Source organism: Homo sapiens, chromosome 1 (assembly GCF_000001405.40).
Source record: "Homo sapiens chromosome 1, GRCh38.p14 Primary Assembly".
NCBI classification, from domain to species: domain Eukaryota; kingdom Metazoa; phylum Chordata; class Mammalia; order Primates; family Hominidae; genus Homo; species Homo sapiens.
In genome coordinates this window covers 20,549,795-20,793,587 of record NC_000001.11, presented here as the reverse complement: position 1 = coordinate 20,793,587, position 243,793 = coordinate 20,549,795, and the positions used below count along the sequence as shown (strand labels likewise).

Genomic DNA, 243,793 nt, shown 5'->3' with positions numbered 1-243,793 from the left:
GCTGAATTGTAACTCTACTCAGTATGTCAGATGCTACAAACTCAAGGATAACTATTATTTAAAACTTCTATCCTCAAAATGATAGGAAATTTTTGGCACACTTTTCAAACTCCCTCAGGTAAGAGCTGTAGGTGGAAAAGTTGACTCCCACTGAGCGCTGGGTGGAGGCTGCTGACACCTATAGGATAGAGTTTCTCTAACTGAATGGCAGAATTAACTTTTAAAAATGCAGTTGGCATTTTAAAAAAATAGAACATACAAATACACCTTAAGGTAAATGTTATTTAGTAAAACATTTTGGCTTTTATATATAGTAGTACCCCCTATATTCGCGGTTTCACTTTTCGAGGTTTCAGGGACCCCACAGTTAAAATTCTTTGGTAGAGACCTACAGTTTCACCATTTTGCCCAGACTGGTCTTGACTCCTAGGCTCAAGCAATCTGCCAGCCTCAGCTTCCCAAAGTGCTGGGATTACAGGCATGAGCCACCGTGCCCGACCACAGTTCAAAAATATTTTGAGAGAACCACTTCCACATAACTTTTTTAACAGTACATTGTTATAATTATTCTATTATTTATTGTTGTTAATCTTACTGCACCTAATTTATAAATGAAACTTTCTTACAGGTATGTAGGTATAGGAAAAAACATAGTATATATAAGGTTTTGTACTATCCGTGGTTTCAGGCATCTACTGGGGTTCTTGGAACGTATCCCGCATGGGCAAGAGGCAATTACTGTACTGATTCACAATCTTTTATCCAAAACTGTTGGGACAAGATGTGTTTCAGAATTCTTCAGTTTAAGAAAATGTTTCAAAGTTGGATGACTGCTAGGCTAAGTGGAGTTCAAGCTATTGTCACCAGTGAATAGAGAAAAGTGCAACACTGGCAAGGGAGGATCCAAGGGTGTTCCTGCCTTTAAACCAACATCTTGGCCCTCAGGTAACACTACAAAAAGTAAGAGAAAATCACTGGGAGTGGGAGAGTCATATTAAATGTTTTTATCAGCCTCCATTTCTTGTTAAGCAGTATAAATTGTTCCTTCTCCTACCATCCCTTTCCAAGCTGCAGCTAAGTTAGGGACTGTTTCCAGTCCTTCTGGCTGGAAACCACAAAAGTCAAGTAACCTTCACCCCTGCCAAGACCATACATTCTGATGAGATCCAAGCCCTGGCCTGGATTTTTTGTTACTTCTGTGTGAAATTGCAATCCACCAGACCTGACTCATGGAAAGAATACAGATCAGCTGGGCTAGGAACAGAAACCTCCTCTTCCCACCAGCCAATCAAGAATTATTCTTCAAGTGTTGGCCAGGCACAGTAGCTCACAGCTGTAATTGCAGCGCTTTGGGAGGCCAAGGTTGGAGGATCACTGGATCCCAGTTCGAGACTAGCCTAGGCAATATAGTGAGACTCCATACAAAATAAAAAAAAACTTAACTGGGCATGGTGGTGGGTGCCTGTAATCCCAACTACTCAGGAGGCTGAGGCAGGAGGATTACCTGAGCCCAGGAGTTCGATGCTGCGATTGTGCCACTGCACTCCAGTCTGGGCGACAGAATAAGAGCCTGTCTCAATAATAATTTTTTTAAAAATTTATTTGACTGTTAACAGCGCTTTTAGAATTCGTTTTCTGATTTTTACCAGAAAACCCCCATGGGGGGAAAAATTCTTCAAACCTGTCCTTGTTAACACAAGGTGGTATGTAAGTAAAATAGGTAGATATATCTTTCGATGCTCAGCCCAGTGACTGTGATGTCATAGCTCTGGTCTGGAATATTCTTAGAATCTGAATCTGCAGTTGCTTTGTGCGCAGTGGCTCATGCCTGCAATCCCAGCATTTTAGGAGGCCAGGCGGGTGGATCATCTGAGGTTAGGAGTTGGAGACCAGCCTGGCCAACATGGTGAAACCCCATCTCTACTAAAAATACAAAAATTAGGCAGGCATGGTGGTGGGCACCCAGCTACTCGGGAGGCTGAGGCAGGAGAATCGCTTGAACCCGGGAGGCGGAGGTTGCAGTGAGCCCAAATCATGCCACTGCATTCCAGTCTGGGCGACAGAGCGAGATTCTTGTCTCAAAAATAAATAAATAAATAAAATTTGAGGAACAGGAAAAAAACAAAAAGCAACCAATCTATTACCTTCACAACAGGCTGTAAAGTCTGCAAAGCTAGCTTTATGCTAAAGTTTCAACAGGGACTTGGCCTCTGAAAAAGTGGGTGTTGAAAATTAGAGATGATACAGTTAGATTGTGAGGACTTCTTAACGCTTGCACTCCTAGTTCACAAACCACTAGGTTTCCTCATCTTTCTGGGACTCCCTAGGCAAGGACTCCCTGAGAATGGATAGCCTTGGGCAGAACTGTGAAGTCATCACAGACAGCCCCTCATTTACTCCTTTCTCTCCCCAGAAGTTCCTACCCTAGTCAGACCTCCGGGGTTCTTATCTTCCGATCCATCCGGAAAGAGGTTTAAAGTAGGAAATCTCAATTATCACTTTAAAAGTGCTATAGAAGAATGGCTGGGAGAGGTGGTGTGCCTATAGTCACAGCTGCTTTGGAGACTGAAGCAGGAGAACTGCTTGAGCCCAGGAGTTTGAGTCCATCCTGGGCAGTACAGCAAGACCCCATCTCTAAAAAAAAAATTCTAGGTGCTGTAGAAGAGAGTGAAGATTAAACCAAAGGAATGAATCTCTGAGTGGCAGAACTTCAGGGACTTTGATGAGTGTGGGAGGTCTCTGAGTGAGAGGGTCTTCCCAGTGCCTGGAAGCTCAGTCTTTGATGGCAGCCTTCTCTAATACACCCCATAAGAGCTGAGCTGCTCTTCTAAACTTGTCAAGGTGGGTCTTTCCACCAATGCAGTTTGTTTACCTTTAGGTAAATGGTACAAAAATCATCATGTAATTGTTGGCTGGGTGTGATGGCTCACGCCTGTAATGCCAGCACTTTGGGAGGCTGAGGCGGGCAGATCACCTGAGGTCAGGAGTTCAAGACCAGCCTGGCCAACATGGTGAAACCCCGTCTCTACTAAAAATACAAAAATTAGCCAGGCATGGTGATGCACATCGGTAATCCCAGCTACTTGGAAGGCTGCGGCATAAGAATCACTTGAACCCAGGAGGTGGAGGTTGCAGTGAGCCGAGATCCCGCCAGTGCACTCCAGCCTGGGTGACAGAGAGAGACTCCATCTCAAAACAAAACAAAACCTATTACATAACACACTTCAATGATCTGTGACTAGTATAGCTTAAATAAAGCCAAGTGAAATAAACTATAAAACTATACCCCTATGGAATCTTTTGATTCAGAGGCAGGTACATACAAAAATCAAAACTGGCCAGATATTAAATATTACATTGAGCAAAGGTAAAGTGCTTTAACTAATAGACATGTACAATAAAAATTTCAGATTCCTGAGTAGAAAACTTTCAACTTCAGTCTTCAGTAAGTGGTAGCCTTAATGCCTGCCCGTGTGTGTGTGTGTGCACTCTCTTGTGGAAAAAAATGTGTTTCAGGATTTTTCCTCCTTTGGTGTTCATGTGGTGAACAACAAAGTAAGATTGATTTTTTGTTGTTGTTTTTTGTTTGTTTGTTTTTGAGACAGAGTCTTGCTCTGTCACCCAGGCTGGAGTGCAACGGCACGATCTCTGCTCACTGCAGTCTCCGCCTCCCAGGCTCAAGGGATTCTCCCCCCTCAGCCTCCTGAGTAGCTGGGATTACAGGCACCCACCACCATGCCCAGCTAAATTTTGTATTTTTGTAGAGACGGTGTTTCATCATGTTGGCCAGGATGGCCTTGAACTCCTGACCTCACGTGATTCCCCTGCCTGTGCCTCCCAAAATGCTGGGATTACAGGTGTGAGCCACTACGCCCAGCCTTGATTTTTTTTTTTTTTTTTTTTTTTTTTTAGACAGGGACTTGCTCTGTCGGACAGGCTAGAGTGCAGTGGTGCAATCTTGGCTCGCTGCAGCCTCCGCCTCCTGGGTTCAAGGGGTTCTCCTGCCCTCAGCCTCTCGAATAGCTGGGATTGCAGGCACGTGCCACACGCCCGGCTAATTTTTGTATTTTTAGTAGGGACAGGGTTTCACCATGTTGGCCAGGCTGGTCTCGAACTCCTGACCTAGGCCTCCCAAAGTGCTGGGATTACAGGCATGAGCCACGACACCCGGCCTGATTGATTTTTGAAACACCTTGTTGCCCACGCTGGAGTGCAGTGTCATCATCACGGCTCACTACAGCCTCGACCACCTGTGCTTAAGTGACCCTCCCATCTCAGCCTCCCATGTAGGTGACCACAGGCGTGTGTCACCACGCCCAGCTAATTTTTTTTTTTTTTTTTGATATGGAGCCTGTCACCCAGGCTGGAGTGCAGTGGCGCGATCTCAGCTCACTGCAACCTCCCTCTCCTGGGTTCAAGTGATTCTCCTTCCTCAGCCTCCCGCGAGTAGCTGGGACTACAGGCTCGTGCAACCATGCTCAGCTAATTTTTTGTATTTTTAGTAGAGACGGGGTTTCACCGTGTTAGTCAGGACGGTCTTGATCTCCTGACCTCGTGATCCGCCCACCTCGGCCTCCCAAAATGCTGGGATTACAAGCTTGAGCCACCGCGCCCGGCCTAATATTTTTATCATATATAGAAAGGGGGTTTCTCCATGTTGCTCCAGGGTGGTCTTAAACCTCCTGGGCTAAAGAGATCCTCCTTTTGGGAACCTAGGCTTCCCAGAGTGCTGGGATTACAGGCATGAGCTACCGTACCCCACCAAGATTGTTTTGAGACAGGGTCTTGCTCTCTCTGGGTGGAGCGCAGTGGTGATCATAGCTCACTGTTGCCTCAAATCCTCGGCTTCAGCGATCCTCCTGCCTCAGCCTCCCGAGTAGCTGGGACTAAAGGCCTTTGCCACCATTCCTGGCTTATTTATTTATTTAGAGATGGGGTCTAATTATGTTGCCCTGGCTGGCCTCGAACTCCTGGCCCCAAGCCTCATGCAATCCTCCCACCTCGGCCTCCCAAAGTGCAGGGACTACAGGCGTAAACCACCATGCTCGGCCTAAGTTTTGTTGTTGTTGTTTTAAGCAAAAATCTGTGGAGGAGGAAACATCTCCCAGTTTGCTCTCATCTGAGTCTGCTTCTTACATGAGATGGGTCTAAAGACATTTTAGGGTAAAAGAAGAACGGTAGGATGTTTTAAATGTACGAATACATAAAAATGGAAGTCTTTGAAAAGGAAGACAACAGAAACGTTAACAACGAAGGGAGTGAGCAGAATGAAGAATGGCATAAAAGAGCAAAACCCCTTCTGAACAGCTGGAATATGACACCAGAGTACTAAAGACTGGTAATGCCATCAGGATATGAATGATAACGCACACCTCGTAAAGAATTTTTTATGCTGGCTGTGAAATTTGAACTGATAGAGTGGGGTGGCTGTGGCAGGGAAAGCTGGTGAGACAATTATGCTAATGGCAGGGCCAGACGACTGGGTGAGTGCTTAAATGGTGTCGTAAGTCTTTATAAACCTTGGCACATACGTTTGAGTACTGGTCATCTACTGTAAGCTTGGGACAATTCTACTGGTATTTCCTTACATTTATTACCCAGTCCCTCCCCTGTCCCCCAACACCTGAAACTTTAAAAACAATCTTTCCAAACTAGCTTTGAAGAGCTGTACTTTTCCTTCGTATGTACGTTGTTTAAGTACGCTGATAGCAACGCAATATGACAATTCAAAGGGAATCCCGTCTTCTAATCTCAGGGTTTTCATTCTGGGGAACTCTCCCTGCATGTGAGGATTAGGGAGCCCGGAAAGCCCGTTTCAACTTTTCAGTTCTGAGTCCCGAGTCACTACTCTGCCCTGTACCGTCTGGAGACTTAATGGGAGCGAGTGCGAGGCAGTGAATTCTCCGCTCTCTAGTTTTCCAATTCTACGGTCTTCAAAAAAAGGTTTGCTCTTGAGCTGCGCCTAAACTGAGAAGCGGGAAAGGCTAGCCCCGCTAAAGGCGGACGAGTGGCAGAAGCGGAAACCCAGTTAAGAGAAGGGACTGCCCTGGAGAGCACAGAAAGCGAAGGTTAGCGGGGGAAAGCGGCGCCCCTCCGAGGAAACCGACACCGCCCCGCCACGCCAAGGCAATGGGCGCCACCACGCAGCGCCGGGAACGCGCGCCGACGCCCCGCGCTCCGCCGGCGTCCGCCCGTCCCCGCGCGCCCCCTCGCACCCCACGCGCGGGAGGCGGGGCCGGCGGGGGCGCGCGCGGGGCCGCGGGTAGGGGGGCGGGGCGGCAGAGCTCGGCGGCTGGGACTGGAGGACAGCGGTGGCGGAGGCGACTAGCGGCGGCGGGAGCGGCGCCGAGAGGCCGTGCGGGACGCGGGCGCCAGGACCGGCCGAACGCAGAGGTAACGCAGGACCGAACAGGCGGCCGGGGAGTGGGCGCGGGCTCGCTGGGCCCCGAAGGCGAGTGGCGGAGGCCGCTCGCCCGGGGCGCCGACGCCGCTCCCAGAGAGGAGGGGGCGGGGCGCCCGGGTCCCCGGAGGTGGCGCCTTTTGTCTGCCTTACCCGGCCGCTCCGCCCCGCTCCCTTCCTCTCTCCTGCGACCTAGCCCCCTGCCCTTTTGGTGGACTCCTCCTCAGGGGCCCTCCGGCGCGCGCGCTCCCGCCCTTGTTTTGTTTGGATTTGGGGGAGGAGGGGGAGCTCTTCTCTGGCCGTGCGACCCTGCGTCCCAGCGCGCCTGCGTCGGCGTCCTCTGCCCGCCCCGATTGGCTGAGGGCTGCGCATGCTCCGAGGCCCGCCGCGGTCCGGCGTCCGCCCGCGCCCTCCCCTCACCCCACTCCCTCAGCGGTTTTCGGAGCCGGTTCGAAAGATGCCGGCGGCGGTGACTGGCTGCGGCGGGCCCGCCCCCCGGGTTCTCCGCCCCCGCCGCCGCCATTACGGAGCTCCCAGTGGTGAGTGTGCGGAGCGCCGAGGCTCGCGTTCCGCCGCTGCTTCCGTCGCCGGGGCGGGCGCCGCGGTGTCCCTGCCGAGCGTGAGCCCCGAACTGTCACCGCGCCGAGCCCCAGCCTCATCCGTCGGTGTCCGCGGTCCGAGCTTTCCCCGCCTCGCTGGCGGCCCGCGCTCTCCCCCGCCGTGCGCGTTCGCCGCTGTGGCCTGTAGCTACCTCGCCTCGCTGCTTTGTCTCCGCTGCTCTTGCCGTCCTTCCCGCGGCCTTCTGCGGGCGGGGCTGTCGGCTGTCGCTTTGCTGCTCCGCGACGGCGGCCTTGAGTCTCGCTCCCCCGGTGGGAAACGTAGAACTGGTTACTCGCCACCTTAGGCGGTGGGGTTTGAATGAGAGCGGTGCCTCGGTAGGTCGTCAGAAAGTTACAGTCGCCCATCTGAGCGTTTGTAAGAGATGGAGGCAGGAGTGGTGAGGTGAGAGCCCCAGATCTGAGGGTTGGTACTGCATTAACAGCTGTGACCGGGGACAGCCACTTAACCTTTTTGAGAAAGAGTTGTCTCCCGTACGGAGACCGGACCGGGTGAACTGTGCTGCCGCATCCGCGTGCACGTTCTCTCTGTTGTTTATTGTGCTTCCTGACTTTGCATTGCATTAAAAAGTGAGAATCCAATTCGAAATAACGTCTAAAAATCGCCTGGGGCTTTTTGAGCACGCTGTCTTGTCTTAGAGTGAAATTAGAGGTGACTAGTGTCATTTTTGAAAGGTGCTCTAATTTTGTTTAACCTGACATAGGCAAAAAACTTGTTAGCTTTTTGATTTTTCATTGCTCTTCTCAAAAGTTTAGTGTAATTTGTTTCAAAATAGAAGTAACATTTTAAAGTTTGCTGGGTTGGTTGGTTTTGGCTTTGTTTTTAAGCTTGCTTGGAAGATTGTAGGGCTGGAAGTTAGTGGAGAACGTATACTGAACTCTTCATTTCCGGATGAAAGTTTTAACTCCTTACCCAGTTAGATTGTGATTTTATTGAGATGAGACACTGTAGTGTCCTTAGTATCTATGCCCAAAACAGACACTGAGTATATGTTTGCTTATATAACTTACATTTGAAAATGAAAAACAAGTGGTGTCAGCAGTCAAATTACAGGCATGCTTTTTGTGACATGACTCGTTAAATCTGAGTGTAGTGAATGACTTAAGATTGGGAACAATGTGAGGTGTTCAGCGCATCACTAATGACATGTATTACATATATTTTATGGTAAAATGTGAAATTATAGTGCTTTCCCTAAAATGCATATTATCAAGGATATCAGTAAACTGAAATACGTTGTTAAACTCCTCACTTTTCTACAGCCTTCTCTTAATGTAGAGGAAATAAATTAAAACTGAAATTTGGGGCTTTTTATTTCTACAATACTTTTTTTTATTGCTTGCATTCAAATAATTTAAAGCCGTGCATGGTGGCTCACACCTGTAATCCTAACACTTTGGGAGGCCAAAGAGGAGGATCGCTTGAATCCAGGAGTTAGAGACCAGCTTGGGCAACCCTGTCTCTACAGAAAATACAAAAACTATCCGGCTGTGGTGGCGCATACCTGAAGTCCCAGCTACTCAGGTGGCTGAGGTGGGAGGAGATCGCTTGAGCCCAGGAGGTCGAGGCTACAGTGATCCCTGGTCATGCCACTGTACTCCAGACTGAGACTCTGTCTCAAAATAAACAACCGATTTAATTTAAGCATTTCCCTTGACAAAAAGCAAATATTTGTTATTGTTGTAACATTAAGTTTAAGCAAGCTGATGTTCATAAGAGGACCATGTAAACCACAAGTAAACTCAGACTGTTTATTTTTGGCACATATAAAAACCAAGATGAAAAACATGAATAGGCCGGGCACGGTGGCTCACGCCTGTAATCCCAGCCCTTTGGGAGGCTGAGGTGGGCGGATCACGAGGTCAGGAGATCGAGACCATCCTGGCTAACACGGTGAAACCCCGTCTCTACTGAAAATACAAAAAATTAGCTGGGTGTCGTGGCGGACGCCTGTAGTCCCAGCTACTCAGGAGGCTGAGGCAGGAGAATGGCGTGAACCGGGAGGGGAGGTTGCAGTGAGCCGAGATCGCGCCACCGCACTCCAGCCTGGGCGACAGAGCAAGACTCGGTCTCAAAAAAAAAAAAAAAAAAAAGGGAAAACACAAATAAGTTTTATTTGTTCATCCTTTAGTTTAACAAATATTAATTGAGCATCTATTCTGTGCCTGGTATGTTCTTAGGCATCAGGTATGCAGCAAATGAACCAGGTAGATAAGATCCCTGCCAGGAACAAGTGTGGCAGCCTCAAAATTTGATCATTCAGAGTGCAATAGTAAAAAGTTTAGTTAATAGGTACACTGGGTCAGATGCAGTGGCTTACACCTGTAATCCCAACACGTTGAGAGGCCGAGGCAGATGGATCGCTTGAGCCCAGGAGTTTGTGACCAGCCTGGGCAACATGGCAAAACCCTGTTGATACAAAAAAGAGAAAAATTAGCCGGGCATGGCGGTGCGTGCCTGTAGTCCCAGCTACTAGGGAGACTAAGGTGGGAGAGTCGCTTGAGCCTGGGAGGTTGAGGCTGCAGTGAGCTGTGATACTACAACCTGAGCATCAGAGTGAGACCGTGTCTTAAAACAAACAAACAAAAAACATAGGTACAGTGATGTTAAGGCAGTGTGAATTAACGTTGCATATACTTAGCTCTGTAATGAACAGTGAGTTTATTAAATAGCCAATTAACCCAACTATTCTAAAGCAGGTACTACAGATTGAAGCTTTGAAGTTCTATGACTTTGACTTTTATTAAGGAAATGCAGAGCTGAGGCTAACATCTCTTTTTTTTTTTTTTTTTTTTTTTTTGAGACAGAGTCTCACACTGTTACCCAGGCTGGAGTGCAGTGGCATGATCTCGGCTCACTGCAACTTCGGATTCCCGGGTTCAAGTGATTCTCCTGCCTGAGCCTCCCGAGTAGCTGGGACTAACCCAACTATTCTAAAGAAAGTACTACAGATTGAACCTTTGAAGTTCTACAGCTTTTACTAAGGAAATGCAGAGCTCTAACATCTCTATTTTTTTTGTTTTTTTTTTAAATTGTTGTTGTTTGTTTTTTGAGATGGAGTCTCACTCTTCACCCAGGCTTGGAGTGCAGTGGCATGATCTCAGGTCACTGCAACCTCCGCCTCCCAGGTTCAAGTGATTCTTCTCCCTCAGCCTCCTGAGTAGCTGAGACTACAGGTGTACACCACAGCGCCTGGCTAACTTTTGTGTTTTTAGTAGAGATGGGGTTTCACCATGTTGGCCAGGCTGGTCTCGGACTCCTGACCTCAGGTGATCCCTGCCTCAGCCTACCAAAGTGCTGGGATTACAGGCATGAGCCACTGTACCCAGCCCTAACGTCTCTTAATATTTATCCCAAATAACTGGGTTTTAAGTGTTCTTCACACATAATGAATGTAGTCATAAGTACTACCAGATGTCTTTGTTCATTCAACTTTTATTATTATTATTATTATTATTGAGCCAAGGTCTTACTCTGTCACCCAGACTGGAGTGCCGTGGTGCAATTCTAGCTCACTGTAGCCTGGAACTCCTGGACACTGGCAGTCCTCCCATCTCAGTCTTCCAAGTAGCTGGGACTACGGGCATGTGCCACAGTGACCAGCTAATTTTTTATCTTTTGTGTGTGTGGGTTTTTTCTTTCTTTTTTTTTTTTTTTTTTTCTTTTTTTTGAGAAGGAGTCTTGCTCTGTCGCCCAGGCTGGAGTGCAGTGGCACAATCTCGGCTCACTGCAATCTCCGCCTCCCAGGTTCAAGTGATTCTTCTGCCTCAGCCTCCCAAGTATCTGGGATTACAGGCGCGCACCACCACACCCGGCTAATTTTTGTATTTTTAGTAGAGACGGGGTTTCACCATACTGGCCAGGCTGGTCTCGAACTCCTGACCTTGTGATCTATCCGCCTCGGCCTCCCAAAGTGCTGAGATACAGGCGTGAGCCACCATGCCTGGCCCTTTTGTGTTTTTTTTTAAATTATTATTTTTTTTTCTTGAGGCAGGCTCTGCTCTGTCACCTAGGCTGGAATGCAGTGGCTCGATTTCAGGTTACTGCATCCAAAACCTTCTGGGCTCAAGCAGTCCTCCCAGTCTCAGCTTCCCAAGTAGCTGGGACTACAGGCGCATGCCACCATTCCCAGCTGATTTTTAATTTTTTTTTTTTAGAGACAACGTCTGTATTGCCCAGGCTGGTCTTGAACTCCTGGGCTCGAGTGAACCTCCTACCTTAGCCTCCCAAAGTGCTGGGATTACAGGTGTGAGCCACCACACCTGGCCTGTTTTTAAATTTTAATTTATTTACTTTTGGTAAAGACCAAGTCTAATGTTGACTAGGCTAGTTTTGAATTTCTAGCTTCAAGGGATCCTCCCACCTCTGCCTCCCAAAGTGCTGGGGTTGCAGGCATGAGCTACTACACCAAATGGGAAAGTATTTTTTTAAAGATGCCTATGAACGGAGACTCCTGAAGGTTGTTGACTTCACGGTAGCATTTTCAGCCTAGCTAGTGTTATCGTGGGTTAAGAAAGATAAATTCATTAGCAATATAACTTTACTAAGGATAACCTGATTGTGATATTGTTTTATTTCCATATCATATTTGCATGTAAAAATACCAGCAGATTTGCATAAGGCTTTTTATCATTAAGAAAAATGGGCCGGGTGCGGTGGGTCACGCCTGCCATCCCAGCACTTTGGGAGGCTGAGGCGGGCAGATCATCTGAGATCAGGAGCTCGAGACCAGCCTGACCAACATGGTGAAACCCCATCTCTACTAAAAATACAAAATTAGCTGGGCATGGTGGCGCATGCCTGTAATCCCAGCTACTCAGGAAGGTGAGGCAGGAGAATCGCTTGAACCAAGGAGGCGGAGGTTGCAGCGAGCTGAGATCGTGCCACCGCACTCCAGCCTGGGCAACAGAGCAAGACTCCGTCTCAAAAAAAGAAAAAAAAAATTTAATATTAATGGATATTCTGGTTCCCTAAGTATGAGTGTGTTACACTGCACTGAATTCTTTCAGCTGACTGAAAGATTTCCTTGCAGCTGACTGACAATTGACAAGTCTGGTATTGTTCTTGGTGTTCCCATAAAAATATTTTCCCGATAAGTGTGAATGCATCCTCTTTGTTTCAATCTTCCGGATTTATCCTAGTTGTTGTAGGTTGGGACTGTTACTTGCCAAGTTGAAAGCTCTTCAATTCTTAGACAAGGTTAGACCTTAATGTAGAAGTTGCATGACTGTCATTCCCTACTCATTGTTAATAGTTCATTAGCACAGAGATCTAGATACTTAAGTGGTCTTTTTTTTTTATATTGAGGAATTTTTGTATAAAATGTCATTGAGTCTCAGATGAGATTTTTGGGGAAGAGGGGGTGTTAGTGATCAGGTAAACTTGGGTGACTGCATGGGTTTTTATCTTTGAATATTTAATTATATTCTTCTGTACTAGTTTTCCTTACATTAAAAATATGACAGTCTTAGAAGCATACTTTTATTCTCCTAGGTGATGGTCTAAATTTGCTTCTGTGGGTCTGGAAGCTATTAGAATGTCATGTTATTCAGCAGTATTTTTCCCCTTGTGTTTTCCCTTAATAGAAGGAAAAAAAAAGTACTTTAATAGAGATAGAGTTTAAGATTACAGTTAATTTTCCTGACTCTTTCGAGAACAGTAACAACAAAAGCCTTCTCTTGGTAAACTGATCTTTGACTAACTGTTCCTTAGTCTCTTTATTCTATCCTTCTAAGTTCCTGATGGTGGCAGGAGGGGATGGGGTTAGGTTCCTTAGGAGCTTCCTTGCCCTTGTTGTCTTTGTTCATGTGGAAGGTGCAACAGCTGCCGTGGCTTATGCATTCGTCTTAGTTGCTGCTTTATGTAGTCTATATTTTGGTAGTTTTATCTTTCTGAGTAACCAAATCATCTGTCACTTACCTATAAATTTTATAGTTATATTTTTTCCCTTTGGATGTGTATTAAATTTAGACGTTTTAGTTTAGTTTTGTTTCTGTTAATCTTCACACCAGGTCTTTTCTGTGCTTTAGGTTGATTCTTCACCACACTGAAACCATTAGGAAAAATCCTTGTGGTTAACAGCAGAGGCTTCAGAGTGTAACCTGTACTCGGGCCTAGAAATTATTTAAAATGGCGACTGATACGTCTCAAGGTGAACTCGTCCATCCTAAGGCACTCCCACTTATAGTAGGAGCTCAGCTGATCCACGCGGACAAGTTAGGTGAGGTAGGGGCTGACACATTCTTGAAGCTCACTCTTGGATCAATCCCTGACTTCAGGCCCTGCTGGGTCCTTCTTGGTACATGTTCCTTCCCTTACTTTGGGGAGTCTAGGTTGTGAATTTGAAACAAAATCAGATTCTTTTCATCTTCCCTTTCCCCTCAAATTCCTGAGAAAACCTCCAACCTTCTAAATTTATAGCAAATCAACTATAATTATGTGTTTCCATTTGAAATTCAAGCTAAAATAACATACTTTAAAAAGTGTATCTTAAAAATCATATTTCACTTCAAAAAAAACTTGTTAAAAGTAATTTGCATCAGATCCTGGAGTCGACTTGAAGAATTCTCCTACATCTGACACCCAGTTAGGCCCTTTGAGAAAGAGAGAAAAGAGAATTTTTTAATGCATGTTTGATTATGGCCATCTCTTTTCTTAGAAGGTAGAAGATAGCACCATGCCGATTCGTCGAACTGTGAATTCTACCCGGGAAACTCCTCCCAAAAGCAAGCTTGCTGAAGGGGAGGAAGAAAAGCCAGGTAAAGTAAAATGGTGACACAGCTTAAAACATCAAAAGTTATACTGCAATTTGGAGTGTCCCATAAATTCCTTTGAACTTAATTGTTTTTTTTTTTTTTTCATGGCTAAGTGTTTTGGGGAAACATTTAGAGAGAATCAGTAGCTATTGGTATGTCATTGCCAGACCATGAGGGCAAAGTAAGGTTTCATCTTCTCTATAAAGGTTTTTGGAAGGTGAAAATGTTATGTTGGAATTAAAAACAAAAATGTTTGGGGATGACAGGAATGGCCAGAGAGTAGCATTCTGGACATAAAGTGTCATGGGGATCAGTGCAGTGTGGGAGAATGGAAAACGTGGGCCTTTAGAATAGACAGTGGAAGGTTCATCCAGAAATCATCTGGAGGCCTTCAGAGAAGCAAATGGTGATCTGTTGATCTATAACAGGTATTGGTAGAGAGAAGATTGGCCAGTCAGTGGTGGGAGCATAACAAATGGAAAGAAACATAGACCCATCAACATGGAGTACTAATGCTCCTTTATGGCATGTATAACCACCTCTTCTCCTTTTCCCGTCTTTATTTTTCTTCTCATGATCTTTTTGGTTTTTTTCCTTATCTTTTCCCTTTTTTCCTTTCTCTCTTGCCTTTTATCTCAGGTTTTTCAGGGATAAGCACACTGTGCTGCCTCTGTTGTGGCTGTTAGAATCAATTATTTGCTGACCAGCATGTATTAGGAATAGAGGGCCGGGCACAGTGGCTCACACCTGTAATCCCAGCACTTTGGGAGGCCAAGGAGGGCAGATCACCTGAGGTCAGGAGTTCGAGACCAGCCTGGCCATCATGGTGAAACCCCATCTCTACTAAAATTATAAACATTATCTGGGCATGGTGGTGCATGCCTGTAATCCCTGCTACTCAGGAGGCTGAGGCACAAGAATTGCTTGAGCCCAGGAGGCAGAGGTTGCAGTGAGCTGAGATCACGCCATTGTATTCCAGCCTGGGCAACAGAGGGAAACTGTCTCCAAAAAAAAGAAAAAAAAAAAAAAGAGGAGTAGAAAATACATGCATCCTTGGTGCATCAGGGCAGACATCAATAACCAGTCAATATACTCTTTTCTGGCTGAGCCTGGATTTTTTCTCTAAATCCTTAGATGAATGCTATAAGCAATTTGGGCACCCTGGCCTAAGGCAGTTAAGAAACACGGGAATCCAAATATTTAAAAAAGTAAACGGGTGCTGGTAAGTTGAAGATAGGTTATCTTGTCCAGCACTGGGATAAGCCACTTGGTGGTCCATCTTAATCCATGTTTAACAGCCAGCTGAAGCCACTAAATCACTAATAACATCAGTTTTCAGAATATATGCCAGAGGGTTCAGATGTAAAGTATTAGAAAACTCAACCAGAAGTTTATGAAGAAACAGTGTCACTTCACAAGTTGTATGTTTGTTTAATCTTCTCTCTATCCCATTTTGTACACAGTATTTTGTACATAGAAATTAGACTTCACTTATTTTAAATTTTGTAAACTCTATGTTTTACACAGAAACACAGTAGTTTAATGAGTTGGAAACAGTCTTATACATAATACATATTCAATATCTGTTGAGTGACTGAACTTTATTAAGCCATAACTCTTGAGCAGTTATTCTTGAGAAGAGAAAATAATGTAAATTTATAAGTCTTACTACCGTAAAACCCCTGAATGATTCTTAGCTTTTCATCTTTTTTAGAATAAGACAAAGTGTAAATAAACATGACTAACTAATAGTAAATTCTTGCCCATGCAGCCATTTAGGTCAAATTGTTGGGTTGAGGGGCAGTAAAAGATATATCATGATGAAAAATACATTTTATTGTGGAAAACCTAAATGTAGTTATTATCTTTATCCCCAGATACCATTGTTATAGTGAAGTTCTATCCATAATACTTTGTCATCCTAAGCATATGGGAAACAATTCTAGAAGCAGAGAATTCCAAAGGAGGATGGAAATCACTCGCTTAGTATAAGTGTTAGAATTGTACTTATGTGATTTGGTTTTAAGAAAGAAGTGGCATTTTAAAATTCTCTTTATAGCTGGGCGCGGTGGCTCACGCCTGTAATCCCAGAATTTTGGGAGGCTGAGGCGGGTGGATCACGAGGTCAGGAGATCGAGACCATCCTGGCTAACACAATGAAACCCTGTCACTACTAAAAATACAAAAAATCAGCTGGGCATGGCGGCACGCACCTGTAGTCCCAGCTACTAGGGAGGCTGAGGCAGGAGAATCGCTTGAACCTGGGGAGGTGGAAGTTGCAGTGAGCCAAGATTGCGCCACAGCACTCTAGCCTGGGAGACAGAGCGAGACTCCGTCTCAAAAAAAAAATAAATAAATAAATAAAATTCTCTTTATGGGAAGGCCACAAAGAAGTCCTCGTCATTATTGCAATAATTAGTTCACATAATTTAAATGATCAAATTCTTCAAGCATATACTTTGGCTTGAAGTATATGCTTGCCACTGGAGTCCTTTTTCTTTCATGTTTTTTTTATTTTTTTTATTTTTATTTTTTTTTGGAGTTCTCTGAAGTCCCTGCATAACCAGTGCCTGGGGTTCTGTGTTTTATAGTAGCTACTCAGAGACATGCTGTGAAGGAAAGGCACAAATAGCAGCAGACCTCCATGTTCCCCTCATATTTCTACTCTTGCTTCAGTCATTCCTCTTGGAGAATACATGAGTTTTTAAATTACTTATTCTCTGAGATTTGCCTGTTGAATTATAAAATGGCTAGTTTCTTAATTATGAGTCTCATGAATATTGCAAAGTAGAATAATTAAACAATTGGGGATGAAATGAGTTTTCCTTTCTATGTAATTTCCTGGTCTATTTTTCTAATAATAGATAAATAACCACCTGACCAGGAAACTTGAGTGACATAAAGAATGTAAGAAAACTGCATTAGTGGTCATTCATTTTCATTTTAGAATTCATTTGTTAATTGGAGACTTTGGCTGGTCCGTTTAATAAGATAAGCTTTTACCTTTTATTGACTCAGATTGGAATACATCTGCTTATGCAATTCTGCTCACCTGATTTTTTAGAACCAGACATAAGTTCAGAGGAATCTGTCTCCACTGTAGAAGAACAAGAGAATGAAACTCCACCTGCTACTTCGAGTGAGGCAGAGCAGCCAAAGGGGGAACCTGAGAATGAAGAGAAGGAAGAAAATAAGTCTTCTGAGGAAACCAAAAAGGAGTAAGGAGTTATGTCTTCTTGCTATTTATATTTGAAGAATGTGTAAAAGGACTTTAGATTAGATTGTTTTAAAGTGTTATAACATTGGTTTATGCTAGGTATTTGCTATTTGGATTTAATTTTTAGAATTACCATTTGAAATAGGTTTATTATATAGTTGTTTGACCTGTTAGAATATGCTGTAGTTAGCAGAACACAATGGTTTGAATAATCCAAAAGTCTTTGTCATTGGCTTTGGAATGTGTTTTTGAGCTTGTAATTTATTGTGGGAGTATCTGATATTTTAAGCATTGGCAAGACTTCAATAAGAAATGAAACATAACTATAAAAATCTGACCTAGAAGACATTTCACTATTTTATTCCTACTTCTGTGCCAGGAGTGGGTTGTTTTTGTGTGCTTATGTTAGAAGGCATTGATTTGTATCAAGCCATTGGTAGTGTGACCTAAAAGTCTATATATGTTTGATGAAATATTCAGTTGAAGAATTGGCTTTGAGAATCTGAAAGTAAAATTTGCTATTGATGTGTATCTATATAAAGTGATGGCAGTTACTTTTTAATTTTTAATTTTTTTTTTTTTTTTTTTGCAGGAGAGCTGATAGTATTCATTCCACTCTTTTCATAATTGGTCAGAACAGTTAGAAATTGCTTTTAACTATAGTCATGCATTGCTTAACAATGGGTATACATTCTGAGAGATACATCTTTAGGCGATTTCATCATCGTGCCAACATCATAAAGTGTACTTACACAAACCTACGTGGTACAGCCTACTACATACCTAGGCTTTATGGGATAGTCTGTTGCTTCTAGGCTACAAACCTGTACAGCATGTTACTGTACTAAATACTGTAGGCAGTTATAACACAACGGTAAGTATTTGTGTATTTAAACATAGAAAAGGTACAGTAAAAATATAATATAAAAGATAAAAAATGGTATACCTGTGTAGGACACCTACCATGAATGGACCTTAAAGGATTGGAAGTTGTTTGGGTGAGTGAGTGAGTGGTAAGTGAATGCAAAGGCCTAGGACTACTGTGTGCAACTTTTAAAACTAAAAAGTTTTTATTTTTAGCAACTTTTAAAACTAAAAAGTTTTTATTTTTAAAAACTTTTAAAACTTTACCAAAAACAAAGACACAAGCCGGACGCAATGGTGCACAGCTGTAGCCCTAGCTACTTAGGAAGCTGAGGTGGGGGGATTGCTTGAGTCCTGAAATTTGAATCTAGATTGGGCAACGTTGTGAGACCTCATATTTATAAAAAAACAAAACTAAGACACATACACACACCTTAACCTAGGCCTGCACAAGGTCAGGGTCATCAATATCACTGTCTTCCACCTCCAGATCTTGTCCCACTCAAGGCCTTCAGGGGCAGCAACACACATGGACCTGTCATTTCCTATGATAACAGTGCTGTCTTTTGGAATACCTTCTGAAGGACCTGCTTGAGGCTGTTTTACAGTTAACTTTTTTTTTGTAGGTAGAAAACATATACTCTAATGATAAAAAGTATAGTATAGTAAACACATAAACTAGTAGCATAGCTGTTTATTATCAGGTATTATGTATAATTGTAATGTGCTTTTTTTTTTTTTTTGAGATGGAGTCTTACTCTGTCACCCAGGTTGGAGTGTGGAGTGCAGTGGCGCGATCTGGGCTCACTGCAACCTCCACCTCCCAGGTTCAAGCGATTCTCCTGCCTCAACCTGCCAAGTAGCTGGGACTACAGGCGTGCACCTCCACACCTAGCTAATTTTTGTATTTTCAGGAGAGACGGGGGTTTCACCATGTTGGCCAGGATGGTCTCAATCTTTTGACCTTGTGATCCGCCCACCTTGGCCTCCCAAAGTGCTGGGATTACAGGCATGAGTCACCGCGCCCAGCCAATATGCTATATTTTTGTATGACTGGCAGCACTGTAGGTTTGTTTACACCAATGTCACCACAAACAAGTGAGTAACGTGCTGCGCTGTGATATTACCACAGCTATCATGTTAACCAGGTAATAGGAGGTTTTCAGTTCCATTATAATCTTAAGGGACCACCATTGTATATGTGGTCTGTTGACCAAATATTGTTACACAGCACATGACCATAAAAGAATAACTTAGTAATAACTATACCTTCTAGCTATAATCTTCAGGGTATTCTTTATCTGAGTTTCATAAGTATAGCTAAGGTCTGTGGAATTTATAGCAACTATCGTGTGTGGGTGTGGGTGTGTTTGTGTGTGTGTGTGTGTGTTTAATGGAGATGGCGTCTCACTATGTTGGCTAGGTTGGGCTTGAACTCCTGGCCTCAAGCTGTCCTCCCTCCTCAGCCTCCTAAATTGCTGGGATTACAGGCATGAGCCACTGCACCCAGCCTATCGTCTGTTGTTAAATGTTCTAATGCACCTATTAGGTGCACAGAGTACTGTTATATACTCAGAATAAAATTTACATAATGCTTTAAATCTCACAAAATTGTTTTGATAAACATACTCTTATAATTCTTGCAACACCTTGGGAAATAGTTGGTTCTATATTACTGTTTTATAGCTGAGGAGAAAGACTCACATCATTTACTAAGATCATATAGCTAGCTAGTAAATGTTTGAGTGAAAATACAAACAAAGGTTTTCTGACTTTAAGAGCTTGAGTTTTTTCCACTATACCATATTGCATCTGTTGTAATTGTTAACTAATGTGCATTTTAAAATTCTCATTTGTCTTATGTACTGAGCCCTTATACCAGTGCTAATTTATGTGACTCCTTTCTCCTGCAGCTAAGAGAAAAATACCTTTTTAATTCATTTATAGTACCCAGTTTTTAAAGAAGATTTATTTTGTAAAATTTTGCTTATGGTACATGTCATCTTAGCCTGTAAATAAATTAAAGCATTAATTTTTATCCCTCCCTGGTCTTTTCCTCCTTCTGACTTTATACGTCTTTCTAGAGAGCTTATCTTCTATAATAACAATTCTTTGTTTTAAAGTGAGAAAGATCAGTCTAAAGAAAAGGAGAAGAAAGTGAAAAAAACAATTCCTTCCTGGGCTACCCTTTCTGCCAGCCAGCTAGCCAGGGCCCAGAAACAAACACCGATGGCTTCTTCCCCACGTCCCAAGATGGATGCAATCTTAACTGAGGCCATTAAGGCAAGTTTTTATTTCAAGCAATTCATCTTAGATTTATTATGTTCATTTTTTTCTTATTTGAAAATGGCATATATCTGTCTAGACATCATAAATCTTGTTCTGCTTCCTAAAGGAGTTTTAAAGAGAGGAAAGTCATTATAAGTTCATGTTTTTCTAATATAATCACATTTGGTGAACACTGTTAATTTTTTTAAAAAAATTATATTTAATATAGCAAATATTTTAACTTTAGAATTTTTAAATGCAGTTTATCGATTAAGTACAGTTTTTATTTGAAGGCTGAAAATGTTAATTCATTGAACAAACATTTAAGGACTACCTTCCTCTGTTGGGCGCCCCTGCTAGTGGTGAATTAACTAAGGCTAGCAAAGTCCTTGCCCTTATAAATCTAATTGTGACTCAGTAACTGAAAAATATTGAGAATTTTTGTTTAAAAAATATCTCTAGGTTCATTTCTAAAGCTAAGTGATCTTGGTAGTGGTTATCTTTCACACCTGAACCCTGTTAATAAACACTGCTTTATTACCTAGACATTCCAAAATGCTTACAAAAATTATCCTCCTTACATAGATTTATGATTTCATTGACTTTCATTAGATGTAGTTTTCCTATTTTAATTTTTAAAGGTTATCTTCTAATTTGACATTGCCTTTATTGTATAAGTCTTTTCATTTAATTTTGCCTTGTTTAGTTCATATGATCAGATGATAAGAGGAGTTAGAACAGACCCATCTTTCAGGGACCCTGTTGTTAGGATCTGAGGCAGGACTGGGGAGACAGGGATACAGATGATTTTAACCAGAAAAGGGGGGATGTGTACGAAAAGGAGCAGCCTGGTTGTCATTCTCAGAATATGAGAAGATAGCACTAACACATAAACTGGAAAAAGGGTTTGCCTTCAGACTTCTCCCTTTACTCCTTCAAGACTTCTTATGCTCTCACCTCATTAAGAAAACTTTATTGGTCTAGATTACCTCACTGTAGTGAAATCTCTGTTCTTTGTATAGCCTTTCTTCAAGGATTTCACTTGATGACCACTCAGCCTGGGTTTGAAGGAGCAGCATCATAGTGAGGATGGAAAAAGGGCTGAAACTTTAAAATAGTGAAATAAAAAATTAAAACAATATCAATTTGGCTTAAAGAATGGTTTGAATATAATTGTGCATATTTATGGAGATGATTGATTTTATATAGATAATGTGTATTCCATGCAATATGACAAATTATTGTTTCAGACCATGGATACCATTTTCTGTATTGAACAGGAATCATGATGTCTACTACCATCTCACTGTCGGATTGGTGGAGCAAAAGATTATTTGTTTCAGCATTAGTGTTCTTTTCTGCTTGATTTTCTTTGCTCTGTGTTTTCTTTTAAGATCAGGAGTAAACCTCAGTAGGTCATTAATAGTTCAGAGACATAGACTTGAATTACATGACCCATATTAATACAACTTGTTTCGTGTTGTGCAATCTTTTCTGGACCATCTACCTGTGAGTTATTTTTCTTTGTTGTCAAAATGTATAAAAACATTCAACGAAGTTCTTATCCAATGAGAATGAATAAGTGCTACATTGATTTAATAGACACTGTGGCAGTACAAAATTGATGGACTAGCTCATTAGATAAATGACAGATGCTACTTTTGTGTGTTTCAAAATTTAAAGTATTTGATTTCAAGTCAGTGACCAGTTGGAAAACAAAATTTTAAGCATTTGAAAAAAATTAAGTATTTGCTGCCTTTGTGACATAATGAGCTACTTAATTCTTCCAGGTGCATTAGTCAAATGGAGTATAAGTAAAATAGGATGGAAATGGAAGAGGGCACATTAAATTCAAATAGAACACCTTCACTATTACCCAAAACTCTCCTTCAGCACTTTGCCATCTGTAAACCCATTTTTATGCCACTTATTCAGATTATCTTTGATTCTTCTTTCTGCTGACATTCATACAGAGCCTTCAGGGAAATGTCCTGGCATGCTCATTCCTTAAGCTCGTGCCTTAAAATGGGACAGATCTGTGATCCTGTAAGTGATAGGTTTGTTCTGCTTTTCTCATTTTGATGCCAAAGATTCATCTTCTAAATACAGAATGGAATTAAAATGGAAAGAGGTTCTTCATTATACATAGAATGTTGTTCGTGTTCAGTATGGTCTCTTAGGCTGTTTTGAACAATTTAAAATTGTAGTAGAAATATTTAGTAATTCTGTTACTTCTCTGTAGTCATTATGAACTGAAGTCTTCTGAAGTTCATTCTTCCCTACCGTTTTTGTCATCTATCATCAAATTCACTTCCAAAATAATTTATTTTGAAAATATATGTCAGGCTCTATCTAATAAAAAAAAACAACTAGTTTAATAAATCTTTTCTAGGCATGCTTCCAGAAGAGTGGTGCATCAGTGGTTGCTATTCGAAAATACATCATCCATAAGTATCCTTCTCTGGAGCTGGAGAGAAGGGGTTATCTCCTTAAACAAGCACTGAAAAGAGAATTAAATAGAGGAGTCATCAAACAGGTATTACACAATTGTTAGTAGTAAGATCATTTCATTGTGTATTAGCTTTAAGTCTACAGTTAGTAACATTTAGGCTTTTTGTGCCTTTTTTGTTAAAAATAAGTTTCATGATGATGAAATTCCTTAAGTTTAACCTAGTTGAATTATCTGAGGCTAGGTTTCGAAAATGCTGGTGCCATTAAGATAGTGTAACTTTTTTCTAGCTTACTTTGCTCTTAATTGGATATTTTTTGGGGGGCTGCTTGTGCTTGAAATCATGTAGCACTGAACATGAAAAAGAGGTAAGGAATCCTACTACTGAAACAGCAAAAATGAGGCTAGGGATGGTGGCCTACACCTGTAGTCCCAGCACCTTGGGAGGCTTAGTTGGGAGGATCACTTGAGCCCAGGAGTTCGAGACCAGCCTGGGCAACATAGCAAGACCCCTTCTCTACAAAAAATACAAAATCAGCAGGGTTTGGTGACACATGCCTCTAGTCCCAGGTACTTGGAAGGCAGAGGCAGGAGGACCGCTTGAGCCTGGGAGGTTGAGGCTATTGTGAGTTACGATCTCACCACTCCAGCCTCGGTGAGAGTGAGACCCTGTCTGAAAACAAAAAGGAATAACAGAAATAATAATTGCCCTTGTCTTAGGTTTGTTTCCTTTAAAGCCTAACTTACATGATAGACTTGTTACTATTAATTTTTAGCTTCATAAATGTGCTCACCTTAACTGATTAGTATCTAAACTATTAAAGCCTGTTAAGAGTATCAGAGAAACCCGAGTGAAATGTGACTAGTACTAGAACAAATGTTGATTTCAGGCATAAATCTACTTTATCTTGCATAGTGCATGGAAACTTAGAACCATAGAAATCTAAAGCTAGAATAAACTTTATATTATGTTACCCTCTTCAGAGGTCCAGAGTGATGAAATAACTGCTAAGGTCTTACGGTAGTGGCAAAAATTTTAAAAACCTAGTTCACCCCATTCCTAGAGTCTTGTTAAGTTTTTTCTATACCCCCTGCCTGTTTGATCAGAACAGAATTCTGTGCCACTCAGGCATTTCAGCTCTGCTTAGGGACTTCCAACTAGTACTTAATTGCACAGATACGTCTTGTCTCCTATGTGCCAGTTGCCTGGAGGTCTGTTAGTGAATAAAACAGATTGCTGCTCTGTGGAGCTAGGAGTCCAGCTTTCTCAAAATGTAAAACTGATATTTAAATGGCCTTTAAAATTATCACTGACGGCCAGGCACAGTGGCTCATACCTGTACGCTGAGGTGGGAGGGTTGCTTCAGGCCAGGAGTTTGAGACCAGCCTGGGCAACATAGCAAGGTGAGGCCCTGTCTCTACAAAAAAATTATTTCTTTATTCTATTTTATTTTACTTTTTGAGACAGGATCTCACTCTGGCCCAGGCTGGGGTGCAGAGGTGCAATGTCAGCTCACCGCACTCTCTACCTGCTGGGCTCCAGCCGTCTTCCCACCTCAGCCTCCCGAGTACCTGGGACTATAGGTGTGCACCAGCACACCCAGCTAATTTTTGTATTCTTTGTAGAGACAAGGTTTTGCCATGTTGCCCAGGCTGGTCTCAAGCTCCTGGGCCCAAGTGATTCACCCACCTCAGCCTCCCAAAGTGCTGGGATTACAGACGTGAGCCACCATGCCCAGCCTTTACAAAAAACTTAAAAATTAGCCAAATGTAGGGGTGCATGCCTCTAGTCCCAACTCATGAGGCTGAGGCAGGAGGATCGCTTGAGTTGAGCTATGAGCTAACATAGCAATGAGCTATGATTGTGCCACTGCACTCCAGCATGGGTGACAGAGTGAGACCCTGTCTCTAAAATAAAACAAAATTATCGTTGACTAAAAAGTCTTACCTAGTTAATATAATTATTAGAGCCAAGGACCTGTTGTGTAACATGTCAGCAAAGCTTATGAGATGGCTTCATGTTTTAGTTTATGACCTGCTCTAGCCTACATAGCCTGACCACCCTTGGTTTGATGCCTAAACAACTCTTAGTAGGCTAAAAGCATTCCAGCTTGATTGCTGCATTGATAGCAGTGTAGGTAAAACTAAGCTGTGGAGGACTTTAGTTATTGTGAATCAACTTTTTTTTTGAGATGGAGTCTCGCTCTGTTACACAATGGCATGGTCTCAGCTCACTACACCCTCTGCCTCCCGTGTTCAAGCAATTCTCCTGCCTTAGTCTCCTGAGTAGCTGGGATTACAGGCGCCCGCTACCACACCCAGCTAATTTTTGTATTTTTAGTGGAGATGGGGTTTTACCACATTGGCCAGGCTGGTTTCAAACTCTTGACCTCAAGTGATCTGCCCACCTCGGCCTTCCAAAATGCTGGGATTATAGGAATGAACCACCGTGCCTGGCCTATTGTGAATCAACTTTAAAATTTTATGAAAGTGCTTTGTGAACTGGAAATATGTGGTAAAACTTAACATACCATTGTGTGCAGTGGCTAAAAAATTGTTTGTTTGTTTTTTGAGACGGAGTATCGCTCTGTCACCCAGGTTGGAGTGGAGTGGAGCGATCTCAGCTCACTGCAAGCTCTGCCTCCTGGGTTCACGCCATTCTCCTGCCTCAGCCTCCCGAATAGCTGGGACTACAGGCACCCGCCACCACGCCCGGCTAATTTTTTGTATTTTTAGTAGAGACGGGGTTTCACTGTGTTAGCCAGGATGGTGTCGATCTCCTGACCTCGTGATTCGCCCGCCTCGGCCTCCCAAAGTGCTGGGATTACAGGCATGAGCCACCGCGCCCAGCCAAAAAATTGTTGGATAACCCTTCCCATAAGGAATAATGTATCATTGGTAAACTGTGGGAAGTTACGTGGTCTGAGACTAATTAGGCTCTAAACTTTTTCCAAGGTGCTTTTAAGACAGTGAGGGCTTTTCTTATTTCCCTAAGAGATTGTGTCCCTTCCTTTTTTGGGACATTTTTGTTTTGATTTTTTATTTCATTTTGAAAGTTTTTAATAAACTGTTTAACGTGGTATCACAGTAGCATTCTTCCCAAAATTTTGTAGATGAGAAAACAAAAGCTCAGAGGGTTAACTGGGTTGTCCAGTATTACTCAGCATCAGCTAGATGGTATATAAAGGAGCTTTCATCTGAAGTCTTTTGACTCTGCATTGACTGTTTTTTTTTTTTTCTCTGAAGAAGTAAACACCACTTTACATTAGCTCTTGCATTACCATGGCCTGTAATTTCCTTAGCCTACTGTAAAGTTATGAATACTAGAATAACAAAAATTAATTTACTTTAGGTTAAAGGAAAAGGTGCTTCTGGAAGTTTTGTTGTGGTTCAGAAATCAAGAAAAACACCTCAGAAATCCAGAAACAGAAAGGTAAGACATCTATACCACAGTTTGAGTGCTGTGGAGCTGTTACTGCTACTAAAAATAGCAACATTCATTGAGTGTTTGCTGTGTGCCTGGCACTATGCAAGGTTCAGCCTTTCTGCTAAGGCCTAGGGAAGTTATAAATAATTTGTTCCTCTAGTGAGTAGAATAGCCAAGGTGCAGATCCAAGCAGTCCAACCTGGTTAAGCCTGTGCTCTTAAGTGCCTTATATTAAATTATGGGCAGCTATATAAATTACACTGTTTTTTGTTTTGAGATGGAGTCTTGCTCTGTTGCCCATGCTGTAGTGCAGTGACATGATCTCAGCTAGCTGCAACCTCCGCCTCCTGGATTCAAGCAATTCTCCTGCCTCAGCCTCCTGAGTAGCTGGGATTACAGGCACTCGCCACAGTGCCTGACTAATTTTTTTTGTTAGTAGAGACAGGGTTTTACCGTGTTGGCCAGGCTGGTCTTGAACTCTTGACCTCAGTGATCTGCCCGCCTCTGCCTCCCAAAGTGCTGGGATTTACAGGGTGAGCCATTGCTCCCAGCTGAATTATACTGCTTTTTGTGAAATATCTTTTAAACTAGAGGAGGTATAAGAGTCCTCTGTTTTTTTGTTTGTTTGTTTGTTTGTTTTCTTTTCTAAGATAGAATCTTGCTCTATTGCCCGGGCTGGAGTGCAGTGGCACGATCTTGGCTCACTGCAACCTCTGCTTCCCGGATTCAAGTGCTTGTCCTGCCTCAGCCTCCCCAGTAGCTGGGACTGCTACAGGCATGTGCCACCGTTCCCAGCTAATGTTTGTATTTTTAGTAGAGATGGAGTTTCACTATGTTGGCCAGGCTGGCCTCCACCTCCTGACCTCAGGTGATCTGCCTGCCTCCGCCTCCCAACGTGCTGGGATGATAGATGTGAACCACACCATGCCCAGCCTAAAAGTACATTTTTACCAAATACTAGACCCAAAAACAATACCCAGATCCAATTTTTCTTCCTGTTTTTGTAAATACTAACATTCTTCTTCCCAACACATATAATTTCATTTGTGTAAAGTATTTCTACAATAATAAAGTGAAATGTCTTGTACTCATTTATATCAGAAATTGAAATAATATTTTTCTACACCTTTTTTTTTTGTTTTACAACTCTGAAGCTTTTTATCCTTTTTTCATAGACTTTTCAAACACTTTCAAAATGAACTTTATGCATTTTTTTCTGGTGCTGTACTTCATAAATTAGGACCTTTAAAATCTACACTCCTTTTTACTTTTATGTGTGTTTTTTGTGTGTGTGTTTTGAGACGGAGTTTCGCTCTTGTTGCTCAGGCTGGAGTGCAATAATGCAATCTCGGATCTCTGCAACCTCCGCCTTCCGGGTTCAAGTGATTCTCCTGCCTCAGCCTCCTGAGTAAATGAGATTGCAGGTGCATGCCACCATGCCTGGCTAATTATGTATTTTTATTAGAGACAGAGTTTTACCATGTTGGTCAGGCTGGTCTCAAACTTGAGACCTCAGGTTATCAGCCCACCTCAGCCCCCCAAAGTGCTGGGATTACAGACGTGAGCCACCACACCTGGCTCCTTTTTCTTGTTTTGTTGTGTTTTTTTTGTTTTTTTTTTTTTTTGAGACGGAGTCTCGTTCTGTCACCCAGGCTGGAGTGCGGTGGCTCCATCTTGCATCACTGCAATCTCCACCTCCCGGGTTCAAGCAGTTCTTGTGCCTCAGCCTTCCAAGTATCTGGGATTACAGGCTACGACGTCTGGCTAATTTTTGTATTTTTAGTAGAGAGGAGGTTTTGCAATGTTGGCCAGGCTGGTCTTTAACTCCTGACCTCAGGTGATCTGCCCACCTCGGCCTCCCAAAGTGCTGGGATTACAGGTGTGAGCCACCACACCCAGCTTTTATATGTATTTTTAATGCTGTCCATTGAAAATTTTATATCAAAGAAATTGCCATAAAATTGACAAATTTGGTAATCAACTGAGGAAAGCCCTTGAGTTGTATGTAGAAACATTTACGTTCTATAATGATCATAATTTTTGATAATTACTTTTCAGAATAGGAGCTCTGCAGTGGATCCAGAACCACAAGTAAAATTGGAGGATGTCCTCCCACTGGCCTTTACTCGCCTTTGTGAACCTAAAGAAGCTTCCTACAGTCTCATCAGGAAATATGTGTCTCAGTATTATCCTAAGCTTAGAGTGGACATCAGGTATGAGCCATTGGCCTGGCCTTTAAAACATGATGTGTTACTTCCTTTAGCTCCCTTTTCATGGGAAAAGAGATAGATTAAATACTGAGGAAGGATTACTTTCAGCTAAAAATAAATCTTTTTTATTGGTTTTATTTTTTTGCCCCATTATGTTTTTATTTTCATATCTCCATGTATAATTTTTTTTTTTTTTTTTTTTTTAGTTTTTTGAGACAGATTTGTTCTTGTCACCCAGGCTGGAGTGCAGTGGCACCATCTCAACTCACTGCAGCCTCTGCCTCCCGGGTTCAAAGGATTCTCCTGCCTCCGCCTCCCGGGTAGCTGCGCCTACAGGCACCCGCCACGACACCCAGCTAATTTTTGTATTTTTAGTAGAGCCAAGGTTTCATCATGTTGGCCAGGCTGGTCTCGAACTCTTGAACTCAAGTGATCCACCTGCCTCGGCCTCCCAAAGTGCTAGGATTACAGGCGTGAGCCGCTGTGGCCAGCCTTTTTTTTTTTGAGATGAAGTCTTGCTCTTGTTACCCAGGCTGGAGTGCAATAGCGCAGTCTCAGCTCACTGCAGCCTCTAACTCCCGGGTTCAAGCGATTTTCCTGCCACAGCCTCCGAATAGCTGGGATTACAGGCCCCGGTTACCGTGCCTGGCCTAGTTTTGTTTTTTGTGTGGTTTTTTTTTTTTTTTTTCCAAACCCAAATCTTATCTTTCTTTGTAAGATCCTGGTAGAGTAACTCTTTTAAATGTTGTCAGCTGTTAAGATATGTAGTATTGAACTGTGTATCTTCTCAGATATGAAATATCTTAACAGTTGACAACATTAAAAGAGTTACTCTACCAGGTTTAAAAGAAAAAAAACAAAAAAAAAACTAGGCTGGCTGTGGTGGTGGGCATGTGCAGTCTCAGCTACTCAGGAGGCTGAGGCAGGAGAATCGCTTGAACCCAGGAGGTGGAGTTCGCAGTGAGCCGAGATTGCGCCATTGCACTCCAGCCTGGGCACCAAGAGCAAAACTCCGTCTCAAAAAAAAAACCATAAGAGTAAAAAGGAGTGTAGACTTTAAGGGTCCTAATTTATTCTTAGCCTTTAATAACTAAATAATGAAGTACAGCACCAGAAAGTAATACATAAAGTTCATTTTGAAAATGTTTGAAAAGTCTGTGAAAAAAAGGATAGAAAGCTTCAGGGTTGTAAGAAAAAAAAGTGTAGAAAATACTATTTCAATTTCTGATATAAATGAGTACAAGACATTTCATTTTATTATAGAAATACTTTACACAAATGAAATTATATGTGTTGGGAAGAAGAATGTTAGTATTTACAAAAACAGGAAGAAAAATTGCATCTGGGTATAGTTTTTGAGTCTAGTATTGGGTTAAAATGTACTTTTAGGCTGGGCACGGTGGCTCACGCCTGTAATCCTAGCACTCCAGCCTGGGTGACAGAGTGAGACTCAGTCTCAAAAAACATATATATGATAGATATATGCATACATATGTACATACATATACATCATATATATATTTCATGAGAATTCAGGCTTCAATAACACCTGTACATAGAAATAGCATAATGTTTCCATCATTTAAACATGCAGCATAAAATTCTGAGATAATTTTGTTAGTAATTGATACGTAAAATTTGCCATTTAACGTCTTGACAGATCATTTAGATTGTCACATTTGCTCAGTTGTAGATTCATGCAGATATATCAATTTGTTTAAATTTGTAATTCACAGACTCTGAGAGTGTTTGTGTGAGATGACTTCTAGAAAATTATGTTTAATCCAGATTTCTGTCTACAGAAGACTACCATATTGAATGCACATTGTCCCGATACAGTGTAGTACCAGTATTTACTTGCATTACTGAGGCATGCAATTAGAAGTGCTGAGGTTTCAGTCCAGAAGCCACATTTTCAGAAAATCAGTAGTGGTCATCAGAATGCCAAATTAAAGAGCTAGTGAAATAGTGCAAAAGAAAAGGGAATTATAGAAGCAGAAAGTTCTAAATTAATGTGCTGATATTTTCATGCTTCTTATATGCTGAGTATAGTGGTAGTAGGCAGACACAATTGTGGATCAAAAATGCGTTATATGATGCATTTAAAGATGGAAACATATTTCACTATTCTTTAACAAAGAATAAAGTTTATTTGGCTCATGGTACTGCAGGCTGTACAAGAAGCATAGTGCAGGCGTCTGCTTCTAGTGAGGGCTTCAGGAAACTTACAATCATGGTGGAAGGAGGAGCTATCGTATCACATGGCAAAAAAGGGAGCAAGAGAGGAGGGAAAGGTGCCACACTCTTAACCAGATCTCACACTCTTAAAACAACCAGTTGTTTTAAACAACCCGCTCATTACGGCCAGGAAGGCACGAAGCCATTCACGAAGCCATCCCTATAACTCAGACACCTCCCACTAGGCCCCACCTGCAACACTGGGGATCATATTTCACTTTTATCTCCTTTGTGTGACCCCAAAATATCTGAGACAGGTCTCAGTCAATTTAGAAAGTTTATTTTGCCAAGGTTAAGATTGTGCCCGTGACACAGCCTCAGGAGGTTCTGAAAACTTGTGCCCAGGGTGGTCTGGGCACAGCTTGGTTTTACACATTTTAGGGAAACATGAGACATTAATATATGTAAGGTGTATGTTGGTTTGGTCTGGAAAGGTGGGACAACTCAAATCAGGGAGGGGGCTTCTAGGTCATAGGTAAATAAAAGACAAAGAATTTCATTATTTTTGAGTTTCTGATTAGCTTTTTCAAAGGAGGCAATCAGATATGCATTTATCTCAGCAGATGAATGACTTGAAGTTCTGTCTGTCGTTTGTCTGCAAGGATTTTCCTTGTGATTAGGGGATTCGTGATTAGGGTTTGTGATTAGGGGATCCCAAGATTTATTTTCTTTTCACAGCCTTTATTCTCTGCTTTTTGGTGAGTGGAGACCATATCTTCCCCCATTTTTTTTTCTTGTAGTTCTACTCTACTTACATAAGGTAGTGTGTTGCTACCAGTGTGCCTTTGCTGCACTTCTTTTGAAACATATTGTCATGACCTTAGGCTGAAACAAAATTTACCTGATAATGGATGGGTTGTCAACCCAAAGGTGCTAATGAACCTGAAGACCTTTTCTCATGGCCTTTTTAATGGTAATTTTTTCCATTGAAACTTTTTTCTCTTATGTGAAACCATATTGATTTTCTCTAATTCTTGATTATAATGGAGTCCTTTCATATACACATTTAACTTGAAAATTCAGCCATTCTTGCTTGGCCAAACAAAAGAGGAAGAAAAATACAGTTTCACCAAAGTGTAAGTTGTCTATACTGGTATCTACAATGTCTCCCCTTCCACTTTCTCCACTTTAGTCAGACTTTATCCCCACCACTTTACCTGAATATTTTCTGTCAGTCTCCACGTTGGAAATTTCAGTGGTCAATTCATAGTCCTTACCAGCTGCCCTCTCAATGGCATTTGACACAGTTGATGACTCCTACCTGCTTGAAACATTTTCTTCACTTGCCTTCCAGGACACCACACTTTCCTGATTTTTCTGTAACCTTTTTACCCTTCGTTTCTCAATCTCCTAAGGATTTCTGCTTTACCTCTTAATAGAAAGGAGCCCTCAGGGTTATACCTTAGGCCTCTCATCTTTTATGTCCACATTCACTTGGTGATTCCTTTCACTTGCAAAACTGTAAATACCAGCTATAAACTATTAATTCACAAATGTATGAATCTAGCCCATACCTCCCTTCTAACTTCAGATTCGTGTATACGGATGCCTGTTCAGCATCAGCACTTGGATGTCTGATTTAAATGTTGAAAACATTTAATGATCCCCACTCTGCTCCCTCTCCCCCCAAAAATCCCTGCATTTCCCACATTATCTTCATTTCAGTTCATGACAATATTATCCTTCCATGTGCTGAAACCAAAAACCCTGACTTTGTGCTGGTCTCTTCTCTTTATCAGACACCTTTATCTAATCTATAAGCAATTATTTTTGCTCTGTCTTTAAAATATATCAGTAAACAGGCTGGGTACTGTGGCTCATGCCTGTAATCCCAGCACTTTGGGAGGCAGGTGGATCACATGAGGTCAGGAGTTCGAGACCAGCCTGGCCAACATGGTGAAACCCCATCTCTACTAAAAATACAAAAAAATTAGCCATGCATGGTGGCACGTGCCTGTAGTTCCAGCTACTCAAGAGGCCAAGGCAAGAGAATCACTTAAACCTGGGAGGCATAGTCTGCAGTGAGCCAAGATCACACCACTGCACTCCAGCCTGGGCGACAGAGTGAGGCTCCGTCTCCAAATAAATAAATAAAATAAAATATATCAGTAAACAGACTACTTGTCATCACCTGCACTACCATTCTCTTCCAGGCCACCATCATCTCTCACCTGTATTAGAGCAATAACTTCTTAACTGCTTTTTTCATGCTCCCTTTCAGTATGTTCTTACCATCATAGTGAGAGTGAGACTTTTTTAAAAATGTAAGTTCTATCACTTTTTAAAATTTATTTATTTATTTATTTGAGAAGGAATCTTGTTCTGTTGCCCAGGCTGGAGTGCAGTGGCATGATCTCGGCTCACTGCAACCTCCGCCTCCTCGGTTCAAGCGATTTTCCTGTCTCAGCCTCCCGAGTAGCTGGGATTACAGGCTGTGCCACCACACCCGGGTAATTTTTGTATTTTTAGTAGAGACAGAGTTTCACCATGTTGGCCAGGCTGGTCTCAAATTCCTGGCCTCCAGTGATCTGACCGCCTTGGCCTACCAAAGGATTACAGACGTGAGCCACTGTGCCCAGCCTGTCACTTTTTTTTTTTTCCAAGCTGGGGTCTTGCTCTGTTGCCCAGACTGGAGTATAGTGGCAAGATCGTGGCTCATGGCAACCTCGAACTCCTAGGCTCAAACGATCCTCCCACTGTGGCCTCAAAAGTAGCTGGGACTGCAGGAATGTGTCACCACACACAGCTAGTAGTTTTTAAATTGTTAATAGAGACAGAATCTCCCTACATTGCCCAGACTGGTCTTTAACTCCTGGCCTCAAGTGATCCTCCTGCTTCGGCCACCCAGGTGTTGGGATTACAGGTGTGAGCCACTGTGTCCAGTGTCATGTCGCCTTTCTACTCAAACATTCAGTGTCTTCCCAATCCCGTCACAGTTAAAAAATCAGTCTGTAGGGCTGGGTGTGGTGGCTCACGTCTGTAATCCCAGCACTTTGGGAGTCTGAGGCGGGTGGATCACAAGGTCAAGAGTTGGAGACCTTCCTGGCCAACATGGTGAAACCCCATCTCTACTAAGCATACAAAAATTAGCCGGGCATGGTGGCACATGCCTGTAATCCCAGCTACTCAGGAGGCTGAGGCAGGAGAATTGCTTGAACCCAGGAGGCAGAGGTTGCAGTGAGCCGAGATTGTGCCACTGCACTCCAGCCTGGGCGACAGAGCAAGACTCTGTCTCGGGGCAAAAAAAAAAAAAAAAAAAAATCGGTCTTTAAAATGGCCCACAAGGCACTACACTCACTTGTATCTCTGACCTAAGCTACTCCTCTTCACTCTCTCACTGGTCTCAGAGCCTTTGTGTTGCATTCCCTTTACCTGAATGTATTTTTCCCCATAAGCCACTTTGCCAGTTCCTTTACTTCCTTAAGTTTTTAGTCTGATGTCATCACCAAAGGCCTGCCTTGACTATTTTTATTATTCTTGTTACTTGGGCATATAAACAAGAGAAATGTATTTCTCACAGTTGTGCAGACTCGAAGTCTGAGATCAGGGTGCCAGCATGGTTGGGTTCTGTGAGGGCCTCTTCTGGGTGTCAGAGTGCCTTCTTCTCATTGTATCCTCACATGACAGAAGGAGCCCTTAATACTTTCTTAAATGTTTTATTTTGGAAATTTTCAAACATATACAAAGAAGGATAGAGAACATTAACCATCATACTTAAATCATTCTTTTTTTTGTTTGGAGACAGAGTTTTGCTCTTGTTGCCCAGGCTGGAGTGCAATGGCACGATCTTGGCTCACCGCAACCTCCGTCTCCTGGGTTCAAGCAATTCTTCTGCCTCATCAGCCTCCCAAGTAGCTGGGATTACAGGCATGCGCCACCACACCTGACTAATTTTGTATTTTTAGTACAAATGGGGTTTCTCCATGTTGGTCAAGCTGGTGTCAAACTCCCAACCTCAGGTGATCTGCCGGCCTCGGCCCCCCAGAGTTCTGGGATTACAGGTGTGAGCCACCTCGCCCGGCCACTTAAATCATTCTTAACAAAATTAATAATTTCTTAGTATTATCTAGTACCCAGTCCATGTTCAAATGTCCTTAATTGTCTCCAGAATGATATTTTACAGTTGTTTTTCCTAACATGGCCCACACGTTGTATTTGGTTGATAATGACCAACCAAAACCTCTCTCCCAGCCAGGTGCTGCGGTTCACATGTGTAATCCCAGCACTTTGGGAGGCCGAAGCGGGAGGATCGCTTGAACCTACAAGTTCGAGACCAGGCTGGGCAACATAGTGGAACCCCCTCTGTACAAAAAAAAAATAACAAAAATTAGCTGGTGTAGTGGCATGTGCCTATAGTCCCAACTACTCGGGAGGCTGAAGCAGCGGAAGGGTTGCTTGAGCCTGGGAGATCAAGGCTACAGTGAGCCATGGTCATACCACTGCACTCCATCCAGAGTGACACAGTGAGATCCTCTCTCAGAAAAAAAAAAAAAAAAGGCCAGGTGTGGTGGCTCACACCTGTAATCCCAGCACTTTGGGAGGCTGAGGCGGGCAGATCATGAGGTCGGAAGATCAAGACCATCCTTGCTAACACAGTGAAACCCCGTCTTTACTAAAAGTACAAAAAATTAGCCGGGCGTGGTGGCACGCGCCTGTAGTCCCAGCTACTTAGGAGGCTGAGGCAGGAGAATCACTTGAACCTGAGGGGGCGGAGGTTGCAGTGACCTGAGATCGCGCCACTGCACTCCAGCCTGGGTGACAGAGGGAGAATGCGTCTCAAAAAAAAAAAGGAGTGTTTAACCCATAGGGTTTAAGTCTCTTAGTATGTGCGAAGCACTTCTTAGAATAGTCCTTGGTACCTAGTAAATGTTCAACTAATGTTATTCTTACTAGTCTCAGTTCCAGCTTCTCATAGTATGACCATTACAGCATGCTAAATAGGATTCTAATATTTAAAGACATAATTTTTTTGTTTTGTTTTTTATTTTTTATTTTTGAGACAGAGTCTTGCTCCGTTGCCTAGGTTGGATTGCAATGGCATGGTCTCAGCTCACTGCAACCTCCGCCTCCCGGGTTCAAATGATTCTCCTGCTTCAGCCTCCTGAGTAGCTGGGACTACAGTTGCCTGACACCACGCCCCGTTAATTTTTTTGTATTTTTAGTAGAGCTGAGGTTTCACTATGTTGGCCAGGCTGGTCTCGAACTCCTGATCTCGTGATCCACCCGCCTCGGCCTCCCAAAGTATTGGGATTACAAGCGTGAGCCACCGCGCCTGGCCAAGACATTGGTTTTTAATATAACATGCAAGTCACCTTCTTAATTTGATAACAGTGATTTTTTTGCAACCCTAGAAGAAGAACTGGGCATATTGGGTATATAGAGACTCAGAGTTGGCCTTGAAGAAGGTGTCTTTGGAAATTTTCTAGGTCTGTCATACAGCGTTAGAAGTCAAATGTTAAAATCTAATCTTCAGCCAGGCGTGGTGCCTCATACCTGTAATCCCAGCACTTTGGGAGGCCGAGTCAGGCAGATCACCTGAGGTCGGGAGTTCGAGACCAGCCTGACCAATATGGAGAAACCCCGTCTCTACTAAAAATGCAAAATTAGCCGGGTGTGGTGGCGCATGCCTGTTATCCCAGCTACTCGGGAGGCTGAGGCAGGAGAATTGCTTGAACCTGGGAAGTGAAGGTTGCAGTGAGCCAATATCGTGCCATTGCACTCCAGCCTGGGCAACAAGGGCAAAACTCCACCTCAAAAAAAAAAAAAAAATAATAATAATAATAGTAATCAGAACTCTAGATCTGGGAATAACCCTGTATCTATTTCTTTACATTTTTCTTTCATTAATGTATTTATCACTATTTTTTTTTTGTTTTTCTTTGCAGGCCTCAGCTGTTGAAGAACGCTCTGCAGAGAGCAGTAGAGAGGGGCCAGTTAGAACAGATAACTGGCAAAGGTGCTTCGGGGACATTCCAGGTTAGAGATCAGAGGCCTGGTTGTGGAGAAGTGCTTCTTAAAGTTTTTGGTTTCAGGACCTCCTTATACTGTAAAAATTTATTGAGGACCTCAAAGAACTTTTGTTTATGTGGGTTATATCTGTCAACATTTACTATGTTAGAAATTAACATTGAGGTCTGGGTGCGGTGGCTCACACCTGTAATCCCAGCACTTTGGGAGGCTAAGGCAGGTGGATCACCTGCGGTTGGGAGTTCGAGACCAGCCTGGTGAAACCCTGTCGTCTCCACTAAAAATACAAAAATGAGCTGGGCGTGGGGGCACATGCCTGTGGTCCCAACTACTTGGGAGGCTGAGGCAGGAGAATCACTTGAACGCGGGAGGTGGAGGTTGCATTGAGCCAAGATTGCACCACTGTGCTCTAGGCTAGGTGACAGAGCGAGATGCCATCTCAAACAAACAAAAAAACACAAAGAAATTAACACTGAGGAAAAATTTAAATATTTATTGATTTACTTTAAAATACTAGTAGAAAACCCATTACATATTAACATAAATGACATATTTTTTAGTGAAAAATAGCTGTCCTCCCCCTGCCACCTCCCGGCCTTTTTTTTGAGACAGTGTTTCTCTCTGTTTCCCAGGCTGGAGTGCAGTGGCACAATCACAGCTCACTGTAGCCTCTATCTCCCAGGTTCAAGGGGTCCTCCAGCGTCAGCCTCCCAAAGTGCTGGGATTGTAGGTGTGAGCCTATAATCCGTCTTCCCCAATTTTTTTTTTTTAATGAGAAGTCGTCAGGCACTGTTTACATTTTTGCAAACATCTTTAACATCTAGCATAACAGAAGACAGCTAGTATCTGTTCCAGTTTATTTTGGGTTACTTATTTGAAGAAAATCTAACCTTACACAGAAATACAATTAGAAAAGGATGGAATATTTTAAGATAACTTTGAGATAGTTGTAGAAATTATTCTTTGATACTACACCAAAACTCAACAAATCGTTATTTTTTTAACAGCTTTATTGAGGTTGATTTGCATACCTTATACAATTTAATTTATATAATTACAGTTTATAACTCAGTGATTTTCAGTAACTTTATAGAATTGTACAACTATCACAGTCCAATTTTCGGACATTTCTGTCACCCAAAAAAGATCCCTTGTAGCCATTTGCAGTCACTCCCTATTCCACCAGCAGCCTCAGGCAACCTCTAGTCTGTTCTGTCTCTCTGCAGATTTGCATTTTGTTCACATTTCATATGGATAGAATCTAGAATCATGTACTATATGATCTTTTGTGTCTGGCTTCTTTTGGCATGATGTTTTTGAATTTTATCCACGTTGCAGCATGTACCAGTGCTTTCATTCTTTTTTATTGTCCAATAGTATTTCATTCTATGGATGTCACATTTTGTTTATCCATTCATGAGATGATGATGGACATTTGGATTATTTCTACTTTTCAGCTAATTATGAATAATACTGCCTATGAACATTTATGTTCAAGTCTGCGTGGATATGTTTTTAGGACTTGCTGGGCCATATGGTAAATTTATGTTCTAAGAAACTGGCAGTGTTTATAAGGGCTCAAGTCGTTTTGTTTTGTTTTGAGATAGGGTCTCACTCTGTCACCCAGGCTAGAGTGCAGTGGTGTGATCTTGGCTCACTGCAACCTCCACCTCCCTGGCTCAAGCAATCCTCCCATCTTAGCCTCCCTAATAGCTGGGATTATAGGCGTGCACCACCACCATGCCTGATTAATTTTTGTATTTTTTGTAGAAATGGGGTTTCGCCGTGTTGCCCAGGCTACTCTTGAACTCCTGGGTTCAGTGAAGTAGTCTGCCTGCCTCAGCTTCCCAAAGTGTTGGAATTACAGGTGTGATCCACCACACCTGACCAGGGCTCGAGTTTCTCCATATCCTCCTCAACGTTTGTTACTCTTTTTTATTATAGCCATACTAGTGGATATAGGGTATCTCGTTGTAGTTTTGATTGGCATTTCCCTAATAATTACTGATGTTGAGCATCTCTTGTGCTTAAGGCCATTTGTTTATTGTCTGTAGTGAAATGTTTATTCAAATCTTTTGCCCATTTTTAAAAGGGGGTTGGTTATTCGTTAACAAGAATTCATTACTCTAGACATAAAGTCTCATCAGATTTTTTCTCCTATTCTGTGACTTTCTCAGTAGTATCTTTTGAAGCGTTTACTTTTTGATGAAGTCCTATTTATCATTTTTAAAAATTGCTTTTGCAGTTTTATGGTTATCTAAGAAACATTGCCTAATTAAAGGTAATGAAAATTTACTCGTACGTTTTAAGAGTTTTATAATTTTGGCTCCTACATTTAGGTCTGTGATCTATATTGTTTTGTTTATAGTGAGAGGTAAGGGTATAATTTATCTTTTTGCATGTGGGTGTGTGATTATTCCAGCACCTTTTATTGAAAAGACTGTCCCTTCCCTATTGAATTGCCGTAGCATCTTATGAAAATCAATTGACCATAAATATAAGGGTTTATTTCCGGATTCTGAGTTCTCTTTTGTTCTGTAGGTGTATCCTTCATGCTAATACTGCACTGTCTTACTGACTGTAGCTTTATAGTGAATTTTGAAATTTGGAATTATAAGCCCTCTAACTTTTTCAGGAATGTTTTGACTATGCCGGGTCCTGTACAGTTCCATACAAATTGTCCATTTCTGCCAAAAAAAAAAAACCAAAAAAACAGCTGGAGTTTTGGTAGGAATTGCCTTGAACCTATAGATCAATTTGGGGAGACTCACTGTCAACAACGTTGAGTTTTCCAATCCATGACACAGAGGTCTCTTTATTTAATTTCTCTCAGCAGTGTTTTGTAGTTGTTCGGTGTACGAGTCTTGAATTTTTTTTGTTAAATTTATTGCCAAGTATTTTATTCTTTTTCCATGCTGTCTTGAATGGTGGAAGTGTTTTCTAATTTTCGTTTTCAGGTTGTTAACGCTAACCTGTAGAAATACAATCGATTTGTCCATTGCTCTTGTATCCTTCGCCCTTGCTGAACTCACCAGTTGTAGTAGTTTCTTTGTGAATTCCTTACAGTTTTCTACATACAGGATCTGTTATCTGCAAATAAAGAGCATTTTACTTCTTTGTTTCTAGTCTGGATGTCTTTTACTTCTTCTGATTGCCTGATTGCTCTAGATTAACCTCCATTACAGTGTTGAGTAGAAGTGGTAACAGCAGACATCTTCGCCTTGTTCCACATCCTGGAGAGAAAGCATTCAGTCCTTCACAAGTTAGCTATAGGTTTTTCATAGATGCCTATTGTCAGGTTGAGCAAGTTCCCTTCTATATATACTACTAGTTTCCTGGGAGTTTTTATCATGAATGGCTATTGGATTTGTCAAGTGGTTTTTCAGTGTCTGTTGAGATGATTGTGTGGTTTGTGTCCTTTGTTCGTGTGGTCTGTTAACATTATTTGTTTTGTGGTAAATTCTTTAAAGTTTAGTTGCCATGTGAAACCTGAAACCCTAATCAGTGAATTTCTTGGACTGTGTTACCTTAAAATTCATTGAACTTTGAATAGGTATTTTAATCCTTCATAATTTTGTAGCACGATACATTGGTCATTTGAAAAATAGTGGCACAGAGTTACATAGATTTTCCAAATGTTGGCATTTCATTATATACGACAACAAAAATTACAATCATTGGTGTTGGCCACTGATCTTATAAGAACAGTATTTAAGTATTGGGAAGATAACAGACTCACAGTGATGGACACAAGTTTTTCAGGATTTAAATTTTCTCTTGAAAGGTTGAATTTTATCATTGGCAACAAATACTATTATTTTTTTACATGACAGGCTCTTTTAGTTCATTTGCAAGATACTGTCTACCTCATAACCAAGTCTGAATAATGATAGGTTAGCTGTCAGTTATTTCTTTAAGTAAAAAAGTATTACAGGTCAGGCGCGGTGGCTCATGCCTGTAATCCCAGCACTTTGGGGAGGCCGAGGTGGGCGAATCACGAGGTCAGGAGATCCAGACCATCCTGGCTAACATGGTGAAACCCAATCTCTAGTAAAAATACAAGAAATTAGCCGGGCATGGTGGCACATGCCTGCAATCCCAGCTACTCGGGAGGCTGAGGCAGGAGAATCCCTTGAACCCAGGAGGCAGAGGTTGCAGTAAGCCAAGATCACGCCACTGCACTCCAGCCTGGGTGACAGAATGAGACTCCGTCTCAAAAAAAAAAAACGTGTTCCAAGAAAAATGCAGCTAATTCAGCTCATAACTTTAACAATTACACAAGTGCTTTTCCTGGATACCATCATGTCTACATATGTAGCAGATACGGATTATGTGGTTCTTCCTGTTTCATCCCATAAAATATTCTAAAGACATTCAAAAGTTGAGATTTAATAAAATAATTTTTAGTACTTTATCAAGGGCATTCTAAGTGAATTCGTGCTCTTTTTTTTAAACCATAAGTACATAGCAGTAAAGAAGACAATAACCACATTTTTGTGTCTCTGCCTTTATCTGTGGTAAGCTGACAGCAGTTTTACCCACCATTGCTTCTGCACCATCAGTGCAAATGTCAAAATAGTGAAAAGGCCAGGTGCAGTGGCTCACACCTGTAATCCTAGCAATTTGGGATGCTGAGGCGGGTGGTTTACCTGGTCAGGAGTTTGAGGCCAGCCTGGCCAACATGGTGAAACCCCATCTCTACTGAAAATACAAAAATTAGCCAGGTGTGGTGGGCGCCTGTAGTCCCAGCTACTCGGGAGGTAGACGCAGGAGAATCGCTGGAATCCGGGAGGCGGAGGTTGCAGTGAGCCGAGACCGCGCCATTACACTCCAGCCTGGGCAACACAGCGAAACTCTGTCTCCAAAAAAAAAAAGACAGTGAAAAAGCAAATCGCATCTTAGGTTTTTGTTTGTTTGTTTTTTGAGATGGAGTCTTGTTGCAGTGAGTACAGTGGCTTGATCTCGGCTTACTGCAACCTCCACCTCCCGGGTTCAAGCGATTCTCCTGCCCCAGCCTTGCCCAAGTAGCTGGGATTACAGGCATGCACCACCATGCCCGGCTAATTTTTGTATTTTTAGTAGAGATGGGGTTTCACCATGTTGGCCAGGCTGGTCTTGAGCTCCTGACCTCAGCTGATCCACCCGCCTCAGCCTCCCAAAGTGCTGGGATTACAGGCATGAGCCACTGCGTCTGGCATATCTTAGTTTTATTATGCAAATAGTTTTGACCTTGCAGATCCTCTGAAAGGGTCTCAGGAACCCAGACAATTGTAACCAGACCATTCTTTAAGAACCACTAAACAGTTTTGTAGAGCATTTCTGGTTTTCTCCTTTTCCCTTTTTGCATATTATTTGCTAACCTTTGTTACCACACCTTTCATTTTCAAAGTATGCTATGTAATTTTCTTTTGTATGATACTTTTTTTTTTTTTTAGTTTATTATTTATTTTTAGAGACAGAGTCTTGGTCTGTCACTCAGGCTGGAGTATAGTGATGTAATCATAGCTCACTAATAGCCTCAACTTCCTGGGCTTAAGCCATCCTCCCCCCTCACCCTTTCATGTAGGTAGGCTACAGGCATGCCGCCATTCATAGCTAGTTTTTTTATTTTTAGTAGAGAGAGAGTCTCACTATGTTGCCGAGGTTGGTCTTGAACTCTTGGCCTCAAGCAGTCCTCCCCCATTAGCCTCCCAAAGTACTGGGATTACAGATATGAACTACCGTGCTCCCTGATACCCTAAATATTTATCAAAATTTTTCACTGCTATTTTCCTCATAGGATTAAAAGGGCTATTTATTATTTTTTATAACTACAGCTGACCCTTGAACAACATAGGGGTTAAAGGTGCAGATCCCCCGTGCAGTAAAAAAAAAAAATCATAAAAAACTTTAGATTCCCAGAAAACTTGACTATTAATAGCCTACTGTTGACCGGAAGCCTTACAAACAGTTAATACACATTTTGTATGTTGTATGTATTATATAATGTACTCTTATAATAAAGCAAGCTAGAGAAAAGAAAATGTTATTGAGAAAATCTTAAGAAAGAGGAAATAATGGCCGGCCACAGTGGGTCACACCTATAATCCCAGCACGTCAGGAGGCCGAGGCAGGCAGATCTCCTGAGGTCTGGAGTTCGAGACTAGCCTGGCCAACATGGTGAAACCGTGTCTCTACTAAAAATAAAAAATTAGCGAGACCTGGTGGTGGGCGCCTGTAATCCCAGCTACTCGGGAAGTTGAGGCAGGAGAATTGCTTAAACCCAGGAGACCGAGGTTGCAGTGAGCTGAAACCACGTCATTGCAATCCAGCCTGGGCAACAGAGCGAGACTCTGTCTCAAAAAAAAAAAAAAAAAAAGAGAGAAAATATATTTATTGTTCATTAAGTGGAAGTGGATGATCGTACATGTCTTTATCCTTGTCATCTTTGAGTTGAGTAGGCTGAGGAGGACAAGGAGGTGTTGGTCTTGCTGTCTTGGGGTGGCGGGCAGAGGCAGAAGAAAATCCACATATAAGTGGACCAGCACAGATAAAATTGTGTTGTGTTCAAGGGTCAGCTATACTTCATTTTTCAGATTCAGAAAAGTGAAGTATTCTCAAATAAAATAATCTTTTTTTTTTTAAATTTATTTTATTTATTTATTTTTTTAGACAGAATCTTACTCTGTCGCCGAGGCTGGAGTTCAGTGGCATGATTTCGGCACACTGCAACCCCGCGTCTTGGGTTCAAGTGACTCTCCTGCCTCAGCCTCCCAAGTAGCTGAGACCACAGGCACCTGCCACACCTGGCTATTTTGTGTGTGTGTGTGTGTGTGTGTGTGTGTGTGTGTGTGTGTGTGTGTGTGTGTGTGTTTTTAGTAGAGACAGGTTTCGCCATGTTGGCCAGGCTGGTCTCGAACTCCTGGCCTTAAGTGATCTGCCTGCCTCTGCCTCCCAAAGTGCTGGGGCTATAGGTGTGAGCACCCAGCCAAAAGAATCTTAATTTTTAGGGACATAACTGGTTAACCTGCTTATTGGGTACAGTTGTCAGTATCTTTGGGTTAGGTTGGCTATTATTTTAGGGTGGATGGAGGGTAGATGGAAGGAGAAAATATCCATAGGAGGGTTGGGACTTCTCAGTTAGATTGAATACCTGTTGAATGGGAAGAGAAAGTCCCTAAGCTGACAATTTATTGTAAAACATATCTGTGCTAATGCAGGAACTCCGACCCACCTGGTGCAGAGGAGTCTTGTCTTGACCTGCTTTGGGAGAGTGTTGTCTTGATGCTTTTCTCTTCCTCCTTGGAAAACAGCTGAAGAAATCAGGGGAGAAACCCCTGCTTGGTGGAAGCCTGATGGAATATGCAATCTTGTCTGCCATTGCTGCCATGAATGAGCCGAAGACCTGCTCTACCACTGCTCTGAAGAAGTATGTCCTAGAGAATCACCCAGGAACCAATTCTAACTATCAAAGTAAGACTCGGTTGTGTATATTTAACTGGGATTAGGAGAATTTTCTTTTGAAAAAACCGTGGAGGGCCAGGCACTGTGGCTCACGCCTGTAATCCCAGCACTTTGGGAGGCTGAGGCGGGTGGATCACGAGGTCGGGAGTTTGAGACCAGTCTGGCCAACATAGTGAAACCCCATCTCTACTACAAATACAAAAAAATTAGCAGGGTGTAGTGGTGTGCATCTGTAGTCCCAGCTACTCGGGAGGCTGAGGCAGGAGAAACGCATGAACCCAGGAGGTGGAGGTTGCAGTGAGCCGAGATTGCACCATTGTACTCCAATCCGGACAATAGTTGCGAGACTATGTATCAAAAAAAAAGAAAAGAAAAGAAAAGAAAAAAAAATCATAGAGATCATGCTATTAATGTCAAAGTATTAACTACTGACTGAAAACCAAGAGGGAACAGCTTTACAAATTTCATATTTACAAAAAGAAAAACAAATAATCAAAACTGAATTCTTAATTTAAAGCATCTGCTTATAAGAAGTTGCTTTTACTGTAAAGATTTTTCTGATATTTATTGTAATTTAGATAAATCTCTAGGTTCAAAGCAACTCTAAATTATAGTGTATTTTTTCCTACTTTTGAATGTTCACCAAAAACATCTAATTTTACTTTGAAACAAAGCCAGGATTTTAGAGTACTTACTACTTATATTATTTCTTATTAACCTAAGCCCCACAACAGACAATACTTTATTTCAGTAAAGTATATTTACTCTAGGAGGTGGTGATTTGAGATGAGACACCCTGCCTTATCAGCATTATCGTGTGGATTGGTGAGACTGGGTGACTTCTCAATGAACTATTAGAAGAGGCACAATGTTGTAGGGTGAGGGATATGGAAATTAAGTAACAGAAGAAGACAATCCAGAATATATTATTGTAATTAAAAGGTAATTTTGAAGTCTTTTTTTTTTTTTAGACGGAGTCTCGCTGTGTTGCCCAGGCTGGGGGGCGCAGTGGTGCGATCTTGGCTCACTGCAAGCTCCGCCTCCCCTGGGTTCACGCCATTCTCCTACCTCCACCCCCTGAGTAGCTGGGACTACAGGCACCTGCCACCACCCCTGGCTAATTTTTTTGTTTTTGTATTATTTGTTTTTAGTAGAGACAGGGTTTCACCGTATTAGCCAAGATGATCTCAATCTCCTTACCTCGTGATCTGCCGGCCTCGGCCTCCCAAAGTGCTGGGATTACAGGCGTGAGCCGCCACGCCCGGCCTATTTCTATATGCCAGATGTTTTAAGAGAAGATGAATTTGGTTAACAAGCCTTTCAGTTTCACTGATATTTGCAGCTGTTTTTTGGATACTGAATCACCATAAAATATATTTTGGATATGTCTCTGTAAGAAAGATGAGAATGAAGGACTTCAGGAACCATGATATTGTTTTGTTACTGTTTACTGATTTATGAATAATTAGTTCTGTTCATCTTTATAAGAGATTCTCCTAGATGATTATCAATACCTATAGGTACACAATAGATGTTTAAGTGAATGGAAATAATTAAATACTTAGTTTTAGGTCTGCTGTTTATGTGCTACCTTAGAGCAAGTCACTTAACTACTTTGAGCTCAAGTCACTTAACCACTCTGGGCTTTTTTTTTTTCCCTGTGAAATAAGGTATTTGACTCAATGGTCTCTAATGTGTCTTTTCATTATAACTCTTGCCAGGTATGGTGGCTCATGCCTGGAGTCCCAGCAGTCTGGGAAGCCAAGGTGGGAGTATTGCTTGAGCCCAGGAGTTTGAGACCAGCCTGGGCAACATAGTGAGACTTTGTCTCTATATTTTGCAAAATTTTAAAATATAGATATATGTATGTATGTATGTATATAATTTAACTCTTGCCAAACTTATGGGCAATAAGTAAATGTTTAATTAAATACCTTTGAACACATAGGATTCACTTAGTGTATGTCAATTACCGTATGTGACAGGATATTAAATTGATGGGCATCTGTTTGTGGTTGAGGGAATTATCTAATCTGAATAACTAGATAACTTTCATTTCTGAATTTTTTTTTTCAGTGCATTTGCTGAAAAAAACCCTGCAGAAATGCGAAAAGAATGGGTGGATGGAACAGATCTCTGGGAAAGGGTTCAGTGGCACCTTCCAGCTCTGTTTTCCCTATTATCCCAGGTAAGTACTTAGCCTATAATAGATCACTGTAAATTTATAGTCTAAGTTACACACTCAGTTTAATTTATTTTACCCTTATTACTGTTTTAGTGAACTGGAAATACAGTCGTCCTTTGTTACATATAGGGGATTGGTTACAGAACTGCCCGCATACCCAAATGCGCATGTACTCAGCCCTGTGGAATCCATGTATCTGAAAAGTCTGTCCTCTTTGTATGCAGGCTTCGCATCCTGTGGATGTTGTATTTCTGATCTGTGTCTGGTTGAAAAAAAAAAGTCCACATATAAAGTGGGCTAATGCGTTGCCAACCTGTGTTGTTCAAGGGACAACTGTATTTGAAAATAAAGATGACTTTTAAGGCAGTATTATTTTGGAGTAAAAGGTTTTGTATAAAAATAGTGATTTTAGCCAGGCATAAGATTATTTGAGATCCTCGGATGGTCATTTTGATGTTCATTCCTTCTTTATCAAGTAAATGATAATGACAGATTCTTAGAGGATTATGTATAAGTTTTTGTTTTTGTTTTTTGAGACAGGGTCTCACTCTATCGCCCAGGCTGGAGCAGTGGTATAATCTCGGCTCACTGCAATCTCCGCCTCCTGGGCTCAAGTGATCCTCCCACCTCAATATCCCACGTAGCTGGGACTACAGGTGCGCGCCACCACACCCAGCTAATTTTTGTGTTTTTTGTAGAGATGGGGGTCTTACCATATTATCTAGGCTGGCCTTGAACTCCTGGCTCAAGCAGTCCTCTCGCCTCAGCCTCCCAAAGTGATGGGATTATATGCATAAGTTTTAATTGTCCAATACCAAGTGGGGAGAACATTGACTGTTTTCAAGAATCTTAACTCTACCTCCATACTGTAGAGACAGGAACACTTATCTGAAAATTTGTTTCTTGCAAATACCTTATTTATTCTTTGAAACAAAAAAATATATTGATCACCTCCTGTGGTCCAAGCATTGTTTCATGCACTGGGTTTAAAGCCTTTTGATTTCCAGTAAAGTACATAACATATACCACTAAGACCCTGTTTTAGCAAGACTATTGTGTAACTTTCTTATATTATTATTTCTGTACAAACATAAGTGTTACTTGGCTTAATACATATTATATAAATTTTTCGAACATTAAACATTAAATTTAATTCCCAAAGTCACACACACACAAAATGTTACATTCTGCCAGGTGTGGTGGGATGCACCTGTAGTCCTAACTACTTGGGAAGGTGAGGTGGGAGGATCCCTTGAGCCTAGGAGTTTGATTCCAGCCTGGGCAGCATAGCAAGACCCTGTGTCTGAAAAAGGCAAGAAACACACACACACACACACACACACACACACACACACACACATATATGTATGTATGTTATCATTTAAGGATATGTTAATCAAAGGAATCAAGGTTCATACCACCAAGGACAAAAAAGAGTTTAGGAGATCCTTGCCGAATACCTTTGAAGCTTTGAACAGATTTAGGCCTTTGAGGTCTTTTTTTTTAAGACTTGGAGGTCTTTTGCCAGTATTATGAGGCTGAAGTGTGTATTCCATGCAGACTGTTCATTGCTGTGTACTCATTGGCTAATACAGTGCCAGATACATATTAGGAGTTTAAGTAATTGTTTACTAAATAAATGACTATGGATTAATTTTATTAAATAGTGGGTATAGAATTAGGTATGGTGCAGGACTTTTATAGATTTGGCATAACTTTATATGTATGTTCAAAATACGGTAAATTGTAACCTGATACGTGTAACCTAGCTTGACATTTTTGGGAAGGGTGGGAAGAAGTGGGATATGTCCAGGTAAGAGCATCTAGGTTCACATTATTTTTCTTGTTTTATATGGGACTTGTGTTTTAATCTAATTTTTCCCCGTATAGCCCAGGAGTTCTGTTTCCGAAGAAAGAGCCAGATGATTCTAGAGATGAGGATGAAGATGAAGATGAGTCATCAGAAGAAGACTCTGAGGATGAAGAGCCGCCACCTAAGAGAAGGTGTGGACATGTGAAAACCCCTTGTGGGGAGGACACTAAATACCTCAGAGCTGAAAAATAGTGCTATAGGAGGGGCTAAAGCTAAAAAGCATTTCAGAAACTCAGGATCCTTCTCAAGTTCTTTATATAAATTTGGATTGATCTTCTCCTTTGAAAATCAAGGGCTCCAGACTTTTAGGGCAAGCCTGTGTGTATCCATAGTTTAGTTATTCAAAGAAAAATAATTACATATTTCCCTAGGAACAACGTCATGAAATTGTGTCTAGACTTCATGAATTGGTTGAATTTTTATACAATTTTAGTAAAATCTCTAGTAAAAAATTGTCACATTCCTATTCTTAACGTAAGTGACCACTTCATATGCCGTTTCTCTTTAGAAAGCATCTGGTTGTCCCAACAAAACGAATCTCTTAAGTACTAAATGACGGCCTTTGCTCTTTGGTTCTCACAGGTTGCAGAAGAAAACCCCAGCCAAGTCCCCAGGGAAGGCCGCATCTGTGAAGCAGAGAGGGTCCAAACCTGCACCTAAAGTCTCAGCTGCCCAGCGGGGGAAAGCTAGGCCCTTGCCTAAGAAAGCACCTCCTAAGGCCAAAACGCCTGCCAAGAAGACCAGACCCTCATCCACAGTCATCAAGAAACCTAGTGGTGGCTCCTCAAAGAAGCCTGCAACCAGTGCAAGAAAGGAAGTAAAATTGCCGGGCAAGGGCAAATCCACCATGAAGAAGTCTTTCAGAGTGAAAAAGTAAATTTTATAGGAAAAAAGGGTATCATGATGAAATTCAAAATCTTATTTTCTAAGGTCAGTGTGCATTTGTTTAGTTTTGATGCTTTTCAAATTACATTATTTTCCTCCCCTATGAACATTGTGGGGAGGGACTCTAAATAAACCAGTTTAGGCATTTGCTAGCTTTAGGTGCTTTTATTGGTGCCTGCCCTTTTCCTTGTTCATTTTAATTTCTGCAATAATCCTGGACTTTCCTAAACTATGTAATGTATACTTGTCCTTTTTCTCTGCCTCCCCCAACCCCCTGTTGTTTTTATGGTCAGCTTTGCCTTTTTTTTTTCTTCCAATTTTATCTAAACAGTTGCAGAGATTTTTATATTTGTAGAAAGCATCAAGAACGGTATGCCAGTCAGGTCCTGGAAGTAAAATGGAGGCACAATATAGCACTGACTGAGTTGTAAAGCCTCCTGCCTGGAGACTTCAGTTATAGCTGTAATAATTAATCTTATTTATAAAAGCCACTCCACTAACCTTTTCTCTCCAACTGTAAACACAGAGACAGCTTTGGGAATAAGCCAAAAACAGGGTGATCTCATTAGATTTTGAAGATATATGACTCCTTTGGGCTACATTTCATATTGATCAATTTCTAGGTATTTTTCACTGGCCCAAAGTATTGCATTCCCTTAACAGCAAGCACAAGTTCTCTATATCACTTGTTTTTTGTTGTTGTTGTTGTTGTCGTCGTTGTTTTGAGACGGAGTCTTGCTCAGGTGCCCCGGAGTGCAGTGGTGCAATCTCAGCTCACTGCAACCTCCACCTCCTGGGTTCAAGCAATTCTCCTGCTTCAGCCTCCCGAGTAGCTGGGATTACAGGTGTGTACCACCACGCCTGGCAATTTTTTTGTATTTTTAGTAGAGATGGGGTTTCGCCGTGTTGGTCAGGCTGGTCTCGAACTCCTGACCTCAGGTGATCCGCCTGCCTCGGCCTCCCAAAGTGCTGGGATTACAGGAGTGAGCCACTGTGCCTGGCCTATCCCACTTGGTTTTTGACTGAAGGGGAAGTGTAGAAATATATTGATTTGTGATTTCTGGTGTCACCTGTGTTACCAAAAATCAAAACAAATCTTTTTTATTTTTTATTATTATTATTATTTTTGAGACAGAGTCTCGCTCTGTCGCCCAGTGTGGAGTGCAGTGGTGTGATCTTGGCTCACTGCAAACTCCGCCTCCCAGGTTCAAGCGATTCTCCCACCTCAGCCTCCTGAGTTGGGTCCTACAGGCGCACACGACCACGCCCAGCTAATTTTTTGTATTTTTAGTAGAGTTGGGGTTTCACCATGTTAGCCAGGATGGTCTCGATCTCCTGACCTCGTGATCCACTCACCTCAGCCTCCCAAAATCCTGGGGTTACAGATGTGAGCTACCACTCACGGCCCAAATCTTCTTGATCATATGTTTAAATATATTTTTTAATATTTGGAGCATGAGTTGTCACTTCTTGTTTGCCTTTTTTATAAGGAAATGTTGGAGAGTTACATCATTGCTAATGTAGAAATGTTAAGTGGAAAAATATACAGTTTGGTAAAATAAACTAGATTCTACATTTATTTGTGGGTTTTTTTCCCCTCCTTTCTTTCCACAGCACTTTTGATATCAAGCAAGTGGCTTCCTTTTTGAGATATTAAAAAAAAAAAGAAAAGGAAAAAAGTAAATGAAGCCCAACTACCTAACCCTTTCTTATTTGTATTTGTTTTAGTATTGTGAAGTTGTGTTAAATAGTACTAGCTAGAAATACAAATTTCTGGTTATCATTTCTCTTCCCTGTGGCACTTGACATTTTAATTGTCTTAAAGTTTTTGAAGTACATCTTCTGGCCCCTTGAGTACTGCCAGAGGCAAAAGATGTTTGTTTCTTATTCATTCCACTTTTGTCTCCTGGGATCCCTTCTGTAGCCTAAAGTATGGCTGGGAAATGGACTTGAGAAGATTGGCTTGAATTAGATCATAATCATGTGTGATCCCATCATGAATTCATTGGAATTTGTGTTGCATGTAAGGCAATCTTTCCTGTTGTAAATCTTCCTTTTTTAATGTACATATATTTTGAAAAATATGAATAAACATGAAATTTTAAAAGCTGCTGAACCGTAGCTTATATTTAAAGGTTTTGAGTATAGTATATCCTCAGAAGTAGCTAAGTGTCGCCCTCACTTTAAGTCTTTTCTACTCCTTGAAATGAACACCATCATTTTCCTTTTTAAATACAAGCTCCAGTTCATGTGTTTTGGAATTCTTATAGAGGGTAAACGATGTTTCCAGATACATTGAATGCTAATTACTTAATGAATCAAAGGTTTAAAAAATCATTTTGTATTTTATTAAAGACTGCTTCCAAGATCATAGAGTACAATCATGTTCAATAAATGTTCAATATTCAGATAAGTCCTTGGACTAGAAAAAATTACAGTACTGCAAAAGATAACAGATAAATCCTAGACATCAAATTCTAGAAGTAATTGTAGTAATTACTCCTGTGCTCTCTAGCAAGTAATGATTCTTAATAGTATGGATGTTAGGTACCTGTGCTCAGAATTCTGTACTCTTCTGGAATCAAAAGTTGGGAGATTTTGGTTGGTTTCTTTGCTTTATGATACTGCTTTTAAAGAGACTTACTGAATAATCACCTGGTGGCTGTATTGCACACCAGGCACTTAAGCACAGGCTGAGAAGTTTAGATCATTTAAAGTTTCTTCCAACTCTAACGTTCTGTTAACTATAAGGACAGTTTGTTTCAGTGTGATGTAAAGGGAAAAGACAGGAAGGTCATCGCACTCTTCCACGAACATCCACAACTGTCAAAGACATACGCCTTACTTACATTGAGATAAAAGAATGTTTGATTTTTCCCTTCCAGGCATTCCAAAGGAGCAGAACACATTTATAATTTTTACTTCCATGTTCAGAAAGGGGAACAACAAACCCCAGAGGTAATCCCAGAAATCTCTAGCATGGATCAATAGCTTCAGTACTCTGTTGGTGGCTTAGTGACCTCATTTACAGTGTTTCATACACTCTGAAACTACCTACAAGCTACCTTTGATAAATGAGTCTCAGAAAGTGCTGGGAGAGAGATTGTTGGCTTCTTAACCTACAAAATGAGGAAGGAAAGATACTATTGTTGAGAAATGTGGAGACCTTTCCTTAGCACTATGACAGAAGCATTCATTGCACATGGATTCTGACTATGCATCCACATGGACTTAATTAAAGGAAACCTGGTCCTGTATAAATCTTAGGAAACAGGTGTATGTTTTAATCATGTCTTTTGGGTATAATTAACAGGAAAATGACATGAAAACAAAACTAAACAATCTGCTAACACCTTTTGACATTTGTTTTTTCATCATTGCTGTTTTTCCAAATTTTGTTAGCCCTTGTCAAGGTTTGCTAACCAATTCTTAATTAATACTTACTTTAAAGAGCCTGTGAAATTATTCTCTCTCAGGCTGTGACCCTCTTGCCATCTTGATACGTCATGAGAACGAAACTCACCAGCCATGTTCATTAAATACTGCATTTAACTAAGAGAAACTTTAAAAATTTGGGATTATAGTTAAGGTCTCCTATCTTTGGAACCTGATTAATTTATCTTTCTTTGGATTAAGCAAAAATTCTAATTTTAGCTATGAAAGAAAAGAAATTCTATTCTTAATTGGAAAAGACCATTAAACTGTTTCCCCAGAGGTTCTGGTTGACATTACTTTCTAGCATGTAGATTTTGCTTTTGCATTTTCATGGTGGAACAGATGGTCACTCACTTCTGCAGAGCCAAAGCCAAGGAAGCAGAACTGTTGAAGTTTTGGCTTAGGAACCACTTGACAAAGATTTGTTTAGAAGCCATTACAGATGGTTAAACAGTACCCCTAATCAGCTGCATTATTTTCTTAAGAAATTAATCTCTACCGTCTTTATAACTATATTCTTTTACTTATTATTTTTTTGAGATGGAGTTTGCTGTGTCACTAAGGCTGCAGCGCAGTGGTGTGATCTTGGCTCACTGCAGCTTTGAACTCGTGTGCTCAAGCAGTTCTCCCCACCTCAGCCTCCCAAGTAGCCAGGACTACAGGCAAGCTAATAAATGCCTGGCTAATTTATCTTTTCTAGAGATGGGGCCTCACTGTGTTGCCCAGGCTGGTCTTGAACTCGTGGCCTCACGTGATCTTCCCACCTGGGCTTTCCAAAGTGCCAGGATTACAGGCGTGAGTCGCCATACCTGGCCCTATTCTTTCTTCTGTTCTTTTCCACAAGACTGTTAACTTCAGTGGCTTTTTTCCTGTTGGAAAACTTTCTACCTTTGATGATTTAATTTTATCAGCTTTTTAACTGTTTTAACTGTTCTTAATTCTGTCTTGTCAACCACTGGTATGTCAAAGGAGGCCTCAAAAGGCTGAAGCGATTTTCCTCAAAAATTACAACTCTTTTTTTTCCTGATATTGTATATAATGTATAATTAACACTGTTCACTATTAAATCTTTGCTTAGCAAAAGAGAACTCTGTGGTGCCTAGAGTATGTCTCATAAAGTATAGTTGTAAGTTTGGCTTATTAATGTAAGTAGTAATAGTCATAACGATTAACACTAGCTGAGCTTCTTCCACATCGGGCTCTGTACAGATACTATTTTTATTTTATTTTTGAGATGGAGTCTCACTCTTTCACCCAGGCTGGAGTGAAGTGGTGTAATCTTGGCTCACTGCAGCCCCCGCCTCCCGGGTTCAAGCAACCCTCCTGCCTCAGCCTCCCGAGTAGCTGGGACTACAGGCATGTGCCACCACGCCCAGCTAATTTTTGTATTTTTAGTAGAGACAGGGTTTCACCAGGTTGGCCAGGCATATTACGAATTCCTGACCTCAGTTGATCTCCTGCCTTGGCCTCACAAAGTGTTGGAATTACAGGTGTGAGCCACTGTGCCCAGCCAAGCACATGTTTAAGAGAGCAGAGGGCTTGGAAATGAAATTATTGCCAACTTTGCCAATAGTCAAGTCAGTGTGGCTTTTGTTTTAATTTTGGTAACTGTCAAAATTAGACCTTGGATTACTGGAAAATACTATCTTGGCTACACTTTGGGTTTTTTGTTTGTTTGTTTGTTTTTATGTCACAAGTTACTAAGCAATCCCTTAAGTCTTTTTTTAGGACACTCCAGGTATTTGGTCATTCTCATATCCTAGTTGTGGGACACTCAGAATTCATCCTGTGAATTCATCCAGTTTGCAGGATGCTGATACTCGTGAGAGCTTTTCCCCTCACAGGAGCCACAGCTTCTATCAGAACTTTATGTTGCTAAATGAGCAGCTTCATTTTAGGAAGCAAGAGAAATTCCAGAATGGGGATTTTCTCAGACAGCTGAATTTTTTGGAGATGGGATCTGCTTAGTAATCATGAGCTGGAATGTTAGAAATCCTTGCTCTTTTATTTATGATTCGGAAAGAAACCTTAGTCATTCAGTCTCTCCTATCTTTGTGTGCTTTGTTTGCCTAATACCAACAAATAAATACTCTTTTTCCTAATTCCCAGAGTTTCACATCCTGCTCATCCATTCTACTGTTTTGAGAACTTTTGCTCTGATGAATTTATTCTGTCAGACCTAAATTCCTTGTTACCTGTTTGTGTAACTCAAACTTGCTGATACAGTCTATAGAATAATAAATGTTCTTCAGTTTCAAATAGAGATTGACTCCCTGTCAGAGTATACCGTTGAGTCCAGTGTCCTAACATCTGTGGCTGTGGTCCTGCACGGTGGTCTTTGAGGACTGCGTCACTTACCAGCTGTGTGACCCTGGTCACCCACTTAATCTCCCTGAGCCTTGATTTCCTCATCTTTAAAATGATGGGCTTCATGTTGACAATCCTTGTTTTTTCAGAATAACACCTAGAAGCAATGTGAGAGTCTTCAATTCCAAAGAAATATTGAACTATGTTTACTACACTACAGTTAGGAATGCATTTAGTATTTTAGGAAAGACTTTTTAAAAAATAAGAGAGCCAAAACGTCCAGTTTCACAAAAGTTCTGTTTTGTTTAAACTACATTGTAGTTTCTTATTGCTAGATGCTTTAAATCACATTATCTCAAATTCTCACAGATACATTTTCAAAGATATATGAAATTATCCTCAATTTTCAGAAGCAAATAAATTTAGTTGATTTCCCCCAAATTAAAGATGTAATAAGTTGATGGGGTTAGATTGAAGCCAGGCTAGACCACTCATCCTTCTTCCAGGCCTCCTCTAGTGGTTTTGTACACTGATAGCTCAAGCAGCAAACTCTGACAGCAAGGATGAGAGGGTCATGCCATGAAATTAATGGGCATTGGTTAGCATATTTTTTTTTTTTGATCCACAGATTTTAAAATCAGGTTATTAAACTGTTAGAAGCTTACTTGGCACAAGATGAACAAGAACAAAGGAAGCATATACAGCCTTGAGTTTCAAAAGCCAGGGAGCAGGGAAGAGAAGCCAGGTGAGCAAGAGACATGAGTTCCTTCTGAGCTGTGGCCACCAGATGCCTAGGCAGCCATCTGCTGCCACCCGGGTCAAAGCTGGTGCCTCAATTGGCTCACCTGTCCGTGTAGATGAAGAGCAGAGCTGCAGAGAAAACTGAAACTACTTGTGCAATCTTTATTTCTTAAAATCTCCATTAAAGAATACCAGCTTCAGTTTTTCAGCATAGGCATTATTTTAATACTGGGTAATACCTGCCTTACTGTACTTTCTGGAATGCATTTCAAGACCTCCTATTTTATTTGTCTGTGGTAACAAACTTTGTAAAAAGTGTTTCTGGGAAGGAGCCATCTTTTTCCAGACCTGTGCTTTTCAGTTGGGAAGGTACTATAAACCATTCCTCTTTTCTCTGCATCTCAAATGGGATACGCGTAGGAGCAAAATAAATATGGTGCCTCTTTCTGGGGCATCAGTTTTATTCAAAGATACTGCAGGGAGTGGCTTCATGGTAATATTGACACAAATAGAAGGTAGTATGGAGCCCACAAGAGTTGGTAAGAGGAAACGAGATTTCCCGGAAATAAAGCAGCAGGAGTGCTTCAGGTAGGCTCTGCTGTCTGATCCCCAAGACGTGTACATTCACTCACTCTCCTTGGAAAACACGAGAAGCAGTGGCTGGGACCCTCCAAGAGTGTACAGCTACATATAGTCTGTCCACATGTCCACTTTGGAACCAGGACTAGCAGTGCGACCTTGGGCAAGTCACTTAACCTTCTGATTCTCTGGAAAAGTGAGTTGAACTCAGATCATCTGTTGTAGCCCCTCCAGCTCTGACATTTTTCTGTATAACCTCCACACTTTCTGCCAACCAGAAGAATACACAGGGAAGAAGAGCCAAGCAATACCATGTTGTGGCCCATTTCCTGATGGATAAGGAGCCTTATGTTTCTTAGAGATGGGGGTCTCACTGTGTTACCTAGGCTAGACTCACTCCTGGCTCAAGCAATTCTCCTGCACCAGCCTCCCAAGTAGCTGGGACTACAGGCACGTGCCACCATGCCTGGCTGGGAATCTTATTTTAATCACTGTATCAGTTTCCTAGGGGGGCCATAACAAAGTACCACAGACAGGTTTAAACAAAAATGTATTAATATTTTCTCCAGTTCTGAAGGCTAGAGGTCCAACATCAAGGAGTCAGCAGGGTTGGTTTCTCCTGAGGCCCCTGAGGGAAGGATCTGTTCTAGGCCTTTCTCCTTGGCTTGCAAATGGCTGTCTTTTCCCTGTGTGTTTATGTCACCTTACCTCTGTACTTGTCTGTGTCCAAATTTCCTCTTCCTATAAGGACACCAGTGTTACTGGATTAGGACCCACACTAATGAACTCTTAATTTACCTCCTTAAAGACCCGGTCTCCCAATATGATTCCAAGGTACTGGAGATTAGGACTTCAACATAAGAATTTGGGGAGGACAGTTCATGACATTGTCTCTGAATTTTTTTTATATTTTATTTTTGGAGACGGGATCTTGCTCTGTCACCCAGGCTGGTGTGCAGTGGCACAATCATAGCTCACTGCAGCCTCAAACTCCTGGGCTCAAGCAATCCTTCCACCTCTGCCTTCCAAATCTTCCAAATGCTAATTGCTAAATTTTCTTTTCTTTTTTTGGAGATTCTTGCTGTGTTGCCCGGGCTGGTTTGGAACTCCTGGCCTCAGGTGATCCTCCCACCTCAGCCTCCCAAAACGTTGAGATTACAAGTATGAGCCACTGTGCCTGGTTTGGAATTTTTTTTTTCTTTTTTTTTTTGAGACGGAGTTTCGCTCTTGTTGCCCAGGCTGGAGTGCAATGGCATGATCTCGGCTCACCGCAACCTCCGCTTCCTGGGTTCAAGTGATTCTCCTGCCTTAGCCTCCTGAGTAGCTGGGATTACAGGTGTGCGCCACCACACCCGGCGAATTTTGTATTTTTAGTAGAGACGGGGTTTCTCCATGTTGGTCAGGCTGGTCTCGAACTCCCGACCTCAGGCGATCTGCCCGCCTCAGCCTCCCAAAGTGCTGGGATTACAGGTGTGAGCCACGGCACCTGGCCGGAATGTTTTTTAAAATCGCTGTTCTAGGTCACCTATTTTTGGGGGACAATGTTGATAAATTGCAGGGATGGCCGCCAGGACACATCTGAGAGAACAGAATGATAGTGTTCAAAGGTGAAATAACTCAACATGTGAAGGTGTTGGAGACTGGGATGGAGTGTGCGCTGTCAAAAGTGGATGTGGATGAGCTGTTGCTGTGCGAGGCCTGTTGGGAGCTTACCATCTTGGCTCTGGTTTTCAGTCCTGTTGTTAGAGAACAGCTTCTCAGTGATGTGTTACTTCCCACACACATTCGTCAGCTGCCAACTCCAGCCCATGATTCTGGGATTTTAGAGAAAAGGGAAGATTGATAGCAAGCTCACACCTGTATGGTTTAGTCATTGTCATTAACTCATCAGGAAATACCATGACATGGCATGTGCACCAACATGTTCAGCAGTCATGACTCCCACCCCCACCCCAGCTTGCCTTTTTGTCATCCTTCCCTGCTCAATATGGGTCCTTGGGTTTCCTGTACACATAAGTCATTAATCCAGTGGTTGAAGTTTTGCACCTGGTGGCTCCCAAGAGCGCTTGTGTTGTCATGAATGTGAGATCACAGACATTTGGCAGATGAAGCAGTGATGGCCGTTTTACGCTGCAATCCTGAGCGGAACCCAGGAAATGGCTGATACCGACTGAAGTTTGTTACATTTGATGTAAACTTTTCAGTTTGTACATGGAATATACCTTTATGTACCTTTAGTGAGGCTACATCTGTGGTACAAGTTTGGTGTTTCTGCGCTTTTAGGATAAGACCAACTGAATTTGGTAACCTGGGGGAGTAGCCCAGATAAGCAGTTACATTACTTTGATGCATAAATAAAAATGAAAGCCGGGCACAGTGGCTCATGCCTATAATCCCAGCACTTTGGGAGGCTGAGGCAGGTGGTTCACTTGCCGTCAGGAGTTCAAGACCAGCCTGGGCCATCTCTACCAAAAAGATGAAAATTAGCCAAGCGTGGTGGCGTGCACATGTAATAGGCTACTTGGGAGGCAGAGGCAGGAGAATTGCTTCAACCTGGGAGGCGGAGGTTGCAGTGAGCCGAGATTGCACCCCTGTACTCCAGCCTGGGCGACACAGCAAGACTCTGTCTCAAAAGTCTCGCTTGTCGACCAGGCTGGAGTGCAGTGGCACGATCTTGGCTCACTGCAAGCTCCGCCTCCCGGGTTCACGCCATTCTCCTGCCTCAGCCTCCCAAGTAGCTGGGACTACAGGCGCCCGCCACCATGCCTGGCTAATTTTTTTGTATTTTTTAGTAGAGATGGGGTTTCACTGTGTTAGCCAGGATGGTCTCGATCTCCTGACCTCGTGATCTGCCTGCCTCCGCTTCCCAAAGTGCTGGGATTACAGGCGTGAGCCACCGCGCCCGGCCAAAAAACATTTTTTTTAAGTAAAACTAAAAACCTTCAAATATATAAATGCACTTGGTTTTGAAACCTTGTATTTCTGAGTCGGACTGAAGACCAACAAAAAGAAGACCCTTCTTGGTAGTAGAAGTCAGTAGTCAATGTCACACACTTTGAACATACTTATCTTTCTAGATTTTTTTTTTTTTTTTTGAGACGGAGTCTTGCTCTTGTTGCCCAGGCTGGAGTGCAGTGATGGGATCTCAGCTCACTGCAATCTCCACCTCCTGGGTTTAAGCGATTCTCCTGCCTCAGCCTCTCAAGTAGCTGGGATTACAGGCGCCCACCACCATGCCCAGCTAATTTTTGTATTTTTAGTAGAGACAGGGTTTCACCATGTTGGCCAAGCTAGTCTCGAACTCCTGACCTCAGGTGATCTACCTGCCTTGGCCTCCCAAGTGATGGGAATACAGGTGTGAGCCACCGCACCCGGCCTCTAGATCTGGTTTTTGCAGCGCTTTGTATGTTTTATTGTAAATCTCTGTGTCCCTGGGATCTAGCACAGTGCCTGCCACTCAAATCTTGACCCTCTGTTTCCTTCTGAGAAAGGTTTAGAAAGCAGGATTCTCCCTCTGGTTTTGACTATTTCATTATCTGAATTTAAGCTTTTGTCATTTTGACCTCAAACAAATTCCTGCCACTATTTTAAAAATTGCATGTATCAGAATGAATTGTATGCATCAGAAAACTTGTTAGAGTTAGTATTTAATGGAGCTTGCCTCGTGTTGCTGTCTCTGAATATTCTCAAAACGGGGACTGTGGAGCTAGAAATTGTCGAGTCCTCTATTTAAAACTTACGCGCTTTTCTCCCCCTGCCCCCACCCAAGAAAGCTAGGAATTAACCGTTTATTCTTTGTGAACTCCAAGTTTAATAAACTGGATTTGCAGAGAATAGGGGTGACTTGTAAACCATCTTGTTCCCTCTTGTCACTGGACTCAAGGCTGGCAGATGGCTGTGGTGAAGTGTTGCCCAGAGCACTTACATCTAGAAGTCAAAGAGCCCTTGCTTCAGCCTAGGCAATATAGTGAGACCTCGTTTCTACTAAAAAACAAACAAAAAAATTAGCTGGGTGTGGTGGCATGCACCTGTAGTCCCAGCTGCTTGGTGGCTGAGACAGGAGGATCACTTGAGCCTGAGAGATGGAGGAGTGAGCATTGATTGTGATTGTGCCACTGTCACTCCAGCCTGGGCGACAGAGTCAGACCCTATCTTAAACCCTTGCTGTACTGTCGCTCCAGCCTGGGCGACAGAGTCAGACGCTGTCTTAAACCCTTGCTGTACTGCACTCCAGCCTGGGCGACAGAGTTAGACCCTATCTTAAACCCTTGCTGTACTGTCACTGCAGCCTGAGTGACAGAGTCATACCCTATCTTAAACAAACCCTTGCTGTACTGTCACATACAAAAGAAAATCAAGACTAAAAGTAAGGTCTAATGTCAGCTAATATTTATTGGGTGCCTCACTTCCTGTGGGTCAGGTACTGCGCTACGCACTTTGCTCGTTGGAATCCTCACGTGGCTGTGAGTCAGGCGTTAGTAACTCTCCTTTCCACACGAGGCGCTCAAAGAATGAAAGTGATGAAGGCGTTTGCCCAAAGCCCCACGTTTGTAAGAAGAAGAGCCCAGATTTGGGGCCACGCCTCACTGCTGCCTCTGGGTTTCCAGATCCCCTGAGGAGGAGTGGCCAGCATGGCCTCTTGGCGCAAACCCGCCTCCCCTGGAACTCCAGGGGCCCTCAGGCCCTCTGCGCTGTGCCCACCTGTCAGGGTGCCCCGCTCCCGGTCTGCAGCCTTTGCGCCCCCACTGGCCCTGAGCCCCTGTGTCCTGGTTTCTCTGTGGTGTGGTGCATGGGCAGGTTCCGGGGGGGTTTCCTGCAGATGTCAGGTTGGATACACAGCAGCCTTGGCTCATCGCCCGGTCTCCTGGGACGATAGCGCTCCCCGTCCCAGTGCCGTGGCTGGAGCTGCTAGCCCGATTCCCCACCTAAAGGGCCCGAAGGATGGGGCCACGGCCCATGTGCGGTGAGCAACGTTCCTTCCCAGATTTCTCAGTGCTGGGCCCCGGGCTAAGCAGGATCTGTCAGTTCCCGGCTGAGAACGTCCCGGCAGGAAGAAAGTGAGGAGGAGGATGCGCAACGACCCTCCACTCACAAGGGCCGGGCCCGAACCACCCTGAGCGCCTCCTCCGAGCCAGGCTCGATCCTTCACACTGGGAACGGAGACACTCCGGTCCAGTGTCACTTGTCCTCGAGTAAGAGGAGAGGGATGACAGGCGAGCAACGGAGTCACAAGGGCTCTGCAGAGAATGAAGCGTGAGTGGTGGTCGTGGAAGGCTTCCCGGAGGAGGCGGTGCGGTAGCCGCGGCTCGGATGACGCGGAGGAGCCAGCCAGAGAGGGGAGGGGCAGAGGCCCTCCAGGAGGAGGGACCCGTGAGTGAGGCGCGGGGGATTCAGCGCCCCCAGCCCGGGAGGAGGTGCCTTCTGAGCTCCGGGCGAGCCCCTCCCGCCCTTCCAGGCGGAGCGCCGGGCGTGGGCAGTGCCAGGGCCCCTCGCGGCCGCTGATTGGGTGGTGCGGCCGAGCGGAGCGGCTCCGCGGGCGCCGATTGGTGAGTGAGGCGGGTCGCCGCCGCCAGGTGATCCGGGGGTCGGTTCCCGCGGCCACGTGTGGGGGCGCGGGGACCGGGGTCGGGGGCGGCGGGAAGCGGGCACCCAGGCGCGGGGCTGCGGCGGCGGGAGACGCGGGGGTCGCGGGCCGGAGCGGCCGGGACCGGACTCGAGAGGCGGTGAGCGAGCGCCGGGAGCCGGGCAGGGGCGGGGGGCTTGGTACGCTGACACGGGCGCGGGAGGGTCTCGGGAGTGAGGGGCGCCCGTCACCCGCTCCGTCGTCATCTGCCCTCCCTGCCACTGTAGCCTCCTCCGTCCCCTGCAGCGGAGCCCAGCACGCTCCTGGGTCCGGGGACTCTGCCGGGGCCCCTGGCCGTTCCCCGCAGCGCCCCGAGCGAGGTAGCGCAGCGGGACCGGCAGCCCACTCTGGAGCGCTTCGCACCCCCGCGCCCGCCCCTCAGGGGCCTCGGCCCACCCGCCCCTGGAACAGCGCTTCCCGCTCCCGTGTCGCCTGTTTCGAGAGGCCGTGAAGCAGCACCCCCAGCACACGCACGCACCTCGCCTTCTCCTCACCCCGCTGTTCTCTTCTCATCACTTTACCCCCCATGCCGCCTCCACCACCCCAGCTGGGTGCCCCCAGAGGGCGGGCACCTTCGTCCACCGGCGGCGGGGCCTGACACACAGTCAGCCTCGGAAACATTCCAAGAAGGACCAGAGCTACGAGCACCCCAGGAGGTAGTGCTGGGGGATCCCCACCCTACAGCTGAGGACCTGGAGGCTGAGAGCTTAAGTGACTTGCCCAAGGTCACGCCAGCCAACCATGTTAGACCCCACAATCTAAGTTCTTGACCCCTGGCTGGGTGGCCTTGGGTTTTCCCGACCCTGTGGCCCAGGGCAGGTGGACGCGTGTTGGGGCAGTGGGAGTAGACTGGGCGCTCTGGCAGCCCCAGACCCTCCGGCCAGGAGGCAGCACCTGAGTTCGCCAGCCAGCGGCTTCCTTGCCTCACCTCCTCGTGGACTGGCAGGGACCCCCACCAAACTCCAAGAGTGGACACCCTACTTATCTGTGGGAGGGGAGTCCGAGCAGAAAGGCACCGCCATGGCCTGAGGAAACAGCTCCAGAGACATGGATTTGCTTCCCTGCTCTCCCACTGAAGCTGTGTGACTATGGGCAAGTGACTTCACTCCTCTGAGCCACCCTTTGCTGACCCAGGGTCTGCGGGCTGGTGGTCTCCCCCTGACACAACTCAGCTATGGTGCAGTGCCCCAGAGGGCTTCTGCGCCTGACCCACGAGGCAGGTCAGCCCATCCAGTCTCCTGTCTCTGAGCAGGGCCACCTGGAAAACCTCAGAGGACAGCTCCAGCCTCATTCCAAGTGTGTCCCCTTCGGAAGGTGCTGGCCCAGCCAGACTCCAGTGTAAAGCCTCAGAAAAGCAGGTCTGCCCCAAAGAGACAAGTGGGTGTTTTGTGCCTGGAATTGGGTAATGTCTGTTTCCAGGATTAGAGTGAGCTCCATGCCCTCCCTGGTCCCCCGGGAGCCCCCCACCCCAACTCCAGGCCTGGGCTGAATGCACTGTGCTCCTCAGGCTTAGGAAGGAGGGAGGAACTTCCAGTTTCCAAGGAGGCTAAGGACCAGGGAGATGGGGAAAGGATCAGGTGATGGTAGGTGGGCTGGGGCCCCTAAGAGGGCCAGTGGTTGGCCTCTGCACCCCCACCGCTGGGACACTGGGGACGCTGAAAGCTGCAGCTTTGGGTGTGGAGGGAGGGACTGCAGCAGCCCTGGACACAGCTGTGTGCGCGTGTGAGTGTGAGATGCCCGCACGGCTCCTCCCCATCTCACACTTGGTGCCTGAGGGGCTGCGTCCCCCCCCCCCCCGAGCAGGATGGGAAACGTGCCCTTCCCCTCTCCTCCCCACAGCTCTCCTTTCTCTCTTTTGCTTTGTCTTTCTCGCCCTTCTCTGTTCCTGCCTCTGTCCCCGGCCACCCCTCCATCGTCCGTACCTTCCCTCTCCTTTTCTCCGTGTTTTGTGGTCTTTGCCTCCTCCCTCCCCACTGCCCGCCATCCTGGCCGATCCTGGCCCCAGGATGTGACTGTGAAGTTGAAAGGCGGCTTCACTGGAAGCCCCCCTCCCCACCTCCTTACCTGGAAGCAATGTCATGTGGCTTTAGTGCCGGTTGCACATGTAACTTTGCTTTATTTAAACATAAAAGATACAGTAGGTAAAGGATATGACATGAAAATGATCCGGGTGCAATAGCCCAGAAAAGCAGGAGGGCAGCCAGGATAGGAGGGAGCGCCAGGAATTCTCAAGGGGATGGTGCAGGTGCAGCATTTTTTTTCTGGCTCCTGGCTGCTCACTGAAAGTGGATCGGTGCAGGCACCTCCACCCTGGCCTGAGCCTGAGGTTAAAGGTCATGGGCAGGCAGAGACAGGGTCCCTTCCCGGGCTCTTGGTGCTAACAGAGTCAGTTCCAAAGCACCCCAGCCCTCCTCCTTGAGTGGGAGCACACCCGGGACCCGTCGTTGCTGCCCAGGGCTCTGTTGGATACCTGCTCTCTGTGGGCGCCTGTCGGTGTGGCCAAGGACAAGGAGGGGAGCAGAAGTGGTCAGACCCCGCTGTCCTCCCAAGCTCCCTCCTGAGCAGCAGGCTTTGTTGAGCTTTGGATCCAAGCCTGGCTGGCGTCGGGCTGGGCGCTGCCTCCTCCATTCTGTCCCCATCTACTCCTCACATGATCCCAGGTTTGCAGATGAGGAAGGGGAGGCTCAGAGGGTTGAGGCAGCTGGTCCAAAGTCACACAGGATTTGGACCCAGGACTCTCTGATCCCAAGTCAGTGATGACAAGCAGGCTGGTGAGTGAAGCCAGCCAGGGTAGGACACAGAGGTGGCTTTCTCACTGGTCCCAGGAGAGACCGAGGGAGCTGAGTCCTGGGGGACCTCGCCAGAGGCATTTAGCCATTCTTTCTTGGAATCATGGGGCCATGATATGTTAATTCCACATTAATTGAACACCAGCTGTGTCCTGGGCTCTCATGGGAAATAGTGTGTTCCCTGCCCTTGAGGACAGTCACCTAAGGGGGGTCCACTCCTCTCTTCCACGACTGGATGTGGGAGAGGGGTCCCAGGAAAGACCAGAACCTGGCTGGGCTGGACGGTGGGGGGTGGTCCTCAGCCCCCAGGGCAGTTGTCCTCCTTCCCCACATCCTGTCTGCATCAGCGCACTGTCTGACTGAGTTCTGGTTTTCATGATCTGCAAGGGGTTGGGGGGTTCAGGAAGGGGCTGGGGTCTGTTTGGGCTGAGTGAGGCAGGGTCCCATGCAGCAGGTCCCTGGCCTCATCAGCTCTGGCCATCCAGCTTGCAGCCACCTTCATGAACTACAGAGCTCCTGCCCTAGAACCTGCTATAGCTCCCCACTACCCACAGGGTGGGGTCTGAATTCCTGAGCCTGGCGTCTAAGGCTGATCCCAAACTGGATCCAGCCTGCCCTTCTGATAAGGGCTGAGGTCGGCCTGCGGGCCCCCACTGCCTGCCTTCCTTTGTGTCTTTGCAGTCTCTGTTTCTGCCGCTGTCACTGCCCTTCTCTTTGATGGCGCCCTCTCAGGTGGCCCTCCCTTCCCTCTGGCACTTTGTGCAATCTGGTTACAGGTCTTCCTGTAACCAGCCCCTGGGGCAGGCCCCAGCCCAGAACACCAGGATCCTCAGTGCTTGCTGAGTTTTTGAGTGACCCTGGGCATGTACCGCCACACCCTTCAGATCTTGACCCAGACCTCCCCTCCTCAGTGAGGGCTTCCCAGCAACAGTCAGCCCTTAAGCTGACGTTTCCCATTCTCCTCCCTGCTCCATCCCCATCTCACGTATGATCTATCTTACTATTTAGTTCAATGTCTTTCTCCCCAGCAACAATGTAAGTAAGCTCCCTGAGGGCAGTCAGAGACGTCATCATTTTCTTCTGGGCTGGCTCCCCAGGGCCCGGGACATTGCGCAGCCGTGCTGCACACATAGCAGCTGCTCAGGAAGCCAGTGAATGAATGGCCTGTGGGGGGCACTCTGTGGCTTGCCTGCCTCGAAAGCAGCCCTTCCCCCCCTGCCCTTTGCAGCCTCCCCTCCCGTGGAGCTGGAAGCCAGGCACCCTGGGGGCCATGCAGAAGGCGGGGGCTGGGGGCCGCAGGGCCTCTGACTGCGGGCTGGCCCCTCACCGGCCCAGGTGCATCACCAAGTTTGCCCAGGTGGGTGGGGCCACCCTGTCCAGGTGTGCTCTGGTGGGTGGCCCTCAGGTAGCAGGCGCTGGTGATTGGGAAGTGCTGCGGGCCTAGGACCTATTTCCACCTCTTTCTTGCCTGACTTGGGCTGGGGAGTGTGTGTGTGCCCCGATGAGGGACTGGGACTTCAGAGAGCTTCAGTGACCTGACCAAGGTCTCCTGCTGGGGAAGCAGCAGAGCCTGGGCTCCGAGAATCGAGCTCTGTCTGTCCACAGACACGCCTGGCAGAGCAGATGTGTGTTTGGGGGGAATTTGGAGGATGGGGTTAGGAGCCACGGGCCTGACTCCCCGCCTTACTCCCTTCACCCCACTGCCGAGCAGTACGTGGGCTCCTTCCCTGTGGATGACCTGGACACCCAGGAGAGCGTGTGGCTGGTGCAGCAGCAGCTGTGGGCGCTGAAGGTGGGTGGCCTGGGAGGGCACTTCCCTAGTGGAAGTCACAGCCTTGAAGACCAGGTAACCCCCTAGACCAGATCCACTCTCCCCACAGTTAGAGAGGGGCAGGACACAGGCCCTGTTTGTGGTGGGCTGGTCAGGACACACACCCAGGCTCCAGGGGCCCCATCCCTTATGCCCTGGGCTACTGTGACCTGGGCCCCACAGCTGGAAGCCACAGATGGAGATGTGGGTGATAGTCACAGCCTGGCCAGCGGTGGCCCTAGCTAGGGGTCATCTGCCAGGAGCCATCCCCACTTCCCCAGCGCCAGGGGGGTCCACCAGCCAGGGCCCCACCCCCTGCCAGGGGTGGTGGAGTGGGCTGACCAGCCTTTGGTGGATGGTCCTGAGGCTGGGCAGGCCAAGGCAGGGTCTGGGAGGTGGTGCCTGTCCCCACTACTCTTTTCCACCCAGGACTGTCCCCGACGCCGGGCCGTCATCCTGAAATTCAGCCTTCAGGGTCTCAAGATCTACAGCGGGGAGGGTGAGGTAGGAACCCCTGTGGGTGCAGGTGAGGACTGGAGGGGTACAGGTGTCTCCACCCTCAGGATGCGCTCTCCTCTGCCTAGGTCCTGGCCTTAGCTCGGCCCCCGTGCTTCCCCTGGGGTCCCCCTGGCGCGCCAGCCTACCTGCTCTGGGCCTTTGGATTTGCACCAGGGGCCGCCTCCTCCCAGGGCTGGCTCAGGCCACAGCTTCCCACCCCTGGGCCTCCAGAATCCCTCTGGGGCCACCTCCCCACCTGAGCATCAGGAACATCCAGCCCACTGAGGCTCTCGCAGCTGCCCTGCCCCGCCCTGGCTGGTGGGCCGTGGGCAGCTTCACCCAGGTGCGGTAGGCTGCTCCTGGCCACTGCTCCTCCTCCCTGCCCTGCTGCAGGCTCGTCCTGCTGCTGAACCAGCGTGGGGCGGACACTGATTGCGCGCCAGACTGTACCCCACAGCTGCAGGCATCAGTCGCCTACCACTGAGGCACACCTGGTGTCCCCAGAGCTGGGCATTGCGGGGCCCTGGGGTCAGGTCCTGTGCCACTCACATGAGGTCCCACTGATCCCCACCTACAGCCCTATCGAGAGGCCCTCATATCTCCCTACCTGACACGTCACAACAGGCGCTCAGAGGACTGCCCTCACCTGCCCAAGTCACACAAATGAGTGGCAGAGCCAGGATTCGCACCCCAGTCACCTGCCTCCAGGGACCAGGCGTGTCACCCCAGTGCCTGCTGCCACTCCCATTCTCTGTGCTCCCGGCAGGCCGAGCATCACATGGGGGTGGCGATCTTAAGCCCCAGGGCCCATGTGAAGGATGAGGGCTTGAGACTGGGCGGGCCTGGAAGGAGGGAGGGTTTCTTCACCCCTGCAGGCTGGCAAGCAGGGGTGGGGCTGCCCGGTGGGTCTGATGGGGGCCTCACACTGCTGCCTCGCCAGGTGCTGCTGATGGCTCATGCCCTGAGGCGCATACTCTACTCCACCTGGTGCCCTGCCGACTGCCAGTTTGCCTTCATGGCTCGAAACCCACGGAGCCCAGCCAGCAAGCTCTTCTGCCACCTCTTTGTGGGCAGCCAGCCAGGAGAGGTATCTGGGGCTTGAGGCAGGGGACCGCCACGGAGGCCGGAGGGGCTGTGCGCCAGGCATCAGGGTGGGTTCCTTGAGGGCTTTGCCAGGGCGGCCTGATCCCCCTCCAGGCATGCACCCCTCACCACATTGGCTCTTTCTGTGGCTCTTCCCACTGAGGACACCACAAAGCAAGTCAGTGGCCTCAGCATTCCCTAGGGCCCAGGGGCGGGAATCTGGCCACGCGCTTAGAGAGTGGAGAGTCACACCTCCAGGCCTTCGCTCATGCCGTTCTGTCTGGCATCCCCTCCCCTTCTCATCCTAGCACATTCCACTCACTCTTCAAGGCTCAGCCCATGTGTCTGAACCCCGCCTTGACTCCTCTGGATGGCCACTCTCTCTGGGGTCCTGTGACATGAACTGCACGCTACCATCGTCTGCCCTAATTACAGGCACCTGAGTTCTTTGAGAGCCGAGTCTGGGTCCAGGTCTTGAGAGAGTGCTTGGCCCAGAGCGGTCGGGGTGGGCGGGTAGATCAGAAAGTCAAAGCCAGCCTGGCTGTTGTGAAGGACAGAGCCTTGGCAGCTAGGCGCTTGGCAGGCAGACGCTGGGTTTGGTTCTGACCAGCAACCATTTGCTGTCATCCTGTATATCCAGGCCATGTGCTGGATACTGGGGTGACACGTGGCTGAGTCATGTTCCTTGAGCTGACGCTCACGGTTCTAACTCGTTGGGTCTGGATGGTGTGTGTGGCGGTTGGGATGCGCTGCTCCCGACAAGCACTGGGCCTGTGCTGGGAACTTCCTGTGCTCTATTTCACTGACTCCTCAAAGGGGCACAGGGAGGTGGGGATGAGGAAACCGAGGCACAGAGAGGTGCCATGCTCTGCCCAGGGTCACACAGCAGCTCCTACATGACAGAGCCAGGATTGGAACCCAAGTTCTGACTTCAGGACCTGGGCTCTTGGCCATTCCTGGAAGAGGGCGCTGATGTGGCATGCAGGGTGGGGCTGGTAAGCCTGGGGGCAGGAGTGCATGAGCTCACGCTTCCATTCTCTGCTCCAAGCGTGATGCCTGGACCACAGTAGGTCCTCAGTGTTTGTTAAATATATAAAGGAAGCTGGTAAGGGAGCCTGCATGGTGGTGAGGTTTTGAAGGGTAAGTAGGAGCTTTCCCAGGAAGAATGGGAAGAGCCTCCGAAGCCAAGGGGCTGCATGCACCCATGGTGAGTGGGCTGAGGCCCAGGGAGTTCACTGGGAGATGGAGACCTCCTCCAGCTGAGCCCACCTCTCTCCCTCCCTCCCAGGTCCAGATCCTGCACCTGCTGCTGTGCCGCTCTTTCCAGCTGGCTTACCTCTTGCAGCACCCTGAGGAGCGGGCACAGCCAGAGCCCTGCCCAGGGCCCACAGGGGAGGTGCCCCTGAAGCCACTGTCCAGCTCTGGGGGCCTGGTGCGGGAGCCCTTCGGCCGTGATCAGCTCTCTCAGAACGTCCATGCCCTGGTCTCCTTTCGGCGGCTGCCAGCAGAGGGGCTGGTGGGCAGTGGGGTACGCAGCACCCCAGCCAAGGAGTGGGCAGTGGACAAGGGAACTGGGTATGGGTTTGGGGGGCATGTCAGGGCAGGGGCTTCACTTGGCCTGACATGGCTAGACCTGAGTCTGCCTGCCTGTGGGCCCCTCTTGGTGCCCTAGAAGGAGCTGCCAGAGTCGGAAGGCCGTGCCCGCCATGCCCGCCTGGGGAATCCCTACTGCTCGCCCACGCTGGTGCGCAAGAAGGCCATTCGCAGCAAGGTGATCCGCTCGGGGGCCTACCGCGGCTGCACCTATGAGACCCAGCTGCAGCTGTCGGCTCGGGAGGCCTGTGAGTTGTGGGAACATGCCTGCCCTGTGTGTACCTGGGACACGTGCCCGTGCGCTCCTGGACCAGCCAGAGGTGGGCGTGAGTGCCCGTTCCTGCAAGGCTGTGGCCGCACCTCCAAGTGATGCCTGTGCACTGTGTGTGTTTGCCTGCATCCGTGTCTGTGCAAAGGGGACTGTGTACAGCCGTGTATGGACCAGAACTGTCGGGCGGAAGGCCCGTGTGCAGATATGTCTGCTGAGCAGGGTAGAGAGGCTTGGGGAGGACACCACCCTGGGTGATGAGGCCTGCGGCCGCAGGGAATGGGAGGGCTCGGCCACTCTCCTTCTGACTCCTGGATGGTCTCCACAGTTCCTGCCGCATGGGAGGCATGGCCCCGGGGTCCTGGTGGCCACTCGTGCCTGGTGGAGAGCGAGGGCAGCCTGACGGAGAACATCTGGGCCTTCGCTGGCATCTCCAGGTAGGAAGGGCCTGGCCTGGCCTGACGCCCAGTCCCTTGGGGTGGGCAGAGAAATATGGGCTTCCCAGGCCCCTGAGGCACACACTCCCGTGCACGGGCAGAGCGCTCCCAACCTCAGTGACCTCAGGCCTGGGACTTCACCACCCTGGGCCTCCATTTTCTCTAAGGTAAAATGGGGTTAATGAAAGGAGCTTCATCTTAAGGCTGTGGAGAGGGTCAAATGAGGTGATTTGAGTAGAGCCCTCAGCACCTGGCCTGAACAGGGCGAGGCCCCTAAGCGTCAGCTCTTTAAGCCTCTCTCCTGAGAGAGTCTTGACATTGCTAACAATTACAGACTCTGGAGAAACCTTCTAAGCTTCTAAAAGCTTCTTTCTGTTGAGCCAGACTCTGAGTCAGACCCCATGTTGGGTTTTTGCTGTTGCTTTTGTTTTGAAATTTCATTTTAGAGACAGGGTCTCATTCTGTCACCCGTGCTGAAGTGCAGTAGCATGGTCATGGCTCACTGCAGCCTCAAACTCCTGTGCTCAAGGGATCCTCCTGCCTGGGCCTCCCAAAGTGCTGGGATTACAGGCATGAGCCACTGAGCCCGGCCAACGCACCGTGTGTTTAAGGGCATTTAATCCGCAGGCTGCCTCGATGCTGCTGGGGTCCTCATGACCATTGCCCAGGAGAGCAGTCCAGCCTTTACTCTCTCCCCTCTGTGCTCCTAGGCCCTGTGCCCTGGCCCTGTTGCGGAGAGACGTGCTGGGGGCCTTCCTGCTGTGGCCTGAGCTGGGTGCTAGCGGCCAGTGGTGTCTGTCCGTGCGCACGCAGTGCGGCGTGGTGCCCCACCAGGTCTTCCGGAACCACCTGGGCCGCTACTGCTTGGAGGTAAGAGCGCAGCAGCCAGAGGGGCCTGGGCCCTGCCGCATCATTGGCTCCATCCCTGGCCCTTCCTGCCTGCCCTTTTCTAACTGCTGAGGTCCTGAATGTGCCTCACCCCCATCCCTGTCTCCCATTGGCTCTCCCTGGCCTCGCCCCTCATCCAATTCCATCCTGCCTCTACTGTCCTGCTCCTTCCTCATTGGCCCTGCTGGCCTCACCCCCAGCTGGCCCACTTGGCCCCACCTCTGTTGACTCCGCTCTGCTCTGACCTGAAGGCTCTTGGAGGGGAAGGGAGGTGCCTGGTCACCGAGGACCCTTCTCTCCAGAGGTGGCTTCAAAGGGTACCTCTAATAGAGTCTTGAGCTGGGGTCATGTCTAACATTTCTACAGGAATCCTGGCTTTCCCACACCCTAGCCCATCTTAGCAGAGGAGGAAACTGACTCAGAGAGGGCAGGGGGTGCCTAAGCTCAACAGCCTGAGTCTCCAGTGTGATGTCTTGTCCTGCCCCCCAGTTTCTAGGGATGGGAGGGGGTGGCGAGGCTTTTCACATGTGTACCCTTACTTCCAAGCTAAACATCTCATTCCTATCCAGGCTGGGAAGAGAGAGAGGGAATGGTGTTTGGCTCTGCCACGATAGCACATGTGAAGCCTCTGGGCTCCGTTCCCTGCTCTCCAAAATGTGCAGGCTCCTGTGGGAGCGGGTGGCTGGTGCCTGGCGTGAGCCCTGGGGAAGGGGACTGGAGCTGAAGTCCCTTCCTCCCCTAGCACCTGCCGGCAGAGTTCCCCAGCCTGGAGGCTCTGGTGGAGAACCACGCGGTTACTGAACGTAGCCTCTTCTGTCCCCTCGACATGGGCCGCCTGAACCCCACCTACGAGGAGCAGGACTGTGGGCCCCCAGGCAGGCCGCCCCGGACTCTCCGGCCCCTCAGCCATGCCAAGTCCGAGGCAGAGCTGCAGGGCCTGGGCTAAGAGGTAGGGCCCCGGTCCCACAGGCCCCGCCTCACCCCGGCTCCTGGGCCCCAGCAGCATCTCTGCCCGTCCTGCACCCCTCTGGTTGCCAGTTCCATCCAGTCACCCTGCCCTTGGAGCAGTCTTCCATCGCGTCACTGTCCGTGGGAGGGGAGCCCTGAGGGTGGGTATCGCCAATGGCTTCTTGGAGAACATGTGGCCTGCTGAGATTCCAGGAGGGCAGGTGGAGTTGCAGGCTTCGGATAACCCTTTGGGTGGCTTCGGATGACCTGCTGTGTGGCTTCGGATGCTTTGGGACTTCTGGGCTTCTGCTTTACTCCTGGGGCAGGAGCTTGTTCACGGCAAAGCTGCAGCCCTCTCCTAAGGAGGCTAGGCCTTGGGGCGCTGACTGGGAGTCTCCAGAAAGAGGGTTTTGGGGAGGCAGGAGTGAGCTTTTACTCTGGGCAAAGACCTGGAGTGAGCCACCCTGTCTATGAGAGCAGAGATGACTCCATGGAGCTTGTGGGCAGGAGGCTGGGGATGAGCCCCATCTAGGCTGACAGAGCAGGGCTGTTTCTCATATGTATCTGAGAGTGAAGGAGGGGTGGGAAGGTGCAGAGAGGGCAGGAGGGACAGAGGGCTGTACCTAACGCTCACGCACGGTGGACTCCTGTGTGCAGAAAGGGATGCGCACCAGCAGACAGGGCCAAGAATCTCCATGCTGTCTCCACTCAAAACCTCAGGGCTGTGACTCCCGCTTTCTCAGAAGGGATGCGCAGGCTCACCCCTTCCCCCTAGGAATCACCAGGGCACCCCCACCCCCAGCTCATCTCCTTTAGCCATTTGACAGGGAGGGGCCAGCAGTGAGCTGCAGGCTTAGAGGGGTGACCAGGGCCCTTCCTAACTCGACCGCATGTGGTTTGGTGGCTGCCTTGGGAGGGAGGCTGTCCGATGCTGACATTCCCCTTAGCATGGCCCTGACCGTGGCTGTCAGGGGCCACCTTGCCTCACCAGGCCAGCCCCACTGGGAATGGGGTCAGTCACAGCAGAACCGTCGAAAGGTGGACCTGATGTGGGCCCTGCCGGGGGCGCTTGGCCTCAGCGGGCCATGGGAGACCCAGGGAAACGACTCTAGTGTGAGGCAGTGGTCCTGCCAGTGACTGACAAACCCTCTTTGTAAGCAAACTTGACAAATAATGAATCTACTGAACTCTGTTATAGAACAAGTTCATTTTGCATGAACTTCTCTTATTGAAGCAGAAGCCACGTCATGAGCCTGGGGGCTGCCCTCTCCCCGTCTGGGAGTGGGACAGAACTGTTCAGTGCCTTGAAAGTCACAGATTTCTGACTCCTGGAAGGAACTGGGCAGTCCCACCAGAGCAGAAAGAAAGGAGGCAAACTTGGGGAGTGAGAAGCCAGCCTCCCAGAGGCCCAGGCCTCGTGTTCCCCACCTCCAACCCTCCCGTGAGGAGAGGGGCTTGGCCTGGGACCTTGTAACTTCCTTGCAAGTTAAGTGAGCTATCCTGTCACAAAAGATAGAAGGAACTGCCCTTTGGGACTTCTTTTCACTGGAAACCCAGCACTGGTTTTATGTTGAGTGAGTGGGAAGCTGGGACTCTGTTTTACAGCCATCTGTACTGGAGCCTGGACAAACCACTGGTCTCTATGGGAGGCCCCAGCCTCACATTTCCCTGGCAAGGAGAGAGAGGTTTAGCCATGTCCTGGGTCTAGGATTACAGCCCAGAGATGGGCACTTAAGAAGACCTGGTCATTGGTCCAGACTTGGGCCAAGGCTCTCCTCTGTGAGGGATGGGTTTTACTGGTGAATTACCTGTGTGGAGAAGCTATCAGGGCCATGTTTAGCACACTGAAGGGACCAGTCTCCACCAAGCACTTTAACATCCCTCCAGCCAGCATAGATTGATCTCGTGTTACAGAGAGGGCAAGGTTTTTGGCCCCTGTTTGCAGACTCCATGTCTTAATCAGAGACCACAGTTTTCTCTTTGTTCCAATCTGCGCCACCTCGGTAGCCCCACTTTCCTTGCTGTGTGGACTTGAAACAAAATAAAATGTGTTGCTTCAGATTGTCTGCTACAGACTTTTCTTTCCTTCGAAAGGTGAGGTTTTTGTCGTTTCCCTATTTCGTTTTTGCCAAACGTATCTTCAGCTGGTGCTGAATGGTGAACCAGAGGTCCTGTCCTCAAGGGCTCAGAAGGAATTGCGCAGGGAGACTCAATCAATTTACGTTCCTCTTCTGCTGCAACTTTCAGTGGATATATCTATAGGAAAAAGACTCAAGTCCTTCTGCACTGGCAACCTGGGCTTGCTTTCTGCTTCTGCAATGTGCCACAGGACCTCCGCACAGCCCAGACCGGCGTCCTCCTCCTCCTCCCTTCCCTTCACCTTGTTAACCACTCAGCCATCATATTTCAGCTCCAGTCAATCTCAGGATGCCTGCCCTACACCCTGGGCTGAGTGAGGTTCCTTTTTTAGATGTTCCATAGGCTGGGTGCAGTGATTCGTGCTAGTAATCCCAGCACTTTTGGAGGCCGAGGTGAGAGGATCGTTTGAGTCCAGAAATTGGAGACCAGCCTGGGCAACAAAATGAGATCCCATCTCTACAAAAAATTAGCCACTCGGGAGGCTGAGTTAGGAGGATCGCTTGAGACCTCCTGAGGTTGAGGCAGCAGTGAGCTATGATTGCACTCCAGCCTCAGTGACAGGGCAAGACCCTGTCTCAAAAAAAGATATGTTGCATGGAACTGATTATTCAGCTTGTAATTACATTTTCGTTTTCGGGATTTTGTTTGTGGGATTTTGTTTCCTGTGTCTGTCTCTCCAGCTAGATCATGCAGGAGGGCTGTCTCCCTAACATCTGTCACGGTGCCTGACATGTAGCCGACACTCAGTGTTTCAGTGCAAGGAAGAGCCCAGCGCCCAGAGGTGTGACGGAGGTGCTCTTTTGGCTGGGGAACTTGCACTGAGCCAGGAGGGATAGGCCAGGCAGCCTTCCATCCAAAAGACTTGTTTTTGTTTGTTTGTTTGTTTTAGATGGAATTTTGCTCTTGTTGCCCAGGCTGGAGTGCAATGATGCAATCTCAGCTCACTGCAACCTCTGCCTCCCGGGTTCAAGTGATTCTCCCGCCTTAGCCTCCTGAGTAGCTGGGATTACAGGTGCCCACCACCAGAGACGCGGGTTTCACCATGTTAGCCAGGCTGGTCTCGAACTCCTGATGTCAGGTGATCCACCCGCCTTGGCCTCCCAAAGTGCTGGGATTACAGACGTGAGCCACCGCGCCCGGCCCAAAAGACTTGCTCCCAAAGTGTTTGTTTTACAATCTCGGGTCTTAGAAATAACACGGGTGGCATGAGAGGAAGCTGTCCAGGGGCTGTGGGTGGTGGGCAGCCTTTCCCTGAGCCAGTACGGGGACGTGGATAAGGGGCAACAGGTCCTTGCCGCTTTTCCTAGGTCCCTGGCCCGTGCCTGAGGCCTGGGATCTCTGTAGCCCCGAGGTGGAGTCAAGCCTGGGGCCCCGGGCCCCAGTCTTAGCCGCAGCCTCGGGCAAGCTGCGTAACATCTCTGAACTGGGACTGTGCGGATTCGAGAAGGCAGCGGACGCGAAAGGAGCCCAGCCAGGGCTGGCGCTTCCCGCAAGCGGCCGCGCGTGGCTGCGGGGATCACTCGGGCGAAGCTCGCGGGCCAGGCGGGGCGTTCCCGGGGCCGCTCTTGTGACGCCACGGGCGTTGCCCAGCAACCGCGAACGCCGCGGCGGTGAGCTTGCGGGCAGGCGGCTGGGGCGGCTCCGGGCTCGGGTTCTGCGGCGGCGCCTGCAGCGCGGATCCCCCACGTCCCCGCTCGGGCCGGGCCTCAGAAACGGGCGAGCCCGGGCGCGGGAGGAAGCGGCGGCCCCGGCTCGGGTCCTGCGACGCCCAGCTCCCCTCCGGGGCGCCCCCCGAGGGGTCCCCGCCCCCCGCCGCGGCCCCGCCCCTGCCTCAAGGCCCCGCCCCCCGTGGCCGGCGCTGGCCCCGCCCCTTGGCCCGGGCTGCTGGGAGTCCCCGGCGGGGCGGGGGTCAGCTCTGGTCCCGTTGGTCCTGGGCGCGGCGCCATGGCCTCCGAGGCGGTGAAGGTTGTCGTGCGCTGCCGTCCCATGAACCAGCGGGAGCGAGAGCTGCGCTGCCAGCCCGTGGTGACTGTGGACTGCGCGCGCGCCCAGTGCTGCATCCAGAACCCGGGCGCCGCCGACGAGCCGCCCAAGCAGTTCACCTTCGACGGCGCCTACCACGTGGACCACGTCACCGAGCAGATCTACAACGAGATCGCCTATCCGCTGGTGGAGGTGAGGGCGCCCGGCAGGCCGCCCTGCAGGCGGCAGGGCATGAGGCCGCCCCGAGAGTCCCCAGGGGGCTGCGCTGCCCCCCAGCCAGGAGGAAAGGCCCTCGAGGGGCGCAGGCGGACGGGAACAGGTAGGTCCGGAGGCTTTTGTCCAGGCGGGACACAACCAGAGCCTGCCTCTAATGTCGCCTCCGGGTCTGCACTATCCCCAGCGTCTCCGCCTCCCGGGTTCAAGCGATTCTCCTGCCTCAGCCTCCCAAGTAGCTGGGATTACAGGTGCCTGCCACCACGCCCGTCTAATTTTTGTGTTTTTAGTACAGATGGGGTTTCACCATGTTGGCCAGGCTGGTCTCGAACTCCTGACCTCAAGTGATCCGCCCGCCAAGTGCTGGGATCACAGGCATGAGGCACCGCGTCCGGCCGAATGGTGACTTTTTATCTTCCCTCACTGGCAAGATGGGGCACACCTAGCCCTGTTTTGGTTACAGCATGGGTCTTTGCAGTGGAACCGGGCATAGATGCCATGTGGGCCCTTGGGGTCTCAGAACAATTCTCTGGGCCAATCTACCCATACAGGATCCACCCCAAGCCCACACTAAGGTCTAGAATTTGCAAGCTCATGAGCTCTGCAAGGGCAGGAACTGTGTCTGCCTCGTTCACCACTTTGTCCGTAGGCTGAGCATAGTCCCTGTCGAATGAATAGAAACAGCGATGAATGAAGAATGACTTTGGGAATGACTTTGGGAACAGCACCGGGTTTGCCTCCTCTCTTCCTTCCAGGCCTCATCTTCCACCCCTCCCCTAGTCCCTCCTGCTCTCCACACCTCATCTGTGTGGCTTTACTCAAGCTGACCCCTCAGCCTGGAATGCCTTCCTCTTCCTGTCACCTGGCAAAGTACGAGCCCCACTCCCAGCTCCCCCAGTTCTCCCTGTCTTTGCCGCCTGGAAAGCTGTGCTTCGTTCTTCCTGTGCCATCCTGTTTTCGCTTCTTTGTACTCCCTGTCCCTGCCGGCTGGCTGCCTGGACTCTTGTCGCTGTGTGCCCCGCCCCATAGCCCGCCACGAGAATCACCTGTACGTGTCCAGCTCCCTGCATTGCAGGCAGACATTGGGCCATCACCTGTGTATGGCAGTGCTTCCTGTGCCCATGCACGAAAGAAGCCCTGTATGCACCCTGTGAGAGCCCCGCAGGTGCTGCTCTTACCCTTTAAGATATTGATTTTTTTTTTTTTTTTTTTTGAGACGGAGTCTCGCGCTGTCGCCCAGGCTGGGGTGCAGTGGCACGACCTCGGCTCACTGCAATCTCCTGGGTTCAATAAATTCTCCTGCCTCAGCCTCCCGAGTAGCTGGGACTGCAGGAGCTCACCACCACACCCGGCTAATTTTTCGTATTTTTAGTAGAGACAGGGTTTCACCGTGTTGCCAAGGCTGGTTTTGAACTCCTGACCTCAGGTAATCTGCCCACCTCAGCCTTCCAAAGTGCTGGGATTACAGGCATGAGCCACCCCGCCTGGCCCAAGGTGTTTTTCTTATCATCTTATCAATTTGCCTCAGTAAGGCCAGCCCAAGGGCACACGGTCAGTAAAGTGGAGATGGATGTGAGCCCAGGGGGCCAAGCCCACAGCTCAGGCTCTTCCCCATCCACACACAGGGACAGCTCCTACCCCACCAGAGAGTCAACTCCTTGAGGACAGAGCTGCGCCTTGTTTATCTCCACAGTCCAGTGCCATTGTTGGTGGGGGGACCAGGAAGGGCCCTGAGTCTGTGGGTTAGGGAGCCCTGTCCCGAGCCCTGCTGTGCCTGCTCCACTGAGCACGGGGTCCTGCCTTCCTCCCATGCAGGGCGTCACTGAGGGCTACAATGGCACCATCTTTGCCTACGGCCAGACAGGCAGCGGGAAGTCCTTCACCATGCAGGGCCTGCCGGATCCGCCCTCCCAGAGAGGCATCATCCCCAGGGCCTTCGAGCACGTGTTCGAGAGCGTCCAGGTACGGGCCTCGCAGAGGGAAGGGGCAGGGCCAGAGCTGCAGCTGGGCCCAGAGCACTTCTGACAGGTGGCAGAGACACGGGAAGTCTTTGGAGCCCGGCCTGACCCGTGCAGATCAGCAGAGAAGGCTCTGGGTTCTGAAAAGGTGGTGGGAAAAAAACTTAGAACAGAGAAAATTCTGTCCATGCTTTTCTCTCACCATTTTTGCCTTCTAACCCTTAGTTGAGCATTTCCCATGGATCTGCTGACCCTGTGCACTGGGCCAGGAAGTGGTTGTAACAATCACAGCTTCCCTCTTTATTGAGCAATTGTTATGGACCAAGTCATATGTGAAGCCCTTGGCATCCTTATCTCACTGAATCTCCAGCCTGACCCAGGAGGTAGCTGATAACCCCATTTTTGAGATAGGGAGGTTGAGACTGAGCCTTTATTGGCCAAGTTGAGACTGGACTCTGAATTCATCCCGGCATCCAGGCTGCAGGTGAGAATTACCTGGCGACCATTTGTGGCAGTGCACGGGGAATGGCGGATGGGGACAACCCTGATCAGCTGCAGAACCCACTGTGCCACTCTCAGGACTCATCATGGTGGCCACAGCAACATGTAGGGCCTTGGAGAGCTGCCAGGGACCAGCCCAGAGCCAGTGCTTGGCCCAGGCCTTCCCTGTGGCCTCAGGTGTTTTTTTTTTTTTTTTTTTGAGACGGAGTCTTGCTCTGTCACCCAGGCTGGAGTACAATGGCATGACCTTGGCTCACTGCAACCTCTGCCTCCCAGATTCAAGCAATTCTCCTGCCTCAGCTTCCCGAGTAGCTGGGATTACAGGCGCCCATCACCACACCTGGCTAATTTTTGTACTTTTAGTAGAGATGGAGTTTCGCCATGTTGGCCAGGTTGGTCTTGAACTCCTGGTCTCAGGTGATTCATTGGCCTCGGCCTCCCAAAGTGTTGGGATTACAGGTGTCAGCCACCGCACTTTTTCTTTGTTTGTTTTTGTTTTTGTTTTTGAGACGGAGTCTTGCTCTTTCGCCCAGGCTGGAGTGCAATGGCGCGATCTTGGCTCACTGCAACCTCTGCCTCCCGGGTTCGAGCAATTCTCATGCCTCAGCCTCCTGAGTAGCTGGGATTACAGGTGTCCACCACCATGCGCAGCTAATTTTTTTTTTTTTTGAGACGGAGTCTCGCTCTGTTGTCCAGGCTGGAGTGCAGTGGCGTGATCTCAGCTCACTGCAAGCTCCGCCTCCTGGGTTCACGCCATTCTCCTGCCTCAGCCTCCTGAGTAGCTGGGACTACAGGCACCCACCACCATGCCTGGCTAATTTTTTGTATTTTTAGTAGCGACAGGGTTTCACCGTGTTAGCCAGGATGATCTCGATCTCCTGACCTTGTGATGTGCCTGCCTTGGCCTCCCAAAGTGCTGGGATTGCAGGCGTGAGCCACCGCGCTTGGCCTAGCTAATTTTTGTATTTTTAGTAGAGACGGGGGTTTCACCTTGTTGGTCAGGCTGGTCTCGAACTCCTGACCTCAGGTGATCCAACCACCTAGGCCTCCGAAAGTGCTGGGATTACAGGCATGAGCAGCGCCCCGCCCTGTTTTTTTTGTTTTGTTTTGTTTGTTTTTTGTTTGTTTTTGTTTTTGTTTTTAACCTGAATAACGAGGAGGCCTCTGTTTCCTTTCCCATGAGGCTTGTAGACAGAGCATTAGACAGCAATATGAAGATTATGCAACTCAAAGAGGCCTGAGCGCCCACCAAGCTGGAGACAGGAGAGAGCTTGCCAGGAAGGCCAGCAGGGCGGGTTGGGTTGGAGACTCCTCTTGCCCCGATGTCCCTTCTCCTCCCATGATGTCCTGGTGGCAGAGGGCCCAGGCCCCAGGGTCAGACCTGGCAGCAGGTGGACTTCGAGCTCTGAGGTCTAGGTTCTTTCTGTGTACTCCCTGCAGTGTGCAGAGAACACTAAGTTCCTGGTCCGGGCCTCCTACCTGGAGATCTACAATGAAGATGTCCGGGACCTCCTTGGGGCTGACACCAAGCAGAAGCTGGAGGTGGGTGCAGACCCATTGTGGGCAGGTGGGGCTGGTAGGGGGGAGGTTGGCATTGGTGCTGCTCCCTCAGAAATATGGGAAAGTGTCCTGAGGGTGCCGGCACTGGGAGGCTAGAGTCGGGACTTTTTTTTTTTTTTTTAATTAAAAAAAACTTTTTTAGGCAGGTGCAGTGGCTCTTGCCCGTAATCCTAACACTTTGGGAGGCCAAGGTGGGCAGATCACTTGAGGTCAGGAGTTCGAAACCAGCCTGGCCAACATGGTGAAAACCCATCTCTACTAAAAATACAAAAACTAGCTGGGCGTGGTGGTGCATGCCTACAGTCCCAGCTACTGGGGAGGCTAAGGCAGGAGAATCACTTGAACCCAGGAGGTAGAGGTTGCAGTGAGCTGAGATTGTGCCACTGCACTCCAGCCTGGGCAACACAGTGAGACTCCGTCTCAAAATATATATATCTATATTATATATAGTATCTATATATAGATAATATATATATAATATAGATAATATAGATAATATTATAGATAATATAGATATATTATATATATAATATAGATAATATTATCTATATTATATATAGATAATATCTATAATATAGATAATATTATCTATATCTATAATATAGATAATATCTATATTATATATATAGATATTATCTATTTATATATAGATATTATCTATATTATATATAGATATAATATAATTTTATATATATAATATATATAGATATAATATAATTTTATATATAGATAATATTATCTATATTATATATAGATAATATTATCTATATTATATATAGATAATATTATCTATATTATATATATAGATATTATCTATATTATATATATATAGATATATATAGATATATATATAGATAATATTATCTATATATATAATATAGATAATATCTATAATATAGATATATATATGACAAGGTCTCGCTGCGTTGCCCAAGCTGGCTTCGAACTCCTGGCCTTGAGCCTTCCACCTCAGCGCCCCCGGTAGCTGGGACTACAGGCATGCACCACCACATGCACCCAGCCACTTGGTGTTTTTTATGCAGGAGCCTCCAGCCTCCCACCTAGAGTTTTTCTACTGCGTTCCCTCTCCTAGTGCAGCTGAATCATAGCTCAGCCCCCAGACAGGGAAGCAGAGACAGGAGGCAACAGAGGGTGTTGCTCCCACATGTCAGCCCCAGAAGGCCAGCCTGTGGAGTTAGGGCACTCTGGCCCCCTGCAAACCTTCTGCTAACCCGCACTGGAGCAGCAGGGAGCCCTCCTCCCCTTCGTCACTACCCTGGACCCTAGAAAGGCCTCAGTTACCCGGGCCTAGAGGGGCCGAAGGCTGGCAGCTGCTCACACTTGCTGCAGCTGAGCCATGGGTCTCAGGCCTATTGAACCAGCTGCCTTGGGGGCTGCAGTGACAGATGCGCTTGCTGAAACACACTCCAGAGGTCACCGGGCTTTAGACACGCTCCCTCGTGGAGGATGTGCAGATGGCTCTCATGTAAACCTCCTGGCAGTCCAGGAGGAGGCACCGTTCCTATTCCTTGTAACAACAGATGAGGAAACTGAGGCTCCATGTGCCTAAGTAAGACCAACCCAAGGACACACAGTCAGTAAAGAGTGGCGATGGGATTTGAACCCGGGGGCTCCACAGCACACACTCTTAACCCGTGCTTAACACAGGCCCGATCGTGGTTGTAATCAGAGGTTATTACATCACCTAAGGCCAGCAAGAGGTTTGGGGAAGCAGAGTTCTATCCCCTCCCCCTAGCCACTGTAAACTACCATCACAGAACCCAGCCCTGAACTGCCTGATCTGGTGAGGCCTGAGGGGGCCTCTCCAGCGGGTTCTTCCCACCCATGTCCAGGCAAAGTGTCAAGGGCTCCCCTCCCCGTGGCAGCGATGGACACATTCCTGCCATGCTCCCCTCTCTCATCCTTGCCGCATCCCAGCTGGTTGCCATGGTGACCCGGCTCTGGCCTCTCCGCAGCAGAGATGAGCAGTTACCAAGGAACCTGGTGCGCGGCTGAGGGCTGTCACTCAGCGCCTCCCCAGGCGTCGGGGGTGGAGTGGGGTTGGGAGCGCGGTGGAGGGGGACCCCTGAGGCCATCACAAGTGTGGGAGCAGAGAGCCTTCCTAGGCTGGAAAATATCGTGGCGGGAGACCCCTCGGGTGAGGTGTTGTCTCCTGGGGTTGCTCAGGCCCGAGATGGCGACCTCATCCTCTTTGTAACTGAGCCCCCACTGAGTACCCGCAGAACCGTTTTTTAGATCTGTTCTCTTCCTAATCCTCATAATAATCTTGTAGAAATAGGAGTTATCATCCCCATTTTATGGAAGAGAAAATTGAGGCTTAGAGAGGCATATTAACCTCCCCAACCAGCAAGTCACAGAACAAGGTGCCCTCAGGCCACACGCGGCTCCGTCCTCTGGGCTCCCTCCTCACAGCTGCCGCCTGGGCCGAGACCTGCCCTCTGTCATCTCAAGCTTCAGCTCCTGCAGGATGCTCTGGCCTCTCTCTGTGCCCTGAACCCTGGAGCCTTCCATCGGCTGTGACCCCACTAACAGCTATGACCCCACTAACAAACAGCTGTGACCTTCACCTTCTCCTTTCTGGGTGTCAGTTACTCCTCTATTCCATGAAGCCCAGTCCCTTGGTGGGGCTTGGCTGTTTCTCCACGCTTCAGCAGATAGGACCAGCTGTGCCTCGCCCCGACCCCCACCCACGCCTCTCCCACAGCAGGGGCCTGAGCCCACCTGGGACCCCCCTAGAGCTGCTGGGAGCAAAGCAGCTGAGCCTCCTGTGGCTCTGACCCACAGGACCACTTGGCAGACAAATGCCTTTTGTCCTCATTCATTCTGCTCTGGTGCCAGAGTGGTTTTATTTCCTCTCACACTTGAAAAATACCGTGTTTCACAGCTCCGTGTCCGCAGCAAAATGACTTTGCTGCCTGGAAAGCCAGCAGGGAGCCATCAGATAAATTAATTTACTGCTGCCATCGCCCTGAGGGCTGGGGGCCTCTGGGCTGTGAGCCTGCGGGGTTCTGGGGAGCAAGTGGGCTCACCTGTGATCTGAGGGTTTGGGGATATTCCTGTTGTTCTAGAGCCACGGCAGAGGGGATCTGGAGCCTTAGCAACGGGCAAAGGGAGACAGCACTCAGGGCTCATGGGTGACGACAGGCTCAGCCCCTGGGATCTGAAGCTCCCTAAAGGAAACCCACCTTTGTAATCATAGCACTAACAACAACAGCACAGACAGTGGCTGGCATCTATGGGGCACTTAGGTGCTGGCACCATGCTAAGCATTGTGTGTGCCTTATTTTACGGATTCCTCCCCATATCCTATGAGATAGCTGTCTCATGCCCATTTTACAGATGTGGAAACTGAGTCTTAGGTTGTCATTGGCTGAAGGTCCCATAGCAAGTAGGAGGCAGGGGTAGGTCTGAGGCTGGCTGGGCCTGGAACACACCCCTCCCTGTGACAGGCATGTGAGGTGCCAGCCTGCATTACAGGAGGGCGAGGGCGGTCTGGATGGGGCCCTTCTCTCTGGTTCCTTGACCATCCCTGGTCCTAACCCTTGGCGGCTGGAGGTTCCGCCCCTGACTGTTCCTCCTCCCTCAGCTGAAGGAGCACCCAGAGAAGGGCGTGTACGTGAAGGGGCTGTCCATGCACACGGTGCACAGCGTGGCCCAGTGTGAGCACATCATGGAGACTGGCTGGAAGAACCGTTCGGTCGGCTACACGCTGATGAACAAGGATTCCTCACGCTCGCACTCCATCTTCACCATCAGCATCGAGATGTCTGCCGTGGGTATGCGAGGCCATTGTTGGGGGCAGGGGGACAGATGACCCAGCCACTCCCACTAGCCAAGGCACGCCACCTCTCGGGGCCGCAGGAGCCCCTGGAAAGTGGGAAGAGATGCTCTAACAGCCTGGAGGAAACCCAAGAGGACCCTTGGGATGCTGGGACCCGTGTTCCCAGGATAAACAGCAGCAAACACAGTAACACTGGGAGCCAACATTGAGCGCTCACTGTGTGCCAGACAATTTTTATTTATTTATTTGTTTTTTGAGACAAAGTGTCACCCTGTCACCCAGGCTGGAGTGCAGTGGTGATCTCGGCTCACTGCAACCTCTGCCTCCCAGGCTCGGGCGAGCCTCCCACCTCAGCCTCCTGAGCAGCTGGGACTACATGCACACCACCATGCCTGGCTAATTTTTTGTAGAGACGGGGTCTTGCTGTGTTGCCCAGGTTGGTCTTGAACTCCTGAGCTCAAGCAATACTCCCGCCTTGGCCTCCCAAAGTGTTAGGATTACAGGCTTGAGCCACTGCGCCCGGCCAGTGTGCCAGGCAATGTGTGTGCATTATCTCACTTACTCCTACAGCACTCCCATGAGGTGGATACTGAATCATCCCCATTTTACAGAGGAAGAAATTGAGGCCACACAACTAGGAACTAGTGTCAGAGCCTGGCTTCTATCCCAGGGTCTTCCTCTGGAGTGTGTGTCACTCCAACCTTGTGGATTCTCCTCTCCCTCTGTAACGTTCTCTACTCCTCAGTCATCTCATTATTATTTTTTTCTGGAAATGCTGCCGAGAAAGCAAAGAGGAAGGAAAGAAATCCATGTTTATTTGGGGGCCCCATTGGCCATCTGCAGTGCCAAACCCTTTATACCCTTCATTCCATTTAAATCTCACGACAGTCTTAGAGACAGGCACTAGAATCCTCATTTTATAGACGAGGAAACAGAGGCTCTGAGAGGTAAAGTGATTTGCTTGTTCAAGGTCTCACCGCCGCTAATTGGTGGAGCTGGGATTTGAACCCGGGTCTCCGTGATGTCTGGGTTTTCCCATGAATGCTGCAGCTGCCTCCAAGCTGTGGTCCATCATGACTAGAACTCCAAAGAGCAGTGGAGCAGGAGGTGGCCTCAGCCCAACTGGGAACATAATTCTGGAGAGATCCCTGACCCAGGGATCAGGGTCAGGAATTAGCTGGGTGTGATGGTACATGCCTGTAGTCCCAGCTACTTGGGAGGCTGAGGTGAGAGGATTGGTTGAGCCCGGGAGACCGAGGGTGCAGTGATCTGAGATCGCACCACTGCACTACCCAGGGTCAAGGCCTGAGTAGATGGAACCTCCTGGACGCATTGCCCAGCTGGTGTGGTGACCTGGCCTTGGGCCAAGCCCCAGTGCTTGCTTAGGTATGAGGCCATGAGTCTGAGTGTCCCGGGGATGCTGATATAGGGAGGGTTGAGACCAGAGTGGTCACAGCCTCAATACTGCAGCTCAGGGAGGGGCAGAGACCAGGGCAACTGAGGACAGATCAGGAGGGAGGAGGAGGGAGCGGGTTTAGGGGGCACCTCTTGGTCTTTGCAGGAGGATTTGAAGGATGAGGCAGGCTGGTTGCACATTCACCTTATAAAATAATGTGAGCTCAGTGATGATGGTAAAGTAGGGAATGGTAGGGAACAGTTACTCATAGTTCTGACACCTAAATACCACTAACATTTAAGCATTATATTAATATCTAATAATTATTTATATTTATAATTCTTTATATGTTTATTTATATATAAATGTATATATTATATATATACATATATATTTTTTATACACACACACACACACACACACACACACACACACACACACACACACACATACACATTGGTTTGTTTTTTTTTTTGAGACAGCTCTGTTGCCCAGGCTGGAGTGCAGTGGTGCAATCTCAGATCACTGCAACCTTGGTCTCCCAGGCTCAACCAATCCTCCCACCTCAGCCTCCCAAGTAGCTTGGAACTACAGGCATGCACCACCACACCCAGCTAATTTTTATGTTTTGTAGCGACAGGATCTCGCCATGTTGCCCAGGCTGGTCTCGAACTCCTGGATTCAAGCAATCCACCTCAGCCTCCCAAACTGCTGGGATTACAGACATGAGCCACTGCGCCCAGCCCATATTTTCTTTTGATCCTTTTTTCCTGTGAATGTTTTAAACATAACTGAAATCTTACGCCATGTAGGTTTCCCCTGGTTCCATCTCCCTTGCTGTCACTAAGCATTTCTGCACTTTACTGTCACCGTGTCTTCATGACCATGTGTGGTGGCCTGGCTCATGCCATTTTCCAACCGGTCCTTGACAATTGGTTTCCAGTTTCCCAGTGCTGCAAGTCATGCCACGATGGACATCTGTGTGCACAAAGCTTTTTCTCATCTGAGAGTCATTTCCTCAGACTCGGTTCCCTGCAATGGAGTCCTGGAGCAAAGATAACAAACGTGGTTAAGGCTTCTGGTCCGTTCTGCAAAGAGCTTCCCAAAGAGGCAGCACCAAGTTCCTTCCTGTCCTTTTTTGAGAGGCAGAGTCTCACTCTGCCACCTAGGCTGGAGTGCAGTGGTGCAATCATAGCTCATTGTAGCCTTGAACTTCTGGGCTCAAGCATCCCTCCCACCTCAGCCTCCTGAGTAGCTGGGACAACAGGCACACGACACTACACACCCAGCTGTTTTTGGTGGTGTTTTTGTTTGTTTGTTTTCTTTTACTTTTCTTTCTTTTTTTTTTTGAGACAGGATTTTATTTTGCTGCCCAGGCTAGAATGCGGTGGCATGATCACAGCTCACTGCAACCTTAACCTCCTAGGCTCAGGTGATCATCCCACCTCAGCCTCTGAAGTAGCTGAGACCACAGGCATGCACCACCACACCCTGCTAATTTTTATACTTTTTTTTGTAGAGACGGGGTTTTGCCATGTTTTCCAGGCTGGTCTCGAACTCCTGGGGTCAAGCAATCCTCCCATCTCCCAAAGTGCTGGGATTACAGGTGTGAGCTACTGCCCCTGGCCTGTTGTTGTTGTTGTTGTTGAGACAGAATCTTGCTCTGTCGCCCAGGCTGAAGTGCAGTGTTGCAATCTCGGCTCACTGCAACCTTTGTCTCCCAGGTTCAAGCAATTCTTGTGCCTCAGCCTCCTGAGTAGCTGGGATTACAGGCATGTGCCACCACGCCCGGCTAATTTTTGTATTTTTAGTAGATACAAGGTTTCACCATGTTGGCCAGGCTGGTCTTGAACTCCTGACCTCAGGTGATCCGCCTGCCTTGGCCTCCCAAAGTGCTGGGATTACAGGCATGAGCCACCGCACCCAGCCTGTTGTTTTTTAATAGCCTAAAGAACCAGCTGGCTACGAATGCGCTGTCTGTTTACCTTACTTCTCCAGACCACCAACCTGTCAACTAAAGAAAAATCAACAAGTCTGGGCACAGTGGCTCATGCCTGTAATCCCAGCACGTTGGGAGGCCAAGGCAGGATGATCACTTGAGGCCAGCAGTTCGAGACCAGCCTGGGCAACATAGGGACACCGTATCTCTAAAAAGAAAGAAATTAGCCAGGCGTGGTGATGTACGCCTTCAGTCCCAGCTACTCGGGAGACTGAAGCAGGAGGATTGCTTGAGCCTGGGAGTTCGAGGCTGTATTGAGCTAGGATTGCACCACTGCACTCCAGCCTGGGCGACAGAGTGAGACCCTGTCCCAAAGGCAAAAAAAAAAAAAAAAAAAAAAAAAAAGAGACATCCTACTGAGGATTATAGACTGAGGCCTACAGCCCAGAGCGGCTCTGTCAGTATTTCAGTTCACAGTTTATATACAGGTGGTGAAGACTCAGCACCTGCAGAATCACATCTGACTTGCTCAGAATCACATCAAGGTTTGGGTGCAAGAGCACATCTGGTGATAGATTCCAGAGGCTTCCGCACGAACCCCGGCAGACATTATCTCATGTGTAGGAAAAGGCATGGCCTAGGCTCTGTCTTTAAGTGATGTGGTGACTCAGCGACAGACATGGGGGACCGTAGACTCCATCCTGTTTTGTCTTCAAAGCGTGTCTGTGGAGCTCTGCACAGTTCTGCGCGCCGGCACAGAGGCAGCGGCTTTGTGAGCTGATTATGCTGGCAAGCGGAAAAGAGCAAATGTGGCTTCTAACATCTGCCGCTTTGTCTCACAAACCCTAATGGGGAACCATGGGTAGTCTCATTTTGTTGATGTGGGGAATTGAGAATCTGGGAGGTAGGTGGCTCTGCTAATGCCACACTGCAAGGAGAAGACACGACTGGGTTGGGAACCGGGTCTGGGAGTCTCCAAAGCAGATGTTTTCTGTTTTGAATGACATCACTCCCTGGTGATCCAGCCCACACCCCTGCCCTTCTCTACCTTGACCTTGCAGGAAGCCTTCGGGAGCTGCTGTGGCAGCCAGAGGCCCTATTGCACTCAGAATGGTCTGCAACTCCAGGCCCTGCTCCTGGAGACAGCCTGCCCTGGGTTCTGATGGTGGCTATAGCTCTTAGCAGCTGTGTGACCTTGGACAAGTTCCATGCCCTCTCTGAACCTCAGTCTACCCATCTGTAAGATGAACCCAATAATAGCACCTGCTTCCTGGGGCTCCTGTGCAGCTGAGGGGAACCCTCGGTGGGTGGGCATTGAGCACCCAGTGCCTGGCACTGATTGCCCTCGATACATAGGGCTCACCCGAGGCCCTCGCCACTTTGCCTGGTCTGTGTGCAGATGAGCGGGGCAAGGACCACCTCCGGGCGGGCAAGCTGAACCTGGTGGACCTGGCGGGCAGCGAGCGGCAGTCCAAGACCGGGGCCACGGGCGAGCGGCTCAAGGAGGCCACCAAGATCAACCTGTCGCTCTCGGCACTGGGCAATGTCATCTCGGCGCTGGTGGACGGGCGCTGTAAGCACGTCCCCTACCGTGACTCGAAGCTGACGCGGCTGCTGCAGGACTCACTGGGCGGCAACACCAAGACGCTCATGGTGGCCTGCCTGTCGCCTGCGGACAACAACTACGATGAGACACTCAGCACGCTGCGCTACGCCAACCGGGCCAAGAACATCAGGAACAAGCCGCGCATCAATGAGGACCCCAAGGATGCGCTGCTTCGCGAGTACCAGGAGGAGATCAAGAAGCTCAAGGCCATCCTGACACAGCAGATGAGCCCCAGCAGCCTGTCAGGTGGGACCACGTTGGGGTAGTGGCGGGAGGGCCAGGTCCCCAGGAGAAAGCTTCCTTCCCTCTGTCTTCTCGCCTCCAACTTCCCACCTAAAAGACAGTGGGAGCAGCATCCTCCCACCCCTCAGCCCCATGTGAGCGCAGGGCCCTGGTTGGAGACGGCCCAGATGGTATCTGCTTGTCAGTGTCCTGGGAGGAGGGCAGTCCGTCTGGCCTGTCCCATCTGACGCAGGCTGTTGCCCACTCCCCGCCTCTCATCTGCTCATCCATTATCCCCCCCACCCCCACCACACCCCCCACCACACCCCCGTCTGCTGCTGTCTGTGGCATTGTCGCAATGCGTGTTCGCTGCTCAGCAGCTGGCAACTCACTCCCCACGGCCACACCTGCTCCTCGCAGGCACCTTGTTACTGCAGCTTTTGCGCCCTGGCATTTGCCTGTCACCTGGCAGGTGGAAATCCACACTTGGAGCATTGGCCTGAAGGGGCTTTGGAACTGAAGGACTCTTTTTTTTTTTTTGAGACGGAGTCTCGCTCTGTCGCCCAGGCTGGAGGGCAGTGGCATGATCTCGGCTCATTGCAACCTCTGCCTCCCGGGTTCACGCCATTCTCCTGCCTCAGCCTTCTGAGTAGCTGTGAAGGACTCTTAAGATTTTCTTATCTCAGAAGCTCTTGGGGAAGGGAACACAAAATACTTGGGTCTGTCTGTCCATTCATCCCCCTCGCACCCACCTTCCTCTCCATCTATTCATTCTACACACACCCATTCACCTACCCGCTCATCCACCCATCTGTCCATCCTCCCACTTACCCATTCATCCACCCACCTTTTCTTCCACCTACCCACCTTCCCACCCACCCCATTACTTATCCATCTGCACACTCATCCATCCATCCACCCACTCACCCACCTATACATCTATCCATCCATCCATCCATCCATCCATCCATGCATCCATCCATCTATCCATCTATCCATCCTCCCATCTACCCATCTCTCCCTCCATTCCATCAATCCATTTCTTCCTTCCATCCATCCATCTACACAGCCACCCACCCACCCATCCATACTGACCCTTCCTTCCTTTCTTCCATCCATTCATCTGTCATCCATCCATGCATCCATTCATCCACTGATCCTTTCTTCCATCCATTTGTCCATGCATCCATCTATTCATCGATCTTCCTTTCATCCACTCATCTATTCATCCAGAGATCCTTTCTTCCTTTTTTCCTTCCATCCTTCCATCTCCCATCCATCCGTCCATCCATTCATCCATCCATCTCCATCCTTCCTTCTATCTACCCACCTACCCATCTTCCATTCATTTTATCTACCCATCCATTCACCCATTCTAATCACCCACCCCATCCACCCTACCATCCATATACCCACCCATTCATTCACTCCATCCTATCATCCATTCTTTTATCTATTTTTCCACTCACCTACCCATCTATCCACTGAAGGTTCCCTGAGCTGCTCCTCTGTGTGGACACGTGCTGGGTACTGGATACACAGAGATGAATCAGATGCAGGCTGTGCCTCGTGGGGTACCTAATCTCCTGAGGAAGAAGGACACTCCAATGGACCATCACATGCAACGAGACACACTCTAGGGCAGACAGCTGTACAGGGCAGAGAGGAGTGCATGGTCAGCCAGGTCTATCTGTGGGTGGGATAAGGTCAGTGAGGGAAAGCTTCCCGGAGGAGGCAGTAATTGAGCAGTCTTGGAAGAGGAGAAATTTCCCTGTTAGGATGAGAGTGTCCAGTGTGTGCAGAGATGCATAAAACTCTAAGGTGCATTTGGGGAACTACAAAGCCCTCTGCTGGCTGCCTTGGGCATAGGGGTGATGGGAGGTGGTCAGGCAGGACTGGGGTGGAGAGGGCCTTGAACACCATTGCAAGGCATTCCACCTCAGCCATCTGCCTTCCTCCTCTTTCCCTACTCTTCACCCCAACCCTACTCACCCCCAAGATTGGTAAGGGGGAAGACAAGAATGGTGAGGGTACCAGGAGGGAGTGGGGGAGGCTCGGCCCGCGGCCCCCGCACCCAGCAGCTAACACCTGTGCAGTCCTTCCAGTGGTGATGGAGGCAGCCCCCAGGATAGCTGTTAGCATCCCTTCTCCCTGGATTAGGAGCAAGGAGCCCAGCCAGCAGCATGACTGAGGTGGTGCTGGGTGGATAGCTGAGCACTGAGCAGTTATCACCAGCTCCCTCCCAGCTCCTCAGACAAGCAACTCAGCCACTGAGAACCTCAGTCTCTTCATCTGTAAAGGGGACATCATAGCGACACCTGCCTTGTGTGTGCTGTGAGGCAACTGGGAAAATTGCCTGAGGTCATGCATGTGTGGGCTCAGCACGAGGCCTGGCACGGTGGGCTCCAGAGACAATGCATGCGGCCTTCACTTTGGAGCTGGGCCTTCAGACCAGGCGTGCCTGACCCAAAGCTCCCTGTGTTTGCCCCTCCCTGGACTCACTTTAGACATTTCCCCCTTAGCCCTGGTTCTCCCTCTAGCATATCCCTCTTTTTCCCTTTCAACAAAACTTGAAACATCTGTCTACTTTTACTGGTCCCACTCTCTCTCCCTCTGCTCTCTCTTGCCCCTACCCAGGCAGGCCCTGTCCTGGCCCATTGACGTTGTCCTTGTCACCGATGGCCTCCTGTCGTGGAGCCCGGTGACTGTCCTGGGGCAGGCCTCACCTTGCCGTCTCAGCACCAGTTGGCTCAGCAGATCCCCTCCCTTCATGAGACCTTTGCTTCCTACATGCCCTCTGCCCTGGCTCCCTTCCTGCCTCCCCACCCACCTCTCCTCAGTTCCCAAGGGCGAGTCGTCCCTGCTCCCTGGCCTCTTAACCCTGGGCTGTCCCAGGCTGGTCCTCTGCTGTCCTCTCTCTGCACTCGCTGCTCAGGTGGCTTCGCCTGGGTCCCTGGTGTTATCACCACCTCTGCATTCCTGACTTCCCAAATGCACCCTGCAGCCTGGCCATGCAATTTGTGTTTGTGTCTTTTTTTTTGAGACGGAGTCTTGCTCTGCCGCCCAGGCTGGAGTGCAGTGGCGCGATCTCCGCTCACTGCAACCTCCACCTCCCGGGTTCAAGCGATTCTCCTGCCTCAGCCTCCCAAGTAGCTGGGACTACAGGCACGCACCACCATGCCCAGCTAATTTTTTGTATTTTTAGTAGAGATGGGGTTTTACCGTGTTAGCCAGGATGGTCTCAATCAGGACCTCGTGATTCGCCCGCCTCAGCCTCCCAAAGTGCTGAGATTACAGGCATGAGCCACCTCGCCTGGCCTCGTGTCTTAATTTATAAAGGTGACTGGGTGACAGCACAGAGATCCGCGCCACTGAAAGGAAAGCCCATCGTGACTCACAGTGCTCCTGGAAACCCGGGGTCAGGCACACACACATGGGGAAGCACCAGCATCGGTCTGGAGGGAGAAGGGAGTGGGGGCCCGGGCCACAGCCTTTACTGGGCTTCCTGTGGGAAACACACAGCAAGGCCTGGGAGGCAGGTTGGGACCAGCTGATCTGAATAATTCTGGTGGGCGTTGGGGTTGAGGGGCTGTTCCTGGTTGTCTCTGCCTGGCCCTGGGCCTGTTCAGGGCAGGGGGAATCTTGGCTTGGTGTGAGAGTTACATACAGCAGGTGGCTTGGGGTGTGGACTCGGGTTCGGCTGGTTTATATACCAAAGATGGACTCACTGACTCGTGGTTTACGGTTTCTAGGAATTCGCTCGCCCTGAAGGGCAGTCTAACCCTGCCCAGCAAGTCCCTCAAGATAATAGAACATAAAGCAATGTAGAAAAGAAGTAAAACATACTATACCATGTCCTCTGAATTCCGGACTTGAATCTGTAGCTGTGTAATAAGCATTTCAAACCCAACATATCCCACTGTCAACTCGATGGGCCCCCAAATCTGCTAGGCTGCAGCTCCCCCCAACAGCTGACAGAGGCAACTCAGGTGTTCAAACCAGACACTTGGGGTCGCCCCTGGCTTCTCACGTTCTCTCAAATCTACATCCAGTTGGTCAGCAGATCCTGCCATCTCCACCTTCAAAACTGGCTACAGCCTGGCCGGGCGCAGTGGTTCACGCCTGTAATCCTAGTACTTTGGGAGGCCGAGGTGGGCAGATCACTTGAGGTCAGGAGTTGGAGACCAGCCTGGCCAACATAGTGAAACCCCATCTCTACTAAAATAGAAAATATTAGCCAGGCGTAGTGGCGCACACCTGTAGTCGCAGCTACTCGGGAGGCTGAGGCAGGAGAATCACTTGAACCTGGGAGAGGGAGGTTGCAGTGAGCCGAGATCACACGATTGCATCTAGCCTAGGCGACAGAGCAAAGACCCCGTCTCAAAAAACAAAACAAAACAAAACAAAAACTGGCTACAGCCAGTTCACTGCTGCCCTCCAGACTGAGTTTCTGCACGCCCCCGCAACGGGTCTCCTCGTGCCTAACCCTGGTTCCCCTCAGTGCACTCTCCACGCAGCAGCCAGGGAGAGCCTGTTCAAATGCAAGGCCTGTGACTGCCCTGTGCACACCTGCCTCGTTCAACCCAGAGTCACAGCCAAAGCCCTCACCCGGCCCTCCACAGCTGTCACAATCTGGCATTATCCCTCTTGGACTTCTCCACCTGTCCTGCCCATCACTCCCTCCCCTCCAGCCACACTGGCCTCCTGGCTGGGCCAGGAACAGTGCAGTCTCACAACCGCCTCAGGGCCCTCGCACTCACCGCTCCCCCTGTCTAGCAAGCTCCCCCTGTCTAGCAAGCGCCTCCTGTCTAGCAAGCTCCTCCTGTGCCCGCCCTCTCCTCGCTGCTTCCTTCATGCCTTGACTAAAAGGCCTTCAATAAATAAGCTATTTATTTATTTATTTTTGAGACGGAGTCTTGCTCTTTCGCCCAGGCTGGAGTGCAGTGGCGCCATCTCAGCTCACTGCAACCTCCGCCCATCTGGTTCAAGCAATCCTCCTGCCTCAGCCTCCTGAGTAGCTGGGATTACAGGCTCCCGCCACCATGCCTAGCTAATTTTTGTATTTTTTTGGTAGAGACGGGGTTTTACTATGTTGGCTGTTGGCTGGGCTTTTCTTGAACTCCTGACCTCAAGTGATCCACCCGCCTAGGCCTCCCAAAGTGCTGGGGTTACAGACATGAGACACTGTGCCCAGCCTAACACACTATTTAAATGGCAACTTGGGCCGGGCAAGGCAGCTCACCCCTGTAATCCCAGCACTTTCGCAGGCCGAGATGAGAAGATTGCTTGATCCCAGGAGTTTGAGACCAGCCTGGACAACATGGCGAGACCCCATCTCTACAAAAAATAAAAGATTAGCTGGGTGTGGTGGTGTGTGTCTGTAGTCCCAGCTACTCAGGAGGCTCAGGTGGGAGGATCATTTGAGCCCAGGAATTTGAGGCCTCAGTGAGTTATAATCCCACCACTGCACTCCGGCTTGGGTGGCAGAGCAAGACCCTGTCTCGATAAATATATAAGTAAAAAAATTGCAACCCTTCTAACTGCTTCTGACTCCCAAGCACCCTCCCTACTTGCTTTTTCTTCTCAGTACACATCGCCTTGTAACGTGTTACCCATTTTGCTTATTTATTTTGATGGGAGGTGCTTAGGCAGGGCTGGAGTGGAGAGGGCCTCGAACACCACCACGAGGCATTTCACCTTGTCCATCTGCTTTTCTCCTCTTTTTCCCAGTGGAAAACTCAGCGTGGGTGTGGAGTTTTTGTCTTTGTTCAATGCCGCATCCTCAGAGTCTGGAACATCGAGGTGCTCCATAAATATTTGTTGGATGACTAACAGCCTTTTACATGGAGATGTGTTTGAAATAAGCTGAATACTTTAAAGTCTTCTTGAATGACCATGAGGTCGTCTTTTTATAGATTTCTGCTTAGTTCCTGCACACAATGTGCCCCTCATCCTGGCTGCTAATTTCTGTTTCTCCCCCAGCCCTGCTGTCCAGGCAGGTGCCCCCAGACCCTGTGCAGGTGGAGGAGAAGCTGTTGCCCCAACCTGTGATCCAGCATGACGTGGAGGCCGAGAAGCAGCTGATCCGGGAGGTGAGACCCAAGCGGGTGGGAACATGGAGAAGGGACAGGCAGGTGGGGCCCAGCGGGAAGGGCAGGGCTGCCGCTGGGGTCCAACGCGATATCACCGTACCTTCACCGTGGGTTTGGTCCTGAGAAAGCTGAAGCTCAAAGAGATGCCAGGACTTGCCCAAGGTCACACAGCAAAGAGTCTGAGCCAGGATTTGAACTTGAGTTCTTGACTCCAGACTGCATTCAATGCCGCCTTAGGGCCTGCGTGGTGAGAACAGAGGGGTGTGGAGGTGTCTCCAGGGGCGTGGTCTCCCCTCCGTTTTGAAGGAAGGGGTGGCTGTGCATTGATGGAAGCAGAAAAGGCATCCCTGGCTGTGGAAATGGCCTGTGCAGAGGCGAGGCAGTCAGGGTGGGGAGGAGTCTGTCCCCCAGCAGCCGACGACAAGTCTGAGAGCCAGGCAGCCCGTTTGACCAGCGGGTGAGTGTGGTGTTGGCCTCCTGGAAAAAGCTGTCACCTGGGGCACCTCTCATCTGAGTGCCTCCCAACACCCCTGGGAAGCAGCGGGTCAGACGATGCCTGATTTCCAGAGGCGGAGCTGATCCCCAGAGCGGGACTTCCACAGCCAGGCATGGCGGGGGCCCCCCCACTCCTGCCTTTGGCTCCATCCCTGACTCCACGCTCTGTTGGTTTCCAGAGATTCCCGCCTAAATGCTGCATCCTGAGACCTGAGCATGCCGTGGAGTTTGACATGTGGCAGTCCCTTTATTCATTTATTTATTTACTTACTTATTTTTGAGACAGCGTCTTGTTGTCACCCAGGCTGGAGTGCAGTGGTGCAATCTCAACTCACTGCACCTTCAAACTCCCTGGCTCAGGTGCTCCTCCCACCTCAGCTTCCCAAGTAGCTGGGACCACAGGTGCATGTCATAACGCCTGGCTAATTTTTAAATTTTTTTGTAGAGATAGGGTCTCTATGTTGCCTAGGCTGGTCTTGAACTCCTGGGCTCAAGAGATCCTCCCACCTCAACCTCCCAAAGTGTTGGGATTACAGGCGTGAGCCACTGTGCCGGGCCTGATAGTCCCTTTAGAACCCTGGCTTTTCCTGATGTGAAACCTGATGCCAGGCAGGACGAGCTATCCCGGGGCTAGGCCTGGATGTATCCGCTGCTGGACCCCTGCCACTCACCTACCACCTCCCACTGGGGTCCGTCCTCAGGCCCCAGAAGCCCCTGTTGGGCTGTGGGTACCTGGGGCCCAGCCTCTGGGGCAGACAGGAGAAGGACTGTGGAGATCTCTGTCCTGTGGGCCGGAGGCGTGGGAGAAATCCATCCAAGAGCCTCGGGCGCTGCACGTGACGGGCGGGGCCTGTGCTGTTTGGGGAGAGGCTCGATGGTGCCCCCAGTGAACGCCGTCCGCCCCTGCAGGCTCTGGAGCTCGGCAGCGGGCACTGCCTTTCTCCCTCCACTGCCGTTTCCAGCCCGGGTGTCAGGTCCCTTCCTGTAGCTCTGGGGAGGCTCCCGGGGAGGCTTTAGCAAGGAGGGGCCCTGGGGGATGGCTGAGCTCAGACAAGCCCGCAGAAACCAGAGAAGTCAGCCTGCTGTTGTTCGGAGTGGGCATGGAGTCACACAGCGGGGCTCGGAGGCTGGGAGTCACACACGGAGTCACAGCCCGGGGGGCTCTGGTCACAGATGGAGGGGTGGGGCGGGCTGTGCAGGACGGGGACGGAGGCTTCCTTCCCGGGAAGCCCGGTGGGGCCGGCGGCCCCCGCTGTCCAGTAAGTAGGGCACTGCCTCCCCCTGGTGGTCACCAGGGAGTAGCGACGCCGTTCCTGGCGGGTCCCTGGAGTGCCACGGATGGGGGTGCCTTCTGCCCTGGGGATGGGGTCGCCTGCCTCCTTCTCGTGGGGCGGCCTAGTGGACACTGCGTCAGAGTGGTGCTGGCTGACGCCACCGCCACCAGGATTCCAAGAAACCCTGAGGTTTCTTCTGTGAGCCATGCTTGGAGGAAGCGTTGAAGATGTCTGTGCCCCTCCCCCACCCCGCTATCCCTGCGTCCCTCCTGCCTGCCATTTGTTCTTTTTCTCAACTCTCATATTTATTGAGCACCTGCTATGCTCCTGGGACCGTGTTTCCCTTTGTATTCCAGAACCATTCAGGGAAAGGGAGGAGCCCCCTCTGTGTAGGGAAGAGGACACGGGCCAGGAGCCGGGTTCCGGTCCCCAGTCTGAACCAGGGGTTTGGACCAGAAGATTCCTAGGGTCCGTCCAGCCTTCTGCAAGTCCATCCTTATGGGCTCTGTGACCTTGGGCAGGTTGTTTGAGCTCTCTGAGCCTCTGTCTCATCTGCAGAACAGGCATCATAGCGGATTTCCTGCTGCTTCTTAGGGATGTAAGAGGATGAAATGAAGGGCCATCATCTCCTTGGCGGGCTGTGTATCATGTACCAAGCAAGAGCTGGGGGTCAGCTCCGCCATTCAGTCCTTAACAGGCATATTGTGAGCGCGTGCTGGGTGCTGGACACTCTAGCCGGAGGGGGATGTGGGGCCAAGGAAGGGTTTTTCATGCTTTAAATGTTGGAAGTAAGAGAGCATGTGTTGTAGACTGTCGGGAATTATCCAGCACAGAAGGAGAAGTCGAGGTTATAGGAAGGAGGGGGCGGATTGCAAGCACAAGGTCCTGGAGCTGGGTGGCGTGGGTTCAGAGGAGGTGGAGCTTCCGGGTAGATCTCCAGGTGGGTGGGAAGGTGAGGGAGTCCTGTACCTCCCTGTTCTCTGTGACTTACCAGGCAGGGGATGTGGGGGGAGAGGAGGGTTGGGAAGACAGAGCTAAAGGGTAGGACTGGGGCTGTGGGCTCAGCCATGTCGAAACCCGCCTGCCTGAGATTCAGGTCCCATGTTTAAAAGTGAGAATGGGGTTGGGTGCAGTGGCTCATGCCTGTAATCCCAGCACTTTGGGAGGCCGAGGCGGGCGGATCACTGGAGGTCAGGAGTTCAAGACCAAGCCTGGCCAACATGGCGAAACCCCGTCTCTACTACAAATACAAAAATTAGTCGGGAGTGATGGCACGTGCCTGTGATCCCAGCTACTTGGGCGACTGAGGCAGGAGAATCGGTTGAACCCAGGAGGTGGAGGTTGCAGTGAGCCGAGATGGCGCCACTGCACTCCAGCCTGGGCGACAGAGTGAGACTCTGACTCAAAAAAAAAATTAAAAATTAAAAAAAGAATGGAGATTGGTGGTGCTGTGCACATGCATGTGTGTGTGCGTGTGTGTGCGTGTGTGTATGCGTGTGCGTGCATGTGCATGTGTGCCTGAGGGTGCATGTGTGTCTGTGGGTGCATGTGTATGCATGTGTGCACATGTGTGCCTGCATGTGTGTGCCTGCATGTGTGTGTGCGCATATATGTGTGTTTCCATCCACGTATTGCTAAGGTGAGGCCTGGGTTTAACCAGGGTCAGGGCTGTGCTGGGAGAAAACAATAGAGGGGCTGGGTGAGGGAGTCAGGGATGTTTGCTGACTCGAGTCATGGGCCCTGGGATGCCAGCTGGTGAGGAGGGCAGTGAGAGCAGGGGGCAGTGGAGGAGAGGGCTGCAGGGCTCTGAGGAGCTGCCTGGTCATGGAACCTCCCTGGGCCTCAGTAACACTGTGGGCATTGCTTTGAGGTTCAAGTGTATCTAAAAATGTACTAAAGAATGCGTGGTTACATCTGAATTATTCTCCGTCCCCTTCTCTCCCTCCCTAGGAGCCTAAATCAGTGCTGTCCATGCCAGTTTCTATTTGCCAAAGGGATCTGGAGAGGTGGGAGTATGACATGGTGCTTGCCCACGCCATCCCTGTCCTTGTCCCCTCTCTCTGGCTTACTACAGTGGCAGGCACCTCTGTCAGCAGTGGCTCCAGGAGACAAAGGATCCCAGACTATCTTTAATTCATAAATGCCTTGCCCTTCTCTTGAGCCATGTGTGTCAGAGGCCTGAATATGTTGCATGCCCATTAACCTGCAGTTCTGCTCTGCCATTTACTGGCTCCGCAGGTGTTTCTTGAATCCCTCCTCTGGCAGGATCTGAGGTTACAAGACAGGATGGTCCTTCCAGCCTGGCCAAGATGGTGAAACCCTGTTTCTACCAAAAATATAAAAAATTAGCTGGGTGTGGTGGTGTGCACCTGTAGTCCCAGCTACTCAGGAGGCTGAGGCAGGAGAATCGCTTGAACCTGGGAGGTGGAGGTTACAGTGAGCCGAGATCATGCCACTGCACTCTAGCCTGGGGAACAGAGCGAGACTCTGTCTGAAAAAAAAAAAAGGACAGGATGGTCCTTGCTCTTTGGAGGGTGCCTTCTGATAGGGGAGACCAAGGAGACCAACAATAAACTGTAATCAAATAAGTAGAGACTATCATGAAGGAAGCAATGGTTCAGAAAGAAAAAGCAGCTCCTGAGATTACTAGGAAGCTGGAGAGACAGAAGAGACCCAAGGAAGGAAAAGAAGCAACTGGCGGCCCTTGCCCTGGTGTCAGAAGACAGCAGCTGTAGAGGGCTGTGAGGAAGGAGGGTGCTGCTGAGAGAGCTCACACACCATTCACACCCATTCACACCCATTCACACCCTTCCCTGGGCAAGTGTGTCCTGCCCTTGGCTGTCTCCCAGGAGTCCTCATCCTGGAGTAGTGAAATGGTTGAAAACCCCCAAAAGAAGCAAAAGCCAAAGCCCCAGGGGTCTCCTCAGGAGAATAAAATGGGAGACTCGTCTCTCCAAACCCAAGAAGAAGAAATCTTTCCCAAGGAGGAGCAGGCTAGTGGTGATCCTGGGGAGACAGCTGGCAGCATGTCTTCCCAAGGTGGAGGCTGGGTGCGGTGGCTCACTCCTGTAATCCCAGCGCTTTGGGAGGCTGAGGTGGTGGATTGCTTGAGGTCAGGAGTTAGAGACCAGCCTGGGCAACATGGCGAGACCCCCATCTTTACCAAAAATACAAAAAATTAGCCGAGTGTGGTGGTGGGTGCCTGTGGTCCCAGCTTCTCGGGAGGCTGAGGTGGGAGAATTGCTTGAGCCGGGGTTGGGGTTCGGGTTCACTGGAACTTGAGGTGGCAATGAGCTGAGACTGCGTCACTGCACTCCAGCCTGGGTGACAGAGTGACACCTTGTCTAAAAAAAAAAAAAAAAAGATGAGGACGTAATCATCCAAGGAGGAAACAGTTAGTGACCCTGAGGGAGAGGCAATAGGAGCATTGCCAAGAAAAAGAGGAGATTCTCTTCCAAGGAGAAACCATCAGCAATGGGCCTGGAGAGGCCACTGGTAGCAAGATCAGCTCCAAGAAGAAGAAAAAGACCCACAAACAGGCCAGGCGTGATGGCTCATGCCTGTAATCCCAGAACTTTGGGAGGCCAAGGAGGGTGGATCACGAGGTCAGGAGTTTGAGACCAGCCTGGCCAACATAGTGAAACCCCGTCTCTACTAAAAATACAAAAATTAGCCAGGCGTGGTGGCATGCGCCTGTAGTCCCAGCTACTCAGGAGGCTGAGGCAGGAGAATTGCTGCAACCTGGGAGGTGGAGGTTGCAGTGAGCTGAGATCACACCACTGCACTACAGCTTGGGTGACAGAGTGAGACTTTGTCTCAAAAAAAAAAAAAAAGAAAGAGTCCCACAAACCATCCCAGGAAGATCAGAATGAACATTTCCTGGGGGAGAAGCATGCCCCCAAGGTGGCATTTTCCAACCCTACACCCCAGTAAAAACAAATTCATGAGCACACACACAGAAAATAAATAGCATAATAGAAGCTCAGGAAGTGTGTTAAGAAGAAATAGAAGCCGGGCACAGTGGCTCACGCCTCTAATCCCATCACTTTGCAAGACCGACAAGGCGAAACCCCATCTCTGCCAAAAATACGAAAATTAGCCAGGCATGGTGGCATGCACATGTAATAGGCTACTTGGGAGGCAGAGGCAGGAGAATCAGGAGAATCACTTGAACCTGGGAAGTGGAGGTTGCAGTGAGCTGAAATTGAGCCACTGCACTCCAGCCCAGGTGACAGAGCGATACTCTGTCTCCAGAGGAAAAAAAAAAAGCAATAGAGGAAGGGACAGGGAGCAGTGCAGGAGGCCTTCTGCTTCTGAGAGTATGGTCAGGGAAGGCCTCTCTGAGGGATGTTACTAAGCTGAGGCCTGGGAAGGTGCTTGCCAGGGAGCAGGGCAAAGGCCTTGGGGCAGGGAGGAAGTGGGTGTGTCTAGGAGTCCCCAAATGTGCATCATAGCAGTTGAGGGGGAGGCAGGGCCAAATCACTTGGGTCTCAGGTCAAGTTGAGGAGCTTAGATTTCATCCATGAACATGGGATACCATTAGCAGATCCTAAGCAGGGGAGACACCTGGGTGGGCACTATGGCTGTGTCAGAGAGAGGTTGGGGCCAGAGTGAGAACAGAGGTGAGAACCAGGTGGCTGTTTGGACGAGAGCTGGCAGTGATAGCAAAGATGGAGAGAAGTGGGTGAATAAAAACATATTTTGTCATTGATGGGTTGAGGACCATTAGGCAGAAAGGTATTTGCCAACATGGAAAGGTGTTCATGATATATTGCTGTGTGGATAAAATAGATTGCAAACAAATGCATATATTATTCGTCTGTTAAAAAATGCACTGAGCAGGCTGGGCATGGTGGCTCATGCCTGTAATCCCAGCACTTTGGGAGGCTGAGGCTGGTGGATCACCTGAGGTCAGGAGTTCGAGACCAGCCTAGCCAACATGGTGAAACTCCGTCTCTACTAAAAAAAAAAAAAAAAAAAAAAAATAGCCAGACGTGGTGGTGGACAACTGAACTGTAATCCCAGCTACTTGGGAGGCTGAGGCAGGAGAATCGCTTGAACCTGGGAGTTGGAGGTTGCAGTGAGCCAAGATCATGCCATTGCACTCCAACCTGGGCAACAACAGTGAAACTCCATCTCAAAAAAAAAAAAGAAGCACTGAGAGGCTGGGTGTGGTGGCTTATGCCTGTAATCCCAACACTCTGGGAGGCTGGGGTGGGAGGATCACTTGAGGCCAGGAGTTTAAGACCAAGCTGGGCAACACAGTGAGACCCCTACTCTATAAATTTTTTATTTATTTCTGTTTTATTTTTATTTTTGAGACGGAGTATCACTCTGTCACCCAGGCTGGAGTGCAGTGGTGTGATCTCGGCTCACTGCAACCTCCACTTCCCAGGTTCAAGTGGTCTCATGCCTCAGCCTCCCCAGTAACAGATTACAGGCAAGCCACCACGCTTGGCTAATTTTTGCATTTTTAGTAGAGGCGGGGTTTCGCCATGTTGGCCAGGCTGGTCTTGAACTCCTGGCCTCAAGCGATCTGCCTCAGCTTCCCAAAGTGCTGGGGTTACAGGCATGAGCCACCACGCCCGGCCTACAAAATTTTTTTAAAAAATTAGCTGATGGTGGCCGGGCGTGGTGTCTCACGCCTGTAATCCCAGCACTTTGGGAGGCCAAGGCGGGTGGATCACGAGGTCAGGAGATCGAAACCATCCTGGCTAACACAGTGAAACCCCGTCTCTACTAAAAATACAAAAAAATTAGCTGAGCGTGGTGGCGGATGCTTGTAGTCCCAGCTACTTGGGAGGCTGAGGCAGGAGAATGGTGTGAACCTGGGAGGCAGAGCTTGCAGTGAGCCGAGATGGCGCCACTGCACTCCAGCCTGGGCGACAGAGCGAGACTCCGTCTCAAAAAAAAAAAAAATTTTTTTTTGCTGATGGTGGCATGCCCATAGTCCCAGCTATTTGGGAGGCTGAGGCAGGAGGATCACTTGAGCCTGGGAGTTCGAGGCTGGAATGAGCCATGATTATGCCATTGCACTCCAGCCTGGGGGACAGAGTGAGACCCTGTCTCAAAAACAAAACAAAACAAAAAAGCATTGAGAACAGTTTGGAAAGGTCTTCACCGGCAAGTAATTATCACAGTGTTGTACCATTGGATTCTCTTGGCTTACTTATAGGTTCTGTATTGTTTGAATAACCAAAAAGGAATACTGAAAGCTGGGTTTCAAAATGATGATAAAATGCTGCCTGCCCTCTGGTCCCTCCCACCCCCCCAGGAGTATGAAGAGCGCCTGGCCCGGCTGAAAGCCGACTATAAGGCCGAGCAGGAGTCTCGGGCCAGGCTGGAGGAAGACATCACTGCCATGCGCAACTCATATGACGTCAGGCTGTCCACGCTGGAGGAGAACCTGCGGAAGGAGACAGGTGGGCACCCCTTGCCCCCCGAGGCTGTCTCCAGGGAAGGTGGCCTCCTTTCCGCCTCACTGCAGTAACTGCATCACAGAGCATTTTCTACACCCGAGGATCAGGTCTGTTTTATCCTCACAATGGTCCAGTAAGGTAGGTACCACAATTATGCTCGCTATATAGATGAGGAAACTGAGGCACAGAGAGGGTAGGTAACTTGCCCATGGTCACACAGCTGGTAAAGGAGAGCCAGGATTTGAACCCAAGCAGTCTGGCCCCAGAGCCAGTGTTCTCACCCACAGCACTGCACTGGGATGGCTTAGCCATGGACTGGGCCCCAGCTCAAGGCTGACTGTGAGCTGTGAAGTGCCACCCTTTCTTTAGAGGCCAGTCCCTGCCCCGAATTGCTGTGTTTTCCGGTCTCCTCTTACTTTTGAGCCTCTCTGTTAGCAAAGCAAACACATTCCATAATAAGGATTTAATCCTTAGCCACAGCTGTTTACCTATCTGGAGGTTTTTGTGTTCTTTTTTTTTAAAAAAAAATTTCTTTGTTTTGAGATGGAGTCTTGCTCCATCGCCCAGGCTGGAGTGCAGTGGCATGACCTTGGCTTACTGCAACCTCCCCATCCCGGATTTAAGCAATTCTCGTGCCTCAGTCTCCTGAGTAGCTGGGATTACAGGTGCACACTACCACACCCGGCTAATTTTTGTGTTTTCAGTAGAGACGGGATTTCGTCATGTTGGCCAGGCTGGTCTCGAACTCCTGGGCTCAAGCGATCCACCTGCCTTGGCCTCCCAAAGTGCTGGGCTTACAGGCATGAGCCACTGCACTCAGCCTTTAGTTTTTGTCTTCTTTTTGCCACCCTAGGATATTCTGCCATACCAGTGTCAGTCAAACACGCATGCTGCCTGGAGGTCCAGACTTCCTAGCACTCATGAATAGTGTAGAATCCAGGCCTGGAATGATGATGATACTGATCGCACCGTCGGTACCGCTTGTTGGCACATTACCACGTGCCGGGTACTGTGTGGGTGCTTTACCTGCACCTCCTCACTGAGCCTCTGGTCTCCCCAGTCCAGCGAGGTAGGACTCCCTGAATCCTCCCATAACTGTGTGGAAACCAAGGCTGAGAGAGATCCAGGCCATTTAGCTAGGGAGTGGGTGCCATATTTCAGCAAAGGGAAAAATCAAGACCCTCTTACAGGAGTCTGGGACATAACGATAAAGAAATGGGTGGGAGGTATGAGAGGCGCCGGGAGCCCCCTGAACTGGAGCACTAAGGGGCCCATGTGAATGCAGCCCTGTCTCCGCTGCAAGGGAGACGCGCTCCTGGAGGAGACCCAGGGGAAGGGGAGGGAGCAGATTCTAGCATTTTATGCCCTTTGGAGTGTTCCCTCCAGTCCAGATTGAATATGAGGCCTCCAGCAGATCTTCGTCTGGCTTCTGGAGCTCTGACATTCATCCACAGCATTCATTTAGCTCCCGTGGATCTAGCATATCCAGTGGACAAGAGCCCTGGGCTGGCCACTCCAGTGAGGGCTCCGAGGGCACCCGGGCATGAAATCTGCTGAGCTCTCAGCCTTGGAAGGCAACAAGGCCCCAGGAAGCCTGCCAGTGTGCGAAGAGTGGTCCCAAGGCTGGGTGTGACTTAAGAGCCCAGCACTCAGTGGCTGTGGAGGTCAGAAAATGGAGGAATCCCAGCGTTGGTCAGGGAAGGCTTCCTGGAAGAGGTGGAAGGTGGTAGGGTTTGGGTTCTGATAAAAGCAGAGATGGGAAGGCAGGCAGGCTGTAGCCAGCCTCTGGAGGGTCTGGGAGGCTCTGACTCTTAAGCTGGTCTTTTAGAAACAGTGGGCTTGGGCCAGGCGCGGTGGCTCATGCCTGTAATCCCAGCACTTTGGGAGGCCGAGTGGGGGCGGATCACGAGGTCAGGAGATCGAGACCATCCTGGCTAACATGGTGAAACCCTGTCTCTACTAAAAATACAAAAAAAATTAGCCAGGCATGGTGGCGGGTGCCTGTACTCCCAGCTACTCGGGAGGCCGAGGCAGGAGAATGGCATGAACCTGGGAGGCAGAGCTTTCAGTGAGCTGAGATCGCACCACTGCACTCCAGCCCGGGCGACAGAGCAAGACTCTGTCTCAAAAAAAAACAAAAAAAAAACAAACAAAAAAAACAACACACTGGGCTTGGAGCCACCTTCTAGGGAAGGGTCTCTCATTCTGACCCTTTAAAAACCTGAAGGAAGTTCTCCATTTTGCAGAGGCTGTCCTGCAGGTGGGAGTCCTCTACAAGGCTGAGGTCATGTCCAGGGCTGAGTTTGCCAGCAGCGCTGAGTACCCGCCTGCTTTTCAGTATGAGACAGTGGTGAAACCCAAGGTCTTCTCCACGACTGACACTCTGCCCAGTGACGATGTCTCCAAGACTCAGGTTTCCTCCAGGTTTGCGGAGCTGCCCAAGGTGGAACCCTCCAAATCTGAGATTTCTCTGGGCTCCAGTGAGTCATCCTCGCTCGAAGAAACCTCTGTGTCCGAGGCTTTCCCTGGGCCTGAGGAGCCCTCCAACGTGGAGGTCTCCATGCCCACTGAGGAGTCCAGGAGCAGATACTTCCTGGATGAGTGCCTCGGGCAGGAGGCCGCTGGGCACCTGCTGGGGGAACAGAACTACCTCCCGCAAGAGGAGCCGCAGGAGGTGCCCCTGCAGGGGTTACTAGGCCTGCAGGACCCGTTTGCCGAGGTGGAAGCCAAGCTGGCCAGACTCTCCTCCACCGTGGCCAGGACAGATGCACCCCAGGCAGACGTCCCCAAGGTCCCTGTGCAGGTAGCTGATGTCACGCATGGTGCCATGTGAACACTGAGCAGGCAGAGCTTGCCCAGGGCCCGGAGCTCACTGTGCACACACTGTTCACACACATGGCCTCCGACACTCAGGCCGTGGCTCCACTGTGTCTGCTGCGGCTCTGGCACTGGTGGCTGGCTCAGGGGCACTGGTGTCCAGGGGTTAGGGAAGGAGAAGCTCTGTCTCATGCTCTGTAATTCAATAAGAAAGTTGGGGTCGCGATGCAAGGTTATGCCAGGTGGGCTCCCGTTCTGCAGATGGAGGGACAGCTGTACAGGGCGTTTGCCCAGTTGCCATGGTTACAGTGAGTGTCCAGGCCTGACGGAGCCCTGGGCGACGCTCACTGGCTCGTGAGCTCTGTAGTGAGCTGGGTGGGGGGTCTGTGGGAATCCAGCCACCTTTCAGTGACCACGAGGCTTCTGGGATACTGCTCTTCCTCCATCTGGCCCCCTGACCAACATCTTCTCCCTTTTCAACAACCCTCTTGTTTTTAAAACAATGTTCCTCTTGGCCAGGCACATTGGCTCACGCCTGTAATCCCAGAACTTTGGGAGACCGAGGTGGGTGGATCACCTGAGGCCAGGAGTTCAAGACCGGCCTGGCCAACATGGTGAAGTGAAACCCCATTTCTACCTAAAATATAAAAATTAGCCAGGTGTGGTGGCGTGCACCTGTAATCCCAGCTACTCAGGAGGCTGAGGCAGGAGGATCACTTGAACCCGGGAGACGGAGGTTGCAGTGAGCCAAGATCGCACCACTGTGCTCCAGCCTGGGCGACAGAGCGAGACTCCATCTCAAAGAAAAAAAAAGTCCTATTTTCTCCTCTCTTTGTTCTCTGCTTTCCTTTCCTCTGTGTGTGTGTGTGTGTATTTTGTGTGTGTGTGTCTGTGTGTGTGTATTTAGAGAGAGAGATCCCAGGTCTACCACTTCCTTGGTTGTGTGACCTTTCTGGGCTGGGTTTCCTCATCTGTAAAATGAGGTTGCTTCAGAGGAGTGGATGCAGGCAACGCTCCTGGCACACAGCAGGTGCCCACCACACGCCTGTCTTCCGTTTCCTCTCTTCCCTGTTCTCTCCCTCATCTCTTCCCTCCTTTGTGCTCCTTCTCTCGGGAGTGACAGGCAGGGGAGGTTGGGGGGTGGTGGGAGGCCTTGGGGAGTTGAAGTGAGGCCAGGGGTGAGGGAGTAAAGGATGGTTCTGGCCCAAATCAGCCTTCTTTCTCCTCCATCCCCTCTTTCCTCCCAGGTCCCTGCGCCGACAGACCTGCTGGAGCCCAGTGATGCCAGGCCCGAAGCCGAGGCGGCTGATGACTTCCCGCCCAGGCCTGTGAGTACCTCCCCGGGCCTCCATGTGGGGGACGGGGTTCTCTTCAACTTCCTGGGAAACTCCAGCTTGTCTTCTCCCTCCCTGAGCTTCAGTTTCCTCATCCATGAGCTGAGAACAACAACTCCAGCCTTCCCCGGGCTTGTGGCCCGTGGCCAGGCAGTGTGCAGTGGGAGGAACCATCATCTTCTTCTTATGGAGTGAAAGTGGCCTGTTGTTCTAGATGGTGGCTTTCAAACCTTCCTTAGCCTTGTCGCCCTTTGTGTAAAGGAATTGAGGCCCAGTGTGTGCAAAGGACGAGGGCTGCAGGTCAGGGCTGGTGGCCCCTATGACACCATCGGGGAACCCAATTTGAACACCCCAGGGGAGCAAAAGGAGAGGAAGCTTTAAATCTCCCTACATTTATAGAGGAAGAAGACAGTTTGGACTCAAGTGTGGGCTGGGCACCGGGCCTGCAGCAGGCTCTCAGCAGGGCGTAGATGGAGCAGCCGGGGCAGCCCTGGCTAGGAAGTGACTCTGGGGTGGGACCCAGGCGTGAAGGAGGGACGGGGGGAAGCAGCAAGCAGAGGGGATAGCAAGTGCCAAGGTCCTATGGCTGGAAAGACCTTGACTTTCTTAGCAATGGAAAAGGAGGCCACGGTGGCGGGGGAGGCCGTGGAGGCAGGGAGCCGGCAGGGAGGAAAGTGGACTTTCCTGCGAACGTGACGGGAAGTCACATGGGGCTCATCGGGAACGGGATGTGATCGGTTTCTATTTTAAGATGGCCCTGGCTGCCTGTGGAGACTGGATTGTGGGAGGTGAGAGAGGAAGCTGGGAGCCTTCCTCCTAGCGTGGGGGTGTCAGTGGGAATAGCGGCAGTAAGAACTCAACAGGGCGTGTTTTTGTGTCACTGGTGTCCCTGAGCTGGAGGTGATCTGTCGGGGCTGCAGCAGGCGGAATGGCCCCGTCTGGGATTGAGCCACCTGGGAGCTGTCGGCGGGGGTTGGGGCGGCCTTCCCACCTCCACCTGGGTTTCTCTTCACACTCAGGAGGTAGATCTGGCCTCGGAAGTGGCCTTAGAGGTGGTGCGGACAGCAGAGCCTGGCGTGTGGTTGGAGGCTCAGGCCCCGGTGGCCCTGGTGGCTCAGCCTGAGCCCCTGCCGGCCACAGCTGGTGTGAAGAGGGAGAGCGTGGGCATGGAGGTGGCAGTGCTGACTGATGACCCGCTGCCCGTTGTGGACCAGCAGCAGGTGCTGGCCCGGTAAGCAGCAGAGCATGGGGCTGGCGGGACCCCACGGTGAGGTGGGAAGGGGCTGCCTTCCAGGATGGAGGCGGGGGTGCCATAGCTTCCTCCCAGCTCTCCCTTCTAACTTGGCAGGGCGGCCCTGATCCTCTCTCCAGGCGCAGTGGGGACTAGGCGGGCAGGGCTCTGCTCCAGACACAGGCTGCCACCAGCATCCCTTGTCAGGCCTGCTGGCCTTCAGGTTTCAGGAGTCCCAGGGCAGAGTGTCGCAGGCTTTTCTCCCATCCCAGCCAAGCCCCCAGCCCCCTGGCCTCCAGTGCCCTCCTGAATGTGAGACCCACTCACCCACAGGACAAGCCATCCCCAGGCACTCTCTGGGACCGCCGGGGGAGCTGGGCTTTCCTCACTTGCCGTGTGGCTTTGTTAGGTTACTTAACTTTTCTGAGCCTCGGTTCTCACTTCCGTTAATGATGATGTCAGCCCGACCTCCATGTCGTGGTCATCCAGGGGTTCAACAGGCGGAGACCCAGTCCCAGAGGCCACAGTTCAAACACTGAGCGACCCCTGAGTGCTGGGCCCAGGACACAAGGATGAGCAAGCTGCTGCCTCAGCCCCAAGGGCCCACAGGCCAGGGCGGAGGACAGGCAGGGCCAAGAGGGTCCTGTTCTCTAGCAGTTCCCAGCCTGCCTCCTCCACTAGCTCTGCCACCTCGGGCCAACTTGCAACCTCTCTGTGCCTTCACTGCCCATCTTCAGAATGGGCGATATCAGTAGTCCCAGTGTGAGAAGCTTGTGGTGAGGGTCAAAATGGGCATTGCCTGCAGCGTGGCAGCCCCGCGCTGGGCACGCAGTAAACACTTGGCACATGTCCTGGCTGTTTTCACAGTGTGGTGTGGAGGGAAGGCTGGGGGGCCTTCACAGAAGTGGAGACAGCTGAAAAAGGTTTGCTGCAGGGGTGGCATCCTAGAGAAAGGGCACAGCACCTGCAAAGGTGTGGAGGTGGGACCCGGCCCGGGCATTTGGAGACGTGCCAGCCGTGAGTGAAAGCTGGAGTGAACCGCAGAGTGGGGTGCAGGGGAGATAGAGGGAAGACCCTATGTGCCCTCCTCGGGTGCTTGGGCTCCATCCTGATGGAGACCCACAGCAGGATGTTTTTTTCTTTCTTTTTTTTTTGAGATGAAGCCTTGCTCTGTTGCTCAGGCTGGAGTGCAGTGGTGCGATCTCGGCTCACTGCAACCTCTGCCTCCTGGGTTCAAGCAATTCTCGTGCCTCAGCCTCCCAAGTAGCTGGGATTACAGGTGTGCACCATCACGCCCGGCTAATTTTTGTATTTTTAGTAGAGATGGGGTTTAACCATGTTGGTCAAGCTAGTCTCAAACTCCTGACCTCAAATGATTTGCCTGCCTAGGCCTCCCAAAGTGCTGGGATTACAGGCGTGAGCCACTGCACCCAGCCAAAAATTTGTACCTCTAAAGGACAAAACTCTAAACGTTTTTGAGCATTTTGGACATAAATAGTCTTAACAATGTATTGTGCATGTCCCTGCCTGATTAAATATTGTGCGCTGAGTGTATTGAACATTTTTCACAACCCAGGGTTCTTCTCATCATGCCAGTGGCCTTAGACACAGAACTAGCCTGCTCAGCTGCAGGGAGCACCAGCGTGGGAAGTCCACGGGTCAGGGGTGGGTTAGCTGAGCCCACAGGAAGATTCCCGCCCTGACCTGCCACTGTGGTCAAGTGCACAGGCAGGGAGTTGGGCAGGAATCCTGGTTGTGACCCTGAGCAAGCAGCGTCCTGTCGCCGAGCCTCGGTTTCCCTCCCTGTGAAGTGGGGTTGTTGGAAGGATCTGGGGGGCCCACGCATAGCCTGGAGCCTGCTGGATGGCACGTGCTCGGTGATGGGCAGATATTGTCTTGTTTGCTTTCTCCTCCACGCCGGCAGTCTGCAGCTGTTGGAGCAGCAGGTTGTGGGTGGAGAGCAGGCCAAGAACAAGGACCTGAAGGAGAAGCACAAGCGGCGCAAGCGCTACGCAGACGAGCGCAGGAAGCAGCTGGTGGCTGCCCTGCAGAACTCGGATGAGGACAGCGGGGACTGGGTGCTGCTTAACGTCTACGACTCCATCCAGGAGGAAGTGCGGGCCAAGAGCAAGCTGCTGGAGAAGATGCAGAGGAAGGTGAGGCCCAGATGCAGCCCCCCATGCCCAGCTGCCCAGAGATGGGTGAGACCCCCCGATCCAGGCATCCCTACACCTTGTAGGAAGCCAGGCAGCCCTCTACTCTTTACACAGCAGGCATGCATGCATTTATTATTTATTTTTAGAGACAGGGTCTCTCTGTCGCCCAGGCTGCAGTGCAGTGGTACAATCAGCTCACCTCCCAGAATCAAGCCATCTTCCTGTCTCAGTCTCCCGAGTAGCTGAGACTACAGATGTGCACCACCACACCTGGCTACTTTATTAAATTTTTTGGACAGGCAGGGTCTCACCATATTGCCCAGGCTGGAAAGCACTTATTAAGTGCCTGCAGTGTGACACACCCTGTTCTGATGCTGGCAGGCAGAGCAGTCACAGTGACAGATGTGTCCCTGTCGCTGTGGAGCTTGCCTCCCAGTGTGTGTGTTGTGTGTGTGCACGCATGCGGGTATGTTGTATGTGTGTGCACGCATGCGGGTATGTTGTATGTGTGTGCATGCATGCGGGTATGTGTTGTGTGTGTGTGTGGGTGTGCGTGTGTGTAAGAAATAACACAGGAGAGAAATAAGTAAGAGAATATTGAGGAGTGGTCAGTACTGTGAAGAGAATACCAGGGCGAGACAACTCCGTTTTTATGTTCTCATTTTTGTTGATGGTTAAGTGCACAAATTACAAACGCACAACTTGATTCATTTCTACGAAGTGCTTTCCACAAAGCATGCCCATGAAACGAGCACCCAGACTGGGAACCTCAGAAGGACCTGGGCTACCACAGGTGGGGGACAGGGACATTCTCCTGGAGGTAGAGACTTCTGGGGGAACTGAGAGAGAGAACCAGTGCTGGGTGGCATGAGGAGGAGCATTGGGATGGAGCCTGAAGCAGGAGTGAGGTCAGCATCTTCTAGGAGCAGAGAATGGGCAGATGTGGCTGGAGAAAGGGAGTGAGGCCTGAGTCAGGGAGAGCGTGATTCTGCCCACGGTGAGGGTCATGTGCACTGCCTTTGGAGCTTTCTCTGTGCTGTCCGGGTCTCCTGATCCTCATGATGGCTCCTTGGCCATCTGCAGGGTCCTCCCCACCCCCTCGCCCCCACCACCGTCCTGGCATCCTAAGGATCTTGCCAAGCATAAAACTTTGCCTCTTTTGGCTGGGCGCGGTGGCTCTCGCCTGTAATCCCAGCACTTTGGGAGGCTGAGATGGGAGGGTCACTGGAGGTCAGGAGTTCAAGACCAGCCTGGCCAACATGGTGAAATGCCGTCTCTACTAAAAAAAATACAAAAATTAGTCCGGCGTGGTGGCGCATGCTGTAATCCCAGCTACTCAGGAGGCTGAGGCAGGAGAATCCCTTGAACCTGGGAGGTGGAGGTTGCAGTGAGCTGACATCACGCCACTGCACTTCAGCCTGGGTGACAGTGCGAGACTCTGTCTCAAAAACAAAACAAAACAAAACAAAACCTTTTTGCCTCTTTAACCTCTTTAGTTTTTTATTTTCCTGGATTTTTTTTTTTTTTGAGACAGAGTCTTGCTCTGTCACCCAGGCTGGAGTGCAGTGGCGAGATCTCAGCTCACTGCAAGCTCCGCCTCCTGGGTTCATGCCATTCTCCTGCCTCAGCCTCCCGAGTAGCTGGGACTACAGGCGCCCGCCACCACACCCAGCTAATTTTTTTGTATTTTTTTAGTAGAGACGGGGTTTCACTGTATTAGCCAGGATGGTCTCAATCTCCTGACCTCATGATTCGCCCACCTCAGCCTCCCAAAGTGCTGGGATTACAGGTGTGAGCCACCATGCCTGGCCTTTCTTGGCTATTTTTATATCTTTTCTTAATGCTCCTTGTTATATTTCCAGTTGAATTCATTCTCCCGTAGATATCTTGAATTAGGTCTACATTTCTAATATTTTTTCCTTTCTTTTCATTGATGTCCTATTTCATATCTTCTTGATTTTTTTGTCCCTTTCTAAGTTTTTCAATTTTGGATTAGAAATGTTCATACCTGTGAATGCCTGTTTAAGAACGTTTTATTCAAATGTATTCTAATTGGAGTTATTTTTTATTTCTTATTTTTAAGAGTCTCACTCTGTCACCCAGGCTGAAGTGCAGTGGCACGATCATAGCTCACCATAACCTTGAACCCTTGGGCTCAAACAATCCTCCCGCCTCGGCCTTCCAAACTGCTGGGATTACAGGTGTGAGCCACTGCACTTGGCCTTGTGTTACATTTTTATCTGCTGGCTTGGTTCTGTGAGCTTGTGCTTTCGGGGAGAATTTTCTTCACTGAAATGTTTTGATTTTTATTTTCTGTTTCTTCTGGTAGCTTTGGTTAGACACATCTGTTCTTTTCTGTTTACTTTGTAAACAGTCATGTTTTTCTGGACTATCAATAACAGCTGAAGGCAGAGATGAAGTTTGAGGTGGTATCTTAGTTTTCTTCATTCGATAGCACACTCTTCTCTTTGTATAGTGAAGTGTAGTTTTAAATAGAACTCTAGGCCAAGCACGGTGGCTTATGCCTGTAATCTCAGCACTTTGGGAGGCTGAGGTGGGCGAATCGCTTGAGCCTGGGAGGTGGAGGTTGCAGTGAGCGGAGATCGTGACATTGCACTCCAGCCTGGATAGCAGCATGAGACCCTGTCTCAAATCAATCAATCAATCGATCTCTGATTTGTTTCCTATTGCTGTGTTAACAAATTACTATAAATTTACTTACTTAATATACACAAACATATCATCTCACAGTTCTGTAGGTCAGAGTCCAGGTACAGTGGGGCTGGCTTCTCTGCTTAGAATTCCACAAGGCTGAAATCAAGGTGTTAGCAGGGCTGGACTTCTTTCAGGAGGTTCTAGGGGAAGAATCCTTGTCCACACTCATTTCAGGTGTTGGCACAATTTAGTCCAATGAGGTTGGTTGCGGGACTGAAGTCCCCATCTTTTTGCTGACTGTCGACTGTGGGTCACTCTTGGCTTCTAGACACCGCCTGCATTCCTGGGCTCCTGGATCCCTGCAAAGACAGCCAGAGTGGGAAGCAGTCCCTCTCACGCGTGGAATGTCTCTGACTCCACTCCTGCCTCATCTTTCAGAAGCATCTCTTCTACCACATCTCTCCTGCCTGCCTCTCTGCCTTCTCTGTTGCTTTTATTTTTATTTTTCATTTTATTTTGAGATAGGGTCTCACTCTGTCGCCCAGGCTGGAGTGCAGTGGCACAATCATAGCTCACTGCAGCCTTGACCTCCTGGGCTCAAGAAATCCTCCTGCCTCAGCCTCCTGAGTAGCTGGGACTACAGGTATGCACCACCACGCCTGGCTAATTTTTTTATTATTATTATTTTTTGTAGCGGAGGGGTCTTGCTATGTTACCCAGGCTGGTCTCAAACTCCTGGGGGTCTTGCTGTGTTACGCTGGCTGTCCCAGGCTCAAACGATTCTCTTGCCTCAGCCTCCCAGGTAGCTGGGACTGCAGGCGCATGCCACTGCACCCAGCTAATTGTTTTGTAGAGAAGGGGTTTTGCCATGTTGCCCAGGCTGGTCTCGAACTCCTGAGTTCAAATGATCTGCCGGCCTCAGCCTCCCAAAGTGCCGGGATTACAGGCATCAGCCACTGCACCTGGCTGCAAAGTCCTTTTTTTTTTTTTTTTTTTGCCAAGGAAGATACCATATTCACAGGCACAAAAACAGGGGGCAAAAATCTTGGGGGTGAAAGCTTATTTTTTTGGTGGTGGTTGTCTTTTGTGGTTTTCTCTTGTTTCTGCAGGACTTTCAGTTTCCACCTCAAGGGCGCTTCCCACTTCTAAATGCAGCACCTTCCGGAGACTAACTCCTCTGGTCCTGCACACGTACTGGTCTCTTCCATCAGTTTCTCATTTTCAGGTTTCAGATCCGTTTTTAGGATTGTCTTGCTCCTTGTGGAGGGACTGCACCCTGCCTTCCATCACCTCATTCCTCCTCGCCCCATGCTGTCCTGGATGCTCTCTGCTTACCTCCCCATGGGGTGGCTCCGGGGCTGTCTGCTGCACTTGGGGGTTTATCTCTGTACTTCCATGTAATTCAAAGGTTCCAGCGTTCTCTGTCTTCAGGTCATGCTGTAGGCTGGTTAAGGGTGGCTTTATTTTTCTCTCCTGGTTCTTCTGCATGTTTTTTTGGAGGTCTTGTTGGAGAGATTCAGGCTTAGATGGATGTTTTCATCCTCAGGTACCTAGGATGCTGTTTATTTTATTTTATTTTTAAATTTTTTTTGTATAAGGAAATATGTACGTATGTGTGTATACACACTGTTATGGTTTGGCTGTGTCCCCACCCAAATCTTATCTTGAATTATAGCTCCCATAATTCTCATGTGTTGTGGGAGGGACCCAGTGGGAGATAATTCAGTCATGGGGTCGGTTTCCCCCATACTGTTCTTGTGGTAGTGAATAAGTTTCATGAGATCTGATGGTTTTATAAGGGGAAACCCCTTTCTCTTGGTTCTGATTTTCCTTTTGCCTGCCACCATGTAAGATGTGCCTTTCACCTTCCACCATGATTGTGAGGCCGCCCCAGCCATGTGGAACTGTGAGTCCATTAAACTTCTTTTTCTTTATAAATTACCCAGTGTCGGGTATGTCTTTATGAGCATTGTAAAAACAGACCAATATACACACACACAAGAACACACGTGCCATCTCTTTCTTAGATAAAAGTAGCTCTAGTGCACGCTTTCTTCTACCTAGCTTTTCTCACACAACAATGTATAGTATCCTGAAGGTCACAGCAGTATGGAGAGATACTCCTCATTCTTTTCTGTTTTTGAGACGGAGTCTCGCTCTGTTGCTCAGGCTGGAGTGCAGTGGCCTGAGCTCGGCTCACTGCAATCTCCACCTCCTGGGTTCAAGAGATTCTCCCACCTCAGCCTCCCGAGTAGCTGGGACTACAGGCGTGCACCACCCATGCCCGGCTAATTTTTGTATTTTTTAGTAGAGATGAGGTTTCACTGTGGTGGCCAGGCTGGTCTTGAACTCCTGATCTCAGGTGATCCACCCACCTCGGCCTCTCAAAGTGCTGGGATTACAGACGTGAGCCACTACGCCTGGCCTCCTCATTCTTTGACAACTACATAGCTCTCCATTGTGAGGCTGGATCATTGCTTATTGAGTCAGTCCTCTCTTGATAAACACTTGGGGTGTTTCCAATATCTTGTAATAATAAAGGCTGCTGTAGTAAACAGCCTGTGCATATGACTTCTGTATTCTTGGTAGGTTTCTTTGGAATCTATTCCTCCAACTAGGGATGCTGGGACAAAGGGTAATGCAAGTGTGATTTTGCTCGATGTCACTAGACATGCCAACTTCTCCTCCATAAGGATTGTATTGTTTGGCATTTCCACTAGCATGTATCCATGTGTTTCTCACCAACAGAGTATATTTACAAAAACCTGGATTTTCCTTTTCTTTATTGAGACGAGGTCTCACCCTGTTGCTCATGCTAGAGTGCAGTGGCACGATCACAGCTCACTGCAACTTCAACCTCCTGGGCTCAGGTGATCCTCCTACCTCAGCCTCCCGAATAGCTGGGACTACAGGCATGCACCACCATGCCTGGCTAATTTTTGTATTTTTTGTAGCGACGGGGTTTCACCATGTTGCGCAGGCTGGTCCCAAACTCCTGGGCTCAAGTGATCCTCCTGCCTTGGCTTCCCAAAGTGCTGGGATTACAGGCATGAGCCACTGCATACAGCCCCTAAAACTTGGATTTTTACCACTTTGTTAGGTGAGAAATAATATCTCAGTGTAGTTTTTTGTTGTTGTTGTTGTTGTTTATTTTATTTTATTTTTCTGAGATGGAGTTTCGTTCTTTTGCCCAGGCTGGAGTGCAATGGTGCAATCTCGACTCACTGCAACCTTCGCCCCCCAGGTTCAAGTGATTCTCCTGCCTCAGCCTCCCAAGTAGCTGGCATTACAGGCATGTGCCACCACGCCTGGCTAATTTTTTGTATTTAGTAGAGATAAGGTTTCACCATGTTGGCCAGGCTGGTCTCGAACTCCTGACCTCAAGTGATCCGCCCCACCTTGGCCTCCCAAAGTGCTGGGATTACAGGCGTGAGCCACTGTGCCCAGCATCAATTTTAATTTGCATTTTTCTTATTGTGAGCAGTGTTGAATAGTTTTTCATATGTTTTGTGGCCATTTGCAGTTTTTCTCCAAATTATTTTTATTTCTTTTGCTCATTTCTCTATTAGCATGTTTGTTCTTTTTCTTTTCTACATGTAGAAACTCTTTATACATTAGGAATATTAGCTCTTGGTCTGTGATATAAATTGTAAATTTTTTTCCAGTTTGTCTTTTACTGTGCTTTATGATATTTTTGCCATATGAAAATTTTCAATTTTTAGATTTTGTCAAATTGACCAACTGTTAAAAAATTATTGCATATTAATTTTCAATCATGGGAAAATTCCCTCATGTTTTTTTTCTAGAACTTCTATGGTTTCGTCTTTTTTACATTTAAATCTCTGATCCTTAATCTGTCACAGGGGTAGAGAAAAAAGAGTAAATTAATGATCTAGTTAGAGTTTATCTTGGTACATGTGTGAGGAGCTGCTTCGATATTGTCTTTTCTTTTTTTCTTTTTCCTTTTTTTGAGACAGAGTCTCAGGCTGGAGTGCAGTGGCACAATTTCCGCTCACTGCAACCTCCATCTCCTGGGTTCAAGTGATTCTCATGCCTCAGCCTCCTGAGTAGCTGGGATTACAGATGTGCACCACCACGCCCAGCTATACAAAAAGAAGTACAAAACTTACATTCCAAAAACAATGAAAAAATGTGAAAGTAATTAAGAAGACCAAAATAAATGGAAAGACATCTCATGTTCATATGAATTGGCAGACTCATATTGGTGAGAGGTCAGTACTCCTCAAATTGATCTACAGATTCAAGGCAATACCCATTAGAGTTCCCGCTGGTTTCTTTGCAGAAATTGATAAGCTGATCCTAAAGTTTACAATGAAATTCAAGGGACTCAAAATAGCCAAAACAATCTTGAAAAGAACAAAGTGAGGGGAATCACACTTCCTGGTTGCAAAGCTTTGCTACAAAGCTACCGTAATCAAGACTGTGTGGTACTGGCATGAGGACAGACACACAGATCAAAGGAATACAAATGAGCATCCGGAAATAAACCCTCATATTTACAGTCATCAATTAATTTTTTTTTTTTTTTTGAGACAGAGTCTCGCTTTGTCGCCCAGGCTGGAGTGCAATGGCGTGATCTCAGCTCACTGCAAGCTCCGCCTCCGGGGTTCACGCCATTCTCCTGCTTCAGCCTCCCGAGTAGCTGGGACTACAGGCACCCACCAAGATGCCCGGCTAATTTTTTGTATTTTTTAGTAGAGACGGGGTTTCATTGTGTTAGCCAGGATGGTCTTGATCTCCTGGCCTTGTGATCCGCCCTCCTCAGCCTCCCAAAGTGCTGGGATTATAGGCATGAGCCACCGCACCCGGCCCTTTTTTTTTTTTTTGAGATGGAGTCTTGCTCTGTCACCCAGGCTGGAGTGCAGTGGCGTGATCTTGGCTCACTGCAACCTCTGCCTCCCAGGTTCAAGCAATTCTCCTGTCTCAGCCTCCCAAGTAGCTGGGACTACAGGCACATGCCACCATGTCCGGCTAATTTTAGTATTTTTTAGTAGAGATGGGATTTCACCATATTGGTCAGGCTGGTCTCGAACTCCTGACCTCAGGTGATCCATCCACCTCGGCCTCCCAAAGTGCTGGGATTACAGGAGTGAGACACCACGCCCAGCCTGTCAATTGATTTTTGATAAGGATGCCAAGATAATTCAGTGGTGAAAGGACAGTCTTGTCAATAAATGGTGCGGGGACAACTGGATATTCACATGCCAATGAATAATGTTGGACACCTACCTCACACTCCATACAAAAATTAACTCAAAATGGATCCAAACCTAAATGTAAGAGCCAAAACTGTAAAACTCTTGGAAGAAAACGTAGGTGTAAATCTTTGCTACCTTGGATTAGGCAGTGGTTTCTTAGGTATGACACCAAAAGCACAAGTTACTTAAAAAAAAAAAAAAAAGAGGGATAAATTGGATGGTGCAGTGGCTCATGCCTATAATCCCAGCACTTTGGGAGGCCGAAGTGGGAGGATCGCTTGAACCCAGGAGTTCAAGACCAGCCTGGACAACATGGGGGAAACCCTGCCTCTACAACAAATTTTAAAAATATTAGCCAGATGTGGTGGCATGCACCTGGAGTCCCTGCTACTCAGGAGGCTGAGGACTGGAAGAGAGGGAGGACTGGGAGGTCGAGGCTACAGTGAACCAAGATCATGCCACTGCACTCCAGCTTGGTGACAGAGTGAGAATTTTATGGCATATGAATTATATGAATTATGTCTCAAGAAAACTGTCACAAAAATTATCGTGCTGGGTGCAGTGGCTCACACCTGTAATCCCAGGACTTTGAGGGGCCGAGGCAGAAAGACTGCTTGAGGCCAGGAACTCCAGACAAGCCTGGGCAACACAGGGAGATCCTGTCTTTACAGTAAATTAAAAAATTAGCTAGGCGTGGTGGCTCACACCTGTAGTCCCAGCTATTTGGGAGGCTGAGGTGGGAAGATTGCTTGAGCCCAGAACGTCGAGGCCACAGTGAGCTGAGAAGGTGCCGCTGCACTCCAGCCTGGGCAACAGAGTGAGACCCTGTCTCTAAAAAAATAACAACAAACAAAAATTATTGTTAGTGATTCCAGATGTACAAAAACATATAATGATTATTATACCCACTAACACCACGTGCTTACTACCCAGTCTAAGAAATGGAGCAGGGCCGGGCGCGGTGGCTCACCTGTAATCCCAACACTTTGGGAGGCCGAGGTGGGTGGATCACCTGAGGTCAGGAGTTTGAGATCAGCCTGGCCAACATGGTGAAACCCCGTCTCTGCTAAAAATACAAAAAATGAGCTGAGCGTGGTGACTCAAACCTGTAATCCCAGCTTCTTGGGAGTTGAGGCATAACAATCGCTCAAACCCTGGAGTCAGAAGTTGTAGTGAGCTGAGATCATGCCACCGCACTCCAGCCTGGGCGACAGAGTGAATCTGTCTCAAAAAAAAAAAAAAAAATGGAGCAGGCTGGGCCACTGTAGCTCACACCTGTAATCCCAGCACTTCAGAAAGCTGAGATGGGAGAACTGCTTGAGTCCAGGAGTTTGAGACCAGCCTGGTCAACAAAGTGAGCCTCGTATCTATTTAAAACAAACAAACAAACAAACAAACAAAAGAAATGGAACATTGTTAATCCAGTTGAAACCCCTGTGCACCAGCCTCTCTGTGGCTGTCCTGCCCACCCATGTCCTGCCAGCTGTTCTCAAATGGGTATCAGTGCATGAATTCAAACATCCTTCTTTTATTTTTATTTATCTATTTATTTATTTATTTATTTTGAGACAGAGTCTCACTCTGTCGCCCAGGCTGGAGTGCACTGGTGTGATCTTCACCTTCACCTCCCGGGTTCACGTAATTCTACCTCAGCCTCCTGAACAGCTGGGATTACAGGCGTGTGCCAGCAGACCTGGCTAATTTTTTTGTATTTTTAGTAGAGATGGGGTTTCACCATGTTGGCCAGGCTGGTTTCAAACTCCTGACCTCAAGTGATCCGCCCGCTTCGGCCTTCCAAAGTGCTGGGATTACAGGTGTGAGCCACCACGCCCTGCCTCAAACATCCTTCTTTACTAATCAGACTGTACCTGCTCTTTGAGGAAACAGACTGTGCACCAGGTAGTCTTGGGGCTCAGGGAGAGGGTGGTTATGGCTGGGGCTGGCAGTCACCTGTGCTCAGGAGGGACCGGGGGACCGGTCTGGCAGACTTGAGCAGGAGACCAAAAGAATCTGGAACCCTTGATCAGATCAAGGTGGGTCTTACTCTTAGGTCCATTGTTTAGGTCCAGTGTTTGTCACACCGTCACACAGGGCTGTGGCAGTGGGAGAGTGAGGATTGTCAAGTCGGAGAGTTTGTGCCTGTTGTCCTCCTTAGAGATGTCACTTGTGCAATTCTCTGATATCCTTTAGAACGGTGGTGTTGGATGTGGGGACTTCTCAAAGGCTCCTGAATAAAATGTACAATGGGAGATAGTGACTGAGGGGCTGGCTGTTGGGATTGCTGATCAACTTTTCCCCTACATTTTGCAGGGCTGGGGGGACACATTAGGTGCTCATTTAAATGCTGGGTGGAGAGACAGCAGGGTGATTGGATAGACGGAAGGATCAGTGGGTGTGAGAGGAGGTGGATGGATGGATGGAGGGAAGGATGGCTGGATGGATGGTGGGGATGAGAATGGATGGCTGATCAGGCCAATGAACAGACGATGCGTGGCTGCTGGCAGGACAGTGAGTGGACAGGGTGGTTAGATGGAAGGGGAGGTATCTTTCCCTGCTCACTGCTTGTCATCCTTTGCTTTCAGCTTCGGGCAGCAGAGGTGGAGATCAAAGATCTGCAGTCCGAGTTTCAGCTGGAGAAGATCGATTACTTGGCCACCATCCGCCGGCAGGAGCGTGACTCCATGCTCTTGCAGCAGCTCCTGGAGCAGGTGCAGCCCCTGATTCGCAGGGACTGTAACTACAGCAACCTGGAGAAGATTCTGCGTGAGTCCTGCTGGGACGAAGATAACGGCTTCTGGAAGATCCCACATCCCGTCATCACAAAAACCAGCCTCCCAGTAGGTCAGGAGCTTGGCTGGCCCTTGCCCTCCCCTCCCTCCTTCACGGCTTACCATCCTGCAGACTGGCAGGGAGTGTGGGCCTCTCCTTGCAGGCTGTGGGTGTAGAAGACACGTGACCCTGGGTACCTGATGCGTCAGGACTCTGAGAAAGTGGTGTGTTCTGGAGGCAGACAGATGTGGGTTGGAATTCTGGCAGCACCGTTCCCTGTGTGCCCTTTTTGGGACTCGGTGTCTTCATCTGTGAAATGGGGATGAATAACAGCACCTTTCTTAAAGTTGCTGTAAGGTTTGAAATGTGTTAATAGGCCAGGTATGGTGGCTCACGCCTGTAATCCCAGCACTTTGGGAGGCTAAGGCTGGCAGATTGCTTGAGTCCAGGAGTTCGAGACCAGCCTGGCCAACATGGTGAAACCCTGTCTCTAAAAAAAAAAAATAGAAAAATTAGCCAGGCATGGCAGCATGTACCTGTAGTCCCAGCTACTATGGGGGCTGAGGCGAGAGGATCGCTTGAGCCTGGGAAGTCAAGGCTGCAGTGAGCCAAGATCGTGCCACTGCACTCCAGCCTGGGTAACAAAGTGCGACCCTGTCTCAAAACAAACCCCGAAAAAACAAAAACCAGAAATGTGTTAATACACAGAAAACCCTTACAGCAGTGCCTGGCACATAGTGATGCTCGCTGCATGTCATTGTTATCCTAATCAGCATTGTCACTGGTTCATCCTTACGACAGCCCTGAGAAGACAGGTTTTCTACCCATTTCACATAGGAGGACACAATCTCAGAGGGTCCAAAGTCACAGTCACAGCAGTGAGTGGGAGGACCATGGATCAAAACCCACAGTTCAGAGTTTCAGGCCTGGTTCCACTTCCGCTCTTGCTGCTGACCTCCCGTATGGCCTTCCGAAGATCACTGTCCCTCTCTGGGCTTCTTTACAAAGAAGGGGTTGGATCAGATGACCTTGAAAGCCTCCTCACCTCTGATGAGTCTCAGAGTAAAGCCAGACATGCTGTGGCTCTTTCTCCAGCCGTGGACCTGACTCTGCCCATTTGGGGAGCCCGCAGTGCCCCCCAGGAGTCCTCCCTCTTGCTCAGCGTGTTCATCCAGGTCCAACATCTCTGATGTTTATTGACACCATCCCTGCTGAGACCCCAGCCCGCCTCCATTTCCCACATGCTCTGGGATGCAGCAGCCTTCCTGTCTGTCCCCACCCTCGCCTGCTGTCTTGCCTGGAAGCCCCTTGGCTGCTGTCTTGCCTGCAAGCAGATGAGGGTCTTCTCTGGTGCCTGAGCCCCTCCTGCTGTCTGTTTCTTAAAATTATCCCTTGGCTTGGGCTGGGAAGTGTCCTCCCCTGTTTAAGCCTGAGCCAGGCCTGACCCCCACCTCCACCTGTGCCCTCCTCTAGGCCTTGCACCAGGCAGCAGTGACTTCAGCTTTTGTTTTCTCATAGCAGTTTCAACTGGGCCACAGAACAAACCAGCCCGCAAAACCTCTGCAGCAGACAATGGCGAGCCGAACATGGTGAGGACCGCGGGAGAGGGAGTGGGGTGTCGGGGGCTGGGAGGGCTTTGCCCCCAGTGCTGTGGGTCAGTGTTACTGTGGAGAGCTGGTTTTCCACTTTCCTCCCGCCTAAGGATTAAAGAAGGGGCCAAGGCTGGATCCTTTTCATGCCCCTCCATTGGCACCTAGACCCTCAACCCCCTCTGGCCCTCATTCAAAGGTACTCACAGTCATAAATACCAAGGGAAAGTAGATGGTTCGGTGGCCCATCTTGCCGGTGAAGGACAGAGACTTCAGCCTCAAACTCAGAGGACAAGCAGCACATTCTGGTTTCCTGCTGGTAATCCTCAGACCAAGAGGGTCCTCACAGGGTTCATGAAGCAGTAATTGGGATTCCTAAGTCACTTTATTTTCCCGTCTCTCATATTCTGTCTTTTTTTTTTTTTTTCTTTTTCTAAGCTCAGTGGCAAGACCTATCTCCTATATTTTATAGTGCAACAGAAATGCATGTTCTTAAAGCATGGGTGGTGGTGGTTGTTTTTTTTTTTTTTTTTTTTTTTTTTTTTTTTTTTTTTTTGAGATGGAGTCTCGCTCTGTCACCAGGCCGGAGTGCAGTGGTGCGATCTTGGCTCACTGCAACCTCTGCCTCCCAGGTTCAAGCAATTCTCCTGCCTTGGCCTCAGCTGGGACTACAGGCGCGCACCACCATGCCCAGCTAATTTTTGTATTTTTAGTAGAGACAGAGTTTCACCGGGTTGGCCAGGATGGTCTCGATCTCTTGACCTTGTGATCCTCCTGCCTCAGCCTCCCAGAGTGCTGGGATTTCAGGCATGAGCCACCACGCCCGGCCTCTATTTTATTTTATTTTATTTTATTTATTATTATTATTATTATTATTATTATTTCGAGACAGAGTCTCGCTCTGTCGCCCATGCTAGAGTGCAGTGGTGCGATCTCGGCTCACTGAAAGCTCTGCCTCCCAGGTTCAGCCATTCTCCGGCCTCAGCCTCCCAAGTAGCTGGGACTACAGGCACCCGCCACCAAGCCCGGCTAATTTTTTGTATTTTTAGTAGAGACGGGGTTTCACTGTGTTAGCCAGGATGGTCTCGATCTCCTGACCTCGTGATCTGCCCGCTTCAGCCTTCCAAAGTGCTGGGATTATAGGCGTGAGCCACTGTGCCCAGCTAAGCGGGGTGTTTTCAACGAAACTCTTCCAGTTTTTTAAGTTAGCTGGGAGCTACTGTCCCCAGCAGCCACCAGAGGCCCAGACAGAAGGGCACCAGCGGGAGTCCACCAGTCCCTTGGGGTGGCCTGGTCAGCAGGCACAGCTTCCATGACACAACTCCATGAACAATGATATGAAAGTTGTTATTATTTACAGATCCTCAGGCTAGGCAGGGCCACCAGAGAGGGACCCAAGCAGCTGGACCCCCTCTTGGTGTCCTTGTGTCTGGGCCTCTGGTGGCTGCTGGGGACAATAACTACCAGCTAAGTTAACAGAGAAACTCTAAGAGTTTTGTTCAAAACAAGGGGTCAACAAAATTTTTCTGTAAAGGACCCGATCATAAATATCTTGGGCTTTGTGAACTATGTGGTCTCTGTCACAGCCACTCAACTCTGCCACTGTAGCACAAAAACAGCCACAGGTAATACACAAATGAATGGTGTTCCAATAAAACTTTATTTACAAAAATAGCCTGCAGGCCAGATTTGGTCTGTATGCCATAATTAGCTGATTCTGCCTTAAGCCATTACAAATATTTCAGAAAACCCACATAGAATATACCTTTACAGTTATGATAAGACCACTCCTAGGCTAATGAATTCCAACCAAACATCTCTGGCTGAGCAACTCAGGCTGCAAGGGGCCACTCATGGTGGTCTAGAGCTTGATTGGCAGCTTCATAAAAAAGGGAAAGTTGCTGCCAGGAAAAAAGACATTCTTAATCTGGGACCACAAAGAGGTTATGTCAGAATGCTTTCAGCTCCAAGCGATAGATACCAAAGCAAACAACCATAAGAAAAATAAGGAATTTTTTAGTTCATGTAAGTGGACCAGTTTCAGGCACGGCTGGATCTAGGGGCTGAAACAGTCAGGGTCTGTGTCTGTCTTCACCTCTTTTTTTTTTTTTGAGACGGAGTCTTGCTCTGTTACCCAGGCTGGAGTGCAGTGGTGCAATCTCGGCTCACGGCAAGCTCCGCCTCCCAGGTTCACACCATTCTCCTGCCTCAGCCTCCCAAGTAGCTGGGACTACAGGTGCCTGCCACCATGCCCGGCTAATTTTTTGTATTTTTAGTAGAGACGGGGTTTCACCATGTTAGCCAGGATGGTCTCAATCTCCTGACCTCGTGATCTGCCCACCTTGGCCTCCCAAAGAGCTGGGATTACAGGCATGAGCCACCGCGCCCGGCCACCTCTTTTTTTTTTTTTGAGACAGAGTTTCACTCTTGTTGCCCAGGCTGGAGTGCAGTTGTGCGATCTCAGCTCACCGCAACCTCTGCCTCCCAGGTTCAAGCGATCCTCTTGCCTCAGCCTCCAGAGTAGCTGGGATTACAGGCATGCACCACGACGTCCAGCTAATTTTTTTGCATTTTTAGTAGAGACAGGGTTTCTCCATGTTGGTCAGGCTGGTCTTGAACTCCTGGCCTCAGGTGATCCGCCTGCCTTGGCCTCCCAAAGTGCTGGGATTACAGGCGTGAGCCACTGCTCCTGGCCTATGTCTTCACCTCTTGTTCCTGCTTCCCTTGGTATGCTAACTGAAGGCTTTCTCCACATGGCCGGAAGGATGGCTGCTGGCCATTGGTGATCCAAAAGGAAGAGAGGCCTGGTCTGTTAAAGCAACTGTCCCCAGTCTTTTTGGCACCAGGGACCAGTTTCGTGGAAGACAATTTTTCCACAGGTCAGGACGGGGTGGGGGGTCTGATAGTTTCGGGATGATTCAAGTGCATTACATTTAATGTGGACTTCATTTCTATTAGTATTACATTGTAATATATAATGAAATAATTATATAACTCACCATCATGTAGAATCAGTGGGAGCCGTGAGCATGTTTTCCTGCAACTAGACGGTCCCATGTGGGGGTAATGGGAGACAGTGACAGATCTTCAGGCATTAGATTCTCATAAGAACCACAACCTGGATCCCTCACACGTGCAGTTCACAATAGGGTTTGCCCTCCTATGAGAATCTAATGCCACCACTGATCTGACAAGAGGTGCAGCTCAGGCAATAATTCAAGTGATGGGGAGCAGCTGCAAATACAGATGAAGCTTCACTTGCTCACCTGCCGCTCACTTCCTGCTGTGCAGCCCAGTTCCTAACAGGCCAGGGACTGGTACCAGTCCATGGCCTGGGGGTTGGAAACCCTTGTCTTAAAGCATCCTGAAACTAGAGCTTGGGGAGAGATTCTGATTGGCTCTGCCTGGGTCATGTGTCTACTCTTGAACCAATTACTGTGTTTAGGAGGATGTGGTTCTGTGATTGGTGCAGTCTGGGTCACATGTCCAGCTGTGTAACAACAGGATGGGAGTCAGATGTAGTATAGGGCACTATGAATGCTCACCCCACTGGGATGTCAAGTGGAAGAAGGACAATTCCCTGAAAAGGGAGATTTAGATTGAAGAAAACAAGTCCATAATAGTGGGGAAAAATAATAGCTCTTGGTGATAAGAAGGTTTGGATTCCAGTTCTAATGATCACAAATGTACCTGTGAGCTGAGGATAGCAACGCATTGCCTATTCTATGAACATGTCGTGATAGATTTGGGGCTTGTGTATCAACCCGGCCCCCCTGTTGGAGCTGGCAGGACACCCTGTTTTGAGCTTTGTAGGACAGAATAAGGCACTTCCCATCTCAAGGAAGGGGAGGCCGGGTGCAGGCTTGGCTGGAGACTGACTTCCTGGCCCCGAGCTGCCTGGGATCCCACCCCCGAGTCCAGGATCTACGGTGTAGGGTACACCAGAGTGGGCAGTGCCTGCTCCAGCCCTGTGACAACTTCGGGGAAGCTCGGGGCGGCCCCCACTGCCCCAGGATACCAGAGGCTGTGGAGCCCTGTGCCAGGGGCACAAACAAGGGGACGTGACCACGGGCATCTGCATCTCGGCAGGAGGACGACCGCTACAGGCTCATGCTCAGTCGGAGCAACAGTGAAAACATTGCCAGCAACTACTTCCGATCTAAGCGGGCCAGCCAGATCCTCAGCACAGACGCCAGGAAGAGCCTCAGTGAGTGTCCCTCCCCTGTCCCCACCCTCTCCACACAACTGGGAGAGGCGTGAAGGGGATAGTTTTGAAGTCAGACAGGCCTGGGTTCAAAAACTCCTTTCCCTCTCGGAGCCTCAGTTTCCTTAGCTACAAAATGAGGGGGGTAACACCAACTTCTTAGGATTAGGTGATACGAGGTGAGGAAACGGCCCAGCCCGGGCGCTGGTGCTCAGTACAGAGTCTCCTCTTTGCTCCAGTCTTGTCTCCCCTGGCCCCTAGTAGGCACTCAGTGCATGGCTCAGGGGCCTGGCTGGGGATGCACGGGTTTAGGCCTCACTAGTTACGCGCCAGCTTCCTGGCGAGTCACACGCCAGCATTGTGACTTCCTCCAAATGCAGATTGACTTCACTTATCAAGGGCCACAAATGCAACACACGCTTTTAAGAATTAAGCATCACTTCATTTTATCTGCTTTTAAAACTGAAAGCAAAGCCCGCAGAGCTTCCAATAAAATAGCAATAAAAAGCAAATCTTGGCCAGGTGCAGTGGCTCACCCTTGTAATCCCAGCACATTGGCAGGCTGAGGCGGGTGGATCACTTGAGGCCAGGAGTTCAAGACAAGCCTGGCCAACATGGTGAAACCCCGTCTCTACTAAAAATACAAAAATTAGCCGGGCGGTAGTGGCGTGTGCCTGTAATCCCAACTACTCAGGGGGCTGAGGCAGGAGAATCGCTTGAGCTTGGGAGGTGGAGGCTGCAGTGATTCGAGATCCTGCCACTGCATTCCGGTCTAGGCGACAGAGTGAGACCCTGTCTCAAAAAAAAAAAAAAAAAAAAAAATTAGCTGGGTATGGTGATGCATGCCTGTAATTACAGCTACTTGGGAGGCTGAGGCATGAGAATTGCTTGAACTCGGGAGGCAGAGGTTGCAGTGAGCTGACACAGTGCCACTGCACTCCAGCCTGGGTGACAGAGTAAGACTTTTTCTAAAAAAAAAAAAAAAAAAAAAAAAAAAGAGCAAATTTGAGTTCTATATATTGAGGTTATTTAAGAGACAGAATGGGTGGGGCGGGGGGAATAGGATTAATTGAGTGCCTGGCATTGTGCCCATGTTGCAGATGAGGAAACTGAGGCTCAGAGACGAAGCAGCTTCTCTAAGGTTGTAGGAAGCAGTGGAGCTGGGCTTTGAACCCAGACTTGTCTGGCTTGAGATCCCAGGCTGCCTCAGTCTGATGCTTTAAAACCCCAGCTCCCCAGCCCAGCCTCTTTGGATGCAGACATAGTTGCTGGGTCTGAGACCTCAGCCAGAGCAGCCTCGCAGAGCCTGGGGTCCCAGCTGCAGGGCCAGGGCCTCTGGCTGGGCAGGGGGGCGGGAGTGGGGTGGGCCAGGCTCTCCATCCTACCCACTTGGGGCATTTTCTCTCCATCCCTGCGCTCCTGGCTTACCAGCACCTCTGCCCTCTTCCCCACAGCACATCACAACTCGCCACCAGGCCTCAGCTGCCCACTCAGCAACAACTCTGCCATCCCACCCACCCAGGCCCCTGAAATGCCCCAGCCCCGGCCCTTCCGCCTCGAGTCCCTCGACATCCCTTTCACCAAGGCCAAGCGTAAGAAAAGCAAAAGCAACTTTGGCAGTGAGCCTCTGTGAGCACAGCTGCTTGCCATTGCCTGCCTTATAGGCATGTAGAGACTGCCAGGCCCTCCCAGGGCAGCCCCAACCAGGTCTCCTCCCACCTGCCACACAGCGCTCCGGGGCCTGAGGGCTCCCTCAGCCCTGGGAAGACACATTCCCTTCCCTGTTCCCCAGAGAGCCCACCTCCGCCCTGGGCAGGAGCCCCTCGGAGGCTGTATAGTCCTCCTTAGAGAGGCCTGCTCCAGCTGTTCATACCACATCAGTGTTTCCGTCTGCTCACCTGCCACAGAGCCCACACCCATGCCCACCAGTGTTGGTCTTTGCCTCAAAGCCTGAGACCTGCTTCACGGCCTTCACCAGCCCTGATGGAGAGGGCAGCAGCTGCCACGTGGAGGAAGCTCAATATCAGCTGGGAAGGAACTGTGCCTCTGTCTGACTGGCCCCACTTCCTAAGCACTGCCCTGCCCCATGGGGTGGCACAGGGGTCCCACAGCAGGTCTTCCTGCACTGCCCACCCCTGGCTGGTCTGTGGCCCAAGGAAGGCCACTCCACATTAAGCTGCCCAATAAACTGCTTTTAAGATAAGCTCCCCTTCTCTGACCCTCTGACAGTGTCACTTGGGGCCCCTCCCTGCCATTGTGGCCTGGCTATTCCAGGGAAGTTCTTTCTGGAAAAAGGGTTCTTTTGCCTGGGACCTCCAGGGTTTCTGCAGCTCCCTATAATAGTGAGTACATTCTTCTGGGAAGAGCGTCTGAATTTTCATTAGATTCTCGAAGGACCTGTGACCCAGGAAAGCAAGACCCCTTGTTGTGGAAAATAGGGCCATGTCTCACTGAGGCCAGAAAAGGGCCCAGCTTTTGACAGTCCTGGGGGCTGTGCTGGGACTGGGTGTCCTGATATAGCCAGAAATGAATCCAGGCCACCCTGTTTGTGCCCACATAGGGGGGTACCTAGGACACAGCCTTCCCCTTGCACACTCTATCCCAGGCCAGTCCTGTGGGGGGCTCCACAATCTAAGGGAAAAGGCTTGGCCTTTGGCACAGTCCTGGAACCTCATTTCACTCTGAGCCTCATCTGTGAAATGGGGATAACGCCCACCTCACAGGGTTAATGTGAAGATTAAATGAGATAGTATGTAAAGCTCCTGGGGCATAGCAGGTGCTCTGTGTTAGTCCTCCTCCTCCCTATTTTGTATCAATTTCTATGGCAGGCCCCACAAGCCACATGCCTGGGCCAAGGAGCACACACTCTTGAGAAGCTGGGGTGGGGGTGTTTAGACAACTACAGAGATATCCAGCCAGAGGCAGGCAGCAGTACGTCCTGAGTCAGAGCCGGTGAGATCAGGTCTTTTAAAAATTATTTTTATTTTCTTTGAGACTGAGTCTCGCTCTGTCACCCAGGCTGGAGTGCAGCAGCGGGCAATCTCAGCTCACTGAAGCCTCCACCTCCTGGGTTCAAGCGATTCTCCTGTCTCAGACTCATGAGTAGCTGGGATTACAGGCGCCCACCACCACGCCCGGCTAAATTTTTTGTATTAGAGATGCGGTTTCACCATGTTGGCCAGGCTGGTCACGAACTCCTGACCTCAAGTGATCTGCCCACCTCGGCCTGCCAAAGTGCTGGGATTACAGGTGTGAGCCACCGCGCCTGGTCGATATCAGGTCTTTATGGGGAACAAAGAGTGCCTTTCTGAAGGGAGCAGTGCTGGGTGGGGCTCCCAGAAAGGATGGAGAAGATCCCAGGAGGTTTAAGATGGGGGTGTAAGGAGGGCGCTCCTGGCGGAGAGCGCTGCAAAGCAAAAGGCAGGAGGTGTGGAACTCAGGGTGTTAAAGGCTGGGCCATTCCTGTTCCATGGAAGCCCTGAGCAAGGACTGAGAGGGGACGAGGCTGCTGAGATGAGTGTAGGTGGAGACCTGAGAGCAAAGAGCCTTGGGGTGTCCCTGTGCCGTGGCCGACTCTTAACAGTTTAACACTGTTGGCTCTGAATTAGAGGCGGGCGGATGTGGTACTGTGTGTCGAGGGTGGAAGGGCAGGAGTTAGGGTGCAGGAGCCAGGAGCTCTGCAGAGGCTTAACTTGGGGCAGAGCCAGTGGGAATGGAGAGGAAGTAGAGTCCGTTAAGAAGATGTATGGAGGGAGGTTTTGATTTTTGCTCCATTCTTGGGTTGGTGGACAAGTGTCCGAAAGGAACTGCTACCTTCTGTCTCTACAGTTGCCGTCACCATTGGCCTCAGGATTGTGGTTGGGACCCAGAGGACGGTGGAAGTCTTGCTGCTTGTGGTAGTTTTTACTTAAACCCCTGGTGGACAAAGGCAGGTCTGAGATGAACCGGGTGGCCTCTGTATTAACCTAGAAGAGGTGGGAGCCACATTATTGAATGGATGTTCACTCTAGCCCGGCGCTAAGTGCTTCAAAACCTGCCATGTTCCTCCCAAGAGCCCAGAGATGAGGTAATTAAATGGCTGTTCCTAAGGCACACAGATAAACAGCGGAGCTGGACCTCGTCCTTAGTCCTATTTACAGCCAGGGAAACTGTCCTGGAGAGAAGTGCAATGCCCGGGTAACGGCTAGTGAGAGATGCAACTTGGAAATGGAACCATCGCTAGGCCAGTCTACTGCCCATCCACAGTCTCCAGCGTGGGCCACCGAGCTGGGCAGCACAGGCCCGTCCATGCCATGGCCCCTGGAGCCGTGAGCGGCAGGAAGGAGGCTCCAAGTGCCCTGACCCTGATCTTATTCTTCCAACTCCTCCTCCCTAGAAATGGTGGAGGTGGGGCCTAGTTCCTGGTCCCGAGCCTTCCCAGGCCCAGTGAAGACCCCGCCAGCAAGAAGGTGGCCAAACACCCTGTCCAGGACGCGACGGTCAAGCCCGGGGAGGACCCCGCAAGCTCCAGAGGGAAGTGGGCTCCAGACTAGGGGGCGGGAGGCCGGCCTGGGCGGAGCAAAGGGCGCTCGGCCTCGTTGATTGGCCGCGGCTGCAGAGCTGTCTCTCTAGGATTGAGCCTTTTCTTTAGGGGGACGGGGCCTTGATTCACTCCCACCAATAGGGTTCAAGGAATCCACCTCCCACCAGGGCACTTCCGGCGGCGCTCTCCGCGCCTTATCGCCAAAGCTGCGGCTCTGGACGCCCAGCCGCGGCGTATCCCGATCACTTCCGGGTAGTGCTCCACGGGCACGAGCCGCGATTGGGCTACCGTAGATGGGGTACTTCCGGTGTGCACGTGCTGGGTCCTTCGGCAGGAGGAGGAAGATGGAGCCCAGCACCGCGGCCCGGGCTTGGGCCCTCTTTTGGTTGCTGCTGCCCTTGCTTGGCGCGGTTTGCGCCAGCGGACCCCGCACCTTAGTGCTGCTGGACAACCTCAACGTGCGGGAGACTCATTCGCTTTTCTTCCGGAGCCTGAAGGGTGAGAGCGGGGTCCGAGGGGGTAGCGTGTGGGGGCCTGGGGTTGGTACAGCATCGAGGGCATTGACCACTCTCCTTCCCTCTCCCTTTCCTGGAGCAGGCCGCCCGGGTCTGGCCTGCCGCTTGGCGTGCGGGTCCGCGATGTCTGCAGCAGGGGTTTCCCTTCGCGTCCCGTCTTCCTCAACTACCTGTTTTTTCTTGTCCAGACCGGGGCTTTGAGCTCACATTCAAGACCGCTGATGACCCCAGCCTGTCTCTCATAAAGTATGGGGAATTCCTCTATGACAATCTCATCATTTTCTCCCCTTCGGTAGAAGGTAAGGGTTCCGCGTCGCCCCTAGCACTGGAATTCGAGACCCGGGACTTGATGGATTGCTTTCTTCTGGTTCTTGGGCATGTCCTGGGTCACAGGATGGGTTGCCAGTCCTGGATGGTGCTACCACGGAGATAAGGAAAATGCTCATTTCTGACCTGACCCTAGGAGGGTACATCTTTCTAAAAGAAACAGCTAAGGATTGTGGAGTCAAGTGTTGCTGCAGACCGTGGAACCCAGGGCCCTGCTGCTCTGCTGAGAAGGGAGTTTACTCTGTAAAGGGCCTGATAAAAAGATGGAAAGCTCCTGGGTTGGGTTTGCCTGGGTGGAAAGAGGAAATGGCCTGTTATTAATATGGATTGCTATAAAGAGGCATTGTGCATTGTGGCAGTTGATCTTAAGAATTCAGATAGATTCATAGTCTCGGGCTGAAAAAAGAGCCTTAGCAATTATCTACCACCCCACCCCTCCTCCCATTTGAGGCTGGATAAATATGTCCAGCAGCCTTGCAGTGGGCTAGTCGTTTAACAGAATGAATATCTTGGCCAGATTATCCAGTTGATACTTGAGTATTCTTGTTTTACGAGGCAATCCACTCCACCACTGAACAATTCTGTTAAGAAGTTCTTATATTAAGAAATATTGTCTCCTGCTTTATTTTGTTCTTATGCTCCCCAGCACCTTAGAGAATAGATAGAATGCTTATCTTGTTTGCAGGCATAGCCTTCACATAATCACAGCTTATTCGGTTGTTTCTCCTCCAGACTGAACATCCCCAGCTCCTTAGCTATTTCTCTTTTGCCATACTTTTTTGGTGAGCATGTTAGTCATTCTCTTCTTTATTTGCTTCAGTTTATCTTTTTCTTAAAAGACTCAAGTTGTCCCTGTCTGGGTAAGACAGGACTGCCTTCCTCCCTTCAGTTAATGAAGCTTAGGAAGTTCTTCATTGGTGCCTTTTTTGTTTGTTTGTTTTTTTGAGACAGGGTCTTGCTTTGTCCCCCAGGCTGAGTGCAGTGGTGCTATCATGGCTTACTGCAGCCTCGACCTCCCAGGTTCAAGTGATCCTCCCTCCTCAGCCTCCTGAATAACTGGGACATGGCTTCTTTATTCTCTGTAGTTCATGCGAGATTCAGTTCCACCGAATCCCTCAAGTACTTTCCCTAGGCTTCTGTTACTTACTGTGTCACTCCCAACTCCCTTGCAACATGTGCTTTTGGAATTGGCTTTTTGGAGGCAAGATTAGTTAGGCGGATGTCACCCCAAATTGGTAGAAGTTGAAATCTTCTGATGACTGGGCTTCGGTGCAGTAACTGGTGTTTGCCAAGTTTTTGCTGTGTTTGAAACTTTGAAATAGGTACCTTACAGTGGACTGGGTGAGATCTTAAGGATAGGGAGTCTGCCCTGGAGGAGTTTTTTCAGTCTGTTTTTGAGGAAATAAAGACCTGAAATGAGTTACCAAACCCTGTGTCAGGATGTAAGATGAAGCGGAGGCACTGTCAGCTTGTATAGGTCAGAAGGAAAAAAGCAGTGAATGAGACTGCTCGGGAGAGGGCTGAGAGAGGATACTGTTGGTGGGAGAAACGACAGAGAGTGTAAAACAGTGTTTCCCAAACTTTAGTCATTTGCACACGTCCTTCATGGTTTTTACCATGTTACGTATCTCCTGTGCTAATAACTACCTAATATTTTTCTTCAAATTGACCTGCTTAAAAAAAAAAAAAAGAAAAGGCTAGGTATGATAGCTTATCCCTGTAATCCCATCACTTTGGGAGGCCGAGGCAGAAGGATTGCTTGAGTCCAGGAGTTTGAGACTAGCCTGGGCAACATAGTGAGACCTCATCTCTACAAAAAAATGAACAAAATTAGCCGGGCGTGGTGGTGCATGCCTGTAGTCCCAGCTACTGGGGAAGCTGAGGTGGGAGGATTGCTGACCCTCGGTGGTCAAGGCTGCAGTGAGCTGAGATCATGCCAACTGCACTCCAGCCTAAGCGACAGAGCAAGACCCTGTCTCAAAAAAAAAAAAAAAAAGAAAAGAGAAAAAAAACTAAAACAACATTTTAAAAGGGAAACAATAGCGAGCCCAGAATTACCACCGAAAATGGAAATCCAGTGTCATCACTTGATGTACGTAGAAGGTAACTATAAATAGAATAAAAACAACACCCGTAAGTTCTAGCCAGATGCTGCTGCCTGCCGAAGGCTTTGAACCTGAGGTTCCCTCTTGAAAAAGGAGATTAGCAAGCATTAGAAGCTCTAACAACTAGTATCAAACTAAGACATTCTCTTTGATGGAGAAAGCTTGAAAAATAAGGAAAGGGAGTAACTTTCTGTCTCTGAGATTCAAGGTTATTTAAAGCCCGGTTCCCGCATTCGCGTTGCTGCCTTTTCTGCCTCTGGTGGAGTGGGTTCCACACTTTGGAAGGTGCTGCTGTGGGAAATCCTCAGGCGTTCCTTGGGAGGAAGCTGCAGGGCAGGGTTCGGGGTAGGGGTTTGGTGTCTGCTCCCAGGGCCCTGCCCTCGTCCCATGACTACTGTCACTGTCACCCTCTCAGGTGAGTGAGTGCTGGCCTGGCTTCCCTGTCTGTGCCCCAGTGGCTTCTTTGCCCTCTGGCATCGGAAGGCTCCCAGGTCACTGGCAATCATGTCTACAAGGGAAGAAATTTTCAGCACATCCTCTATACCCGGGAAAAACCGGATCCCTGTTATAGATGGGGAAGTGGGTTCAGAAGGGTGAAGGGATTTGCCTAGTTTTAACTCCAGGTGGTCTCGATTTCAAAGCCCGTGTTCTGTCAGCTTTACAAGAGTTTCTCAACAGGTGCATTCTTGACGTTTCAGACTGGATAATTTTATAGTGAGGCTGTCCTGTGTACTGTAGGGTGTTTAACAGCACCCGGGCCTCTGCCCATTAATGCCAGTGGCCACTTCCCTGTTATGTGACGGCGAAGAAATGTCTCCAGACATTGCTCTGAGGGGCAAAATCGGCCAAGATTGCAAACCACTGCACTGTGCCAATAGGCTGCTTTTGGAATGTCCAAGACTGCCTGGCCTCTCCAAAGGAGAGTAGATAGATGGCTTTTTGAATGTAGCATGAGAGGCAGAGGTAGAGAATATAGGAGCTTCTGCGTATGCCTGAAAGTCAGTCAGGTAAGGCGCTTTTAGTTTTCTGCTGAAGATTACCCCTCAAAAAACAGGGCTCTTATATTCAGATCTTTACAAAGTCATTTCCACCTGCTACTGAGGGTCTAATGGACACACTTCTCTGTCCAGTCTCAGAAATTGGCATGTCCGTCCTTCCGGTTGCTCAGCCAGACTCCTTGGAGCTTTTCTAATGCCCCTGTCGAAGCATCAGCAGGCCCTGCGGCTGTGCCATCAGAAGGCGTGGAGGCCTGCCGCGCCTCCCTCTGTTGCTGCTCCAAGGTCGGCTCAGCACTCTTCACTGCCTAGATTTTCACAGTGGCCTTCTAACCCATCACCATGGCCACTTTCACCCTCGTACCCTAGTCTCTACCCCGCTGCCAGGATCGTCCTTCAAAAATAGGAATGAGATCCTGCCAGGCCCCTGCTCAGAATCGTCCAGCGGCTCCCCACGGCAGGTCCCTCGTGTGGGGTGCAGAGCCCTGCGCAGCCTGGGCCCTCACTTCACCCGGCCTTACCTCCTGCTGCTCACTCCTTTCTCTCCAGCTAAGCCACACTGGGCCCCTTGCTGGTGACCGTGCCCACCCCCCTCGGGGACTTTGCACCTGGTGTTCACTGTGCTGGGAATCCTCTGACCCCACAGACTGCCTGGCTCACGCTTACATCTTTTCAGATGCCACTTGCAGGTCTTCCTTAAACAACCTTGGCACAAGAGCTCCCCTCCCACATTGTCCACTTTGTTTTTCTTCTCGGCTCACAAGAATTACTCATTTAATGAATAAATGGATTACTGAGCACTGTCTTCATTACCTTAGGTTGAATATCAGAGTACACTTTGGGGAGACTCTGGAGCCTCAAATAGCCCCACCCAGTGCTAGTTTTAGATGCTTATGGCAGTAGTCACATGATCCAATTAATTGACCAGAAAAGGATAGGATCTCACAGTTACAGATGTTGGAAATTAATGAGCCCTTTTGGTGATCACTTTTTAAAAAGCAGTGTACTGGGTAGCTCTGTTGTGGATGTCATGGATAGAATCTGTAGGATTAATAGGGAAAAATGGATTAATGCCAGACCAGGGAGTACTATTGTCAAGTGATGGCATCACTGGAGATGCAGAAGTGCTCTTCCTCAGACCATTTAGACAGGGTGGAATTGACAGGCTCTGGAAACTGGCTCCAGTGATCAGCATCACTAGCGTGAAAGGTGCAGGTGATGAGATGAAATATGGGCAGTACGGCATTTCCAAATGCATATTTCCTATGTGAGTTGAAATGTGTACAGCTTACTTGACCAGTGCAATTAGTGGATGTTTGACTGTTTCCTCCAAACCTCCAGAAGTTTCTAATTCTGAGCCATAATTTTGAGTCTTCACGCTGCGAGGATGGGGCCTTGCCCGTTCTGGGATGTGGTGTGGGAAGCCTCTCCCTCATTGTGGCCCCCAGAGGGTGCTGCTCTGTGAGTGATCGTGGCTGCTCTGCCCTTCATGTCCCCTCCCTGCCAGTGTCAGAGGAGCAGGGAGAGGAGACCTCTGGGTCACTGTGTCTGGTGCCTGCTTTCAGATTTTGGAGGCAACATCAACGTGGAGACCATCAGTGCCTTTATTGACGGCGGAGGCAGTGTGCTGGTAGCTGCCAGCTCCGACATTGGTGAGTCCGACCTGGGAGGTTCTGGTGCTTTCCACTTCTCCAGGGAGTTGGAGAGCATTACAAACAGAAGCTGCCAAATTAGCATTCACTGGGTGGGCCTTAGCTGGGGAGTCAGTGAGGGAACCGTTTTCTCAGTTCAGAATCTGACTCCTGGAGGCAGAATACCACACTGCTGTCCAGGGGTCCATCTGGGGCTGAGCCCAGCTGGATGAAGCTGCAGGGCACTGGGGCTGACAGAGAGGGAGTCACAAGGAAGCCAAGGACACTTGGCCCAAGGCCCCCCTGTAAGGGCTCAGCTAGGTGTCTCTTCGGTCTGTGCAGGTGACCCTCTTCGAGAGCTGGGCAGTGAGTGCGGGATTGAGTTTGACGAGGAGAAAACGGCTGTCATTGACCATCACAACTATGACATCTCAGACCTTGGCCAGGTAATCAGGCCTGTCACCTTCCAGGTTTCAGGGGCATATGGCAAAGCTCTGCTTAGCCAAAAGCCAAGAGGGTGTGAGGAGGTTCTCCCTGGCTTGGGGAACCTTTTCCTGACCACCCACCTTTCCATCTACTCTTTGCAGCATACGCTCATCGTGGCTGACACTGAGAACCTGCTGAAGGCCCCAACCATCGTTGGGAAATCATCTCTAAATCCCATCCTCTTTCGAGGTGTTGGGTGAGTGAGTGAGCAGGGAGAGGACAGCAGAAACCTGGGGGAAGAAGGGGTCACTTAATTTTTTTGGGAAATCAAGGCAAAATTGTAATTCTTTAAGGGTACGTAGATGGGATTAATTTGTTATATCAAGGCCGAGTATAGTGGCTCAACCTGTAATCCCAGCGCTTTGGGAAGGCCTAGGCAGGAGGATCGCTTGAGGCCAGGAGTTTGAGAGCAGCCTGGGCAACACAGAACTCCTCTCTTTAAAAAAAAAAAAAAAAAAAAAAAACAAAAAAAAGTTGGCCGAGCGCAGTGGCTCACACCTGTAATCCCAGCACTTTGGGAGGCTGAGGTGGGCAGATCACCCGAGGTCAGGCGTTTGAGACCAGCCTGGCCAACATGGTGAAACCCCGTCTCTGCTAAAAATACAAAAATTAGACAGGTATGGTGGTGTGTGCCTGTAGTCCCAGCTACTTGGGAGGCTGATGCAAGAGAATTGCTTGAACCCAGGAGGCGGAGGTTGCAGTGAGCCAAGGTTGTGCCACTGCACTCCAGCCCAGGTGGCAGAGCGAGGTCTGTCTGAAAAACAAAAACAAAAACAAGTCAGACTCCATTGTTATATCAAGACAAGAGCTAAGTGGTTGGCAATTAAGAAAAAAGGATTCATTCCTGGGAAGAACTGGCTCTCGGGGATCCCATGTCCTTGGGCTCAGTTCCTGGGGCCAGTGCTGGGCTGCTCTCGTCCTGCTGCAGGATGGTGGCCGATCCTGATAACCCTTTGGTGCTGGACATCCTGACGGGCTCTTCCACCTCTTACTCCTTCTTCCCGGACAAGCCTATCACCCAGGTAAGGGCTTCACAACCTTGAGGCTTCGAAATAAAAATGAAGCAGAACAGCACATTTGGCTGAGGCGAAGGAAATGACTAGTTGGTGGGGTGGGGCATGGGCAGAAGCGGTGTGGTCTCAGGCTCCCCCTTCAGGTAGGGCCAGGGTCGTTTTGGTCTGGCCTGCTGTCCTCTTGTTCGGGAGGCGTGGCAGCTTTTCCCTTACTTGGAACTGCTTGGGTCACAGCCTCGTTTTGTTCCCAGTATCCACATGCGGTGGGGAAGAACACCCTCCTCATTGCTGGGCTCCAGGCCAGGAACAATGCCCGCGTCATCTTCAGCGGCTCCCTCGACTTCTTCAGCGACTCCTTCTTCAACTCAGCAGTGCAGAAGGCGGCGCCCGGCTCCCAGAGGTAGCTGCCAGGAGGCTTAGGGGCCGGGGATCCGGGTGGTGCAGTGTGTGTATATGGGGAGGACTCAGAAGGGGAAGAAGGAGGCTTTTAGCTAAAAGTGTCAGAGGCTGAGTGTTTCAGGTGCTGTCAGATTATTTCAGGGCTTTATTGCTATATTGCTGGTATTGGCACTTCCAATTTTTTAAGGTAGTAGTGACTTATCTAGAGATCCCTAACCTCCACCGTTCCTTTTAGAAATTTGTGTATTTGTTGTGCAGATGACAAGCAACCAGCCATATCTTTTCGTTTGTTTCCTGCGTTCCCTTTAACCATGAGTCCCTAGGTGCCCAAGGCCTACAGGCAGAACTTCGCTAGGGTACTGTCATGGTGGACATGAGTGGTCCTGCCCATCAGGCACCACTGGAAAGGTGGCTCTGGTGCCCAAGCTGCTCCTGTTTCCCTCCTGCAGGTATTCCCAGACAGGCAACTATGAACTAGCTGTGGCCCTCTCCCGCTGGGTGTTCAAGGAGGAGGGTGTCCTCCGTGTGGGGCCTGTGTCCCATCATCGGGTGGGCGAGACAGCCCCACCCAATGCCTACACTGTCACTGACCTAGTGGTAAGAGATGTTTGGGGTGGGAGGGCCCAAAGGGTTTGCCAAGCTGACTGAGCTCAGCTCAGAAGCACTTATTGAACACTTCTTTGCTGGCCTAAAGGGCATAAATAAAGATGAATAAGTTAATCCCTACACCTAAGCATGCCAGGTGAGATGCAGAGCCTGGCGTGAAAACTGATGTCCTAATAGGAGCACTTCTTTTGAAGAGGTGTGTGTATTTGCTATGGGGGGCAGCAGTGGGAGGGGCTTCACTGATTAACTCTGCCCAGGAAGTTGGACTTAATAAGAGAAATAGGTCATTAGGTTGAATTTGTTAGGCAAGAGAAAGCGAATATGGAAGCATGAATACTTGAAAGTGCCTGGCACATGTCGGGGCAGGAGGGTGGTTTGGGTCCAGACTTTGATGGGCCATGAATACTGTGTGAAGGAATCTAGGCCTTCAGAGAAGAGGCAGAGATGCTGTGTTGGGGGATTAACCTTGCTGAGGAGAGAGACTGGTTACTGATCAGGGCCGGGTGGCAGGGGCATCTGCAGGTCTTCTGAACTCCTGGGCATTCCTGCCATGTTCGTCGGGTGGGAATTAAGTGCAGCTCTGCCTGCAGGTGGTGGAAGGCCTCCAGTCATGGCCAGCCCTGGCTAACCTGGCCTTTTATCTCAGGAGTATAGCATCGTGATCCAGCAGCTCTCAAATGGCAAATGGGTCCCCTTTGATGGCGATGACATTCAGCTGGAGTTTGTCCGCATTGATCCTTTTGTGAGGACCTTCCTGAAGAAGAAAGGTGAGTGTAGTTCCTGCACGAGGATGCTGCCAGAAACGGCCCCAGGCCTCACTTGCTCTCGAGGCCCAACCAGGAAAAGCTCTGGGAAACCCCTCCCGGTTATTCTTGTTGGTTCTTCCGCAGGTGGCAAATACAGTGTTCAGTTCAAGTTGCCCGACGTGTATGGTGTATTCCAGTTTAAAGTGGATTACAACCGGCTAGGCTACACACACCTGTACTCTTCCACTCAGGTAAGCACAGGTGACAGCTTCTGTTTTCAGCTAGCATGTGCCCTGCCTGGGCTCTGCAGTGGCCAGGTCCTGCCACCTCTGTCCTCCTGCAGGTATCCGTGCGGCCACTCCAGCACACGCAGTATGAGCGCTTCATCCCCTCGGCCTACCCCTACTACGCCAGCGCCTTCTCCATGATGCTGGGGCTCTTCATCTTCAGCATCGTCTTCTTGCACATGAAGGAGAAGGAGAAGTCCGACTGAGGGGCTAGAGCCCTCTCCGCACAGCGTGGAGACGGGGCAAGGAGGGGGGTTATTAGGATTGGTGGTTTTGTTTTGCTTTGTTTAAAGCCGTGGGAAAATGGCACAACTTTACCTCTGTGGGAGATGCAACACTGAGAGCCAAGGGGTGGGAGTTGGGATAATTTTTATATAAAAGAAGTTTTTCCACTTTGAATTGCTAAAAGTGGCATTTTTCCTATGTGCAGTCACTCCTCTCATTTCTAAAATAGGGACGTGGCCAGGCACGGTGGCTCATGCCTGTAATCCCAGCACTTTGGGAGGCCGAGGCAGGCGGCTCACGAGGTCAGGAGATCGAGACTATCCTGGCTAACACGGTAAAACCCTGTCTCTACTAAAAGTACAAAAAATTAGCTGGGCGTGGTGGTGGGCACCTGTAGTCCCAGCTACTCGGGAGGCTGAGGCAGGAGAAAGGCATGAATCCAAGAGGCAGAGCTTGCAGTGAGCTGAGATCACGCCATTGCACTCCAGCCTGGGCAACAGTGTTAAGACTCTGTCTCAAATATAAATAAATAAATAAATAAATAAATAAATAAATAAAAATAAAGCGAGATGTTGCCCTCAAACTTCACCTGGCCCCGGTCCTGGTTTGCTAATGGCTGTGGGTGGGGGTTGCTGTGGGTGATGACTGACTGGATACAAAATCCTAAGTGGCTTCATGAAATTTTGCCTAGGACTGGACTGTCTTTCTTTTAACTGTGAAATGATGGTTCTCCCTAACGTCTCCTCAAAGGATACAAGAAAGTTGTTGTTGCTAGTAGACCGAGGGGTGGGAATCACTGAAATGGAAAATCTAGATGACAGTGCTGGGGAAGAGAAAACTAGAACAGCTCAGTTGAAGACAACCTTTACTGCATGTTGACGCTGATTTAGGCAATAGCTTCCTAAAAATCATGTATAAAGTTAGTTAGTTAGACATGAAATCTCTTCCCCAATGTTGATACCTGCCCACAAAATATTCTCACCTTCAGAGTATAAGAATCATTCTTAAAGCCAAATATTCAGTTCAAGGCACATACGTCATCTGCAGTTGTAAATTTGCATTTAATATTTCACAATTCCTGTAAGAGAGGCTAGTCAGGAGGGAAACCCTCAAGTTTAAATCCCCACACTTACTTACTTACTGCTCATCCGTCACTTTCGCTAAGTGAGATTAATAATTCAGTAGCTGGTCCAGAACGCACAGCTTGGGAACGCAGAGGCCCAGGCCTCATGTAATTTCCCACTCCCGTAACTGAACGTGCTGACCCATGTTGATGTCTGCCTTCATCCAGGTGGCAAATCAGACATGCTACGCTGCCCCCTTCAAACGAGTTCCTCGTGTTAGGGGCAAAGGTCACAGCCAAACTCTGCCACTGACAGCCAGTGCCTTGGCCTGGATCCTCTCTGTGGATGCAGGCCTACCCCTCCTCAGTCCAGCCTCATCTACTAGACCAGCTTGGCCATTCACTTTTCAGATGTCTGTGAGCAGAGGACTGCAGACTGAACTCTCACTCAAGTTCTTCCATTTGCCAAGCCCGAGGCCTTTTCCGGCTAACCAGCCCTCTCTGCGCTGTCTTGTCTCCTGACTCCCACCCTCACCATTCACAGACCATCACGACACAGAGGATGCCATGTTCTTTTAGTAATTCACCAGCTCCATGCAGGGACATCACAGGGCTGCCCTCCATGAGCAGAGGAGGAGGGCTGCCTGGCAGAGCGTTTCACACTCCAGGTTAGCCAGAAAGAGCATCTTCATTTTTGTTTCCACACAACACTTCTCTGTGAGCCTGTTGGCCAACAAAGTGGCGGCCGATTGTTGGAGGAGCCAGCCAACCATCTTGTCTAACTTCAGATTCTTCAGGGCTAGAATATGTTCACCCCAGAGGCTTAGATGAAGCACATTTGCGGCTACTCGGGCAGATGGTCTCTGCAACAGGAAGGGAAGCTGTAGCTAGAACATCTGTTAACACAGTCTCAACCCAAAGCCTGCTTTGTTAGTGAGGGTCTTCCCTTCTCTGGTCCCAACCCAATTCTTCCTCTACCCTATCTCCTACTGATGCCCTTCACTCAGGTGACAAATACTGCCTGTCCCCTGCCCGTGCTCCAAGCTTTTCCATGTGTACACCTCTGCATGGGGCAGCATGCATTGTTGAAATAGCCTTTCCCCCTGGGTGGAAAGCCTAGTGCCTCTTGTGCACAGCTATCTGGTCCCTTGAACCAGGTAAGTAGTCTCCTCTATCATTTCATAACTGGTTGCAGCTGTTGTTCTAACCTTCACTGCGCACCAAGATAGCAGGCCACGTACAGAGAGCAGTTAACGGAGTGGCAGAACAGTGCTGGGGTGCAGGTATGGCTCAGCTCTTTGCACTAAGCCTGCCCCTGAGCCAGCTGCCACTCCAATTATGGCTTCGGATAGGTCTGCCTTTGCATTCCTTTATATTAATTTCACAATGTCCAGATCTGCTCTCAGGAGATGTTTTCCATCTCTCTCTGATCAGTTCTCAGCTGCTTCCATGAGCTACATCTCCATTAAACATTTCTCAAAAATGCCTCCTTTTCTCTCTCTGAATAGCCTTTTTTTTTTTTTTTTTTTTTTGAGACAAAGACTTGCACTGTCACCTAGGCCAGAGTGCAGTGGCGCGATCTTGGCTCACTGCAACCTCTGCCTCCAGGGTTCAAACGATTCTCCTGCTTCAGCCTCCCGAGTACCTGGAATTACAGGCGTGTGCCACGACACTCAGCTAATTTTTGTATTTTTAGTACAGACGGGGTTTTACCATGTTGGCCAGGCTGGACTGGAACTCCTGGTCCCAAGTGATCCACCCGCCTCAGCCTCCCAAAGTGCTGTGATTATAGGTGTAAGCCACCGTGTCTGGCCTCTGAACAACTTTTTCAGCAACTAAAAAAGCCACAGGAGTTGAACTGCTAGGATTCTGACTATGCTGTGGTGGCTAGTGCTCCTACTCCTACCTACATTAAAATCTGTTTTTTGTTCTCTTGTAACTAGCCTTTACCTTCCTAACACAGAGGATCTGTCACTGTGGCTCTGGCCCAAACCTGACCTTCACTCTGGAACGAGAACAGAGGTTTCTACCCACACCGTCCCCTCGAAGCCGGGGACAGCCTCACCTTGCTGGCCTCTCGCTGGAGCAGTGCCCTCACCAACTGTCTCACGTCTGGAGGCACTGACTCGGGCAGTGCAGGTAGCTGAGCCTCTTGGTAGCTGCGGCTTTCAAGGTGGGCCTTGCCCTGGCCGTAGAAGGGATTGACAAGCCCGAAGATTTCATAGGCGATGGCTCCCACTGCCCAGGCATCAGCCTTGCTGTAGTCAATCACTGCCCTGGGGCCAGGACGGGCCGTGGACACCTGCTCAGAAGCAGTGGGTGAGACATCACGCTGCCCGCCCATCTAACCTTTTCATGTCCTGCACATCACCTGATCCATGGGCTAATCTGAACTCTGTCCCAAGGAACCCAGAGCTTGAGTGAGCTGTGGCTCAGACCCAGAAGGGGTCTGCTTAGACCACCTGGTTTATGTGACAGGACTTGCATTCTCCTGGAACATGAGGGAACGCCGGAGGAAAGCAAAGTGGCAGGGAAGGAACTTGTGCCAAATTATGGGTCAGAAAAGATGGAGGTGTTGGGTTATCACAAGGCATCGAGTCTCCTGCATTCAGTGGACATGTGGGGGAAGGGCTGCCGATGGCGCATGACACACTCGGGACTCACCTCTGGGGCCATCAGACAGCCGTTTCCGCCCCGATCCACGTACCAGCTGCTGAAGGGCAACTGCAGGCCGATGCTCTCATCAGCCAGGCAGCAGCCAAAATCTGCGATCACCAGCCAGGGGCAGCCGTCTGGGAAGGAGCAAGCAAAGTGACCATTTCTCCTCCCCTCCTTCCCTCTGAGAGGCCCTCCTATGTCCCTACTAAAGCCACCAGCAAGACATAGCTGACAGGGGCTAATGGCTCAGTGTTGGCCCAGGAGGTCAGCAAGGCCTGAGAGCTGATCAGAAGGGCCTGCTGTGCGAACACGGAAATGCCTCCAGTAAGTACAGGCTGCAAAATCCCCAGGCAAAGGACTGTGTGGCTCAATTTAAATCATGTTCTAGTAATTGGAGCTGTCCCCAAGACCAAAGGAGCTAGAGCTTGGTTCAAATGATCTCCAAGGGCCCTTATACCCCAGGAGACTTTGATTTGAATTTGAAACCCCAAATCCAAACCTAAGAACCAGGTGCATTAAGAATCAGTTATTGCCGGGTGTGGTGGCCTGTAATGCCAACATTTTGGGAGGCCGAGGCGGGTAGATCACCTGAGGTCAGGAGTTCAAGACCAGCCTGGCCAACATGGTGAAACCCCTGTCTCTACTAAAAATACAAAAAAACTAGCCAGGCATGGTGGTGTGTGCCTGTATCCCAGCTACTCGGGAGGCTGAGACAGGAGAATTACTTGAACCTGGGAGGTGAAGGAGGCTGAGACAGGAGAATCACTTCAGCCTGAGCAACACAGCGAGACTCTGTCTCAGAAAAAATAAAAAAAGAATTGGTTATTTGTAAAAGGGTCCACACAAAATTCCTTTAAAAAGCCAGTTCCTGGCTGGGCGCAGTGGCTCACGCCTGTAATCCCAGAACTTTGGGAGGCCGAGGCAGGCGGATCACGAAGTCAGGAGTTCCAGATCAGCCTGACCAACATGGTGAAACCCCGTCTCTACTAAAAATACAAAAATCAGCCAGGTGTAGTGGCGTGTGCCTGTAATCCCAGCTACTCAGGAGGCTGAGGCGGGAGAATTGCTTGAACCCGATAGGCAGGGGTTGCAGTGAGCCAAGATCATGCCACTGCACTCCAGCCTGGGCGACAGAGTGAGACTCCGTCTCAAAAAAAAAAAAAAAAAAAAAAGCCAACTCCCAGCTGGGCGTGGTGGCTCATACCTGTAATCCCAACATTTTGGAGGCTGAGGTGGGTGGATCACTTGAGGCCAGGAGTTTGAGACCAGCCTGGCCAACAGTGAAACCCCATCTCCACTAAAAATAATAATCCCAGCGCTTTGGGAGGCCGAAGCAGGTGGATCACGAAGTCAGGAGATAGAGACCATCCTGGCTAACATGGTGAAACCCCGTCTGTACTAAAAATACAAAAAAATTAGCCGGGCGTGGTGGTGGGCGCCTGTAGTCCCAGCTACTCGGGAGGCTGAAGCAGGAGAATGGTGTGAACCTGGGAGGTAGAGCTTGCAGTGAGCCGAGATCATGCCATTGCACTCCAGCCTGGGTGACAGAGCGAGACTCAGTCTCAAAAAAAAAAAAAAAAAAAAATCAAAAATTAGCTAGGCGTGGTGGCACCTGCCTGTAATCCTAGCTACTCAGGAGGCGGAGGCACGAGAATTGCTTGAACCTGGGAAGCAGAGGTTGCAGTGAGCTGAGATGGCGCCACTGCACTCCAGCCTGGGCAACAAAGCAAGATTCTGTCTCAAATAAATAAATAAATAAATAAGTAAATAAATAAAGAAATAATAAAAGCCAGTTCCTCTAGTCAATTATTTTAAATCTTCTAGTTCAAAAATTTATCAGATGTATGAATCTCCTTACAATTTTCCTAGGCAAGTGGCCATTCAGCTTCTACTTGAATGCTTCCAGTGGTAGGCAACTCATTTCCAGAGGCAACTGGGCTTACATTTGGACAGCTTTCATTGTTTGAAAAATTTAATTAATTAATTAATTTATTTTGAGATGGACTCTCACTCTGTCGCCAGGCTGGAATGCAGTGGCACAATCTCGGCTCACTACAACCTCCGCCTCCCGGGTTCAAGCAATTCTCCTGCCTCAGCTTCCCAAGTAGCTGAGATTACAGGCGCCCGCCACCATGCCCAGCTAATTTTTGTATTTTTAGTAGAGATGGGGTTTCACCATGTTGGCCAGGATGGTCTCGATCTCTTGACCTCATGATCTGCCCGCCTCAGCCTCTCAAAGTGCTGGGATTACAGGCGTGAGCCACTACCCCCGGCCGAAAGTTATTTTTTATAATGAGCTAAAGTCTACTTCTCTTTTACTTTATTATTTTTTATTATTTTTTTGAGATAGGATCTCACTCTGCTGCCCAGGCTGGAGTACAGTGGCACATTCATAGCTCATTGCAGACTCTTAACTCCTAGGCTCAAGTGATCCTCCGACCTCAGCCTCCCAAGTAGCTGGGGCTACAGGTGCATGCCACCATGCCTGGCTAACTTTTTTTCCGGCTAATTTAAAACATATTTTTTTTTTGTAGAGAAGGGATCTCACTCTGTTTCCCAGGCTGGTCTCAAACTGCTGGCCTCAAGCAATCCTCAAGCAAGCCTCCCAAAGTGTTGGGATTACAGGTGTCAGCCACTGTGCCGGGCCTCTTTATTTACCTAGGAAAACTTGCAGCACTGAGGTCCTTGTTCTTTAAGTGGGCTAGAGAAAGGAACTTGGGAAGTGCTGTCTCTCTGCAAAGAGAGAAAAAAAAACCCCGTTCTAAGGGAGAGATTGCTAACCTCTTGTGTGCGGAGCTAAATAAAGACATGACTTAGAACACAAAACCAGAGAGGACCTGAAGAGTCAGTCCTAAATGCTCCTGACCCACCCTCTAGTGCCCCTGGAGAGCTCTGATGGTGCAGCAGGTTCCTACCTGGGTCCAGCTCCACAAGGATGTTGTCGGATTTCAGGTCTCTGTGCGCGATGCCCTGTTGAACCAGATGGTCCACGCCTTCCAGCAGCTGCAGCAGCATCATGGCGGCGAGGCGGGGGCTGGGTGTGTTCACACAAAGGTACTGGCGCAGGGTACAGGGATAGCTGGCGGAGAGGGGAGAGGGCCTCTGGCTACCACACATCGACGACTCCCAATACGTTTTTTTTTTTTTTTTTGAGATGGAGTCTCACTCTGTCGCCAAGCTGGAGTGCAGTAGCACGATCTTGGCTCACTGCAACCTCCACCTTCCAGGTTCAAGCAATTCTCCTACCTCAGCCTCCCGAGTAGCTGGGATTATAGGTGCCCGCCACCACACCAGGCTAATTTTTGTATGTTTAGTAGATACAGGGTTTCATCATGTTGGCCAGGCTGGTCTCAAACTCCTGACCTCAAGTGATCTACCCACCTCCGCCTTCCAAAGTGCTGGGATTACAGGCGTCAGCCACCATTCCCGGCCTCCTAATAACCTTAATCACTGTTAGGGTTAGGCCGTTCCTCTTCCCCTTCCAGGAGCACTTTGATTCCCACTTTTCCCCAGCATCCTTTCTGTTCCCTCCCACTCACCATCCTCAAATTAGGAAGTAAGAGTTGGGGCTCCCTATATTCAAAGTAATGGTGCAGATAATTATTTCCTTAAAATAAAATACCCACTATAGCAAAGTTAGGGGATACAGAGGGTGAGGAAGGAGAACGGTTTTTATGTTAAAAACAGATAAGTCCAGCCACAGAAAAGGTTAACAGTCAAATGGACCAAAAGGACTAGGTGACAAGTATGTTCTGGATGAAGATGAGAGTTTGTTTCCATGAAAAATCGTCCTACAGGGAAAATGCTCTCCAGGGCAGATATGTTCCCTTTGCATGGCTTTCTTCTCCGGAAGGGTGATGACCCTGTTCTCCAAAACCCCCTGATCAAGGTGCACATGGAGGGCAGGAACCAGCTCCCCTTGGGAGATGTATCAGCTCCAGGCCCTGCCGCGCTGCTGTCACTTACTTCTTCATAACGAGGAACAGCGTCCGGCCATGGCCCAGGCCTTCAGGGTGGAGGCGTGAGGGCAGCACATCAGGGTAGTCGACCAGGGCCCCTGGCAGCAGCGGCACGGAAGAGGTGAAGGCGCGGAGAACCCGGATGATGTTGGGGTGAGGGGCTAGTTGCTTGGGACCTCTCTTGGATTTTCTAGTCAGCCAAGTGAGACAAACATATGAGGCCAGCATCAGATACAACACCTGGAAAGAATAACCTAAGGCCACACCAACACTGGCACTGACATTCATTATTCACTTACTATCAAATGTTTATCATAGATTTGCTATGTGCCAGGTACTGTACATGGTGTTGGAGAACACATCTGATGACTCCCCTACCCATCCTTCAATCCATTTGTCCATCCGTCTGTCCGTCCGTCCATCCGTACACCCATCCATCCTATCCATCCCATGTGGCAGAACACAGGTGGAGAAACCCTGGTATCAGACTGCCTGGGTTTGCATTCCAGGTCTGCCACTGTAAGTCCTTGGCTGAGTTGCAGTAGCCCCAACCTTATCCACAGTTTTGCTTTCTGCAATTTCAGTTATCTACAGTTTGAGAATAGGTGAGTACAAGAAGATATTTAGAGAGAGGAGAGAGAGAGAGACCACATTCACATAACTTTTATTACAGTATATTGTCATAATTATTCTATTTTATTAGTTATCTTTAATTTTTTACTGTGCCTAATTTATAAATTAAACTTTACCATAGGTATGTGTGTATAGGAAAAAACACAGTATATATAGGGTTTGTTACTATCTGTGGCTTCAGGCATCCACTGGGGGATCTATCTTGGAATGTGTCCCCTCTGTCCTTATCTTCTCTGGGCTCAATCTCCAGGGTGCAAGGGGAATGCAGTGTTAACACGCTGCATAAGGTTGTCAAAGTGTGGAAGGCACCTAGAATCGTGTCTAGCACAGAGGAAGCTCTCAGCTGCTATTAGCTGTACTATTATTCATTCAACCAATACGCACTGTTTGCATGCTGAGTACCAGACATCATGCTGGAATGCTGTGGAACTATGGCACAGAACAAGACAGAGTCCCTGTCCTCATGGATTTGCAGTCTATCAGGGGAGAGAGATATTCATCAATGAGTAATCATGTGAGCTCCCTAAGAGCAAGGACTGTGCCTGAATTTTCTCCATTATTCCAAGTCTAGTACAGTAGTTGGCATAGAATATGGGTGTAATAAACCTTTGTTGAATAAGTGAATAGATCCAGATGCAGCTAGTAGTGGTAGTGTCATCTGCCTGCCCTGGCTGCTCCTTATCCTGTGGGGAGCGCCCCCCGACCCCCAAACCACAGCCCTGCTGAGGCACAGTGGCTGGATTTTGGATGGGGTGGCTCTGCCAGCTGTGTGCCAGCCCTGCCCTTCAGCCAAAGCTGACTGGCCCAAGGAGTCACCTGCCCCAACGGCAGTGAACCTACAGTGACACTCGAGACCCAGATGGTTGGACGAAGGGAAGGGAGGGAAGTAGATTCTCTTTTTGGGAGTGTGAGTGAAGAAATCTGCCAGTCTGCAGTGGAGAGGAAGCCACGATACTTCACTGGGGCCATGAGGAGCCAGAGGTGAGCAGGCCAAAGGGAAGCAGGAACAGGAGATGCGAGGAAAGAACAGCATGTGGACAGTGGAACCACGTTCCTACAAGTTCAAGAATCAGTAACTGATGGAAATTCCCGTGGCTCACTCCTGTAATCCCAGCAATTTGGGAGGCTGAGGCAGGCAATTGCTTGAGCCCAGGAGTTCGAGGCCAGCCCGGGCAACATGGAGAAACTCTGTCTCTACAAAAACTACAAAAATTAGCTGGGCATGGTGGCATGTGCCTGCAGACCCAGCTACTTGGGAGGCTGAGGTGGGAGGATCACTTGAGCCCAGGGAGGTTGAGGCTGCAGTGAGCCAAGATCACGCCACTGCTCTCCAGCCTGGGCAACAGAGTAAGACCCTGTCTCAGAAAAATAAAAGAAAATTTGAGTTTGCAGAAACCACTTTCTGAAAGGCTGAAACTCCCTCTGCTTATGAGATAAAAGAACTGGCTGAAATTGGTTGGAACCAATAAGGCCAATTGCAGCTTGCACAGAACAAGTTTGCTGATGTCAAAGCCTGAATTGCCACTGCACGTTTCATACTCACTCCTCCCAAATCTGCACAGGGGACCCATGAGTTGGCATGAACAGATAACTGTGCATGTCCAAGGACTGTCCAGACTTCTCCTTTCCTTCCATCAATCACCTGCTAATCTTAGAATCCACCCCTTAAACCTCCTCTAATAAAATTACCGCCTTAAAGCTAGCACAGGGAGACAGGGTTGAATTCAACTCCTGTCTCCATATGAGTCGACTCACAATAGAAAGCTTGGCTTTTCTCAAAAATCCAGTGTGACTGCTTCTAGCACATCAGGCTAGAGCCCCCTTTGCTGCATAACAATGGTGGAGGGAAGCGAATGGGGCAGAGCCTAGACGGTGCTGGGGAGAGAGCAGGGCACCGGCCTCTCCCAGCACTGCATGGTCCCCAGGCTGTGTGGCTGCAGTCCACGTGTGCCCACGCGCTGCTCCTGCTCTTGAGTCAACCTGAGTGGCCCCTGTTCTATGCAATCAAAGGAGCCAGAGCATCGTTTCCACCCTCGGGCCCCTGGGCAAGTCATGATCACAGCCCCAGGCTGTCAGGGCCCCAGCAGGTGTCATGGGAGCTCAGGGGCAGAGGAGTATGGCTGTACTGGGGAGATACATGGTGGGGTTGCGGGTGTCTGAACTGAGACCTGAAATGTGGGAGGAGGGCAGCCCAGGTATAGCCAGCTGTACGCTCAAGAGATGGTCACAGAGAAGCCTGGCACATTCGGGGAAGGAGCTATGAAGCCAGCGTGGTGGAGTGTAGGGTGCTGATGAGAAGGGTGAGAGATAAGGCGGGAGACGTGGTGAGATGAGCAGGTTAAGCGCCTTCAATCTCTGGGCCCCAGGAGAGCAGAGGCTAGGAGGAAATGAACCCAGGGTGTTCTTGGGAAAGCTTCTCCCAAGGTGTACCAGAAGTTGAGGTAATGTACCTGCTGCCACATCTATCCGGTCATTCAACAGGTATTTACTGAGGGTATGCAGTAAACAAAGAGTGTTTACAGTACAGCTGGAGCAAAAAGGAACCAACAGAAAAAGACGTGTTATTTGAGGCCAGACAGTGAGAACTGCTAAAGGAACAAAGTCCCTGAAGAGGGACAGGGACTATGTCAGATGGGAGGTCTCAGCAGCAGACATCATGGTGCTCCGGCAGCAGGACAGCACCACGTCGGCCGGCTGCCACTCATGCCACAAAAGGAGGCATCAAGGATCATGTTAGCCCCAAAGCAGCTGACATTCAGGTGTCCACTTTCTCCAAAAAGGCCTCAGGAGAAGCAGCAGCCACTTGAGCAGCTACCTCCACCGGCCTGCAGGGACTCCCAGTCACATTGGAAACCTCCAAACCATGGAAGGGGTTTTCCACAACCACTCCCTTAATTTCATACTTTTGCCTCCCTGCTTCTGACAGAATGAAGATCTATAAACCAGCCCTCCAGTAAATCACCAAAAATGCAGCAGACCCACCTCTTCTTGGTGGGTCTACAAATGAGAGACAGGGTCTCACTCCAGGGTCGCCCAGGCTGGAGTGCAGTGGCATGATCTTGGCTCACTGCAGCCTCAACCTCCCTGGACTCAAATGATCCTCCCGCCTCAGCCTCCTGAGTAGCTGGGATCACAGGCATTTGCCCCCATGCCCGGCTAAAATTTATTTTTTGTAAAGGCGGGGTTTCACCATGTTGCCCAGGCTGCTCTTGAACTCCTGGGCTCAAGTGATCTGCCTACCTCAGCCTCCCAAAGTGCTGGGATTACAGGCATGAGCCAGGCTGTAAATATTGAGGTGGGCACAAGTATCTCCTCTGTCATAGCCTGCGCGTCAGTCCTCACCACCTGTGGTGAGGCTGGTGGTGGACATGGGCTTTTCTGAGCTGAAAGCGTAGCTGCTGTTCACTTGCTCTTCCCTCTGCTGGGAATGCCACTTCCCTACTCCTCTGCCCAAGTAATGCCAATTCATCCTTCACAAGGTGGCACAAACTGTCCCTTTGAGAAGGCTTTCTGAGCAGCCCCTCCTCTGCAGCACACGCCTCCCCTGGGCTCCCTCAGCCCAAGCATACTCGATTCTAGCACTTACACCCTGGGCTCTCTGCTGCCACACTGAGACCTCTGGGCCAACAGACCACTTTTTGTTTTTTTTAAAATCTCTTGGCACCATCAGTGCACATAACTATTAGTGAAATGAGTGTTCCCTCTGGTGGGGACAGAGTTCAGTTTATTCCGATAGGTGGCGCTCTACCCGTGCATTTCTTAGGAGGAATCTGAGAACCCCAGTCAATCATGCAACACTGTGAACTGGGCATTTTTGGGGGGCCTCCTCTCCCCTGCTCCAATGTGAATTACGCAAGTGCATCATCATTTGGGGTCAGATTACCTGCAATCTTTCCCAAGTGAAATTATCCACTAACTGAAAATCCATCACCAACATTAAGCCTTTATTATCTACTGTCATATCAGACACTGTACCAGGTGCTGAGGACATAAGTGATGGATGAAGTTGCTCTCAAAGAAGTCCCAGTCAGTCTGGCAGGCAGAGGGCACTTACCTGTAAGTGACTGCTCCATACTCCCCAGCCAAGGCCACTCGGCTCGCTGGGACCAGCTCCTGGCTCATTGTGTTCAAGATGGCTTCGCTGGAGGAACCTGCCTGGAACACCCACAAGGAACCCAGGGTTACACAGGCCGGAGCAGAATGGTAAGTTCCTTGTAAGCCCTGCCTGTAACCTGGAGCAGGGCAGCTACTGCCTAGAATTGGCTCTGACCTTCGAGATAAGATGACCTGTCTTAACTGGCAGGCTGAGACTAGTTACTCCTGGGAGGCAGACAGAGGTACCATCCATGCCAACTCAGAGGATTCTTCACACTCCTCAAACTCTTGCAGCCTAGATGCCAGGGCTGGAGGAGATGCCAAGGTGATCAGGATATGGGGTGCTGCTTCCTGCCATCGGTGCCTCTGGTCCCCACCAGTTCAAAATTGACCACTGGATCACTAACTCATTCTGCAGGCTCCCTTCAGCAGCCAGGCCAGAGCCTGACATGCTCCACCCTGGGTGAAGTTGTACTGAATCACAGAACAGCCTTCCTCCATCCCCCACGACAAACAGACAAAAACCAAAGAGTGGGGAAAGCACCTTATTGTCCTCATTGTATTGGGAAGGGCTCTCAGGACATATGAAACCTGTATCAAGAAGATCTGGTAAGAATCAACAATCTTGTAGCTGCTGTGAATGCAACAGCTGTCATGCCCCAACCAGGGCATGTTTTGATGCTAAGACTGGATGTTTCACAGGCAAAGGATTTGGCTACTTGTTAGCTATTAACCCAGCTTGGAGTGCAACAGTCTAATAACCTTCATTCCCCAAATCAGAACAAGAAACTGCATCCTCTAGGGCCCACCATGAACGGCTGTGGCCACTTCCCACTGCGGCCTTGAATGGATGGGCCCAGGGATGGGCAGGAGACAGAGCATCGGGTCTTAATACATTTTTAAAACCTACCTAGCAATGGCAAGGTAAATAAATTAAGTGGACAGAAATTGTTTTCGTGGGGGAAAAATACTCTTCAATTTCCCAAAGTCTTGAGTCCTTCCAAGAGTTGAGAGTAGGGAGTTGACATGCAAGCCTCTGAGCTGGAGGTGGGCTTGCAGAGTGAGCTTAAAGGAAAGAGATCCAGTTCCCCCTCTCCAGTGAGGCAGGTTGCAGGAAGGAGGGGATGGTGAACTAACCAATCAAGGTAGAAATCAGTGGTTTAGGCACTTGTTACTCAAAGTGTGGTTGACAGAGCAGTGGCATTGGTATCACGTGGGAGCTTATTGGGAAGGCACAATCTTAGGCCCCATCCCTGACCTGCTGAATCAGAATCTACCTTTGGGTTTTTTTTGTTTGTTTGTTTTGTTTTGAGACAGGGTCTTACTCTGTTACCCAGGCTGGAGTGCAGTGCCACAATCTTGGATCACTGCAGCCTCTGCCTCTTGCACTCAAGTGATCCTCCCACTTCAGCCACCAGCCACCCAAGTAGCTAAGACTACATACAGGTGCAAGCTGTCACACCCGGCTAATTTTTGTATTTTTCATAGAGATGGGGTTTCATCATGTTGCCCAGGCTGGTCTCAAACTCCTGAGCTCAAGTGATTGGCCTCCCAAAGTGCTGGGATTACAGGCATGGTCCACCAGGCCTGGCCAAAATCTACCTTTGAACCTGATCTCTGGGTGATCTGTGGGCAGAATACAATTTCAAACATTCTGGTTTAGACTTCTGTGTAACAGGGGGAGGTAACCTGACTATACAGGCACCTTTCCTGTGGATAATCTGTCTTTTCCTACCTACTTCCTGGAAAAAATCCTCACCAGGCCCACTAAGATGGGCATTTTGAGAACATCTCCTTTAAAGATGAAAGGCCTGGTGCTTACCGAGATGTTCCACATCATCTTGATGGCCAAGGGGAAGGCAGGGGCCCCCGGAGCTCGCTCCTGCCCTTCTCCTGGTGCACTGGTACCTGGGCCTCTCCCTGGAAGCAACCCGGTGCTCTTTGTCACCTCCAGGTTCTGGGGCAATGTAGGCATGGTGGCTTCATACACAGCAGCACTGCAGCCCTTACCAATGGACTGCCCTATCAGATACTCCTCCAGCCGAAAGCCCTGCAAGCGTCTCGTGTCCAACGGGTCAGGCCCCGGCTTGCTTTTCTGGGTAAAAATTGCCTGTGATGAGAAAAGAATGCACCGTGAGCCAGGGAGCCTAGGAAGGCCCAAGAAAAGGGAAACAGGGGAGGCAGAGAGAGGTGCAGCAAGGCGTGGTCCACGTCGACCAGATCAATAAACCAGAAAAACACAACCCAACCAGGTTCTACTGCTCAGCCTGGGTCCAGGCCATCTTCTTTCTCATTATTCAGAATGATTTTTCTCAAACTCTGTTGCTTCACTGGGATCACAATACTCAATGATCTGAGAGGTCAGAAACCCCACGTCCCGCAGCCAGTGCACCTCTCCTTGCTGCCTTCACTCTCCAGCAGAGTTCTGGAGGTGTCTGATTATGGAGACAGCTCGCTCTGCAAAGACCTTGGCTGACGGCTCCTGGGCAACTAGCAGGAGTGTGTGATCCACAGTGATCTCAGAGGGTCTCTCAGGCAAGTGGGTGACATCAGGCGCATCCCCAGAGCAGAGGGATTCAGTACTGTCTTTCTCTCTCTGCCTCTTAGGGCCCCGATGAGGCTACTCTGTCCAGAAAGGTAGCAAGAGTACAAGAGTTCAGACAGAAATAGATGGAGGTGCAGGTGCTGGGGGCAGTGCTGCACTGGGAAAGAGGCCATGTGACAAAAATCTGGTGGGTCTTCCCCTGCTTCAGGCAGCGGTGACGTCACTCTTCCAGTCACCCAGGCTCCGCTTTCCCTCTCAAATGGTCTGATCTGCTGAGCTCTTCCTTTCCAAGGTTAGTCACCCCTGGGTGCCAGGCACAGCTCTGCATATGCCCCTTGGCCATAGCCTACCAGGCACCATCTCTAGACTACCCCACTCTCAGTGCCGTGCCTTCCCTGCTCTGAGCCACATCAAAATATGTTGCTTTCATGTGTCACTCGGCTGTCCATCAGACTGCCCAGGAGGTTATCTGTGTTCTGGCTGCTGCCAGGCTGGTCTGCACGCTGCCTGCACTCATCCTTTGGACGCCTCCCTCTGAAAGCTGCTCACAGCATCCTTCCAGCCCCTGTTTCTATAGTATTGCTCTGTCTGGCTCATCCCTGCTCAGCCATCAAGCCCAACTCAAGCTCCTCCTTCCTCTGTGACCAGCCCTGATGACCCAGCCCATGGCAACTTTCCTTCTAGAGGGTTCCTAAAGCACCTGCTATCTGTAAGCAACTTAACCTTGCACTATAACTTTGAACCTTTTAAAAAAATGAAAGTCCAGGCCGGGCGTGGTGGCTCATGCCTGTAATCCCAGCACTTTGGGAGGCCGAGGGAGGCGGATCATGAAGTCAGGAGTTCAAGACCAGCCTGGCCAACATAGTGAAACCCCGTCTCTACTAAAAAATACAAAAAATTAGCCGGGTGTGGTGGTGTGCACATGTAATCCCAGCTACTCAGGAGGCTGAGGCAGAAGAATTGCGTGAATCTGGGAGGTGGAGGTTGCAGTGAGCTGAGATCGTGCCATTGCACAGCCTGGGCGACGGTGTGAGACTCCGTATCAAAAAAAAAAAAGGAAAATCCAACTTCCCTTATAAACTTCATGGAGCAGAAGCAACGTGTGTGTGTATATATATAAAATATACTATATACTATTATATGGAACATACATATTATAGTATACACAACATATATACACATATACATATATATACACATTATATATATATTTTTATAATATAAATTTTTAGAGCTTGCTACTAGCACACTCCTGCTAGTTGCCCAGGATGGGGTGCAGTGTTGCAACTACAGCTCACTGCAGCCTCAAACTCCTGGGCTCAAGCAATCCACCCACCTCAGCCTCCTAAGTAGCTGGGACTATCGGCATGTGCCACCATGCCTAGCTAACTTTTTAATATTTTGTGGGAACAAGGTCTCACTATGTTGTCCCAGCTGGTCTTCAACTCCTGGGCTCAAGAGATTCTCTCACCTTGGCCTCCCAAAGCACCAGGATTATAGGCATGAGTCACCATGCCTGGCTTCAGAATTTTTTATTTTTTTATTTTTTATTTTTTTTGAGACGGAGTCTCACTCTGTCCTCTAGGCTGGAGTGCAGTGGCGCGATCTTGGCTCACTGCAAGCCCTGCCTCCCGGGTTCACGCCATTCTCCTGCCTCAGCCTCCCGAGTAGCTGGGACTACAGGCGCCTGCCACCATGCCTGGCTAATTTTTTTGTATTTTTAGTAGAGGCGGGGTTTCACCATGTTAGCCAGGATGGTCTCGATCTCCTGACCTCATGATCCGCCCGCCTTGGCCTCCCAAAGTGCTGAGATTACAGGCATGAGCCACCCCGCCCGGCCCAGAATTTTTTAAATGTGAAATTAATTCCAGCAAAAGTAGCCAGTGAAAACAACTTTTTCTCCCCCCAGTCAGAGTCTTGCTCTGTCACCCAGGCTGGAGTGCAGTGGCGTGATCTCAGCTCACTGCAACCTCCGCCTCCCGGGTTCAAGGAATTCTCCTGCCTCAGTCTCCCAAGTAGCTGGGATTACAGGCGCCCACCACTGCGCCCGGGTAATTTTTGTATTTTTAGTAGAGACAGGGTTCCACCATGTTGGCCAGGCTGGTCTCAAACTCCTGACCTCGTGATCCGCCCGCCTCAGCCTCCCAAAGTGCTGGGATTACAGGCATGAGCCACAGTGCCTGACCAAAAAAAATTTTTTTAATGTGAAATTAATTGATAACTAATAACATTTTCAGGCATAGGAGGGTGAAGTGTGCGAAGAAGGTGTGTGTGAATGGTAAGTTTAGGAGGATCAATCTCCTCAGTTAAAAAAGCCTCTTTAGTTTTAAGCAGGATTAGTCAAATTTCCCATCCTTAGCTTCTGCCAGTTAAGCTGTGGCAAAAGACAAGGTCAGGGGCTGGGGACTAGGCCAGATGTCACCTGTCACCCCAAACTGGCCAGAGCTCAAACATGAGACAGTGGTGATGAGCAATAAGAACTGGGATGGAAACCAGGAAACCCAGGAGCCACTGCTTGGCCCTAACAGCTGTGTCCTTGGGCAAGTCACTCCCTCTTCCACCACCTCAGCCCTAACCTGTAAAATGCAGGGGCTATGCTAATTTAGTGAGTGGTTCTACACCCCCAGGAAGAAGAGTGACCTCCCTGGAAGAAGATGGAATTCTGCCAGCGGCCAGGCTTCAAACCTGAACTGCACCGCTGGCTCCTCCCTGGCTCTCCAGCCTGCCCGCCTACTCTGCGGCTTTTAAGACTTTGCCAATCCCCATAGGGAGCCAGGTCCTCAAAATAAACCTGCCTCTATATAGACACATCCTATTGATTCCATTTGGAGAACCCTAATACAGACTTTGGTTGGGCAAAAAGAGAAGTCTTGTGCTATTTTAAGCATTAAAAAACCCTAAGAACCCTTGTGTATCCAGTCAGCAGGGATAACTCTACACAGGTAACTAAAATGTTAGGACTGTTTTTCTCGCCGTTCATAGTTTTTACTGCGGTTTCAGCTCTGTCACTACTAATCCTTTGGTTAAACGGCGGAGGCAGCCTGGCTCAGTGGTTAAGGGCACTGCATTTTATTAGCTGTGTGACTTCGAGCAAGTCCCTTCACCTGAGGACTTTCCTTCTCCATAAATTAGGGACGGCAACTACCTCAAAGGGATAGGAATGTTATGATTTAGTTGTCCGTACATTTTAGAAAATTTACACAAAGCCTTTTGCTGTGCTGCGACAGGAGCTGTAATCGGCAACATGTCTTCATTTGAGGAAGGGAAACATTAAAACAAATGGGAGGTGCTGGCTTTATTTATAGCAGCCGATCAGTAATGGTGAAATAGATGAGCTTTAAGGACCCTCGCCTCGGCCCTCGATCTGCTCAGAGCCCCGCCTCCACACCTAGCCCCGCCCCCACCCAGCTGAGGACCCGCCCCCGCGCTTAGCTCCGTCCTCCGCTCGGCTTAGGACCCGGCCCCGCTCACCTGGATCTCCTGACAGGCCGAGACCGCCCGCCGGCTCTCCGCCTGTTTTTCCTCGATGAGGCCCAGCCCTAGCCCGAAGGCCAGAAAGACTGCCCGGCCGCAAGGGCCCGCGCAGCCCCAGGCCCGCACCACGAACTGCCGCTGCAACCGCGCCGCCAGCCCGGCCACCGACTGGCGGAAGAAGCGGAGACGGTTAGGGAGCCCGAGCCCGACCCTGCGAGGCTCCGCGCCCGGTCCTGCGGCCCAGCCTGGACGCTCCCCGCGGACACAGCCCGCCGCCGGGCCCGGCCGCCCCAAGCCGTAGGCCCGGCCGGGCTTGCCCGTGAAGCGCAGCAGCAGCGCTCGACCCAGCTGCAGGCCGCGGCCCAGCGCCTGTCGCACCGCCATGGTGGCGCCGCGGCCCGGTGCCCCCGCAGCCGCCGCTGCCGCCACCACCGGCGTCCCCCGCCGGTCACAACAAACTTGGGGCGGTGCCTCTGCGCAGGCGCAGGCGCTGGTGGGCGGGGCCGGCCCCCGCGGCAGTTCCCCGACTCGGCGCGTGGGGGCGCTATGCTGGTACTGGCGCCTCTAGCAGTGACTTTCCCTTTGCACTTTGGACCCACGTGGAGGGCTTGCCGGTTCAGGCAGGTCCTGAATGTGAACATCACTGGTCCTGGGCAAAATCGAGAAGTCGAGAAGGGAAACTGATATTTTTTGCCAACCATGGTGCCAGACCCTTTACGTCTTTTAATTTATTTAACAGCTCCACCAACAAGATAAAAATGCCGTTTTTATAGATAAGAAAACCGAGGCATAGTAAGGGGCAGCATTCGAGGTCTTGTGAAGGTACCTAGCAGAGCTGAGCTACAGTTCACATTGTCCTAACTGTTGAATGCTTGCCCTCCTCAATGCCGTTAGGCTGCTGTATGTGTCCACAGTCTCAGGGGTTTTGAAGACCCCAAGACAAATCTCACCCAAAAGACACAATTTATGAATGAGTGTGCTGAGGTCCCAAGATAGCAGCTTGCCCAAAGCCACACCGTTTGTTTAATGGCATAGGCCTGCTCACCACAGAACACACACACGCACGACACGCACATTACTGAAACAGTTTGCTGTCTCCTGGCCAGGGGTCCACCCCATAGCCAAGTAAGCCCAGGGGACAGAACTCTTCAGACAAAAAATCCCTTCTTCAGCAGCAGCTCCTATCTACATGACCTTTGACTTCATATTTAAGGAGAAAGGGATTTATGAACAGAAGCCATAGTCTCTGGCTTCAGCGGCAGGGAGACAAGATGGTGGATCCCCATGCCATTACCCCCAAGACCCAGGGCCTATATGCTATAGGAAAGGAATGTGACGGACATTTGAAGTCAGTCCCCCAGGGAAAGGCAAGAATGCTGTGTGAATCTGCCTAAGGGCAGGATTTATGGTAAGTACATACTTTTACACAAGGAACAATAGATAAACTGGAAATCTTAGAGGCCTTCCCTAAAAGCTGGTTAATCAGAAGTCAACTTGGTTGGCCGGGTGTGGTAGCTCACAGCCTGTAATCCCAGCATTTTGGGAGACTGAGGCAGGTGGATCACTTGAGTCCGGAAGTTCATGACCAGCCTGGCCAACAAAACACCATCTCTACTAAAAATACAAAAACTAGCTGGGCGTGGTGGCACACGCCTGTAATCCCAGCTACTCAGGTGGCTAAGGCAGGAGAATCGCTTGAACCCAGGAGGTGGAAGTTGTAGTGAGCAAAGATCACACCACTGCACTCTATCCTGGGCGACAGAGTGAGACTCTGTCTCAAAACAAAACCAAAAAACCAACAAAACACATCAACTTGGTGGATTAGCATCCAAGACGGGGTTGCTTTAGCTTGCACTGTGTGTGTGTGTGCTGGTCTCTCTCATAATCTTCCTTAAGGGAGGAATTTTATGGTTCTTGTGATATCCAATCATATTTATTTGGGAGAGGCATAGATGAATTTCCCATTTGTATAGAGGCACATGAATATCAGATATTTAATTTTTTGGATCAACCTCAGGGAATTTTTAATTATAATTTTAAATGCTCCACTGAAGTTGTAATTTGAAGAATGATAAGGGAAAGAAAGTTGGAGAAATCTCACATTCCAGTAACCACAGGCTCACTCATGGAAACTTAGTTGGGGCACAGATGAGTGGATTTAAAGTTTAAATCCACTCGTCTGAAGCCAGGTTTGCAGTGGTTCACTCCAGCACGTGGGGAGGCTGAGGTGGGAGGATCGCTTGAGGCCAGGAGTTCAAGACCAGCCTGGGCAACATAGGGAGACCCTGTCACTACAGATAATAATAATTTAAAAGACCCCAGCGAGGCATGGTGGCAAGTGCCTGAGGTCCCAGCTACTTGGGAGTCTGAGGCAGGAGGATTGCTTGAGTCCAGGGGGTTGGGGCTGCAGTGGGCTGTGATTGTGCCACTCCACTCTCCACTCCAGCCTGGGTGACAGAGTGAGACTCTGTCTTAAAATAAAATCAATCTACTCATCTGCTGTGTCTCATTACTGTAAACTAAAAATGAGGTTCTAAGCTCCCCAACTGACTAAATGGACCCCCTCTGGGCCAAAGAAAACCTAAAAAACTAAATTTCAGGCCATGAAAGGAAGGGAGGTTGGACACGCCTCCTTATACCCCCTCCCTTTTGGAGTTTAGCCACGACTGACCAGCATTAATATTCAATAGTGCACATAAGACTGACAATAAGATACCAAATTCCAGCCTGACGCTGGTATCATAGCTGTCCATTGGGTTCCCCTTGTTCATTGCCTAGACAGAGCTGATTTATCAAGACAGGGGAATTGCAATAGAGAATGGGTTTAATTCATACAGAGCCACCTGTATGGGAAACCAGAGTTTTATTATTACTCAAATCAATCTCCCTGAAAACTCAAGGATGGTGGTTTTTATGGATAATTTGGTGAGTAGGGGGTCAGAAAGTGGGGAGTGCTGATTGGTTGGGTCAGAGATGAAGTCATAGGGAGTTGACACCGTCCTCGTGTGCTGAGTCAGCACAAAACCTTGGCTTCTGCAACCCCCCTTATCTTAACTCAAGCGTTTCTTTCTACTGAGTTCAATTCTTCAGACAAAGCTTAACTCTTTCAACCAATTGCCAGTCAGAAAATCTTTGACTCCACGTAGAACCTATGAGCATCCACTGCTTCAAGATGTTCCACCTTTCCAGGCTGAACCAATGTATATGCCTTCCATGTATTGATTTATATTTTTGCCTGTCACTTCTGTCTCCCTAAAATGTATAAAACCAAGCTGTAACCCAGCCACCTTGGGCATCCTTTCTCAGGACCTCCTGAGACTGTACTCTGAGCCATGATCACTCATACTGGCTCAGAATAAACCTCTTTAAATAATTTACAGAATTTGGCTTTTTTTTTTTTTGGTCAACATTACCATTATAGCTCCTCTCTTTAATGTTTATAGAGAAGGAAAAAGAGGTTCTCTGAGATATTTAATGTTTCAACTACAAAGATTTTCTTTAATCTCCCAGGAACATAACCTTTTAGTATGAGGCTTATGATGACCACACAGCTTATAAGACATTGTATTGGTTGTCTTGAGTTAAAGAGTACGTTTGTCTTAAGCCTTTGCATTTGTTCCCCTGAGCTGCAAATGAACTCACTGGACCTGCGATACGTAATCCATCAGCTGGAAATGAAATCTCCAGACTGATGTTAATTAACCTTCCATTGTAGGCTGGACTTACTCACTTCTCCATCTGTAGAAAAATCTGAAGTCTGACAGGTCTGAATCAAGCACAGCATGAAGCTTGATTCTTTGGCAGACATCTGTATGGAATGGACAAGTAAGTGGATTTTGGAAGAGAGAGGTTTCCAGCAAGGATTTCAGGGGTTCTGCATTCTCACCTCTCAGGTCAGAGATACAGCCTTACTGTGCCAGGGGCACAGGCATGCATTTCCCAGGGACAATGGTCCTGACTCCATTCATCCCTGTCTATCCTCCTGAGAAGGAAAAATTCTTTTTATGGTGGTGCCATGGGTCTCAGGTCTCAAGGAATCATCTTGAGATTCTCCCATAACATCTCCCATCTTTTTATTTATTTATTTATTTATTTATTTATGAGACAGGGTCTTGTTCTGTCACCCAGGCTAGAGTGCAGTGGTATGATCATGGGTCATTGCAGTCTTGAATTCCTGGGCTCAAGCAACCTTCCTCCCTCAGCTTCCCAAATAGTTGGGACTACAGCTCACACCACTATGTCCAGCTAATTTAAAAAATATTTTGTAGAGATGGGGTCTTGCTATTTGCCCAGGCTGGTCTCGAACTCCTGGCATTAAGTGATACTCCCACCACATCTCTGGGGTTACAGGAATGAGCCACTGCCCCTGGCCTCTCATCTCTTTAATGGTATCCCAAAAAGGTGAAATTGGATATATGATTGATATGTTTTGGCTCTGTGTCCCCACCCAAATCTCATCTTGAATTGTACTCCCATAATTCCCACATGTTGTGGGAGGGACCCAGTGGGAGATAATTTTAATCATGGGGGTGGTTTCCCCCATAATATTCTTGTGGTAGTGAATAAGTCTTATGAGATCTGATAGTTTTATCAGGGGTTTCCACTTTTGTATCTTCCTCATTTTCTCTTGCCGCCACCATGTAAGAAGTGCCTTTTGCCTCCCGCCATGATTCTGAGGCCTCCCCAGCCATGTGGAACTGTAAGTCCAATTAAACCTCTTTTTCTTACCAGTCTCAGGTATGTCTTTATCAGCAGCATGAAAACAGACTAATACAATGATAAATAGTTTTTGTTTGGTTGGTTTTTTTTGTTTTTGTTTTTTTTGAGATGGAGTTTCGCTCTTGTTGCCCAGGCTGGAGTGCAATGGCGTGATCTTGGCTCACCGCAACCTCCCCCTCCTGGGTTCAAGTAATTCTTCTGCCTTAGCCTCCTGAGTAGGGGGGATTACAGGCATGTGCCACCACACCTGGCTAATTTTTGTATTTTTAGTAGAGATGGGGTTTCTCCATGTTGGTCAGGTTGGTCTTGAACTCCCAACCTCGGGTGATCTGCCCACCTCAGCCTCCCAAAGTGCTGGGATTACAGGCATGAGCCACCATGCCTGGCCATGTTTGGTTGGTTTTTAAAAAATTTTTATGAATACATAGTATGTGTATATATTTATGGAGTACATGATAGTATATGGTTTTCTGATGAATATCTGTTTATATTGCAGATTTAATATTCTGTATGAAAGTCTCATTCATTCACAGAACATCAACTCTTTACCAGGTAGGCTTTGATATGCCCAGCCACAGAATTAGAGGAGAATGGAGTGGGGGACTTGATGGAGCGGCCACATTACTATTATTATTTTTTTTTGGTCTACATTCCATTCCGTAGGCATCCTTGTATCTTCTGTCAATGAAAAGAATCAAACTCTGTAAAATATTTGAAGAGGTTTATTCTGAGCCAAATATGAGTGACAAATGGCCTGTGACATGGCCCTCAGGAGATTCTGAGAATATGTGCCCAAGGTGGTCAGACTACAGCTTGGTTTTATACATTTTAGGGAGACATAAGACATCAATCAATACATGTAAGATATACATTAGTTGGGTCCAGAAAGGTGGGACAACTGGAATTGGGGGCTTCCAGGTCATAGGTAGATTCAGAGATTTTCTGATTGGCAATTGGTTGAAAGAGTGATTATCTAAAAACGTGGCATCAGTGGAAAGAAATGTCTGGTTAGATAAGGGGTTGTGGAGACCAAGGTTTTATCATGCGGATGAAGCCTCCAGGTAGCAGGCTTCAGAGAGAATACGTTGTAAATATTTCTCATCAGACTTAGAGCCTATCAGTCTTAAGGTCTGTGTTGATGTTAATGCTGGTCAGCTGGACCTGAATTTCAAAAGGAAGGAAGGAATAATGAGGCATATCTGAATCCCCCTTCCTATCATGGCCTGAACTACTTTTTCAGGTTAACTTTGGAATGCCCTTGACTGAGAGGGGGAGTCCATTCAGATGGTTGGGGGGTTTAGAATTTTATTTTTGGTTTATATTTCACTACCTTTTCCCTCCTGGTGGGCAAGGACTGTGGAGTTTTGGGAAAGTACATAATCTTCTTAAGAAGCATTATTTAACCTCCCTCCCACCCAAAGGACATGGGGGTGGGGAAGCTGATTTGAATGTAAAAATGGAAAAAGGCAAGACTTCAACAAAGAGAATGTTGAGGGCTGTTTGACCTTCCCTTTCTGGACAGCATCCTTTGGCACAGTTTCAGTGCTCTTTGTCTCCTGCTGGCAGGAGGCAGACACATTTTCCCAGAGCAGCAACATCCTTTATCCACAGACCATTTCAGAAGTGCTATCTCTAAATTGTCTGCAGAGGTGGAAGGCGGTTTTGCTAAAACTGTTGACAGAGCAAAGGTGCAGCCAGATCAAAATCCTGCTACTTGAAACTCCTGGGCGGTAGTTTTTGGAGGTTAGAAGAAGACCACAGTGGGCAGAAAGTGAGATTTCATTGGAAGGAAGCATCCCTATGTTGTCAGGGCAAGACGGATGAAAACATAGTGATGGTGGAGCAGGGAGAGATTGCTCTGTTAAGAAACCCAGGCAATCTGTGGTTCCTTCATCCAATATATTTGCTGTCCTGCAGTGGTTGTTCACATTACAAATATGGCCATGTTGCCTACTGCGTATAAAATCTTCATAAGCTCTGTACCCTTGCCCACTGCCCTTGGGATAAAGCCCAGGCTCCTCAGCCTGGCACACAACATTCCTCACTATTTAGCATCCTTCTTACTGTCCCCCACCCTGCCTTTTATGGTCCAGCATCACTCAATTACTTCTAAATTACTTCCAGTTGTCTCAACCACCATGGTGACTCCTCTGGGTTGATTTACTGCCTGAAAGAATCTCCATTCATACTTGAGGTCACCTCCTCCAGGAAGCCTTCTTTGACCTTCTCTGGACTGTACTAGATGTCCCTTCTTTGTCTCTCCCACTAAAATGTGAGTTCTGTAAGGACAGGGATTGTGATGTTTAAATCTCATATCCCTCAGCACCTAGCATGGGGCCTGTTGGGTCCCCAGCACTTGTTTGAGACACAATTGGGAATTCAAGCCCTTAGTGGGCAGGCTTATGCCCAAGGGGAAGCTGAGAGGAAGGGGCTGGGTGACACTTTGAAACTCCCCAATCATGAGTCACTCTTCCTTCCCAGCAGGAGTGAGGGGAGGGGTGGAGAAAGGCTGGAAGGAAACAGGAGTATTAAGAACTCACATCCCCACCCCAACAGAATCAACTACTGCATTTATGCTTTAGAATGTGCACCACATCATTGCCAAATGAATTTCCTTTCCATGGTTTCTTTTTTATCCACTTTCTGTTTTTTTCTTTGATCGTTTGTTTTGTTTTTAAGAGAGGGGTCTCTCTATGTTGCTTAGGCTGATCTTGAACTCCTGGGCTCAAGCAATCTGCCTACCTTGGCCTTCCAAAGTGCTGGGATTGCAGGTGTGAGCTCTGCTGTTGTTGTTTTTAATTAATAATTATTTTAAATAAAAGTAATATAAATACATGGTTTAAAAAATACTAAGAGCTTATGTAGATAGGCTTATAATGAAAAGCAACAATCTTCTGTCCCAACTCTTTGTAAACCTAATGCCCCAGCCTGGAGACAATGATTTTTTACCTTTTTAGCTTTTTTCTGATAGTTTTCTTCATATCTCTACCTTTTCTTCCTCCATCCCTCCCTCCCTCTCTCCGTCCTTCCCTCCCTTCCTTTCTTCCTTCCTTCCTCCCTTCCTTCCTTCCTTCCTTCCTTCCTCCCTTCCTTCCTTCCTTCCTCCCTTCCTTCCTTCCTTCCTTCCTTCCTCCCTTCCTTCCTTCCTTCCTTCCTTCCTTCCTTCCTTCCTCCCTTCCTTCCTTCCTTCCTTCCTTCCTCCCTTCCTTCCTTCCTTTCTTCCTTTCTTCCTTCCTTCCTCCCTTCCTTTTCTTCCAAGGCAAAGTCTTGCTCTGTTGCCCAGGCTGGAGTGCAATGGCGAGATCATAGCTCACAGTCTCCAAATCCTGGGTTCAAGCGCTCCTCATGGCTTAGACTCCCAGGTAGCTAGGACTATAGGTGTGAGCCACTGAAACCACCTTTGCAAAAATTATGGCAGTGAGAAAATTATGGCAGTGGGAGAGATCTGATATAGCCAACCTCCCCACTCTTGCCTTTAGCTTTCAAGTTGCCTTAATTATTCCTGGGTTTAGGCTGAGCTAACTCTGAAAGACATTTACTTTATAGTTTAAATGATAATAGCCCTTCCCCAAACTCAACTCTCTTTGCAAAGCTAATGAAAGGCCACCAGGCTGGGGGAAGGGGAGCCTGAACTCTGCTAAGGTATAGACATAAATGATTGCCAGCCATTATTCTGGAGGTTACAAGATATGCAACTTCCCCAATTACTCCTGCGAATAACATCACTATTGTAGATTGGCCTTTTGAGATACCTTTTCAAGTTTTTTGCATGTCTGACACCCATGGCTCCACCTGGACCCCCCAGTCAATGGCTCCACTGCTCCTGTGACCCCACACAGTGCAAGAAGAGGCTTCAACTCCCTTGATTTCATCTCTGACCCAACCAATCAGCAGCAAGCACCCATTACCTAGCCAGCCCCACCCCTTTCCCCAAACTGCCTTTGAAAAACTCCTAACCTAGGAGCCTTTGATGAGATTGACTTGAGTAATGATTTTGTCTCCCAAGTGGCATGGCTGGCCTCATGTCTATTCAACTCTTTCTTCACTGCAATGCCATGATTTTTGTTTGTGCAGTGGGCAGGAGGAACCCATTGGTGGTCACACCACCACATCCAGCTAATTTTTAAATTTTTTGTAGAGACAGGGTCTTGCCACATTGCCCAGGATGATCTCAAACTCCTGGCCTCAAGAGATCCTCCTGCATCAGCCTCCCAAAATGCTGGAATTACAGGTATGAGCCATGGTGGCCAGCCTCTACTATTTCTTGATTTAGCAAACTGAGATATTTAAGGTATACAGCTGACCACGTGACCCACACCTGAAACTGATGGCTGCCCTTTGGAATAAAGTCAAACTCCTTAACAGGGCTAACCAGGCCTGCATCTTCTGACCCTTCCACCATGCTTATCTACTTTTTAATTTTATTTTGTTTTCCTTGTTCATGTACATTGTGAATTTTTACATCTTTAGAATACCCACCTCCTGGCATTTATGCCATATATATTATCCCCTCCTCTGGATTGTGGGCTGGATGTTAATGCCTTGCTTCTGTGGACTAAATTTGTCAAAAGTGATGGACTGTCACTTTCATGACATTCCAAAGACTCTGGTTTCTGTCTTGCTTGCTTGTTCTAAGAGAAGTGAGCTTCCAGGTTGTAAACTGCCCTGTGGAGAGGCCCACATAGCAAGGAACTGAATAGTAACAGCAACAGCCCACAGTGAACTGAATCCTGCCAGAAACTGAGTGAGCTTTGAAGTGGATCCACCCCCAGTCAAATCTTCCGATGAGACTGAAGCCCTTCCTGACATATTCATTGCCACTTTGTAAGAGACCTCGAGCCATAGAAGCTGGCTCAGCCCAGAATCCTGCCCCACAGAGACTGTGAGATGATAAGTATTTGTTGTCCTCCGCCACTAAATGTTGGAGTAACTTGCTATACAGCAATAGATAACTAATGTCACCATTATGCCATATAGTTTTCTATTCAGTCATAGAGTTTTCCTTTTTTTTTTTTTTTTTTCTGAGATGGAGTCTCACTCTGTCACCCAGGCTGGAGTGCAGTGGTGTGATCTCAGTTCACTGCAACTTCTGCCTCCTGGGTTCAAGTGATTCTCCAGCCTCAGCCTCCTGAGTAGCTGGGATTACAGGCGTGTGCCACCACACCTGGCTAATTTTTGTGTCTTTTTAGTACAGACTGGGTTTTGTCATGTTGGGCAGGCTGGTCTTGAACTCCTGACTTCAGGTGATCCGTCCACCTCGGCCTCCCAGAGTATTGGTATTATAGGTGTGAGCCACCATGCCCAGCCTAACAATTTAATCTTCTTAACGCCTCTTTCCTGTACCCATCAAAAACTGTGTTTACAGATTGGGCATTCCTATCACATCTGTTCCCGTGCTCATATCACCATATACAAAATATTAAACACAGGCTGGGCGCAGTGGCTCACCCCTGTAATCCCAGCACTTCGGGAGGCCAAGGTGGGCGGATCACCTGAGGTCGGGGGTTGGAGACCAGCCTGACCACCATGGAGAAACCCCGTCTCTACTAAAAATACAAAATTAGCCATGCGTGGTGGCACATGCCTGTAATCCCAGCTACTCGGGAGGCTGAGGCAGGAGAATCGCTTGAACTTGGGAGGCGGAGGTTGCGGTGAGCCGAGATCACGCCACTGCACTCCAGCCTGGGCAACAAGAGTGAAACTCCGTCTCAAAAAAAAAAAAAAAAAAAAAAAAAAAAGAACATGAGCTGCTCCGAAAACACATGTCCTCAGCACTGCATTCTGCACAATGGGACTGCTCCGAAAACGCATGTCCTCCGCGCTGTGTTCTGTACAATGGGGCTGCAAAGTGAAAATGCTTTTATTGCCTCTCTCCAGGCAAATGAGTATTGTTCTTCCAAGAGGCCATTGTTGAAGAATCTCTAGAATCCTTTGAGAATCGCCTTCCATAGATTGTTTCCACATAGTATAAGGATACTAGGCTTAGTCCTTCCATCAGTCTCATATTTTACCCTTCTCCAAACCCCATTCTCTTACTGGATGACACTTCTCTGCTCTGACTAAAACATCCTCTCCTCCGGGTGGTCTTGCATGAAGGCAAGTTTTATTCTTTGTTTTCTCTTTCTTTCTTTTTTTTTTTTTTTTGAGACAGGGTCTGGCTCTGTCATCCAGACTGGAGTACAGTGGTGCAATCTCGGCTCACTGCATCTTCCACCTCACGGGCTCAAGTGATCCTCTCATGGCAGTCTCCTGAGAAGCTGGGATTACACGTGCCTGCCACCACACCCTGCTAATTTTTAAAATTTATTTATTTATTTATTTGGAGACAGAGTCTCGCTCTGTCGCTCAGGCTGGACTACAGTGGCATGATCTCGGCTCACTGCAACCTGTGCCTCCTGGGTTCAAGCGATTCTTCTGCCTCAGCCTCCTGAGTAACTGGGATTACAGGATGTGCCACCACACCTGGCTAATTTTTGTATTTTTAGTAGAGATGGGGTTTCACCATGTTGGTCAGGCTGGTCTCGAACTTCTGACCTCGTGACCCACCCGCCTTGGCCTCCCAAAGTGCTGGGATTACAGGCGTGAGCCACCATGGCTGGCCTAATTTTTTAAACTTTTTGTAGAGATGGGGTTCCACCATGTTGCCCAGGCTGGTCTTGAACTCCTGGACTCAAGAGATCCGCCTGCCTCAGCCTCCTAAAATGCTGGAATTACAGGCATGAGCCACTGTGCCCAGCCAAGTTCTGCTCTTTCTGCTGCTTGCTGCCAGGGCTTTCTTCACTTGTCATGAAGTACTATAATCATGTAGATCTCATTTTCCCACTGATAAACTAGGAGCTCTGTGAGGGCAAAGACTTTGCCTCGCTTACTGCTGTGTCCCTGGGAACTGGTCTCAGCAGTAAGCACCGATAGATAATTGTGAAAAGAGGCTGGGCGTGGTGGCTCATGCCTGTAATTCCAGCACTTTGGGAGGCTGAGGCGGGCGGATCACGAGGTAAGGAGATCGAGACTATCCTGGCTAACACGGTGAAACCCCGTCTCTACTGAAAATACAAAAAATTACCCGGGCATGGTGGCGGGCGCTTGTAGTCCCAGCTACTTGGGAAGCTGAGGCAGGAGAATGGCGTGAACCCGGGAGGCGGAGCTTGCAGTGAGCTGAGATCATGCCATTGCACTCCAGCCTGGGCGACAGAGTGAGACTCCGTCTCAAAAAAATAATAATAATTAAAAAAAAAATTGTGAAAAGAACGTATAGGCTGTATGCAGTGGCTCACCCCTGTAATCCCAGTACTTTGGCAGGCTGAGGCAGGCAGATCACTTGAGGTCAGGAGTTCGAGACCAGCCTGACCAACATGGTGAAACCCCGTCTCTACTAAAAATACAAAAATTAGATGGGCGTAGTGGTGGGCGTTTGTAATCCTAGCTACTCAGGAGGCTGAGGCAGGAGAATCACTTGAACCCTGGAGGCAGAGGCTGCAGTGAGCCGAGATCACGCCACTGCACTCCCGCCTGGGCAACAGAGGGAGACTCTATCTCACAAAAAAAAAAAAAAAAAGGCTGTAAAATTTTGCAAAAACAAATCCATCCTTAAAAAAAACAAAATTTATCACCCTTGTTGAGGGTTAACAGCCAAGATTTACGGAGAATTTACTGAGGGTCAAACACTGGGCCTTTATTTTATTTTATTTTTTTGTGATGGAGCTTCACTTTTGTTGCCCAGGCTGGAGTGCAGTGGCGTAATCTCAGCTCACTGCAACCTCTGCCTCCTGGGTTCAAGCGATTCTCCTGCCTCAGCCTCCTGAGTAGCTGGGATTACAGGCACGCACCACCACGCCTGGCTGATTTTTTGTATTTTTAGTAGGGACAGGGTTTTGCTATGTTGGAGAGGCTGGTCTCGAATTCCTGACCTCAAGTCAGGAGTGATCTACCTGCCTCGGCCTCCCAAAGTGCTAGGATTATAGGTGTGAGCCACTGTGCCTGGCCTGTTGTTGTTTTAGAGACAGTATCTCACTCTGTTGTCCAGGCTGGAGTGCAGTGATGCAATCATGGCCCACTGTGGCCCTGAACTCCTGGCCTCAAGAGATCCGTCTGCTTCAGCCTCCTGGGTAGCTGGGACCACGGGCAAGCATCATAAGGCCAAGCTAATTTAATTTATTTAGTTTATTTTATTATTTAATTAATTTAATTATTTGTTTATTTTAGAGACAGAATCTCACTGTTTACTTGGCTAGTCTTGAATTCCTGACCTCAAGAGGTCCTCTTACCTCAGCCTCCCACAGTGTTGGGATTATAGGTGTGAGCCACTGTGCTCAGCCACCAAAGCCATTTCTAAAGAAAGCCAGGCCGGGCGTGGTGGCTCGCACCTGTAATCCTAGCACTTAGGGAGGCCGAGGCGGGTGGATCATGAGGTCAGGTGTTCAAGGCCAGCCTGGCCAAGATGGTAAAACCCCGTCTCTACTAAAACTACGAAAATTAGCCAGGTGCAGTGGCAGGTGCCTGTAATCCCAGCTACCTGGGAGGCTCAGGCAGGAGAATCACTTGAACCCGGGCAGCAGAGGTTGCAGTGAGCCGAGATCGCACCACTACACTTCAGCCTGGGTGACAGAGTGAGACTCCATCTCAAAAAAAATAAAATAAAATAAAATAAAAGCAGAATGGAGTTGTGTGTCATATAGCCATGCTGGAATGACTGGGATGCTCCCAAGATGCCAGCAGATAAGTCTGAGTGTGTTGTGGCAAAGCCATTCTCATCAGGTGGCAACACTGGATCAGGGTGGAAAGGGCTTCCAGGGAAGGGGTGATGTCCACTTGGGTGCCCCTAGGTACTTGCTTGCCCTGGGAACAGGAAACCTAAGCTGTATTCTTACCCCACCCAATGAGCCAGCCCCAAGACCAACTCCTCCTGGGAGGGCTCCTGGAGCTGTCATCCCCCTCCAGAGCACCCACCCTGTCTCCTTCCTTATTCAGTCCTGACCTTCCTAATTTTGTGCATGTGTGATAACCAATGCACCCATGAAAGAAACAGTCCCTCCCTGTCCTCACACTCCAGACAGCAGCAGGCTCCCCGACACACCCACCTGACACTTGGTTCTGCCTGGATCACAGTGTGCACTCCTGTGCATTAGACCTGTGTACACCTCTCTTTCTCTCAATCTGTCAGGCTGGGAGTTCAAGGGCAGAGGCTGTTTTTCTCTGCAATATTTAGAATATTTGACATATAAAAGATAATCAGTAAATTGAGACATCAGTTATGGGGGAATGGAAAAAAATCCTTGGAATCCTTGTTGTTATTGTTTTTGAGACGGAGTCTCACTCTGTCACCCAGGCTGGAGGGCAGTGGCACAATCTCGGCTCACTGCAACCTCCACCTCCTGGGTTTAAATGACTCTCCTGCCTCAGCCTCCTGAGTGGTTGGGATTACAGGCACCTGCCACCACGCCCGGCTAATTTTTGTATTTTTTAGAAGAGACAGGGTTTCACTATGTTGGCCAGGCTGGTCTCAAACTCCTGACCTCAGGTGATCTGCCCTCCTCGGCCTCCCAAAGTGCTGGGATTACAGGCGTGAGCCACCTTGCCCGGCCCAGACAGATCTAGTTCTGATTCCAGTTCTGCCACATCAGCTGTGTGACTTTGGGTGAGCAACTCAATCACTCTGAGCTTCGAGTTGCTTATTTCTAAATTGAGAACACTAATAATTAACCTTTGAGTTTGACAAATGAGGACTGAACGGGTTCATATATGTCACACACCTTAGCGCAGTGCATGGCAAAAAGCATGCAATGTTTCCGGACCACAGTGGGGGTTAAGGGGCCTGGATTCTGTTCTGAGGTTTGCCATTGTCCTAGAGCAGGGTATTCAACTTCTCCAAAGCCCAGTGCTCTCATCTGTGAAAAGGGGGCATCTCCACACCCTCCTCACAGAACTGTGGAGCATGTTAAACTTAAAATGATGCACACAAATTACCTGACATACAGTAGCTACTGAGAAAACCCTTTGTTACACTGTCTAGACAAACCGTGCTTGACCCTTTATACTCTGGAGTCTCCTGGTGCTCAGGTCTATGATGAGACAAAAACACACTCTAGGATGGTTATTGGCAGTTAGGTCCAGCCCAGGGGAGCTGCCCGTTTAGAGAACGCTGGGGCAAGTTGCCTAAAACCTCAGCTCTCCACACCATAAGGTCCATGGTTCCAAGGTACCCATTTCCTCTCCGAACAGAAAGAGTCCAGCTCTTCCTATAAAGACAAATCATGCTGTCCCTCCTAAGAGCTGCAAGCAAGGATAGAGACAGAGCAAGACACACGCTTTGATCCAGGATGTTCTGTGATGTTTATAATTAGAAAAGTTGCTCGGAACAGGATAGAACCTTGGGAAGGCTGATGGGGAAGCAGTCCAGACTAGGCTGGACTTTGAAAGAGGGCCCACAGGAAGGAAAGGAAAGGTGGGGCAGGGGGCGGCGGTGTTCTAAGTCCCAAGGCAGGTTGCTAGGAGGGGTGCTGACTCAGGCTGGAGTGTAATCTGGAAACATCATCTTTGCCCAGTCCCTGTAGGGCTGGGGCCCACTGGGCAGGTGTCCCCAGGGCTGTGAGACATCTTTATGAAGTTCTCCAGGTGGCTGTTACAGGCAGTGGGCATTCTCTGGCTGTCACTGGGTCTTCTGCAGGTCCTCAGGCCCAAAGGAGGAGGGCAGCAGCTCCTGGACCGTCATGACAATATACGTACCATCCGGCTTGGTCATGTACACGGGCCAGTTGGTGCCAAACTGGAAAAGAGGCAAAGCTGGCGTGAGAGACACAGCGTGGCTGAGGGGGCTGAGACGGACTGGGTCTGAGTCTGACTCTGCCACTGTCTAATGTTCCTCTCTTTACCTTGATTTTCTCATCTGTAAAAGGGGAATGACCATAATTGTACCTGGATCATAGTGCTGCAGGGAGGAGGAAACGAAAGAATGCTGTGAAACTGAACAGTGCATGGTACATCGTGAACAGGCACCATTCAAGACTCACCCAGGGCTTTATAAGAGCAACAGCTAACCCCTGGAACCTCCTTCTGCTATGACAAATGACAACTAACACCCGCTTCCCTTCAGTATCCCCTTTACACCTCACACCAGGAGAAGCTGCAAGCCTGCTACATATACTCAGTGTATTAGTCTGTTCTCAAGCTGCTAATAAAGACATACTTGAGACCGGGTAATTTATAAAGAAAAGAGGTTTAGGCCGGGTGTTGTGGCGCACGCCTGTACTCCCAGCACTTTTGGGAGGCCGAGGCAGGCGGATCTCCTGAGGTCAGGAGTTCGAGATGAGCCTGGCCAACATGGTGAAACTTCATCTCTCCTAAAAATACAAAAATTAGCCAGGCGTGGTGGCAAGCACATGTAATCCCAGCTACTCAGAAGGCTTGAGGCAGGAGAATCTCTGGAACCCGGGAGGCAGAGGTTGCAGTGAGCCAAGATCACACCACTGCAGTCCAGCCTTGGCCATAGAGCGAGACTCGGTCTCAAAAAAAAAAAAAAATAAAATAAAATAAAAAAGGAGGTTTAATGGACTCACAGTTCCACATGGCTGGGGAAGCCTCACAACCATGGCGGAAGAGGAAGGAAGAGCAAAGGGATGTCTTACCTGGCAACAGGCAAGAGAGGACTTGTGTGAGGGAACCCCCATTTATAAAACCATCAGATCTCATGAGACTTATTCACTATCACGAGAACAGCGTGGGAAAGACCCGCCCCCATGATTCAATTGCCTCCCACCAGGTCCCTCCCATGACATGTGGGAATTATGGGAGCTACAATTCAAGATGAGATTTGAGTGGGGACACAGCCAAACCACACCACATAGATACTGCACATGCGTGGTTTCATAATCTACCCTGTGAGGTAGGTGCTATCATGATGCCCATTTTACTGATGAGGAAACTGAGGCTTAGCAGAGTAAAGTCAGCAAAGAAAAATTTGTCTCTTGATCTTTCTCCTATACTATGAGGAGCACTGTTTGTTTGCTGTGTGACCTTGGGAAAATGATAACTTTCTGGGGCTCACTCAGTGTCTTGGTCCATGGAATGGTTTTAGGGATGGGAGAATGCAGGATGGTAGGCAAGAGGTTAATCAGCAGCGGTGTCATGACAAGAGCCCTGGAGGTGGGGTCAACAGACCTAAGCTCTTTCTGGCCAGGTATTCTGAGATGCAGAGATGATTCATGTAAAGCATCTCTATGCACATAGTAGGTGTTCAATTAATAGATGCCATTCTTATTGATTATGTTGGTAGCCAGTGACTGCTCAGGTCTGCAGCCTCCTGTTCTTCCACACTTCTCTCTGAATCACCAAGTTATTCCCGGGCACACTCAATCTTCTGGCTTTTTTAGAATTAATGTTTTAAGGAAGGAAATTTTTCTGCTTGACAGGCTGTGCCTAAGGGTAGGTACAGACAAAAGTTGAGCCGAGGGCGAGTTTACGTGTCAGGTCCCTGGCCCCAACGCCTCATCTCTTATCATTTGCATTTGGTTTCAGTTTCCCCCCTGCCTCCTTCAGCTTTTTCATTTGCCTTCTCTCGTTTGCCAACATCCAATCTGTTTGGAGAAAACAGCACTGAGCAATTGGACCACGTCGGGGCCTTGGGAGCCAGGGACTTGGCGCCCTGTTGTGGCTTCCTTATATGACCTTCGACATTTCCACCGTGCAGGGCAGCTATTTCTGCCCCTCTCAAGTGAGACAAATTCCACCGTGTAAATTCACTGCTTTCCCGGTGGTATGTTTTTGGATTTGGGAAATGTGTCTGATTTGCACTCCTGGCAGGAAGCAGGAGGAAGATGGAAGTGTCTGCATCCCCAGATGCTTTGAAACCCCACGGCACAAAAACAAAGCTAAAACAACCCCCTTTCTCCCAAAACACAACTCCAAAAGCAGAAACTCCCACGGTACAAGCAGCATCCACATGCCAAAGTACCATTATGTTTCCTCCATGGTTGAAAATAATTTTGTCCAACTTACAGAACCACAAAGACAGAGAGGCAGCCGTGAGGAGCACGGGCTTCAGAGTCAGCCTGATGGGCCATGGATACCCATATGTCACCGCCTGGCAGGGGGCCCTTCAGTAAGTCATTTTACTCCTCTGAGCCTCAGAGTGGTCACTGGGAAATGGGAATAACGACATGCATTTCACTCAGTCTTGGGGAGGGGATTAAACAAGATGCTGTAGGTATGTATTTATTTTTGAGACCGGATCTCGCTCTGTCACCCAGGCAGGAGTGCAGTGGCTTGATCACAGCTCACTGCAGCCTTGACCTCCTAGGCTCTAGTGATCCTCCTACCTCAGCCTCTGGAGCAGCTAGGACCACAGGCGTGCACACTATGCCTTGCTAATTTTTAAATTGTTTGAAGGGACCGGGTTTTACTATGTGGCCCAGGCTGGTTTTGAATTCCTGGGCTAAGGTGATCCTCCTGCCTCAGTCTCCCAAAGTGCAGGGCTTACAGGTGTAAGCCATCATGCCCACAAGATGCCGTATTTCGAGGGGCTCTTGATATTATGCTGGAGCTCAGGGCCTGTGGGATTCTCTAATCTTTTGGGACTCTAGAGGACACAGATCTCTTTGAGAATCCACAATAGTTACTGACATTCCCCTTTCCCCAAACGTACATATAAACATGAAAACCTTCCCCTGAGCCTGGATTAAGAACCCATGATCTAAACTATCCCTTCGTTTTCATTTTTTTGTTTTGTTTTATTCCTTTTTTTTTTTTTTTGTGGAGAACAGGGTCTCGCTATGTTGCCCAGGCAGGTCTCGAACTCCTGGACCCAAGCGATCCTCCTGCCTCTGCCTCCCTAATTGCTGGGATTACAGGCTGAGCCACCATACCTGGCTTACCGTTTTGTTTTTAGAGTTGAAGAAATTGCAGCCTTCCATCAAGAGGACTTTTATAAAAAGTCCTTCAAGTTTCTTCTTGAAAATATCCAATGGCTTACCTTTATTCCCTTTTTTCCCAATGTATATAATGTGATAAAATATATATAATGTAAGATTTGCCATTTTAACCATGTTTAAGTGTACACTCCAGGCTGGGCGCGGTGGCTCACGCCTGTAATCCCAGCACTTTGGGAGGCCGAGGTGGGCAGATAACAAGGTCAGGAGTTCAAGACCATCCTGGCCAACATGGTGAAACCCAGTCTCTACTAAAAATACAAAAATTAGCCGGGCATGGTAGCTGGCGCCTGTAGTCCCAGCTACTCGGGAGGCTGAGGCAGGAGAATTGCTTGAACCCAGGAGGCGGAGGTTGCAGTGAGCTGAGACTCTACCACTGCACTCCAGCCTGGGTGACAGAGTGAGACTCCGTCTCAAAAAAAAAAAAGTGTACACTTCAGTTTCCTTTATTCTTGGAATAAAATGTACCCTTCGTTCCATGGCCAGGCCCCATGTGATCTGGCCTCTGCCCACCCCTCTGACTTCAATCCCATTGCTTTCCTTCCACCTACCAGGCCCTAGCTCTCTAGCCCTCGTGGCCTTCTTGCCTCTTCTCAAATTCACCAAGGGTCTGAACTTGCTGGTTCTGAATCTCCTTTTTTGACCTTTGTCTGTCTCATTTTTTTCCTCATTATTTATATTTCTGCTCAAATGTCATGCTCAAAAAGAGGGCCTTCCTGGATATCTAAAGCAGGGGTTGGCAAACCTTTTTCTGTCAAGGACCAGACAGTAAATATCTTAGGTTTAGAGGCCATGTGGCCTTTGTCGTAATGGCTCACCTCTGCTGTGTCAGGGCAAAGTGGCTATGGACAATAGGTGAATGAATGGCCATGGCTGTATACCCATAAAACTTTATTTACAAATACAAGCAGCAGGCTGGATTTGGCCCAAGGGCTGTTGTTTGCTGACCCCAATCTGCAGTGTCCCCTGTTTGCCCGTTTGTCACTGGACTCCTTTTTTTTTTCTGCATTTTGTTTTCCTCTATAGCCCTCTTGACTCAGAAACGCCACTGTTTGTTTATTTATTTTGCTCCTTGTTTATCATCTGTCTCCTGCATTAGCCTATGAGCTCTGTGAGGGCAGGGCCTGGCCCATCTTTTCCCTGTGCCTCCCCAGAGCTACCTCAGGGCCTGGCACAAAGCAGACACTCACTCGGTAAGTATTTGTTAAATGAAGGAATAATTTCCAGTGACTCATGCAAGCGTAGGGAGGCCTTAGAAGTCAGCCAACCAAGCAAACAGGACAGTAGCTGTGTCTCCACGCCTGCCATGCCTGCCATGCCTGCAACTTGGCGTGGCTCCCATAGCCTGCGACAGGGAAGATATTTGCATTCCAGACAGCAAGAGAAGCTGCTTACCTCTCTCATGACTTGCCTGCAGGCCCCACATGGAGAGATAAAATCATCTTGCATGTCACTGGGGAAGCAAAGAATCAAACTCAAATTAGTCTCTCCCAAGGACTGAGGACAATTGCTAAGATTCAGGCCCTGAGACTCGGTCTGTTCCTGATTTGGGTCATACCCCATCAGGCAGTTCCTGATTCACAGATCCACTGTGTCCTGAAGGCTGAGAAGGCCACGTGGTGGCTTTCCACACTGCCACAAGGCAGGGCCATGGGCAGGACTTTCATTAGTGCCATCCATAAACGTTTACTGAGCACTTACCATCACCCACACCCGGGAATACAAAGGTCAAAGAGAATTTGTCTCTGTTATGTAAAAAACCAGCTGAGTTATCATGTTAAACAAAATGCAGCTGGGCTTGGTAGCTCACGCCTGTAATCCCAGCACTTTGGGAGGCCGAGGTGGGTGGATCACCTGAGGGCAGGAGTTCGAGACCAGCCTGGCCAACGTGGTAAAACACCGTCTTTACTAAAAATACAAAAATTACCCAGGCTTGGTGGTGGGCGCCTGTAGCTCCCAGCTACTCAGGAGGCTGAGGCAGAAGAATCGCTTGAATCCGGGAGGCAAAGGTTGCAGTGAGCCAAGACCGTGCCATAGCACCCCAGCCTGGGCAACAAGAATGAAAATCCTTCTCAAAAAAAAAAAAAATTGCAGAAGGAACACACAGTATGAGGGAGCTCATCCCTGCCTGTGGACTGAGAAGGAAGATTTTATGGAGGAGGAGGCATGTGTCCTGGTCCTTGGAGGAAGTGTAGAGTTCATAAGTCACCATTTAGTGAATGTCTACTGTATGCCAGGCTCTGTACCAGGCACTCAACATTCATTAATTCATGGAATTCTCAGAGCAGCCTGGTGTCACGCACGTCTGTGTAAAGAGAGTCCACCAACAGGCTTTTTTTTTTTTTTTTTTTTGAGATGGAGTCTCGCTCTGTTACCCAGGCTGGAGTGCAGTGGCGTGATCTTGGCTCACTGAAACCTCCGCCTCCCGGGTTCAAGCGATTCTCCTGCCTCAACCTCCCGAGTAGCTGGGATTACAGGCATGCACCACCACGCCCGGCTAATTTTTGTAATTTTAGTAGAGACGGGGTTTCACTATGTTAGCCAGGATGGTCTCGATCTCCTGACCTCATGATCCGCCCACCTCGGCCTCCAGGCATGAGCCACCCCGCCCCGCCCCACCAACAGGCTTTGTGTGAGTAATAAAGCTTTTTAGTCACCTGGGTGCAGGCAGGCTGAGTCTGCAAAGAGAGTCAGCAAAGGGAGATCAGGGTGGGGCAGTTTTATAGGATTTGGGTAGGTAATGGAAAATTACAGTTAAAGGGGGTTGTTTTCTTGTGGGCAGGGGCGGGGGTCACACGGTGCAGGGTGGGGAGACCGTGAGACTCATTGTCGGTGGTGGGGGGGTGGAATGTCACAAGATCGATTGGTTAGTTGGGGTGGGGAAGGAACAAATCACAATGGTGGAATGTCATCTCTTGTGGTTCTTCAGTTGCTCCAGGCCATCTGGATGTATATGTGCAGGTCACAGGGGTTAAGACCGCTTAGCTTGGGCTCAGAGGCCTGACATCAAGATGTCAGAATGGCCACTTTAAGGGTGAGGAGATAGGTTCAGTGTGATGAAGAGGCAGAGATGCTATTCGGAAGCCCTGGGTTTCTCTGTGTCGTAGGCGAAGGAAATAAATAGTATGTGCAGGTTGGGCGTGGTGGCTCATGCCTGTAATCCCAGCACTTTGGGAGGCTGAGGCGGATGGATCACCTGAGGTCAGGAGTTCGAGACCATCCTGGCCAACATGGCGAAACTGCATCTCTACTAAAATACAAAAAATTAGCCAGGTGTGGTGGTGCAGGCCTGTAGTCCCAGCAACTCAGGAGAGTGAGGTGGGAGGATCACTCGAGCCTGGGAGGCGGAGGTTGCAGTGAACTGTGATTGTGCCACCGCACTCCAGCCTGGGTGACAGAGTGAGACCCTGTCTCAAAAAACAAACAAACAAAAAAACAGTATGTGCAAAGGCCCTGAGGCATGAAAGAATAAAGTGCATGTGTCTCAGAGAGAAAAATGGGCTCCTTGCACTGAAGAAGCTCACCAGCCAGGGATTGCCTGTGAGAGTTTAGGCTCCTACAGGCAGACCTCCAGCTCTGAGCAGGACAAGGATTGGTCCCTAAAACAGGCGGCTTTGGCCAGGCACAGTGGCTCACGCCTATAATCCCAGCACTTTGGGAGGCCAAGGTGGGTGGATCATGAGGTCAAGAGACCGAGACCATCCTGGCCAACATGGTGGGACCCCATCGCTACTAAAAATACAAAAATTAGCTGGGTGTGGTGGTGCACACCTATAGTCCCAGCTACCCAGGAGGCTGAGGCAGGAGAATCACTTGAACCCGGGAGGCGGGGGTTGCAGTAAGCCGAGATGGTGCCACTGCACTCCAGCCTGGTGACAGAGCGAGACTCCGCCTCAAAACAAAACAAAACAAAACAAACAAGTGCCTTTGATGATGGAAAATTCCAAGCCTGCACCACAGGTGAAGCCAGCAGCCACCATCCTTCTTACTCTTCTGGACCCACAGCTTTGTGATATCTCTGGAAGAACATAGGATTTTTATTTATTTATTTATTTGAGACAGGGTCTTGTTCTGTTGTCTAGGCTACAGTGCAGTGGCACAATCATGGCTCACTGCAGCCTCTGCCTCCTGGCCTCAAAGGCTCCTCCTACCTCAGCCTCCTGAGTAGCTGGGACTGCAGTCACGCACCACCGCACTTGACTCATTTTCTGATTTGTTGTAGAAATAGGATCTTACTATATTGCCCAGGCTGGTCTTGAACTTCTGGGCTCAAGAGATCTTTGCACCTCAGCCTCCCAAAGTACTGGGATTACAGACATGAGCCACCATGCCTGGCAGAACACAGGATTTAAATTTTGGTTTTTAGTTGGCTCTTCCTTTTGCTATGTGTGACTTTGACTAAGTCATTTTAACTCATCCAAGTCTCATTTATTTGCTGTAAAATGTGGATGATACGTCATCTGCTTTGTAAGAATGCTAGAAGATAAAATGAGATAAGGTGTATGGAAGACTTTGTAAACTTTAGAATGTTATATACATATTGTTACTGCCTGTTCTAAGTGCTGGACATTTATTTCCTTACGTATGTAAGCTCTGTCATAATTTTAGTACTTTATCATACACAGTTTTATTATATGCTATGTGATTTATGTACTATTTCATAATTCATCTTATTATATCTTAACAACAATTGTTATTAAGATAATGTGTGCCTATGCCTGTAATCCCAGCACTTTGGGAGGCCGAGGTGGGTGGATCACAAAGTCAGGAGTTCAAGACCAGCCTGGCCAACATGGTGAAACCCTGTCTCTACTAAGAATACAAAAATTAGCCGGGCGTGGTGGCAGATGCCTGTAATCCCTGCTACTTGGGAGGCTGAGGCAGAGAATTGCTTGAACCTGGGAGGTAGAGGTTGCAGTGAGCCGAGATCATGCCACTGCACTCCAGTCTGGGTGACAGAGCAAGACTCCATCTCAAAAAAAAATAAAAATAAATAAATAAAAATAAAAATAAAATAAAATAAAAAAAAAAAAGATAATGTGTGCCTAGAATGTGCCAGGCATTCTGCAAAGCATTTTATATGCATTGTCTCACTTCAACCAACAAATATTTACTGAGCAGTGCTGGGCACTGTCATTGGTGCTAGGAGTGCAGCAGTGAACAAAACAGACAAAATTCACTATGCTCAGGAGTTTATAGACTAGTGAGGGGAGCTAGGCAACTGATCAACCACCCAACCAACCAACCAACCATGCGTCAAGTGGAGATAGGGATGATATTATGATTAGAATAAAGCAGCTGAGGTGCTATTTTCTCTAATCCTCACCATTACTACCTTTTACATGTGGGGGTCCAGTCAATGAAAGGTTCTGTTCCATGGGATGATGGGGACCTCTCTGAGGACGCTTCCAGCTTCAGAAGAAAAACCCACGGGCACATAAGAGGGTGGGGACTCCTGCCCAGGATGCCGAGTGAACTCTTGGAATTACTGGGTGACAGCTGTTGCAGCCAGGGCCTCTTAAGCTTTTTGGGGGTTATTCTTCACTTCATTCCAGACATGTCGACCAAAATCCTTCTCTATGTCAGGCAGGCATGGGAAAGGAGCAACAAAGACCAATCGGACAATTCCTGGAGCTTACCCTCTGGAGGGGGAGATAAAATTTCACACAAATGCCGTAACAAAGGCATGGTTAGGGCCATGGGAGAGTTGCTCTGAATGAAATTCAGCCTTCCTTTCATGGCCTGTAAGGCCCTGTGTGATCTGACCCCTGCTGAGCTCACCGCTTCCTTTCTGAATCTTTTTTTTTTTGAGACGGAGTCTCGCTCTGTCGCCCAGGCTGGAGTGCAGTGGCGCGATCTCGGCTCACTGCAAGCTCTGCCTCCCAGGTTCGCGCCATTCTCCTGCCTCAGCCTCCTGAGTAGCTGGGACTACAGGTGCCCGCCACCACGCCTGGTTAATTTTTTTTGTATTTTTAGTAGAGACGGGGTTTCACCGTGTTAGGCAGGATGGTCTCGATCTCCTGACCTCATGATCCGCCTGCCTCGGCCTTCCAAAGTGCTGGGATTATAGGCATGAGCCACTGCGCCCGGCCTTCTTTCTGAATCTTGTGGCATCTGTGGCCCACTACCCAATGGCTAGCTCCCTGGACAAGGTGATCTGCATCAGGGATTTCAAGGTGGGCAAGCATGCATTCCACTGGGAAGGTAGATTTGGTGTAGGCTTCAACAACCAAAAGTCGCAGGATAGTGTTTCCAGGCAGCCTAGCACTGAGGATGTAGAGACAGCGCATTAACAGTAATGGCTTACACATACATAGTGGTTCTGTGTGCCAGCCTCTGTGCTAAGGACCTTAAGTGGATTAGTTCATTTAATCCCCCAACAACCCTGTAAGGGGCCGGGGTATGCAGGCGCTCTTATCACCTGCATGCTGTAGATCATGAAAGGTGAAACGACTTGCCCAAGGCCACAGAGTTAGTGAAGTGGCAGAATCAGGATTTGAACCCCAAATCTACACACTCTGCCTTTGGTAGTTTTGCAGCTTGCAGAAGAAATAATGATAACTTTAAAACAATATAATAGTTTGAGGCTGAATGCGGTTGCTCATGCCTATAATCCCAGCACTTTGGGAGGCCGAGGTGGGCAGATCACTTGAGGCCAGAAGTTCGAGACCAGCTTGGTCAACGTGGTGAAACCCTGTCTCTACTAAAAATTCAAAAATTAGCCAGGCGTGCTGGCCGGCACCTGTAGTCTCAATTACTCAGGAGGCTGAAGCATGAGAATCGCTTGAACCTGGGAGGCGGAGGTTGCAGTGAGCCGAAATCTTGCCACTACACTCCAGCCTGGGCGGCACAGAGAGACTTGTTCTCAAACAAAACAAAACAAAACAAAACAAAACAAAACTATATAATAGTTTGAATGTATTACATACCCTGTGTCAGGAACTTTACAGAAATCGTTTCTTAAGACCCTGTAACAGACCAGTCTCCTCCATTTCACAGATGAGAAGCCAGGCTCAGGGTCTAAGCAGCATGCCCAAGGTCCATAATGCGGCTGGATTTGGAAACTGGTTTCACTGACCCTGAAGCCTGGGCTTCTAACTTACTCAACGTTCCTGCCAAGAGAGAGCACTCAAGACTGAGCACCTGCTGGCTGCCTCAGGATGTTTCTTCACAGCTTCCCCCTTTCTCCCTCTACCCTGCCCTTCACTCTGTCCTGCCTTTTGCTGGCTATTTACAGTTTTCTGTGGTTTGTGCTCACCTTGGTCACACACTGAGGCCGTACTTATCAGACTTGACGGGCTGGAAACCTACTGACTCTGATCACTACAGCTGGGACCCAGTGGGGCAGTCTCATCTGTCTGTGAGCAGTAAGACACACGGACCTTTCCTGAGTGCGGTCTCCATCCTTAAAGACCTGAGAGGGGTTCTCTCTGAGGTTGCTCAGACCCATCTGATGTTAACAAGGGAGCTGGTACTTCTCATTCATCCTCTAAATCCACAAACGCTCTCAATTTAACAAATCATGAGTGCGATAATGAGTGCATCTTGGGCTCAGGGAAACTGAGCTGAATACCTAGAGTACAGCAGTTGGGTGCTGGAAAAATGGCAGGTTTTGTGTAAATAAGGACATTTGCTAATCATTGCTAGTGATACTTAGTTTTGTTTAAAAGTCGATAATGACCAAGAGAAAAAGCCTCTCATTTGGAAAATTCTAAATAGAGCAAGGCATCATTATCCTTTGGTTGACTTTGGCCTCTTTTTCCCTAGAATATCATTATTTTCTTGGATCAGCTTTGAAATTGAGTTATTTCCCTCCTTTTCTCTTTTTTTTCATAAAGTGCAATTCACATCCTGATCTTGGCCTATCTGCACAAAATGTTCTCAGCACAGCGTCCTTTATTCCTCCGGAAGCCTTAAGGAAGCCAGGACACACCTCGGTGACAGGGAAGGCTATCGGATACTGGAGCCCTTCTCCTTGAGTGCACCTCGGGCTTTACTTACTCAGAAACAAATTAAGCTGGGTCTCCTTGGGGCCAGACTGAGGCAAAGTGTAGGATCTTATAAAAGGCACGTGGGCTTGCTTCTGTGCAGTCCCCACTGGCCTTGCACTAAACCCCTGCATTTCTGCATTTTAGCCAGAAAGGTGCTAAAAGGTGTAGCTCTCTTTCTGTATTTTAGCCAGAAAGGTGCTGTAGCTCTACCACAGGAATTAACTCCACTATGAGTGAAGAGATAATTACCTCACAGAATGTGACCTATGCACCCAGATGTCCCTAAAGACCAACAGGCATGCAGCCTCCTTCTGGGTGGGATCAACATTTCCCATGTCATTTTTCTTGCATCATTAACTTGTTAAGAAAACTGTCATACACAATGCAAAGGTGCACACAGGAGCAATTCACCATTAAGTCATTCAATAATGGAGTCCAGTAAAAGGGCTAATTTACGTGCTTGGATCCTGAAACCACTGAGTCTAGGGCCAGAGCCAACAAGAATTCAACATGCTCCCGTGGAAAGTAAGCCATACCAACTAGGATATTTATGTTTGGGACATATAGGAGCATTGATTGGGGCTCTTGTTCAGCCAGAACCTTGGCTGGACTCTGATTAGTTTGAACCATAACTACTGTTTACCTGACTGTTTTTGTATCCTGGTTCTTGGACCTAGAGGTGAGTGTTGCCAAATGAAGGAGAGAGCAGTGCTGAGTGGCTCATTCAGGATCCTAGCATCAGCTTGTGGAGAACAGGGAAAAGTGTTCCATCTCCTGGCACAGCATGATGTAGTGGAATGAGCCCTGCAGTGAGACTCTGGAACCTGGGTTTTGTCCCAGCTCTGGCACTAACTCCCAGGAAAGTTGTTCAACTTATCGGGGCCTCAATTTCATCAGCTATAAAATGGGGGTGGTGGCAAGGGAGTCTATAGCAGGTGATTTTTAGGTCCCTCCCGCTTTTTTGTTTTGGAGACGGAATCTCGCTCTGTCACTCAGGCTGGAATGCAGAGGCGTGATCTCAGCTCACTGCGAGCTCCACCTCCCGGGTTCACGCCATGTTCCTGCCTCAGCCTCCCAAGTAGCTGGGACTACAGGCGCCCGCCAACCGTCATTTATTCCTCCGGAAGCCTTAAGGAAGCCAGGACACACCTCGGTGACAGGGAAGGCTATCGGATACTGGAGCCCTTCTCCTTGAGTGCACCTCGGGCTTTACTTACTCAGAAACAAATTAAGCTGGGTCTCCTTGGGGCCAGACTGAGGCAAAGTGTAGGATCTTATAAAAGGCACGTGGGCTTGCTTCTGTGCAGTCCCCACTGGCCTTGCACTAAACCCAGCTTTCAGTATTCCTTTTTTGTTATTCAAACAATACAGAACCTATAAGTAAGCCAAGAGAATCCAATGGTACAACACTGTGATAATTACTTGCCGGTGAAGACCTTTCCAAACTGTTCTCAATGCTTTTTTGTTTTGTGTTGTTTTTGAGACAGGGTCTCACTCTGTCCCCCAGGCTGGAGTGCAATGGCATAATCATGGCTCATTCCAGCCTCGAACTCCCAGGCTCAAGTGATCCTCCTGCCTCAGCCTCCCAAATAGCTGGGACTATGGGCATGCCACCATCAGCAAAAAAAAATTTTTTTTTTTTTTGAGACGGAGTCTTGCTCTGTCGCCCAGGCTGGAGTGCAGTGGCGCCATCTCGGCTCACTGCAAGCTCTGCCTCCCAGGTTCACACCATTCTCCTGCCTCAGCCTCCCAAGTAGCTGGGACTACAAGCATCCGCCACCACGCTCAGCTAATTTTTTTGTATTTTTAGTAGAGACGGGGTTTCACTGTGTTAGCCAGGATGGTTTCGATCTCCTGACCTCGTGATCTGCCCATCTTGGCCTCCCAAAGTGCTGGGATTACAGGCGTGAGCCACCGCGCCTGGCTCAGGTTCCCCCCGCTTTATGTTTCAATGCTGCCTTTCTGTTATATCTTGTAGGACAGGAGTCTGTATCACGTTGTGTTGCTGGAACAGGGGCATACTGGCCCTTGTATGAGAGTTGCCTTGCTTATTTACCTGCTTTGCAGGCTCACTGAGGGCAAACTCCATTTCTTATTTATCTCCTTATCCTCAGCACTCATCCCAGGGCCCTGTACAGTGCCTGGCACATAGGAAGTCCACAATAAACATATGTCAGATGAATGAATGAATGAATAATATGTGTAAGGAAGATGTTGGCTAAAGAGATGAATGAATATTGTTGCAACCTGGCTTTCCCACTCACCTGGCGATAGCAATTGCCCTGAAATCCTTGTACCCTTCTGAGACGGCCTTCTGGATAGCGGTCCGTTCAGCACAGATGCCCAGCGGGTAGCAGGCATTTTCTATGTTGCACCCTGAGAAGAGAGCAGAGTCCAGTGGTATGTCTGGCAGAGACACTTCCTGTTGCGTGTGTTGAGTAAGAAGTTTGCCCCATTCCAAAGCAGGAAGGAACTGGTTACTCCAAACAAGGTGGGGAGAAGGACAGGGCAATTAGGGCAATTCGACCTGGGGCACTGGTAGATTCTTTGGCCCATGGTAGTGGCCCTTCCCAAGAACCTGGCACTGTCTTAATTTACCCAATGCCTCCATGATGAAGCACAGCCTGGGAGCAGGGCAGCACAACAGGCAGATTAGGCAGCTCCATCACCCCTGCAGAGGTCAAGGCCAGGGTAGATCCCGAGGCTTACAAAAATAAGTAGAGCCCCCACACCTGCATCTAAGAGATCTAAGAGCCCCATGGTCTGAATGTGTCCCATCAAATTCATATGTTGAAATCCTAGCCCCCAAAGTGATGGTATTAGGAAGTGGGGCCTTTGGAGGAATGATTAGATAATGAGAATGGAATGAAGGGGACCAAGCCTAGGAATGGGAGTCATGCACTTATAAAACCAGAGAACTGCCTTGCCCCATCTGCCGCATGAGGACATAGCAAGGAGTCACCGTCTATGACTAAGCAGGCCCTCACTGAATCTGCCAGTGCCTTGAACCCTGGACTTTCCAGTCTCCAGAACTGTGAGCAATACATTTCTGTTATTTACAAGCTACCCAGTCTATGGTATTCTGTTATAGCAGCCTGAATGGACTAAGACAGATCCTGATTCCAAGTTTGAGCCTGGACAAAATTTTGGGGGTTAGGTACTGGCTGTCAGAGTTCAGCCAGGGTTCTGTGTCAGTTGTGTTGCAAAACAAACACACTGTCAAAACCAACTAACAACGAAATCAATTAACAAACAAACAAAAAAAACACCTCGAGCTTTGTGCGAGTTGCCTGTGATTTCACAAGACTTAAAACAATCCTCGGGCCTCCAGTGGGATGTGGGCTCCTAAGATGGCCCAGCTCTCAGTAAGGGAGTCCTTCCTGTTGGCTCTCTCAGGGTTGTTGCTGGGGGACAATAAGCCAAGGCTGCTCCTAGGAGGCAAGATGTTGGCATAACCAGATTGGCTAAGAAAGTCCCCATATTCAGGGAAGTGAGTCTACGAACAAATCACTATGGGAGCTGGGTTTTCCCCTGACCAGCAAGATGTGGTATTCCATCTGTATCACTGTTTGTAAATTGCCTTTTTCCCTGAGGCGGAGATAGGAGTTGTTCCCCAGTATTCATTTCCTATTTCTTCCTTTAAGTAATACAAGTGCCTCCCATTCCAGCATGGCCGCTCAGCTAGGGACTGTAATTCCCAGACTCCCTTGCAGCACAGTGTGGCCACATGATGCAGTTCTGGCCAATGGGATGTGGCCCAAGGTGATGTGGGAAATTTCTGGATCATACTTTTGGTAAGGAGGTTGCTTGCCTGTTACTTCCATTCTTTTCTCCTTCCACAGACTGGAAGGTGGAGGTGATGGGGTGGGACACTTTTGACTGCGTGGCCAAGGGAATGGAGGAGCAGCAAGGAGAGAGAAGGAATTTGGAAACCTGGTCAACTCATGGGGCAGAGTTGCCCGTTTGCCTGGGGCCTACTCTGAATTGTTGTGTGAGAGAAAAAGAGAATTCCACCATGTTTATATCACTGCATCTTGGAATCTGTTTGTTATAGTAGCATAACCTATGTCTAATACAGACATTTGTGCTGAAGGTGAGATGCAACTTGAACAAAAAAAATCTAAAGTATGTGACATTGGCTTAGTGGTTGAGCAACGCAAAGGAGAAAACACAGATGAGGCAAGATGGCCAGATGGTGACTCCTCCTAGTCTGTTATTTGGTAAAGCTCCACCTGCAATAACCAGGAAGGCAGGCCGTGGTACCCACCACTGAAATTTCTCTCCCTGGCAATGGGAATCAGCCCTGTGGCAAAGATGTGATGTGTCATCTGCCCACACAGCCTGTTGTTTCAGGCACCACAATAGCCAGCATTAAGATGGGGCAGCAGGAATGGGCCAGGCATGGGAGCCAGTTAGGAAAATGCCAGAGTTGGCAGGCTTCAGAACCATGTCCAGAAGGGATCTCTGGGTGTGGCATTTCTGTATGGAAATAATTGGAAGCAAATAGATCAGGATGTTTCCAACTTTTGATAGAATTGGATCGCCAAAGAAGCCACAAGCCTGGCCTATAAAAACACATGATGAGGCTGGGCATGGTGGCTCAAGCCTATAATCCCAGCACTTTGGGAGGCCAAAGCGGGCGGATCACAAGGTCAGGAGTTTGAGATCAGCCTGGCCAATATGGTGAAACCCTGTCTACTAAAAATACAAAAATTAGCCTGGCATGGTGGCAGCCACCTGTAGTCCCAGCTACTCAGTAGTCTGAGGCAGAAGAATTGCTTGAACCTGGGAGGCAGAGGTTGCAGTGAGCCGAGATCATGCCACTGCGCTCCAGCCTGGGCGACAGAGTGAGACTCCATTTCAAAACACAACGAAAAAAAAAAAACCATGATGTGGGTGTGATGATGTGTGTCAGTTTGAACATGCAGATGAGGACACAACTCTAGGGATGGTGGGACATCTAGACAGAAGGAATCTGGTCTCCAGGACAACTTTGCAGGACAGAGAAACACATCTCCTATGCTGTGGACTCCAGCCCGCCCCTGGTCTGTTAGATGAGGGAAATAAGCCACCACATCTTGTTTGAGTCACTGTATACTTATTGATTTCATCAACTTAGCCTTCCCTCCCCTCCCCTCCCCTCCCCTCCCCTCCTTTCTCCTCCTCTCCCCTCTCCTTTCTTTTTGACAGGATCTTACTCTGTTGCCCAGGCTGGTGTGCAGTGGCATGATCATAGCTCACTGTAACCTCAAAGTCTTGGGCTCCACTGATCTTCTCATCCTAACCTACCAAGTAGTTGGTACCACAGGTATACATCACCACACCTGGCTAATTTTTTGTATTTTTTTGTAGAGATGGGGTTGCCCAGGCCAGTCTCAAACTCTTGGGCTCAAGTGATCCACCTACCTTGGCCTCTCAAGGTGCTGGGATTATAGGTGTGAGCCACGGTGCCCAGCCTACACCTCCTTTTATAAGTCCAAGTCTTCATTGTGATTATGCAGTATTTTGTTCCGTGTTGATCACATTTGGGAATTATTTGGTCATTATCTTCTTGTATATTTTTCCTCACATATTTTCTGGTCCCTTCATTATTTACATTGGCATGTTAGGAGTGATTAGTCATTTAACTCGTTCTCAGGATCGCAGGCATTCATGTCCAGAGTTGACGGATGTCATTAGACACTACTGGGTGCCACAGCTGCAGGTCCCTTGTCAGGGTGAGGGTGAATGTGGTCACAGTGGTGCATGGGATGGCTGTATGGTGTTAGATGGGGGCTGGTTTGGAATTCTACTTTGGGGAAGAAAACAGGCTTGTATACTGAGCACCAAAGGGTAGACTATAGTGAGCATCTACTGTTTTGACAACTTAACACCTCTTACATTTTTTCCCCTGAGGAATGACTCTTACTTTATTCCCCAGCATGTAGTTCAAATGGGAGCTGCCATCTTGTCTCCTATGACCTTGCTATGGGCATAAAGATGAACACCTGACTCAAACTGGCCAATCAGAGTTCATCTCTGTGTGGGAACTTCAGTTTCTCTCTTGAGACACTGAGTGTGGGCCGCCATGTTTCCATTCATTATGGAAGAGACCAATGAGAGAGGCTGAAATGGACACTCAGAAGAATGGATGAGAGAAGAGAGATGGAAAGAAAGGAGTCTGGCCAGTGCCAGTTGCCCCTGAGGTCTGGCTACACTCCAGGTCTTCCCACGGTTTAGTTATAGGAATCCATACATCCTCCTTTTGTCTAAAATAGTTCATGTGTATTTTTATCATTTGAAACCATACAGAGATCAGTTAATACAGTTGGAATATGGGGCAGGGTACAATCAGGAAGTTGCAACCCTGAGAGCTTTTGTTTATTTAAATGTTAGTTATTATAGCTGAGATAACTGGCCCCTTATTGCTCAGTCTCTCTGCTGAGTCAATGAAAGTTGAATGTATAAATGAATAATGCCTCTTGCTCCCCACCTTGTCTCCCCAGCCAGGTTCCTGATCCTCACCTGAAATGACTTTCTTTTTCTTCTCTTTTCTTTTTTTTTTTTTTTTGAGACAGAGTCTCACTCTGTCATGCAGGTTGGAGTGTAGTGGCACAATCTCAGCTCACTGCAATCTCCACCTCCTGGGTTCAAGTGATTCTCATCTCAGCCTCCCTAATAGCTGGGATTACAGGTGTGCATCACCATGCCTGGCTAATTTTTTAATTTTTAGTGAAGATGGGGTTTCACCATGTTGTTCAGGCTGGTCTTGAACTCCTGACCTCAAGTGATCCGCCCAGCTCGGCCTCCCAAAATCTTGGGATTACAGGTGTGAGCTAAGATGCCCAGCCCCTGAAAATGACTTTCTTTAAACACCACTCTCACCTGCCATATCTGCTCACCACTCCCACCTTCACTGACATCCCTACACTTGGTTTCTGCCTCTCTCCCAGATTACAGTCCCTGCCAGCCTCACTCCCAGCCTAGTGACTCTCCCAGCCCCGCCCTTCCAGCTTCCCTGCCCGATCCCTGACTAAAGTCTGACACTTTTCCCATCAAAAGTGATGCATGCAGATCTTGGGTTTTGCTGACATGCCGTTAAAGCACATTTCCACACTTGCAGAAGACCCAGTCTCTCAGGATGGTCACATGTGTCTGCTCTGGAAGTTCAGAAAGGCCTCAGAGACAGAAATCTTCCTTTACTTTGTGTAAAACATGTAATAGGCCAGTTAATGAGAAAGAAAGATGGTTGTGGCAGGGGGCACACTCACATGCCCCACTACTCAAACAGCACCCTGTAGAAAGAGGTTCCATTAGGTTTCATTCTGCCCTGGGACTCTTTGCCCAACTGGCTCTGAGAATTGGGGAAAGGGACTGAACCTCTTTGAGGCTCACTGGCTTCATTTGTAAATCGCTAATGATAGAATCTCCCTCATAGTCCTGTTGTGAGAATAAATTGAGATCACTCGTGTAAAGCACTTAACACAAAGCCTGGCACAGAGGAAATGGTCGGCAGCTGTTAGCTGCTGCTGTTATCAATTGCATAAAAATCAAGGCTTTGGTGGCAGTAGGGCTATGTGACCCTCTGCACCTTCTCAACAAGGTATGACAGTGGTCCTGTCCCTGTCCTTCAGGCACTTTGAAATCCTTTATTTTTATTTTATTTTATTTTGTTTTATTTTATTTTATTTTATTTTATTTTATTTTGGAGACGGAGTCTTGCTCTGTCGCCCAGGCTGGAGTGCAGTGGCGTAATTTCGGCTCACTGCAACCTCTGCCTCCTGGGTTCAGGCGATTCTCCTGCCTCAGCCTCCCAAGTAGGTAGGACTACAGGTGCGTGCCACCACGCCCGGCTAATTTTTGTATTTTTGGTAGAGATGGGGTTTCACCATATTGGTCAGGCTGGTCTTGAACTCCTGACCTTGTGATCCACCCGCCTCAGCCTCCCAAAGTGCTGGGATTACAGGTGTGAGCCACCACGCCTGGCCTGAAATCCTTCTTATGACTACAAGGTCATATGTGATCTGGTGCCAAGGTCATATGTGATCTGGTGCTACCTCTTGGCTCGCATCTCCTTTTGTTCTCTAGACCTGTTGTCCTTCCAGCTGCTCCCCTCAGGGCACCAGTATGCTCCTGCCACAGGGCCTTTGCACAAGCTGTTCCCATTGCCTGGAACTCTCTTTCCCTTTTGCGCACTATTCACCCTACTCAGGGCTCTGCTCAAATGTCACCTTCTCAGAGACGCTTTCTCCGATCACCTATCTAAAATGGCTTCCTCCCACTACTGCCTCCAACTCTCTGTATCCATTTCTCCTGCTTTAATTTTCTTCATAGCACTTAACAGTCTCCTGAAATAAATGTCTTTATTATCTAATTCCTCCTATTATATTACAAACTTTCTGAGGGCAGAGATTTTGTCTCTAACATGTGTTGTGGTATGTCCTGGGCCTGGAACAGTGAAGTCATGGGGCTCTCAGTTTCTCTTATGGATTGAATGTTTGTGTCTCCCTAAAATTCTTCTGTTGAAGTCCTAACCCTCAACGCTATACTATTAGGAGGTGGGGCATTTGTGAGATAACCAGGTTTAGATTAGGTCGTGAGGGGGCAGCCCCCATGATGGGATTAGTGCTATTATAAGAAGAAGAAGAGACTCTTAAACTCTCTCTCTCCATCCTGTCAGGGCATAGTGAGAAAATGGCCAAGTCAGAAAGAGGGCCCTCGCCAAGAACTGAATCTTGGACTTCCCAGCCTCCAGAACTGTGAGAAATAAATGTCTGCTGTTTAAACCACTAGTCTATGGTATTTTGTTATAGCAGCCTGTTTTAGTCCGTTTTGTGCTGCTGTAACGTAATATCCCAGACTAGGTAATTTATAAAGGACAGAAATTTATTTGTCATAATTCTGAAGGCTTGGAAGTCCAAGGTCAAGCTGTTGGCAAGTTGGTGTCTAGTGAGGACCCAGTCTCAGCTTCCAAGATGGCGCCTTGAACATTGCATCCTCTGGAGGGGAGGAACACTATTCCTCATGTGGCAGGAGAGTGAAAGAGAGAGAATCCATACTGTAAGCCCTTTTTATAGCGGTATTCATCCACTCACCGGGCAGAGCCCTCATGACCTAAACACCTCTTATTAGGTCCCACCTCCCAACACTGTTGCATTGGCAATTAAACATAGCGAGACCCTGTCTCTAAAAGTGTATATAAATAATAAATTTGAAAAGAGAAGCCCTCCAAAGTACGCTTATGCATTTTGGAGGGGGCAAACCTTCAAACCACAGCATGGCCTGAGCTAAGATGGCTAACCATTATTGAAAGAGTGGAATTTTCCACTTCAGTTCTAGATGCTTAAGACGCAGAGGAATAACTGTATTTGGAGCCTGTAACAAATTCAAGTAATTTCCTTGAATTTTCTAGCTCAAAAAAAAAAAAAAAGGCAAATAAAAAAAAAGGAAGGAAGCCTTTGCCCACGTACTGCATCCTGAAATGCTGTGCAATTTTGTTTTGCTTCTCTCAGCCCAGAAAGCAGGCTGTCTTCTGACCAGGCAAACCAATTCTGTTTCTGCTATTGCCTTTGCTTACTTCAAAACATACATGAGAGAGATTGGGATGGTGCTAAGTTAGAAATCCATAATAATAAGATAGGACCAAATAATACTACGATCATAGTGCCAGTATTACTAATTGCTTTCTTTTACTGGGCACTCATAGGCCAGGCACTCTGTGGAGTGCTTTACCTGCATAAGGTCAGTTAATCCTTTTAACTGTTGGGTAAGGTAAATACTGTTAGAACACCATTTTACAGAAGGTAAAAGTGAAGGCTGGTGGCAGGAGGCCAAAACATGCATCCTGGCCTGTGAGATACGATGGACTCTTCTTTTTTCTTTTTGAGACGGAGTCTCGCTCTGTCGCCCAGCCTGGAGTGCAGTGTCACGATCCTGGCTCACTGCAAGCTCCGCCTCCCAGGTTCACGCCATTCTCCTGCCTCAGCCTCCCAAGTAGCTGTGATTGCATACCACACCCGGCTAATTTTTTTTGTATTTTTATTAGAGATGGGGTTTCACCATGTTAGCCAGGATGGTCTTGATCTTCTGACCTCATGATCCACCTGCCTTGGCCTCCCAAAGTGCTGGGATTACAGATGTGAGCCACGGCGCCCGGCCAGACTCTTCTTATTCTCTATGGCCTTGCAGGAAGGAAGGCCATGTTTTGAGGTGGTTTGGTGCTTAAGGCAGGGCTGCGGTCAGATGTTATTAAGACATCAGCAAGACTGAGTGTGGTGGCTCACGCCTGTAATCCCAGTACTTTTAGAGGCTGAGGTGGGTGCATTGTTTGAGTCCAGGAGTTCGAGACTAGCCTGGGCAACATGTCAAAACCCAGTCTCTACAAAAAATTTTAAAAATTAGCTAGGCATGGTGGTGCATGCCTGTGATCTCAGCTACTTGGGAGGCTAAGGTGGGAGGATCGCCTGAGCCAGGAAGGTCGAGGCTGCAGTGAGCTGAGATTGTGCCAGTGAACTCCAGACTGGGCAACAGAGTGAGATCCTGTCTCAAAAAAAAAAAAAAAAAAAAAAGACATCAACAGGGAAAGAAGCTCACAATGAGGCTATTTGGGCCCAGCCACCCAGAGAAAAGAATAATGCCAGAAAGCACTGCACCCACTCTCTTTTCTGAGGGATCCTAGCAAGATTAAAGCAGTATTCTCACACTCAAGCAAGTGGGCATCAGAATGTTTTGGAGGGCTTCTCTTTTTAAATTTATTTATTTTTATATTTTTTAGAGACAGGGTCTTGTTATTAGTTGCCCAGCTGGAATTTGAACTCCTGGACTCAAGCAATCCTCCTGCCTTTGCCTCCTGAGTAGAGGGCTTCTTAAAACACACTTGTAAGCCTCTTTCCTGGAGTTTCTGATTCAATAGGTCTGGGCTGGGTTGGAGCTCAAAAATTTCAAATTTTCACAAGTTCCCAGGAGCTGCTGAGGCTGCAGTTCTGGGACCACGTTTGAGAATCACGTGAGGAATGTTCTGTCCATATACTTGAAGAAATACGACACTCTCTCCATGTTCCTAACCTCCTCCCACTGCAAATGCACCATTTCAGGTATGAATTATATTCGAACTCAGCTATTTAGTCGAGGGACTGTAGTAAAGCTTGCCTATGTAATGAGACAATTTTTTTTTTCGAGATGGAGTTTCACTCTTGTTACCCAGGCTGGAGTGCAATGGTGCGATCTCAGCTCACTGCAACCTCCGCCTCCCAGGTTCAAGCGATTCTCCTGCCTCAGCCTCCTGAGCAGCTGGGATTACAGGCGCCTGCCACCACGCCTGGCTAATTTTTGTATTTTTAATAGAGACGAGGTTTCACCATATTGGCCAGGCTGGTCTTGAACTCCTGACCTCAGGTGATCCACCCACCTCAGCCTCCCAAAGTGCTGAGTGAGATTACAGGTATGAGCCACCGTGCCTGGCCTTTTTTTTTTTTTTTTTTTTGAGAGAGTCTTGCTCTGTTGCCCGGGCTGGGCTGGAGTGCAGTGGCGTGCTCACGGCTCATTGCAATCTCCACCACCGGGGCTCAGGCCATCCTTCTGCCTCAGCCTCCCGAGTAGCTGGGACTCTAGGCATGTGCCACCACGCCTGGCTAATTTCTGTATTTTTTGTAGAGATGGGGTTTCACCCTGTTGCCTAGGCTGGTCACAAAATGAGCCACTTTTGAGTGACAGTGGAGAGGACTAACTGAAGTTCCTTGGCAGGGGGAAACAGCGGGAAACGGGGCGTGATGGGAGCTGGGCTGTAAGCTGAAGACCCAGGTTAGAGAAGCTTGCTCTTACCTAGACCAGAGATGCTGTGGTGTTGGGGGGATGGGGCCTGGGGTCCATCAGCTGCTGAAGAGAGGGGCTGGTGTCAGGCACCAAGAAATGCTTCTAGGAAAATGCATCCAGGCAGAGAAAGGGAGACCAGGGACAGAATCAGAACAGCAGGGGGTGGTTTGAGGGAAAATGGAAGACTCAGATTTAAGAATTAAGCCAAGGTAGGCTGGATTCAGTGGTTACTTAACCAAGACATCCTCAAGTGTCTTCTAAAATGTGGTGTGTTCCTCTCAGAATTCACCCCAGCTGGTTGAGTAAAGTGGCTTTTTCCCTAAATGGCAGACGGAGAGGAAAGGAGGAGGAAAGAGGGAGAGAGACCACTGTCCTAAGGTCATGAGCTGAAGAAGATAAACCCTCCCATCCCTTGGGTTGTGCCAGCAGAGTTGGCAGAAACTACAGCCAAGAAGTCTTGTGTCTGGGCACCATCCTGGGACCCTTTCTGGCACTGTCGTGGTCTCATCGCCAGATGCATACTCCCCACGAGCCCAGGGACACCTCGTGCAGTGCCCCTAGGGTTACAGGTGGTCCTTCTCTTCCCTGCCCATCACCCACCCGGCGCTGCACGAACACCGGCTGAGCCTCAGCCATGTGCAAGGCCCGGAGCTGACTCCGTTTCCGTGGACCATTTTCTTTGCTTTCTTTCTTTTCTTTTATCTTTCTTTCTTTTTTTTTTTTTTGAGATGGCGTCTCGCTCTGTCGCCCAGGCTGGAGTGCAGTGGTGTGATCTCGGCTCACTGCAACCTCCACCTCCCAGGTTCAAGCGATTCTCCTGCTTCAGCCTCCTGAATAGCTGGGATTACAGGCACCTACCACCATACCTGGCTAATTTTTTGTATTTTTAGTAGAGATGGGGTTTTACCATGTTGGCCAGGCTGGTCTCGAACTCCTGATCTCAGGTGATCCGCCCAGCTCGGCCTCCAAAAGCACCGGGATTACAGTCATGAGCCACCGCGCCTGGCCCATTTTCTTTGCTTTCTCAATCCTCCTTCTGTGCCATCTCCACTCTCCTCTTTGTGTCCTCACTTTTTTTTTTCCCTTAGCAGCTCTTTCCTCACCAGTGAGCTCCTCTTTCTGTACCTCTCCCTCGGCTCTCCCCACAAGCAGTCACGAATGTTACCAGCCCGAGGTGCATCATGAAAACCTAATTGCTGTAGTTGTTAATCACCATCCTGGGTGGCCCATCTGTGAGGGGCACAAGGCCCTGGCCAGGGTTGGGAGTAACAGAGAGAAAATGATGATCATTATGAAGTCTCGATAGCAAGGCCGTCTTTGCAGCCAGGCCTGCTTTTGAATTGGATGGGACACCAGCTGCCTTGGAGGGGGAAGCCTTCACCTGTGCCGGTCTTGTGTTTAGCTGGAGAAAGTCACAGACCTGGGCAGACCTGTTCTGCCATAAGCTGTAAACTCACAGTGTCTAAACTCAGCTGTGCCGTTTCTGCCTCCTGATCAGCTCTGCTTCACCCCATGAAACCACACCAGGCTTCCTCTGGGTGTCCAGGTGCCCCCTGCTCCAAGCCCCAACTTACTGCATCCACCCCCTATTCTGCACCTGGCCTCACTTCCTACTTCAGTAATGTGTGAATGATAAACAGGCCAGGTGCAGTGGCTCATGCCTGTAATCCCAGTACTGTGTGAGGCCAAGGTGGGAGGATCATTTGAGGTCAGGAGTTCGAGACCAACCTGGGCAACGTAGCAAGACCTCATCGCTATAAAAATAAAAAAGATTAGCTGGGCATGGTGGTACATACCTGTAGTCCCAGCTACTTGGGAGGCTAAGACAGGAGGATAGCTTGAACTCAGGGGTTTGAGACTGCAGTGAACTAGGCTCGCGCCACTGTACTTCCAGCATGGGCAGCAGAGAGACCCTGCCTTTAAAACAAAAACAAAAACAAAAGAATGGAAACCAGAGACTGCTTGCACTCATGTTCCCTGATGCCCAGAAAAAGCCCACCTGCAGGACAAGAGAAAGAGACCTGCACCCAGAAGGATAAAGAAGGATGTGGTGATGTTTGTGTTCCTGGATCCAGCTACCCTGAGACAAGCACTACCCTTGCCCGCTCTGGTTCTGGTTGCTTTCTGACGTTGACCATAGGAAGTACTCTGATTAGTGCATGTGAAACTCATTGTCCCCCATCATGAGGTGGCTGTGATATTACAGGAGGTCATCTAAATGAAGTCCTTAGTGAGCTCACTCCATTGTAGCTTCGAATACTGCTGCTGGTCCCTGCCCAGCACGTCCCCAGCACACAGTCCAGCCATGCCTTCAATGCCTCACCTCAGTCAGTGCCTCATCATCATTCACCTGGGCCACCTGGCTGGCGATCCTAAAGCCATGTGCCTTTACTTTATTTCTTATTTTGTTTTTTATTTTTTGAGACAGGGTCTCATTCTGTCGCCCAGCTGATGTACAGTGGTGTGATTACAGCTCACTGCAGCCTCGAACTCCTGGGGCTCAAGTGATCCCTCCATCTCAGCTTCCCAAGTGTCTGGGACCACAGATGCACGCCACCACATCCAGCTCATTTTTGTACTTTTTGTAGACACGACGTCTTGCCATGTTGTCCAGGCTGGTCTCGAACTCCTGGACTCAAGGGATCCTCCAGCCTCATCCTCCCAAAGCACTGGGATTACTGGCATGAGCCACCGCACCCAGCCTTTATTTGTAACACTGCCCATGCCAGGCCCGGTCCATGTGTCCCACACAATATCTCTCGGATCATTCCTTTCTCTTCATTCTACCTGTCCCAGTCCTAGTAGAAGCCTTTCATTCATGTGTTCAACAAACCTTACAGAGGCCCAGTGATAGGCCAGGAAGTGTGCTGACACTGCAGACAGGTCAGTGAGTGGAGCAGATACTGTACCCTGACACTGTTCCTCTGTCCCCGCCCTTGCTGAGCACCTGTCACACTAAATGTCATCACACACCACTTTTATGTTACTCTTCTTCTTAATAACATTCCTTGGCTCCCTACTTCCTACCTCTTCAAATCTTAGTGTCTCTGTTTGGCCTCCAAAAGTCCTCCACAATCTGCCTCCAGATAATAAGAATAATGATAGCATTAATAGTGGTAGCAGAAGCAGCTATCATTTGTGACCTTCTTATTACGAGGCAGAAAATGCGCTGAATGCTTTATAAGCATTTACTCATTTAAAGCCTCACAACCAGGGGTGAAATTCTACATACTCAGCGCAGGCACCAACCGATCAGAGTGAATGCTGCCTGCCATGCCGTGTCGTGCCAGGCATACCAGCATACCAGCTGAATCTGGTTCTGTTCACAGTCATCCTGAAAGGTGGGTTTTATGATCCCTGGCTTAAAATGTGTGAGCTGGCTGGGTGCGGTGGCTCATGCCTGTAATCCCAGCACTTTGGGAGGCTGAGGCGGGTGGATCACCTCAGAGTTCGAGACCAGATTAGCCAACATGATGAAACCCTGTCTCTACTAAAAGTACAAAAATTAGCCAGGTGTGTAGCGGGTGCCTGTAATCCCAGCTACTCTGAGGCTGAGGCAGGAGAATCGCTTGAACCTGGGCGTCGGAGATTGCAGTGAGCCGAGATCGCGCCACTGCACTCCAGCCTGGGTGACAGAGTGAGACTCCATCTCAAAAAAAAAAAACAAAAAAAAACCCATAAATAAATAAAATGTATGAGCTGACACTCAGAAAGGTGAAGGGTCTCACCCAGAGTCACACAGTTGATAAACACCAGCCTTCCAACCCAGGAACCTCTGACTCTGAAGCCTCCATTTCACTCTCTAAATCCCCATCACACAACCCTTTCTCTGGTGACACCAGGTCTTTCCCTGCAATGCAAATGGGCCACAGTCCTGTTTATCTCCTCCATTCCTTCCTTCCACTGGATGAGGCTCGAGCCTTCAGTCATCACCTATGCAATATGAGGGGACTGCCATGGGGGCAGGGATTGTGTCATCCCTGTTCACTGTGATATCCCCAGCACCTGGCACCTTACCTGGAACAGAGTTGATGTTCAGCAAATATCTGTTGAATGATCAGTATGAGGGTGACAGAGGTGTGGACTTCACTGGAAGGAGCTCCCAGGTGTCACTTATGAGTGAAAGTGTGCCTCCTTTATTGTGGGTTTGTTTTTTTTTGTTTGTTTGTTTTTGAGACAGAGTCTCGCTCTGTCGCCCAGGCTGGAGTGCAGTGGCACGATCTCGGCTCTCTGCAAGCTCCGCCTCCCAGGTTCACACCATTCTCCTGCCTCAGCCTCCCGAGTAGCTGGGACTACAGGCACCCATCACCACGCCCGGCTATTTTTTTTTGTATTTTTAGTAGAGATGGAGTTTCACCGTGTTAGCCAGGATGGTCTCGATCTCCTGACATCGTGATCCGCCTGCCTCGGCCTCCCAAAGTGCTGGGGTTACAGGCGTGAGCCACCATGCCCGACTATTGTGGGTTTTAAAACAAGAAAGGACCCAAGCATTCTGGCATGGGGGTCCCCTGGCTCTGGAGGCACGATGAGGCTGTCTGACCTCCTGCTGTTCCAAGCAGAACACCAGTTCCAGTGCTGGAAAGCATGGATGGAAGGCAGCCATGCTGGCCCCACAGGCCAGGAAATGCTGTGGCCGAACATGCTGAGCCCCCATCACCACCACCTGCCCCACCATCCCTCTTCCTTCTGCTTCTCCAAACGTACTCATCTCATTCATTCATCCAATCAGTCACTCAACAGTTATTGAGTGCCTGTTCTGAGCCAGGCAGGTGCTACGTCACAGCACGAGAAAGTCAATGGCACAAAGATTCAAGACACAGCTCCTGCCCTCTGCAGCACAAAGTCCCAAGGGAGAGGCAGATACATAAGTGGACAGTGATGACACCATGTGATAAGCACGGCAGGAGGGGTCAGTGTGGGTGCCGGGGGATTGTAGGAGGGCCCTTTCTGTGCCATCTGGAAAGGATGTGGAGGCTTTCGAAAGAATCAAGGGCTGATTTCCACATTCAAGATTCTGCAATGTTGTGAGTTGCAATGGTGTTTGCGGTGGTGGTGAATGTTTGTTGTTTGTGGTGGTGGTTAATGTTTAATATTCACCTCAGCCACCAAAACAGGTCTGAATTTCAACACGGTACTCAGAGATCCTTCACTCCCCACAGAGCAACAGCTTTTGGAGTCAGGGGAAGTCTGGGTTCCAATCCCAGCTCTGTGATTTTGAGCTCTGAAACTTTCCAAACCTGTTTCCTTCTCTGCCTTTCAGGGTTGCAGGGGTTAAATGGATAGCATTAATCACCTTCCTTTCACAGGCTGTTAGCACTCAATCAAACCTGCTTCTCCCACTCAAAGATGTTTAAGACCCAGGCAAGTCACACCCGACAGAACCTCAACAGACAGGGAATAATACCAAGGGGTACCTCCACACCATGTCCCCTACTGCCCTGAAGGAGAATGCCTCTAAGCTTAGCAAAAACAAGCTTGAATTTTTGCTCACATGAACTTTTCTACAAAAGCAATAAATCAAAGAAAAGAGTTTAGGAACAGATTAGAGCAGACTCAGATGGGCTCAGGTTCCATTACCCGCCCCCGCCCCGCAGGGCGCTGCTCACTGCTGGACTCCGAAAGCCCAGCTGGCTTTTCTCCTCCAAGATTCTCCACCGACCACCCCCGACAAACACGTCACCACCCTGGCCAGCACTGAGCACAGTGGGTGGAAGGAAGAGAGCAGGGCTTTGGGGAACCTCCAGCCCAGGGTTTCACCACCAGCGCCCCGTGTGACCTTGGGCAAGTCATGTCACCTCTCGAGACCTCCGTAGTTTCATCTAAAGACGAGCATTAACACTTAGGTCAGTGGGCAGGAGGTGTGGACTTAGTGTTGTGGAAGCCTCAGTAAGGTGCCAGACATATCCGAGGCTGGGAAAGCACGAACGCTCTCCCTGCCTGCACCCCAGGACTGTTGATGTTTTTGATTTATGGCCTCCCCTTCCTGCCTCCCATCCAACTTCCTTCCTCATCCCAGTCCTCTAAGCATTGAAAGACCCTGGATTTAAGCCACATTTGAGCGCGGTCTGGGGCAGTCGGCAGGGTAGGAACATTCCAGCGGAGACTGGGGGAAGAAGGGACAGAGCCGCGCTCTTGCCACTGCCTGTGCCTCTGCGCCTCTTCCTGTACATCTTCCTCTGACCCACCACCCAGGCTGCTGGGCTGGGGGACCCTGGGGTGCCCACCTTTACCTTTGAAGATTCTCCCCTCCTGGGTGAGCAGGGCAGCCCCCACAGGAAAGTGACTGTAGGGGCAGTAGGCTGACTTCTTGGCCTCCTGGGAGCAAACCAGCAGCTGCTGGACACACTCAGGCTTCAGGGTGCAGGCAGGACGCTTCTGGGCCATGTTGGTACCCCGGGCAGGCAGCAGAGCAGCGGGAAACAGGAGCTCCGGCCAGCCTGGGCTGGGGCCCCAGACACGATTGCAGCTCCTCCCCTTGGGTGTGTCCCTGCAGCCAGACCGCAGGCTCTCAGGTACGCAGCTTTCAGGATGCAGGGTCTAGGAGAGGAGCCTCCCATGGTTTGGACTCAGCAGGTGTGGTGTAAGACAGTGCCTACGTGTGCTTCACACTCTCCCTTAGGAACCACTCTCACTGGTGGACACACTGAGGGGTGGGTCAGAAGGTGGTGCCACGCTACTGGAAGGGGAAGCTACTGGGTGGGGCAGTGTGAGATCTCAAAGGTCCAAGCTCCAAGGGCTGACAGTCCTCACTTTGTTAAATCACTTTTTCTCTCCTTCACTGAGGGAAGGGCTGAGGCTGAAAGGGCAGGGCTGGGGCAGCCACTGCGGCATCCCGAGGCAGGAGGCATGAACAAGCTGCAGTATAACTGAGAACTTCTTTATTTTCACCCATTTTCCTTCCAACTTCTCTTTGCCCTAGCCCAGAATTAAAAAGTGTCTCAGCTGCTGGGTGTGGTGGCTCACTTTAGGAGGCTGAGGCAGGAGGACTGCTTGAGCCCAGGAGTTTGAGAACAGCCTTGGCAATATGGCAAAACCCTGTTTCTACAAAAAATACAAAAATTAGCTGGGCATGGTGGCATGTGCCTGTAGTCCTAGCTACTTGGGAAGCTGAGGTGGGAGGATGGCTTGAACCCAGGAGGCAGAGGCTGCAGTGAGCTCAGATTGCACCACTGCATTCCAGCCTGGGTGACAGAGAGCCAGACCCTGTCTCAAAAAAAAAAAAAAAAAAAAAAAGTATCTCAATTGGAGGGTGGAGTTAACCGTTGAGATTATTTACTCAGGCCCCCTCATTGTTTTGTTGGCAAAATAGATATTGGTGTTGGTGGTAAAGAAATGTGTTTGCATCCTGGTTCTACTACTTTCCATGTGTACAAGCTTTGGCAGGTCACTTGACCTCCCTGAACCACAGTTTCCTCATGTCAACAGCAGAGATAGTAATAATCCCTGTTCTAGATCCTGAGACTGTAGAAGGGCTCCAGCTTTGGAGTTTAGTAAACCATGGTTTGAATTCCATTCCTGCCATTTATTAGACATATGACATTGGGAAGGTCACACACCATCTCCCTAAGCCTCAGTGTCCTCATCTGCAAAATGGGTGCACTAACATGATTTCACTTCCAGAGTTGTCATGAGGATTGAATGAGATAATGCGTGTACAATGGGTGTGGCTGGAGAGTCTGGTGACGTTATGATGTGAACACCATTTGTGACTCCACACAAACTGGGTTATTGTCATTAAGTGACTCAGCCAAGATCACATAGGGCAGAACTCCAGCTAGAGTGGCCAAAGACATCCAACTGTTTCCACACCCCTGGCCAGCAGGAGAGTTTGGATGGGGAATGGGGAAGGGGCAGGGGGAAAGGCAGGGGAAAGGAGGAGAAAACAAGGCAGTATCTCGTGTCCTGCATGCTGGCATCTCTGTGTCCCAGACTTGGAGCTCTCAGCCATATGTGGACATCGCAGACACCCAGCTGGGCCGCTGAAGAGTTGGGTAAAGTTTGCTTCCTTTCCTCCTTGCCTCCTCTCCCTTCAGATCCCCTCCCCTCCCACTGCATCCAGCCCTCAGAGAGGCAGCCTATTGCCTCCTGCTGGGGCTGAGGGCCTCTCCACCCATGCACTTTCCTACTGTCTCTATAACTTTGGCATCTAGAGCAGTTTCCTGGATCTCAGAGGGCCAAGGATGTCTCAGGACACTGTGTGCCCACTCAACGTGGGAATAATTCTAAAGCTTTTTCAGGCCAAGTATAATTACTACTGGGAAAAGAGTTGTAGTGCCCTGCTGGTCTGCCAGGCCTGTCAGAGACCTCAATAAGTCATCCCGTTCCTGTCCCCTGCCCTGTCTCAGTCTGCCCCACCCAGCCCTGCCCAGGCCTGGGACCGGCCTTCAGGACTCCTTGACTCCACAGTGCTGGGAGAACCTAGATGACCTCCCAAGCTACTCATGGCCCTTGGCACCTTCAAAGCTCTTTACCTGCACGTGGTCATACGTGAGGACAGCGCTCATTCCAAACCCAGCTGTATGGAGCGTGGGTGCCAGTGGTGGCTCTAGAATTCCTTTTTCTTTTTTGAGACAGTCTCACTCTGTTGCCTAGGCTGGAGTGCAGTGGCGTGATCTTGGCTCACTTCAACCTCCGCCTCCTGGGTTCAAGCAATTCTTGTGCCTCAGCCTCCCAAGTAGCCTGGGATTACAGGTGTGTGCCACCATGCCCAGGTAATTTTTTCTATTTTTACTAGAGATGGGGTTTTGCTGTGTTGGCCAGGCTGGTCTCAAACTCCTGGCCTCATGTGATCTGTCAGCCTTGGCCTCCCAAAGTCCTGGGATAACAGGTGTGAGCCACTGCACCTGGCCTAGAATTCCTAATGGAAGGGGCTTGGGGTGGTCATTCGGTTGGAAGGAGAAAGTGGGCTTGGAAACTTGCTTAGAGCTAAGTTACAGATCAATAATATGAACAGCACTTTCTAAACATGCTTTTATTTTTACTTTATGTAAAACTAAGAAAAGTTGGCTGGTTGCAGTGGCTCACACCTGTAATCCCAGTGCTTTGGGATGCCAGGGTGGGAGGATAACTTGAGATCAGGAGTTTGAGACCAGCCTGGACAATGTAGCAAGACCCTATCTGAAAAAAAAAATCTGCTGGGCATGCTGGTGTGCACCTGTAATCCTAGCTACTCAGGAAACTGAGGCAGGAGGATCACCTGAGCCTAGGTGTTCAAGGCTGCAGCAAGCTGTGATTGCACCACTGTACCCCAGCTTGGGTAACATTATGTTATGAGACCCTGTCTCAAAAAAAAAAAAAAAAAGAAAGAAAGAAAGAAAGAAAAATTAAGAAAAGTTAATTGCCCAGCTCAAAGAATAGAAAATCCATGGAGAGTGTTTTGCACCGTGGTGGAGATTTTCAAGGGTCCAAAGCCCTCCCTAAACCCTGCTCCCAGGCCTTCACACCGTGAGATGATACGTGAGGTATCATCTCTAACCAGAGTCTAACCAGAGTCTTCATGTTAGAGTCTAGGTACCATGCACTCACTTATTCATTCAATGAATAGTTATTGATAATAGGAACTAACATTAATTTAGCTCTTTTTATGTGCCAGACCCTATGCTAAATATATTATTTGAATGATTTCATTTAATCCTCACCACCAGATAGAGATACTATTATTGCCCATATTTGACTGATGAGGACACTTGAGCTCATAGAGATCACAGCCTCAAAAAAGGATCTCAGGCTGGGTGTGGTGGCTCATGTCTGTAATCCCAGTGCTTTGGGAGGCTGAAGCTGGAGGATCGCTTGAGGCCAGGAGTTTGAGACCAGCGGGTGCAACATACTAAGACCCCATCTCTACGAAAATTTAAAAAAAAATTAGCCAGGTATGGTGGCACATGCCTTTAGTCTCAGCTACTCAGGAGGCTGAGGTGGGAGGGTGGCTTGAACCCAGGAGTTCGAGGCTGCAGTGAACTATGATGTTGCCACTGCATTCCTGGGTGACAGAGCAAGATACTGTCTAATAATAATAATAATAATAATAATAATAATAATAATAATAATAGATCTTAAACCTGAGTTTGTCTGTCATCTGAATCCTGGGCTCTCATCCATCCCAGAATTCATAGGAGGAGCCAGTATAATGGATGGGCAAGGGGTGCAGGACTTGACATCAGACCCATCAGTTTAAATATTTTTTCTGCTACTTATCACCAGTGGTATCCCCGGGCAAGTGATCTGTGCCTCTTTCCTCATTGATGCAATGGGACAACACAAGGACCCATCTCTGGTGGATCATGGTTTTATTCTGCTCAGGAAGGCTTCCCATCTCTTTTGTTTTATTTTGGTTCTTTTAGGCAAGACCTCTTGGTGGGCTGCCAATCATTGTGCTTCCACCCCATGAGCAGGTACAAGCAGTTGACACAGGATGCGCCAATCAGAGACCTCGCTTTTCTGCTGAGTCAGTGGGAATGTTGGTTTTTCCCATTGTGGTTGCTAAGTAGGAAGATACAACTGTTGCTGGCAGCTAGCTTCCCCCTCTTTGTAGAGTGAGCTTGCTTGCAGAATGAAGCCTGATGGAGAGAAACAGAGCTGAGAGATGGAGGGAAAGAACCCCAATTGCTCAATGAGTGTCTGGATCCAGCCATGCCTGAAGGCATGTTTCTAGATTTTCCTTTAATTGAACTAGTAAAATTCACTTCTATCTTAAAGTTGTTTGAGTTTTGTTTCTGTCAATCCTGTGGCATCTAGAGGAACATATTACTTCCTAGGATTGTTGTAAAAATCAAGCGAGATAATATACATAAAGCTTTTAGCATGGCGAATGGCACATGGTAAGTGCTTAACAAGTGTTAGCACATGTTATAGCAAATAGTGTGTGCCAAGCCCTGTGTTCGGTACCAGAGAATCAGAGGTGGATGAGACTCGGTGCCTGCCTTGAGGATCTCACACTAGTGAAGGAGACAGATAAGCCAACAGACAGGCATAAAACACTATAAAATGAGATTAGGTACTGGGTCTCATAGCAATACAGAAAAACTATTGTTTGGAAGGAGTGGTGGAGTAGGTAGGTTAGGAAAAGCTTCCCAGATAACAAGAGGATAAAAGGAGTCTTTTTTATTTTATTCTTTTTTTTTTTTTTTTTTGAGATGGAGTCTTGCTCTGTCATCCAGGCTGGAGGGCAGTGGCACGATCTTGGCTCACTGCGACCTCCACCTCCTGGGTTCAAGCGATTCTCCTGCCTCAGCCTCCCGAATAGCTGGGATTACAGGCGTGTGCCACCACGCCTCACTAATTTTTTGTATTTATTTTAGTAGAGACGGGGCTTCACCATGTTAGTCAGGATGATCTTGATCTCCTGACCTTGTGATCCGCCCCCTGCCTCGGCTTCCCAAAGTGCTGGGATTACAGGCGTAAGCCACTGCACCCAGCCCAAAAGGAGTCTTAAATGATGGGTGGCTGTTCATATTGGACAACGTGGGTACAGCAAATACTGTCGGAGCCTCACCCACACCCCCTTAGCCATCCCAGATGTCACCTCCAGCTTTAACGGGTAGTTCCTAAACATACCCATGGCTTCTTACCTGAAGCATTCCCTGGGCATATGAGTCTGCTCAGCCCATGCATAGGGTAGATAGGGTAGGCCAGAAATGTCAGGGAGTAACACTCCCTGGAAGGATTATGATCCATAATATATCAAGAATTCTTTTTTTTTTTTTTTTTTTGAGACAGAGTCTCGCTCTGTTGCCCAGGCTGGAGTGTAGTGGCGGGCGCAATCTCCGCTCACTGAAAGCTCCGCCTCCCGTGTTCACACCATTCTCCTGCCTCGGCCTCCTGAGTAGCTGGGACTACAGGCGCCCGCCACCAAGCCCGGCTAATTTTTTTGTATTTTTAGTAGAGACGGGGTTTCACCGTGTTAGCCAGGATGGTCTCGATCTCCTGACCTCGTGATCCCGCCCACCTCGGCCTCCCAAAGTGCTGGGATTACAGGCATGAGCCACCGCGCCCGGCAATATATCAAGAATTCTTAAAACCAGTAAGAAAAGACAAACATCCCAACAGAAAAGTAAGCAAAAGACTTGAACAGATATTTTACAGAAGAGATGGGGATGGAAAAAACTTCTCTACAAACTTTCGCTTCTTCAAACTTGGCTACATAAAAATTAAGGAGTTTTGTTTGATGAAGGACTTCATGGACAAAGCCAGTAGAATGTTGAAAAAAACAGGAAACAAAGATCTTTTCGGCTGGGCTCAGTGGCTTGCACCTGTAATCCTGGCACTTTGGGAGTCCAAGGTAGGAGGATCGCTTGAGGCCAGGAGTTCCAGACCAGCCTGTGCAACATGCCGAAACCCCATCTCTACAAAAAATACAAAAAATTAGCCAGGTGTGGTGGCACACGCCTGTAATCGCAGCTACTCAGGAAGCTGAGGTGAGAGGATGGCTTGAGCCTAGGGAGGTTGAGGTTGCAGTGAGCCATGATTGAGCCACTGCACTCTAACCTGGGTGACAGAGTTGAGACTCTGTCTCAAAAACAAACACACAAACAAACAAAACTCTTTTCGATGGCTGGAATGATTGCAAATGATTAATATAGTGACTATGTAAGGGACGCATGACAAATCAACAAGAAAAAGACAAGGAACTCCATGGGGAGATGGTCAAAGGATATGTATGGATGGGCAATTTACAGTAAGGGAAGTATTTGTACAACATTTAAAAATATTCACAGAGATGAAATTAAGACAGTGAGATGTCACTTTTCACTCATCAGAATGGCAAAAAGAAAAAAAAGTTGGATAATGATAAGGGTTGGCAAAGATGAGGAGAGACTTGAGCCCTCCTCACTGCTGCTGGGATTTCGAACCGGTATAACTTTGTGGAGAGCAACTTAGCAGGGCTCAGTGAAATTAGGTATGCGCTTACCTTGAGATTCAGCGATTCCAGCCCTAGGTCAACAGAGAAACTCTTACCTGTATCCATAAGAAAATCTGAATGAAGATATATTTTGAAAAGTTTTATTTATTATTATTATTATTTTTTTTTTTGAGATGAAGTCTCACTCACTCTGTCATTCAGGCTGGAGTGCTGTGGTGCAATCTCCACTCACTGCAACCTCTGCCTCCCTGGCTCAAGTGATTCTCTTGCCTCAGCCTCCCAAGTAGCTGGGACTACAGGCACGTGCCACTATGCCCGGCTGATTCTTTGCATTTTTACTACAGACAGGGTTTTGCCATGTTGGCCAAGCTGGTCTCAAACTAATGACCGCAGGTGATCCACCCACCTCAGCCTCCCAGAGTGCTGGGATTAGAGGCATGAGCCACCCCTCCTGGCTATCAAAAGTTTTAAGGTTTTACTTTTCACTTTTAAGTCTTTCATTCATCTGGAATTAATTTTTATTAATTTGGGTATAAGGCAGGGATCCAATTTAATTTTTTTCCATATGGATATCCAATTATTTCAGCACTATTAATTGAATACTCCCTCCTTTCCCCAGACATCTACAATGCCAGCTATGTTCAATTTCAAATTTCTATATGAGTGAGAATGATTTTGGACTCTCCATTCTGTTCCACTGGTGAATTTGTTCATTCCTACACGTATACCGTACCTATCTTTATTATTATAGTTTAACAATAAGTCTTGATTTCTGGAGATGTATCTCCCCATTGGGCTTTTGCTCTTCTATGTAAATTTTAGAATCAGTTTTTCAATTTCCGTTGAAAACCATCTTATCTTGCCTCTGGAGGAGTTTGTTGGAATAGTCCATTTCTTGATATTTTGGTAGGATTTTTTTTCTGTAAAACCATCTGAGCCTGGTGTTTTCTTTTAAGAAAAAAAAAAACAACTAAACTATTGGCTGGGTGCAATGGCTCACACCTGTAAACTCAGCATTTTGGGAGGCTGAGGTGGGAGGATCCCTTGAGCAGGAGTTTGAGACCAGCCTGGGCAACATAATGAGACCTCTTCTCTACAAATAAGTAACTAAATAAATAATTAATATCTAATCTAAATTGTCAATTTAATGTATTTAAAAATTGTAGGGCTATTCAGATTTTCTATTTTTTCTCAAGTCAGTTTTAGTAAACAAGTTGTGGCCTATTTTTAAAATTTGTTCATTTCATCTAAATTTTCAAAATTATTGACATAAAATTACATATGATATTCTATTCTTATTTTTGAAATCTCTGATATATTGGTCTTTATCTGTGACTTAACACATAGTTGATCTTTGCAAATGTCCCATAGGTATAAGAAAATTTGTGTATTTTTAGGTTTGTTGGCCATAAAGCTCTATATAGTATTTAGAACTTATTAACCATGCTCTTCAAAAAACAATATCTCGGCCGGGAGCGGTGGCTCACGCCTGTAATCCCAGCACTTTGGAAGGCCGAGACGGGCAGATCACGAGGTCAGGAGATCGAGACCATCCTGGCTAACACGGTGAAACCCCGTCTCTACTAAAAATACAAAAAAAATAGCCGGGCGTAGTTGCGGGCGCCTGTAGTCCCAGCTACTCGAGAGGCTGAGGCAGGAGAATGGCGTGAACCCCGGGGGCGGAGCTTGCAGTGAGCCGAGATCGTTCCACCGCACTCCAGTCTGGGTGACAGAGCGAGACTCCATCTCAAACAAACAAACAAAAAAACAGTATCTCCCTTATTTCTGTCTAACTGATCTATCACTTTCTGGGAGAGGTTTGTTAAAATCTCCAACTACAACTATTCATTTATATGTATTTTCCATGTATTCCTATCAGTTGTTGCTTTATATCTTTTGAAGCTATATTGTTAGGTACATACATATATATTTGTTAACATTATATCTTCTTAATTGATTGTTTCTTTTATTTGTATATAATGTCCCTCTCTATTTCTCATGCTTTTAATAAAATCTTATATCCTTTTCTTTCTGATACTAATGTTAATAGTTTAGGAATCCCTTTAAGAGTTCTTAACCTTTATTTTACTATAGCCTGTGCTGGCAACCAGGTGAGGCCTATGAGTCCCCTTTTTTTTTTTTTTTTTTTTTTTGAGACAGACTTTTGCTTTGTTGCCCAGGCTGGATGGAATGCTGTGGCACGATCTTGGCCTACTGCAGCCTCTGCCTCCTGGGTTAAAATGATTCTCCTGCCTCAGCCTCCTGAGTAGCTGGGATTATAGGCACGTGCCACCATGACTGGGTAATTTTTGCATTTTTAGTAGAGACAGGGTTTCACTGTGTTGGCGAGGCTGGTCTCAAACTCCTGACCTCAGGTAATCCACCCGCCTTGGCCTCCCAAAGTATTGGAATTACAGGAATGAGCCATCGCGCCTAGCCAAAATAAGTTTTTGTTTTGTTTTGTTTTGTTTTAAGATGGAGTCTCACTCTGTTGCCCAGGCTGGAGTGCAATGGCACGATCTCGGCTCACTCTAACCTCTGCCTCCTGGGTTCAAGCGATTCTCCTGCCTCAGCCTCCTGAGTAGCTAGGATTACAGGCGCGTGCCACCATGCCCGGCTAATTTTTGTATTTTTAGTAGAGACAGGGTTTCACCATGTTGGCCAGGCTGTTCTCGAACTCCTGACCTCGTGACCTGCCTGCCTCAGCCTCCCAAAGTGCTGGGATTACAGGCATGAGCCACTGCTCCCAGCCAAAATAACAGTTTTAAATGCACATAATTATAAAGCAAAATAATTGTATTGAAATAGCTATCAGAATAGTTAAAATATTTGTGATATTATATTGTATGTACTTTCTTTGTTTTTTTTGAGACAGAGTCTCGCTCTGTTGCCCAGACTGAAGTGCAGTGGTGCGATCTTGGCCCACTGCAACCTCTGCCTCCCATATTCAAGCGATTCTTGTGCCTCAGCCTCCTGAGTAGCTGGGATTATAGGCACGTGCCACCACACCCGGGTAATTTTTGCATTTTTAGTAGAGATGAGTTTTTGCCATGTTGGCCAGGCTGGTCTCGAACTCCTGGCCTCAAGTGGTCAGCCCACCTCGGCCTCCCAAATTGCTGGGATTATAGGTATGAGCCATCACGCCTGGCCTGTCATGCATATATTTATTGACGGTTTTAATTATTCCCCTTTCTTCCTCTACCATTTTGAATAACATGGTTTGTTGGTAGTAAACTTTACAATTGAATGTATAGATTATAGGATATCAACCTGGGATTGTGACTAAACCAGAGAAGAAGTGAACATCACCCAAGTTCCCTGGAGTGGGAGATGGAAGCAGTAACTGCTGGGGCTTTGGATGTTCCTGTCTGAGCAAAGAATAAGAGTGTTTCTTGTCTGATTGAGGTACGTTTGCATTACTGTGGGTGGTGACACGTTGTGGTTGTTTCATGGAAGTTTAAGAAGGGAATGCAGCTTGGAAATGGAGGTTGAGTGACTAAGAGTGAGTGGACTGTGGCAAGGGCCAAAGACCGACCCAACTCAGCCCCTCTCCAAACCTCCTTCTTTCCATCATGACTTCTTGTACTTTAGAGGCTGGACGGCTAGAGAGGACATTTCCAGACTCTCATGCAGCTAGGATTTCCACGTGTCACCTGGCTTCTGCCAAGAAAATGCAAACAAACCAGAAAGGGAAGGTACTGGGAGGAAGTGGCCACACGGTTCTTCTGGCTGCATCGTGGTGGAAGCGTTTCGGTTGTTCTGAGGTGGCTGCAGCGGAGGCCCTAATTCCAGATCAACTTCTGGCTTCTTGGTGCTAAGCGGGTGTCAGCAGCTTTGTGACGTGGAGCCTCCTGCACTGCAACATGGGTAGCGAGGGTCTTGAGTCAGCAGCAGTGGCAGAAGCTCTCCAGCTAGGCTCATTTTACAGTGAGATTCAAGGGTTATTCCTGGAAGCTCAGCCTAGAGTTGGCCTCTCAACCCTTCCAACGTGTCTGAAACCAACCCGATCACCCTCGTCAACCCATTCCTATTGGGCCTGCTGGGTGGACGCTGTTGTCTGCAATGGAACCCTGACCAATCACTATATATTTTTTTCTCCCTTACCCCCTCTTTTTCTGCCTTTTATTACATTGACACTTTTCCTTCTACTCATTTGAAAATTATTCCTTTTCTTTTTCTTTCTTTAGTGGTTAGCCATAATTATTGTTTGTATTTATGTTAATTTCCCCTGTCAATTTATCAAGTTTATCGACATATATACTTTCTTTCTCAACAAGACAGCACCTTAGAATATTCTCACTTCCTCTGGCCCCTGCCGCTCTACTACCAAGTAGGTTTTCTGTGGTGCTCCCAGGGAAAGGGCTGACGAGGCAGGGAGGGAGGCAGTGACCTTGCTGGTTTGTGGTATTGTCAAGAACTGGAAGTGAATCATTCCTAACTCATACTTTTACCTCTTTAAAAAATTGTGCTGGCCAGGTGTGGTGGCTCATGCCTGTAATCCTAGCACTCTGGGAGGCCAAGGCAGAAGAATCACCTGAGCCCAAGAGTTCAAGACTGGCCTTGGCAACAGAGGGAGACCCTGTCTCTACAAAAAATTTAAAAACTAACTGGTGTGGTGGCGTGCACCTGAAGTCCCAGCTACTCAGGAGGCTGAGGCAGGAGGATCGTTGAACCTGAGAGGCCAAGGCTGCAGTGAGCCTTGATTGTGCCAGTGCACTCCAGCCTGAGTGACAGAGTGAGACCTTGTCTCAAAAAATAAAATAAGTAAATAAATAAATAAAAGTGTGCTGAAGAGGCCGGGCGTGGTGGCTCATGCCTGTAATCCCAGCACTTTGGGAGGCCGAGGCGGTGGATCACGAGGTCGGGAGATCAACACCACGGTGAAACCCCGTCTCTACTAAAAATACAAAAAATTAGCTGGGCTTGGTGGTGGGCACCTGTAGTCCCATCTACTCAGGAGGCTGAGGCAGGAGAATGGTGTGAACCCCGGGGGCGGAGCTTGCAGTGAGCTGAGATCGCGCCACTGCACTCCAGCCTGGGCGAGAGAGTGAGACTCCGTCTCAAAAAAAAAAAAAAAGAAAAGTGTGCTGAAGAACAATATATCTCCACATGTATCATGTAAGAATATCAGCACACTGGAAAGCCAATGCTTATTTAATGGGGCATGGTTCAGTTACTTTTCCAAAGACTTTGGAATCAAATTTCTACTGCTTTTTCTGTGTATACATTCAACAATTCAACACATATTTATTGAGTAACTACTGTGTGCCAAACACTGTTGTATGCTCTTAGGATGCATCAGTGATCAAAGCAGACAAATATTCCTGCCCTCAAGGAATTCCGTCTTTTTTTTTTTAATTTCTATTTTTGAGAAGGAATCTCGCTCTGTTACCCAGGCTGGAGTGTAGTAGCAAGATCTTAGCTCACTGCAGCCTCCACCTCCTGGGTTCAAGTGATTCTCCTGCCTCAGCCTCCCAAGTAGCTGGGATTACAGGCACATGCCACTACACCCGGTTAACTTTTGTATTTTTGTAGAGACGGGGTTTCACCATGTTGGCCAGGCTGGTCTTGAACTCCCGACCTCAAGTGATCCACCTGCCTCGGCCTCCCAAAGTGCTGGGATTACAAGCGTGAGATACCGCACCCGGCCAAGCTTACCTTCTAACAGGGGAGAAAGGTAATAAAAATGAGCATAACAAATACATACGTTATAGAGTATGTGAGGAGGTGATAAGTTCCATGGAAAAAAGGGACAAGTAGGCAGGGCTGGGGGACAGGTAATGCTGGGGGAGAGGGGCAGAACATGGTATTCAGTCAAGTAGTCAGTGTGGGCCTCATTGAGAAGCAAATAGTTGAAGCAGGTGAGGGGGTGAGAGCCAAGCAGATATCTAGGGAAGGGTGTTCCCAGCAAAGGGGACAGCCACAGCAAGGGCCTTACATCCTGGAGCAAGCCTGGTGCATTTTATCTTATTTTAAATATGCTATTGAGAAGCACTCTCTCTTTTTTTTGTCTTGAATCCAGGACCTCAAATTTCTGCTTCTGGCCGGGCACAGTGACTCACGCCTATAATCCTAGCACTTTGGGAGGCCAAGGCAGGCAGATCATTTGAGGTCAAGAGGTCAAGACCAGCCTGGCCAACATGGTGAAACCCTGTCTCTACTAAAAATACAGAAATTACCTGGGTGTGGTGGCATGAAGAATGGCGTGAACCTGGGAGGCGGAGCTTGCAGTGAACCGAGATTGCGCCACTGCACTCCAGCCCGGGCGACAGAGCGAGACTCCGTCTCAAAAAAAAAAAAAAAAAAAAAAAAAGAAGAGGGAACAGCTTGAACAATGGCTCAAGGTGCTGCCCACCCTATTTCTCCATAGATATTAATGATGGAATCTTTAAAATGTCGAAAGTATGTGGTCTTGTTCCGGGGCCTGCAGAGGAGGATGCTGGGGAGAGTTCCAGGCTATGGCAAGTCCCTGGGATTACAGGCATGCACCCCCACACCCGGCTAATTTTTGTATTTTTGACAGAGACGGGGTTTCATCATGTTGGCCAGGCTGGTCTTGAACTCCTGACCTCAGGTGATTTGCCTGCCTCGGCCTTCTGAAGTGCTGGGATTACAGGCATGAGTCACCATGCCCGGCCAAGCCCTTGTCCTTTAAAGAGAGGGGCTTCCTACTCCCTGTGGGGTGAGGCTGTGAGGCATGGGTTGGGGATGGGTGCAGAGGGTCCCTTTGCCATACCAGCTGTGGGGTCAGGCAGGCAGGCCATGCCCTTGTAGGGCCCAGGACATGACATGCCCTCCTTCCCCAGCCTCCATGCTGAGGGACTTGCCGGGGGTGGAGACCAGTGAGTGGGAGAGAGGGACTTTGAGAGGACCCTGGGTAGGGGCTCATCCCAGGGTGAGGAACAGCGATCTGTGAGGGGCCCTTCCTGCCAGCGAAGATTCCAAGATGGGTTTTTACACGGACCAGGTTCTGCCTGCAATAAAGCCCATCCACAGATGAGACTCTCCCCTGGAATGGAGGATGGGCAGGTTGAAAAGGGCCCAGGGGGTGCCAATGAAAGGACCAAGACCCATATACAACAGGCCTGCTGTGCCCCTGCCTCCCTTAGAGAAAGGCCTGGTCCCTCTTCTTTTCTTCTACCCACTCCCGCCCAGCTGAATGGTCCCCTGTCACTTCCTCCCCATCAGTCCTTTTAAACAACATTCCACCGAGATAGGGTGAGTGCGCCCCCTACTGGACCCCGGGGCCGTTCAGGGATGGAGGACGTGAGCTGCGGAAAGGAGCTAGGCATTCTGCCAAGTGCTGGCTTTGAGACAGTGCAGACTGCGGGGACCCGGCTCCCTCCTCTGGACCCCTGTTCCCTCCCCCAGTCTTCTTCCCTCGACGTTCCACACCCGATTTCTTTCAAATGTCCCTGCACAAGCTGTGGCTCCCAAGCCATCACTATCCCAATCACTTGTCCAGATCTGCAGGTGCTGAACTCCTTGCTGCCTCGGGGCCTTTGCACTTGCTGTTCCTGGAGCCGGGGAGGGTTTTCCCTGAAACACTTTCCTTCAGGGCTCACATCAAATGTCAGCTCCTCAGGAGGCCTTCTCTGACCACCCAGGCTGGGTCAGGGCCCCCATAGGTTGTTCTTTGGGCACTCAGGTTTTTCCTTTAAGGCCAAGTCATGACTTCAATTACAAATGAAGGAGGTAACAAGTAATTCAGAGTCAGTCTCCCCAGAGAGGCCTCTCCAACTTCATAAACATAAGCTGGATCTTGACGGATGAGTCGTTTGGCAGGAGTTGAGCAGAGAAGAGCATGCCAAGAAGAGGGAACAGCTTGAATGATGGCTCAGAGGTGCTGTCAACTCTCTTTCCCTATAGATATGAATGAGAAAATACCCTATAGATAAGAATGTCAAAGGTATGGGGTCTCGTTCCAGGACTCGTGAAGGAGGATGCTGGGAAGAGCATCTTAGGGGTTACAGGGACTAGCACAGGGGTTCCGCTTTAGGTAGGAAGAATAGAGAAGGCCTTTTGGCCTGAGGAGGTGACAGTCCCATGCCCCACTGTGCCTGCAGCTTCTCCCATGGTGCCTGCCTTTTCTAGTGTTTAATAGACCATATGCTGGAACAGGGACGAGAGACTGACTAAAGTTGGTTTCCTTGACCTCAGTCTCCCTCCAGCTTCCACCTCTTTTAGCTGCTCATAGTGAAATCCCCTCTCTCTGTCTCTGTTTCCTGTTTCCTGTTTCCTTTCCTTTCTTTTTCTTTTTCTTTCTTTCTTTTTTTTTTTTTTTCTGAGACAGAGTCTCGCTCTGTTGCCCATAATGTATTCCTGCTAAGGCTTTGATCCCCAGCAAGATGCTGAGATGGCTCTTGCTAAGATCTGACACCATCATTTGCAACTTTGAAGATTATCTGATGTGTCAACTCCTGGTTTCTTGTTTTCTTTCCACTTTCTCTTCTTTTCTTTCTTTCTTTCTTTCTTCCTTCCTCCTTCCTCTCTCCTCCCCTTCCCTTTCCTTTCCTTCCTTTCCCTTCCCTTCTCCTCTCCCCTTCCCTTTCCTTCCCTTCCCTTCCCTTCTCCCCCTCCCCTTCCCTCCCTTCCCCTCCTCTCCTTGCTTTCTTGCTTGCTTTCTTTGATAGTGTCTTGCTCTGTTGCCTAGACTGGAGTGCAGTGGCAAGATCATAGCTCAATGTTACTTCAAACTCCTGGGCTCAAGCATCTTCCCGCCTCAGGCTCCTAATGTTTTCTTTTCTTTACTGGGCTTCTAGGATGCCACGTTTTCCTGGTTTTCCTCCTACTTCTCTGCCTTCTCAATCCTTGCCTACCTTCTTTTCTGCTCAGCTACCAAAGGGCAGTGCCTCATAGCTCAGTCTTAAGGTCTCTTGGCTTCTGTCTACATTTGCTCCTTCTCTCCAAGGTGATCTCATCCACAATTATAGCTTGAGATGCCATTTTAGAATCATCATTCCTACACCTGTGTGCCTTGCTCTTGGAAGCTCTTGCATGGATCCAACTGTCCACTTGACCTCTGCACTTGGATGTCTAATTAGCCTCTTAATGCAGGAAGATCTAAAGCAACTTCTGTTTCTCTTCTCACTCAACCCTGAACCTGTTCCCACCCCACCCCAGTCTATGCTTCAGCTAAAGGTATGACCAGTCACCCAGTGACTTGGGCTAGAAGTCGAGAAGTGCCCCTGAATGCCTTGTTTCCCTCACCCCCACATTCGATCTATCTCCATGCCCTGGCTCTACCTTCGAAACCTGTTTTGACCCATCAGTCAACAAGTGGATAAAGAAAATGTTTTATATATACATATATATATGAAAATGTGATATATATACATATATATAAATGTGATATATATACATATATAAATGTGATATATATACACATATGTATATATAAATGTGGTATATATATATACACACACCATGGAATACTACTCAGCCATGAAAAGGAATGAAATAATGGCATTTGCAGCAACCTGGATGGAGTTGGAGACCATTATTCTAAGTGAATAACTCAAGAATGGAAAACCAAACATCTTATGTTCTCACTTCAAAGTGGGAGCTAAGCTATAAGGATGCAAAGGCATGATACAATGGGGACTTGGGGGGAAGGGTGGGAGGGGGTGAGGGATAAAAGACTACACATTGGGTACAGTGTGCACTGCTCGGATGATGGGTGCACCAAAATCTCAGAAATCACCGCTAAAGAACTTATTCATGTAACCAAACATCACCTGTTTCCCCAAAACTATTGAAATAAACAACAACAAAAAACAAACCTGTTTTGAATCCAGCCACTTGTCACCATCTTCAATGTTAGAGCCCTGGTCCAAGATACCATCATTTTTCACCTGGACCCTCTCAGGGGCTTGCTGACAGGTTCTCCTGCTTCCTCTCCTACTGCTTTTTCCACTATGGCATCCTCCTCCCAATCCTATCCTTTAAAAAGTGGCCTGAGTGTGCTTTCCGAAACATGAATATCCCAGAGGTATCCCGACACCTAGACTGGAACCTCAAACCTTCGTCATAGCCTGGCCCTGCCCACCTCCATGGTCCCATCCCCTGTAAGTTTCCCACCATCCACTATCCACATCTAGTCCCAAGGAGGTTTTAGACATATCAAGGTGAATCTCATTATAGGATCTTTGCACAAGCTGCTCTTACTACCTGGATGTCTCTTCCCCGGTGTCTTCAAATAATACCACCTCCAAGAGGCCCTCCTTAACTGCACATCCCATCATTCATCACTGTTCCATTACCTGGCTCAATTTTCTTCAGGCACTTATTGCTGTCTGGTAACATTCGTTATGGGTTTACTGTCTGTCTATAACAATAGATGAATGTCTATCTTGTATCCTGCTTTGTCTGGGCAGCTAGATCTGTGTCTGGCACACAGTAGAGGCTCAAAAAACATAGAAAGAAGGGAGAGAGGAAACCCCCAAAGTGTAGTTTAGGGCAATCTCTGGGGCTCCATAAGAGACCAAAAAGCCCATATGACAGCTGCCAATCTTGGTTCCTTAATCTTAAATGACTCCTGATGGGAGTGATGATTCACTATCTGGAATTCTTCTCTTCTCCCCAGTCTTTCCTTCTTCGTTCTTAAGAGTAGTCAGACTAATGTCCACCCAAGGCAACTGTTAACCTCCCAAACCCACAGCCACTATAGATAGATTTAGTGTGACCTTACAGAATTCTCCAGTATCTATCATTTTATACTTGAGTAACTACAAAGGCCAACATAGAGCGTTCCAAAAATGAAGAAACTTGGCTCTAAATGATATAGTGACAATAATAACTATATTTTGGGGCTATCGTTTTGTGCCAAAAAAGATTTTAAATGCTTTCAATGCATTTCCTCATTCGATCCTCAGAAACGCTCCTTGAAGTTGTTGAATCAATTATCTGTTACTGCATAAAAAACCACCTTAAAATGTAGTGGCTTAAAAGAACAACTATTTTTTTTGGCCCATAATTCTGTAGGCCAGCAATTTGGATTGGGCTCAGCTGGGTGGTTCATTCGCTGATCTCCCTGGGGTTGCTCATGTGCAATCATCCAGCAGCACAACTGGGGCTAAGATGGCCTCACTCATGTGTCTGGTGGCTGCTGCTGAAAGTCAGCTGGGACACGTGTCTCCAGCAGGCCAGCCTGGGCTTCTTTCACATGATGGCAGAGCTCCACAATAGCAAGCCTTATGACATTTTTCAAGCCGTCACTTGAGTTGTGTTTGTTGATGTCCCATTACCAAAGGAAGTCACATAGCCAAGCCCAGAGTCAATGTGAAAGGAGACCACACAAGGGAAAACTTGTTTATTAGGACCAGTACCAAGCAATCTACCACAGAGGTTAGAACTTTATTTTATTTTATTTATTTATTTATTTTTGAGACGGAGTCTTGCTCTGCCGCCCAGGCTGGAGTGCAGTGGCACGATCTTGGCTCACTGCAAGCTCTGCCTCCCAGGTTCACGCTATTCTCCTGCCTCAGCCTCCTGAGTAGCTGGGACTACAGGCGCCCACCACCACGCCTGGCTAATTTTTTCTATTTTTAGTAGAGATGGGCTTTCACTGTGTTAGCCAGGATTGTCTCGATCTCCTGACCTCGTGATCCACCTGCCTTGGCCTCCCAAAGTGCTGGGATTACAGGCATGAGCCACCGCGCCCGGCCAGAGGTTAGAACTTTATTATCCATGTTTTACAGGTGAGGAAACTGAGGATCAGAAAGGGCAAGAAATCTGCTCCATTACCCAGAGTTACTAAAGGCAGAGGGGAACAGAAATCCTTTGCTCACAGCCTCAGTATCTCCACTGTCTTCCAAAGGCAATTAAGTCCTCACCTGGAGGAACCAAGACACCGCCTTGTGAAATGGCAAGATGTCAAGTTCATCTTTGACTGAGCTCTCAGCTGCATGTCTTTTATTACAGTTAGCCAAAATTACATTAGCTTAAGTCACCTAACCTGTTTGTTCTGCAGATTTCTCATCTGTAAAGTGGGTTTGTAACAACGCTCTTACTTTTCCTTCCCTTCATTTCACAGGTGTTGATCTTGGCTGGGCAAGATGGGTGACTCACGTCTGTAATCCCAGCACTTTCGAAGGCCAAGGCAGGCAGATCACTCGAAGTCAGGAGTTTGAGACCAGCCCCGCCAACATGTCAAAACCCCATCTCTACTAAAAATACAAAAATTAGCCGGGCATGATGGCACACGCCTGTAATCCCAGCTACTCGAGAGGCTGAGGCAGAAGAATCGCTTGAACCTGGGAGGCAGAGGTTGCAGTGAGCTGAGATCGTGCCACTGCACTCCATCCTGGGTGACAGAGTGAGACTCTGTCTCAAAACAAACAGACAAAAAACCCACAGGTGTTGATCTTTTCTTATCATTTTGTTTATTGTCTGTTCTTGCTTACTAGCTTCTTGAGGGCTGGGGTTGTTGCCTAGCAGTTCTAGGCACTGCTGTATCTCCAGTGCCTAGAACAGTGCCTGGGATATACTAGGTGCTCAGTAAATATTTCCTGAATGAACAAATAAATAGATGAATGAGGGATTTGGAGTAGCAGGTGGGAGAAATCAGGGAAAAAAAATAGACTTGTGGCATGGAGAAATCTTTAAAGAAATCCCTAAAAGCCCCTGGCTTCTCTTTGCTGCCTAAAATGGATTGCAAACCACCACCCACTGGTCTTCACGCACAGTGATGAGCCGTGCCTCCCCGTAAAGTCTAACAGGTGGGGGCCAGGGGCTCACCTCTCTATGTGGTCTTCAGGGACCCAGTCCCCTTCTACCTGTGGCTCTGCCCTCCTCTAGGTCCTCAGTGTCCCCTCCATTCAGCTAGCAGATGGGGAAAGACGGAACAAGTCTTGCTCAGGGGATGGGGGAACTGAGGGAGTGGGAAGTATTTATGGGCCAGGTTTGAAAGAGTCTCACATCCTATTGGCTAGAACTTAGTCACATGGCTGCAGCTAGCTGCAAAGGAACCTGGGAAATGTGTTGCTTTGGCTCTGGAAGAAGAGGTGATAGGTTTGGTGAACATCTAGTCAGTCTCTGCCATGACTGCTGTTTCTAGCCCAGAGATTTGATAATCTTAGAATTTTCCATTTCATGGGACCAGGGGAGTGGGGAGGCACTCACTTTCCTTACACCTCTCTACTTTTCCTCACCCCCCTCACCTAATAGCATGTGTCACTTCTAATGTAATTTACACATTTATTAAGCCTCTTGTTTATTGTTGGTCTCTCCTCACCAGGATGTGCCTCCCAAGGGCAAAGGGCTTTCTGCAGTTCATTCACCACTGCCTCCTTCACACTGGGACGGTGCCTGGCATGTAGTAGGCACTCAATATGATATTGATCAAAGAAATTTAATTCCATATCTTGGTTATTGTGAATAGTGCTACAATAAACATGGGAGTGCAGATATATCTTTGATATATTGATTCCTGTTCTTTAAGAATTACTGGATCATATGGTAGTTCTATTTTTAGTTTTTGAGGAATCTCTATACTCTTTTCCATAGTGGCTATACTAATTTACATTACCACCAACAGTGTGCAAGCGAGCATTCCCCTTTTTCCCTATCTTTGCCAGCATCCATGATTCCCAGCCTTTTTGATGAAAGCCATTTTAACTAGGGTAAGATGATATCTCATTGCAGTTTTGATTTGCATTTCTTATGATCAGTGATGTTAAGCGTATTTTCATGTATCTGTTGGCCATTTGTAGGGTCTTCTTTTGAGAAATGTCTATTCAGATCTTTTGCCCATTTTTAAATAGAATTATTATTATTATTATTTTGCTATTGAATTGTTTGAGCTCTTGATACATTCTTGAGCTCAGGAGTTTGAGACCAGCCTGGCCAACGTGGTGAAACCCCGTCTCTACTAAAAATACAAAAATTAGCCAGGCATGGTGGCGGGCACCTGAAATCTCATCTACCTGGGAGGCTGGAGAAGGAGAATCACTTGAACCCAGGAGGCAGAGGTTGCAGTGAGCCGAGGTCGTGCCACTGCATGCCAGCCTGGGTGCCAGAGCAAGACTCGGTCTCAAAAAAAAAAAGTGTGGTTTGTATACACAGTGGAATATTATTTAGCCATAAAAAGAATGAAATCCTGTCATTTTCAGCAACATGGATGGAACTGGAGGCCATCATGTTAAGGAAATAAGCCAAGCACAGAAAGACAAATATTGCGTATTTTCACTCATACGTGGGAGTTAAAAGAAGTAGATCTCGGCTGGGCGCAGTGGCTCACACCTGTAATCCCAGCACTCTGGGAGGCCGAGGCGGGTGGATTGCCTCAGGTCAGGAGTTTGAGACCAGCCTGACCAACATGGTGAAATCCCGTCTCTACTAAAAATACAAAAATTAACCAGGTGTGGTGGCATGTACCTGTAGTCCTAACTACTCGGGAGGCTGAGACAGGAGAATCGCTTGAACCTGGGAGGTAGAGGTTGCAGTGAGCTGAGATCGTGACAGCACACTCCAGCCTGGGTGACAGAGCAAGACTCTGTCTCAAAAAAAAAAAAAAAAAAAAAAGTAGAGCTCATGAAGACGGAGAGTAGATTGGTGGTTACCAGAGGCCAGGAAAGATACAGGGGGAGGAGGAATGAAGAGAGCTTGATTGGTAGGTACAAATATACAATTAGATAGAAAAAATAAGACCTAGTGTTTGATAGATTAGTAGGGTGACTATAGTTAACGTTAATCTATTGTACATTTCAAAATAGCTGGAAGAGAATAATTACAGCATTCCTATCATGAAGAAAATGTGAATATTTAAGGCAATGGGCATCCAATTACCCTAATTTGATCTTTACAAACTATACGTATCAAATGATCACATGTACCCGCTCAAGTATGTACATCTATTACATATCAATAAAAAAAAATTCAATAATGAAAGAAAGTTGAATGAATGAGGGATGTGGAACCCTGGCTTGCAGTCCAATTTCCAGAGCACGTTAGGTCCTAGATAGATAGATGTCTCTCCTCTGCCTGCTGGGAAAGCCGTGGAGGGGCAGAATTCCCCACCCCAGGATGCCGGACCTTTCTGGACAAGGCCCCAGACTCCATTAGAGCCGAGAAGCTTCCTCTGGACAAGAGGTCATGGTGCCGTGTCACTTACATGCTGTCCTCTTCCACAGGGCAGCCTATTCTTCCAGTCTCTTTTCCACCCAGGATCTGATTGTTTTTCACGTAAGACACAGAAAGGAGGCCGGGCGCGGTGGTTCACGCCTGTAATCCCACCACTTTGGGAGGCTGAGGTGGGTGGATCATCTGAGGTCAGGAGTTCGAGACCAGCCTGACCAACATGGTAAAACCCCGTCTCTACTAAAAATACAAAAAATTAGCCAGGCGTGGTGATGTGGACCTGTAATCCCAACTACTTGGGAGGCTGAGGTACGAGAATCGCTTGAACCCGGGAGGCAGAGGTTGCAGTGAGCGGAGATCGTGCCACTGCACTTCAGCCTGGGAGACAGAGCAAGACTCTGACTCAAAAAACAAACAAACAAACAATAAAAACCACACACACAGAAAGAAGCCTGGTTCCTTTTTTCCAGTTTTGAAGGATAAACACAATTATCAGGTAGCAGCTTTTGAGTGTCCAAGCTTTAGAGTCATCCAAGGGACATTTCCTTTTTCTTTTCTTTTTCTTTTTTCTTTTTTTTTTTGAGACAGGGTGTTGTTCTGTCACTCAGGCTGGAGTGCAGTGGTGAAATCATACCTCACCATAGCCTTGACCTCCCAGGCACAAGTGATCCTCCCACTTCAGCCTTCTGAGTAGCTGGGACCACAGGCATGCATCACCACATCTGGCTAATTTTTTTTTAATTTTTGGTAGAAACAAGCTCTCACTATGTTGCCCAGGTTGGTCTTGAACTCCTGGGGCCAAGTGATCCTCCCGCTTCGGCCTCCCAGAGTTCTGGGATTATAGGCATGAGCTATTGCACCCAGCCCCGTCCCTCATTTTCAAGAGGAGACAAAGTTCAGAGAGGTGAAAGGACTTGGCCAAAATTGCCCTGTGCACTGGTGACTGAGAATGCCAAGCCGGCGCTGCACATCACATTCCCAGAGGAGAAGGCCTCTAGGTCCCCATCCCCACTCACTCCCCTCCTTGGATCAAGCACCAGGGATGCCTGTGGACAGGAGAAGGGGCAGCTGGGGTACAAGGAAAGAAGAGGTAGCTTGAAGTAGGGAGAGGAGATGACACAAGACCACTGTGAACTCCGGCTTGAAGCACACCTATGGGGTTTGGGGAACAAGGTGGAGGCAGCAGACAGAGATGGTGGCCCTAGGGTGTCTATGAGAGGATTCAGAGACACCCTAGGGCCACCGGCCTAGACTCTGGCCTCGGCTTGGCAGGTGGAGAAACAACATCGCCCTGGGCTGGGCGCGGTGGCTCACGCCTGTAATCCCAACACTTTGGGAGGTTGAGGCAGGGGGATCACGAGGTCAGGAGTTCGAGGGCAAGCCTGGTCAACATGGTGAAACCCCGTCTCTACTAAAAATACAAAAATTAGCCAGGCATGGTGGTGCGTGCCTGTAGTCCCAGCTACTCGGGAGGCTGAGGCAGGACAATCACTTGAACCTGGGAGGCGGAGGTTGCAGTGAGCCGAGATCGTGCCACTGACTCCAGCGTGGACAATAGAGTGAGAATCCATCTCAAAAAAAAAAAAAAGAAAAGAAAAGAAAGAACGTCACCCTGACTTGTCACTCCTGAGGCTTTTGAATCCTTATAGGGGCCCTACTCCTTCCCCAACCTCCGCAGAAGGAGCTCTCACCAGGAGCTGGGCCCACCCACCTCTGCAGCCCTGATGTAGCAAAGACACTAATAAGCATGAAGGGAGCAGGCACCCCTGGACCAGCAGTCAGGGAACCCTGGCTCCATCATTTCAAATCTTGACTAAGCACCTACTGCATGCCAGGCACTGTCTTCCCAAGCCTGGATGTGTAACTCACAGGCTTTCTATTCCAATGGGGGAATCTGCTGATGAACAAGGAAGCAAAGACATGATCAAGATTATTTCAGATGGTGACAGTGTGGTGAAGACAATAAGCACAGGAAGGGGACAGAAGGGGCCGGATGTGTCAGGACTGCTTCAAGTGGAGGGAGAGGGTGGAAACAAGGAGGGCCTCTCTGAGGAATGACATTGGAGCTGAGATCCGTGTGTGGGAAAGAAGCAGCCACACAAAAATATGAGGGCCGAGTAGTCCTGGCATAGGAATGACAAGTGCTAAGGCCCTGAGGCAGAAATGAGCTTGGAGTGTTGGGAGAAAAATGCTGGGTGAGGACGGTGGGAGGAAGAACAGAAAGTGAAGCCCTATCCTTTTGCTGTTAACTCCCTTGAGGTTTGAGTACAACCCACTTCCTAACTTGGCCTCTAAACTCTGGGCATCTGTGAGCTTAAATAAACCTTTCTCTGGGAGGCTGAGGTGGGAGGATCACCTGAGCTCAGGAGGTCAAGGCTGCAGTGAATTATGATCACGCCACAATACTCCAGTCTGGGTGACAGGGCAAGACCCTGTCTCAAAACGAACAAACAAACCTTTCTTGGACAAGTTTCTACTTTTATTTTAACAGTTTTTGTAAAGGAAACAGGACATTCGTCAAGGAGTCAGCTAGCTTAAATTCTGGCCGCAGCTTTTTCAGTAGCAATTTGTATGACTTTGGACAAGTCCCTTTTCTTATCTGTAAACCAGGGGATTGGATCACAAGTTCTAAGGGCTCTTCCAGCTGAGACATGGGGCACCAGGAATTCATGTAAAACTCTTCTTGATCCTATGTATTTTCAGCTTGATATGTTCTGCTTATGTCTGCTCCTTCTTGCAGGAAGCACGCATGCAACAATCACGTAGTAGACATTTTTGAGAACAGGAGACAATCGGAACATACATTAAGAGGGAACGGTCTAATACATTGTGCAGCTATTCAAAGAAGAATGAGCTGGGCGTGGTGGCTCATGCCTGTAATCCCAACACTTTGGGAGGCTGAAGTGGGTGGATCACCTGAGGTCAGGAATTTGAGACCAGCCTGGCCAACATGGTGAAACCCCATCTCTACTAAGAATACAAAAAATTAGCCAGGTGTGGTGGCATGTGCCTGTAATCCCAGCTACTCAGGAGGCTGAGGCAGGAGAATCACTTGAACCCGGGAGGTGGAGGTTGCAGTGAGCCGAGATCACACCATTGCACTCCAGCCTGGGCAACATATTCATGAACATGGGGAAAAGTGGAGGAGGATAAACTCCAGGCTGTGAGAGGAGTAACTTAGGAGTGTGTGTGTGCTACGGGTGTGGGGAATGAGGAATGGGGAATGGAGAGGGGATAAGGGAAGGTTATTCATTTTTTATTTTTGAGATGAAGTCTCGCTCTGTCACCCAGGCTGGAGTGCAGTGGCGTGATCTCAGTTCACTGCAACCTCTGCTTCCTGGGTTCAAGTGATTCTCCTGCCTCAGCCACCTGAGTAGCTGAGATTACAGGCACCCACCACCACACCCGGCTAATTTTTGTATTTTTAGTAGAGATCGGGTTTCACCATTTTGGCCAGGATGGTCTTGAACTCCTGGCCTAAAGTGATCCGCCCTCCTCAGCCTCCCAAAATGCTGGGATTACAGGTGTTAGCCACTGTGCCTGGCCTATTTTGTCTTAGTATTTGCTGTTTCACTGGTTTCAAACAAAAATGTGTTGCTTTTTTTTTTTTTTTTGTGCTTTTATCATCTTAGAAGGAGAACTTAATACATCTCTAAGGAGTCAAGCTGCCAGGGGAAACATCCTTGCAGACATCTACTGGCCACTGACAGCATACCTTGCTCCCTGGGCCACACCTAACCCCATGGTTGTCATCCCCCATGTATGCTTCCCCAAGGAGATCAGGAGACATCCCAGGGCCCAGCCAGCCATCTGGGCCTGCGTGTATCAGTGGAATTTTGGCAGAAGGTTGATGTAATGCAAGCTCTCTAGGTCTTCTATCCTTTGAGGATTGAGAGAAGTAGAGGAATGGGAGTGAGCAGAACCCAGTCTGATTTTACAAGGATGTCCCCCTCCCCTCTCTGCATCCCCACCCCCATCTCAAAGGCTGCAGAATGATCACATTCTGTATTCCTGTGGGATATGAGATCACAGGCATGATTATGGCATGAGATGCTCCAGCTGCAAGGTTCTTCTGGGACCTTCTAGCCATTCCTTTGACTGCAGATGGGGATGTACCCACCACCCCTGAGGCCCATCATGGGGGGCGGTCGGGGGTGGGGGAGCTTATTGTTGGAGCTTGGCCAGCTGTTTCCCGGTGATGTTCTCCCTCCAGGAAATCCCTGCAGATGCCCATTTTAAGCTTCCCTCACTGCAGTCTGTGCTTGCTTCCTTGGCAGGGGGCTTCAGCCTCCAAGCAAGAGCCTTTAAGGAAGGCCAGTAAGTAAGTTACTGCCTCACTCCAGCTTTCTTGTCTTAGAGTCAGTAAGGAATCATTCTGCCCCTACCTCTTGGATAGTACTTGATGCTTTTCAAAGTCCTCTTGCATTCCCTCTCCTTTGAATGGCCCCTCAGAATGATCCTTGAGGCAGGAACAGCGGGGATTATTACCTCCATATTGCAGAGAAAATGGAGACTGAAGCAGTTAAGGGAGTTGCCCATGTCCCAGAATGAGTAGTAGGCGGTCCCAGGTTCGGGCTCCAAGATCAGCCTGTTCAGCTCATGCTGCATCCTCAGAAGTGCCCCTCCCGGTTGAAGGTCCCCTAAGAGATTGGCTAAGTAAGCCCAATTCATAGCCAATGAACTCATTTCCCAGTTGCAGCTGAGTGGATCAGGGTGGACCCCTGATCTGGGGACCACCCAGAGGCTGGGCTGTGACCACCAGGTGACCACCAATCAGCCTCATGCCTTAGCACTTGAACAGAGGTCACAGGCTTTGGTTGGACTGAACTGAAGAGGTGTGTGGAGTCAGCATCAGAGCCACGTGCTGATGGAAGGCACAAGGGGACGGGTACTCTGAACAGGGAAGGAGGAAGGAAGCCAGTCCATAATGTGGAGACTGGGAAAGTGTGTGAGGGGCAGCCAGGTGGCCCCAGACAGAGAAAGGCCTGGGGCTTTCAGATCCCACGTGCTGGCTGGATGTCTTATAATCAGGCAATGTGATGGGTCCCCTGAAGCCTTTCAGTGACTACTTTTTCAGAACTGGGACCAGATGAGAATAGCAATCATGGGGTTAAGATTCTCCCAGACACAGGGACAGACCGCCCAACTCACACTGGCCTAAGCAAAAAGCGCAACTTTTTTTTTCTTAGACGGAGTCTAGCTCTGTCGCCCAGGCTGGAGTGCAGTGGCGCGATGTCGGCTCACTGCAACCTTCTCCACCTGCTGAGTTCAAGCAATTCTCCTGCCTCAGCCTCCCAAGTAGCTGGGACTACAGGTGCATGCCACCACACCCGACTAATTGTTTGTATTTTTAGTAGAGATGGGGTTTCACCATGTTACCCAGACTGGTCTCAAACTCCTGACCTTGTGATCCACCCATCTCAGCCTCCCAAAGTGGTGGGATTACAGTCGTGAGCCACCGTGCCCAGCCAAAAAGTGCAACGTCTTGGCTCAAGGAGCTGAAAACTTCAAGGGCAGATCTGGACAGGCTCAGTGGGATCCAGGGGCTCATGCAGTGCCATTGGACATAGTCTCTGCTTTCCACTGTGCTGGCCTCCTTCTCAGGTGCCCTCCCCTCATGTTGGCAAGAAGGTTGCCAGCAGCACCAGACACACCTCCCACCTTCTCAGCAACTCCAGCAGAAATTGAGCGTCTCTTTTCCCAACAGTTTCAATTAAGTCCCGCTGGCTCTGGTTGTGTCATACAGCCTATCCTGAACCAATCTCTGTGGCTAAGGAGATGGGCTATCCTGATCCGTTAGGACTGAATCAGACATCACCTGGATCACATGTCCTGCCCTGGAGCCCATGTGGAGTCACCTCCGTTGGACCTCCAGGGACTGGGAGTAGGAAATGGGTGATTTCACCAGAAACATTAGGGTAGTGGGTTACAAGGAGAGTGTGTTAGTCAAGGTAAGCAACGTGCTTGCAATAAACAACCACAACATGTTAGTGACCGAACACAATACAACTTATTTCTGCTTCCAGTGGTGGCAGGGGCAGGGCTCTACTTCATGTGGTCACTCAGAGACCCAGGCTGATAGATGGGCTCTGTCATCTTTAACATGTAGCTTCCAAGAAAATCCTAGGTGATAACATCTAGAGGCAGGCAAGGAAATAAAGATCATGCTTTTTCTTTTTCTTTTTCTTTTTTTTTTTGAGACAAGGTCTTGTGCTGTTGCCCAGGCTGGAGTGGAGTGGTGCAAACATAGCTCACTGAAGCCTGGAACTCCCAGGCTCAAGCCTCCCAAGTAGCTAGGACTACAGATGCATGCCACCATGCCTGGCTAATTAAAAAAAAAATTTTGTAGAGATGGGGTCTCACTATGTTGTCCAGGCTGGGTAGGTCATGCTTTTTAGGATCCAGGCCTGAGAGTGGCATGCATCAATTCTATTGGCCAGAACTCCGTCACATGATCACACCTAAGTAGGAGGGACCAGGAAGGGAGTTTGGTTGTGTGCCTGAGAGGAAGAGGAGGCAGTCTCCAGTGTAAAGGAGGAATGGATGGATGCTGCCCAGACAAACACAAGAGTCTTCCTGACTTTCTAGTACAGCCCAGCTCCTTTGGACTTTTCGGTCAAGGGTTCCTGGCACGTAGGAGTATTGGCCCCATCTTCCCAACTGAGGTCTCCTCTTTGACGGCTTGGACTTCAGCTTCCCCACCGATCCTTGCCCACCCAACCGCCTTCCAACTGTTAAGGGCTGATGCACATCAGTCACTCTGGATTAGCTGACAAAACCCATATGTGCTCTGAGGACAGGCAGGAGTGGAGCAAAGGGTGAGAGGGAACAGTTTTGGCCTGGAGACCTGCCAGATCTGCATGCCAGCCACCCGATGCTTTTCTGCTGTTCTTCCCCTAAGCCAAAAGCATCCTCTTCTTCACCTGAAGTTCAGGGCAAATGGACCAGGAAGCAGACCCATTTGTCACAAAGAAGCGGCATCCCAGCCATTGGAAGACCTTGGCAGGGAAGGTTGTGTGCCAACATTGCTGTTGGCAGCAGTAAATCCTTCATGCAATCATTCATTTATTCACCTCTCAGTGTGTACTGTGTGCCTCGCATTGTGCTGGGTGCTAAAGCAAAAAGGATACACAAGAAGTATAAGATATTGTATCTACTGATCTGGTGTCAAAGCACCCAGGCTTATGTAGGTTGAACAATGAGAGAGAAATTGTTAATAAGGCAATCTATTGGTTTAGAGATGAATGGAACTTTAGGTGAGTAACAATCCTGGGCATAAACAAACAACAAATTTAATGTCTCGATGACCAGCCACCTGATCTCCTCATCCTAGAGCTGTCTGTTAGGAGAATTCCAGGTAAAACGATAATAATAAATGGAAGAGCAATAGCCATCACTTACGGTGTGCATCTGGCACTGTGCTATATAAATTATCCAAATGTAATACCTTACATCATTCTCCCAACAGCCGTATACAATGAAGACTCAATTAAAAAACTGGCTGGCTTGGTGGCACATGCCTGTAGTCCCAGCTACTTGGGAGGCTGAAGTGGGAGAACTGCTTTGGTCTAGGAGGTCGAGGCTGCAAAGGAGCCATGATCGTGCCACTGCACTCCAGCCTGAGACCTTCTCAAAAAAAAAAAAGTATTTAATTGCGCTAAAAATTTTAAAAATTAACATTAAAAAAAATAAAAGGCTGGGTGCAGTGGCTCACGCCTGTAATCCTAGTACTTTGGGAGGCCGAGGTAGGTGGATTGCTGAGTCCAGGAGCTCGAGACCAGTCTGGGCAACATGGTGAAACCCTGTCTCAAAAAAAAAAAAAAAAAAAAAAGAAAAAAAACCACACACACACACACACACACACACACACACACACACACACACACACCATAAAAAATTCGCTAGACATGGTGGATGGTGGCAGCATGCACCTGTGGTCCCAGCTACTCAGGAGGCTGAGGTGGGAGGAGAGCTTGAGCCCAGGAGGAAGAGTTTGCAGTAAACTGAGATTGCACCACTGCACTCCAGCCTGGGCAAAAGAGAGAGATCCTCTCTCAAAAATAAATATATAATGGCCAGGTGCGGTGGCTCACACCTGTAATCCCAGCACTTTGGGAGGCTGAGGCAGGCGGATAACAAGGTCAGGAGATAGAGACCATCCTGGCTAACACGGTGAAACCCCGTCTCTACTAAAAATACAAAAAAAATTAGCCGGGCATGTTGGCGGGCGCCTGTAGTCCCAGCTACTCCGGAGGCTGAGGCAGGAGAATGGCGTGAACCTGGGAGGCGGAGCTTGCAGTGAGCTGAGATCGCACCACTGCACTTCAGCTTGGGCGACACAGCGAGACTCTGTCTCAAAAAATAAATAAATAAAAATAAAAAATAAATAACTCACCTATCCCTATCCCTATTTTCATTTTTTTTCTTTCTTTTTTCTTTGAGACAGAGTTTCGCTCTTGTCGCCAGGCTGGAGTGCCATGGCACCATCTCGACTCACTGCAACCTCCGCCTCCTGGGTTCAAGGGATTCTCCTGCCTCAGCTTCCTGAGTAGCTAGGATTACAGATGCCCAGCACCATTCCCAGCTAATTTTTGTATTTTTAGTAGAGACGGGGTTTCACCATATTGGCCAGGCTGGTCTCAAACTTCTGACCTCAGGTGATCTGCCCACCTCGGCTTCCCAATGTGTTGGGATTACAGGCGTGAGCCACCGTGCCCGGCCCTCTATTTTCAAAGTCGGAAAACCAAGGCTCCAAAAGCCTTCAGGAACCTGCCCAAAGTTATACAGACATTGGGTGGCAGTGCTGGGGTTGGCATTCAGGTCTCTCTGATGCCAAAGCCGAGGTTTGACTGCCTGTGTGTTACATTATAAACCGCACCTGTCATGACGGTCCCCTCAACACCCTTTCCAAGTCTGCAACTCCCAGCCAGTGTGTCTGAAGGGTGGCTGCCCACTGCCAGGAGCTGCTGTTACAATTTTGAGTGTCAGCTGTGTTTTGGGGGCTGGATAAGTCCAGAGAGTCAGGGTACCCAGTCCTGAGACTGTAGAACCTGGAGCAGACCCAAGGGACAGAGGCTTCAGCTTCCTCCTCTGGCCTCATCTCTTCGGCTGCTGATCTTCTCCCCCACAAATAGCCATCCGTCTGAACAGGGCGTATGAGGACAGTTCTCCTTCAGTATCTCCAGGCAGAAGCTTGGCAGAGGAAATGCTTCTCCACCCACTTGGTTTCCTGTCCTATGATGGCTCTTCCATCTGGTTCATTCATTCCTGTATTCATTCAACAAATCATTACTGAGCACTGACTCTCTGCCTTGCCATGGACAAGGTACTGAAGGAGGTGGGGAAATGAACATGGATCAATACGAAAGACGAGACACTCATATACAAAGAGTAGTCCAAGCTGGGCGCGGTGGCTCAGACCTGTAATCCCAGCACTTTGGGAAGTCAAGGCGGGCGGATCACCTGAGGTCGGGAGTTCGAGACCAGCCTGCCCAACATGGAGAAACCCTGTCTCTACTAAAAATACAAAATTAGCTGGGCATGGTGGCTCATGCCTGTAAACCCAACTACTCGGGAGGCAGAAGCAGGAGATTCACTTGAACCTGGGAGGCAGAGGTTGTGGTGAGCTGAGATCGTGCCACTGCACTCCAGCCTGGGCAACAAGAGCAAAACTTCATCAAAAAAAAAAAAAAAAAAAAAAAAAAGAGTAGTCCAAGGTAAACATGATGAGGACCATGAGAAAGCACAGACCAACAAGACCTGTGTGAGGTTGAGGTTGAGAGGAGAGATCACATCCAGATTTGGCAGGAGTGGAGAAGAGGTATGTGTTAGTAAGTTTCAAAGAGGTGAAATTTGTGCTGGGCCTTGAAGAAAGGGTAGGATTTGAAAATGTGTAGCTAAAGGGAAGGACATTCCAGGGAGGGAGAACAGCGTGAGCAAAGGCCTGAGGTGGGAACGTGTGGTGATGTCTAGGGAGCAGTGAGCTGTTCCGCGTGGCAGGGTTGCAGGGTGGAAGTAGAGCAGTGGGAGCCAGGATGGCACTGGTGGCTGGGCTGACTTTATTTTGTGAGCTATGTGCTGTGTCACATGTCACATTGGCCACAGCCCACCCCTGCTGGAGTGGGATCAGAAGAGACGGAGATAGGTCCCAGAGGTCCCAGGAAGAGTCTTGACCCCAAATTGCTGGCCTCCCTGGGGACACCCTTCTGCATCATCCTTGGCTGCCTGTCATTCTTGAAAAGCCCTCTGTTGCCGCCGCGTTTGAGAATCTCTGACCTGCTCCAATAATACTTCTCACACCTAGTCAGCCCAACAGGCCCTAGAGCCTCAGGGCTGGAAGGGAAGGTTTAGAGAGCCTCTTGCTCAGTGATTTCAATTGTTTCAAAAATCTGTAAATCCCATTATTCAAATGGACTCATAGAATCCCCAGACAGGTAACACATACTGCTCTAGTTAAAGCGAGGCGGGGGTCTCCCTACTCCATTTCCCCATCACTCCCCACAGCAGCTCCTGGGGCACCCCTGAGAAGTCTAGGACAGGAGGAATGTCGTTTGAAAAGCACTGGTCTGCTCCATTCTCATTTTCATTTTACAGGTGGGGAATCTGACATTGGGAGGAGAGACACAGGGGCTGAACCACCTGACCACTAATTCGGGGTTCATTTTGGTATCTTGTGCCTAAGATCAGGGAGAATGTTGAGTAAATGCATAGACAAAGGCATGTGTGGGTGCCCAGGAGATGCCCCCTCTCCCCTGGGTAGCAATGCCACCACGGGCCTTGTGGCTGGAGCAGTCCCCTACGCCCAACTCTGCAGCCCAGCAGCGGGAGCTATACAGGCTCACCAGTGGCTCACCTGACCCTCAGTCCATCATACACACTGAGAATGCAGATGTGCTCAGCAAAACTTACAGCCACTCTCACCAGGGAGGCAGGAGTTGGAGTGGTTGTTCTTCACATGTACTGGGCATTTTATTATTTACTGAAGGGTTTTCACAGCCATGATTCTACTTAATACTTATACCAGCCGGTGAGGTTGTAAGAGGAGATGCTATCCCCATTTCACCTTTGTTTAATAGGAGGCACAGAGAGGAGTCCTCTCACCCAGGCCTTCTAATTCCAGGTCTAGAGAACATAGCGTGAGTGAGGGAAGGCGAGAGGCTGTGTGTGTGTGTGTGTGTGTGTGTGTCTGTGTGTTGAGAGGCTGCCGGTGAACAACGGAAGAGCAGGGGCTGAGGCTGGGAGCTGGCAGCAGGCTTGTAAATCATTATTATTATTACTACTATTTTAGAGACAGGGTCTAACTCTGTTGCCCAGGCTGCAGTGGCGGTGATGATAGCTCACTGCAGCCTCAAACTCCCGGGCTCAATCAATCCTCCTGCCTCAGCCTCCCAGAGTGCTGGAATTACAAGCATGAGACACTGTGCCTGACCTGTGAATTATTATACAGTAACTGCTCCTTTAATTATATGCATCTCATTGCAAATGTAAGAGCAAGAGAGGGCCTCCTGGACCTCCCAGTGCCTAGCAGTTCGAAACTATCTGCTGCATGAATTTGATTGAAGAGGGCATGCCGTGATCTTGTTTCTAGACAGGTCTGGGGTTGTCTCAGCCACATCAGAGGCTGCCTGCAGCCCATCGTCCATTCCTAGGTCTTACATCTTCCCACTTCCGTTTTTCTGCAAATGGGGAGAAACACCAACAAAAGTCCTGGCAACATGTAAGAAGGAGGCAAAGAACATGCAGGGAGGCCCTGCCCAGTGGGTTCTTGTTACTCTGGACATATGGAGTCAACCCCAGCTTTTCCCTCCAAAGCCCCTGACACTGCCTGGATTCTGCAGGGTGAAATGCCTGGGTTCTGCAGGGTGAGACGGCAGTGCTGTCCTATTTCCTGGCAGTTGCAGGAAACAGAACCATTCTGATTACTGGCAATGGCGGAGGCCACTCTTTTGAGTTCTGAGTAACTCTGGGATCAGTGCCCAGCTCAGCACAGGAATAAAGAAGATATCCAGCTGAAGACTCACACTGCCACAGGGTCTGGACAGGTTTTTCCAGAGCCTCTGAAAGAAAACTGGGCTGCTCACCACATTCTCTTACAACCTGCTCGCACTCATCCCTGAGAGCACACACACAGTCTATACCATATGCTCTGAAATACACATGAACCTTCTCAGAGATATGAATACATGCTTATGAGAAGCCCCCAGCCCAGTGCTCCCTCCCTGCCAAATGTCCCAGACACCTGCATCTGAGTGCCCAGGCGTACAGACATCCTGGGAGGCTGAGACAGACAGCCGACGTCCCTCCAGGGAGCCTGGCACATGTGATTTTCAGACAAGGCATAAGTTACTGCCTCCTTCTCTGACATTAAGGAACAGCTTCCTGGCAGCAGTCCCCAGATCCCGTCCTAATCCTGGGGTTGGCTCTGGCTGCTCAAAAGAACTACTTTCAGGTTTCTGATGGTAACCAGGGGGAGCTATACAGGCTCACCTGTGGCTTATCTGATCTTCAATCCATTTTTTCACCCCCAGCAGGCCTGGCATTAAACACAACACAGGAGTAGTGACAGGGCTGTAAAAGCAGGTCCACTTTATTTACAATGATCAGTGACACATAGATCTTTGGGCTTTTTGTGGTCTTGCGGAGACACCTGGGTGGGGGGCCCACTCCCTTGGTTGGTTAACACACCCTCCTTCCTCATCCTGCTGGGAGAATCCACTGCTGTCAGGACCCACCTGCTCTGAGGAGCCTCGACTTGGGAGCAACTCTGCTGCGTCTACTTTCTAGGTAGTCAGTGTCCTAAGCACCTGCCAAAGGTTCTCCTTACCTCCTTTGGGAGCCCCATCTTGGTCCTGGTTGTGGGGCACCTAGGAGGGGGCCACACACATCCGTCTGCAGAGAGATGGGATGGGCAAGGAATCCCCTGGGGGTGCCAGGGCAGAGGCGTGGGCAGCGGCCTGGTGCAGGGCTGTTACCTGGCCTAACCTGTTGTTTGAACGTCGGTAGGACTCTCCCAGTGTTCTCCAGAGGCAGAGCAGTGAAGTCACAGGAGTCCTCCAAGGCGTAGAGAGGCGGGGCTTGGGCGTGAGAATTCCTCCCTGTGTGTATAGCAGCGGACTCTGCCCACCGCCGGCCCGGCCCCAATTCTCCCCGGCCGCTAGATTCTTCTCCTACAAGAATGCCTCTCCAGGGTCATTTTTTTTTGCACAGGGAAGAAGGCTAGAGGGACCAAGGGCAAGGTCACTGCCTCCACCCTGCCCAGGGTCCAAACCCACCCCTCCTGATTTCTTGAAACTTCTCCTCCCTTCTCTTGAGAGGATGTTTTGGGAGGGAATGAGGAGGTCTGTGGGCAAAGAGACTAGGTGTAAAGCATAGGGGGCGGGTCCACAATGGCAGGCCCGGGAAACTCCGGGTGTGGGGAGAGAGGAACACCCCCCAATAACCAAGGGCGTATCAGGCATCACCCTGAGCCAAAATGAGGCGGCGGGGCGGACAACACGGAGACCACGGGGGAGACACGGGCCGGGGGCCGGGGCAGCCGAAGCGGGCAGGGCCGGGGTTGGAGGCTGTGAGTCTGGCGGGTCGGGCCTGGGGCTGCGAGTCCTGTCCTTCGGCTCTCAGCGCGCCTGGCCCGCCCGCTCCCTGGGGCCGGCCTTCCAGCGGCGGGGCTGCGCGGGCGGCGGGGGCGCCGGGGCGCCCCGCAGGCTGCACGTCCTCAGCTCCCGGGCCAGGCTGAGCACCTCCGGCCGCTCGCGCTGGGGGACTCCTCCCTCTTGCTCCTCCGCGTCGTCCTCCTCCTCCTCCTCGTCCTCCTCCTGGATGCTGCTGAGGCGCGGCGCCCCGCGGCTGCGCTCGCTCGGCGGCGGCCGGTAGGCGCACTTGGCATTGAGCAGGCGGCGCAGTGGGGCGCGGGGCACCGAGGCGGCGGCGCCCCCAGCGCGGAGATGCTGCTGGCGCACGTGGCGCGCGTCGCTCTGGCGCTGCAGGCGCTTGAAGTCGCTGAAGGCCGCCAGCGCGGTCTGGCGGAGCAGGCGGGCCAGGGCGCGCGCCTTGTGCGCCCGCGCCAGCAGCACAGCGTGGCAGCGCAGCACCACGGCCTTGTGGCGCGCCTGGTGGCGGTAGACCCAGGCGAAGACGCGCGGGTGGCGCCCGTCCGCCGTGCAGTAGGTGATGCGCGGCAGCAGGTAGGCGTGCGCCGGCCTGCGGCCCCCCGAACCCCCGGCGGCGCTGCGCTCGCACGGCTGCATGCGGATGCCGTGCGGCCCCAGCGTCAGCTTCATCTTAGTGCCCCCGCCAGGCCCGCAGCGAGCCCAGATCTTGCCCACGGCGTCGTCGGTGCAGCCGTCGCCCTTGGCGTGCAGGGTGACGGCGTTGCCCAGGTACCACACGGTGTAGGTCGGGTCCTCCTTGTTGAGCTCCACTTTCTGGCGCCGGCTGCGGAACACACGGCCCAAGCGCTCCAGCGGCCAGTCGGGCAGCAGGTCCGGGCAGGAGCGCAGGAAGCTGGAGAGCAGCGACGTGTAGGCGAGCCCCGGACTCAGGCTCTTCGCCTTGCACTTGGCCTCGTCCTCCACCAGCACGAATTTGTTACGTCTCCAGGGCAGCATCGCGGCGGCGGCGAAAGGGGCTGGGGGCGCAGGGAGCTCACCGGCGTCCTGTCGGGAGACCGGGGGAGGGAAGGCGCGCAGAAGTCCACCGCCCTGGAGTCGCGAGAAGCTGGGCAGGGCCGGGGACAGTCGTTGCCTGGAGATGCCCAGTGCCAGGCAGGGCTAGCTTCGCAGATGCCCGGTGCCCAGCCGGGCCAGCAGCCGAGGTGCGGACGGCGGCCGAGTGGCTGAGGACCGCTTTTCCCGGGAGTGTCTCCAGCCGTCTGGGAAGCGAGGAGGGGCCGGGGCTGGGGGTGAGGTGGGCTGGACGTCCACCAAGCCCAAACGGTGGGATTTCCGCGGTCCCTGCCGCCGCAATTTGGGTCGCCGGAGCCGCTGGCGGCTGCTTAGTGGGGCAGACCGAGAGCGCGGCTGCGGTGGGGACTCCTTCAGGCGTCGCGGCTCCACCTCCCCGGGCTGCCTACATCACCGGGCGGGACCGCTAGCTCTCTTGTCCCCTCCCCTTGCCCTCTTCTCCCCTCCCCCCACGCAGGCTCGCGCTGCCCGGGACCCTGCACAGGCGCGGTGGAACGGGTTTAATCATTATTAGTGGAGGGGTGGGGGTAGAGAGGGCTGTTAAGTACTAGGAATCCCCTGAAATATACAGGAGGGCTTCGTCCATGCTAATTTATTTGGCCTCGCTACTGGTCTCCAAGCTCCCCTTGGCGCATTCGGGAACCCCCGCGCCCCACGATTCCTGCTGCCCCTCACCCACAGCATGTCATTACCCCCATCTCTGAGAGTGGGAGTTAGGGGGTGTTCCTGAAGGGGCTGGCCTGGCGCACTTTGCCTCGTCTGCACAGCACAAAGCCAGCCGAGGTGGCCGAGCAGTGCAGTGGAAAAGTACTGTCGCTTGGTGAAGCTTTCTCCCAGGTTCTTCCAAGGTCGTGGGCCAGACCGCTGGGCCTGAGCTGAGAGACCTGGCCGCTGCTGCAGTGGCTGGCAGTGCCCCTCGCCTGGTCTGAAGCAGGGAGGGTACTCTTGGAGGGTGGGGGAAACTTTCAGAACAGGGTCTGTGGTAATTGCAGTTGAAAAGCTCCTTCTGGCGAAAGGGCAGCCTCTGGGCGCATGATTAAATAAACTCCTATTTGTGAACTCCTGTGAGTTCCCAGGGGTTTAGCATTCATTTTCTTATTTAATTCTTGGAACAAGCCCAGGCTCAGTTAAATGACTGGCCCAAGGTCTTCAGGCTGGTAGGAGGTAAAACTAGGGCTCCACTCAGGCCCTGGTGACCCAGGGGCTGCCCCCAACCCTCCATGCTCCCCGGGACCTCCTAATGAGAAGTGATGAGGACCTGCTAGGGAGGAAGTTCTGATATACTGAGAGACAGTTGTCCCTGGGTGTGGGGACACAGCTCCCTCTTTCAAGATTGGTTAAGCCACAAGCTCCCTAGAACTCCAGGACTGCTCTGATATGACCAGGAGTCTTGTTGCCTTGGGCTCTCACAGAGTCAACACTCAAGCTCTTTCCTTGGCTTCTGAACAGGTCATCTGGGGTGGTGTCCAGGTCAGGAGTGAACCCAGGTCTGGGCTGGAGCTGAATTGAGAGCTTGGGCTGGGCCAAGCCAAACCACATGACCTCCGAGAGTGGGAGCAGTGGGAAGATTTGGGAAGACAGTGTGTGCTATCTCGGCCAGCAACATCCTGCCAGTGGGTAGGAGTGAGTGTCTGGGTCAGAATCCCTGGGGGAATATAAGTAAAATAACAAACCACAACAAGAAAATAATATGCAAATAAAGAACAGGAAATTACTCCGAATTGCAGTATCTTTGGTTTGGAGGGTGCCTCCCAGATGATCTGGTTGGTTGTAGCCTCGGTTCATTTTTAATATGGAAATATCTTTATCACCTTTTGCTGATTATAAAAGGAAGATGTGCTTGTGGTAAAAATTCACAGAAGAAGGACATGAAAGTAAGTCTCCTACTGTTCCCCACCCTGCAGATGTGGTCTCATTTCCCAGGGGGAGAGAACAGGCTCTGAGAAGCCAGTGATCATTGCAGTGCTTTCCATGGCGCTACATTTGTCTCCTGGGCCAGTGGAGACATTAACTCAACCAAATCCCTTTATGGAAAGGACTTCATGTGGTTTTGACCTGAAAGTCAGTTCACTGTAAAATTCTGCCGTATCCTGTCTTGAGTCTCCTAGGGCTGTTCTCTGGACCTTGCCACTGGGGGTTCCCTCTCCCCGCTGGCAGTGGGCTGGTGGGAGTGCTCAGAAGCAAAGCCTCAGCTTGCAAGGCAGAGAAAACTGCAAGCTTTTTTTTTTTTTTTTTTTTTTTTTTTTTTTGAGACAGGGTCTTGCTCTGTCTCCCAGGTTGGAGAGCAGAGATGACTGCTCACTGCAGCTTGACGTCCCAGGCCCAAGCTATCTTCCCATCTCAGCCTCTTGAGTAGCTGGGACCATAGGCATGCACCACCATGGCTGGCTAGTTTTTAAAATTTTTCTGTAGAGGCCGGGCATGATGGCTCATGCCTGTAATCCCAGCACTTTGGGAGGCCGAAGTGGGCGGATCACCTGAGGTCAGGAGTTCGAGACCAGCCTGACCAACATGGAGAAACCCCGTCTCTACTAAAAATACAAAAATAGCCCGACGTGGTGGCGCATGCCTGTAATCCCAGCTACTCGGGAGGCTGAGGCAGGAGAATCGCTTGAACCCGGGAGGCGGAGATTGCGGTGAGCTGAGATCGCATCATTACACTCCAGCCTGGGCAACAAGAGCGAAACTCTGTCTCAAAAAAAAAAAAAAAAAATCTGTAGAAACAGGTTCTATGTTGCCCAGACTGATCTCAAACTCCTGGACTCAAGCGATCCTCTCGCCTCAGCCTTTTATATTGCTAGGATTATAGGTATGAGCTACCAGGCCTGGCTGAACTCCAGCTGTTGATGGAAGGAAGGTGTAACCAGCCCCTTAGGCTTGCTAGAGTTAACATATAAAGACACAGAAAATGTCACTAAATGTGTTTTGGAGAAACATTTTTTTTTTTTTGAGACAGCGTCTCACTTTGTCACCCAGGCTGGACTGCAGTGGTACTGTCTTAGCTCACTGCAACCTCTGTTTCCTGGGCTCAAGCCATTCTCATGCCTCAGCCACCCAAGTAGCTGGGATTATAGGCATGTGCCACCACACCCAGCTAACTTTTG

General features: G+C 48.8%; 7 protein-coding genes and 2 non-coding genes across 49 annotated transcripts, besides 36 other annotated features; 5 read left to right on the top strand and 4 right to left on the bottom strand.

Annotated features, from left to right (window-relative positions):
- Nucleotides 6,166-6,615: a silencer, noted in NCBI's record as "silent region_376". NCBI's record gives its function as "represses an Ori minimal core promoter by ATAC-STARR-seq in GM12878 lymphoblastoid cells {active_cell/tissue: GM12878}" and the evidence as "EXISTENCE:reporter gene assay evidence [ECO:0000049][PMID:35858748]".
- HP1BP3 (heterochromatin protein 1 binding protein 3) lies at nucleotides 6,281-53,322 on the top strand. 18 transcript variants are annotated; one of them, NR_164850.1, is made up of 13 exons: nucleotides 6,281-6,393; nucleotides 13,048-13,243; nucleotides 13,677-13,776; nucleotides 16,838-16,991; nucleotides 19,978-20,137; nucleotides 22,515-22,658; nucleotides 25,924-26,004; nucleotides 28,057-28,211; nucleotides 36,332-36,422; nucleotides 43,613-43,865; nucleotides 45,933-46,044; nucleotides 47,932-48,045; nucleotides 48,497-53,322. NR_164850.1 is itself a non-coding variant. In NM_001399820.1 (13 exons), exons 2-13 carry the CDS (start codon nucleotides 13,148-13,150, stop codon nucleotides 48,789-48,791), a joined length of 1,659 nt encoding a protein of 552 aa, NP_001386749.1. In that variant the 5' UTR covers nucleotides 6,281-6,393; nucleotides 13,048-13,147; the 3' UTR covers nucleotides 48,792-53,322. The 18 variants fall into 18 exon arrangements, 16 of the variants coding, with proteins under 16 accessions (NP_001386749.1, NP_001358981.1, NP_001363722.1 ...); NM_001399820.1 differs by having other exon boundaries at nucleotides 13,680-13,776; nucleotides 43,706-43,865; NM_001372052.1 differs by having other exon boundaries at nucleotides 43,706-43,865.
- Nucleotides 6,646-7,105: a silencer, noted in NCBI's record as "silent region_375". NCBI's record gives its function as "represses an Ori minimal core promoter by ATAC-STARR-seq in GM12878 lymphoblastoid cells {active_cell/tissue: GM12878}" and the evidence as "EXISTENCE:reporter gene assay evidence [ECO:0000049][PMID:35858748]".
- Nucleotides 7,366-7,558: a silencer, noted in NCBI's record as "fragment chr1:21112523-21112715 (GRCh37/hg19 assembly coordinates)". NCBI's record gives its function as "represses an EF-1alpha promoter that drives an FKBP-Casp9 reporter gene in an ReSE screen in HepG2 liver carcinoma cells {active_cell/tissue: HepG2}" and the evidence as "EXISTENCE:reporter gene assay evidence [ECO:0000049][PMID:32094911]".
- Nucleotides 60,148-60,818: an enhancer, noted in NCBI's record as "H3K4me1 hESC enhancer chr1:21059263-21059933 (GRCh37/hg19 assembly coordinates)". NCBI's record gives its function as "activates a minimal SCP1, AML or CMV promoter by ChIP-STARR-seq in naive H9 embryonic stem cells {active_cell/tissue: H9 hESC(naive)}" and the evidence as "EXISTENCE:reporter gene assay evidence [ECO:0000049][PMID:30033119]".
- Nucleotides 60,465-60,534: an enhancer, noted in NCBI's record as "active region_324". NCBI's record gives its function as "activates an Ori minimal core promoter by ATAC-STARR-seq in GM12878 lymphoblastoid cells {active_cell/tissue: GM12878}" and the evidence as "EXISTENCE:reporter gene assay evidence [ECO:0000049][PMID:35858748]".
- Nucleotides 60,819-61,491: an enhancer, noted in NCBI's record as "H3K4me1 hESC enhancer chr1:21058590-21059262 (GRCh37/hg19 assembly coordinates)". NCBI's record gives its function as "activates a minimal SCP1, AML or CMV promoter by ChIP-STARR-seq in naive and primed H9 embryonic stem cells {active_cell/tissue: H9 hESC(naive and primed)}" and the evidence as "EXISTENCE:reporter gene assay evidence [ECO:0000049][PMID:30033119]".
- Nucleotides 60,819-61,504: a biological region, named in NCBI's record as "H3K4me1 hESC enhancer GRCh37_chr1:21058590-21059262".
- On the top strand, nucleotides 60,885-73,857 carry SH2D5 (SH2 domain containing 5). 5 transcript variants are annotated; one of them, XM_011541460.2, is made up of 11 exons: nucleotides 61,864-62,576; nucleotides 62,737-62,842; nucleotides 65,502-65,630; nucleotides 65,985-66,065; nucleotides 66,513-66,587; nucleotides 67,522-67,668; nucleotides 68,953-69,192; nucleotides 69,337-69,505; nucleotides 69,854-69,962; nucleotides 70,673-70,832; nucleotides 71,593-73,857. In XM_011541460.2, the coding sequence occupies exons 3-11, from the start codon at nucleotides 65,544-65,546 to the stop codon at nucleotides 71,794-71,796; spliced, it is 1,272 nt and encodes a 423-aa protein (XP_011539762.1). In that variant the 5' UTR covers nucleotides 61,864-62,576; nucleotides 62,737-62,842; nucleotides 65,502-65,543; the 3' UTR covers nucleotides 71,797-73,857. The 5 variants fall into 5 exon arrangements, with proteins under 5 accessions (NP_001096631.1, NP_001096630.1, XP_011539763.1 ...); NM_001103161.2 differs by lacking the exons at nucleotides 61,864-62,576; nucleotides 62,737-62,842 and adding an exon at nucleotides 60,885-61,407; XM_011541461.3 differs by lacking the exons at nucleotides 61,864-62,576; nucleotides 62,737-62,842 and adding an exon at nucleotides 61,410-61,584.
- Nucleotides 61,175-61,334: a silencer, noted in NCBI's record as "silent region_374". NCBI's record gives its function as "represses an Ori minimal core promoter by ATAC-STARR-seq in GM12878 lymphoblastoid cells {active_cell/tissue: GM12878}" and the evidence as "EXISTENCE:reporter gene assay evidence [ECO:0000049][PMID:35858748]".
- Nucleotides 61,385-61,504: a silencer, noted in NCBI's record as "silent region_373". NCBI's record gives its function as "represses an Ori minimal core promoter by ATAC-STARR-seq in GM12878 lymphoblastoid cells {active_cell/tissue: GM12878}" and the evidence as "EXISTENCE:reporter gene assay evidence [ECO:0000049][PMID:35858748]".
- Nucleotides 61,705-61,794: a silencer, noted in NCBI's record as "silent region_372". NCBI's record gives its function as "represses an Ori minimal core promoter by ATAC-STARR-seq in GM12878 lymphoblastoid cells {active_cell/tissue: GM12878}" and the evidence as "EXISTENCE:reporter gene assay evidence [ECO:0000049][PMID:35858748]".
- Nucleotides 61,705-62,404: a biological region, named in NCBI's record as "H3K4me1 hESC enhancer GRCh37_chr1:21057677-21058368".
- Nucleotides 61,713-62,404: an enhancer, noted in NCBI's record as "H3K4me1 hESC enhancer chr1:21057677-21058368 (GRCh37/hg19 assembly coordinates)". NCBI's record gives its function as "activates a minimal SCP1, AML or CMV promoter by ChIP-STARR-seq in naive and primed H9 embryonic stem cells {active_cell/tissue: H9 hESC(naive and primed)}" and the evidence as "EXISTENCE:reporter gene assay evidence [ECO:0000049][PMID:30033119]".
- Nucleotides 61,905-61,954: a silencer, noted in NCBI's record as "silent region_371". NCBI's record gives its function as "represses an Ori minimal core promoter by ATAC-STARR-seq in GM12878 lymphoblastoid cells {active_cell/tissue: GM12878}" and the evidence as "EXISTENCE:reporter gene assay evidence [ECO:0000049][PMID:35858748]".
- Nucleotides 62,405-63,098: an enhancer, noted in NCBI's record as "H3K4me1 hESC enhancer chr1:21056983-21057676 (GRCh37/hg19 assembly coordinates)". NCBI's record gives its function as "activates a minimal SCP1, AML or CMV promoter by ChIP-STARR-seq in naive and primed H9 embryonic stem cells {active_cell/tissue: H9 hESC(naive and primed)}" and the evidence as "EXISTENCE:reporter gene assay evidence [ECO:0000049][PMID:30033119]".
- Nucleotides 64,692-65,353: an enhancer, noted in NCBI's record as "H3K27ac-H3K4me1 hESC enhancer chr1:21054728-21055389 (GRCh37/hg19 assembly coordinates)". NCBI's record gives its function as "activates a minimal SCP1, AML or CMV promoter by ChIP-STARR-seq in naive H9 embryonic stem cells {active_cell/tissue: H9 hESC(naive)}" and the evidence as "EXISTENCE:reporter gene assay evidence [ECO:0000049][PMID:30033119]".
- Nucleotides 65,354-66,016: an enhancer, noted in NCBI's record as "H3K27ac-H3K4me1 hESC enhancer chr1:21054065-21054727 (GRCh37/hg19 assembly coordinates)". NCBI's record gives its function as "activates a minimal SCP1, AML or CMV promoter by ChIP-STARR-seq in naive H9 embryonic stem cells {active_cell/tissue: H9 hESC(naive)}" and the evidence as "EXISTENCE:reporter gene assay evidence [ECO:0000049][PMID:30033119]".
- Nucleotides 75,503-75,632: a silencer, noted in NCBI's record as "silent region_370". NCBI's record gives its function as "represses an Ori minimal core promoter by ATAC-STARR-seq in GM12878 lymphoblastoid cells {active_cell/tissue: GM12878}" and the evidence as "EXISTENCE:reporter gene assay evidence [ECO:0000049][PMID:35858748]".
- Nucleotides 75,581-131,958, top strand: KIF17 (kinesin family member 17). 20 transcript variants are annotated; one of them, XR_007062426.1, is made up of 17 exons: nucleotides 75,581-76,112; nucleotides 77,949-78,095; nucleotides 80,033-80,134; nucleotides 83,760-83,949; nucleotides 88,689-89,141; nucleotides 95,100-95,209; nucleotides 103,253-103,400; nucleotides 105,644-106,200; nucleotides 107,462-107,542; nucleotides 108,568-108,779; nucleotides 110,704-110,935; nucleotides 121,392-121,650; nucleotides 123,097-123,167; nucleotides 127,257-127,374; nucleotides 128,826-128,963; nucleotides 131,200-131,437; nucleotides 131,747-131,958. XR_007062426.1 is itself a non-coding variant. In XM_047426150.1 (16 exons), the coding sequence occupies exons 1-16, from the start codon at nucleotides 75,882-75,884 to the stop codon at nucleotides 131,269-131,271; spliced, it is 3,117 nt and encodes a 1,038-aa protein (XP_047282106.1). In that variant the 5' UTR covers nucleotides 75,581-75,881; the 3' UTR covers nucleotides 131,272-131,473. The 20 variants fall into 20 exon arrangements, 19 of the variants coding, with proteins under 19 accessions (XP_047282106.1, XP_047282105.1, XP_047282104.1 ...); XM_047426150.1 differs by lacking the exon at nucleotides 131,747-131,958 and having other exon boundaries at nucleotides 121,392-121,646; nucleotides 131,200-131,473; XM_047426149.1 differs by lacking the exon at nucleotides 131,747-131,958 and having other exon boundaries at nucleotides 123,100-123,167; nucleotides 131,200-131,473.
- Nucleotides 75,803-75,872: a silencer, noted in NCBI's record as "silent region_369". NCBI's record gives its function as "represses an Ori minimal core promoter by ATAC-STARR-seq in GM12878 lymphoblastoid cells {active_cell/tissue: GM12878}" and the evidence as "EXISTENCE:reporter gene assay evidence [ECO:0000049][PMID:35858748]".
- Nucleotides 82,853-83,507: an enhancer, noted in NCBI's record as "H3K4me1 hESC enhancer chr1:21036574-21037228 (GRCh37/hg19 assembly coordinates)". NCBI's record gives its function as "activates a minimal SCP1, AML or CMV promoter by ChIP-STARR-seq in primed H9 embryonic stem cells {active_cell/tissue: H9 hESC(primed)}" and the evidence as "EXISTENCE:reporter gene assay evidence [ECO:0000049][PMID:30033119]".
- Nucleotides 96,576-96,625: a silencer, noted in NCBI's record as "silent region_368". NCBI's record gives its function as "represses an Ori minimal core promoter by ATAC-STARR-seq in GM12878 lymphoblastoid cells {active_cell/tissue: GM12878}" and the evidence as "EXISTENCE:reporter gene assay evidence [ECO:0000049][PMID:35858748]".
- Nucleotides 103,899-104,121: a silencer, noted in NCBI's record as "fragment chr1:21015960-21016182 (GRCh37/hg19 assembly coordinates)". NCBI's record gives its function as "represses an EF-1alpha promoter that drives an FKBP-Casp9 reporter gene in an ReSE screen in K562 erythroleukemia cells {active_cell/tissue: K562}" and the evidence as "EXISTENCE:reporter gene assay evidence [ECO:0000049][PMID:32094911]".
- Nucleotides 104,532-105,032: an enhancer, noted in NCBI's record as "H3K4me1 hESC enhancer chr1:21015049-21015549 (GRCh37/hg19 assembly coordinates)". NCBI's record gives its function as "activates a minimal SCP1, AML or CMV promoter by ChIP-STARR-seq in naive H9 embryonic stem cells {active_cell/tissue: H9 hESC(naive)}" and the evidence as "EXISTENCE:reporter gene assay evidence [ECO:0000049][PMID:30033119]".
- Nucleotides 104,532-105,038: a biological region, named in NCBI's record as "H3K4me1 hESC enhancer GRCh37_chr1:21015049-21015549".
- Nucleotides 104,862-105,038: a silencer, noted in NCBI's record as "fragment chr1:21015043-21015219 (GRCh37/hg19 assembly coordinates)". NCBI's record gives its function as "represses an EF-1alpha promoter that drives an FKBP-Casp9 reporter gene in an ReSE screen in both phorbol 12-myristate 13-acetate-treated (for megakaryocytic differentiation) and untreated K562 erythroleukemia cells {active_cell/tissue: K562 | K562(+PMA)}" and the evidence as "EXISTENCE:reporter gene assay evidence [ECO:0000049][PMID:32094911]".
- Nucleotides 108,037-108,538: an enhancer, noted in NCBI's record as "H3K4me1 hESC enhancer chr1:21011543-21012044 (GRCh37/hg19 assembly coordinates)". NCBI's record gives its function as "activates a minimal SCP1, AML or CMV promoter by ChIP-STARR-seq in naive H9 embryonic stem cells {active_cell/tissue: H9 hESC(naive)}" and the evidence as "EXISTENCE:reporter gene assay evidence [ECO:0000049][PMID:30033119]".
- Nucleotides 131,001-131,920: an enhancer, noted in NCBI's record as "OCT4-NANOG-H3K27ac-H3K4me1 hESC enhancer chr1:20988161-20989080 (GRCh37/hg19 assembly coordinates)". NCBI's record gives its function as "activates a minimal SCP1, AML or CMV promoter by ChIP-STARR-seq in primed H9 embryonic stem cells {active_cell/tissue: H9 hESC(primed)}" and the evidence as "EXISTENCE:reporter gene assay evidence [ECO:0000049][PMID:30033119]".
- Nucleotides 131,484-131,593: an enhancer, noted in NCBI's record as "active region_323". NCBI's record gives its function as "activates an Ori minimal core promoter by ATAC-STARR-seq in GM12878 lymphoblastoid cells {active_cell/tissue: GM12878}" and the evidence as "EXISTENCE:reporter gene assay evidence [ECO:0000049][PMID:35858748]".
- Nucleotides 131,874-132,023: a silencer, noted in NCBI's record as "silent region_367". NCBI's record gives its function as "represses an Ori minimal core promoter by ATAC-STARR-seq in GM12878 lymphoblastoid cells {active_cell/tissue: GM12878}" and the evidence as "EXISTENCE:reporter gene assay evidence [ECO:0000049][PMID:35858748]".
- Nucleotides 131,874-132,840: a biological region, named in NCBI's record as "OCT4-NANOG-H3K27ac-H3K4me1 hESC enhancer GRCh37_chr1:20987241-20988160".
- Nucleotides 131,921-132,840: an enhancer, noted in NCBI's record as "OCT4-NANOG-H3K27ac-H3K4me1 hESC enhancer chr1:20987241-20988160 (GRCh37/hg19 assembly coordinates)". NCBI's record gives its function as "activates a minimal SCP1, AML or CMV promoter by ChIP-STARR-seq in naive H9 embryonic stem cells {active_cell/tissue: H9 hESC(naive)}" and the evidence as "EXISTENCE:reporter gene assay evidence [ECO:0000049][PMID:30033119]".
- Nucleotides 132,219-141,811, top strand: DDOST (dolichyl-diphosphooligosaccharide--protein glycosyltransferase non-catalytic subunit). Its single transcript, NM_005216.5, has 11 exons — nucleotides 132,219-132,391; nucleotides 132,597-132,707; nucleotides 137,401-137,487; nucleotides 137,809-137,912; nucleotides 138,054-138,148; nucleotides 138,881-138,974; nucleotides 139,217-139,365; nucleotides 139,814-139,961; nucleotides 140,617-140,737; nucleotides 140,861-140,967; nucleotides 141,060-141,811. The coding sequence occupies exons 1-11, from the start codon at nucleotides 132,238-132,240 to the stop codon at nucleotides 141,207-141,209; spliced, it is 1,320 nt and encodes a 439-aa protein (NP_005207.3). The 5' UTR covers nucleotides 132,219-132,237; the 3' UTR covers nucleotides 141,210-141,811.
- PINK1-AS (PINK1 antisense RNA) lies at nucleotides 141,395-150,931 on the top strand. Its single transcript, NR_046507.1, has 3 exons — nucleotides 141,395-145,273; nucleotides 147,902-148,003; nucleotides 150,470-150,931.
- PINK1 (PTEN induced kinase 1) lies at nucleotides 142,077-160,130 on the bottom strand. The gene is made up of 8 exons (NM_032409.3): nucleotides 159,653-160,130; nucleotides 155,459-155,746; nucleotides 153,596-153,696; nucleotides 148,916-149,098; nucleotides 147,865-148,028; nucleotides 144,956-145,083; nucleotides 144,357-144,593; nucleotides 142,077-143,154 (listed from the first exon to the last, which is right to left on the bottom strand). The coding sequence occupies exons 1-8, from the start codon at nucleotides 160,037-160,039 to the stop codon at nucleotides 142,897-142,899; spliced, it is 1,746 nt and encodes a 581-aa protein (NP_115785.1). The 5' UTR covers nucleotides 160,040-160,130; the 3' UTR covers nucleotides 142,077-142,896.
- MIR6084 (microRNA 6084) lies at nucleotides 159,800-159,909 on the bottom strand. Its single transcript, NR_106732.1, has one exon. It is a non-coding gene; the product is annotated as a microRNA 6084 (primary transcript).
- Nucleotides 160,038-160,277: a silencer, noted in NCBI's record as "silent region_366". NCBI's record gives its function as "represses an Ori minimal core promoter by ATAC-STARR-seq in GM12878 lymphoblastoid cells {active_cell/tissue: GM12878}" and the evidence as "EXISTENCE:reporter gene assay evidence [ECO:0000049][PMID:35858748]".
- Nucleotides 166,678-166,972: an enhancer, noted in NCBI's record as "tiled region #8954; HepG2 Activating non-DNase unmatched - State 24:Quies, and K562 Activating non-DNase unmatched - State 21:Repr". NCBI's record gives its function as "activates a minimal TATA promoter and a strong SV40 promoter by Sharpr-MPRA in HepG2 and K562 cells {active_cell/tissue: HepG2 | K562}" and the evidence as "EXISTENCE:reporter gene assay evidence [ECO:0000049][PMID:27701403]".
- Nucleotides 168,022-168,556: an enhancer, noted in NCBI's record as "OCT4-NANOG-H3K27ac-H3K4me1 hESC enhancer chr1:20951525-20952059 (GRCh37/hg19 assembly coordinates)". NCBI's record gives its function as "activates a minimal SCP1, AML or CMV promoter by ChIP-STARR-seq in naive H9 embryonic stem cells {active_cell/tissue: H9 hESC(naive)}" and the evidence as "EXISTENCE:reporter gene assay evidence [ECO:0000049][PMID:30033119]".
- CDA (cytidine deaminase) lies at nucleotides 174,685-204,491 on the bottom strand. Its single transcript, NM_001785.3, has 4 exons — nucleotides 204,305-204,491; nucleotides 188,549-188,660; nucleotides 179,689-179,746; nucleotides 174,685-175,136 (listed from the first exon to the last, which is right to left on the bottom strand). The coding sequence occupies exons 1-4, from the start codon at nucleotides 204,456-204,458 to the stop codon at nucleotides 175,020-175,022; spliced, it is 441 nt and encodes a 146-aa protein (NP_001776.1). The 5' UTR covers nucleotides 204,459-204,491; the 3' UTR covers nucleotides 174,685-175,019.
- Nucleotides 178,824-179,762: an enhancer, noted in NCBI's record as "NANOG-H3K27ac-H3K4me1 hESC enhancer chr1:20940319-20941257 (GRCh37/hg19 assembly coordinates)". NCBI's record gives its function as "activates a minimal SCP1, AML or CMV promoter by ChIP-STARR-seq in primed H9 embryonic stem cells {active_cell/tissue: H9 hESC(primed)}" and the evidence as "EXISTENCE:reporter gene assay evidence [ECO:0000049][PMID:30033119]".
- Nucleotides 218,120-218,189: a silencer, noted in NCBI's record as "silent region_365". NCBI's record gives its function as "represses an Ori minimal core promoter by ATAC-STARR-seq in GM12878 lymphoblastoid cells {active_cell/tissue: GM12878}" and the evidence as "EXISTENCE:reporter gene assay evidence [ECO:0000049][PMID:35858748]".
- Nucleotides 238,568-241,015, bottom strand: FAM43B (family with sequence similarity 43 member B). Its single transcript, NM_207334.3, has one exon. The coding sequence runs from the start codon at nucleotides 240,612-240,614 to the stop codon at nucleotides 239,625-239,627; it is 990 nt and encodes a 329-aa protein (NP_997217.1). The 5' UTR covers nucleotides 240,615-241,015; the 3' UTR covers nucleotides 238,568-239,624.
- Nucleotides 241,121-241,981: an enhancer, noted in NCBI's record as "H3K4me1 hESC enhancer chr1:20878100-20878960 (GRCh37/hg19 assembly coordinates)". NCBI's record gives its function as "activates a minimal SCP1, AML or CMV promoter by ChIP-STARR-seq in naive H9 embryonic stem cells {active_cell/tissue: H9 hESC(naive)}" and the evidence as "EXISTENCE:reporter gene assay evidence [ECO:0000049][PMID:30033119]".

What these genes read in the sequence shown, in the direction of transcription:
- PINK1 (NM_032409.3), bottom strand. Translation starts at nt 160,039, where the DNA reads ATGGCGGTGCGACAGGCGCTGGGCCGCGGCCTGCAGCTGGGTCGAGCG. An exon ending in AGATGATGTGGAACATCTCG is followed by an intron (nt 153,697 to 155,458) that starts GTAAGCACCAGG and finishes TGGGTGTTCCAG; the next exon opens with GCAGGTTCCTCCAGCGAAGC. An exon ending in GCTGTCTGATGGCCCCAGAG is followed by an intron (nt 144,594 to 144,955) that starts GTGAGTCCCGAG and finishes GCTTCTGAGCAG; the next exon opens with GTGTCCACGGCCCGTCCTGG.
- CDA (NM_001785.3), bottom strand. Translation starts at nt 204,458, where the DNA reads ATGGCCCAGAAGCGTCCTGCCTGCACCCTGAAGCCTGAGTGTGTCCAG. An exon ending in GGAGGGGAGAATCTTCAAAG is followed by an intron (nt 188,661 to 204,304) that starts GTAAAGGTGGGC and finishes CTCTCTTCTCAG; the next exon opens with GGTGCAACATAGAAAATGCC. An exon ending in AGGGCAATTGCTATCGCCAG is followed by an intron (nt 179,747 to 188,548) that starts GTGAGTGGGAAA and finishes TTGCTTCCCCAG; the next exon opens with TGACATGCAAGATGATTTTA.
- FAM43B (NM_207334.3), bottom strand. Translation starts at nt 240,614, where the DNA reads ATGCTGCCCTGGAGACGTAACAAATTCGTGCTGGTGGAGGACGAGGCC.
- SH2D5 (NM_001103161.2), top strand. Translation starts at nt 65,544, where the DNA reads ATGCAGAAGGCGGGGGCTGGGGGCCGCAGGGCCTCTGACTGCGGGCTG. An exon ending in AGCAGCTGTGGGCGCTGAAG is followed by an intron (nt 66,066 to 66,512) that starts GTGGGTGGCCTG and finishes TTTTCCACCCAG; the next exon opens with GACTGTCCCCGACGCCGGGC. An exon ending in TGGGCCGCTACTGCTTGGAG is followed by an intron (nt 70,833 to 71,592) that starts GTAAGAGCGCAG and finishes TTCCTCCCCTAG; the next exon opens with CACCTGCCGGCAGAGTTCCC.
- DDOST (NM_005216.5), top strand. Translation starts at nt 132,238, where the DNA reads ATGGAGCCCAGCACCGCGGCCCGGGCTTGGGCCCTCTTTTGGTTGCTG. An exon ending in TTTCTCCCCTTCGGTAGAAG is followed by an intron (nt 132,708 to 137,400) that starts GTAAGGGTTCCG and finishes GCCTGCTTTCAG; the next exon opens with ATTTTGGAGGCAACATCAAC. An exon ending in ACATCTCAGACCTTGGCCAG is followed by an intron (nt 137,913 to 138,053) that starts GTAATCAGGCCT and finishes TACTCTTTGCAG; the next exon opens with CATACGCTCATCGTGGCTGA.
- KIF17 (XM_047426146.1), top strand. Translation starts at nt 75,882, where the DNA reads ATGGCCTCCGAGGCGGTGAAGGTTGTCGTGCGCTGCCGTCCCATGAAC. An exon ending in ACAATGGCGAGCCGAACATG is followed by an intron (nt 123,168 to 127,256) that starts GTGAGGACCGCG and finishes GCATCTCGGCAG; the next exon opens with GAGGACGACCGCTACAGGCT. An exon ending in CCCTTTCACCAAGGCCAAGC is followed by an intron (nt 128,964 to 129,278) that starts GTAAGAAAAGCA and finishes CACCTGCCACAG; the next exon opens with AGCCCACACCCATGCCCACC.
- HP1BP3 (NM_001372052.1), top strand. Translation starts at nt 13,148, where the DNA reads ATGGCGACTGATACGTCTCAAGGTGAACTCGTCCATCCTAAGGCACTC. An exon ending in AGAAATCCAGAAACAGAAAG is followed by an intron (nt 26,005 to 28,056) that starts GTAAGACATCTA and finishes ATTACTTTTCAG; the next exon opens with AATAGGAGCTCTGCAGTGGA. An exon ending in AACCAATTCTAACTATCAAA is followed by an intron (nt 43,866 to 45,932) that starts GTAAGACTCGGT and finishes TTTTTTTTTCAG; the next exon opens with TGCATTTGCTGAAAAAAACC.